Source organism: Artemia franciscana, chromosome 3 (genome assembly GCF_032884065.1).
Source record: "Artemia franciscana chromosome 3, ASM3288406v1, whole genome shotgun sequence".
In the NCBI taxonomy this organism is placed as follows: Eukaryota; Metazoa; Arthropoda; class Branchiopoda; order Anostraca; family Artemiidae; genus Artemia; species Artemia franciscana.
Window position 1 is genome coordinate 22,047,069 of NC_088865.1, and position 280,424 is coordinate 22,327,492.

Consider the following 280,424-nt stretch of genomic DNA (forward strand, 5'->3'; position numbering starts at 1 on the left):
AACAATGCACGAATTTGACTTGTTTGACTTGGGGTTGACGTTTCGCACGCGTCATTGATGCAGTTATCCCAGTGTTGGTCATTCTCCAATAAATTCAGAGCTTGGCATGCACTACGGTAAGTGTCATGTATAGTACCGTTTACAGTTCTCAAATACTCAAAGGATGTCGGACCGGGTACATTCACCAAAAGCAGGCGTAGAAAGAAGCATTCATGTTGATTGGGGTGAACGGTGTAGAGTCCTCCTATCGTGGTATCTTTGAAGATGGTAGGTTGCCCGTCGACTGACTTACCCTGTTTTCGACGTTCAAATACTTTATTTTTAGTATTCCACGTGTAATACGATGGCACTTCAGTATACAGCAGTTTTTTTGCAAAAGAATCATTTTTGCAAAGCGAAAAGAAAGCGGTTAACTTTGTATCCGGTAGATTCAGGGCTCTTTGTTGCACGTTGGTTTCCGAGAAATAAACACGTTGACCATTCTGTAAATGTACCACTAAGTGAACAACAGCTGGACTACGTTCATGTATCGGAAATGAAAAAATTCGCCAAACAGCTTCATTACTGCTTATGTATCTTCCAGCCTGATATTATACGATTTCGTCGATATCTTTGATTTCGGGCTGCAAGCCAAAAACTGCCATGTCACTGCCTTTGTTGACGTATTTACATATGTATTTGATTGCATTACGGAGTTACAGTATTCAACGTTTATGTGTGCATTAAATGTTTTTGAGAATAATGGGGAATATGGAACAACCCACTGGTTATCTATTTCGATGGTGGTACCGTTACGCTTCTTTATTATTGCTGTTTTACCGCCATCTTCAGTAGATCTTCTTCTATATTGTGGGTAACCATCATTGCGAGTAATTGTGTTGGATACTAAAAGTCGAGGATATTGCTTTGTGCACCTTCCTTTGGCCATGCATGGTGAATTTTCGTTCAGTGCACCGCAAGGTCCATGTATCATATTTTTTACAATAATATCATGTAACCCCTTATCGACATTTTCATCAGGTACTTCAGCGGAAATCACATCATCAATTTCGTTCGAAGTAATTTTTTTATGTAGCCAGATTAGTATATGTGCGTGTGGCAAACCTCGTTTTTGCCATTCCACTGAGTACATCCAGCATCGCACTGACCCAAACACTTCAAGTTTTACTATGTAGTTTATCAGTTATTTCAACTTTTGCCGGAAGACACGGGCCGTAATGTCATGTCTATGAACCGCCGATTATCTCCCTTATCATTTCCTGAAAGTTCCAAATGAATATACTCGGTCATTCCTGAGTTACGCCCTTTTGACAATCCATATTCACATAACGTGTTTGATTTAGTTGAGCACTCCTCTAAACATTCTTTTAAAGGCTCACCTGAATGCCCATCGTCTTTTTGAAAAGTAAAGTTGAAAAATGCATACCTTTCTCTATAACATATACTATAAGTAAACATTGAACGAATTGCCTAACTTACAGCCTTGCCCTGAGGATTGTGGAGTGGTTGACATCCCCATAGACATAATTACTGGGCCTTTCAATAATGTTGAACAAAATAGCTCTCAAAGCTTTGATTGGATGTGTTTTGGGGAATGATAGGCATGGGAGGGGGAGGGGATGGTTGTCCTCCATTCAGTTTTGACTCTTAAAAAGAGCACTAGAAATTCTTATTTCCAATCAAATGAGTCCAATCCGGTCCAAAGTTTATATTATTACCCGTTCAAGAACTTTATGTGCCCCGCGGCATTACTTACAATCCTTGTCCTGTGGGCTGTGGGGGAGGTTATCATCCTTAAAACTACTGAGACACCACGCTGAACAAAATGGCTATCTAAAAATATTGATTGGATGTGTTTGTGGAAATGATGGGCGTAGGGAGGCGCTATTTGCCTTCCAATTACTTTCGGCTTTTAAAAAGGGCACTAGAACTGTCAATTTACAATCGAATAAGCCCCTTTTGAAGTTTTTATGACACCTTCTATGCGAAGTGCCCTAGTCTAAAAAAAATATTGTGCCCACATCGCTTTTTACTTAAGTTTCTGTGCTTTAAAATGACTTTGGTACTAAAATGGGCAATTGGAATTAAAAACTCCTAGTATGACCCATCTCAATTTTGAGATAATATACTTATAAGAAAAACTTTTCAACCAACGAGCGGCAGTAACATTAGTTAATTGATTTGGTTTGTTCTTATTTAGCAATAAACTAATGACTGTGCAAATACCCAGGCACTTATACAGAGCTCAAGGCCCTGTATAAGTGCCCACCTCACCTTATACAGGTGACAGGGCCCACGTCACTCTCTCTCTCCTCCAAAAAATTTATAATTATCATACCTTTCACATGTTTGCCTGTTGTTGGTGTTGTCTCCTCTTCAAAGCTCCTCTTCTTCCACTCCCGAACGAAATGTCTACGGACGTTGCTGCAGATGCCATGAGGCACAAGGCCGCTTTGCGTTATTATTTTATGATGTCATTTTCTTCATGCAAAGCTCATATACACATATTTTGTATTCATTATAAGCGTTTATTTAGCGTTATTTTTTCTTATCTTTTTGGTCTTTATATTGTCTATTTGTGGGACTTGCTGTGAGTAGTTTCTAGGGTTGGAAGAATAGGGGTGTCGCCATCTATTTTCCATAGTAAGACATTTTCAAATTTCATCTTTGAAATTTTCTTAGTTCCTGCCAAAAAAAACCGCTCTCTGTATTCTGTTTGCTCAAGGAACTACTTACAATCCATGCTTAGGCGATTTTGTGCGATAAATAACAATTTAAAAGAAGAAAATTATTGCAAATGAATACTTATTCATTCTTTTTTGTTTTATAGGCACTTGAAAAGATTCGAGTCTCAATTAACTTCAATAGCGATGAGCAACGCCGAATCAGCAAGGACCGTTTGTCAAATCCTCGCCGAATTGGCAGATTCTTGATTTTTCATATCTAGTAAAAAAAGAAAAAGATCCAATCCTCTTTCTGACTTCAATCTGTATCCTGCCCTATTTTTATCTCTACAGCGTTATTTAATATTTATGGCGTGCTTGATTTGGATCAATGAGACTAGACGTACTATTGCCATTGACGTGTGATTGATTGGTTTTGGACAGAAGTTTGAAATGAGTGATGTGAACCCGCAGGAATTTTCTTTCCTGTGTTTGCAATTGAAAATACTTAGCGCAAAATTAAATGTTTTATAACACTTGAGGAATTGATTTGTGTAAGTTTTGTGTATTTCTTTTTTAAATATAAAAGAATATATGATACTATATTTTAAAGATCGTATTTCTTTCTTGCATGTCAAAATGTCTTTTCGCCTAACCTTGATGAATGTTATCCATAATAGGATGACAATAATGAATATCAACAATTTATGTATTATTAAGGACTTTGTCCTCTGTAATGTAGAAGGGTATTCCAGCACAGTAGTAATTTTAGGAGACTTGTTATTCAATTTATTGACTTTTTTTGTCGCTCCTTACCAATTATTCTATGGAGTTGATGCTCCCAAGTGCTCCTGCCCCCATTTTTTATAATTTTTTTTTTGCGGAAAAATTTGGGTTTAAAAACCTGCTTCTTAAGTATCGTAGTTCCCTTGGATAAATTTTCTGGCCTTAAAGTTGGATTTATGTCACCTACATCTTAGTCATACTTTCTATTCCCCCCTGAAATTAAACTCCTTTAAATTAATTTTGCGTTAAATGAAAAGAAATTGGTCTCTATAGAAGTTAAAAGAGGGCTCAAACCCTCATAAACTTTGCAGTACTCTTTTTCTTCTTCGTTATTAAATTTTTATCGATGTTAACTACAGCTCTGATATATGCTAGCCTAATTTTAACTTTATCACTAACATTGGTGCACGGACTGGATTCCTGCAATAAATGGAGTCATACAAGTAAAAAAATTAAAAATAAAACCTAAAAAATCTAAGTGCTTCAACAAATTAAAAATTAAAGAAGGAAAATAAGAACTGCTCTCTTAGCAGCTATTTGCCTGTAAATTGTTTTTGTTCCACAGTTAACTGTCGACTACTTTATTTCCGCTTTCTTCTTTTAAGTTTTAAAAGTCGGGTTGAATCTAATCATAAATGTGGACACAATGGGTTTGGTATAGAGCAGCTTTGTAACCGAGTAAACCACTTGGTTTAAATAATTTTCCTAATTAAAAAGCTTAGCTTCTGATCCTTGTTAGTCATCATCCGAGAGCAAAATTGGAAAAAGAGGCTTTGCTAAAATCAACTTTGGAGTCTGAATCCTGTCAAAAACTAAACGTACTAGGTGAACCTATGCAGAAAAAGATATGGTAAAGGATGGTGTTTAACGATCCTTTAAACGAAAATTATAATAAGGCTCTAGAACTGTTTGTACTTACGTCTTGCAATATAAACATATTATGTATGTCAGTTATGTCATACGGTATAAGGATAAATATTAGACATCAAACGTAGACGCACCCAAACACAGAATAAAAAAAAACTTCTGGAAAATCCATTCAGTTTTTGGATTCATCATTTCCTAACATAATTTACAAAACTAATTTAAAATTCTTATATTTGTGTATCTTTCAAAACAAGAAAAGGTCATTCTTGTTGGCAGCAAGATAACTTGCTTGTCATATATGCCAGATATATTCTTTTTGTTGCCAGGATTCGGATGAGGGTATGTTTATTTTTCTATTAATCAGTCAAATAGGTTTTTAAGCGATTCGTCTACTTTTGCCCCTTCCGCAATTAAAAAAAACTTCTAAGATTTTTTCATTATATTTTCGATATTTAAACTTATTTCTAATTTGTATATAGACAATTTGTGTATTTTTTCCCAATTTTTTTTATTGGCTGAAAGTATCCTCGTCTTTTCTTCTTAACAATTTGCTTCGTTTTGCTATTCATAGCTATTCTGGTCTTAAAAATGGCCCATAACTTGTGGGATAAATTGCTTTTCGTATATCCCTTTCTGTTTTTTTTTTTTACCAGAAGAATTTCTTGCAACAGAATCAATTTCTACATGAAAAAAAAATCCATGAAACTAAGATAATTTTGCTCTTGGATGTATTGTACAATGAAGAAAAAAGAGGCAGGAAAAAAAGAAGCGGATACAAAAGTATATAAATGGCACTTTACAAAAGTAAAGGCACTTTACAACTTTTGATAAATTGTCGAATAAAGCCTACTAACAGTTTAAATGTAAATAAAATAAAAAATTTCAGCCAAGTAACAAAAAAAGAAAATCCTACCACAATTCGCCTTGAAAATGGAATATAAAGTTATCTTGTGTTTATTAACTGAAAGGTTTTTTACATAAAAAAAAAAATTTCAGAGATGTTAAAGACGACACTTGAATTTAAACGTCGGAAAATAAATTGTGCTTGTGATTAGATGATATGAGTGCGACTTAGAGCTGTAACCAGTGACAGTAAACAATATTTGTTTGGTTGCATTCATAATATTGACTATTATACCCAGTTTACATTTAGTGAACGTTTTTACATGATCTATCAGTATTGTGGCAATTTTTTTTTAAATACAGACCTGTGTGTTTATTATATTTCGGTATTTGTCATTTTAGTTCGGGCAAACACTAAAGCTTGCTTCTCAGTGTGTCCGTTAAAATGTGTGCTTCGATTTTCTATGGTCTGTTACAAAGATGAATTCCTTCAGTAATAATCGAATTTGACCCGTAAAATCTTGTGATTCGTATGCCTGAAGTGAAATTCTGTAGGGAGAATGAAAAAGCTGGTTATAGATATTTCAAGAGTTTCGACGTACCAGGCAATTCCGCGCGTGGGGGGGAGGGGATGGTCTGAGGGTCATATATGAAAAATTGCAATATCGTACATAATATTCTAGTGTAATTGTGTTATCGCTTTGGTTTTTGACACCCCTCCCCCTAACTAAAGTACTTTGCGCAAGATTTATCCAGTTGGATTTTGCTTATTCATTGTTAGTTGTTATACATTCACCTCGAATACTGAACTGTGTTCTGTTACGAATAATTCCGGCTGACAGAATTTTTTTTTTGACAAGGAATCTTAATATTGAATATAGTGTATTTTTATCTTGAATTCAGATATGTTGCGAGAATTCATTTATTAGGTATAGTTTTTCAGTAAAAACTACTTAAGCATGATTTTGTAAATTTTCTTTGATCTATCTTACAAACCTCTGCCTCATATGTACCTATTACACTTAAGGTGTATTTAGGAAAATTTATTTTCAATATAATTCGGTATCACCATAAAAAAGATTGCAGATTTATTCATGTTTGGACTTGCTCAGACCTGTTAGTCTGGCATTGTATGTGTCAGTATTGAGCTGACAATGATTTTTTTTTTTTTTGCTAATGAAACATTTGTTTCGTTTGTTTTCGATTTTTTTTTCATTTTTTTTTTACCAATTGTACAATTTTTCTTTAAAGTGTAAAGTTTTCTTTGCTATTTTATTGTTTTTGTTCTTATTTCTGGTCATTTAACAATTTCTTTTTGTTCATTCTTCGGATCAAATCCAAGGGGAATCATAGAAGAATAGAACAATATTTTGTTTGTTGCGTTTCTGTATCTAGTGTTTTCGTCATACCAAGAAAGTATAACTCATACAGATGATTTCTCTTATATTTATCATGAGCTCACTTTCAAGCCTTAGAAGCGAAATCTTACTCAAGTTGTAAAAAAAAATTTCAACTTCAGTTTGGCTGTCAAGTTGTTCTGTGTTTTGGGTGTTAGACTGCTGACCTTATGGAGAAACGGTACACATCAAGTGTCACTTCCGGTTTTCGTGGTTTAGCGCGAACTGAAGTATCATTTACATGATTGCTTTTTGGGGAATATCAAAAAAATCACCTCTAAAACAAAATACACGGTCAAGCATCTGAATTTGCGGTCTACAATGAGACCTGTCTTACACTGTGATGGACCAGTATATGCAGCTACAACCTTTAGTGAAAACTCTGATGGTGACGTAACTCAAATTGAGAATGATTCAGGTGAAAATAATAATAATCCTACGTGAGAAGCCAGTAGCAGTTGATCAGAACAATACATTTCCAATCCACCAGATCTTAGTGGTCTGATTCGAGATTTAAATTTGTCTAAACAGCAAGCTGAAGTTTTAACTCCCAGAATCAAAGGGTGAAATCTACCCTAAAAAACAAGTCTTATTACATAGAAAATCGTAACACATACGTGAATCTCTTATCAGTGGCGTAATTTCGTCGAAATCCTGGGAGAAGCAAAGTTCGAGCCAATTTTGTCAAATCAAGTGGAAATGACAGTGAAAACCGAAAAATTACCCATATAGTACCATAAAGGGAAAGATATATTAAACAAAACTGAACAGGTTCTGTAGATGCTTGAATTATGCAGACTTACCTTGGTTTTGACAGGTTTTTGAAGAAACTGAATTTTAGCTTGGGGAGACTGCTGTCGGGGGGAGGGGGAAGTTGTCCCCTTTGTCAAATCAAATTAGGCCCCTGTCTCGTATCCATTGTCAGAAAACGTCTCAATTGTCCCTTCACCGAATCCTAGCGATATATTTTTACCTCCATTGCATATTAAGTTAAGAGTAGTGAACAATTTCCCCAAGACTATGGATAAGCTTTAATATGGCTTCTTTTACTGGAAATCAAAATTCTCCAAAGTTAGTGATGCTAAACTGAAAGAAGGAAATTCGATCAGTGTGATTGATGAACATTTGAAGGACTGTTAAATCGACTGGAGAAAACAGCCGAGCAATCTTTCAAAATTATTTTGCAACTATCATGACATAGTAGCTGATCTTCTGGATTCTAATAAACCTATGGGTTACAACATGTCTATGGAAATTCACTTCTTGGACTCTCAATTGGACTTCTTCCCCAAAAGTATTGGAGCTGTCAGCGATGAACACAATGAGTATTTTCTTCAGCAAATTTCTACAATGGAAAAGAGGCACCAAGGTAATCATAAATACTGGCTGACTACTGTTGGACAAAGAGAGCAGCACCGGAGTTAGGTTTTTCTCGGGAAGTTGGGCAACCGTAGACTTTGCCGCCCCTGTCGCACCATCAATAATGTAAATAGCACAGTTTTGCCCAAATATATTACAATTTAAGCTTGTTTTGCCGCCCGGGGCACTTGCCTCCTCTTGTCCTCTCTAGATGGGGTCTGCAAGAGATACGTTCCAGCTGCAAAATATACCCAAATATATTACAACTTAAGCTTATTTTGCCGCCCGGGGTATTTGCCTCTTCTTGCCTCCCCCTAGATGTGGCCTGCAAGAGAGACGTTCTAGCTGCAAAATAAACCCAAAAGTTGGATTGAATAGTTGTAACTCTGAGTTAGATTGCGAGTTACGGATTTGTTTTTTAGAATACTTTGAAAAATTCAAATAAATATCTTTCAAAACTCCTGCCTGACGGGGAAAAATAATTATAAAAATACTTCTAGAACCGTTTATTTTAATTCTTGCAAAAGGAAAAAAAAAGTTCGTTTAGTTAACCAGCAACGATGGACAGTAATAAATATTGTTATCCACCATAACTAATTTGAGCATTTACTGATTTTTGCAAAATATATAATTAAAAAAAAACGTGACCGAGGAGCTGCCATCCTGTGTAGCAAGTTGAAGTTCTTTGTATGAAAGATTGGGTTAAATCCTAAAATTGTATAATATTCTTAACCGAAACAACTGTTTTCATTTGTTTCCATTCTAAAGAATATGGGAGGTTCTTTGAAAGCGTCAGCCAGTGAGCTAACTTGCTCTCTGAAAATTTAAAATAAAACTAAATCTATGTTACTTTACAATCTGGGAATCCCCAAAAAGGAGAAATCCCCAAACATTAGATCCTTGAATCCTGCTAGCACCTGGGCTGTGAATGTTAACAGTCCAAAATTTTTTGATGAAAGTCATGACTAAATAATATAAGTGCAGATGATCGAAAATTCTACTGAACTCGAGAACTTACATTGCATAGGTATGTTTTGCAAGATGTATGTATACCATTCAGGTAGTTTTATGTTCTATTCAGTTTCCATTCTGCTTCTGGGGAGTTGGTTGTATAAATGGGTGTGCTCAAGATTTCACCTATGGGTATGTCCAAGCAAAATCCAAGCTCTCTTGGGGTCAAGGTACGGATGTATACTAAAAGAAAAATTGTTTAAACCGTGTTTCGTAAATATTCTATTATTTTTGACAGATATTTAGGATATTTTAGATCCAAAGGAAAGTCATATTTACCTGGCAGTATACATATCTGTGCTGAAGGTTTCGCACAAATTATTGTATAAACAAATTTTGGAGCCATTGAATGAAATTATAGAAACTGCGGAATATAAGTTTATTGTAGAAGTATCATGCCAAGTTATAACCATAGTAGAATGGTAATTTATTCAATCCTAATCATGAAGCTTGATATCAGTCAGTGGAACTGTTCCCTGGACGGGCTAGTTTCTGCAAATTGGAGTAATAAAAAGTAGGTTTTCTAAAAGAAAGTAATAAAATAACCCTATTAGTGTACAAGAATCAACCCAATTGACAAAAATAGCCCATTAGGGCTGATGATTTTCTCCATTTGGGTCATTATCATCTAAGAAAAATGGGCAACTACTCTCTATTTTGACCTTGGATTATTCTGTCGTCGAGCGACCTCTTAAATACAGTCCTTTGCTTAAAAGCAATTAATTTTCCTACGCAAAATTTAGTTGACAAAATTTGAATTCGTAGCTAAAATCAATCCTCTTCAAGATGAAGTAGATAAAACTGAATCAAAATCAAGTAGCTGTGGGCATCAAGCCATGGCTAATTGTAGAAAAAGCCAAGACAGATAGTCCGAATAACCTAATTAATAATACCGGAGAGGTTCTATATTCAGCAGAAATACTGAAAAGTAATCAACTTACAAAGAAGAATTCAAATAGTATTTCTGGAATATACAAAATTTTGCATCTGACAACGCCTTCTTTTGCTAAATGGGGGGTTTTCTTGTGATGACGAACATTTAGAGAAACTATTACTGCTTGAAAATCGCTCTACTGGTATAGAGATACGGCAAAAAATAAATATTAGAATTTGGTTAATCTTTATTTTTTCAGTTGTAATCATCGTCTTTTTGAAGCGATTGTTCCTTTCGTAAAACATTTAAAGAAGCTGTTAAACTCCAAGAATGTTTTTGAAAATATAGTGACATTGACATTTTAAGGTTTATGAAAGGAAAAATAAATAAATCTTAATCGTTAAAAATGCATTAAATACTGATAGCATCTGTGGTTTGTCAACCGTTCGTATTGTTGATCTTCAATATTGAGCAAAATGAAGACAACTTTTTATATTTTGGTGGTTTTTGCACTATTTACTTTGAGCATTGCAAATTACAGTGAAAATAATCGAGGAAAAGTAAGTTCTATAATTTCAGGCATTTGTTGTATATTTAAAAAAGTGACCAGTGCTTATCCTCCCCCCTATCCCCCTGGAAAATAATCCCCCCCGCTGAAAATCTCCTCTCGGACAACACCCCCCGAAAAATACCATCCCCACAGGATTGGTTGTTAAGTCCCTTTGGACCTTAAAAAAAGGACTAGAAGGCTCAATTTCTATTCCAATGAGAACACTCCGAAGTTTCTGCGACCATGAGGTGGAGGTATGGATGAGGAAGGGGTATTCCCCTCCCATACGGAATAAATTATGCTTATTTTGGGATGTAATGTTACCCTAATTTCATAATAACAGCGTAGACCAGAAATATTCCCAGAAATCATAAGGGAGTAGATATCAATTTCACATTTTTGATATGTTTTTTAAAGTTTCCCCCCCCCCAAAAAAAAAAACCTTCAATGGAAAACACCCTTTTGCTAGCTTTTTTCTGGTAAACTTTTCCATGGAGGAGAGGATTACAGGCATGATTTTAAAAACAATCAGAAATTGAAGCCTTCCCCCCCCCCCCAAAAAAAAAAACCTTCAATGGAAAACACCCTTTTGCTAGCTTTTTGCTGGTAAACTTTTCCATGGGGGATAGGGTTACAGGCAGGATTTTAAAAACAATCAGAAATTGAAGTCTTTTTCCAATGAAAATGCCCTAAGAAGAATTTTCACCCTAGTTCATCCGCAAGTAATTTTATGGGTGGAATTTTCAGTTAGAATGGAATTATCTGGTGAATTTCCATAGCGGGGGGGGGAGGTTTACATGAAAATAATTTCAGGAATTTTCCGTGGGGGGAAGGAACTTTTCATAGAGGGGGAGCCGGTTCCTGGTATTATTTGAAAACGGTTAAAATTATATTGAAAAACGTTTTTTTCCACTGAAAGTAAGGAGCAACATCAAAACTTAAAACGAACAGAAATTATTACGAATGTGAAAGGGGTTGTCCCCCTCGAGACCTTGCTCTTTACGTTAAAGTTTCGAATTTTTGTCCTAATTCTTTAAGAACGATTCCTGAAACACAATGGCCGTTTATTTAGAATAGTAAATTTTTTTTTATTCTATTAAAAACTTTAGTGTAAAGAGCGAGATCTTGAGGAGGAGGCAACCCCTTTTATATACGTAACAATTTCTGTTCTTTTTGTTTGATGTTGCTCCTTACTTTCAGTTGAAAAACTTGTTTTTTTTATTTAATTCCTTAGAGATAGGATTCGGTAATGGGAAAAACATGGAATAAGTTTTTTAAAGAAAAGTAAAGAGCTTCATTAAACCAAAAATGAGAAGAAATAAAGTCAAATAATCTTTAAAGTCAAAAACAAGTCTAATAGGAAAAAAACGAAAAGACATAAAATATTTTTTCCACAAAAGAAGTTTGACAAAGAATAGTAAAAACTCCATTAAGCCAAAAATGAGTAGAAATAAATTCAAATAATTTTCTAAGCGCAAAACTACCGCAAATCACAAACAAATAATTTAAACCCAAAACAAACAGAAATTACAATAAATAACAGAGTCAAACCCATAACAAGCAAAATTAGCATGAGTAGAACTGACAACCCCCGCCTCTTCTCAAGACGAGAACATAATTTGTACTTTACTGAAAACAAAACACATTTTAAATGTTTTCACTTTTTTGACTTTAATAAATACAGAAGTATTAAGAATATAAGGAATAAATATCAGAATATGTATATTAAACTGAAAGTACATTGTTATTTTTTTTAATTTTCTTTTAGTAAAGTGCAAATTATGATCTGGTCTTGAGAAGACACGGGGGTCGTCTGCCCTACTCCTTTTAATTTGGGCTCTTTTTGAGTTTGACTAGGTTATCTATTGTAATTTATGTTTGTTTTGGATTTCATTTATTTATTAATGGTAGTTTGCGGTACTGTTATACTTGGAAGATAAGAAAAACCAACTCGTAGAATTTGACCAAGATTTCGTTCGTAAAAATTTAAACAATAAGAATTTGTTGGTTCCCAAAGCCAACTATCCTTTCAAAGAAAAGTTCAACGATCTTAAACTTTTTCGTGCTTAAACATGTTTTTAGCTTAATTTTGGTGATTTTTCGCCTACATTTTTTATTCTTCTTTTTCTTTAATTTGGCGCCCACTACTGCCAAAAAAAAGCAGAAGTCCATATGGAATTTTTTCAACAAAAGTGGATTTATGGTTTTTTCTAAGTTTATAGATACTTATGGTGTATAAATTCCTCTTTTTCACTTTCTTTACCACTTCCCAACGAAACTAAAAAAAGAAAACTCAAATAAAATTCTCAAATTTGAAAAACCTTTTTTTCATTCCGGGAGAGGGGTCCCGTGGGGTTATTTCCGTGGTAGGGGGGAAATTTCCCGCGGGTGTAAACGCCCACAACCATTTAAACCATATAACAGAAAAGTAATTTAGGCTGTTGACAGTCCCTTGAGCAGTGATGGATCCATGGTTTGCAGCGTTGCCACTTGCTCTTATCCAAAGTTTGCTATCATTCTCGAAAATAGGATCCTGCATAATGTTTTCGCTAAATATACATTTTTCGTGCAATCTTGCTTGGAGTTGCTCAATTAGCTAAGTTCGGACGTATGGCATTTCGAAATCCTTTAAACTAATCCTAAAGTGAAATCCTACCGAAAAGGTTATCATCCTGAAAACACGTGCATTCTTCGTATTACTAGACTGTTTCTCTAGCACAAATATTGCTCAATAATGGTATTTTAAGGATATTCTTTAAAGCTGATCCTAAAGTAAAGCCCTGTTAAATAGGTAATCATTTTGAAAACACATACACTTTTCGCACTGCTAGACCTTTACTTTAGCACTAATCAATACGCCAAACCTTGTGGTGTTCTTGAAACCCATGGCTTTACGCATCGTGTAGTTGCACCATAAAAGTGAACAGGTCCTCAGTTTTTCTGTAAAGGGAGAGAAGGTTTTTAAATTATTTTGTTCAAAAAGAATTAAGTTACAAAGATGTTATTAGATTTTTTCCAAAAAAGTTTTTCCAGTTGCAGTTGCAGTGCATTACACTACAGAGAACTGAACTTAGTGAATAGTGGCGGTTTTCAGAGGTGAGATTTTTTTCTAGTGGAAAAACATAGAAAAATACACGTGGATTGGAGTGGTGCGTCAAGCTTGTGGTTGATAGTAGGACTGTTATTTGACTTTAAAGCAAAAACATACAGCAAATAGGCTTTAAAGATGCTCAGTGCTTTTATTCAATTTACTGGTTCATTGAAAAGATTATTTTTGATTAGACCGTCTGATGAAAGGGGGATCACCAAATAGAGAGACAGAAAATTGAGGAAGTTTGCTAAAATGGAGAGATAATCTTTTTATTTGAAGACCACCGAGTAAAGAGGTTATTTCTTTATTTGGCATTCTTAATTTTCAGTCCCAATTTCATTGGAAGGTACACAAACTTTTCGAAATTAAAAGAAAATTGTATTTCTGTGATTGGGTTGACCTAAGGCCACTCTCTTGCATCTGACTTTGCAACTACATTTCGCTCACATGGTCTTGTATGATGACTTTTCACCCTTCTTTAAATTTTTTTCAGCCAACAAAACCGGGTAATGATGCACAATAGCTACCCCTGTTAAAATTAACTGATTTCTTGGTGTATATTATTCAGTCAATTCGGCTATAAGGTTGCATAGATACTGTTTAGTAGAAGCAGAATATAAATGACTCATTTCTAACCATACGCTATACCCTGGTTCTATTGGGGGTATCTCTGAACCCTAGGATGCAGAGATAGCTATTCTACAGCTTCCCCCGAAACTGACATTATTATAGTAAGCCTCACCGATCTTCCATTTTCGGTTCCAAAGATTAAATTAAAAATATGTTACAAAATCCAACAGTTCAATCATAATTTGAAATTGGCTTCGATTTGCTTTGACCGAAGTTGAAATCCCCTTATAAGAAAAATTATCAAACTACGAAATCTCAGTAGAGCATCCTCTCCTCTTCCAGGCTTCTGAAATTCTGGTCCTAATTTTTTTAGATATTTGTAGTTCTAAAGTGCTACATTTTTACTGGCTTTCCAAAATAGAGCCATATTTTATCCCAGTCGTATTACGATGCTACAAAAGGAAAAACTGCTACAGTTAGCACTATAGTGCTACAGGTGGCAGCTCTGAACGAGAAGTACACGTAAATCATTAAAGGAAGCAACCTTGGAATCCATCTAGCCATAACGTAGAAATCTCACAGGACAGCGAAAATGTTTATTCTGGCTGGGACTGCTTTTTGTATGATAATGACCATTTTCGTGGGCAAATAAATCTTAGTTTTGCCTGTAGGACACGGTATACCAATTTTGGTATGACAATTTTTTGCTTGTCTCCAAGCAAAAAAATTGAACAATTGACAGCATTCTGCTGATTGTGGGGCAGCCAAGCTTCTCTCTAACGAAATAATCAATTCATTTGGGATGTGTCAAACCCTATAACTCTCTTTGTGGTCATTATATTATCAGAAAGAAGATATATAACTATGAGTTTTGATTTTTTTTGGGAGGGAGCGCGATTAAATATCCCCCTAGATATAGTACTATCTACTGGTAACAACTTTATTACGGTACTGTGTATTTTAATTTTTAACATTAGATTAAATTAAAGCCAGACACATAGCCTTGGTTAAATAGAGTATTTGGTTACTTTAATGAGCTAAACTATAAGTTCTGAGAATTCCCAATTTCAAGAGACCTGCTGAAAATTCTTTCGGACCTGCCATTGATATTTTCTCTCCAGAAACGCACGAGTTAAGATATCATTTTCATCATTCTGTGTTGTAGGATAGTGTCTTTGAAACACGAAGCACTTTGAAAAGTGACTCTTCAGCTTCAAATTCTTGTCAGAGCATGCTAAAGCATTTAGAGTTAGGCTAAAAAAGGTTATTATAGTCAACGTTTTGTACCTTAAAAAAAATAACATAGGTCTGAACTTTCAATGTAAAGCAATTGTTTTAAAGTCTTTAATTTTACGTTCTGATTCCAAGTCAAGTCAAAGTTGTTTGTGGCTAGTTTTATTTTATCCACATTTTTGGTAATTCACCCGTAAAGACAAAACACTACTCAATAAAACTTCGGAGGCCAATTTCAGTACCATTACATTTTCAGAATGTTACAGATAAACTTTTCTAGTCAAATAAATTCCAACTTCTAGTCAATTAAAGTCCAACTTTTGCCGAAAAGAGGATTACTCAAATCGTTGGCTAATCAGAGACGCAAAATTAGCATCACAATACATGCAACAGGAATCACTTACTTGCCGTTATCTAACTAGGGACAAATTAAGATTTTGTCAACCAGTGTTATATACTTAATAAGCGTGTATTTATTCTTTTGCCTTTTTTTTATAATTGCCACAATTCTGCCCTGCTGAGAAATTGCAGATTGAAAGAAAATTATGTTAAAGTACCAATGAAAATGAAATATGGATGTTTGAATTGGTTAAGTGGACATTTAGACAACCATTTACATCTAAAAAAAGAAAGGAGAATCAGGAAATCAAGTTTTAGTGAAAAATACCTTTATCTAAGGGTCTACCGTTTTTGGTAGTACCGGGCACCAAACTTAAAAAAGAAACAAATACTGGCGAAAAATAAGCTGAAAATATCTGGATTTGTTGTCTTTAGGAATCAGCACATTCTGAAATTTTTATAGAGGATTAGTAATGTCAGATTTAACTAATTAGTTTTTCCTTATTTATTTTTGTGGTTCGTCATTAAGGAAAATGGTACTTTCCTAAAAACTTCATGATTTTTAAAACAACCTAAAGAAAAACCTTAGAAAATCGCTATTTTCAGGTATGAATAGACTTAAAATGGGTCAAGGGGAAATGTGTCCTTATTTCATGTCCTCGGGGCTTTAAATATTTTAGAATAATTATTTTGTATTGTGCACATCCTTGTTCTAAATAAAAGCCTGAATTTCCATCACTTACTAAGAATTTCAGTTATTATTATTTATATGACAGTGATTATTACAACATCACCATCCTTGGGAAGAGCCCTGTAAAAGTAAAATCCTACATTTATGATCTGAGTGAAATGTTACTATCTGCGACGTCATTGTCCATGTAGATGTAAGGGCAATTTTGGGAAGACGCCCGGAAACATTCTCCTTCTCGGTGGTACGTCTCGAAAACTGCTGGAAAGCAAAAACAAGAAAGTGGAAAGCAAAAACAAGAAAGGAGAAAGCAAAGACGACTCTTGGAGCGCGAAAACTAGTGAAATATGTCTGTTATAACGTAAGTTCGAATATATTTAACATGGATGTAAGTAATTTAAGTAATAAGCGTCAAGGGTGATACCAAAGCCAACTTACCCAAGCAGTAAGGCTGGCGCTTCAGATTCTGGATTTTCTTTACTCGTGGCTTGCAGATTTTGGATTGAGGACCACTATATAGGTTACCTGTACTTGGAATATAAGTTCTTCTTCTTCATCCATGCCACAACAATCTTGTTTCCTAAATTTAGGAATTTTATACAATTTTAATGTAGCCATATTCTTCCCTACCTGAATACTTCCATATTCTTCGGCCTGTTTGAAAGTTACGCCAGGGACGTGGTTTTCAGCTTCTCTTTCCACGATCCATCTGGATTCATTATTCAAAAAAGTGGAAAACGTTTCCAGTCAAATAAACCCATATGGAAAGTCATTCCTCTCCTTCTTTATCCGCGAAAACTCATGGAAAGTTATTCTAGATCGGCTTTAAGCTCAGATTCACTCTTGCAAAATAAACACAATTTAAGGCCGTGGTTCCCAACCAATTTTGGGCCATGCCCCACCTAGATATTTCTAAAATCCTGATGCCTATCAGAGATATAAAAAAAAGAAGTTTTTTTTAACTGCCACTAATGAGCGACATTAAAACTTAAAATGAACAGAAATTATTCTGTACATGAAAGGGGTTGTCCCCTCCGCAACGCCTCGCTCTTTACACTTAAGTTTGACTCTGTCACATCTCTACTTTTTAAAACACTAAAAAAAACTTTAGCGCAAAGAGCGAGGCGTTGCGCAGGGGACAACCCCTCTCATATACGATATAATTTCTGTTTGTTTTAAGTTTTAGTGTCGCTCTTTACTTGCAGTTAAAAAAAACCTGTTATTTGTTTAATTTCTGAACGTTTTTGAATTAATGCATGTTTAGATTCTGGCTCACCGCACATGAATAATTAAAACGAAATTTGCATATCATTTTTTTTTTGCTAAACGGCTTTCTCATAGTTTTGATCGGACGATTTTGATTGAAAAAGGGGGGAGGAGGTCTAGTTACCCTCCAATTTCTGGTTACTTAAAAATGCAACTAGATTTTTTTAGTTTGTGTACAAACGTTTTTGGTATTAATAAACATACATACCTTACGAATTATCATACGTAACGAACTTCTATATTTGTGTATTTTTATTACGTATATGACGGGGTTTGCCCCCTCGCCAATACCTCACTTTTTACACTAAAGCTTGAATTTTGTCCCAAATCTATAAAAATGACTCTGAATCAGAGAGACTATAGAATAAATAGTTGAAATTACTGAAGTTTTAATGCTACTCATTACTTCCAGGTGATTTTTTTTTTATTTATTTATTTTCTTATTGTTTTTTTAAATAATGCTAGAAAATCCTAGACCCCCTTCATGGAAATTCGCTTCCCTCGTGATAAATTCCTTCATGGAAAGATCCTCCCACATAACCTCTCTCTGCCGACCCACCCCGACGCGAAAAAGTCCCCCTGAAAACGTCTGTACACTTCACAATAGCCATTACTATATGTAAACAATGGTCAAAGTTTGTAACTTGCAGCCCCTCCATTGGGGACTGTGGGGGATTAAGTCGTCCCCAAAGACATAGTTATTAGGTTTTCGACTAAGCTGAACAAAATGACTATCTCAAAATTCTGATCCGGTGACTTTGGAAAAAAATGTGCGTGGGAGGTGGTCCAGGTGCCCTCCAATTCTTGGTCACTTAAGAAGGGCACTAAAAATTTTAATTTCCATTAGAATGAGCCCTCCCGAGACATTCTAGGACCACTGGGTCGGTACGATCACCCCTGAAAAAAAGGAACAAATAAACACGCATCCGTGATCTGTCTTCTGGCAAAAAAAAAAATAAAATTCCACAATTTTATGGATAGGAGCTTGAAACTTTCACAGTAGGGTTCTCTTATGCGCTGAATCTGATGGTTTGATTTTCGTTAGGGTTCTACAACTTTTAGGGGGTGTTTCTCCCTATTTTCTAAAATAAAGCAACTTTTCTAAGGCTCGTACCTTTCGATGGTTAAGACTAAACTTAATGAAGCTTATATATTTCGAGTCAGCAAAGTAAGTTAATTGTTTTGATATATCTATTGGTATCGATACTCCGTTTTTTGGAGTGTCGGTTACTATTGAGCCGTGTCGCTCCTTACTCGTTACCACGAACTGTTTGATCTAAATTTTGCTGTTCAAGTTTTAGGTGCATTGACCTAAAGGAAGCTTAAAAGGCCATGATTTTAGTATCTATTTTTGGGTCGCTGTCTAAATTTTTTTGTACTAATGAAAAATAACAGAACATCTCTGTAATTGAGCCCCCATATAACGAGCCCCAATGCAACTGAACCCTCATTCAGCTGAACCCTTATGCAAGACAACCTCCCCATAACTGAGCTGCGTGCAATTGAAACCCTCATGCAACTAAACCCCCATTTAACAGTAACCTTGTGCAACCCGATCCCCGTTTAACTGAACCCCCATGCACTTCAACGCCTGTTTAACCGAACTTCCGTCCAACTGAATCCCATTCAACTGAGCAATCATGCAACTCAGCTCCCGTTTAATTGAATCCCCGTGCAACTGAACTATTTACAATTGAGCCCTCGTGCAACTCGATTCCCATTCAAATAAACACAGTAATTAATTAAATTAGCTCAACCCTCATTCAAATCGAGCTTCGTTTAATTCAGCCCTCGCACAACTCAACCCTCATTTATTACTATCCCCATTCAACTCAACCTCTGGGCAATTAAAACGTCACTTAACACAACACTCATTCAACTTAACCCCCGTTTAACCCGAGCCTTTCTGACTCAACCCACTTTCACCTCATCCTCAGGTACACAATATAACTAAAAAAATGTAATTCAGCATGGCTTGACGAGGGTGACAAAAGTTGACTCAATGAAATGGTCTTTATTTGCTCATTAATTTTTTTGTGTCTTTTATGCCATTTCGTCGTAAACCCATCCCCCCTTAAAAAAGCAAAATTTATCCTTCTGTCGTATATATTTGAAATTTAGCAGAACTTTTCTTTTCCAAAGCCTGAGCATAACCGAATGTCTTGGTTGTATCAATAGCTGCACCCTAGCACAGAGAAGGTCAGGGTCCATAGTAGCCAAATCTTAAAAAACACTTTAAAAAAATATATTATCTCGTAAGAAAAACTTGTCGTTAGTGCTGATTCAGGAGTGATAGTTATTATTTAAATTAATAGAAAAGGTTTATTGCGGAAACAATTTCTGAGAACTTTTAAAAAGAGTCGGAAAGGCTGATAAGTCTGTCAAACTGCTGTTTAAAATCCCGCTCTTGAACCCTCCCCTTCCCAGTCACCTTGGAAGTGGAAAGAAAAAGTTTTGAAAAAAACTACCAAGTGAAAAAATGTATCCAAATACAAAGTAAAAAAATATATAAAATAAGTAGAAAAAAGTTATTATTTTGTGGTATTGATTGAGTTCACATGTAGTCAATTACGAAGTATCTAATACTGAGCCAAGATTTTATTCATTTTTTAATTATTTTTTTCAGATCTGGTTATTGTTTTCAGTACATTCATTGTATCCAATAGGGTCATCATTCATTGCAATATTTAGTTTCGTAATTTCTTTATCAAACAGTTCGTGGTAACGAACTGTAGTAAGGAGCGACCCGGCTCAATAGTAACCGAAACCCAAAAAAATGGAATTTTGATACCAATAGTTACATAAAAAAAAAATCGCATTTCAATGCTGATTTTAAATATATAACTTTCATCAAGATTAGTCTTACCTATCAAAAGTTACGAGCCTGAGAAAATTCGCCTCATTTTAGAAAATAGGGGAAAACACCCCCTAAAAGTCATACAATCTTAACGAAAATCACACCATCAGATTCAGCGTATCCGAGAACCTTGTTGTAGAAGTTTTAAGCTCCTATCTACAAAATGTGGAATTCCGCATTTTTTGCCAGATGACAAATCCCGGATACGTGTTTATTTGTTTTTCCCCAGGGGTGATCGTATCGACTCAGTGGTCCTAGAATGTCGCGAGAGGGCTCATTCTAACGGAAATTAAAAGTTCTAGTGTCCTTTTTAAGTGACCAAAAATCGGAGGGCACCTAGGCCCCCTCCCACGCTCATTTTTTCCCCAAAGTCACCGGATCAAAATTCTGAGATAGCCATTTAATTTACCATAGTCGACAAACCTAATAACTATGTCTTTGGGGACGACTTACTCCCCCGCAGTCCCCGTGGGAGGGATTGCAAGTTACAAACTTTGACCTTTGAGTAATGGTTACTGGGAAGTGTACGGACGTTTTCAGGGGTATTTTTTTTGGTTTGGGAGGGAGAGTTGAGGTGTGGTCGTGGGGGGGAACTTCTCATGGGGGAAGACTTTCAATGAAGGGGGCGCAGGATTTTTTTGCATTATTTGAAAAAAAAAGAAAAAATAAATATGAAAAGTTTTTTTTTCTACTGAAAGTGAGGAGCAGCATTAAAACTTAAAACCAGCTTAAAACGTGCATATGAGGGGTTTACCTCCTCGTAATACCTCGCTCTTTACGCTAAAGTATTTTTAGTAATTTCAACTATTTATTCTACGGCCTTTGTGATTCAAGGGTCATTCTTAAGGAATTGGGACAGAATTTAAAGCTTTAGTGTAAAGAGCGAGGTATCGATGAGGGGTTAACTCACTCATATACGCAATAAAAACATACGAATATAGAAGTTCGTTATGTAAGTTAATTCGTATTTATTACGTCTATTTTTTACTAATGAAAATGTTCGTAAAAAAACTAGAAGTTCTAGTTGCCTTTTTAAGTAATCAAAAAATTGGAGGGCAACTAGGCTTCCTCCCTCTCTCCTTTTTTCTCAAAATCTTCCGATCGAAACTAGGAGAAAGCCGTTTAGCCAAAAAAAAATTATTATGCAAATTTCGTTTTAATTATTTACGTAGGGAGAGCCAAGATCAAAACATGCATTAATTAAAAAACGTCCAGAAATTAAATAAAAAAAAACAAGTTTTTTTAAAGGAAAGTACGGAGCGACACTGAAACTTAAAACGAACATAAATTACTCCGTATATGAAAGGGGCTTTTCCTCCTCAACGCCCCGCTCTTTACACTAAAAGTTTTTTACTGTTTTAAGTAGAATTAAGAGAAAGAGTCAAACTTTAGCGTAAATAGCGGGGCGTTGAGGAGGAAAAGCCCCTTTCATGTACGGAGTAATTTATGTTCGTTTTAAGTTTCAATGTCGCTCCGTACGGCTTCATGAACACGCACATCATCAGAGTTGGGATTTATTATAGCTTTTGCAATAAGTTGAAACAGATTTTCTTGACGGCTTTTTAACAGTTTATAGTTACCACTCGTCTACCCTCTTAGTTGGATCGATGCTTAGCAAGGGAATAGACAGTTAATAAGTTAGCCATTCAGAGGGCAAATAAAATAACTATGTTTAACATGTTTTCAGATTTGAGCGTTGATCCATGCTATGTACATCCTGAACTCGTTAAAATAGCAGAAAACCTGTTAATCATAGAATATTAATACTTTACAGAAGTCATTTGGACTATCCTCCTACTAAAATAATAATAATCTTTCAGGAACTGGATATGGCGTCACTGGAGGAAATGCAAATAATGAAACTACAGTGTCCGCACTTAAGACCAAAAGGGACCGGTATCAGTTCGCAAATGAATCGTCCACACAATTGCCCAGCTAACACAGATGAACCAGTGGAAGGGAGCACTTAATCTCACAATGATTATTATACGCATAATGCTATGAAATTAAATTCTTTTAAAAACTAATTTATCTTAATTCTGGGTCTATCCAAGTTACAAGATTCGCCAGATCACGATTTGATAACCCTCCAAGTGGTAAAGAGAGAAGGGCTGATTACACAAGAAAAGTCACGAATTTTCAATTTGGAGCAAATTTAAGATCTTTGGAACACAGTTGTTTGGCAGATTTAAAACCGATTCGAATATTGGGACACAAATAAGACTTCTTTCTCTACAAAAGAGCCCTATTTTTTGTCTAGTTTCATAAAAATACAAGGTTTCGCAAAGAGCATAGCTAAATTATTCTCTGAACCACCGGCTAAAATAAAATGTATTTGGGAATTGGTGGTTGCTAATACCTACATCGAATCATTACAGAATCTGTAACTTTGTAGCTTTGAGTATGTAACTGAAGAAAACTAGTTTACTTGTATATACTGAAATACCAAAGGCGTAAAACTAGCAGTCCCGAGTGGCACAGATGGTTGAGCATTAGATTGCTAATCTCGGGGTCATGGGTTCGAGCATGACTTTACACTTTTTTCATCAAAAAAAAAAAAAAAAAAAAAAAAAAAAAAAAAAAAAAAAAAAAAAAAAAAAAATGATAATTTATTTCTTTATGGGTTGACTGTTATTTTAATAGTGCAGATTTATAAAGAATTCCACTAAAAGGGAAAGGGGATCTTTCTTCGTAGATAAATAACTCCTAGGGTATTGTTTTGCTTAGTCTTCCACTGCACTTCCTGGCTGAAGGGCTATGATACGTAAATCAGCACCGCTGATTCGGACTATGAAGTCTAGTGCCGTTTCTTTAGCTTTACACTGTTTTGGTTCAGACCGAGTTGAAACTTTCGTTTACACTCTTTGGATCTAGTTGCAACTTTCGAAGACAGCTCTTTTTTTTGGGGGGGGGGGGTTGAGGGAACAAAAATGACTTCAAATTTTGCGTTGGGAGAGAGAAGACAAAATAGTTTTCCTCTGATCCTCACATATAGTTTTATAGGTTTTACATTCCCCCTTGTTTGATAGGCTTTGATGCTAGTCTAATAATAATCTACCACACAAACTACCAGTTAATGTTTTTTAAAGAGACCAAAATTTCCCTTGAAATAGGATAAAATTGTGGAAAAATCAATTTTCATACAACTTAGAGAAGCATTTCTCTTTCCGTTTACATTTGGTGATTTTTTTTTTTGCCATCTTCTTTAAATTCACATCGCATGTTTATTGAAACTGAAATCTTGAAAACAAGAATTTCTCGGGAGACACTTAGACTATTTTGGTCAAATCAACAAGAAGAATTTATACAAAAAAAGTGAACACAGCAAAACGCATGCAAATATTTTGAAATTAAAGCTTCATGTTGGTAACTTTTTTTCAGTTACGCTATTCTAAGCGGCCTAAAGATTGCTTATGGGAAACACCTTACCTAGAATTCTACATAATGCTCTAATAGCTACATTCCTGTCTTCTTCTTTGATTAACTTGCACTTTTTTTATATTACAAGTTAAACGTTTTCTTCAAGTAACATACCCTAAATCCGATTAGACTAAGACGACAGAAGAGCCAAGCAACGTTTTATTCAACAAGTGAAGGTCTACCATTATCGTTCCAACAATGAACAAATGCATTAAAATCTATGCAAGTGCTAAATACAAAATTAACAAATTGACCTTCCCCTCTAGGATGAAAATATACATTCAAACGTCTACTAATAAATTCGCCTATATTTGAAACACAGGCAAATTCAATATATTTCTTTTTGGATTGAGAATACATTTCAAAACTAATTTTTGCCTTCTCATACCGCTTCAGACTGGAGAGGGGTGCTTTGGAAACGCGAAAATGAACTGGTAAAACAGAATAAAAATTAATTAATTTATCCACCATAAAATCGACTTCCCCAGATGATTGTTCATTATTTACCAAACTTAAAGACTGGACACACGTCCTCTGAGAAGATTCAAAGATATTAGTTCCGTCTGATACACTATAACACCTTCCTAAGGTAGAGAACCGCAAAGGCGTTTCATTGCGCAAAGTTGTTCGTGCAACTAGCGTACACATAGCTGGAAGTGACGCTCCGCCGACAACCCTAAAAGGATCACTACTATCCTGTTCATTCATAGTAAACACTTCACTATAATCAATGCCGCAGCCTTCAACTATAGCTGACTTGACAAAATCAGGAGGTGAAATTAATCTACAATTTTGGTTTAGTAAGTATTGAAGAAGCTTGTTGCAAAACTTTAGCTCTAAAAATGCGTTTTCTTTTGTCATAAAGTGAAATGAATCAGGAGAGTTTAAAGCAAGAACTATGTTTTCGTCTCCAGATACTGAATAGCCTGAAGGTTCACCAAAACTAAGAGTTTTAAAAGGTTCATCACAATAATCATTTGGTAAGGATAACAGTTTCATCATCGTAGGAACTTCAATTTCTTCCAAAATCTTTTGAATCCTTTTTGCTTCATTCCTCAATTTAATTCCAGTTTCTTTCACTGTGTCAAACTCTTTCTGAAGATCACATCCACTTTTCTTATTTAATTGTTTTCCAATTTTTGAATTTTCTTTTCTTCTAGATTCAATTTTCGCCTTTTCCGCAATAATATCCTCATAATTCTTCCAAAGCTCCAACAGCTCCCTCGCATTTAAACGGTATCCCCTTTCATTCAAGTTATACTGCAACCGTTGGAAATCCACCAACTGCATTTTATCAATGCAAGGCTTAACCAAGGAATCGACTTGTCGCCCTAAAGCACCAGGAATTGTCAAATAGGACTCAGGTCTAACTACTGCAGCGGTATAACATGATCGACTAAAATAACATTCAGATAGAGCAGCAAGCTGGCCCGATTTAATACGATACACCTCTATTTGATTAATTTTCTTGAACTTGCAAAGAGGTTGAGTACTCATAAAGCACGACTCATTAGATAAGCCACTGATTCCGAAGGTGGAACTAAGTTTCCAAACAAATATTCTTGAACTGAAACGCATTCTTATTAAAAATATAAATATATCAATCTAATAAGTTGAAGAAGTATACGAATACTTGAAACAAACGTTGCATCGCCAAAGAAAACTCAGCTCAAAACCACTGGTTTACATAGAATTCAAAAGCTCGTTCACTTCTTCCATTTTTTCTTCAATTTTATTCTCTAATGCTTTAGGGAATAGGGTCTCAATCACTCTTTTCTTAGGGGGGATATAATTCCCTTGTCCAGCAGCTCTAAGACTTTCTTCAACAGAATACGGTTCAAGTTCAAGTGCTTTTAACCGCCTTTTATGAACTTTGGATCGAAAATGTTCTTTAATTGCCTGGTCGTCAATGAAGTATCGTCTGGAAGAAAAGAAGTAAACAAGAAGTTTAGAAATGGGAAATAGATGTCAGTGCTTCAAAAGGAGTAATCCTTACGCTTTACAAGAAAAAGCATGAATACAAGAGAAAGAGAGGATACGGGCCCATCTTACTCCTAAAGTCTCTGAATATTTATGACTTCCCGAATAATTCCATTTAATTTCAATATAATTCGCTTGCTTTTCATTTTTTTTAGTATACCCCCCCCCCTCCGCCTAAGCGAATTCCAGCGCGTATTTGTGCAATGCCAAAAGCCAAAATTTTAGTAGTGATTCCTTGGATCAACCTTGAGTGTTGCTCACCCCGCCTTACCTGAGTGCGCATGTATAATCAGATGCATATAGGCCCGACGTTTAGAGGGACAGAGTTTAGAAGGTTTTCCAAGAAAAATAGAGAGAGGAGGGGTCAGATAGCTCATTCAGTGCAGTTTTGGTTCAGATTTTTTCGAGAAAAAGATCCCCCAAAGTAAATCTGTGAAAACCATTGCAAAAGGTGTTATAGAGAGGCATAGGTGAATGCATTGTACTGCTGCCACCCCATATTTCTATGTCAACGTTAGGATTTAGCTTGTCTAATCAATAGGAGGGGGAGAGCAAGGAGAAAGTTATTAAATTTAAAACTCTTATCACATAAGATAATTGAACAGATGTAAATTATTTTAAGACTGATAATGGGTACATCTTCTCTTGATTGGTAGCTCTAGGAAAATTTTCTGAGAATGCAAGCCAAAGAATCCAAGTCCAAACTGTATTTCTGCTATATTTTTGGTCATAAATAGATACCGCTACTGTATTCCCAAAAAATTACTATAATTTTGCTCTCCTAATACATCCCTTCGAAGTAGAGCCTGACTGATAGCTTATAAATAATGTAACAAGAGGAATAAAAATAATTATAATTAAAAACAAAATGGAACAAAACCATGGCTCCCTCAAAAGACTTGGAATGCAAAAGGGGTATAACCTGAATGGTCATACTAGACAATCACTGAAACTGCAGAGATAATACCCGTATAAACTTCTGATTAGAAAAATAATATAAATGAAACAGATAAAAATACACTTTTATACTTTTTTAAAGACATTTCAGGGTGTCATCTGATCTGAAAAACATTTCAAAAATCTGATACGAAAATTTGGCTTAGGGTAATTTGCCTGTAACTGGATCTAAAACAATCTACTGTTTGAACGCTCAAGCTGCTGTAAACACGTTTCGACAGGTCACTCTACCCTACTTGGCCTATAAATTAATACAAACTTGGCACATAAATTAATACAAACTTTACATATTGTGATCGAGTCTTTTCAGAAATGGACAATGGTAAGCCTTGCGCTTTTCAATACAAAATCGAGAAAACAAATCATTTGAGAGCTTTTAACAGAACTTATGAGCATTTCAAACTAGTTGACTAAAAAAAACTGGTTCCACGATTTGGCTTATCCTAAATAGAAATGGTTTTTCAGAAACTAACAACAAAAAAATTAATTAAAAAATTTACCATATTTTGATAACCATTTGATTTATTTGAGAATGTGTGCCTGAAGTTACAGGCATTTCAACTCAAAAGGCTAATTCAACGTTAAGAAACGATGAAATTATCTTAATTATTTTGATTTTTGGGCAATTACTTTCCTCAGAAAAGAAAAATGCAGTAGATAAACTATACATAAATTTCCTTAGATACGAAGTGACTATGCTAGAATTCATGCATTTTTATCCTCCTGTAGCCTTAGTCAAATCAAATTAGGATATGAAGCTAGTTTTGAAAAAGCTCACACGACAAAGCCGCGAATAAGCACTATAACGACTGGGGTTCAAAGCTACCTAGTGCTAATTCCTTGATGAGTGGCAACCCTAGAGGGAAATATAACCAACAATCTGACGTGGTTTAACGCTGGGTTGACCTAAGGGACCTCATCCTACGAAGAATTGTGAGTAGTGGTAGTGGTCTGACATAAAATCGTATATTCGTTTATGGTTTGGTAACAAGTTGTTCCTTTTTTTTATTTAGCCCTTTTCCCCTTTTTTAATTTAGAAGTCTCTTAATTTTCTGTCATAAACGAAAATCGTAAGGCTATTTATCGTATAAAAGATGATTACATTTTTTAAAGACAACCATGGTTGAAATGAGTTTTTGTCTCTTTTCCCAATTTTTTAACAAATCAGTACTAAACACTGTGACAAGTTTTTTTCCTGAAGACAGAACGATAATCTAAATAAGGAGAGAGAAAGAAAGAACGAGTAGACATCGAGAAAAAGGAAATAGGAAGTGAGAAAAATTGGCCATTTATAAACAATTATAATTTAAAATGGAAAATATTCTTCCTTTCAATATCAAAACACATTTACTGCTGTCATCACGTATGACAGTTTTAGCGAAATTTCTGTAACACGGAGGCTGAGTAGAGTTTTTCATGCTGCGAAATCCTGCGAACTAAATAACATTTTATTCTTTTTTGCCAACATAATTACGCAAATTTAGGTAAGCTGCATCAAAGGTCCACCATCGAAAAGCGCAAGAAAATCCTATTTTGACAGCAGTTATTAAAAGAACATGATGTTTTTGAAGCCTTGTAGCTGTCCTAAAATTAACTTCAATTTTGGTTCTTTGACATGTTTAAAAACAGAGCATTTAGTCCCACTTACCAATTTCCCATGCAAAGAAAGCTCAATTAATTTGTGAGGATAGAAAAAAGGGGGATAATAACAATTCTTCCCATTCTTCCATTTACCTCTGCGGCTGTTAATCCCCTTAAGTAAAGTTGAAAAAAATAACCAGCTATAACTAAAAACCAATCAAGGAGCTGATCAAAGAGTCCTTGACCTTTACAAGTGAGAAATCATCAAACATGAATTAATTTTATAACATTTATTTTACTATATCAACAAGATATAATACGTATTGTAATTTATATTTCCATGCTTGGAAAGAAATCCCAAAGCTTTTTTTTTCTTTTACAGAAATACCTACTTATTAGTGGAGGGTCCCTAAAAGAAGAAATAAGAAAGAAAAGAACGTACGCGCAGTGGACACAATAAAATTGACCACCTCCTGCCTTTTCAAGGTCAATTGGCTGATTTAAAAAATTGTCGACAACTTCTGCCTTCAGATCTGCATCAATCTACAAACAAAAGGAAATCGGAGAATATATAAATATATTCTATACATAAAAATATATAAACATTATCTAGGCATACTCCATATGCCAGAGATTCTAACTTACTATACTGAATATCAATGGCAACCCAGATCAGTCATGGCAGGATGATAGAGCACCTCAATGCATATGAATTTCATACACATATTTTTCATTGCTGTTGGCAAGTCTCAGAGCTATTTAGTTTTAATTCCATTTCAAGTTAACTCATTGGTAATCCACGGATTCCTGCATTTAAAAAAATTAGAGGTCTTGTATAAAAGTTTTATTTTTGTTTTGTTTTAGTGCATGTCACTTATAGGCTTTTTGATGTGGAAAATGCAGCATTGGAGGAATTACAGTCTGAGCAACAAAATACACTGTTTAAAATATAACATAAGTTTTTTTCATCATGTTGCCATACCAAAAGGCCATGAATACAAAATAAGACACAAATAAATAGTCGCTTTATCAAAAACCCTTCCCTACTCTTAACATAGATGATTCCATAAATATTATATGTCTTTACACTTTCGCTACAACAATGGCAGTCACAGCGTTAATCACTCATTTAAAAAAAAATTGTGTTAGAGCTAGATATGTCAGAAGCTGTTGGGCTAAATTGCACTTGAAAACACACTTAGTTTGGAGCTAGTCCAAAAATGCACTCAAAGCTAGGTAGCTGATAAACTAGCTAAGATTGTTAGATTTTTGCAATAGAAAATCGATGCATATTGAGACCAATCAGTTAGTTGATATCGTTCTGCCTACAGTGGAGGAATGTTTGTATAAATTAGGCAAGTGAATTGGAAAGATGGTGAATTTTAGAAGCATTTTACTAACTAGCTAGTCCATTTGGCTGTTTTTTTTTTCTTCCAACAGTGAAAACAATGTTTTATTATTTAGTAAGTAAAACTACTGAATTTTCCTCTCACGAGAATCCTTACAAAAATATACGATCATTTTCACACTGTTCGAGTAATCTTGCTTTAAAAATAAATTAAATTGCTTAAATTGTGGCACATGACGCCATATTTTAGTTATTTTTTAAACTATCCAAGCACACTGGAGGAGGGACTTGGTAGGACGGTTTCTGGTGCATGAATTTATCGTTGAGAACCCTAGAATCATGAACTGTGTCGTATTTAAGGGTAAGGTCGAAAAGATAAAAACTTCATGGTTTTTACGTGAATTAATTTGATGGTATACATTTTTTGTTACTGCCTGGATTATTTGTATCTTAGATTTGGTATATATATTCTCTGGATTTTAATTGCTTTTTGTTGTTCTTTTTAAAATTTTCTAGCTTCTATTTTTTTTCGAATGCTTTTTTGGGGTTTCTTGTTGCTTCTATTCCATTTGTTTTAGAGGTCACTTGCATTGAAGACACCCTGGGTGCATTCCAAAATCCAATTACCATTAATGATAATTAATTATTAGTAGATTATTTTTATGTTTATTATTATTTCCAAGACAACTCAAAACACAAAATTACAGGTCACTTTTATGAATCTCATGTTCAGAACGAACTACACTGTTAGCCCCTTTTATGTATTAAATAAAAAAAAACAAGTTTTTTTCAATTGAAAGCAAGGAACAATATTAAAACTTAAAACGAACAGAAATTATTAAGTATACGAGGGAGGTCACCCCTCCTCAACACCTCACCTTTCATGCTAGTTTTTCGGCATTAAAAAAAAGGTTACTTCTTGTTCTAATTAAACGCTCTTGTGTTTCAGGAGTCGTTTTTTTAAGAATTGGGACGAAATTTAAACTTTAGCGCAAAGAGCGAGGTGTTGAGAAAGTGACGACCCCCTCCTACACGCAATAACTTCTGTTCGTCTTAAGTTTTAATCTTGCTCCTTACTTTCAGTTGAAAAATTTGTTTTGTTATTTAATTTCTGATCGTTTTTAACCGACGCCAGAAAATCTGGCTCCACCTCCAAGGAAAAATCCTCCTCCCCATGGATAAATCCTCTGGACAATTCAATCCTGGTGAAAATTTGCCTTGGATAATTACCCCTAACACCCGGGCGTAAAATTGAGTCAGTAAGGAGAAAGCAATACATATAAAGAAATTTCCTATAGGAATTCTGGCAAATTCCCCCAGTATACAATTTACCCTGAAAAGTTCACCCCCTGAAAAACTCCCTCCAGCAAAATAAATAAATGAATAGGTGCTACGACAAAAAGAGGAAAGTTTCAAATATGAAAAGCCATTAGAGGGTGAATTAAGGAGATATCCGGACATGGACATCTTTTTTGGTTGCAGGTCAAAACCAGAATATAAGCCAGAATATAAACATTGAGGAGTGACTGGGTCATAATGTTTTAATTTTAAAACAACATTTTGATGGACGCACCTTCATCATCTGCAATGCTAACTGTATCACTAGACATCAAATCATTTTTAACCTGTTCGTCAATATTTTTACCATACGTTCAACGCGACGCTGAACTGTTTTACCTGACAACAACACATTTTTTATTCGCGCAATTATTTTTTTATTATTAGTGAGGTCGTTAAATAAGTGTTCGTAACAAATAATGAATGCAATTCTCAATTAGTACCAATGCTAAGAGCTGCAACAAAGGGGGCCGATATAGCGTGATTTTAGCAGGTAACAAAAAAATGTTAATTTATTTTGATAACTAAATATTGTAGGTCCTGACAGCTACTGGATACAAATTCTTCTGTCAATATTTCCAAATATTCATACTTTTATGTCCCATATTTTAAAATATCCATTTCTCTCTCTCTCTCTCTCTCTCTCTCTCTCTCTATATATATATATATATATATATATATATATATATATATATATATATATATATATATATATATATATATATATATATATATATATATATATATATATACAAGTTGTCTGTCTGTCTGTCGAGTGGCGTCCGTGTTTGTCTGAATCATTTCATCATATACCAATTCAAAAACGAATGTATTCAAGCCGATGTAGCTGAGTTGGTAAGGCGTCATGTTCCAGGTTCAAGAGGTTCCAGGTTCGAACCTTGTCTTTGGCATTAATACAAAGGAAGAAAAAAAAACTAAAAAAGGTAAAAACTACAAAAAAACTAAAAAAGCTAAAAAACTAAAAACTAAAAAAGAAAAAAAACTAAAAAAATGTAAAAACTACAAAAAAACATCTAAAAACTAATCAAAAAACCAAAAAAGGAAAAAAACTAAAAAACTAAAAAATATAAATAAAAATAAAAACTAAAAAAGGTAAAAACTACAAAAAAAACTAAAAAGAAAAAAGAAAAAAAGTAAAAAAAGGTAAAAAAAAACTTAAAAAGAAAAAAGGAAAAAAACTAAAAATTTATTTCATCATACCAATTCAAAAACGAATGCATATACTGACCGGGACACCGGGACACAAATGACGACCGGGACACGGGGACACAGGGAATATAAATGACGACCGTGACACTCAAAGAGAAATTACAGACTGGGACACCAGGACACAAATGACGACCAGGACATAGGGAATATAAATGACGACCGGGACACAGGGGCACAACTACAACGGGGAAGCCGGGGGGCACAGGGGGATATTTTTTAATTTTTTATATAAATGACAACGGGGACACAGGGAATGTTCGATTAGCAATCACCATCAACAAAGCTCGAAGGCAATCATTAGAATCATGAGGTATAGATCTGAATACGGATTGTTTTTCCCATGGACACTTATATGTTGCATGTTCAAGAGTCGGTAAACCTGACAATCGATTTATATGCACAGACAATGGGACAGCGAAGAATGTTGTATATTCGCAAGTTTTACGTAGTAAAGAACATATAAGTCCCCGGGGGAGGGGCTGCAAGTTACAAACTTTGACCAGCGTTTACATACAGTAATGGTTATTTGGAAGTATACATACCTTTTAAGCGGGATTTTTTGGTTTGAGAGGGGGGGGAAGGGGTTGAGGTGAGGGGGCTACGAAGGAGGATCTTCCTTTGGAGAAATTTGTCATGGGAGAAGAGAAACTTCATGAAGGGGGTGCGGGATTTTCCAGCACTATTAAAACAAGAGCTAAGAGCTCATATGGCACTTGTGACGAGGCAAGAAGAGCTAAGAGCCAAGAGCTCATATGGTATGAGCTCTAACAAAATTCTAACAATCAATAGATTGATTTAAAAGGAAAATCAGAGGCTTAATGCCGGTCAGGATTTAAAATAAGAGCTCTGAGTCACGATGTCCTTCTAAATATCAAAATTCATTAAGATCCGATCACCCACTCGTAAGTTATAAATACCTAATTTTTTCTAATTTGTCTTCTTCCTTTAGCCCCCCAGATGGTCGAATCTGGGAAAACGACTTTATCAAGTCAATTTGTGCAGCTCCCTGACACACCTACCAATTTTCATCGTCCTAGCACGCCCAGAAGCACCAAACTCGCCAAATCACTGAATCCCTCTCCTCAACTCCCCCAAAGAGAGCGAATCCAGTACGGTTACGTCAATCACGTATCAAGGACATTTGCTTATTCTATCCACCAAGCTTCATCCCGATTCCTACACTCCAAGTGTTTTTCCAAGATTTCCCCCTCCAACTCCCCCAATGTCAAAAGATCTGGTCAGGATTTGAAATAAGAGCTCTGAGACATGAATTCCTTCTAAATATCAAATTTCATTAAGATCCAAACACCTATTCGTAAGATAAAAATACCCCAATTTCACGTTTTCCAAGAATTCCGTTTTCCCCCTCCAACTCCCTCCAATGTCACAGGATCTGGTAGGAAAAAGCACAAGATCCTTCTAAATATCAAATTTCATTAAGATCTGGTCACCCTTTCGTAAGTTACAAATACCTCAATTTTCAAAATTACCCCCCCCCCCAAACTCTACCAAAGAGATCAGATCCGGTCCGGTTATGTCAGTCAAGTGTCTTAGACAGGTTTTTATTCTTCCCATCCAGTTTCATCCACATCTCTCCGCTTTAAGTATTTTCTAAGATTTCCGGTCCCCCCAAACTGCTCCCCCCCCAATGACGCTGGATCCGGTTGAGATTTAAAATAAGAGATCTGAGTTACGAGGTCGTTCTAAGTATGAAGTTTCATGAGGATCCGATCACTCCTTCGTAAGTTAAAAATACGTCAAATTTTTCAAAATTAACCCCCCCCCCAATAGAGCGGATCCGTTTCAATTATGTAAATCACGTATTTAAGACTCCTGCTTATTTTTCCCACCAAGTTTCATCCCGATCCTTCCAATCTAAGCGTTTTCCATGATTTTAGGTTCCTCCACCCCAAAATCCCCCCAATGTCACCAGATACGGTGGGGATTTAAAATAATAGCTTTGAGAAATGATATCCTTCTAAATATCAAATTTCATTGAGATCCAATCACCCGTTTGTAAGTTAAAAATACCTCATTTTTTCTAATTTTTCAGGATTACCCCTCCCCCCTAACTACCCCAAAGAGAGCAGATCCGTTCCGGTTATGTCAACCATGTATCTAGGACTTTTGTTTATTTTTCCCACCAAGTTTCATCCCGATCCCTCCACTCTAAGTGTTTCCCAAGATTTTAGGTTTCCCCCTCCCAACTCCCGCCCCCCAATGTCACCAGATCCGGTTGGAATTTAAAATAAGAGCTCTGACACACGATATCCTTCTAAATATCAAATTTCATTGAGATCTTAATGAAATTTGATATTTAGAAGGAATTCATGTCTCAGAGCTCTTATTTCAAATCCTGACCAGATCTTTTGACATTGGGGGGAATTGGAGATCTTTCTAAATATCAAGTTTAATTAAGATCTGGTCACCCTTTTTTAAGTTACAAATACATCAATTTTCAAAATTAACCCCCCCCCCCCCCCAACTCCACCAAAGAGAGCAGATCCGGTCCGATTATGTCAGTCACGTATCTTAGACAGGTTTTTATTCTTCCCATCCAGTTCCATCCTGATCTCTCAGCTTCAAGTATTTTCTAAGATCCCCCCCCCAAATGATGCTGGATCCGGTTGAGATTTAAAATAAGAGATCTGAGTTACGAGGTTCTTCTAAATATGAAGTTTCATGAAGATCCGATCATTCCTTCTTAAATTAAAAATACGTCATTTGTTCTAATTTTAAGAATTAACCCAATAGAGCGGATCCGTTCCAATTATGTAAATCACGTATCTAAGACTTTTGCTTATTTTTCCCACCAAGTTTCATCCCGATCCCTCCAATCTAAGCGTTTTCCATGATTTTAGGTTCCCCCACCCCAAATTCCCCCAATGTCACCAGATCCGGTCGGGATTTAAAAAATAAGAGCTCTGAGACACGATATCCTTCTAAACATCAAATTTCATTGTGATCCGATCACCCATTCGTAAGTTAAAAATACATCATTTTTTCTAATTTTTCAGAATTAACCCCCCCCCCCCAACTACCCCAAAGAGAGCGGATCCGTTACGGTTATGTCAATCATGTACCTAGGACTTGTGCTTATTTTTCCCGCCAAGTTTCATGCCGATCCCTCCACTCTAAGTGTTTTCCAAGATTTTAGGTTTCCCCCTCCCAACTCCCCCCTCCAAATGTCACCAGATCTGGTCGGGATTCAAAATAACAGCTCTGAGACACGATCTCCTTCCAAACATCAAATTTCATTAAGATCTGATCAACCGTTTGTAAGTTAAAAATACTTCAATTTTTCTATTTTTCCGAATTAACGGACCCCCCACTCTCCCCCAGATGGTCAAATCGGAAAAACGACAATTTTGAATTTAATCTGGTCCGGTCCCTGATACGCCTGCCCAATTTCTTTGCCCCAGCTTACCTGGAAGTGCCTAAAGTAGCAAAACCGGGACCAACAGACAGACCGACAGAAATTACTCCGTGTATGAAAGGGGCTGTTCCCTCCTCAACGTCCCGCTCTTTACGCTAAAGTTATTTACTGTTTTATAAAGTAGAATTGAGAGAAAGAGTCAAACTCATTCATTGCACAATTCATTTTAACATGCTATACTTTTTTTTCGGAATTGCAATGGATTACTCGGTGACCGTGGGTCATAAGTGACAAGAAAATGGCATAATAGTAAGATAGTGTATTGCCATGTTGATAAATTGAGAGGAAGTACTGATAGTGTGTAAAAGAGTTCTTGGAATATGGTGGTTGTGAAATTTGAGTTAGGTTACTGAATAGAATTTTCGAAACAGGGAAGTACCCAGTGATTTTAGTAAACCTTTAATTAAACTTCTCTATAAGATAAGTGATAAGACTGTGTGTAGCAATTACTATAGCATGAGCTTGATTACTGTTGGAAGTAGATTATTTAGCATGACGATACTTATTAGGCTCGGAGCTGCTGCATCTAAAAATTTAAGAGAAGAACAGTGTGGTTCCAGGAACGGAAGAGGGTGCATCAGCTAAATTTTATTCTTAAATTAATAATGTACAAATACCTGAATCATCAGACCTGTTTAGTCTTCAGTTAATAGCTTATGAACCATCATTTGATATAGCTGTTAGAAAAGCTTCAATGAAGGTTCTTTCCTTGTGTGGTATACTAGATAGTACATTAAAATAATTAACGCTATAGACGAGAATAGTATTGCTGCAATTAAGGTAGGAAGTGCGGTTAGTAGTTGATTCTGCCTTGAACCAGGATTTAAGCAGAGTTACATTTTATCCCCATTTATATGGATTATTCTGATGGACTTTGTCTAGGAACACAGAAAGGTTATGGGAGAAAATGACCTGAAATAGGAGAGTAGAACTCTCCTATTATAAATATTATATAAAGTAATAATAGTGCTTTTTTTACCGTTTGTGTGGAACCAAAAGGAAAGCCAGCATTCCAAAAAGGGGTAAGAAGAGGTCGTAAGAAAGCATTAAAGTAAATGTCATGGTAGGGAGTGAAAACGAAGCTATGAATATATTTGGGAGGAGGAGCGTGCGCAGTTGTTTTAGGCTCAGGCAACTTGGTACTACAATGAGATGTTAATAGTAGTAGTAGAGACACACAAAACTTAATTACTTGAAGTTCACCAATCTTTATGCTCCCTTTTCTTACAATATCCCTAAGTTTTTTAAATATGTATTATAGTGTAACTAAATAAATTTTTAAATATCATCCAAGCTATTACAGTTTAAAGAGAAAAGAAGCAAAAAAAAGTCTAGCATTACATACATTTAAAATATAAAATTTCTGCTATAATAACTTTGATAACCTGAATATCACTAATCTCAAGTTAGGCTACAGTTTTCTTTAAGTGTTTAGGATTCTATTGAATTACAAACTGAAGAAAAGCTAAAAGTAAATTCTGAATTTGAATTCTCACTATTTCTATGCTGAAAAGCCTGTGGACTACCACTTCTTGATTTAATAAATCAATAAACAAAACAAACCTCATCCAAGTCTTTAGTTTTCCTTTTAAGCCTGTACTTCTTTTGAATGCCAGTTTCTCCACGGTGGTATTTCTTCCTTTTATATGTCATCCTGGAGAGAAAACGAATTTATAACTAAATGTTATGCATACAGCTAAAATGTATAGATTAGATACATAGGGTTAAAAATGATAAGAAACTATGCCTCTGGATTGCCTAAAAATATTAAATTGTCAGATATTGGTTGTTTATTTATTTTAATGAATTAGGATAAGAGTAATGTTAGAAGTAGAATGTTTTCCAGCTCAAGCTATGCTGTTCATATTTGCTTACCATATAACTAGCCTTTTGTAGCAGCTGTAGTCATAATAAAACTAGCAAGGCAAAATTGATAACCCAAAAGCCTTTAGCTTAGTTGAGCAAATCAAAATTCTATAACTGCAATTAATAGCTGTTTTCTGTTGTCTGAAAACTAAATTGAATGGCCAGAACAGTTTTATTTACTTCTGGGGGAGGTAAGCATTGTCAGTGTCAACAGCTTTCTAAATTCCTTTACTCCTATCAGGTTTTTTAAAAAGCACTTTTTGGGATATTCCTATGCAAATTACCTAAAATCTGGCAATTTATACCAACAATATGTTATTTTTATTTTAGAATCATTAAATAGAAGCTTCAATTGTGCAAAATGTTTATATATTATATATATATATATATATATATATATATATATATATATATATATATATATATATATATATATATATATATATACTAGCTGTTGGGGTGGCGCTTCGCGCCACCCCAACACCTAGTTGGTGGGGGCGCTTCGCGCCCCCCCCCCAAGCCCCCCCGCGCGCGTAAGTCGTTACGCGCCATAATAGTTACGCGCCATTGTAGTTGTGTCCCTATGTCCCACCTGTGAATATAGAAATATATATATATATATGGTTTTAACTACGTAAAACTTGCGAATATACAACATTCTTTGCTGTCCCATTGTCTTTGCATATAAATAGATTGTCAGGTTATCCCCCTGTTTCCCCCGGTGTCCCCGTTGTAGTTGTGTCCCTGTGTTCCGGTCGTCATTTATATTCCCTGTGTCCCGGGTCCCGGTCATCATTTGTATCCCGGTGTCCCGGTCTGTATATACATTCGTTTTTTGGTTTTGTTTTTCTCCTTTATTTTTTTCCTTTTTTTTCTTTTTTAGCTTATTTAGATTTTTAGATTTTTTAGTTTTTTTTATTAGTTTTTAGTTTTTATTTCTTTTTAGTTTTTTTGTCCCGGTCGTCATTTATATCCCCCTGTTTCCCCCGGTGTCCCCGTTGTAGTTGTGTCCCTGTGTCCCGGTCGTTATTTATTTTTTAGTTTTTTACCTTTTTTTAGTTTTTTTAGTTTTTTAGCTTTTTTATTTTTTTTATTAGTTTTTAGTTTTTTTGTAGTTTTTGCCTTTTTTTTTTAGTTTTTTTAGTTTTTTAGCTTTTTTATTAGTTTTTAGTTTTTTTTGTAGTTTTTGCCTTTTTTTAGTTTTTTTAGTTTTTTAGCTTTTTTATTTTTTTTATTAGTTTTTAGTTTTTTTTTGTAGTTTTTGCCTTTTTTTTAGTTTTTTCAGTTTTGACGTCACCTGATCCAGTTTTTTCAGGTGACGTCACCTGATCCACGATCCACAGATCCACAGACAACTTATTTTTATATATATAGATAGTTTTTTTTTTTTTACTTATGTCCTGGTCGTCATTTATACTCCCTGTGTCCCGGTGCTTTGTTGATTGCTAATCGAACATTCCTTTTGTCCTGGTCGCTTTCTCTTTGAGTGTCGTCATTTATTAGTTTTTTCCTTTTTTTTTTAGTTTTTTATTGGTTTTTACCTTTATTTTAGCTTATTTTTCAGTTTTTTCCTTTTTTTTTATTTTTTTTTTATTTTTTATTTTTTTTAGTTTTTTACCTTTTTTTAGTTTTTTTAGTTTTTTTAGTTTTTTAGCTTTTTTACTTTTTTTATTAGTTTTTAGTTTTTTTTTGTAGTTTTTGCCTTTTTTTAGTTTTTTCAGTTTTTTTTTTAGTTTTTTATTGGTTTTTACCTTTATAGTTTTTTTAGTTTTTTAGCTTTTTTATTTTTTTTATTAGTTTTTAGTTTTTTTTTGTAGTTTTTGCCTTTTTTTAGTTTTTTCAGTTTTGACGTCACCTAATCCAGTTTTTTCAGGTGACGTCACCTGACACATCCATCCACACATCCACAGACAGACAACTTATTTTTATATATATAGATATCACTGAAATAAAAAAAATATATATATATCTGAAACTATAGCCATTTTTTCCCCTTTTCTAAGGCACCTTCATTCCATCCTGTTCTTTCTTCTTGTCCTTTGTCAAATATTTCCATTTTGCATCTCCATATTAAATTGTCTAGATTTAACAATAGGTGATCTGAGAAGTGCACAGGGTAGCAAAAAGCACCAAAGACATGGGCCTCTTTAAATGCTTATGTTTATTTAAGATTCTTGTTTTTGTTTTATTTCACTTTCTTTATCTAAAAAGTAAAAGCAAAAAAATTACAAACAGCTTGTAAGTCTGAAAATACCCAACATTGTTTGGATTTTGTGCAAACAGAGAGGCTATAAACAGATTGGGACAGAGATGGAGCATGTATAGTTGTTATGACCTTGGGCAGTTTATTGTTGCAGTGAGTTGTTAGTAGTAGTATGGTAAGAACCCAAGTACTTGGCCAGTGACTAATGTTGGACAAATATCTTGATTTAAAAACATCTTTTCTACACATAGACTCCTAACCATGAATATTATGTATACAGGGTTAGACTTGAGATTGACTAATAGTTTAGACTAGACTAACCTAGTTGTGATTGGCTGATTAAAATCTTGAAAAACTTATGGTATTTCAATATGTGAATTTAGACAATAGTCACTACTACAATGTAGCCTATTTAAATAAAATTATTCTGTTTCACAAAACCTGTCTTATATTAAACCTGTCCAAGATTGACTATCTGTGGTTTGGATTATGTTGTTCTAACTTTAAGACCTTGTGTCCTAGGTTGGAAAGTATTTTCCAAAATCAGACTCAAGCTTTAAATGTGTGTCCAAGATTAGGCTCTAATATTGTCTATCAGTAAATTTGAAACTGTGAGTGTTGTATATAGCTAAACAAAATTGAGCAAAACCAAATAATGGTGGCTATTGATTCTCCACTTCATATCAGATGTGGAAATGAAGAAATTGAACAGGTTGTGGAATTCAGGTACCTTGGAAGCATAGTAAAGAATATGGGATCAACATACAAAGAAATAATGACCACAATAGGTCAGGCAAATATGACCTTCAATAGGCTCAAGCTCAAGTTACACCTGTTCAACAGCAACATCATCCCAGTCCTCTTTATGCAGCTGAAACCTTGAGTTTGAACCAACAACAGGAGAAGAGAGTCCTTGCATTTGAGAATAATTGTCTTTAAAGAATTTTAAATATTCATTGGTCAGAAATATTCACAAACAAAAAAGTCTGCAAACTTGCAAATCAGCTTCTGGTGACTGACATCATTAGAGCTTGGAGGGAGATACTTGGGTCACTTTCTCTGAATGCAGGACACTCAGATCTCAAAAGCCACTTTACATTGGCACCTAAACAGAAGTCAAAGAAGAGAGGACCTTGGAACACTGCAACAAACATACCAGTCTGATCTAAGCCTAATGCACCATGAATGGTGCATGGTGAAAAATATGGTCTGAATCTGCCCACTGAATAAACACAGCAGAAAATGATGGTACACCAGCTGTTCAGTATGAAATTTATAAATTTGCTATAGAATCTAATTTTGAAGGTATAGAAGAGACTGACATAAATGAATTGCTAACTTTGCCCAATAAAGAATTCTCTAATGAAGAACTACTGCAACTGGGATTTGCATATAAAGAAGGTGGCAGTGACCATTCAATAGAAATCTCCAAAAGACAAAATTTAGCCTCAAAACAAATTTCCAAAGAAATGTGTTTGATTGTTGAAGCTATGGAGATTTTTTTTCAAAAACAATCCTGACAGTGGAGGGAGTTTTAAAGTGTCCCAGGTAGTATCTACAAATATCAGTTGCTACAAAGGAATTTGTTTTATGTTGAAAAAAAAAAGCTGTTTTGAACCAGTTTTTTTTGTAAAAGGAAGCCAAATTACAACAACACTCATTATGGATTCATCAGGATGTGATGAAGTTTAATTTCGTTTTTCCTAAATTGATTAAATACAGTAGTTTATTTTGTTTTATTTGGATATTTTTTTTTGTTTGTAGGTAATAAAATTTCATAGTATTGAAGTTTTTTAATGTCTACTTTGTTTTTGGTTTTTATGTTTTGTCTGGTTTTTATGTTTTTCAAATGTAGGCCTATAGGCTGCTTTTAAACTTCTTACTAATGTGAAAAACAGGCTGGGTACAATTGTAGCTTAGCTTTAAAAAACAGAAACATGTTAATTAGATCATTCTGACTTCATAATATGCAGAAAAATTGTAGCTAACACATTTGCAGCTAGCTCTAATATACAGGGTTACCCAAAAAGATGCATACCCACATTTTATTTGATAAAAAATCCATTTTTAATGAATGTCTTTCTGTTGCAGGATGTGAAAGGTGAACCTATGGATGATCATTTGCAGCTATAGTTGTTCTGAAAATGTTTTGGACAAATCAGCAAAAGATATTCTCACTGGAGATCTATTTTGTGACAAAATCATACCAAAGTGTATAGATTCAGTTTTGAAAGTGTTTTCATTGTTGCAATTTCCATCAAAATCAACAATTGTTAGTTGGATTAAGAAGTTTAGAGAGAAAACAGACAGAAGAAAACATTGCTGCAGTGAGGGACTCAGTAGGATACAGCCCTAGGAAATCAGTGTGTAGACGCAGCCAAGAACTCAGAATGACAAGGGAGTCACTGTGGCATGTTCTTACATCTGATCTGCACCTATACCTATACAAGATTCAAATAAAGCAAAAATTAAGTGATGCTGACAAGGAAAAGCAAGTAACAATGTGTGAATGGTTCTGTAATGTGCTTGAAAAAGATGAAAACTTTCTTGAAAATGTTTGGTTCTTGGATGAAGCCCATTTTTTGCTTTCTGAGCATGTCAATAGCAAAAACAATGTATACCAGGGAAATCCACAAACAATTGAAGAACTGAAAACTGCCATCACAGCAAAAATAAGAGCCATCCCAAAAGAGGAATATAGAAAAGTGATTCAAAACTTTGCCAGACAAGTACAGGTTTGCTTGCAACAAAATGGTGGACATTTGGAACACACCTTGGGAAAGTCATAAATTGACTAAAAATTGATAGAAATAGCTGAAACTCTAGTGAATGTCTTCCATAAACTGAATAATGTGTGGTCATAATTTGAAATGAATAGCTTTTTAATCAAAACCATAATTGAAATTTCCATGGGTATAAATCTTTTCGGGTCACCCTGTACTTTATCCCTCCCCCAATAAGAAGGGAATATAAAGCCCAAATTGGTAAAATTCTACTTTAGCTACTTTTGTTTATCTTGAAAAGGGGTTAGGTTAGGAAAATGAAACTTTATGGGGTAAAACTCTAGTAAGTGACTTCTTGCTATCTTGGAAAGGGGTTAGGTTAGAAAAATGAAACTTTCAGGGATGGGTCTACAGGCTAAAGTATGTCCCAGGAAGGTACTTTGAAGTACCTACCTTCACTCCTTCTCCCTCTTGAGGGCCCTGACCTTTGATGACCTTTAAAAATACATGTGTTATAAAAGTGAAACCTTGCAAAATAGATCTTCTGCTTGAATGAAGTACAACAAAATTGTTTTCAGCTTCACAACTTTGCTCAATCCCAATTTATAAGGTTTTGAAGATATGCAAATACATTTCCTAAATTTTGAAAAAAAATATTGATATGGCTCAGAATTCTACTAAAATAACAGGAATTGCATTTTCAGAAATAAAGGGAGAGTAAAAGCAACTGGTAACTGAAAATCAAGGTAAAATGTTGTTTTATCAAAATTTCAATAGACCTGTCATGCAGGCAAATTTCAGGGCCCTCTAGAGGAAGAAGGAGCAGAGATGGGTATTTTAAAATACCTTCCCAGGATATACTTCAGCCTGTAGACCTATCCCCAAAAGTATCATTTTCCTAACCTAATCCCTTTCTGGGATAACAAGAAGTCACTTAACTAGAATTTTACCCTTTTTGGGACAGGTCTACAGGCTAAAGTATGTCTGGGAAGGTATTTTGAAGAGCCTACCTCTATCTTCTCCCTGTAGAGGGTCCTGAAATTTGCCTAGCCTACATGACAGGTATATTGAAATTCTGATAAAACAACATTTTACCTTAATTTTCAGTTATCAGTTTCTTTTTCTCTGGCTTTAGTTCTGAAAATGCAACTTCTGTTATTTGAGTAGAATTTTAAGCCATAGGCCTATCAATGTTTTTTCTTTCAAAATTTAGGAAATGTAGGCTAGGCCTATTTGCATATCTTTAAAACCTTATGAATTGGGATTGAGTGAAGTTTTAAAGCTGAAAAATATTTTGCTGTACTTCCTTTGAGCAGAGAATCTATTTTACAAGGTTTCACTTTTATAGCACAGATTTTAAAGGTCATCAAAGGTCAAGACCCTCTGGAAGGGGAGTGGAGATAGGTACTTCAAAATACCTTCCTGGGACATACTTTGTCAATGTTACTATTACCTGAACAATTGTTTAGGGTCAATGTTCCTATTACCTTAACAATTGTTTAGGGTCATGAAACTATTGTTAATACATGCATTTTGACTTTTGGAACATCTTTTCTCTTTTGCAAAACTACCATAAACTCACTGTTATGGATTTATTCCAGCCCAAATATTCTTGTATTTACACATATAGAATTGTAATCATTTCCATTTTTGTTGATTGGATATTTGAAATCACAAATCAGTAATAGTTTAGAAACAAATTTGGGCTATATATTTGCACATTAGGGGGATGGGGGTAAAGCATAGCATATATTAAATATGTAAACTATCCATTGCTGTATTTAATATATGCTATGCTTTACCCCACCCACCCCCTAATGTTCAAATATATAATAACCCCATAATGGTGAGTCTGCAGTGATTTTGCAAGAGAGAAAAGATGTTCTAAAAGTCAAAATGTATCTATTAACAATAGTTTCATGACCCTAAACAATTGTTAAGGTAATAGGATCATTGACCCATACTTTAACCTGTAGACCCACCTATGAAAGTTTCATTTTCCTAACCTAACTCCTTTCAAAGATAGCCAAATGTAGCTAAAGTAGAATGGCCTATTACCCCCAAATTATTTATTTCCCATGTAGCCTATGTTGCTAACTGTCACACTTTTGTCAACTTAATAACCATAAATTAGATAAATGCTGACAAAACCAAGAAACAGAAAACACATGGGAAATATAACCAATAATTTGGGCTGTATATTTGCATAGTGACTGAGAAGAGGGGGGAGGGCATGGATTAAGTATAGTTGAAGCTTCATAAATGTATAGCTTCAAAATGTGTCAAGTATAATTTTCCTACAAATTATGAAAGAAAACGTGTTTCCTTCCCAAGAGCCATAGGCCAATTGTGCATTTATACCATAGGCCTACATTATTTTTTTTTGTGATAGTACAAAAGAAAAACTGCATGAACAAAACTTCAAATAGGAAAATTAATTCTAGGTATGAAAGATACTTGATAATTCTTCCTAAAGTAAAATTCTAGTTTATTGACTTTTGGCTATCTCAGAAAAAGGTAGGGAAAATGAAACTTTCAGGGATAGGTCTAAAGCCTTAAGTATATCCCTGAAAGTTTCATTTTCCTAGCCTAACCCTTTTCCGAGATAGCCAAAAGTCAATAAACCAGAATTTTACCCTTCCTACTAGCGTTAAAATAAGCTAGGAAAGGATTGTCATATTCTACTCCTAGAGCCTAGTTCCAAAATTTACCAACGTGAAACGTGCTTTAAATTCTTTTCTTCGACGTGGCCTAAATTTTTCTTCAAGCTATACCTCCATTTTTTTTAGCCTGTTCAGACGCACGGGAAACGGTCAAAACCAATCGGAAACCAATGGGAAAACCGATAGGGTTTGAGGCTTGGAATTTTTCGATTACTGCTCGGTTCTTCGTGTATTGTCGAGCAAAAATTAGCAAACATTTTTGAGATTGGAAAGCATTTCAATTGTTAAGCACAAGAAAGGTCGAGATTTGGTGGCTCTTTTTGTCTTGTATATATAGCAAACAAAAGAAAGGAGGATATCTGGCAAAAGCACATAATATCTGTGATTTTCAGAAAAAATTGCACCTACCGTTTGAACGTTTTTCCTTTCGCACTGATTTGTTTTTCTCATTTGTTTCCTTATGCGCCTGAACCTGGCATTAGCGAAACATTTTAGCATTTAAATTGGTAAATAGTTTTTTACATTAGAATAGAGGCCAGTAACCTACGAGGCTCTTTCGTCACGAAAGTGTGGCTCTTGAGAAACCCTTTGTCATTGCGGTTGAGCATGTTCCACAATATAAAACGAGCCAAAAAAGTATTAAAAACACTAACACTAACTTCTTTTCACGAAGAAGAGAGTCATACAGAATTGAAAACCAACGATACTAAAAAAAGCTCATATCCACACATCTATCCCTGCAAATATTTAAGTTTTGTTAATGGTTTATTTCCAAGATAATTTGATTTCAGATTTGTGAAAAATATTGCTGCGCTAATCTCGCGAGCACCAAAACTTGTCGACCATCATATTGTCAAACTGCATATGAGAGGATTAGTACTTGCAGTTTGCCGGATAAAAAAGAGAAAATAGCTCGAAAACCAAGTTTGTGAAAAGGTTTTGAATTGCCAAGTGTAACAGCGATGCATGTTCACTATTTATTTGCCATTGTTCAGCAGCAATCGGTTGTTAATTGGTTGGTTTTCAGTTGAAAATACGTGAAATTATATTTAAAATAGGGGTTTGTTTCAGAAAAGGTTGTGAGGTGCTGAATGCAGGGGAATGGTCTTCATAAGTTTTTTCTCACCAAATCTCGCTGCAATTAAATTATAAAAGGCTATGATAATTTATAGGTTTGATTACATTTTAAAATTTGATTAGAATTTGTAACTGAAAGTTATTGTTCATTTTGTCTGGATGATATTTTCCATCCCAGAATTCTAGCTCTTTATCAAATTTGTTATGCAAGTAAGAAGGTTATTTGACTCTTTGAACTAAAAAATCTGCTGTTCACTTTCCGACAAAGGGTATATAAGGCTATTTTCCACCATTCTAGCCATTACTCTTAGCTAGTATTTGTTAGAAGATTTCTTTTACAAATCGGATCCCTGTTGCAGAAAAGTCTTGGAGAGTTTCAACCGTAATATTAGATTAACAAATTAGATAAACAAATGAATAAAGAAATATCGAATAAAATAATAGCTAATAAAATAATACATTAGTAAATTTGACGAAATTACTTGTTATAAGGTCTGTGATTGTGTTGTAAACTGGTTGTTAGTTTTTTTGTGTTTCATTTTTGTTTTTTTAGTGTATATCTTGCCAGTGCCTTGGGCAAATTGTTTAGTTCTTGGGGTTGCCGTTAAACTGTGGTAGTTGTTTGTTCGTTATAATAAACTCTCTCTCTCTCTCTTTCTCTCTATTGTAGCTTTAAATTTCTCATACAATTATTACATTCCCCTGAATTAATAGCCATCAGCTTTTGTTACCTAACAGCTCTGTTCCTACCGTTAAAAAAAAAAGAAAGAAAAACAAGGAAAAAAACAACAATAAACAGCTAACAACTGGACAGCACAAAAAATGCCTATATTATAGGCGTTTTTCGGCCGTCTAAACATAAAAAGCTAGCTAGCCATTTCCCTAAAAATTACGTTTTCATCGTCCAAACAACAAATTGTCAATAAACATTGTTAGAGAATTCTTTCAACAAATTAAGTGATCGGTGGGAAAAATTGTTCGAGAATTTGATGTGTAGTGAGTGTTATAACATTGACAGAGAACTTAGGACTGCTAATATGTCTTTAAAAAACTCTTGGGCAAATTGGAGACAAAACCTTTTCCAACAAATTGAAGAAAAAACTTATAGTTTATTTTGGCTAGACCAATGCATTCAGCATCATTTTTATCTGCCTTGAAATTTTCAAGCCTTATTTCCAATTTTTCAATTTTCCACTCAATTATTCTTTCTCTGCAAATTGTTAGCAAACAATTTTTTTAATTAATAATTCTGTTTCCGTATTCCTTACAAAAAACTGTTTGTCAAAGTTGTGAGACCTAACAGTTGCACGTCCGATATAGATCTCATGTAAGGTATGAGTACCCTATAAGAGTGGAAACGGGTAGTACTGTTGAAAAAAAACAACAAAAAAACAAAAAAACAAAAAAAAACAAAACAAATACAGTTACAAAGTTTGAAAAAAATGCCAAGAAATGCCAAATGCTAGATGGCAACGGTGATCTTTTCGACAGTAGCACCACTTTCGATAGTATATATATAAATATATATATATATATATATATTGTAGTTGTGTCCCTATGTCCCACCTGTGAATATAGATATATATATATATATATATATATATATATATATATATGTTTTTAACTACGTAAAACTTGCGAATATACAACATTCTTTGCTGTCCCATTGTCTGTGCATATAAATAAATTGTCAGGTTTACCGACTCTTGAACATGCAACATATAATGGTCCATGGGAAAACAATCCGTATTCAGATCTATACCTCATGATTCTAATTATTGCCCTTGAGCTTTGTTGTCCCATTGTCTGTGCATATACAAAGCCGTATGTACTAATAATGACGTCATATGCAAACGCTCTTTTTACAAACAAACAAACATGCATACACACTACTCGTTTTTATATAGATAGATAGATACAATACAAATTAACTGCGTAAAACTTGCGAATATACAACATTCTTCGCTGTCCAATTGTCGCTGCATATAAATAGATTGTCAGGTTTACCGACCCTCGAACATGCAACGTACAATTGTCCATGGGAAAAACAATCGGTATTAAGATCTATACCACTTTTTTCTAATGATTGACCTTGAGCTTTGTTAATGGTGATTGCAAATGCTAATCGAATTGGGAATTGCAATCTTTTAAATTGAAAAGGCAGATCCGTTGGAATCATGGGAATGCGAGGAATAAGAACAGCCTCACCCTCAAAAGGCCCTGTCAAGATTGTGGCCGCTATTAGGTTTTCCATTGTTTTTTTTTTACGGCAAGTCGCGTGCCATTGCAAAGCTTACTTGTAAAGGACTGCCTGGTCTCGAATCTTGGTCAAAACAATATTGTTGATTTCGTGGACGTCTATATTTTTGGGTGCGAGAATCGCTCTTTCACTTAGCCATTTATTATTTTTATAATTTTTTAGAATATTCGGAAATACTTTTTCAATCAGTTCATTTTTGGACGTCACTAAATTACAGAAATCAGTAGGTAGTTGTATACGTCCTGGAATTGAGTCTACTGGGAGCTTTCCGTATCCAATTGCCAGCAATTGATCTGAAAATGTTTGACCAGAGTCATCGTTTTGCAATCGGACACGTATATTTGTAGTTAATTTTAATGTTTTTACGTGTGCCCATAAATTAGAATTTTTCAGGCAAGCATTCATTTCGTCCGCAGGAGTTGATCTAGGTATTATAGGTAATGTTTGCCTGAAATCTCCCGCAAGCAATATTAATGTGCTGCCAAAGGGTTTCGACTTCCCTCGCAAATCTTTCAAGCATTGATCCAGAGCCTCGAGCGATGTGCCATTGTGCACTCATCCCAAATAATAAGTTTGCATTGCTGCAATACTTTACCCATCCCAGATGATTTGGAAATATTGCACGTGGGAGTTTCTGTAGAATGCAAATTCAGAGGCAATTTCAAAGCGGAATGAGCAGTTCTTCCACCAGGCAGCAATGTTGCGGCTATTCCGGACGACGCAATTGCCAACGCTATATCATTTTTTGATCGACTTGGTGCCAGAATCAGTTTTATCACAAACGTTTTACCAGTACCTCCTGGCGCATCCAAAAAGAAAATTTCTCCAACGTTGTTATCGATACAATGCATTATCGTATCATAAATGTCTTTTTGTTCCGACGTTAACTTGGAAATATTATTTTGTACATACGACAATAGATCACTCGTACTGTAACTTTGTTCAAAATCCAATTCTACACATGTCGAAACAGCAGCGATACGGTTAGGTGAAGGCATTCCCAAATCCTGAAGAGGTTTGTTTGCCATACGTACGCACAAATCTTCTTTAATAACTAAGGTGTAGTTATAAATTTCTGATGTAAAATCAAAAGTCATATCTGACGTCTCTAACTGTTTTCGATGGAGTATATCTTCGGACATTTTTGACTTATATTTTTCCCATAACTCTGTAGGAGCTGGTGGAGAGCAAGTTGTTAAAATGATGCCAAACAATGCACGAATTTGACTTGGGGTTGACGTTTCGCACGCGTCACTGCTTTCGCGTTGCTCTGGTAGTTCCTCGGCACGCTTTCTGTTCTTTCTTTCTCTATCAGCCTCAAGCCAGTTTCTTTGCTGTTCTTTTGATTCCTCGGCACGCTTTCTTTTCTGACTTTCTCTATCAGCAGCAAGTTTTTTGGCATAGACTCTTTGAACATCTTCCTCGGCTGTTGCCATTGTAAGTTCATCAGTCATTTTAAAGTTAAACATTAATAGATTTCTACGTGAACGCATGTCTTAAATATCTTTAACGACGTCGCCATACGTACGCACAAATCTTCTATAATAACTAAAGTGTAGTTATAAATTTCTGATGTAAAATCAAAAGTCATATCTGACGTCTCTAACTGTTTTCGATGGAGTATATCCTTGGACATTTTTGACTTATATTTTTCCCATAACTCTGTAGGAGCTGATGGAGAGCAAGTTGTTAAAATGATGCCAAACAATGCACGAATTTGACTTGGGGTTGACGTTTCGCACGCGTCACTGCTTTCGCGTTGCTCTGGTAGTTCCTTGGCACGCTTTCTGTTCTTTCTTTCTCTATCAGCCTCAAGCCTGTTTCTTTGCTGTTCTTTTGATTCCTCGGCACGCTTTCTTTTCTGACTTTCTCTATCAGCAGCAAGTTTTTTGGCATAGACTCTTTGAGCATCTTCCTCGGCTGTTGCCATTGTAAGTTCATCAGTCATTTTAAAGTTAAACATTAATAGATTTCTACGTGAACGCATGTCTTAAATATCTTTAACGACGTCACTGTCATAACAAAAATGACGACAACTAACTTCATGACGTCAGTCAACACACAAACATGACGTCACCTGACAGACACATCCACAGACAACTTATTTTTATATATATAGATGTGCCGGTGCCCCGGTCTGTAATTTCGTCAGTCGAAAACATGACGTCACTCGACAGACACACACACACACACACAGACAACTTATTTATGTATATATATATATATATATATATATATATATATATATATATATATATATATATATATATATATATATATATATATATATATATATATATATATATATATATATATATATATATATATATGCGTGTGTTTATTATACAACCTTTGCCTCTTGCCCGAGGCTCATGGTCGTAGTGATTACATTGTCATTCCGGAACGTAAGTATGTAAAATTGTCTATGAATCGTCAGCTAAAAACTACTTTCTTACTCCATCTGAGAATAAGTTTTGCCAAACTTTTTATTCAAGTTCTTAAAGAGTGTTTTGATATTTGCGAATTTTTCAAACCGGAAAAATCTCTTGTTTTTTATATACTCTGTTTCCTTTTTCTTAGGTGTAGGGTGATTTACACAACACGATTGTGATTAAGCGATTATAAATTTTTTTTAGGGGACATAATAAAAGATAATAAAAATAATTCTCAACTGAACACCCCCACTAAAAGATTCGTTTTGATTATTACGAATGGTACAAAACGTGAAAATCTCTTGTTTTGATATATTCTTTTTCTTTTAGTTTATGTGTAGGGTAATCAGAACAGCACGATAATAGTTAGCGATGATTAGTTTTTTGTTTAGGTAACATGGTAAAAAAAAATTCCCCAAAGAAAATCGATTTAGTTAGAAATCTGCATATTCGTATTTTACTTTTTCCCTTAAAACAGGTCTGAATAACATGCTTAAGAAAATAGGCTTCTTTGCCATTTCTCAACATAATAATGTACACCCATTAATAACTAGTTTACATAAATACAATTCCTAGCTTAAGTAGCAACATTAAGTGTCGGTTTTGCAGGTTTTACCAAGTCAATGTAATTTACGTAGAAAGATTTTAAGCCAACAAGTGCTCCATAAGAATTCCAAACAAATATTTTCTTTATATTGATTTAAAACAACCAAAAATAGCTAAAAAAATTGACTCTACTGCTGTGAAATACTAGGTTTTGAAAAGGGAGGCTGCTTGAAAATACAATTAAATGTGTATTCAAGCTATTGATTGTGTAGGGGCCTCATAAGCGGCTCATGCATAATGTATAAATCTTTAGAATTCCAGGCTCTCATTTTGAAAGCCAGTTTCTGTTTGGCATTTTCTGAAATTCTGTTAGTGCGCATTTTCTAGAGCCTTTCAGTTTTCACTTTTCTTTTTCCATTGCTGTTAGGTACAGCAATCAGGAATGATAATCTTGATTTCTGTTTCAAGAAAAGTATTGTTTTGAAGCTACAAGGAGGAGACTGAACTTGACCAATATCAGTATTTGTACTATTCTGTGTGGTTATTCCTGTGAGTTACATGGAAATAAACAAAGACCATTAATTTATTTGGAATTCAAAATGGCAGTTTACGTTCTTAAAAAGCTAGCAGCCTTAAAAAGAAATACATCTAAAGCACAAAAAATTATTTCTCTGTTAATCTTTCAATGAATAGGTAATCACTGAAGGACATCAAAAACAATGAAAATATTTCTTTTATATCCAAAGTCAAAAATAAGAATCTAACACTGAAAACGTTTATATCCAACACTAATACAGTTGGAATTTGATAGATTTTGACTTTTTTGAGACTTTTCCCTATTATGACAGAATTCCGTAAAAATTAATTTTTGATTAAATGGAATTAACCAATAGCTTCTTCTTGAAATTTTAGGCAACTTAAAATTTCCAAATATGTCCAGGTTATAATGGACATCCGAATAGTAAGTGAGTAACTGCTCACTATTTCTAAGTCATTTCCAATTTATATGCTATTCGGATAATTTTCTTTGGAAATTTCAAAAAGACAAAGTTTTGCAAGCTCAGATGGGGTTCAAATTGAGCAATGTATGAGCTGTATGACTTTAAGGAAAATATTTATTTTATTATCTAGTGAGGATTAATAAAAAAAAGTGGGGGAACAGAAGAAACATAAGGGACTGTTTACCCCACACAAATATTCTAGACAATTCGAGTTTTTGTTTTTTTTTTTTATTGTCGGCTTAGCACAAGGCATATATTTAATTTGTAAGGACTTTTAATAGTTTTTTTTTGTTGAAGTCACTGGTGAAATTTAAGCCCTCAACTCTTTGTGTTATTTTTTTGAAAAGATATGTTAAAGTTAATTTAAAAGTAAAATGGTGTAAATTTCAAATAAGAAAGTGTCATAAATTACAGCATAATTGGAACACGAAAAATATCAGTTACAAAATATAAATGAAATCTAGTATTAAAGTAACATCAATCCTTCCATCTATAATATAGTTAAATTAGTTAAATTTAGACAAATGAAGTTCAATAAAAGCTATAGTGAATCCAAAATTTGCGTTTGGCTCATCTACTTCTACTCTCCTACAGTTCTTATGTTGTGCTTCTTAAACTAAAGTAGTATCGTTAACTAATATCACTCAACTAACAACAAAAGTGAATTAAAATAGTAATCACCTTTAAAAGATGATTCCATTCTGACATTGAATAAATAAAGAACAAAAAAAATTACGGCCTAGTTAAAGTACAGTTATATACAGTGGCAAAAGTTGGTCCATAGTAGAGATTACACACAGCTGCATTATTTTCAAACGTCTGTTCTGCAACTTTGAAGTCAGGATTTATGACAACCTGAAACAAATCAAATAATTGAAAATGGGTTCATTCAAACTTTTATAACTGAGAAAAAAGTACTTTACTACGACTTTTTTTTACAAGATAATTCGTTGTAAACGATTTTTAGTTGATAAATAGGTAATCAAGAAAAAGAGCGTTCGTTGTCCAACATGAACCAAATTATATACTATGGAGCAGCACGTGAACAACCAACATATGGAGCCTTGAACAGCCGACGCACTAAGTTTCCTTTTTTAACTTTACCTTCTTTGTCGTCATTTAACTATTTTGATCTCGTTGTTTGACCTTTCTCTCTGTTGTTTTTTATATATTTTACTTCAATGTTATCTTCTTCTGTCATTTTTTTCAGGTAAAGTTAGTCGAATCATATTATTTCATCTAGTCAGTGTTCTACTTAGTGTTTGAAGCTTAGCTACCACAAAAGAACATTAATTATGTTTTTGGAAAGAATTGTCGCTTATATTTGCTATTTAGTGACACTTGGGATTCATCGAGGCACTTTAGCATAGGCAATCTGTTTTTTGAGTCCCACTTACCGTCAGCCTTAATGCTTACTTAATGCTTAATACTTACCAGAAACAAGAGAATTATGTTTATTTTAGACGTGGTCCTGAAACTAACTTTGAAAGCTTTGAAAGCTATGTCATGTGTAGGATAACTCTTGAATTCTACTTTTGTATCACTCTATCTCCTTATCTGGCCCACTTTCTTTGTCAGATCATCCATCAACAAATGTCTGTGCCCGATCTAACTTTAAATTCACGGGATCAAGATTTTTCTTCTCGAGTTATAAAGGTCATTTTACAGAAAATTTGACTTATAATGGCAACGAGTTATAGAGGTAATTTTTGGGTCACTTTAATTTACGGAGGTAAAATATAACCGCGAAATTATTTCGAGTTAAGCATGATTTTTTCTTCGATTTAGACAGGTATTTTCCTGGGGAATTGAAAATAATTCGAGATATCGAAGATTTCGAGGCATCGAAACATATATATATATATATATATATATATATATATATATATATATATATATATATATATATATATATATATATATATATATATATATATATATATATATATATATATATATATATATATATATATACATACATATATATATATATATATATATATATATATATATATATATATATATATATATATATATATATATATATATATGTATATATATATATACTAGCTGTTGGGGTGGCGCTTCGCGCCACACCAACACCTAGTTGGTGGGGGCGCTTCGCGCCCCCCAAGCCCCCCCGCGCGTGTAAGTCGTTACGCGCCATATTAGTTACGCGCCATTGTAGTTGTGTCCAAAGGAAATTGTAAATAAACTTAAAACCTATTGTTCTGGTATTAAAAAATTTTCGAATTTTAATCCATATTTGAGTGTTAATAATTCACTGCAGGTGATAGATTCTTTAACAATGGTTTCAGCTAAAAGAATTGAGTCTTTCGATTTTGCGACAATGTACACTAATTTATCACTTAATTTAGTGTTTGATAATTTAAAAACTGTTATAAAGAAATCTTTCCTCTTATCTAGTAAAAGGTTCTTAAAAATAGACATTTATAATAAAAAAGCTATATGGACAAACTGCTTTAATACTACAGTTACCTTGAGATGTTACGGCTTGGATATGATTTTTGAGTTATTGGAATTTGTTTTATACAATACTTATATAAGATTTGGGGGTGATTTGTACAAGCAAATTATGGGAATTCCCATGGGGGGGAATGCCAGCCCATTTATAGCTGACTTGTTTTTAAGTCAACTAGAATATAAATATATGATGGATAAGAATAATCCAATTAATTTAAAACATGCTTTGTCAAATAATAAAAGATATTTAGATGATATTTTGGTCTTAAATTGTAAGGATTTCATTGATATTTCTAAAAATATATATCCATCAGAGCTTATTCTTGAACCTAGTCATGGCGCTGGTCATGAAGATCATTTCTTAGATTTAAATATTAATATTTGTGATAATAATAAATTAAGTTTTAAAATGTATAATAAAACGGATGATTTTGATTTTGAAGTGATTAGTTTCCCATTCACTGAAAGTAATATACACTCAAATATCACATATTCAGCGTTTTTCTCACAGTTACTTCGTTATGCAAGGATTTGTAGCAATTATATTGATTTTAAAAATAGATGTAAAATCTTAAGCCAAAAATTGATATCAAGAGGTTTTTCTGCAAATAAATTAACTTGGCAATTTCAAAAATTTAGTTTTCATTATAACGAACTTTTAAATAAATATCAAAAGAATTATCTAGAAATACTTAAGAAATTTTTAACTAATTTCGGAGGTTCGAGAAATGTTGTCACAGCGCCATTTATTTTGAATTGTGTTTCTAATTGAGCGGATTTTTTTAAAAAATTAGCCACATGGTAAAGATGAATTCTATAATTGTTTAGTTCATTCAGGTTTTTTGCAATGTGTTAATATTTGTGATTTGGTAAAATTTATAATATTTAGTTTACCTATTGTTGCTAAAGGGAGGGATATATGAATAGGATAAGCTTGTTTTGGTTTTACTTGGTTGTTTTACATTTGCTGTTTTTTTTTCATAGGCATGTATTTTGGGGGTGATACCTGACGCGGGGATGCCATGGATATTCTGTGGTAGCCACAACACTGTGCTGGGTAGAGAATTTAGAGTGGCGAAACCCTATATAGGCCAGTGTATTCTCCTGATGAGCCCTTGTGTTGGGTGTTGCCTCTGAATTATTTGTCTATATTATTTTCTCTATTGTTTGGTAAATGACGACTTATACTTATTGACGACATGACTGCCTGTCCATGGATTATTCTTTATGGTTGATTGTGTGTGGCTATACTGTTTGACCTATGAGATTGTATGGATGAGTAGGGTTAAGGCCTCATTCAAGTGGTGGTCTATATTAGTCACTAATTTAGGAAAACAGTCTTCCTTTTCTCCTTCTGTCTCTCTTTTTTTTTTTTTTTGTGTTTGTGCTGTAGCATTGGTGATTTCTCTTTTCATGATATTATTCCAGGTTGGATCCAGTGCTGGTGGAGAAAATTTGGTGATTTCTCTTTTTATGATATATATATATATATATATATATATATATATATATATATATATATATATATATATATATATATATAATGAAAAGAGAAATCACCAATGCTACAGCACAAACACACAAAAAAAAAAAAAAAAAAGACAGAAGGAGAAAAGGAAGACTGTTTTCCTAAATTAGTGATTAACATAGACCAGCACTTGAATGAGGCCTTAACCCTACTCATCCATACAATCACATAGGTCAAACAGCATAGCCACACACAATCAACCATAAAGAATAATCCATGGACAGGCAGTCATGTCGTCAATAAGTATAAGTCGTCATTTACCAAACAATAGAAAAAATATTATAGACAAGGGGTGATTTCAACCCGAGGTCCAAGATAATTGGGAGGGAGCTCACTAAAACTTAAATTTAAAGTTCTTCTTTTAGTGACCATTAGGTCAGGGGAAAGTCTTGTTTTCTGCCATTTTAGGGCACCAAACTAAGACTTTATCCCAAAGAGGACAGATTTGCAATCAATTTAAAATTATGAGATGCTAATTGATTTAACAGTATCAGTTACTGTATTTTAGGCTTCCCAGTTGCAAAAGAAATAATGCTACACGGTGGCAGTGCTAGATTCACCCAAGTTGATTCGCTTTATTTGGTGAAATTAGGCTACGTTTGGTGATTGTAATTGTGTATCAGCTATACTGAGAGGGTGTGAGTTATTGTTTAGGTTAAGGGCAGGGTAGATTCCTAAAAAGAACATTTTAATGGACAAGCTGCTTACTCTTCATCAGGTTTAAGTTAAATGTTGAAAGAGGTAGGGTGGGAGATGGAATGAATTAAATTGTTTCCCTATACAGCTAAAATGTTATATTCCCATATCTACCAGCACAGAGGTGGAAAAGGCAAGGCAGGTCATCATCAGCTCCACCAAGAAACTTCTTTGGGATGGCAAATACTGCTAGTAACTTAGTTTGCAGCAATTTTAACTGGTGCTATTTTCTTTTTCTATTTGAATGGAGTAGTTTAATGTATTTAAAGAAACGTATGTAATGTATTTATCGATAAGAAAATCCTCTTGTAGAGGCTGTGATGGCTTCAGTTATGTAGAAGATCGTAAGTATCACAGAATTTCCATCCATACTAACAATAATACTTCTTTTCATCCAACCGAAATTCTGATTTTCGAAAAAAAGAAGGAAAGACCCTCTCAAAGTCATACAATTTTAATGAAAATCACACCATTAAAGATCAAAGCATATATACCATTCAGCATATCAAAGAATCCTACCGTTCGAGCTCATATCTGCAAAAATGTGGAATTTTATAATTTTTGCCGGAAGAAAGATCACAGATGTGTGTTTATTTGTTGTTTTTTTTTTCAACGGCTGATCGTATCGACCCAGTGGGCCTAAAACGTCAAGAGAGGAATCGTTCTAACGGAAATGAAAAGGACTAGTGCCGTTTTTACGTGACAAAAAAATTGGAGGGCAAGTAGGCCCCCTCCCACACCACATTTTCCCAGAATCGTCCGATCAAAATTTTGAGATAGTTTTTTTTCTTCGGCATAGTTGAAAAACCCAATTAAGGTTTTTAGAGATAAAATGACCCCCTACAGCCCCTGGGGAAAGGTTTTTTAAGTTATAAAATTTACCCATTGTTTTATTTGTTATTGGGAAGTATGCATACACTTTTCGGGTGGGAGGGCGAATTTTCGGTTGTGAGGATTTTGCACGGTGAGAATTTTTCATGGAGAGGGAAATTTCCAGGGGGTGAAATTTTTAAGGGAAGTTTTACACTGGGTGAATTTGCCAGAATTCCTATACGAAATTTCTTTATATGTCTTGCTTTCTCTTTGTCGATTCAAATTTAGGCGTGGAGATATTAAGGATAGTTTTCCGGGGTAAAATTTCACCTGGATTGAATTTCCCAAAGGATATTTCTTTGGGGAGGGGGATTTTTCCATGGAGGTGGACACAGGTATCCTGGTGTTTTAAAAAAAAAGATCAGAAATTAAATCTAAAAAATAAGTTTTTTCAACTGAAAATAAAGAGCAATATTGAAACTTACAACGAACAAAATTATTACGTATATGAGGCGGATAGCCCACTCCTGAACACCTCGCTCCTTACGCTAAAGCTAAAATTTTGTTCCAGCTCTTTACAAATAACTCCTGAAACACAAGGGTCGTTAAACTAAAACAAAAAGTAACATTTTTTAAAGTGCCGAAAAACTGTTGCGTGAAGAGTGAGGTGTTGAGGAGGGGGGCATCCGTTTTCATAACCGTAATAATTTCTGTTCGTTTTAAATTTTAATATTGGTCCTTACTTTCAGTTGAAAAAAAACTTGTTTTTTTTCTTTATTTAATGAAGCTTAGACACAAATATTTTTCTAAAAGGCAATGGATATTTTTTGACAATATAAACAGTTTTAAAGTCGGTTATGAAACAAGAAAATGTCTAATGCCTTTAACGCACTATCAAAGTAGTTTATTAAAAATAAAACGTTAAAACTAAAATTAAGAAAATCAAATAAATGTCTTTTGATTCAATATTTTTAATCTACTGTTGAATACCAGAAACCAATATATTCGACACCTTTATACTTCATAACTGTAAAAAATTAAATCTTTTTCAAAGTGAAAACTTAATAAATACATCACTCCCAGAAAAAAACAAATGATAATAAAAAATAAAAAAAAACGTATCCCTTCAGAGGCAAAGTACAAAAATTCCCAGCATTACGTTTAGGAGAAACATTTCTGATTATAATGGCTTCATATATCAACTCATGGGTACTCTTGCAATGCAAGAAAAAGTCGACGGCATATTTTTACCGAAATTACCCCTTATTAAGCTGCTTTCCTTGTATTTTCTATAATTATACGAACAAATACATATTTAGAATCACCATAAAAAGCTGATTCTTTGATTGAATGTTATGAATAGTTAGTCTATTTTACTTTCGTTATTGACAAGGATGGTTATTTACTTATAATTCTTTACTACGAAAAAACTGATTTTTTTTTCTCCAACCGAATCATATAGAAAAATGTTGTGGAAAACTGGAAAGGGGTCACTCAATCACAAATTAGAACTTATATTATTCTTATTAAGGGTAAAAATCTATTCACAGGCAGCCAACAATGGGGCAGAATATATTTTTTCCATGGTTTTTCCCTATTCAGCTCTTTTTCCTTTCGTTTCCTTATAATTACTTTATAGTCCCACATTTCCAGGGGGCCATGTTCCCCTCCCCCCTGCCGGCGCCCATGAACCAAATGTTATGAATTTTTGTAATTATAATTTAGCTAAAACCTGAGCTGATTAGTTTTTCTTTTTTTTTGTAGACACAGGAGAAATGCCCGAGCGACGCAAGGGTCATCAACTAGCATGGAGAGCTTACTTCTTTGTGGATCATGGGTTAATTTGTCTAGTAAATGAACTAATATAATGTATCTACAAAAGGTTTTGCTCACCAAAAATTACCAAAGAGAATTTCTCAAGTATATAGGAAAAAGACACACTTACTCTAAAAGTGTACATTCCTGGGTCAATATCAGTAATATCAATCCATTGACAGTCGATATTATATGCATACGTGTCAGTACAGCCAACAGATATTCCTTGTTCACCATAGTTTGCACACTTGTACCTGAAAAAAAACGTAGCTCAGTATGACAATATCACAGGTATGTGTCGGTGTTACCAGGGTGAAGTCCAAAGAAATTATTTGAATCTTTCAGAGGGCAAAGGAATCAAATATAAAAATGAAACAGGGGTACAAAATCGACAACTACACTTATTGTTCATTTTAATGTTAATGCTATTAATTTATATAAGCTAGGTAGCCAGAAAACCAGCAATTATGGTTCTTTTTTCTCGACAAAGAAATCACCAAGTGGGCTTCTTTGTCTAGTACAATGATCGGTAACTTTTTTAGTTCAAAGATCCAAACAACCCTTTTACGACTATAAGAAGTCATATCAAGAGCCGCAGTTAGAGTGTAAGAATACTGTCCACAAAACGTATGTATTGTTCACATTGAAACCATAGCTTTCAATTAAAAATATCCCATCAAAATGTTGAATCAACACAAAATATCCAATAAACATCGACTTACTAATGAGATTGTTAATTTATCCTGAAGTTATTCTTACCAGCCTAATCGGAGAGAGACATGTTGAAAAATGTGTTCAGCAGCTCACACTCTGTCGTAAAACAATCCTCCAATCTCCAAATGTCAAACACAACTTAACTTAACACAAACACTTAGTAATCAATAACGTTTGATTACTGGCGAATAAAACGTCTTACTGCACACACAGGACTACAAAACCTGACAGTTCGCTTCTATTGCTCACTCTTCGGCAGTAGTGATGCTGTAACAGGTACAGAGAATACAGCCTTGTTTGGCCACTAAAGCTTCCCTATACTACAGATTGCACATCTTATTTGGGCACTAAAGCTTGCCTACACGATTTGGGTCTTTAACCTACTTACATAATCATACTACAAAAGATAATTCATTACCATAATCCATTGGGCATTTCATTTTCAAATACATGTTTTGACATGATTGACAAGGACAGTTGATTTACATATTTTGAAAATTTAATTTAATGAATGATTTTTTTTGTTTGGGGTTGAATGAAACTGGTCTTATCATACGCTTGGGTAGATTAAACCGTCGACGTTATGTTCCTAAATGAATCAATTACTGTGGCATTTTTTTTCAGATGGAACTTATGGTTTCAACCTCCAAGGGGCCAAATGTCCCCTCCCCCAAGTTTTTGCCCCCTTTTTAAACTTGATATTTTTCCTTCCATTTTTTTGAACTTTAAATTTTTTTTATTTTTTTTACTTATAAATTTTTCACCTTTTTCTTATGTTTTAAAATGGCAAAACATATACTTAAAACAAAACAAAATAACTAGTGATATTTTCAAAATACGAAATGGAGATGATATAGATATATTAGTCGCGATTTTTCCAATTAGACGAATAATATTTCTAGTGACATGCTTTTTCTTTTTTTGACTTAGAATTTTTTTGGACAGTTTTTTTGGACTAAGAATTTTTGGGACTCTAGCCTAGTATTTTAGTTAACGACAAGTAACTAAAGTTGAGCCTGTGTGCCTTTAGTTGTATTTGTCTTTCTTTCTCTCTATCTCTCTCTGTCTTTCTGGGCCTATGTGTCTTGGCGGGTGTTTCCTTGTTTCCCTTTGTGTGTTTATGTCTCTGACTCTGTGTGTTTCGCCACGCTAAGTGAACCTAAACAAACCTAACTTGAAATGAATTAACTCAATGCAACATATTTGTCGTTAACTGAAATAATCGGGATTTATCAGCTAGATGAGTTTATTGTAGTCAAAAGTGCTTTTATTTGTCTCTCTCTGTGTGCCTGTGTGTCTGAGCGGATATTTGCTTATCCCCATGTCTGACTTTGTTTGTTTGTGTGTCTGAATCTGTATTTTTGTGGGTGTTTTCGTCTCTCTCTCTTGCAGTACCTATAAGTCTGAATGGGTGCTACTTGTCTCTGTCTCTCTGTGCCTGTGCGTCTGAATGACTGTTTGCTTGTTTGTAGGTTTGTATGTCTGACTCTGCGTGTTTGAAGATGTTTTGTCTCTCTTTTCTCTATGTGTGTGTATATGTTTCTGAGCGGTTGTTTGCCAGTTTCTTTCTCTCTCTCTCTCTATGCCTATGTGACTGAGCGGGTGTTTGCTTGTCCCCGTGTCTGTCTTTGTGTGTCTGTATTTCTAAAACTGTGTATTTGAATATGTTTCTACCTCTCTTCCTTTCTATGATTGTGTGTCTGAGTGGGTGTTTGCTTGTTTCTCTTTGTGTATTTGTATGTCTGACTCTGTATTTTTTTAGATGTTTTGTCTTTCTCTCTGTGCATGTGTGTCTGAGCGTATGTTTGCTTGTCCCTCTCACTATGTCTGTGCGTCTAAGCGGGTGTTTGTATGTTTCTGTGTCTGTCATTTTGTGTTTGTGTGTCTGATTCTGTGTGTGTTTGTAAGTGTCTTTGTCTCTTTCGCTCTTTCTTTCTTTCTTTCTCTCTCTCTCTCTCTCTCTCTCTCTCTCTCTCTCTCTCTCTCTCTGTTTGTGGATGTTTGCTTGTCCCCAAGTTTGTTTTTGTATGTTTTTATATCTGGCTCTGTGTGTTTGTAGATGTTTTGTCTCTCTCTCTATGTGGGTGTGTGTCTGAGCGGCTGTTTTCCTGTTTCTCTCTCTCTGTGGCTATGCAACTGAGTGGGTGTTTGCATGTCTCTGTGTCTGTCTTTGTGCGTCTGAATCGGTGTGTTTATATATGTTTTGTCTCTCTCACTCTCTGTGTCTGTATCTCTATACAGTTTGTTTGTTTTTTCTGTGTCTGTCTTTTTTGTCTTTGTGTCTGACTCTCTGTGTTTGTAGGTGTTTCTCTCTCTCTCTCTCTCTCTCTCTCTCTCTCTCTCTCTCTCTCTCTCTCTCTCTCTCTCTCTCTCTCTCTCTCTCTCTCTCTCTGTGCCTATGTATCTGAGCGGCTGTTTGCTCGTCTCTGTGTCTGTCTGTGTGTTTGCCTGACTTGGTCTGTTTGTATGTGTTTTTCTAACTCTTTCTCTTTCTCTCTATGCACATAAGTCTCAACAGCAGTTTTCCTGTCTTTATGTCCGTTTTTGTATGTTTGTGTGTCTGAGTTTTTTTATGTGTTTTTTGTCTCACTCTCTGTGCCTGTGAGTCTGAGCGACGGTTTGCTTGTCTAAGTGTCTGTATGTATTTTATGTCTCTCTATATATATGCACATGTGTCTTAGTGGTTGTTTGCTTGTCTCTGTGTCTGTCTTTGTGTGTATGCCTCTGTGTGTTTGTATGTGTTTGGTCTCTCTGTTTGTCTATGTATCTGAAAGGCGGTTTGCTTGTCTTTATGTCTGTCTTCGTGCGAATTTGTGTCTAACTCTGTGCGTTTGTATATGTTTTTCGTCTCTCTCTCTGTGGCTGTGTGTTTGAGCGGCTCTTTACTTGTCTCTATGTCCAGCTTTGTATGTTTTTGTGTGTGACTCTGTTGTTTTGTTTGTATTTTTGTCTCTCTATCTCTCTGTATATTTTTCTGAGTGGCTGTTTGCTTGTCTCCGAGTCTCTCTTTGTGTGTTTTTGCGTCTGACTCTGTGTTATTGTAGATGTTTTTTCTCTCTGTCTCTTTGTGCCTGTGTGTCTGAGCGGCTGTTTGATTGTCTCTGTGTCTGTCTTTGTGTGTCTGACTCTGTGTGTTTGTAGGTGTTTAGTTATCTCTCTCTCTCTGTGCTGGAGTGTCTGAGCAGATGTTTGCTTGTCCCTGTGTCTGTATTTGTGTGCTTAGATGTCTGACTCTGTGTGTGTTTGTAGGTAGTTTTGTCTCTTTCTCTCTGTGCCTGTCTGTCTGAGTGACTGTTTGTTTATCTCTCTCTCTCTCCCCCTCTCTCTCTCTCTCTCTCTCTCTCTCTCTTTCTTTCTCTCTCTCTCTATGCCTATGTGTCTGAGAGGGGGTTTACTTGTTTCTCTTTGTGTGTATTTGGGCCTTACTCTATGTCTGAATCTGTTTGTTTGTATGTGTTTTTGTCTTTCTCACTCTAAGTGCCTGTGTGTCTGAACGGATGTTTGCTTATTTCTCTTTGTGTGTTTTTGTGTCTGATTTTGTGTTTGTATGTGTTTTATGCCTCTCTTTCTGTGCCTGTCTGTCTGAGCTGATGTTTGCTTGTCCAGGTCCTGTCTTTTCGTGTTTGTGTGTATGAATCTGTGTGTTTTTAAGTGTTTTGGTCTCTCTTTTTTTCTCTCTCTCTCTCTGTGCCTATGTGTATGAGCGGAATTTTGCTTGTCTCTGTGTTTGTCTTTTTGTGTTTGTGTATCTGACTATGATTGTTTGTAGGTATTTGATTGTCTCTAAACTGTGCTTGTGATGCTCACTGTGCTTGTGGGTCTGAGCAGGTGTTAGCATGTTTCCGCATCTTTCTTTGTGTGTTTATATGTCTGATTTTGTGTGCTTGTATGTATTTTTGTCTCTCTCTTTCACTCTCTGTATCTGTTTGTCTTATCGGTTATTTGTTTGTCTCTCTGTGTGTCTTTGTGTGTCGGACTCTGTGTGTTTGTATGAGTTTCTCTATCTCTCTCTCTGTACCTGTTTGTCTTAGCAACTATTTACTTTTTTCTGTGTCTCTCTTAGTGTGTTGATTTTGATAATGCAGTGTCAGGGTTCGATAATGCAATGGAGGTGAGGCAAATTTTGATAATGTAGTGCAAGATGTTTGATAATGTCAGACAAGATTTGGGTAATATCACCCAGGATTTGGAAATACTTGGCTAAATTTTTTTAATCAAAATCACAGTCTATTATCATATGCCACCCTTTAAGAAAATCACTTGACTGAACCAGTTGATAATAGCCTAAAAATTCCCAAAAAATGAAAAAATTCTAAGTTTAAAAAAGAAAAAATGCCATTAGAAACATTATTTTTCTAATAGGAAAAATCACGACTAACAGCATCTTCATTATATAATCTACATTCGCATTTCTTATATCTTCATTCACATGTCATCTTCATTTCGTATTTTGAAAATATCAATAGTGAATTTGTTTTGTTTTAATTATATTTTATGTCATTTTAAGACATGAAAAAAGCTGAGAGAATTTCGAAGTAAAAAATTTAAAGCTTAAAAAATTAAGCAAAAAAAAAATTAAGTTCCAAAAAGGGGGGAAAGTTGGGAGAGGAGAAATTGGGCACCTTGGAGGCTGGACATGGATGACCATAAGTTCCATTAAAAATGCCACAGCAATTGGTTCATTGGGGGACACAACTTCGCCGGTTTACTCTACCCATGCGCGTTATAAGACGAGTTTCATTCAATCCCAAATAAAAAAATTATTCATGGAATTAAATTATCAAAGTATGTATTTCAACTTTCCTTGTTAATCATGTCCAGACATGTATTTAAAATGAGATGTCTGTTGGATTATGTTAATGAATTATCTCTTTTAGTATGATTCTGTAAGTAGATCAATGACCCAAATCGTATAGGCAAGCTTTCTTTCTGTAATACAGGGAAGCTTTAGCACCCAAATAAGGAATATCTTCTGTACCTGTTACAACACCACTACTTTCGTCTTTGAACTATTTTCTTTTAGTTTTTTCCCCCGCGATGCATGTGAGAGTAAAGCAACTGTATTGTTCACGGATAGTACAACAAACTGTTCTTGAAATGTGATCCTGAGTATCTACCCGAAAAAATCTCCTCGAAAAACTCCTGGAAAATTTCCCCACATTAGAAAATTGAGCAGCCAAATGGAAATTAAACATTTATAAAAAAAGTGTAGAAAACAAGGGATTCTGGAATATTCTACGTATGCTCCACGATACGGGTAGAGTAGAGTATATGGTGTAGAATAAAACAGTTTGCGGTGACGAACTGTGAATATGCAGCAACTCCAACCAATAGTGACCGAGACTCTAAAACAAGGGAATTGGATGACAATTAATAAATCAAAAGAAGTGGCTTTTTATTCTGCTTCATATAGTTTAAAGTTCATATAGTGGCACGTGGCATATCAAACATTACGAATTTGATAAAACGTGCCTGATTAAAAGGGAGAACAACACCCACCCCCCAAAAAAATGACAGGTGATCGTAATGAAAACTACACCATTAGATTCAGTAGATTAGTGAACCCTTCTGCGGAGGTTTCAAGCTTTTATTCAAAAAGTGGAAATTGTGTTTTTTCGTAGGGGAAAGATCAGGAATTCTTGTTTGTTTATTTTATTTTTGTGTGTTTGTTCATTTTTCCCATGGATGATCGCATTAAACCGATGGTTCAAAAAGATCAGAGAAAGGCTCATTCGAATGGAAATTGAAAATTATAGTTGCCTTTCTAAAGTGACCAAAAAGATTGCGTCACGTAAAAGCGGCGTTTTCTGCCATTTTCTGGTACAAACTACCAATTTACCCCAAGAAGGGCTAAGTTACTATACAAACAAAAAGAAGGAAAAAAAATTATAGAATTATCAAAAGACTAAATATAGAGCTTCCCACTTGTGGAGGAAATAGTTTGGCACGGTTGCATATTGATTCCTGAAAAGTAACATGGTGCACAAAAGAGAAATGGTTAATATGGACATTTATCTTAATGCTTTGTTTAACCAAGGCAATTCACTCTGTTTTTCATGAAACTATTTTTAGTGATGAATAATTGTGCATTAGCTATTATGAAAAAGGGGCGGTGGATCATTGTGTTGGCAGGGGGGATGATGCTAGAAGCCTAAAAGAATGTATTTCAGAGCCCAAATTGTCTGAACTCGGCATGATCCTTGGGATAAATATAAGAAGAGTATGAGGGAGGGAATAGGACGTAAAATTTCATATCACTTCATTCAGAAAAAGCCTGAATGAGGGTTCTGTGGAGTGATGCTCTCCTTCTTATTTCAGAAAATGTTTCTGACAGTTAAAACTTCTAATATCTAACCAAACTAATTTGCCTCGTGTTTCAAAAAATTACAAATTTTTTATAAGTGTGTAAGCGCACATGAACTATCATGAAGGAGGGACGGTGGGTCATTCATTAGATGGAGGGGCAGATGCCTGTAAGAATGTATTTTAATACCGAAATATCCTAGCTCAAATTAAGGCTTCAGATAAATATATGAGCTCTCGGGAAGGGAGGGGTTAGATATTTAATTCCTGTTGATTCTTGGGAATTTCTTTAGTCTTTGCCTTACTTGGTGCTGGGAGAGGTGGGCTATAGTGACTCTCTCATTGTTACAATATTTTCTTATGTAGTATAAATAATTATATTCACATGCCTGCTGGTACAAAATTGGAAAAGGTGAGACAGGGCATCTCTCACTTTTAAATTTGATAATCCTGACTTGGAGTTTGACTTCATGTAACTTAAGTTAACAAAAATATAAGCCCCTTTAAGGTATTTCAGACGGGAAAGCCTTCTGATGTAGGCCTAGTGGACGCGTTCTCCGTCGCAAGGGGTGTCATGTTATCAAGTAATATAGTTGCTGGTCCCAGACCAAGTCCACGGGAAGTAATTACTTGTGCTTCTTAGTATTTGCCTGTTATCTGTGTGCACTTTCATCATAGGGCAACTCTTAAACAGTTTCCAGAAATTTCAATTTTTCAGATCATTTTCTTTAACCTTGATCTTACCCTGCTATGATACTACAACATCCAAAAACACACAAAAAGCACTAAAAAAAAGTGTCAAAATAAATACTATAGGATATTCTACGCCATTTATTCTGCCTCCATTTTGGAATGTAGGTAGAGTATTCGACATCCCGTCTTTTATTCATTCTTTTTATTTGTAATAATTTCTCTTTGGCAGCTTAATTTTGCAAGTGAAAAATTTTCCGGAGAAAAGCTGTCCGCGGGGGGAATTTCTGACGGGGATAATCTTCTATGCGAAGAAATTTTCTGGGAGGTGAATCTTAGGGGGAAGGGAATACACCAAACGCCCTTGGAATTAAACCGATAAAAAGTTTAAAATATGTGTGGATACAGTATGCGGATATTGGTTGTGTAGATATTACAATTATTTATGTTGATGTGTCCGTGAAGAAGAGTTTCAACACGGTTGTTCTTTTTTCCACAGTTTATTTCAATTGTAGAATGACGAAGTCAGAATGACAATGAAAGAATGACGAAGAATTTCTCAAGAGGCGCACTTTGTACGGCAAAAGAGCCAATACCACTCATGTGGCAGAAGTTGCTGAACGCTGTTCTAAAACGTATATATAGGAAAGCAGTAATCATCATTTAAGTTTCTTGACCAATTATTTTATATTTATAGAAAAAAATTACCTTGGCGTCACTCCTGGATTGCATGCATTGTCCTCAAGGCAAAATGAGGCTTTATGTCCTTCGGCAATTCGCCTTCCTGTGCTGTCCAAAACATCAAAGTGAGCAAATACTTCCATGCTGTGATAATGCCTGAAACATGTTAGTTGTATATTTAACATAGTGTGCAAAATGTATATATTTGAAAATGTTGTGTTTAGCTACTGAAGGAACAACGCAGAACGTTCCCTCACACACACACAAACACAAAAAAAAAATGGTAAGATAATAAAACAAGCTGAAGAAAATTTGATTTGACACTAGAATTATTTTTTCTAATTTCTTCTGAGAAATTATAAAGAAGGTGCAATTTTACTGGTTAGGCAGCTAAACCATGAATAACTAAAAAACAGATACAATTGTTGACTTCTATTTCCTGCTTTGAAATAAAAAATGCCATCTAGTGATCCATAAATACATCACTTAATCACTTATGTCAGTTTTTAGGGAGGAGGGATTAGATTTTCTTATACCATTATATTTAAATTTACTATGTGGATATTCTCCGTAAGAAACCTTTAAATCTATCGAAATATCTGTAAAACTGTTTTCAAATACACTTATTTCTGATATATTTTCTAAGCTATCATAAAATAATGTAAATCAGCACCCCTTCCAGGAAAAAAACTAAAACCAAAATGCAAAAATATTTACAAAATATGTAACACTCAGCGCTAAAGTATGATGTGTATTTTCTGACATACATGAAGATTATGTATTAAAATCTCACCGAAAATGAATTTTATTTGGTATAGCTCATAGATTGGCCAAGATATTTCATCAGTTGCAGAAGCTATATTCAGATATATGATTTATCAAACATTTCGTGGTAACGAACTGCAAGTAAGGAGCGATGCGGCTCAATAGTAACCGACACTCTAAGAAACAGAGTCTTGATAATAATTTTTAAAAAGGGAAGAAACACCCCTAAAACATCAAGTGATCTTAATGAAAATCACTCCATCAGAATAAGCATATCAGAGAACCCTGTTGTAGGGGTTTCAAGCTCCTATGTACAAATAGGTGGAATTTTGCATTTTTTGCTAGAAGAAAAATCACGGATGCTTGTTTATTTTTTTTTATTTACTTTGTTTTCCACAGGGCTGGTTACCTGGGAGGATCTTTCCAGTGAGGAATTTTTCATGAAATGGGAACCGGATTTCTCAGCATTATTGAAAAAACGATCAGAAAGTAAATAAAAAAAAACAAACAAGTTATTTAACTGAAAGTAAGGAACGACATTAAAATTTAAAACAAAAAAAAATTATTGCGTATATGAGGGGGTCACCCCCTCGTCAATACCTCGATCTTTACGCTAAAAATTTTGTACTACTTTTAAAAGAGCTATTTTTTCTAATTAAACGGCCTTTGTGATTGAGGAGTCACCGTTAAAGAATTGGGATAAAATTTGAACTTTAGCATAAAGAGAGAGGTATTGACGAGAGGGCTGACCCCCTTGTATATGTAATAATTTTTGTTCGTTTAAAGTTTTAACGTTGGTCTTTACTTTCAGTTGAGAAAACTTGTTTTTTTATTTAATTTCATAGGGAGAACGAACCAGTTCTGTTTGTTGTTGTTGGGCTATTGCTTATAGCTTTTACCAAAAAGTACTCATTCTTCGCATTGCAAATTGCCACAAAATTGTTTACTGGTTCTACAAAAACTTAGCTCCAAAGTTAATTTTTCTGAGATTAATTCATTCTAATGTTGAACTATGCATGGCCTGGGTCTTATTGGTCCCTTTATTGGAACAATATTTATAATTGTTCACAATCAACAGAGGTGGAAATATTTGCTTTCCTGAAGACTCAACTGAACTATTAAATATAATACTTTGGCGGCACTATTTTTCAAGTTGTGCACCACGATAATTTTCATGCATTGATATGCTGTGTCATATCCAGTTGGGAAAGGATTCAATTAGTTCTTTGAGAGGAAGAGAAATCTATCGTACAAATTTTTGGTAAGTAAATGCACATAGGGAGCGGATGTAAAAAAAAAGTTCCCTTCAGGTGGATCTAAAAGACTAACCCCGATCTAGGAAAATCTAGGCATAAAAACACATTGTTTTAAGGCTCTTCGTCCCTTTCGCTTTTAGAATTAGGACAATAAGACATAACCATAAGACATGACCATAAGACAGTCTTCGCGAATTTGTTATTAGAATGGCTTTCAAACTTTCTTAACGTAATCAATATCCCTCATCCCTCAATCCACCTGTTTCACAAACCCCCCTTGATGCCCCTTCAATATCGTTGAAAAAAAAATAAAGACTACTCATATAAAATGCTGTAACTCAAAGACTTTTTTTTTAATGGCTTAATATTTCTGAATCGAACCCATCTATCTTTGAAAAGGTGGGAGTTACTCGTCCATACAAAAAATAACATATCTCTATCTGCCTAGATTTATCACTAATTGTTTGTTAACTCTAAGCGTTTAAAATGAAAGTGCAGGACAGTAATTTCTTCTCTTCCATTTTAAATCCATTTTACAGGCACCACATATCACCTAGATTATTTGTTAAAAATCCGGATTAAAAATTGTTGGAAAGTATATATATATATATTTTTTTTTATCTTGGTAATGTCTATAGCTCAAAATAATGAAATTCTTCTTTCAAAACTTTCAAAATAATGAAAGTTTCTTGGGCATTAGGTATCTAGAGAAAATACAAGCAGGTAAAAACAATGTTGCACTTGATCAGCTTAACAAAAATATCCTCTTGAAGCCAAATGGTAGATTGAGGGTTTTGAGGTGAAAATTTTATTTGCATCATAAATAAAAATCTCGTTTCTTCAATATTAGCTGTTCAATTTCATCCAGAGGAAGACTGAACTAGACGAAAAAAGAAAAAAGGAAGACTTTAAATCAGACAATGGAATTAAAATAAGGTAGGACACAAAACATAACCAGAAGGAAACAATACAAATTGAAACTAGACATGAGTGGGGGGTGGATAACAGATTTCACTTGCAAATATATAATTCACTCTTTTCTGAGGTTTTTGGATGTTCCATACGTAAAAACTCTATTTCTAAAGACCACTTAAAATATATCCTAGTTTATGGAGAATTATATGCTTACATATGACAGGCATGCCATTCCCATAAGTGACGTGGAATATATGGTCGGAAATCTGCAGTTCCTATGTTTGTTATACGTGCTGTAAATCTTAACAGTCTCCTAGTTTCTAAATGCCAATTTGCATCTTCCTTTTGAAGATGATAAGCGCTGCTAGAGACACAGTTCTCTTCCATGGCACACTGTAAGAAAAACAGTTGTCTATCTTCCAAGTGGGCACTGCGCATGATTTCGTAATGATCTGGGATGAGGTCTGCCTGCTCTGTGAAAAAAAGAAAGAAAAATGTCAATAAACTGTTAATCTATTTGGATCCTCCTATAGAATTATGATTCTATTCCATTTTGTGAAAAGATTAGTTGACATAAATATTTGCCAGCTCAAGTAAATTCTACATTCCAAGTCTTTTTTGTTGAGTTTATACAAAGCTGGCATGGCATGAAACTGTAATGGCCTAATTAATTGTTTGGTTACTAGTCAAACTTTCTGAACAAAGTCAGATAGGACATTGGTGTCCCCTGCAGAGACATAGATGAAGCCCACCCCCTTGGATTCCTGGTACTGGCACTTTTTTAATACCACATAGAACGAGGATTCCCCTAATCCTGGCATCTACATAAACAAATCCGTAGATGGCGTCCTGTTAAAAATGGTGATATATTTTCTTTCCAACGACACATTTTTTCTAGCTCCTAAGCCGTTAACCATTGATTTTATGGAATGTGAGACTCAGGATTTCCTATGGTAAAATAACGACAAGCTAGTCATCCAAGCCAGCATATCATTGATATTATTAGGTTCTTAGAAATACATCCTAGGCAATCAATGCATTATTTTTGGGTGCTAGCCAACTGGTGCAAAGCATCATTGTATTGTGCCAAGTTAATTGCATAATCGATTTCTAAACTGGAGTTGGATGTATGGTAAATACTACCAGTGAATTCTTTCCGGGTGGCTGTTTTGGCATCATTCCAAGAATATACATACCAGGGTAATTTTGGATGCTTGCTAGACAAAGATATTCTTTTGATGGTCAATAACACTTGTTTCGGTCGCAAAAATTAACATGACTACAACCGGCCAGGCTCCTTTTTTGTAATTTAATGGTCCTGAGTGCATTGGTTTTCCATTACAGGGCTTGTGGATGAATTTGGACCCCCACGTTCCTCTCCAGGGCCCCCTCTACCACTCCGGGGAGTGAATACCCCCCCCCCCCCAAGATTTTTGCCTTCCCCAGTTTTTTACTTAAAATGATTAGACTTAAAATTTCTTGGACTTAGAATTTTTTGGGAATTTTTTGGACCTACAGCTTTTTTTTGTGTCTTAAAATGACACGTAATCTTTGGTGAGCAAGGTTTTCGAATTTTTTTTATGCTAACTTCCCCGTGTTGCTCTGTGCTTACAGAAGTTGTTCCGTATATGAGAAAGCAAACCTCTACATAATGCCTCCGTCGCTTAAGCTAAGAGGTGAAAGCAGCATTCAATTCTTGTTCTTGCCCATGGTATTTTAAAGTCATTACGAAAAATAAACTTTGGCCTATGAAGAATTTTAAAAACTCCTCTGGTCTTGGTTTTACCTCTTAGCGCAAACAGCGAGGCACTCAATAGTCATCCTTTTCCATGGTATTAGAATAATATTAAGAAAAATATACTCTGGTCTATGCAAAATCGCAAAAACCTCCTCTGGTCTTGGTTTCACCTCTTAGCATGAAGAGCGAGGCGTTCATTTCTCGTTCTTTCGCATGGTATCAGAATGTCATTAAGAAAAATAAACTCTGGCCGATCAAAAATATCAGAAACTGATCTTGGTTTTACCTCTTAGCATAAACAGCGAGGCTTTCAACAGTCGTCCTTTTCTATGTTATTGAAATATAAAAAAAAAATATACTCTGGTCTATGGAAATTCAAAAGAAACTCCTCTGGTGCTGGTTTCACCTCTCAGCATAAACAGCTAGGCAATAACTAAAGGTTTGCTTTTTCATATACGGAACAATTTCTTTTTGTTTTGAGCCTTATTGTAGCTCCTTACTTTATAGATGAATAAACGAAAAATAAAAGAAGTGCACCATTGGTGCATCTCTGACCTATGAAGAATCTCTAAGGCTCCTCTGGTCTTGGTTTCACATCTTAGCGTAGACAGCAAGACATTCAATACTCTTTCTTTCCCATGATATTAGAATGGTATTAAGAAAAATAAACTCTTACCTTTGAAAAATCTAAAAAATTCCTCTCTTCTAGGTTTTACTTCTTAGCGTAAATAGCGAGGCTTTAAATAGTCGTTCTTTTTCCATGGTATTAGATTACCAATGGAAAAATAAACTCTGCTCTATGAAATATCACAAATATCTCCTCTGGTCTTGGTTTCACCCCTTAGCGTAAACAGCGAGGCAATATGTAGAGGTTTGCTTCCTAATATAAGGAACAACTTCTGTAAGCAAAGAGTACCACGGGGACGGCCACATAAAAAATCCAAAAACCAAGCTCATCAAAGGTTATATGTCATTTTAAGACACCCAATAAATTCCCACAATAAATTTTATGTCCTGAAAAAGTCCAAGTCCCAAAAATTGTAAGTCTAAAAATTCTAAGTAAAAAACAAAGTTGGGGGGGAGCCTAAGGGTCCTGGAGGAGAGCATTGGGCCCTGGAAGGGAACGTGGGGACCCAAACTCTTTCGCTAGCCCGGTAATGGAAAACCAATTTACTCTGGACCATTACGTTGCAAAAAAGGATACCTGGTCGGTGGTAGTCATTAAAATTTGTGGGACCAAAATAAGTATCGTTGACCATAAAAAAATCTCCGTCTAGAAAGCATCTAAAGTCACTGTGGTATGCATTTTCTTAGAAAGATACCAAAAAAGGCCCCCGGAAACATTCCGCTGATACTATTTACCGTATATCCAACTTCAATTGAGAATTCGATTCCACAATTTTCTGATAGGAAATTCTGGGTCTCAAGCTCGAATCCTACACCGGACATAAATTTAAAAAAATCATTGGAAAACTGCTTAAAAGCTAAAAAAATTGCTGTTGGAAAGAGAAAACATTTCATCATCTATAACTGGAGTTGACAAAGACGCCATCTGTGGCTTTGATTATGTAGATGGCAGCATTGGGAGAATCGCTGTTCTGTGTGGTCTTAAAAAAGTGCCGGCACCATGATGGAAGGGGGAGAGGCTGCGGCCGTGTCTGTGTAGGGAATAATACTTTGGACTATAATTTTAAGCTGATCTTAGAGAGAAAAAGGAAACAACTTGGTGCGGCACTGTCAAAGAAAATCCTGGAAATTCCCATTCATTTCTATGGAACCTCTGCATCGCTGTGCTGGTTCTGGCGTTAGATTATTTTCGACCTTTTTAATAAACAAGAGCTAAGAGCTCATATGGCACTTGTGACGAGGCAAGAAGAGCTAAGAGCTAAGAGCTCATATGGTAGGAGCTCTAACATAATTCTAAGAATCAATAGAGTGATTTAAAATGAAAATCAGAGGCTTAATGCCGGTCAGGATTTAAAATAAGAGCTCTGAGTCACGATGTCCTTCAAAATATCAAAATTAATTAAGATCCGATCACCCAATCGTAAGTTATAAATACCTCATTTTTTCTAATTTTTCCTCTCCCTTTAGTCCCCCAGATGGCCGAATCTGGGAAAACGACTTTATCAAGTCAATTTGTGCAGCTCCCTGACACGCCTACCAATTTTCATCGTCCTAGCACGTCCAGAAGCAACAAAATCACCAAATCACTGAACCCCCAACTCCCCCAAAGAGAACGAATCCAGTTCGGTTACGTCAATCAAGTATCAAGGACCTTTTCTTATTCTATCCAGCAAGCTTCATCCCGATTCCTCCACTCCAAGCGTTTTCCAAGATTTCCCCCTCCAACTCCCCCCAATGTCAACAGATCTGGTCTGGATTTGAAAAAAGAGCTCTGAGACATGAATTCCTTCTAAATATCAAATTTCATTAAGATCCGATCACCCACTCGTAAGTTATAAATACCTAATTTTTTCTACTTTTTCCTCTCCCTTTAGCCCCCCAGATGGTCGAATCTGGGAAAACGACTTTATCAAGTCAAATTGTGCAGCTCCCTAACACGCCTATCAATTTTCATCGTCCTAGCACGTCCAGAAGCACCAAAGACGCCAACTCACTGAACCCCCCCCCCCCCCAACTCCCCCAAAGAGAGCAAATCCAGTACGATTCTGTCAATCACGTATCAAGGACATTTGTTTATTCTATCCACCAAGCTTCCTCCTGATTCCGACACTCCTAGTGTTTTTCCAAGATTTCCCCCTCTAACTCCCCCCAATGTCAAACGATCTGGTCCGTATTTGAAATAAGAGCTCTGAGACATGAATTCTTTTTAAAAATCAAATTTCATTAAGATCCGAAAGATTCTTAAGATAAAAATACCCCAATTTTCACGTTTTCCAAGAATTCCGGTTTCCCCCTCCAGCTCTCCCCAACGTCACGGGATCTGGTCGGAATTTAAATAAGAACTTTAAACCACAAGATCCTTCTAAATATCGAATTTCATTAAGATCTGGTCACCCTTTCGTAAGTTATAAATACCTCAATTTTCAAAATTCCCCCCCCCCTCCAATTCCACCAAAGAGAGCAGATCCGGTCCGGTTATGTCAGTCACGTATCTTAGACAGGTTTTTATTCTTTCCATCCAGTTTCATCCTGATCTCACCGCTTTAAGTATTTTCTAAGATTTCCGTTACCCCCCCCCCCCCCCCAACTGCCTCCCCCCACATTACGCTTGATCCGGCTGAGGTTTAAAACAAGAGATCTGAGTTACGAGCTCCTTCTAAATATGAAGTTTCATTAAGATCCGATCACTCCTTCGTAAGTTAAAAATATGTAATTTTTTCTTGTTTTTCAGAATCAACCCCCCCCCCAATAGGTCGGATCCGTTCCAATTATGTAAATTACGTATGTAAGACTTCTGCTTATTTTTCCCACCAAGTTTCATCCCGATCCCTCCAATCTAAGCGTTTTCCATGATTTTAGGTTCCCCCACCCCAAACTTCCCCCAACGTCACCAGATCCAGTCAGGATTTAAAATAAGAGCTTTGAGACACGATATCCTTCTTAATATCAAATTTCATTGAGTTCCGATAACCTGTTCGTAAGTTAAAAATACCTCATTTTTCTAATTTTTCAGAATTAATCCTCCCCCAACTACCCCAAAGAGAGCGGATCCATTCCGGTTATGTTAATCATGTACCTAGGACTCGTGATTGTTTTTTCCACCAAGTTTCATCCCGATCCCTCCACTCTAAGTGTTTTTCAAGTTTTAGGTTTCTCCCTCCCATCTCCCCCCCCCCAATGTCACCAGATCTGTTTGGGTTTAAAATAAGAGCTCTGAGCCATGATATCCTTCTAAATATCCAATTTCATTGAGATCCGACCACCTGTTCGTAAGTTAAAAATACCTCATTTTTTCTAATTTTTCAGAAATAACCCCCCCCCAACTATCCCAAAGAGAGCGGATCCGTTCCTTTTATGTCGATCATGCATCTAGCACTTGTGTTTATTTTTCCCATCAAGTTTCATCCCGAAACCTCCACTCTAAGTGTTTTCCAAGTTTTAGGTTTTCCCCTCCCAACTCCCCCCCCAATGTCACCAGATCCGGTCAGGATTTAAAATAAGAGCTCTAAGACACGATATCCTTCTAAACATCAAATTTCATTGAGATCCGATCACCCGTTCGTAAGTTAAAAATGCATAATTTTTCTAATTTTTTAGAATTACCCCCCCCCCCCCCCCAACTACCCCAAAGAGAGCAGATCCGTTCCGATTATGTCAATCATATATGTGGGACTTGTGCTTATTTTTCCCATCAAGTTTCATCCCGATCCCTCCACTCTAAGGGTTTTCCAAGATTTTAGGTTTCCCCCTCCAACTCCCCCCAATGTCATCAGATCCAGTCGGGATTTAAAATAAGAGCTCTAAAACACAATATCATTCCAAACATCAAATTTCATTAAGATCCCATCACCCATTCATAAGTTAAAAATATTTTATTTCTTCTATTTTTTCCGAATTAACCGGCCCCCCACTCCCCCCCCCCCCAGATGATCAAATTGGGAAAACGACTATTTCTAATTTAAGCTGGTCCCGTCCCTGATACGCCTGCCAAATTTCATCGTCCTAGCTTACCTGGAAGTGCCTAAAGTAGCAAAACCGGGACCGACAGACAGACAGACCGACAGACAGACAGACCGACAGAATTGGCGATTGCTATATGTCACTTGGTTAATACCAAGTGCCATAAAAATCCAAATTTATGATATAAAGCCAAATTAATAAACACAGATCTGATCTTTTAAAAGTCTGTATTTCTTCAATTGTTTTCTTATTATATCAAATAGCAAATATAAAACTTCTAAAGCCAAGAAACCATCTGGGGGGGAGGGAGTGGAGGGACGGTTAATTCGGAAAAAATAAAAAAGAGGTATTTTTAACTTACGACTGGGTGATCGGATCTTAATGAAATTTGATATTTAGACTGATGTTGTGTCTCAGAGCTTGACCGGATCCGGTGACATTGGGGGAGTTGGAGGGGGGGATCCTAAAATCTTGGAAAACGCTTAGAGTGTAGATCGGACTTAGATGGGAATGAAACTTGGTGGGAAAAATAAGCACGAGTTCTAGATATGTGATTGACATAACCGGAAAGAATCTGTTCTCTTTGGGAGAGTTGGGGGGGGGGGAGGGTTAATTCTAAAAAAATAGAAAAAGATGAGTTATTTTTAACTTACGAAAAAGTGATTGCATCTTAATGAAATTTGACATTTAGAAGGACCTCGCAACTCAGATTTCTTATTTTAAATCCCGACTGAATCCAGTGTCATTGGGTGGAGCTGGGGGGGGGCCGGAAATCTGGGAAAACGCTTTAAGCGGAAAGATCGGGATGAAACTTGGTGGAAAGAATAAGCACAAGTCCAACAGACGTGACTGACATAATCGGAACAGATCTGCTCTCTTTGGGGGAGTTTCTGGGGTACTATCTAGTGGGGTCAATCAAGGCAGATGGGGAGTATTCCCTCCTCTAGAGATTTTACCTGCCCACTACGTTTTGGAAAATATTATTTGGAAGTGTTTTATTGAAAAATCCCATCTTTTGGTATTTTCACTGAAAATATTGAAAACAATTTCAAATTTACCCACACCTTAAATTAACAAAGAATGTATTTTACTTCACCTAAAATTATATTGAATGAATGCCGCTCGCACCGTCACACATATCCCTTCCTTCAAATGTTACACCAAAAGTTATACATTAACTGGAAATTGAAGCTACTTCGAAGATTAGAAAAAGTAAAGGTTTAGCAGAATTTGAATTATGTTGTCTGCTTCGAATGTTTGGTTATTTAATTAAAGGGCCATTTCTGATTAGAAGAGATTGAGCCCCTTATTCCATTTTAAACTTCACCAGAAACTGACTAAAAAAATTAATAGGATGCATGACTATGGGCCGTTAATCCCTTTACGGACCCAAAAATTTCACAGCCACCAAAAACATATTCTCTCTAAGATTAGTAAAGCTTAAAATTATAATCTTCGTTATTATTACTCTGTCTAGTCCATTTGAATCATCAAATTTAAATTAAGCTATCTAAAAATATAATTTATATTTTCACCAGAATTCTTAAAAGTATTTGACCTTCTTTATATTTGGCTCTATTGAATTTAGATTGAATGAAAAGAAGAAGTAGTAAGAACCGTCCTTAGATAAGACTAAATTATGATATTTCAGACGACCCAAACAGTCATAACTGGGATGCACACAAGCCTTAGCTTGAGAAGAAGAAACTGATGGTCTAGGAAATATAATTCTGTTTTTCATCTATACCTGGAACACATGTTAGTGCTGCAACGTTGCCTTGTCTTCCTGGACAGCTAGTGTCATCCACTTCGTGCATACACTCACGTAAATTCTTCTCAGTTCCTCTACAGCTTAGACCACTTAGAACAATATCGGAATGATTTCCACCAAAAAAGTCAGTTGGCATAGCATCTTGGGCATAGCCATACCCTAGCTGACGACAAATAACCATTGCCTCAAAAATTGACCAGCCATCTCCACAAATGACACCCCAGTCTAAAACACAAAAAAAATCTGTTAATGATCGGTACCTTGATTATTGAAAAAAAATTATATTCACTATTCAATGCCGGAGTGTATTTAAGCCACTCCCTGATGGGTGTTTTTGTTTAGATTCAAATAGAAGATACTTTGTAATTACGAGATGAAAATCTGAGAATTTAGAAAAAGAAAATGAAATCATGAAGTCAAATTGAAATATAGGATACACCATTGAAATTGTCATTGTCGAATACCCACAATTGGAGGTTCAACGTCCCCCACCGTGGGCAACAGGAAAAACCATATTTTCGCATGGCTAGCACATACCACTAGCCTACTACTATCACTGCTACTACTACTAACTACAGCTACTACTACAGCTGACTGCAGCACTAGACCGCTTAAGGTAAACACAGCTAAGCACGCTCCTCCTCTATCCAGATTTATTCTAAGTGTCCGTCTTTACACCCTCTCAAGAAGTTCTCATTTCCCTTAAATCGGTCCTTACGACATCCTCCCACCCATTTGGGGGTGACTCGCTTTTCGTTTGGCCATTAACAGTTGCCTGACAAGGACAATCTTTGGCAACCTGTCATCCTTTATCCACAGTACGTTTCCTAGGCATCTCATCCTTTCTCATATTATAGCCCTTGAAAGCGGGATGAACCGTTTTTCGTACAGCTTACTGTTTGAGATACGGTCAGTCGGTTGGGTACCCAAAAAACCCGTAGGTAAAATTAGACATATAGTGGTTGCTATATTGCTTCCTTGCGAGTCACGGGATCGAACCTGAAACCTGTTAATTTTGAAATTCTTAAATCTGTTAATTCAACCACTGATTCTAGAAGGCTGGGAGAGGACTTATGTGAACGAGGATGAAAATATCTGGATATATTTAAAGTAACAAAACGAATCACACTGCAGCCAAGTGTTGTTTTCTGCCATTATGTGACGCAAAACGTCAATTTTGGCGCAGATAAGGTTAAAATGCCGGGGATTACAAATTCAGGGGGTAAAAATATATATTCATCGTGGCTTAACCTTTAGCAGTCTTCAGCACCAACTGTTGGTCTCCTCCTCATTTATCATGGGACCTCTAGGGAATACTATCAAGAATTAGCCTGTAAATCAAAGAGAATTTCTTGAAGGTGGTACTGAATCAAAAGACCAGGAAAAGAATTGGAGGCGGAGAAAATAAAGATTGCTGATATTCTAGAAGCTAATAAAGAAGATTGAAGGGGATCTGTAAGATTAAAAGATGATTGATCATGGTACTATCCCTATAAATATACACTATCCCAACAAATGCGAGAAATTAGAGATACCGGATAATTTATTGTAAACAAAAATATCATTCGAAACCTTGTTTTCTTTAAAACCACTTCAAGCAAAAGTTATATATAGGGCAAATCGTAAAGTCAGTTAAAAGATATATTTAGAACATAAATAATTAAATACATCACCCTTGGTTCTAATAGCTATTTTTAGTAGGCACCAGAGTCGTTCCTAGGGTTGATGGTGCCTCGGGAAAAATTAATTACAGCGCTCCCCTCCCACCTCAAATATTAGCGAAAATTCAAATTATAATGAAAAATATGATCAAAGTTGGCAATTCCCAAACCACTCTGCCCCTGTCCCTAGCTGCAGCGCTCGGGGCAGCTGAATTGATAGCCCCTAGGAGTAGTTCTGGTAAGCACGAGCATAAGAAATACTGGTTCAAGCACTTTACTGGGTTCAAGCTAAAAATAAAGCTAGTTTTCGTTTCCTTCTGTAATATGTACATATCATGGTTTAGGGCAGCGTTTTCCAAGCTGGGAGGCGAGCCTCCCTAGGGAGGCAAAGAATTGTCTAAGGAGAGGCGTGAATATTAGCCAAGGTTGACAAGAAGCAAACGAAACATGCCAGCAGAAAGTTCAAATCAAATTAAAACTGCGCAGTCACATAAAATATCTTAATCCTTTCGTGATTGACAGGATTTAGAGGCCCAGGCTGAACAAACACTATATTTGCCCTTAGTAAAAAGCGACAAGATTTTGTAGAAGTCGCTGAATGTTCCGTTCAAAGACGATCAATTTCACGATTGTTAGAGACAATTTTAGCGATCAATTATTTTCGTAGGTGCGCACTACAAAATTCGCCTTACAAGTAGAAACACAAACTAATGTAGCTAAAATCACATATTTTATTGTTTATTTGAACAGATTATTTCAATGAGTTGAAGAGGAATATATAACTGTAGATATACATATTTAAAGAAAAACTCATTCCTGACAAAACCATACCAAGTGAAATTGTGAATTACATGGAAAATTATTTTTATTCAGAAAGGCATGTTGTGGAATAATTGCGTTTGGTTTTGTAGAGATGGTGCAAAGTCAATGTCAGGACACAAAACGGGCCCTTGAGAACTCATTAAAACTAAAACGCCTCTGATGTTCCTTGGAGAAATTCTATGCTCCACAGAGCAGTTCTCGTATCAAAAAATATCACTGAGAAACTTAGAGAAGTTTTTGCAAAAGTTATGAAAACCGTTATTCGATTAAATAAAGTCCATTAGAAGCTAAATTATTTACAAGGCTTTGTGACGAAATGGGAGCTACTTACACGTCACTTTGGACTAGGGGGTGAACTTCTCAGGGGAAATTTTGCACTGGGGAACTTTTCATAATTCTCATACAAAATTGTTTTTAAGTCTTTCTCTTTCCCGCATCCATTTTAGGCGTGTAGATATTAAGGGCAATTGTCCGGGGTAAACTTTCACCGGGATTGAATTGTATAAAGGATAATGCTGTTGGGATGCGTATTTTTCCGTGAAGGTGCAGCTAGATTTCCTGACATGATTTAAAAAAAAACATCATAAATTGAAAAAAGTTTATTCAGCTAAAAGTAAGTAGCAACATCAAAATTTAAAAGGAACAGAAATTATTACGTATATGAAGAGGGTTCCCCCTTCTTCAACACCTCGCTCTTTATGCTAAAGGTTAAATGTTGTCCCTTTACATTTTTTTAAGAATGACTACTAAAACACGAGGGTCGCTTAATTAGAACAATAGGAAGCTCTTTTAGAAGTGCTAAGAAACGTTAGCGTAAAGAGCAAGGTGTTGAGAAGGGGGAAACCCCCTCATGTACTTAATAATTTCTGTTCGTTTTAAGTTTTAATGTTGCTCCTTACGTTCAGTTGATAAAAACTTGTTTTTTCCTATTAAAAGAGAATAGCACAAGACTGTTAATTATTTTCTTTGTTTTGTAAGAGTTTACCTTGAAAATTTTGTAGTACTAAAAATTTTCATGTTTGTATTAACCTATAAAATGGAAAGGAGGCACCATGTGATCAAAAATATCTAAAGGAGCCCTGATAAAATTAGTTTGGAAACCACTGGCTTAGGGAATGTGAAGCAAGATTGATTCACTTTGTTGTTTAGAGGATGTTTTCTAAATGCCAAGAGGCAGAGATAAACAGATAACATAATATATATTTACTGATCAGAGGCAACGCTATAGCGTTGCCTATAGTAAGGGCCATACGGCTCCGATGCTTTATTATTTATTATTTTTTCCCCAGAGGCACTTCATATGGAAGAGGTTGTCGTATAAACTCTAAAGTTAACACCAACTTCCTCCCCCAAAGGGACCGGCGGCAGGCATTGTACGTTATGCCCTAGGGGCATATATGGTTCTTATAGAAGGGATGCTCATATGAACTTCAGAAAGGGCTCATTTGATAAGAAACTGAAAGTTCAAGATCATTTATTAAGAGTCAAAGGAGATCAGAGGGCAACTACCCCTCCCCCCTACGCCCTTTCTTCTCCAAACATATCCGATAAAACTTTGAGATAATAATTTTGTTATAAACAGTTCATAGATTATATGACGACAACTCCAGGGTCGACACAACCCCCCAGGGCCTAGAGACACATTTTAAGTTATACCCTGGGGGCATATATGGTTCTTATAGAAGTAATGCTCCTATAAACTTTAGAGAGGGCGTATTTGGTTTGACATTGAAAGTTCTAGTTCACTTTTTAAGAGCCAAAAGAGATTCGATGGCAACTTTCCTCAAAACCATCTGATAAAATTTTGAGATATCGATTTTGTTAAAAACAGTTCAAAAAATAGATAATGAAATTCCGGGGCCCGAACAGCCCCCCCCCCAAGAAACCAGCGTTTTAAGTTATGTCCCGGGGTATATATGATTCTTATGTAAGGGGAGGTCGTATACACTTCAGTTTTGGCTCGTTTGATTGGGAACTGAAAGTTCTAGTTACTTATTTTGAGGCAACAAGGATCGGAGGGCATCTATCCCCCCTCGCACATACACCCTCGTTTCCCCAGATGCATTCGATCAAAACTTTGAGCTTGCCAGTCTGTCTAAAATAGCCCAACGATCAGATAACACAAACATTGGGGTCAACATAACCCCTCCAGAGGGAAGGGCTGTATAAAAACCTCGGAGAGGACTCAAATGATGAGAAATTGAAAGTTCTAATTCCCTTTTGAAGAGTCAAAAGTGATCAAATGGCAATTACTTTCTCCAAATGCGGCCGATCGAATTTTTTTATGTAGCCATTTTGTTCAGAATAGACCGAAAATCATATAACAAAGACTACAGGGACAATAAAGCCCACCAGAGCTTGGGGACAAGTGTCGCAAATTATTTTTCGGGGGCAAATAAGGTTTTTATGGAATGGGTAGTAGTATAAACTTCGGAAAGAGCTCATTTGATTGTAAATCAGAATTTCTAGTGCCCTTTTTAAGAGTCAAAATTCATCAGAGAATAGCCATCCATGACTATTTTCCCCAGCACGCATCTAATCAAAATTTTGAGAAAGCCCTTATGTTTAAAATAGTTTAAAGATCAAATGACAGAAACTCAGGGGCCAGTATGCCCCGGGGGCAAATAAGCTTTTATGTAAGGAGTTGTCGTATAAACATCAGAGGTGGCTCATTTAATTGGAAACTGAAATTTCTATTTACCTTTTTAAGAGTCGTCAAAAGTGATCGGTGAGCATTTACCCCCCCCCCTTTTCCCCCAAATACATCTAAAAATTTTAAATCTTAATTCAGGGATTAGATAGCAAAACTGCGGGGTGGAAGCAACCCCCTAGGGCCCAGGGGCAGGCTCCTCGTAAAAACTTTAGAAGAGGTTCATTTGATTGAAAATTGATAATTCTAGTTCACTTTTTAAGAGTCAAAAGAGATTGGAGGTCAACTAGCCCCCCGCTAGTTAACCCTCTAATAAAATTTTGAGATAGCCATTTTATTAAAAATAGTTTTAGGGTTAACACAATGCCCCAAAGCCGTGGCAAGTGTTTTAAATTATACGCAGAGGGCATCTAAGGTTTTTATGTAAGGGGTGGTCGTATAAAGTTCAGAGGTTTGTTTTATTGGAAATAGAAAGTCACACTACTATTTTAAGAGTGAAAAGTGATCGAAGGACATCTACCCTCCCCCCTACACCCTCTTTTCCTTAAGTGCATCCTATGTATTGGAGATAGTCATTTTCTTTGAAACAGTCAAACTATCAAATAACAAAAACTTCGAGGTCAACATACCCCCCAGAGCACGGGGATACTAAGGGTTGTAACTAGTGCCCCGAGAGTCTATAAGGTTTTTATGGGAGAAGTGGTTGCATAAACTTCGGAAGGGACTCAAATGATTAGATACTCAAAGTCCTAGCTCCCTTTTTAAGCGTCAAAATCCGATGGCGACTAGCCCCACCCCCTCACCAACTCTATATTCGTCTATTGCATCCGATCTAATTTTATATACCCTTTTTGTTTAACCAAATTAATCAAAAATCTTATAACAAAACCTCCAGGGATAACACAGCCCATCCCAAAATCCAGGGGCAAGTGTTTTAGTTACGCCCTCGGGGCATATAAGATTTTCAAGGAAAGGATGGTAGTATAAACTTCAGAAGGAGCTCATTTGATTGTAAACCGAAATTTCTAGTGCACTTTTTAAGAGTCAAGAGTCATCAGAGGGCAACTAGCCCCCGTCCCTCAAGACTCCTTTTCTCTCAAACATATCCAATCAAAATTTTGTAGATAACCATTTTGTTCAAAATAGTTCAAAGATAAAATAACAAAACTCCAGGTTTGACACAACTCCACAGAGCCAGTGGGTAAGTGTTGTAAGTTATGCTTCGGGGGCAAATAAGCCTTTTATATAAGGGGTGGTCGTATAAACTTCAAGGGTAGTTCATCTGATTGGAAATTTAAAGTTCTAGTTCCCTTTTTAAGAGTCCAAAGTAATCGGATGACAACTAGTCCCCCCACCCCCAACTAGCCGTCTTTCTCTCAAATGTGTCCGATCATATAGCGTGGGAGTAAGTGTTGTAAATTATGCATCGGGGGCATATAAGGTTTGTCTCGAAAGATTGATCGTATAACTTCGTCGGGGGCTGATTCTGTTGGAAATTGAAAATTCTAGTTCCCTTTTTAAGAGTCAAATGGGACCAGAGGGCTGCTATTCTTCCTGCCTTTTCACCCCAAATCCATCCAATCAAATTTTTGATATAGCCATTTTGTTAAAGTAAGTCAAAAGATCGGATAACGAAAACTCCAGGGTAAGACCAACCCCTCAGAGCCCTGGGGCAAGTGTTGTATGTTATGTCCTAGGGAATATAAGGCTCTTATGGGAGGGTTTTGAAAATAGTTCAAAGATCAGATAAACCAAACCCTCAATCCTACTCAAAAAACTTCTGAAACGATATTTTATTCCAAAACTTAAGTGAGTTGACCTCTGGCCTTCTCTTCATACCCCCCCCCCCCCAAAAAAAAAAACAAAAACAAAAACAAAACAAAACAAAAACACTTGTTAACGATACTCTATTTCAAAAAATTATGGCAACTCACCCCTATTCCTCTCAATGGCCCGACCTCCTCCCCCCAACAACCTATTAACAATATTTCATTCCGAACTTATGGGAGCTGCCCCTGGTTTTCTGTGGTCCAATACCCCTCCCTCTCCCAGAAAATTATCAATGATAATTCATGGGAACTCACCCCTGGCCCTCCCTTCATGACCAGACTCCCTCCCTTCATGACCAGACTCCCCCCTCCCAGCCCAAAAAACTTATTAGCGATATTCTATTCCAAAAATCTTAGGAATTCAGTTTAATTTTATTAGCTCTTTCCAAAACTATTCAAGACTTCTATATCCTTCACTACAAACAAGAGTATGGCTACTGCCCTTTTCCCTAATGGTAAAAGTAAAAGGTCTACTGCTTATTTGGCACTTTACTAAAACGAATTACATTATAAATATTTTCTTTTGTACTTATTACTACATTCAAAATAAAATGAAAATTTTCGGTGAAACCAGACCAGGACTTACCCACAGGCCCACTAGACCCTGTGGTTTTTTCTATTCAGGGAACTTTGATGATTTTCCCGAAAATTTTGCAGAAACAGAGAGGCAAAAAAAATTGGGCCTAGAAGTGTCAAAACCTCAAAGCTGGCCTTGGGTGAAACAAAATATTGAACTGGTGAGGTTTTAGCAATTAATCATATCAAATTTTCAGTTTAATTTTATTAGTTCTTACCGAAACTATTAATTAATTTTGGAGTAAAAATTATATAGAAATAGGGAATTTTGAAAAACTTGAAACTTTGGCAATAAAAAACGATCAGAAACTTGTTTAAAAAAAGCTTTCTGAAAAAGTAGTGCCATGAAGGCCATATTTGACTTGAGATAAAAGAAAAAATAGGAACCTACAATAACTCAAAAACTCAAAACAACTAGAAATTACTATAAAAGAATGAATGAAACACAAAACGAGCAGAAGTTACATAAAAATACATTGCAAAAAACATACAACAGATACTAATATAAATGAATAAATAAATCTTGAAACAAGTAAAGCTTAAGTTTAATATGCAAATTAAACTTAAAACGAACAAATATATTTTGCAACTGAAGAATAAATGAAACCCAAATCCAAAACCGAAAACATTGGTGTAATTTCTTCAAAATTCTGGGGAGGGGGGAGAGTTGGAGCCAATTTCCCGAATCAAGAAACCGAAAACATTAGTGTAATTTCTTCAAAATTCTGGGGAGGGGGGGGAGTTAGAGCCAATTTCCCGAATCAAGTGAAAATAACAGTAAAAACTGAAAAATGAGCCATATATTTAATAGCCATAAAGGAAAGAATACACCAAAGAAAACTGACCTGTTCCGCTGGATGCTTGAAATATACAGACTTATCTTAGTTTTCACAAGATTTTTTGCTGAAACTAAATTTCAACGGGGGGGGGGGCAAACTGAGGTCGGGGGAGGGAACAAACTTGAGTCTGGAGAGGTCAGTTGCCCCCCTGTCCCATAGTAAATTACGCCCCTGACCCAAAATCTTGAGCTGTTGAGGAATTAATGACATTATATCTGGAGCTGTTGATTTCATAGCAAGAATTAATAGCATTATATATAAAACATTCATTTGATTTTATTTCTAATTTCCAAGACTGTTCAAAACACATAGTTTTCAGTAAAGCACCAATGACACAGTAGGTTTCAGACTTTTACAGTGAGAGATGGAGGCAAAACCCAAGCTCTTGTTTGTGGAGATTTATGTTAGTTTCAAGCTTTATTTGCATATTCAATTTAAGCATAAGTCATTTTATTTACTCATTTATATTAGTACTTATTGTATGTTTGTTTTCTACGATTGTTTATTTAATTTCTGTTTGTTTTGGGTTTCATTTACACTTCAATAGCAAAATATGTTTGTTCGTTTTAAACTTGATTTACATATTCAACTTAAGCTTTACTTGTTTTAAGATTTATTTATTCATTTATATTCGTACATGTTGTATGTGTTTTTGCTATGACTGTTTATTTAATTTCTTTGGTTTTGGGTTTCATTTATTCTATAATAGGAGTTTCTAGTCGTTTCGAGTTTGAGTTATTGTAGGTTTCTATTTCTTCTGATCTTAAGTTTAATACGGCCTTTAATTTTCTTTAGAGAACTTCGTTTTCGGAAAGTTTTTTTTTTTTTTTTTTTTTTTTATTAATATCTACAAAAATCGAGTACGTGTTTCCATACACCAAGAAGAGCAGATAAACTGTTGATACTAGAAACATTAAATTTAGGCAGAATGATCTGTGATCAATGATGAAAGATGATTATATCCCTCGAAGGGATGAAGAAGTGTATGCATACAATCCATCTTGATAACATAGAGGGATTTTTGGACCCTCTCCTCGCTTCAACATAGGGTTTTAGTTTTTTCCCATGTATTTATATGTTTTGTTGGAGATGGCGGAAGGTTTAAAAGTCACCCCTTCCCCTACCAAAAAAAAATCTTGCATACGAGCCTGCCACTAACTCTCACTTAAACCTTTGCGTGTCAAATTGAAAAATATTAACGAAAACGCACGTTTTTATGTATAAAAATGGCGAAACTGAAATGATGGCTGATCAGTTGCTTGATTGGTCTCTTGGACTAAGCCAGAGAGTCGGGGGTCAAGGGTGGATATCCCGCCCCCCCCCCCCCCCAAAAAAAAAAAATTTTATAAGTATACGTTAATGCTAAAGAAAATACACAAAACCAAAGAATATACAGAAATTGACCCACTAATTCCACAATGTCCCGAATTCCTCAAAGGTCAGTGCTCAGTTGCGTCACTTGGGGGCGGGATTATTTCGCCTCCCAAGACTTTCAAAATACTATTTTTTATGTCTTCGAAGAAAAACGCCTCTTTTTGAGACTTCCATTGAAAAAAATTGAATAACTGACAAAATCCCCCCCTCCCCCTAGATTCTCAGTAAAAAAGAACTACTGCAATACTGAATGATGGATTGGAGATTAGCTCAGCAAAGGAAAAGAAAAAAATAGTGGCGCAAATAAATTAAAAAATAGAGGGGGCAAAATTTATTTTTCACAATCATGGCTGGGGAATTAAGTTTATTTTCAACTTTTCTAAGAAAAAGTGGAAAAGGTTTTCTTAATAAAAGTACCAAAAAACTATTTTTCTAAACTAGGTAGGAGACGAAGGCTATTAATCTCTAACTCATTTGGTACCCCTGAAAAAAGCTTGTTGTACAAATTAAATAGTTCGAATTAACAGTGTATTAAGCACTAAATTTCAAAGCTGTAATTGGAATCTTGTAAGGGTACTGGGTGAACTTACAAAATCAACGGCGGAAACAAGCAACAGACATTATTCTTTTATCATGCAATGAACTGTTCCATAGCAAGAGGAATAATTAAGCAGTACCGTTGCATACAAATTGTTGCATGGGCTTTTTAAGTAATGGCAACTCTAATATACTAGACCAAAAAAGTGGGCTTTCTGTCTAAGAAGTGCCGTTCTCAAGAACAGTGTCACCCATGGACAAAATGTGCCGAAAAACACCAAAAGTGCCACACTTGGCAACAAAGCATAGCAACCAGTCTACTAGTGAGTGCATCGGCATGAAACTGCTTCCTTGCCTCTTGGGGTGATGTAGACACAGCATCTTCAGAGGGAAGGGTCTTGAATTATGCAATTACAGATTATTCACAGATGGGCTTCATATGCGGTTAGTAGAAAAAAAAATGGGAATGTTTGATCCTTGCTACACATTTGAGTATTCTTTTCCATTGGCTTGAAACTTATATCTGCAAATTCTTGGACTAAGGAGACTCTGATGTACAAAACAAAACTGAAAAAATGCCTCACAAAAAATTGGGCCCAAAGATAGACCCAATTTATTCCAAACGGCTAGCAAACTACATCCATAAGTCTCTTAGCTACGGGGATTCTAATGTAGAAACAAATAATTTAAGTTTGAGGACACCAATCCTCCAAAATGGGGCTTAGAAACGGGAGAGAAACTTGATTTTCTGATCAGCTTGATTAAATTAGAGACAGGGGCCCTTCTGAGAATGGGGCTTAATTTATATATGCATGTATTGGAGCCAAAAAATAAGCAAAACAGCAAAAATTATCTATTAATATATAAACACGGCCCGAAACTGGGCCAAAAAACTTTTTTCTGAAGGGTAACAAAATTACATTAATAAGTTTTCGTGTTAATGATATCCAAAGGTAGGAACATATAGTTTAGGTTTAGGGGCACAGGCCACCCAAACATGGGTCCTGGGGAAGGAAAAAGTGATTTTTTTGCACACACCTTTCGGTCCATGTCAATATGCCTTAGAGCCGGGGAAACCCGAGAATACAAACAAATTTTAAGACTGAGGACATGAGCTTGGGCTTGCACCTCGAAAATGGAGTGAAAACAGGCTAACAAGCTTTACAGGTCCGCAAGAACCATTTTTAATCAGCACAAACAAAACTCCAGCCTTTGGAGGGTTTAAGGGATTGGTAGCTCTATCTTATCACCAATAATGTCTGTTCGGTTCCAACACGAGTGGGAGTTGATACTTTAGTTCCGCTTAGCAAGGTGAATGGGTGAAATATTTTGTCCAATGGGTAACAAGAAATAAATTTTAACAAGGGTATAAAAAGTGTGAGAGCAAATAGGCTTGATTAGGGAGTTACAAAAATCTGTAAATGCAAAGGTACTCGAGAAGGTGAACAATCGATGGATATTTGAATAATGTGCTTGACTTCATTCAATTTGAAACAAAGTAGAAAGAACATATACTGTGAGGGCTTTACCTTTTGTTCCAAGCTGGACTTCCACTCTTCCCTCTTCAGTGATCCTACCACCAGTAAGTCTGACTTTAACTTTCTTACCAAAAACGTCAAACAAGCTTCTTTTGGGAGCCTTATCTTTTTGCAGGATATCATCCAGTGGGACACCAACTACTGGGGGAATATCAGGCTGTATTTGAACTGGTACAGGATCTTCCTAATACGAGAATAAAATTGAAAAAGAAAGCTACCTAGCGTTTCCTTACGAATAAATTCTAGCATCTTAATTATATCGCCTAAAACATTAAAGGCTTTCAACAAAAGGATTGAATATCACTAGTAGCTATCCATAAAAATAGCATACTTGCCTCCCTGGTTTTTCTACATTATTTCCCTCGATATTACATAAAATACCTGTTTTCTCTACCACTCCTCTCTGCAGGGGTGAAATGATAAATAGCTTTCTTTATTTTATTTTGTCTATATTATCTGGTAATTGTAGTATAAAGCGGTACTGAGGCTGAGATGCATGTCTTTTTAAACATCCACGCCTAGACACGTGTCTACCAAGACATCAACATTCAGATAGCTCCATTTCACAATAGAAAATTTGGCTTGGCTGCAACAAATTGCAGTAAAGCATCCATTTTTAGACTCTAGTAATCTATGTCTAGGATTTCAAGTCCTACGAATCCGGAAGCCTCTTTAGCATTATACTTACCACTTGCTCTTAACAGTAGCATCCACATGTGCTTGTAGGTCTGGTTGAACTTCAATACTGAATCAACTGCAAGGAAATAGCCAAAACATACGTATTCTGGTTAGTTACCAGATTCGCACTTGGTTAGTTATTTGAACTTGTTTAACAATGCAGGCCTTTGGTAAGTTAGAGTAGATGAGATGCTCTAACAGTTTTTGGCAATGGCTGTTTTTCGACTTTTCACTATTTAACAATGGCGGTCCCCTATTGTTTTATCGTCTCTCATGCTTATTGATTGTAAGAAAATTTACAGATAGGACTGGCAGGATTTTTCCTGCGCCAGGTCTTTTAGCATCTAACTTTTCTAATACCTCCACCTTTGTCACCTCTTCCAAATTCTTTATTTCTATAATGCTCAAAAGATTTCATCTTCCTAGGTGTAGTTTAGGCACCCATCCGACGTAATTTGTCATATAGGTGAATTAAGAAACAATTCTTAGGCAATCTGGGTTCTAACAGGCATTGGACACGTTCTTACCATATTAATCTGTCACCAACTTTCTTTGAGAAGTCGACTGTCTTGTAAGAAACATCAAAGACTTATTTTTTACATTTTATTGCTTTTTTTAAAATAATAAATCTATAAAATATACAATGTTTAAAAGTAAATTAGTTTCTTCAGCATTCAACAAGTACGGTCTGTTGTCCTTTTGAAATACTTTTAAATAATTTTGAATTCAAGTCTGAGCTGGAGGTCCCCTATTCGTTTTATCAAGGAACTGTTGCCTCCACAAATGTTCTTGGGAGCATAATACCTCGATATCATGCGATATTATTTGTAGTAATTGCAGACATAGCTACGTATTAATAAGGTACCTAACAATTTTTTAGGAATAAATTGAAAAAAGACTAAATCATACAAATGGACTACTTGTTAACTGTTTCGGCACCTGGAGTGATATCTGGACACTCCATTCGACCCAACATTTAATTTTTGTTGTTTTCCCATGTTTCTTTTTGTGTTTTTTAGGTGTTTTGTGATGAGGGAAGTTGAAACCCCCCTGTCCTATCATTAGTGTAGCCCCAATTACTCTTACTACAGCCCATATCCCGATCCTGGCACTTTTTAAAAAGTTTCTTCAAGATGCAGGTGTTTGTTAGGTAATAGGTAATGTTAATTGTTGAATTTATTGAGGATGCAGTAATCTCGCGTGACTTGTTAAATTTATTGAGGATAACATAATCTTGCATGACTTGTTAGAGCTCGGGGCCCGCTAGTCAAGTGGAGGAATGGCGCACACGTGGGTATTACGTAGTACTTGGGGAGAAGTTTTTTCTTCAAGTTTTTTTTCTTCAGTCTTTTTTATCTTTCCGGGAGCTTTTTTTTACTCAAGGCGTTTGATTTTCTTAAAAGTGTTTTTCCTCAAAAGTCTTTTGGAAATCGGCCCGTCCTTTGCATCAATTTTAAGAACTGTGATGACTGTAAATGATCAAATATTTATATGAAAATCAGATGTATGTTATCCATATGTATTCTTATTTCTGAAATCTAAAACCCAAGTTTCTTAAATGATCAAATATAACTAACAAAATCAGATGTATTTTCACCGTGTGCGTTCTAATTTCCAAAAACTAAAACCCAAGTTCTATCAATGCTCCAATATTTCTAATAAGATAAGATGCATTTTAACCGTTTGTGTTTTTTAATGAGAACTAGAGGCCAAGTTTCTTAAATGATCAAATATTTTTAATAAAATCAGATGTTCTTTAACCATATGTGTTCTTATTTGTCAAAAGTAATACAAACTTTTCATAATTACTCAGATATTTCCAATAAACTAAGATATATTTTAACCGTGTGCTTTCCTTTCTTGTGATTGAGTAAAAAAAACAAAACAAGTTTTTGAAAATGAAAGTAAAGAGCAACATTAAACCTTAAAACGAACAGAAATTACTCCGTATATGAAAGGGGCTTTTCCTCCTCAACACCTCGCTCTTTACGCTAAAGTTTGACTCTTTCTCTTAACTCTACTTTTTAAACAGTAAAAAACTTTAGCGTAAAGAGCGGGGCGTTGAGGAGGAAAAGCCCCTTTCATATACGGAGTAATTTCTGTTCGTTTTAAGTTTATTGCTGCTCATTACTTTCATTAAAAAAAAACATCTTTTTTTATTCAATTTCTGGACGTTTTTGAATTAATGCATGTTTTGATCTTGGCTCTCCGCACATAAATAATAAAAACAAAATTTGCATATTAACTAGTTTTTGGCTAAATGGCTTTCTCATAGTTTTAATCGGAAGATTTTGAGAAAAAAGGAGCAAGGGAGGAGGCCTAGTTGCCCTCCAATTTTTCGATTTCTTAAAAAGGTAACCAGAACTTTTAATTTTTTTCGAATATTTTGTTAGTAAAAAATATACGTAACTTACGAATTAACTTACGTAACGAACTTCTATATTCGTATGTTCTTATTGGGTATATGAGGGGGTTCACCCCTCGTCAATACCTCTCTTTTTACACTAAAGCTTAAATTTTATCCCAATTCCTTAAGAATGACCTCTGAATCACAAAGGCCGTAGAATAAATAGTTGAAATTACTTAAAATACCTTAGCGTAAAGAGTGAGGTATTACGAGGAGGTAAACCCCTCATACGCGTAACAATTTTTGTTTATTTCAAGTCTTAATGCTGCTCCTTACTTTCAGTAGAAAAAACTTTTCATATTTATTTTTAATTGTTTTTTCAAATAATGCTAGAAAAGCCTGCACCCACTTCATTGAAATTTTCTTCCCCATGAGAAGTTCCTCCATGGAAATATCCTCCCACGTACCCTCTCAACTCTCTCCCCCCTAAACCAAAAAATACAGCCCTGAAAACGTCTGTACACTTCCCAGTAACCATTACTATATGTAAAGACACATCAAAGTTTGTAGCTTGCAGCCACTCCCACGGGGACTGTGGGGAAGTAAGTCGTCCCTAAAAGACATAGTTATTAGGCTTTTCGATTATTGTGAATAAAATGGCTATCTCAGAATTTTGATCTGGTGGCTTTGGGGGAAAATGAGCAAGGGAGGGGGCCTAGGTGCCCTCCAATTTTTTGGTCACTTAAAAAGGGCACTAGAACTTTTAATGTCCGTTAGAATGAGCCCTCTTGCGACATTCTAGGACCACTGAGTCGATACGATCACCCCTGGAAAAAAAACACACACACACAAAAAAAAAAACAAATAAACCCGGATCCGTGATCTGTCTTCTGGCAAAAAATGTGAAATTCCATATTTTTGTAGATAGGAGCTTGAAACTTCTACAATGTGGTTCTCTGATACGCTGAATCTTATGGTGTGATTTTCGTTAAGATTGTATGACCTTTAGAGGGTGTTTTCCCCTATTTTCTAAAATGAGGCAAATTTTCTCAGGCTCGTAACTTTTGATGCGCTAGACTAATCTTGATTCCAAATTTTAGAATTCCATTTTTTAGAGTCTCGGTTACTATTGAACCTGATTTTAACGGTTAGCGGTCTTTTTTTTAATGAAAACTAAAACCCGAGTTTCTTCAATGATCAAACATTATTCATGAACCAGATGCATTTTACCCGTGTCTGTTCTAATTCTTGAATCTAAAGCCCAAGGTTCTTAAATACACAAATATTTTTAATAAAATAAGATTTATTTTAATTGTGTGCCTTCTTTTTATGAAAACTAAAAACCCAAGTTTCTTAACTGATCAAATATTATTAATGAATCTGAATGCATTTCAACCGTGTGTTTTTCTATTACAGAAAACTAAATCCAAGTTTGTTAAATGCTAATTTTTTTTTAACAAAACAAATGAACTTAACCGTTTGCGTTTATAAAAAAATAAAATCTAGAATCCAAGTTTCTTAAATGATCACACATTTTTAGCAAAATCAAATGTATTTTAACCGTGTGCGCTCTCTTTTATGAAAATTAAAACCCAAGTTTCTTAAATTATCAAATACTATTAATGAATAAGATGTATTTTAACCATGTACCTTCTTTTTATGAAAACTAAAAATCCAAAAAAAAAATCCAAAACTAAAACTAAAATCCAAGTTTTTTAGTGATCAAATATTATCGAAAAAATAAATTGTATTTCTACCGTGTGTGTTTCTTTAATAAAAAACATCGGATAATCTTTAATAAAAAATATCTGAGCATTTAAGTGCCTTAAATGCTCGATATTTATAATAAAGCAAAATGTGTTTTAACCGTGTGCGTTTCTTTTCATGAAAACTAAACCCCAAGTTTCTTAAGTGATCAAATATTTTTAATAGAATCAAATATATTTTAACTATATGCTTCCTTATTTGTCAAAACAAAAACCCAAGTTTCTTAATAATATTAATATTTTTAATAAGAAAAAGATGTATTTTAACCGTGTGTGTTCCTCTTTATCAAAACTAAAACCTAAGTGTCTTAAATGATCAAATATTGTTAATAAAATCAGATGTAATTTAACCGTCTGCGCTCTTTTTTCTGAAAACTAAAACCCAAGTTTCTTAACTACTCAAACATTTTTAATAAAATAAGACATATTTTAAACGTATGTGTTCGTATTTATGAAAACTTAAGCCCATGTTTCTTAAATGATCAAATATTAGTAATAAAACACCGGATGTAGTTTAAACGTGTGCTCTTATTTCTAATTGAATAAAAAAATAAGTTTTTTTTTTACTGAAAGTAAGAAGCGACATTAAAACTTAAAACGAACAGAAATTACTTCTTATATGAAAGGGGCTTTTCCTCATCAACTCCCCAATTTTTACGCTATTGTTTGACTCTTTCTCTTAACTCTACTTTTTAAAACAGTAAAAAACTTTAGCGTAAGGAGTGGGGCGTTGAGGAGGAAAATCCCCTTTCATATACGAAGTAATTTCTGTTCATTTTAAGTTTTAATTTCGCTCCTGACTTTCAGCTAAAAAACTTGTTTTTTTATTTAACTTCTGGACGTTTTTGAATTAATGTATGTTTTGATCTTGGCTCTTAGCACATAACTATGCATATTATATGCATAATAAATATGCATATTGTCTTTTTTTTGGCTAAATGGCTTTTTCATAGTTTTAATCGGAAGATTTTGAGAAAAAAGCGAGGGAGGAGGCCTAGTTGCCCTCCAATTTTTGGTTACTTAAAAAGGTAACTAGAACTTTTAATTTTTTTACGAATGTTTTTATTAGTAAAAGATATACGTAACTTACAAATTAGCTTACTTCTGTATTCTCATGTTTTTATTACGTATACGAAGGGGTTCACCCCCTCGTCAGAACCTCGCTCTTTACACTAAAGCTTAAATTTTGTTCCAATTTCTTAAGAATGACCCCTGAATCACAAAAGCCGTAGAATAAATAGTTGAAATTACTAAAAATACTTTAGCTTTAAAAAGAGCGAGGTATTACGAGGAGGTAAAACCTTCATATGCGTAATGATTTCTGTTGGTATTTAATGCTGCTCCTTACTTTCAGTTAAAAAAAACTGTTCATATTCATTTTTTCATTAAGGAGAGGCATCCCATAGTAGATAAATTAGTTAGGAAGAGATTTTTCAGCCCGAAAACACCCGCCAAAACTGACTAAGAACAAGTTGAATCATCCCATTAATCAGAATCCCATGCGAATGTTGCGTTATTTACTAGGCTATTTTTTCCTTGAGGAGTGCCATCTCTCAAGTTGGAATAGAGTTTTCCGCACGGTCTCCAGCCTTGTAGGTACCCTGAAAGGGTCGAGACAGCCGCTTCCAGAGGCCTTTGTCCATAGACCTGGATCTTACGGGCCTGTCGCAGTTGTCCTCCTATAGGGGATCCTCCCACGATGGTGTTCTGCGTCACCATTCAACTTAACCCATTACTGGGAGAAGGTTTGTTCACTGGACGTGTGTACACACTGGTGGGTCCTGTTAAGTGTACATTTGAGGGGCCATCTTCCTCCTCAGCCTTTATTTACGACTCCAGGCGAGGGAGCCTTAATTTCTATCATGGACCCCAGGGACATTGAATATTAAAGAAGTGCTAACATCCTTGCGCTGCCCCAAACATCATTAGCAGCAAAATAACATTTTGAATTTTCCATTGTTTTACCTTTATGCATTGATTTCTCAGAAATCTCTACTACATCAGTGTAACTTATTTACAGTAATCGCAAACAATTGTGCTACCTCATGCATTACTGTAGTCTCTAATGTTGCGTGTAAATACATCGTAGCGAGATGAGGAAGAGGTCAAATATTACCCTAGTGGCCCTAGAAGAGGGATGCCATATGATCTCCAAAACAAACAAGATATCCTGGAAAATTTTGACAATCAATTTTAATTTCCCACTTGAAACCTAGTCTGGGTTTTTATACTATTGTTTGTCGCAGATTGGAGGCCGATTCTGTGCCTCCCTGAAAATATTACAATGCTAAAGTGGTTATTCATTATGTATATATAGTAACCGAAACTCTAAAAAATGGTATTATGATACCAATAATTACATCAAAGAATAACATTTTAATGTTGATTTTAAATGTTTAAGTTTCATCAAGATTAGTCTCACCCATCAAAAGTTACGAGCCTGCGAAAATTTGCCTCATTTTAGAAAATAGGTGGAAAACCCCTCTAAAATTATATAATATTAACGGCAATCACACTATCAGGTTCAGCGTATCATAGAACCCGGTTGTAAATGTTTCAAGCTCATATCTACAAAAATGTGGATTTTCGCATTTTTTGCCAGAAGACAGATCACGGATGCGTGTTTATTTTTTTCCCAAGGGTGATCTTATTGACTCCGTAATCCTAGAATGTCGCGAGAGGGATCATTCTAACGTAAATTAAAAGTTCTAGTGCCCTTTTTAAATGACCAAAAAATTTGGCCCCCTCCCACTCCCATTTTCCCCCAAAGTCACCGGATAAAAATTCTGAGATACCCATTTTATTCACCATAGTCGGAAAACCTAAAAACTACGTCTTTTGGGACGAATTACTCCCCCACAGTCCCCGTGGGAGGGGCTGCAAGTTACAAGCTTTGACCTGTGTTTACATATAGTAACGGTAATTGGGAAATGTACAGACGTTTTCAGGGGGATTTTTTGGGTTTCGGGGGAGAGAGGTTGAGGGGGGGGGTATGTGGGAGGATCTTTCAATGGATGAATTTGTCATGGAGGAAGAGAATTTCAATGAAGGGTTTTCTTGATGAAAACCCTCAACGCCCCACTTTTAACGCTAAAGTTTGACTCTTTCTCTCAACTGTACTTTTTAAAACAGTAAAAACTTTAGCGTAAAGAGCGGGGCGTTGAGGAAGGAACAGCCCCTTTCATATATGGAGTAATTTCATTTCGTTTTAAGTTTTAATGTCGCTCCTTACTTTCAGTTAAAAATACTTGTTTTTTATTTCATTTCTGAACGTTTTTGAATTAAGGCATGTTTTGATTTTGGCTCTCCGCACATGAATAATTAAAACGAAATTTGCATATTAATTTATTCTTATGGCTAAATGGCTTTCTCATAGTTTTGATCAGACGATTTTGAGAAAAAAGACGGGGGAGTAGGCTTAGTTACCCTTCAATTTTTTGTTATTTAAAAAGGCAACTAGAACTTTTAATTTTTTAAGAACGTTTTTATTAGTAAAAATATGCGTAACTTACAAATTAACTTACGTAACGAACTTCTATATTCGTATGTTTTTATTACATATATGAGTGGGCTCACCCCCTTGCCAATACATCGCTCTTTACATTAAAGCTTAAATTTTGTCGCAATTCCTAAGAATGACCCCTGAATAACGAGGGCCGTAGAATAAATAGTTGAAATTAATAAAGTTACTTTGACGTAAAGAGCGAGGTATTAGGAGCATACTTGAAAAGGGCATAAGAGATTGTAACTCTCATTCTGATGAGAAATCTTTCAATATGCTACGGCCACCAATACAATACGGTCATCATCCATGGGGAAATTAAGAGGAGATGCAGCGATGCTACCAATGTGAAAACGTGATTGTCCTCGTTATTCAAGCTTGGAAACTTCAAGTTTCTGGTTTGGTGTTATTGACAAAGGGAATAATTATTGATGTGATTTTTATTTTAATTTTATGTTATTTACAAGGAAAGTTCGAGCTCTTATCGTAATTATCAAAATTTATTCAGGGGTCCTGAAAATAGAGCTTGGGTGTGGCTCGGCAGGTGCCGTAATATTTTGGCTACATACTCTCTTAACGGTTATTGATTTAACGAAAATATTTTTATCAAAAAAAGAAAAAATTCCAAACAAACTAGAGAGTTATTAAACCTAGATTGAAGAGAATTTAATGAAATAGTAATTCATGGGCAAAATGAATATAATCACTGTCAATAAATCAGTGAAGCCCGAACGTGAAAGGTAAGTGAAAACGTAAGTGAAACAAACAGAAGTTACCCTTCAAATACAGAAAAATGGAGTTTTATCTTAAAAGAGAAAACCATTAGATTATATTTCATTTTCAGTAAGGTGTAAATGACAATCTGGCCTTTATAGGGCATAAAGCAATAGCTTTACCATTATTTTCGGTATTTTCTGCTTGTTTTAAGTTGGACTTGGTTATTTACTGTAACCTCTGTTTCTTTGAGTTTGACTTATTTATTGATAGTAAGTGAAAACAATCAGAAATTACCCTGAAAATATAGAAAAAGAGGATTTATCTTAAAAGAGAAAACTAATAAATGTATTTGATTTTCAGTAAAGCGCAAATTACAATCTGGCCTTTGAAGGGCATACAGAAATAGCCCTACTATTGTCTGTTGTATTTTCTGCTTGTTTTAAGTTTGACTTTATTATTTACTTTAACTTCTGGTTCTTTGGGTTTGACTCATTTATTGATAGTGTTTATCTTCGGTTTACCTTTGAATTACTATTTGACTTTGTGTCATTCATTAAATCTTGTCATAAGTGTAACTTGGCTCTTTACTTCTGTGTGAAACGTTTTGTAAAATTAATTTTTGTTTATTTCACTAACACAGCTTTTCCTTATTGGCTAATAGAATAGGTATTTGTGTCATTGTAGCAGTAATAATAGTTATCATAGCCAACTTCTCTCTTAACTTAGGCAGCGCTATTTGCCTTGCCTATGAACGCCACTTTTGCACATGATTTAAGAAGCATTTAACCTCTTGGCAAATTTTGTCAACGGAAAATACTACGAACCCTTCTAAAAAAAAAAAAAAAAAAAAAAAAAAAAAAAAAAAAAAAAAAAAAAAAAAAAAAAAAAAAATCCGGATACGACTTCCACGATTAAACATTAAAGAGGCTGTAAAACATATAATATATTTACAGGGACAGTTACCAGATCCTAAGGAAGTGCTTACTTTACATTTTACACCTGCCACTTCGGTATCTTCACAATCATGTGTACCCCATCCATCATGGCGACACTCTGTGATATTTTTCTCTGCACCAGAACAATAAAGGTTGTCAATCCAGAATTTGTCTGAAAAAAATATTTTAAGGTATCTCAAATGTCATCTTGTAGATTTACATTTGTAAATACGTATTTGTCTCATGCAATTTGTGTATGAGCGTTATAGAGGGTTTTATTTGGGCCTCTCTGGAGAATGAATAGTAAACACACATTACATACTTTTTTTATGGATTATAAATTTTCAATAAAGTGTATAAAGGGTAAACCAAAGCCCATGGTAACCAAAAGTTTTAAAATGCAAATTGTAAAAAAGAGTCTAGTTAAGAAAATTGACATTTGGTGATGATTGAAGCGTTGTGGCTATTATTTCGGCTATCGGTATGGTAGAAGTGCAAAGTGAATTATTTTTTTGCCAGAAAAATAAAGGTTGTTAATGTCAAATTAGCGTTAGAGAAGATTATATTGAGGACTTCTCTGGTGAATGAATAGTAAAAACATACTATATACGGTTTTTATTGTGGAAAGACAATAAAATTATAAATTGTTCTAATCTTTGATTTTGAAATAACAACTATTATCTGCGATTATTTTACCAGCAATAGTCAATTACTTGACCTACAAGGGTGTTTCTAGTAGCTCAGCTTAAAGCACCCCCTTATACCACAAAATTCCTTGGAGTGGGCTTCGGTCCCCCTAAAAATCCAGAGCACGTCCCTGGCTGTCATAATACTTACTTTTCTTTTAAAAAAGTTGAATATATATCTTTAACACAACATAGTACAGTCAAGACAACATTTGTGTACTTACGCTTTGCCGGTCCAAAGAAGCCGTTATGGGTTGCTGTTATGGCACCTGGAAAGCCGAGCTCTCGACAAGCAACATCAGCATCAGTCTTATCGTATTCATCGTCACAAATTGAGCCCCATCGATTTAGGTGGAAGATTTCAAGGTTACCTAAAGGAATAATTTTAAGATGACGAAGGGAAAAAATTGTAAGAAATAGAGAAGTTTCTTGGTGTTCTACAGAGTGACAAAGTGCAGCTGTATGGTTTCTCTAAAGTCTAGATATAGGCTTAATATCGAAAGTTCGTTAAAATTTACTTCCACATTAAAAATCAGGTGTTGATACAAGTATATCGACCTTAGAGGAGTATACCAAAAGAGTTAGCTGGCCCCTTTCGACAGAAAAAAATAGCATTAAGCAAAAAGTTTTATTTTCTTTCACAAATATTACGTTTTTCTAGAAGACCTCTTTAATGCTTTATTCCTCCTGTTTATAGCCGTGTGTACTGGAAACTGTAAGATATAATTTACTTACAATAGCGCTGCAAATGTATCAATTCTTTAAGTTCAAGTATAACCGAGAAAATATATCAGCTTAGCATTAATATTCTGCATCAATTATTATCCAAAGCTGGCTGAATCTTTTCCCATTGAGCTTTACTTACGGATACTGTTGAATTGAATTTTGGATTTTCATCCTGTTGTTTAGCCCACGTCTACACTGATCCACGTCAGATTAAATTTGATTTTTGATTTAGTTCATCTTAGATTTCAGAAAAGTTAATTAAGTTCATGTTGCTGGATTTCCCCCTTTGGACGAAAAAATTGCGTGAAATTTTCCACGTCCGCTGTGGGTTATTCCCCTTACCTGTTTAGGTTGGGGAAGAGAGTTTTTAGGCAAGTTCTTAATAATGTATATTATCAAGTCCCATCCCATCCCATCAAATATAGAAACAAGTGAGTTCCATTAGAAAGATTTCTTCTGGTGGGAATAGCTAACAATATAAATAAAGCCATGCCATTCATTGCATAGAATTTCGAAGTTGGGTAGTTGCCTGGTCGTGCTATTTCAACCCTAAATTGGAAAGAAGACTAATTAGAAAACTTTATTAAAAAACTATTGGCAAGCATCTTCCCTTTGTCGACCTTGACATTGGAATCAAAAGATTTGCACTTCATCTCAGTTCTCGTGCCTGGGAACACGTAATGATTAGTGTTTATTAATAGCAGGCCCAAATAACAAATTCTCGTTCAATCTTATTAACACTTACTTCTTTCAATTTGAATTGTACTAAATATATTTTTCATGTTTTCAGTTGATTCAGGCATAATTGTAATGCAAAATAATAAAACTACTCTATCCAGAATTAAGTAACTTAGTATAGATAGTAACCAAAAATTTTAAAACGCATTTTGAAAAAAAAGAGCTGCCTAGGGAAAAAAACAACCATTTGAAGCTAATTCGAAAGTAATAACTATTTGTTCGGTTAATCTTACTAGTGCTTAATTTTGAAATAACAAAGTTGTTCTGATTGAAGTAGAAAGCAAAAGTAAAACTTTGAACGAGCAAAAACTGCTACTTCGCACCTTGTACAATAGATATACAGACCATGTTCAAATAAACTGACTCGTCTACCATATAGGTACAGAATTTTACAAAACTAGTACTTTATTGAAAACACAAAACTGACTGAGCAAAATAGGGTAATAATCAGCAATGTTCTTAAACAACCTATCAAAAATAAAAGACTGTCTATAAGTTTCCCAACAGTCTTTCACTGTCCACGAAATTAGTGAATTTTAGTATACTACTGCTTTTGTAGTGAGTGTTACCAAGGCTGAGAATATTGATGTAAAAATTAGAGGAAATGTACGGGGATAGCTGAAATAAATCGGAAAATGGTATTTGTATGCACATTGTTGGTAGGCCGGATCAGCAATATCTTTGTAACTATTTACCAATTCCAGCTGAAATTTATAGGGTATCACGAGGGGGATGTTAAACTAGCCAAAAGTTTTCAACTTGGCACACCTAACCGCTCCAAAGATAATGCTGATACGCCCTTTTGACAATCTGTACACATACGGCATGTTCTGATTCAGTTCAATTCTCCCTTCAATATTTCCTAAAAATTTCACTTTCTTATCCTTAGGCATAGCTCTAGTAGCAGTCACAGTAGTAGTAGTATTATTTTTGGGAATAGTTGTAGTACAAGCACTAGTAACAGTAATACTTGAGCAGCAGTAGTATTAACATATTGCCCTGTGGTCAGTTGAGAATCCTCCAATTAGCCGCTGCTATGACATTGCTGATATGCCTTTTGATAACCTGCATATTCATAGTATTAATTTAGTTCAACTTCTCTCAGTACTACAATACTCTCCAAGCAATCCCGGAAAGTTCCAAATTAATACACAAATCCATTCTTGAGATAGGGCCTTTTTGACGATCTGTATGCACATAGTGTGTTTTGATTTAGTTCAAATTTCTCCTCCATATTCTGTCAAATTTTTACCTTCATACGCTTAGCCTTAGTAGTTCTAGCATCAGAATAGTAGTGGTAGAAGTAGGATCAGTAGTAGTGTTGCATTACTGCTAGTAGTAACAGTAGTAGTAGCAGTACTAATAGCAGTAGTCGCATGGATATGTTGCCTTTTTGGCCAGTTTAGCAGCCACCTCATGATACCCTATAAGTTTCAGCTTGATATGGTAAATAGTTACAAAAATATCGCTGATCCGCCCTACCGACAATCTGCATACACATACCATTTTCTGATTTATTTCAACTTTCCCCTGTACATTTCCTCAAATTTTCACTTCAATATCCTCAGCCTTGGTAACACTCACTAAAAAAGCAGTAGTTGTAGTGCTAGCAGTGGTGGTAGTAGCAGTAGTAGTAGTAGTAGCATTAGAAGTAGTAGTAATAGTAGTAGCGTGCAAATATTCCCTTTTATTCATATGATGTTTCCCTTTAAGCATTTTTGAAAGTCGCAACTTAATGCACTAATCCATTCCTTTCGACATCTCCACCCTTCCGACAATCGGCATGCACAGAGTGTGTTTTGATTTAGTTCAAATTTTCCCCTCTATATTCTTTTAAAATTTCACCTCCACACCCTTAGTCTTAATAGTGCTAGTATTATAATAGTAGTGCTAGTAGTAGCTCTAGTAGCAGTAGTACACCTTTCCAAAGATATTGCTGATACGCCCTTTTGACAATCTGTATGTACACAGTATGTTTTGGCTCAGTTTAATTTGCCCCTCGACATTTTTTCCAATTTTCACTTCAATACCCTGAGCCTTGGCAGTACTTCGCTACTGAAACAGTAGTTGTAGTGGTAGTAGCAATTGTAGTAGCAATAGCAGTGCTGGCAGTAGTAGTGGTGTGCTAGTATTGCACAGGCAGTGGTGTGCCTGTATGCAATTAACGTATTTTTATTTAATTCGACCCCCCCTCAATATTCTCTGAAAGATTCTCAAGAATGCCCTTCGGCTTTTTGGACACTAAAGTTCAAATATGCCCAACTTTCTCAATAATAAATATTATGTGTAAGCAATTGGTGGGTTGCATAACTTACAATCTTTGCCCCGAGGGCTGTGGGGGAGGGACTGTTGACATCCCATAAGACACAGCTACTATACCTTTCGACTATGCTGAACAAAATGGCTATCTCAAATTTTGATCTGGCGTATTTAGGGAATTAATGGGCTTGCGGGATGACGGTTGCCCTCCTATCACTTTTGATTGTTAAAAAGGTTACTAGAACTTTCAATTCCCAGTTGAATGAGCTCCTTTCGAACCTTCTATGACACTCTCTATATGAAATACCTTGCTTAGAAAAAAAAATACAGGGTGTCCGCTTCGCTCTTTACTTAGACAGCGGTATTGTGCTGCCTGTGATATGGATCTGGGTTTTAGATGACATTTTGTAATCCTGTCTAGGAAATTAAATAAAAAAAACAAGTTTTTTTTTTAACTGAAAGTAAGGAGCGACATTAAAACTTAAAACGAACAGAAATTACTTCGTATATGAAAGGGGCTGCTTCCTCATCAACGCCCCACTCTTTACGCTAAAGTTTGACTCTTTCTCTCAACTCTACTTTGACAGTAAAAAACTTTATCGTAAAGAGTTTTGGTAAACATTTTTTAGAGTTTTGGTTACTATTGAGCCGGGTCGCGCCTTACTACAGTTCGTTACCACGAACTGTTTGGTTGACGATTGGGGCGTTATGGGTAGAATCTTTCTTGGGGAGGGAAATTTATGGGGGGGAATGAGACAGAATTACTTTATGAAATTATTTTTAATTGTCTTACATTCTCTTTGCCAAATTTTTCATTCAGAGGTAATCCGGGGGAATTATCCAGGGGCATTTTTTTGCGTGTTTTGTTTTCTGGGAAATAATTTACATCGAAGGGGGAACTTCTGGAGTGATCGAGAAATCGATTATAGATTAAGGTTTTATTCAAATGAAAAAATACTAAGGAGAATTTTTCAGGCTGAATCGTCCGTAAGCAATTTTACAGGGAGGGGGATTCTCAGCGAGGATGGAACTGTCTGGAGGCAATTTGGGGGGAGGCGGTTAACCTTATGTTGGATGACATTTCGACGGAGGAATTTTCAGTGAGGGGGAGGGGTATATTTCATAGAGGATGAGGCAGATTTACCGGCATTATTTAAGAAACAAACAGAAATTATTCCATATACGAAGGGTTGCCCCCTCCTCAATACCTTACTCTTTAAGCTAAAGTAGGAAACTTGGGGGGCATTTACTTAGAATAGGAAGATTTTTTTAATATGCTAACAACTTTAGCGTAAAGAACAAGGTATTGAGGAAGGAGCAACCCTTCATTTACAGGATAAATCTGCCAAAATTAATATTTAAATTTTGTTTTAATTTCTCATGTATGGTGAGCCAATTTGGAACCTGCATTAGTTAAAAAAAAAGTCCAAATATTGAATAAAGAAATAAGTTTTATTTAAACTAAAAGTAAGGAGCGACATTAAAACTTAAAACGGACAGAAATTATTCGGTATGTGAAAGGGGAGTCCCCTCCTCAACGCCTCGCTCCTTACGTTAGAGTTTCATTTGTTAAAAAGTAGAGACTAGAAAAAGAGTGAAAATTTAGCGTAAAAAGCAAGCCATTGAGGAGGAGACAGTCCCTTTTATACACGGACGAATTTAAGTTCGTTTTAAATTTTAATGTCGCTCCTAACTTTCAGATAAAAAGTCTTGTTTTTTTTATTTAGTTAGACACAGGAATGAGTACATGGAGTAAACGGAATCAGTATTGGGCCCGTAGCCAAGTGCTCCTTTTCATAATCTCTATTTTTTTAAATACACTCTTTTAAACATTTATCTTATAAATGGGACAAGGTATGAGACTGCTAAGTACCATGAGATGTTACTAACTTCAATCCGAAAGTGGTAATTGCACGCTTGCTTTCATGAGCAGAGCTTTCAACTTGAAACAGAAATATGACAAAAAAAAAAAAAAAAAACAACAAAAAACGAAAGATTAGTGAAATAGCTTCAAATAATCGTCTCCACCACTGAATACAAAACTATACACTGCTAACACACTATAGGCTCTGGCTGAAGAAAAATTGAAAATCTTTCTTTTTGGGTTCCAGCCTTGAATTTTATACTGATTAAATAAAAAAAACTAGTTTTTTTAACTGAAAGTAAGGAGCGACATTAAAACTTAAAACGAACAGAAATTACTCCGTATATGAAATGGGTTGTCCCCTCCGCAGTCCCACGCTCTTTACGCTAAAGTTTGACTCTTTGCCACAATTCTACTTTTTAAAACAATTAAAAACTTTAGCGTAAAGAGCGTGGGACTGCGGAGGGGACAACCCATTTCATATACGGAGTAATTTCTGTTCGTTTTAAGTTTTAATGTCGCTCCTTACTTTCAGTTAAAAAAACTAGTTTTTTTTTTATTTAATTTCTGAACGTTTTTGAATTAATGCATGTTTGATTTTGGCTCTCCGCACATAAATTATTGAAATGAAATTAGTATATTAATTTTTTTTTTTGGCTAAATGGCTTTCTCTTAGTTTTGATCAAACGATTTTGAGAAATAAGGGGTGGGGAAGGAGGCCTAGCTGTCCTCCAATTTTTCGGTTACTTAAAAAGGCTACTAGAACTTTTAATATTCAACGAACGTTTTTATTAGTAAAAAATATACGTAACTTAAGAATTAACTTACGTAACAAACTTTTATATTCTTATATTTTTATTATGTGTACGAGGGGGTTTGTACCCTCGTTAATACCTCGCTCTTTACACTAAATCGTAAGTTTTGTCCCAATTCTTTAAGAATGACCCCTGAATCAAAAAGGCCGTAGAATAAATAGTTGAAATCACTAAAAATATCTTAGCATAAAGAGCGAGGTATTTATCTCCTCCTAAATACCTCGCTCTTTATGCTAAAGTATTTTTAGAACCCCTCATATGCGTAATAATCTCTGTTCGTTTTAAATTTCAATGCTATTCCTTACTTTCATTTGAAAAAACGTTTTCATGTTTATTTTTTCATTGTTTTTTTATAGTAATGCTAGAAAATCCTGCGCCCTTTTCATTGAATTTTTCTTCCCTCATGACATATTCCTCAAAGGAAAGATCCTCCCACAAAACCCTCTCCCATCAACCCCACCCCCCAAACCAAAAAATCCCCATGAAAACGTCTGTACACTTCCCAATAACCATTACTATATGTAAACATTGGTCAAAGTTTGTAACTTGCAGCCCCTCCCTCAGGGATTGTGGGGGAGTAAGTCATTCCCAAAGACATAGTAATTATGGTTTTTGACTATGCTGAACAAAATGGCTATCTTAAAATTTTAATATGTTGACTTTTGGAAAAAAATGAGCATGGGAGGGGGCCTATTTTCCCTCTAATTTTTTTGGTCACTTAAAAAGGACACTAGAACTTTTCATTTCCGTTAGAATGAGCCCTCTCGCGACATTCTAGGACCACTTGGTCGATAAGATGACCCCTGGGAAAAAAAAACAAATAAACACGCACCCGTGATTTGTCTTCTGGCAAGAAATACAAAATTCCACATTTTTATGGCACTTGGTATTAACCAAGTGACATATAGCAGTCGCCAATTCTGTCGGTCTGTCTGTCTGTCTGTCTGTCGGTCTGTCGGTCTGTCCCGGTTTTGCTACTTTAGGCACTTCCAGGTAAGCTAGGACGATGAAATTTGGCAAGCGTATCAGGGACCGCACCAGATTAAATTAGAAATAGTCGTTTTCCCGATTTGACCATCTGGGGGGGAGTGGGGGCCCGGTTAATTCGCAAAAAATAGAAAAAATGAAGTATTTTTAACTTATCAGCGGGTATTTGGATCTTAATGAAATTTCATGTTTGGAATGATATTGTGTCTCAGAGCTCTTATTTTAAATCCCGACCGGATCTGATGACATTGGGGGGAGTCGGAGGGGGAAACCTAAAGTCCCGGTTTTGCTACTTTAGGCACTTCCAGGTAAGCTAGGACGATGAAATTTGGCAAGCGTATCAGGGACCGGACCAGATTAAATTAGAAATAGTCGTTTTCCCTATTTGACCATCTGGGGGGGGGGGGAGTAGGGGCCGGTTAATTCGGAAAAATAGAAAAAATGAAGTATTTTTAACTTATGAGCGGGTGATTGGATCTTAATGAAATTTGATGTTTGGAATGATATTGTGTCTCAGAGCTCTTATTTTAAATCCCGACTGGGTCTGATGACATTGGGGGGAGTTGGAGGGGGGAAACCTAAAATCTTGGAAAACACTTAGAGTAGAGGGATCGGGATGAAACTTGATGGGAAAAATAAGCACAAGTCCTAGATACATGATTGACATAATCGGAACTTATTTGTTCTCTTTGGGCTAGTTGGGGGGGGGGAGTAAGTCTTAAAAATTAGAAAAATGAGGTATTTTCAACTTGCGAACGGGTGATCGGATCTCAATGAAATTTGATGTTTAGAAGGATATCGTGTCTTAGAGCTCTTATTTTAAATCCCGACCAGATCTTGTGATGGGGGCGGGGAGTTGGGAGGGGGAACCTAAAACTTGGAAAACACTTAGAGTGGAGGGATCGGGATGAAACATGGTGGGAAAAATAAACACAAGTCCTAGATAGATGATTGACATAAACGGAACGGATCCGCTCTCTTTTGGGTAGTTGGGGGGGGGGGGTTAATTCTGAAAAATTAGAAAAAATGAGGTATTTTTAACTTACGAACGGGTGATTGGATCTCCATGAAATTTGATTTTTAGAAGGATATCGTGGCTCAAAGCTCTTATTTTAAATCCTGACCGGATCTGGTGACATTGGGGGAAGTTTGGGGTGGGGAGACCTAAAATGATGGGAAACGCTTAGATTGGAGGGATTGGGATGAAACTTGGTTGGAAAAATAAGCAAAAGTCTTGCATACGTAATTTACATAATTGGAACGGATCCGCTCAATTGCGGGGGGGGGGGTAATTCTGAAAAATAAGAAAAATAACGTATTTCTAACTTACGAAGGAGTGATCGGATCTTCATGAAACTTCATATTTAGAAGGACCTCGTAACTCTGATATCTTATTTTAAATCTCAACCGGATCAAACGTAATTGGGGGGGGGGCAGTTGGGGGGACCGGAAATCTTAGAAAATACTTAAAGCGGTGAGATCAGGATGAAACTGGATGGGAAGAATAGAAACCTGTCTAAGATACGTGACTGACATAACTGGACCGGATCTGCTCTCTTTGGTGGAATTGGGAGGGGGGAGGTAATTTTGAAAATTGAGGTATTTGTAACTTACGAAAGGGTGACCAGATCTTAATGAAATTTGATATTTAGAAGGATCTTGTGCTATAAAGTTTAACTTTAGGTTCTGACCTTCTCACAAGTGCCAAATGAGCTCTTGGCTCTTCCGATCTCGTACCATATGAGCTCTCGGCTCTTCCGACCTCGTCCAAATGAGCTCTTGGCTCTTCCGACCTCGTACCATATGAGCTCTCGGCTCTTCCGACCTCGTCACAAGTGCCATATGAGCTCTTAGCTCTTGTTTAGATAGGAGCTTGAAATTTTTGCTATAGAGTTCTCTGATATACCGAATGCGATAGTGTGATTTTCGTTAAGATTCTATGACTTTTAGGGGATGTTTCCCCCTTTTTTCCAAAATAGGACAAATTTTCTCAAGCTCGTAACTTTTGATGACAAAGACTAAATTAATTGAAACTTATATATTTAGAATCAGCGTAAAAATTCGATTCTTTTGATGTATCTTTTAGCATCAAAATTTCGTTTTTTAGAATTTCGTTTACTATTCAGCCGGGTCACCCCTTACTACAGTTCCTTACCACGAACTGTTTGAAAAGAAAATAATTCGGTATTTCGGGGCTTCTGACATTATTACTCCTTTGCGGAAGTTAGGCTCAAAATTGAAAAAGGATTATATTTTTTCTCAGGGCCCCTTCCACCTCTTAGTTCGTTTATTTTCCCGTTAGTTTTCACCTGTTTTCGCTATATAGTTGTGTTATCTCTTAGCAGTTCTTTCGTTAGTTGAGTTATGGTTGTGGTATATATGTTTTATCGCTCGTATAGTTGTGTTATTTTCAAATTATACTCCATAATAGAGAGGTTCCGAACACCCAGCATTGTATGTTAAGCTCTTAATTTGACGTTTTTTTTCTAACGTGACCACATTCGTCCTGCGCCCTTTTCATTGAATTTTTCCCCCCATGGCATATTTCTCCAAGGAAAGATCCTCCCACATAGCCCCCTCCCTCAACCCTACCCCCAAAACCAAAAAAAATCCCCCTGAAAACGTCTGTACCCAATAACCATTATTATATGTAAACACTGGTTGAAGTTTGTAACTTGCAACCCCTCCCCCAGGGACTGTGGGGGAGTAAGTCATCCCCAAAAACATAGTTATTATGATTTTCGACTATGCTAAACAAAATGGCTATCTCAAAATTTTGATCCGTTGACTTTGGGAAACAAATGAGCGTGGGAGGGGGCCTAGATGCCCTCCAATTTTTTTGGTCACTTAAAAAGGGCACTAGAACTTTTCATTTCCGTTAGAATGAGCCCTCTTGCGACATTCTAGGACCACTTGGTCGATACGATGACCCCTGGAAAAAAAAAAAAAAAAAAAAAAAAAAAAAAAAAAAAAAAAAAAAAAAAAAAAAACAAACAAACAAATAAACACGCACCCGTGATTTGTCTTCTGGCAAAAAATGCAAAATTCCACATTTTTGTAGATAGGAGCTTGACAGTAGGGACTTCTACAGTAGCTACAGGAACTTCTACAGTAGGGTTCTCTGATACGCTGAATTTGATGGTGTCATTTTCGTTAAGATCCTACGACTTTTAGGGGGTGTTTCCCCCTATTTTTCTAAATAAGGCAAATTTTCTCAGGCTCGTAACTTTTGATGGCTAAGACTAAACTTGATGAAACTTATATATTTAAAATCAGCATTAAAATGTGATTCTTTTGATGTAGCTATTGATATCAAAATTTAATTTTTTAGAGTTTTGGTTCCTATTGAGCCGGATCGCTCCTTACTACAGTTCGTTACCACGAACTGTTTGATTTCTAAAATACTGTGTCATAGTCGTCGATCTGACAAGAGATACATACTTTTGGTAAAAGCAGCAGAGTTTTAGGGCCCTTATTATTATTTCATTTGCAACAACTTAACATCAATAGCAAGGGAAAAAAGAGAATGCAAAACCCAAAGAAATTGGATAAAACCGACGCACTGCTCCCAATTACAAGCATTAAAGTCAAAATGTAAAAGAACAAAAACTTCCATAAATTACTTTTTTCCCCATCATAGGTAATTTGCATTTTACACTTTTATTTTGTCCCTTTTTCATTGACAAACTGTGGTTTAGGACAATAATTTTGTTCAGTTTGAATATTTTTGAAATCAGACTCGTACTTACCAACTGATTGTTGCAGTTAAACCTAAATATGTTGCATAGAGAACCCAAGCTTTAATTTACAGAAAAAGACGGGGAAGGGTTGTAAGAGGGTGTTATCCCCCCTCTTTTCAGCGCTCCTTACATGCCTGATAATTTCTACTTGTCTCCAGCCTTACGTCAGTTTTTGTTCTCGTTTACCCTCGATAAGAAATTCCACATTCAACATCATTCCTAGAAAACTCAACTCTAAAACAACTCAACTCTAAAACATACCTCCTCTCTCCATCCCTCTTTTACCCTAGCATAAAAAACAAGAATTGGATGTAATTTTAAGACCTATAATGTTTCAATTTTTCCAGTGAAGGGGGGGGGGGGGCAAGGGTAAATCATTGTCCTTGGGAAAGAGATAACACTAAAGAAAAATTTATCTCGGTATTGATAATTTGTTCTTTTTTCACCCTGCCAGTTTATATTTTACTAGATACTATCTTTTGGTTGAGAGTATCTGTAGTGGGAAGTGTTTTTGGTAAAGGTCTGCTAAACCGTTTGAATTCAGCAAGGCGTTTTATTGGATCTACAATTTTTCTGAAAAAGAATGCAATACTTCTAAATAATCAGATGTAGTTATGTAATGATCATGTTGACCACGAGCATTCATGGAAAAAATTAAATAACATTTCAGGATTAGAACGTGATTAATGTATTTTCTTATATGGGGCTTTAGAATATATTGGGATTAGGGAAAGAATATCAACTTATAATAAAAGAAACGAATAAAAAGAGGGTTGACTGAACAAGCGATACCTTCACTAGGCTTTGTCCCATCCACCAGTCGAATCATTCCTTCTAATCTACCATGCTTTTTCAAGAAGTATTTCAGTTTTTTCGCTCTTTCGCTCCGTCCTAAAGTCCTTCTTCTTCTTGCTGAGCCTACGTCTTGAGAAATAGCCACATTTACGGCTATTGTCAATATGCATAAGGTTAAAAATTTCATTTTAGCACAGTTTGTTCTCTCGAATAGCTAAATTTTTATCACGCAATCATTTCCAATGTCTCAAGGAAATACTGATGGTCCCACTGAAAGTTTTCCGACCTCAACTAATTTTGGTTACGTCACCGCACTCCTCAGGACTTGTGCCAGAATGCCACGTTCTAAAACACTGAGTTAGTCTCATTACTCATTTATAATGTCACACCCAAAATTTATTCGTACCTACAGATGTGACATCATAAAAAGTGTTTTAGCAAAATTAAGTAGACATCGATGGTATTATTACCCTGACCACTTCTCCTAATGCGACATCATAGAAAGAGATTCTTTACAAAACTAAATAGGTGCAGAAGCTAGGTTGCAGCGACAGCAACAATCTAGTAAAAAACGAAGGATGACCTATAGTAGCCAGACATCTAAAGATGTGTTAAAAAAATTCTAATGAGAACAAACTACCATTTGCGGTTGATTTATGAATCGAAACTATTTCTGCGATTAGTCTTAACAGTAAAATAATATTTTGAAAACAAATTTATGTAAATCTTTTAAATTAGCCTGAAAGCCCTCCAAAATGTTGTCGGATCGAAACGAAAATTGCCTCAAGAACGTATTGTTGTCAATTTTTGTCTCCTGTATAAGACGAGCCTTTCCACTTAAGAAAAAGTTCCTTTTTATCAAACGTTTTATTTTCATACTGCAAGAAAGTTCATTATTCATCAGTCAATTTTGTATGCTTCAAATCTTGTTTATTAAAAATATTAGTGAATTTTTTATTTATTTTGGATTCTAATTTTGATTCTGTCAAATGAATTGATCACTCCCTGGATTACTCGAGAAAAGGAAACATACAAAGCGAGAAGAATCTTTCTCGATATTGTATTCTAAGAAGTGATAATCCTCATGCCGTCCCCAATGAAAAGGTACCTGTTTTATTTTTGATATTGAAGGTTCAACTGGGAATACATCCGGCTTTTGTTAATGACTACATGAAATAAGTACCTTTGGTTTTGGCTTCCGTATCCCTTGATCCTTGTGAACTATACTTCCACAATACTTTCAAAATCATCACTTACTTTCGACAACAACTCCACTAACTGTTGAAATGTTAAGATGTTCTTCAGTGCAATCGAACTATAGCTCTTTGCATGGCTCAAACACAGAAGACGATGTGTATTGTATTTACACCGAGATATCTCTTGCATTCAACATGTAATTTTCTCGGACAGTCTTAACAATGGCATTGGAAGCACCAACAACTTATATACTGTATTCCAGCTTAGCAACACATGTAAAAATACCTTGTTGGGTCTTTGATTGGAGAAGCCTTGCCCTATATTTGACTCGTTCTCATCATTTTTGTTGATTGATGGCATGACTTAAAAATTACCGTAAAGAGCCGAAGGCACACGTTTGGAATACTTTCTTATCTAATTTCTGTTTCTTATAAGTTTCGATATTACTCATTACTTTCATCTTAGATAAAAACTTACCTCCCGACTTGAATGGGCTATCCCAACTCTTCAAAAGCACTTCTTTCCTACGAAACAATTTCTAGGTACATAGCCAAATCTTGCGTGTCCTTCTCAAGCGTTGTATCCGTCTCGACCACGTTTTGTACTCGAGTTTTTTCATTGTCCTGGATACTCTTGTTTTCAAAGGGTCTCGTGGGACTCCTTTTCTTTAAATTCTGCTTACTTTTCCATTTAGATTAAAAATTTCATGCCTTCTTTTCCACTTGTAGTCGACTCTATGCCGACTCATGGAGAGTGTTCAATATCGTGTTGCAAGCTATCAGAGGGTTGAAGTCAGGGTATCCACCCGTTGAAAAAAATCGCTAGATTTTAGGGATTTTCCCGTTGATTTACTGATTTTCTTCAATAATCTAGTGATTCATATGCTGATCTAGTGATTTTATTTTGTTTAAACAATATAAAAAAACAAACTAGAAATAGTGATAAATGACTAGGGGGTGGAAACCGTGGTCGAAGTCAGACTGGACTGATGGAGTATAAGGTATCTGCAAGCTACTGGAAGTGTGGAAATGATAAGCCAATTGCTCAGAAATAAAAGATTTATTACTACATACGGCAGCAGGAAGCTGGCCATGTAATTTCAAAAAGTGAAAGAAGCCCAAGCCAGAAAATAAAGGAATTTCAAGTCAAGCAAGGCTTTAACTGAGGATCGATTAATGTCTTGTATAAACTCCGTGCTTTGTCATAAATTTTTGAAAGTGGCTTCAGTGACGAGGGAAAAGTTGACAACCAAATAAAAGAACAATATGAAACATGAGACTAAACTACGCTGTACAGCAAGATACCAAGAATTGACCCAGGAAATAGGTGTTTAAATTTTTAAAGATCCCAGTGAGATTTTGGGTTTTTTACATTAAGGAGTAATAGATTCATTTAGAATGGTAAAATTTTGGGAGAATTTATTTAAGTTATCTAGAGTTCAGGTTTTTAAGTCAGCTTATTTGGACAGTTTGAAGGACGGTACACAAGACTCGTGGTTAAATCTGATCAAGAAAATTCTGGACCTTTGTGGCCTGTCAAAGATTTGAATTGAAGTAAAAGGCCTGATGAATGAGAGCGTGTCAGCATGGAAGGAAGTCCAGCAAATCCTAAACGACCAAAAATTCAAGAGTGGCAAGTCCAAAAGGACCAGTCTACATCGTTGAGGTTTTACTCCCGAACTAAAGTGTTAGTTGGATGTGCTTTTTTTTAAGAATTTGGGTTGAATAGAAATCATTTTAAGAATTTATTGTTGTTGAAGGGGAGGGGTTTGGATTTAGGAGAGAGAAGAAATTTTTTGAGAAAACTTTGGTTGACGGCCGGCCACTACTTTTGCCTTATGTGTGGATGTAGGAAAGATAATCTCTTTCATTTTGTATTCGAGTGTGAAGAGCTGTCGGAGCTACAGAATGGATGTTTCGATCGAATGTGTGGGAGTGTGTGGGAGTGTGTGTTGGTAAATTGAGCCGACATCAGAGGGAGCATGTGCGCTATACATTATTTCTGACAGTTCTTCGTATAGAAATTAAACATCAATAATTATTTTTGAGGGGATCGCTTGTTAAGTTGATTCTTAGAAGTTGAATTTTATTATTGTTGTAGTTAGTCAGTTAAAAATGTTGACTTCGTTGTGTTTCTTCTTGGTTTCTATAATTTAAAGATGTATTTTTTCTTCGAGCTTCGTTTGTAGTTGTATTTCGTGTTGCTATTTGCCCGCAGGCTTTTTGCAATATATCTTATTTTATATTATGATGCTTGAAAGAAAGATTTTCATCAAGCAAGATGCCTAGGAATCAAATCCATCGGTCCCAAGGTCTACTAAGGGAACCCCTCGAAACGTGTATTTCATTTAAACTAGAGCAAATCTATAAAATTCTTAAGAAAATGAGAAAACATGACTTTCCAACATTTAAGGCACGGTAATTAACATCAAAGCACTTAAAAACGCTTCTAGAAATTCAATCACCTTTGCATGGAGATCAGACTCAATCCTACTGGGTGCCTAGAATGTTGTCATTAGCAAAAATAATGTGCATTTGAGAAAGACGAGGTCTTGTACTGCTTGTTTGTCTGTTTGTACATCTGTACTAAAAAAAATAAAAAAAAAGAAAAGAAAAACTAAAAAAAGAAGAAAAAACTAAAAAAATATAAAAAAAGAAAAAAACTCAGAAAAAAGAAGAAAAACTAAAAAAAGAAACATGAATGACATCATATAATTTCATATAAGGAAATTGTTTGTTACTGCAAGGCGTCATTGCAATATAAGGAAGCTTTCATTTTAATACATTACATCATGTTCAATACGACGTCTTATTCAATATTAATGCTTGTGGCCAGGGAGTCACTTACATGAAGTACTTTTACTTGAAGTACTACTTAAGTAAAATTTTCCATTACCTGTACTTGTACTTAAGTAAAAACTCTAGGGGGTACTTATTACTTGACACTTAAGTAAGATTACGAAATACTTACTACTTAAGATACTGATAATGTACTTGTTTTTCAAATAATTTACCTTTGACACGAAATTTTTTTGTGCGTGTGCTTTGGCAATGTACAAGAAACTATCGCCTTTGGATTTAGAGTAAACTCAGATACAGCTCCACGTCCTATTTTTGGATGTGAAATAAGGTATTCGTTTATCACGAAAAAAAAAATTATTGTATGATTATCACTTGGTTTAATTTTGTTTAGAAGTTATATAATAAAAAAATGCGAAATTATTTCACAGTTCACTGGTCGACAGTGAGCTAATATCTTTTGTTTTGTGCTAAATGTTGCATAGTGTAGTCCATAAAACTACTGAAGCTATGAATAAAAATTACTACCCATCTAAATGTCGCTTGATGCAGTGGTATTTTGTCAAATTCATTCCGATAAGATCAGGTATTCAGACAAATCTAACTTCAGATTTGTCCCTCCATTCATAAATAATAGGCCCTACTAAATTAAAGGAAAATTCAACTTTCTTGAAACTTGAAACCCCCTCCCCCCCTATTTGAGATAGGGTTTGTAATATCAACACTCGATATGAGCCCTGATCCTAGGCATCTTTGGTCTAGCTTTCATTCAGATCCGTTGTTCCATTCGCAAGTTATACTAAATCAAACAGAAAACTTAAACTTTTCAGCAATTAAAACCCTCTCCCCCCTTGTTATATTTGAGCTAGAGTCTTCATCCTAAAACTTAATACGTGTCATGGTCTTAGGCCTCTGTGGTTCAATTTCCATTCAAATCCATCACTCTAGTCGCAAGTTACTCTGAAATAAGCGAAAAGAAGATTATTCTTGTTCTATTTGAGTTAGAGTCTTCATTTTTAATCTTGAAGTGTCTCATGGTCCTTGGCACCTATGGTTCAATTTTCATTCAAACATGGTCAGTGGTTCTCCCGATATACTCGATTGCACAGACGGATGGACAGACAGACAGGTGGACCGACAGATTTCGCAACGTCTTAGGTCGCCATATTGGCTCATTGGATCCCAAAAAAGATAAGAATAGCATATCATCATCCAGGCATCATCACCTATTTGGATGGTGGAAAAAATCCATCAAGATAGGTTTTTTGAGATCCGTCTGTCCGTTCGCCCGTCTGTGCAATCGAGTATAGCGGGAGAACCGCCGGCCAGATTTGGATTAAAATTGCACTAATTGGATTAAAATTGAGCTTAATTAGGGCGATAAGAAGGGGGCTTTATGTGTTAAAAAAGTATGAGTTTTTCATTTAATTCAGTGTAACTTGCGAATGGAGAGATGAATTTCGATGAAAATTGAATAAAGATGCCTAAGAGTATGATAAGCATTAAATTCTGGGACGGAAACCCTAGCTTAATTAGGGCGAGGGGGAGGGGGCTTTAAGTGCTAAAAAAGTTGAGTTTTTCAGTTAACTCAGTTTAACTTGCGAATAAAGTAATTGATCTCAATGAAAATTAAGCCACAGATGCCAAAAACCATAAGACACATGATGTTTGGAGATGAAGACCCTAGCTTAACTAGGGCAAGAGGGAGGGGTATTTAAGTGCTAAAAAAAGTCGAATTTTCATTTGATTCAGTGTCACTTACGAGTGGATTGATGGATCTCAATGAAAATAGAACCAAAGATGCCTAAGACCATGACAGGCATCAAGTTTTGAGCTGAAAACCCAAGCACAAATAGAACGAGGAGAAGTGGGTTTTAAGTGCTGAAACAAGTCGAGCTTTTTGTTGAATTCAGTATAACTTTTGAATAAAGCGACGGATCCGAACGAAAGCTAGCCACCCATGACTTGCCCAAAGCTTGGAAACAACCCTTTTCCAAAATGAGCCATATTGAAGCCAACCTTCAACCAAATATTCCATCCCTAGGAAAAAATTACTTTTTTATTACTTTTTTCCCGGGGGATTTCTGACTAAGTATCATGGTTTTTGCCACTTCATGGTGTGAAAACTGCTGCTAGAAATAAATAAGTTGCAAGTTCTGAAAACTTCAGCAGTTCGACCAACCGTATGGGATGCGTCTGAATCAGCGGGCTTCCTACAGGCCCGTGATTTTATAATATATGTTTGTAGGGAGTTTTACCTACCATCTGAATTGACTACGCAGCATCTGTTTCCTATGGAAAGTCAGCATGGTCATATAAATTATTTAAACCTAATCATGCTTGCAAATTTTGACTGATCTATAGAGCTTGTCTCTCTCCTTGTGCAGGTATATATCTGTCGTTTTATCTAGTCTAAATGGTTTCCAGAATCGATGATGATAAGCTGTGTGGAAACTAAAAAACCCAAAATTACAAGAATGTTTGAAAAATAAAACACACCTAGTCAAATCTAACAAAATTTTCACTATCGTCCCATTGACACTTTATTTTATTTAGAAACATTAATTGTCAGATATCAACAAAGTTCCTGTAGGGTTTGTTTTTACTTAAAAGAGACAAACAAGCACATTGAATGCTTAACTTTTTGATATTCTAATCTTACACCAGTTGATTAGAGCAAAATCATTTGTGACAGCACTGTATCTATAAACTTGATACAATATACTACAAAAATTTTCAATCAAACCCATGAAACTAGGGACAGGTTTCTATAAAAATTATACATGCTATACATCAATGGTAGTCCACGCTTTTCTTTTTATAAAGAAAAAACTATTTGATAGAATATACTGGAAGGGGGGGGGGGAATAATGGTGCTTGGAAGAATTTTTGGGATATTTGGATCCAAATTTAATTTTCTTGAAAACCTGAGAATTTCAGGATTTTCACCATGTATTGCTCTATATATGACCCAGTAGGTTAATCTCATATCTCAATTGTGGCAAAGAATATCAAAGGGACGGGCAATGATGCCATTATAACAGATGTAAAAAAGATTTCCTTTTTTACAAGGTCTCCTTTTTCTTGTCAATGTAATCTTCCTCGACCAATAAGGCCTTTGATACAAAATTATCATTGTTACCTGATGATAAAGCTGTCTATATATTAGACAGACAATTATGTTTCCCAATGACAAAAATGACCACAGGTAACTTGGTGCTGCGGTGAGCTGTTAGCAATAGTAGTAATGTTTCCCAGAGGATCCATAGATTTATATCTAATACAACTTAAGCTGTCACTGTATTTAAAGGAAGAGGTGACCCAAGGAATATATTCCCTAAGGAACCAAACTAGGCCCAATCCTATTTAAACTCTCCAGGAACAACACTCCTAAGGTGGTTAAGAACAGCTAAGAACTAAATGCAGACAGTTTGAAACTCTTTGGATCAGCAACTTCCACAAAAGTTGCTCTTCCCTATAAGATCTCATGAACCTCTGTCCTTGGTCAAAGCGACCACTGTCACATCTATCATACCATTAACTCTGCAAGTACCGATATTCCAATTCAGAGTTCTGAGCAAGAGCATGAGCTTGGGAAGTTATTGAGAAGAAGCTCAAGTTTTAAAGCCACAACCGAGTTGCAGAGGCAAACAAGGTCCTTGGTTAAATCAAGTCTCAAGCGATGAGTCATCACCCTAGAACCATCAAGAAGCTCTACACAACCCCTGTTTATCCCCATCTTCAGTTTGCTAAATTGACTACAAGCCTGCACTTCAATTGTGACACTTTCACTTGAGAAGATCTAGTGCAGAGCAACCGAGCATCCTTTTGACGAACAACATATCGCCTATGAGTATTCACAAGAAAATCTTGGCCTCCCTGCCATAACAAATTTTAGAAAGAGGGGAGCTATCATCACGATGTTCCACAATCAACACAATCAAGCCGATTCTTGGTCAAAGTGAACACTCTAGAACAAAACATAATCCCAAGAACCTCACCTTCTTCGCCAACTGCATCATTCCATTTTGGAACTCGCTAAGAAAAACGTACTGTGTCTGCCAAATCTATTCACAGCTTTGATATGAGTGGAAAAAGGAACCAAAGCCATTAGCATCTACACCATTCTAAGCCTTGGGCTTACATTCAAGCAATTGCACTTGTAGTAGTTTTACATCTCAATGCAAGTGAGGAAATATGCAGGAACCAAGCCAATGTTTAGCGTAGTACTCAAAGGAAAATGAACTAGGAAGAATACATAATTTTTTTTTAATCTTCTATTTTTGCTTTTAGTATTTTATCACGGTAGCTTGTTGTCCCCTAAATACACTTATGGATGTGACTTCCCTTGTGAGTCATTGAAGAGCCCACCAGAAGGCATTGGTGCCCACTTTGAGAATCAGTGCTCTAGAGCATGGCTTTAGTAAGGTAATTCTGTCACAATCTGGATATTCTACTCCAAATTTTTGTAACATAAAAAAGATATTGGGTCCACTTATTGTATTAAGCTTCAGACCATTCGGAAAAAAAAAATAGTTAGGCTGTTGGTCATGATTAGGGCACAAATTTCAGCCAAAATATATTTTTCATTTTTAAGCAAATTAGCGTCTACTTGTTCAAAGGAGGACTTTGACATCCAGATTTTAGACCACTAATCAAACAAAATTCTGTCCCCATTTTCTTAATGGACCAGTGCCCCCTCCTGTGTTATTTTTATACACATTTTTTTGCATGAGGACTCCCTTGACGTGGGAGCTTATAGGCGTAAAATTCAAATCATTTTGAGAAACAAAATTTTAGAAAAACCAAAGGGCAAAAAATTTAGAAATATGAAATTGTTTTTGTCTAAAGACAAGGAAGGGGAAAATTTGAATCTGAAAAAGCGTGAATGCTTTCTTTTAACTTTAGAAGAATTAGCCTATTTGGAAATATGAAGAGTTGCTGAGGTGGTATTAAAATTATTTTATAGACTTATTTTGTTTAGTGAGAATTTGAGAAACTTGATTGTATGGTGTATTAAAGAGCACTAGTGAGCTATTAAAGTGAGGAGGAACAGGTGCTAAGGCACCTAAAAAGGGTCTGATATGGATCCTGGACAAATTCTTCTCTCACCAGCCATGAATGTTAATGGACCTAGTGAATTTGAAGCATTAAGCCCTTCTTTCCTCATGAACCAACAGAATGTCATGCAGCCTATACTTCAGAACAGCTTACCATCAAACCAAGAGACATTGCCAGTGGGCATGTATCAGAACAATCTATCACCTATTCCTCTAACACTACCAGTAAGTCAGTTTATTAATCATAACATGCAAGTTCCTTTTTATCCTTTTCCAGTTTATATGACTAATCAGTCAACCAGTAATCAAACTGCCCCAGGAACAAGTATTCAATATGCAACAGGTACTACAAACCAGGGACAGATGCCTAGAATGATTCCCAACCTGCAAAATATTTACCAAAAGGACAATCAAACAAGAACCATGCTAAAAGTCCCAAAGCAAATGCCACAATTTCCTAATGTATATGCAAATATACCAACTCATAACAAATTTGAGGTTCTTCCTCAAGATGAAGATCCACTGAATGAATGTGAAAGTGACCTTAATGAAGTTATAAATCCAGCTGTGGCTGAGGGCCTTATGGACATTTCAAACCACACACAAAAACAAAAGTGGTGTAATGCATCACCAGGTACTTCAGATGTGAGACAGTCTAGAAAGCAAGAGATCAGAGCTCACACTAAAGCACAGGTGGAAATTCCAGAACAAGAAATCTTTAACAATCAAGTCATGCTTCAAGTGAACAATATCAATGAAAAGTTTAGCGGTGATTATGAGATTTCCAAGTTTCTGAAGGAAAAGACCAAGATTAAAAAATTTGAATTTGAGATAAATCATGATAGAACAAAAATGATTATGTTCCTACAAAATGATGAAGATGCCAAGGAATGTATGCAGATAGATAGAGTTGCAAATGTATCTGTTAGGACAGCAAGAAAGCCAAAAACATGCAGGGGCATCATCAAAGGAATTCCTTTATACCTGACTGATGAACAAATTAAAGAAAGCATTGACTCACCATTCCCAATAATTGAAGTGTTGCGCCAAAAAAGATATAATCGTGAAGATAAAAAGCTGGAGAACAGCTATTCTGTATTGGTGGAATTTGAGAGCCCATTTCTTCCCCCAAATGTGTGGTGTTCAGGAAGAAAAAAAGAAGTTTTTATATATAATCGAAGGGTGTTGCAATGCTATAAATGCCAACGTTATGGACACTTACAGAAAGACTGCAGAGCAAAAGAATTTACCTGCCTGAGATGCTCAGGCAATCATTTTTCAAAAGAATGCTCATTGAAAGACAAAGAAATTAATGATCCAGCTAGGCAGTACTGTTGTGCTAATTGCAAGGGTAGACATTCAACTACATCCTCAGCTTGTCCTGTTAGAAGGGAAAACAGGGAAATATTAATGGTAGCAGAAAAGTATCAGATGGGATATAGTAGAGCCAGAGTAGCATATAAAAGTTATGCACAGATAGTGCAAAATGAAGCTTCTAGAACGCTAAAACCAGAGTCCATCATTGTCAATAGAACAATGAGTCAGTTAAGAGATGAAATTGTCAGGAATACTACTAAAACAATTGTAGTAGGACTGCTATTATCCCAAGACATGTTGAATATTGGATCTCTCTCACTAGATGAAAAAATCAAGAAGCTTTGTAACTTTGTAGAAACAATGAAAATATGCAAATTAGAAATGAAAGATATTGCTGATGTGTGCCAAGTAGAGATGATGATAGGGTCAGCTGCACCAACACAACCATGAACATGAGAATAATTTCTTGGAATGCATGTTCAGTTATGAAAGAAAAGAAGGATTTGTTTCTCATGAGTTGCCTAGAAAATAAAATTGATATATTTTGTGTTCAGGAGACTTGGTTAAAGCCCCATATAAAACCAGAATTCCATGGGTACAATGTGATCAGACAAGACAGAATCCACACCAGTAAAGGAGGAGTGTTGATTGGAATCAAACAGAATTTTCATTTTACTGAAATTGAATTAGAATTGGATGAAGAAGTGGGGGACAGGATAGAATTGATGGCGGTTAAGCTAGTTCTACCAGGAGGAAAGGGATTGTATATTGTTAATATATACAACCCTTCAGGATCTAATGGAATAATTGGCCAAATAATAGAGGAAGTTTATCAACAAATACCAAATTCAGATGATATCATCATTTTAGGAGATTTTAATGCCCATAGTAATTTATGGTGCAGATGTAATGTGATAAATAAATCAGGTAGGAGTATTGAAGCTACACTCCTATCTACCAATATGATTCTGTCAACTCCTAAAGGATTACCTACCAGAATAAATCCTCAAACAGGAGACTCTACAACCATCGATTTGGTTATGGCTAACCCAAGAATTTCCTGCTCATTAGTTGTTGACATTTTACAGGACCTTGTTCTCCATAGTGATCATAACCCAGTGATTGTGGAAATAGGCAGTAAATATCCTACTGGAATTAATGAAAGAAGAGATAAGTTCAGAACTGGAAATGTCAATTGGGATGATCTAACTGCTAAGCTGAAGGATGTCAATATCAGAGCTGTTATTGAGGGGGAAGCAGAAATAGATAAGAAAATAGAAGCATTTCAAGACCATCTTGTTTGCACAGCTAAAGAAATAGTACCATTTGGTCCCGTTGGATTTTCAAAAAGAAAAAAGTCTGCTTGGTGGAATGAAGAGTGTCTGAATGCAAAGAAAGAGGTCTGCCAAAAACGTACGCTGTACAGAAGATATAATTCTCTCTCAGATTTTATTGAATATAAAAAAGCTTATGCAAGTTTTAAAAGAATTGTGTTAAAGTCCAAAAGAGAAGCCTGGAATTTGTTTTTAGCATCATTAGACTTTAGAAAGCCAGCAAGCAAGGTCTATCAGTTCATTAAGAGTATATCAAACAAGATGCCCGCCCCTAGACAGAACCCACCTTTAATATTTGAAGATAAAGCACTGGTAGAAGACAAAGAGAAAGCAAATGCTGGTGCCGCCCATTTAATTAAATCCATTGGAAAGGCAGATCCTAACGATTTCGAAAGCCAAAGGATTAAAAGGAAAATTAAATTTCTCTCCTCTCAAGGTGGAAAGGAAGAATATAACCAGCCTTTCACACTCAAAGAGCTTGAAGATATAATCCAGGGTTTACCACTTACCTCTCCAGGCCCTGATCTTATTCATCCGCATTTTGTTAGATCATTACCACCAAATTGGACCTCAGCTCTACTAGATATATTGAACCTTGCCTGGTCTCAAGGCAAATTTCCTACAGTATGGAAGTATGCTGAAGCTGTTATGATACCAAAAGGTGGCAAAGATCTATCCAAATTAGAAAATCACCGAATGATATCACTTTTGCCTGTTTTAGGCAAGGTTTATGAAAGGATTGTCAAGAAAAGGCTTAATTTTGAGATTGAAAGAAGGAAATTGCTGAAGGATATTCAATGTGGCTTCAGACGGAAGAGGAGCACTATTGACTGCCTTAATTGCATAAAGCAGGACGCACTTTACGCAATGCAAAACAATTGGATAATGTTATTGGTTATGTTAGACGTTGAAGGTGCATTCAACAATATAGTCCATAGACAAATTTTGTCTGGTCTAATTGAAGCTGGTTTTAAGGGAAGTTTAATTGCATTTGTTGAAGATTATATGAAGCAGAGGACCATCAAAGTCAGAGTTAAGGGTGAACTATCAGATGTTATAGTAGAAATTAAGCGAGGCGTCCCCCAAGGGTCTGCCTTGGGGCCGTACCTCTACAATATTGGAGAATATAATATCCCAATAGAAGAGAGTGCTGAAAAAGGCTGTATATTTGCAGACGATAACAATGTCTGGGTGTTGGGCCGCTCTATGGAAGAGATTCACATGATTATGGAGTCTGTTTTGGAACAGCTGCAAAGATGGGCAGATGATATTGACCTTAGATTCTCACCTAATAAAACTAAAGCTATGATATTCACAAGAAAAAAGATACTGGTACCCCCATTGCTTCATATATATGGGCAACCTATAGAATATGTCAATGAATCAAAGATACTGGGATGCGTTTTTGATAAGCAGTTAAGCTGGAATAGCCATGTACAATCATTAAAGACCGCTTGCATGAAACGTCTGAACATTTTAAAGGGAATTACAGCTGCCATGTATGGTTTACACCCTGATCTGCTATTGGATTTTTATGTAAAATACATTCGAGCTAAATTAGAATACGCTGTGGTGATATATGGATCTGCTAGTCCATCACTTTTGAGTAAGCTGGATGTCTTGCAAAACTCAGCTATCAGAACTGCTTACGGAGGTAGAAGTACGACTCCAATTCCCTTTTTACTATCGGAAAGTGGCTTAGAAGACCTTGAATCGAGAAGAAACATAGCCTTTTTGAGATACATTAGAAGAATATTGCTCGCGGGTAAAAATCATCCTGTGAAATCACGGATCATAAAGACAGGAAGAGCATGCACCAAGAATCCAAAGAAGGTTAGAAATCAACTGCTCCTTGGGAAATAATCGAGCCAAAATGCAATCTATTATTTCCTACAAAAGAACGTGATATGGACATGGAACTCAAAATAATGCTAAACGACAAGTATAAAAATTACATTGAAATATATACTGACGGTTCGAAGTTGGAGAGCCCTACAGCCGTTGGTGCTGCATTTTGGATTCCAAAAATGAAAGTTGTCAGAAAATATAAATTGTACCCTGAGGTATCAGTGTTTGTTGCTGAAGCATATGCCATTTTGAAAGCATTGGAGTTTGCAGAAAGTATGGAAGACCATGAGGACATTCTGATATGTTCTGACTCAATGAGTGTCTTGGAAGCATTAAAAAAATTTTGGAAGGTCTAGAGATCCATCAAGAGAAATAGTGGCTTGCTATCAAAAATTGTTAGGGATGTTAAAAAGAAGGAAGATTTCGTTTCAGTGGGTTCCCGCCCATGTGGGAATTAAAGGGAATGAGAGAGTAGATAGAGAAGCCAAAACTGCCGCACTAGAAGGTCAGAGTGAGTTGGATGTTCCTACTCCAAGAATTGCAACTCAAATAGAGCAAATTATTAAAACAATCCGCGATCAAAGCTTCCAGGATAACCTGAACTTATCAGGAAATTTGTTTGTAACTACAAAGGAGAGGCGCAAGAGAGAAGTTGTAATATATAAATTTTTGAATAGATGGCAATCAAGAATCGTATTTAGACTCAGATCTGGTCATGCTGGGGTTCGAAGTTATAAAGCAAGGTTTGAAGGAGCTTCAGAAAGATGTGAATTTTGTGACGTTGAAGAAACTATTGAGCATTTACTTCTCGAGTGTGATAGATATGCGAGTGAAAGGAAGGAAATAGTGGAATTTTTTCGTGTAAGAAGCATTAAGCCAAGTGTATATCATATTCTGGGTGGTCTCACTACATCAGAAGACAAAGTGCAGATACTTCAACTTGTTACAAAGTACTTAGAAGAAATCCACCAAGACTTTAGACTTTGAAATCAGTTATTGGAGTTCCAGATTCTACAAAGAAGGCTCTTAAGTGGTAAACAGAGGAGAGCATAATTCCTTCAACTTCAACAACTTTAGAAAAACCAAAATATTTCCTGTCTCTATTCTATGCATTAATTTAAAAAGAAAAACTTGGTCCATAAAAGAAGTATTTCACAGAAAATCAAAGGGCTAAAATAAATCCGAGACAAGTAGACAACAATTCAAATATTGGTCATCTGAAAAAAAGAACAGAAATCCAAAATGAAAAAAAAAAATATAACAATGGGTAGCTAAGTCCAACCTAAAATGAACAGAAACTACTGTTTACAGGAGTAAGGTTAAGACACGCTAAGCCTTCTAAAGTCGAAGGTATCAATTGTGCTTTGCTGAAAACAAATTTCAAGCACTGTGTTTTACTTATTCTTACATCAGTGAAACATAATAAAATAAGCAGAATTACCAAGACTAAAAATAATAACTGATGAATTTAATTGATTCAGTATTGATTCAGAGTTCAAGGTATGAGGACCTATTTTTGGATTGAACCTGTAACTAATATTTGGTAAAGGATTATCAATCACTACCTGACCCGTAGCCAATATATTCATAATAATTAATTCAGTGACCAAATGAATTATAAATAAGCGGATTATTTTGAAACTTGAGTAAAAATTCCCTTGGGAACTGTGAATTCTCTTATTGATATTTTCATGGCTTATATATCATATAGGTCAAGATTTATCAGTTGTGAAAATAATTATAATTTCTGATATTATAGTCAATTATATTACGATAAAGGTGAGAGGTGAATAGAAAGGTGTTAAGAAGTAAAGAAGAAGTCAAGATTATCTTGATCAGATCCATATCTACAACCAGCATTGTTTTTACTCTGATAGAGGAAAGTCTTGTCTTGTCTATTTTATAAAACCAAGAAACAAAGGCTAGTTTACTATACTCATTATATTGTCCTTTTTCTTGTTGAACTCTCACGAAGTAAATTATAAAAATGACCCGAACAACCAGAATCAGGCAAGCAACAAATTCTTACAGTCCAGCCTTCAGTGCTACAAACAGGGGCAAAAATCCCTCAAATAGCACCACATCACATCAGACAGTGGATGGGAACCCAGTTGATTCGAGAAAGGACCCAAACCCCCCAACTGCTTCACCTGGTAGACCGATACCTAAACTCTCTGCTGAGTCCCAGGTGCTGTATGATTTGATTACAAGAATTGATGTTTCAGTCCGACAGATTTCATCTGAAATAGCTCTGCTACGAACTGAGCTTGCCCAGAAGCCTAGCTATGAAGAAATGCATAAATATGTAGATGGTGCATTTCTTGACCTTAACTCTCGGTTGCAGAAAATTGAAGAAAAATACACCCAGACTTCCCAGCAGACTGATGAGATACGAGAAATTGTAAGGGAAGAAACCTTCTGCCATCATGAAGCACAACGGAGAAAAATGAATATTATTGTAAAAAATATACCGGAACTAGAAGGAGTTGATGATGTAACTCAAGTGAAGTCAAGTCAAGCTCTATTGCTGACAAAGGGAAAGTAAACCCGGCTAGGAAAGTGTGTGCCAATAACCCTGGTACGATACGTCACTCCTACTCATTTCCTAGAATCCTTCTTGCGAATGTAAGGTCACTAGTAAATAAAATGGAGGAACTACAAATTATTCTTGGCAAAAACCAGATTGATATTGCTTGCCTTACAGAAACATGGTCTGCTACAGAAGATTCTTGCTCGATTCCTAATTATGACTCCCATTTTAAGCCCAGATTGGACAAAGATGGTATTCCTCTATCTCATGGTGGAGGAGTTGCTTTTTTTTGTAAGTGTACCCTCCCAAATCGGATTCTATCATTTTCTGAAATAGAGAACAACTCCAAAACTGAAGTTTTATGGCTCTGGACCAGACCCAAAAACCTCCCAAAAGAAGTATCTTGCATGATTTTTTGTGCTATTTATTACCCTCCCCGTAGTGGATTTAAGTAAGAGCTGACGGCTTATCTGCAACTTTATACTGACAGAATTCGCTACAAGTACCCCTATGCTGCAATTACATTATGTGGTGATTTTAATGAGCTAGACCAAAAGTGGCTTAGCTCTGCTCTTAGTCTTGACCAGGTAGTAAAGTCACCTACACGCAGTGATAAAACCCTAGACTTGATTTTTACCAACGTTGAAGATTACTACTGTGCCCCGAAAATAGCCCCTCCATTAGGGGCAAGTGACCATCTATGCATCTTTTGGACCCCTTTATCATCCTTTCCCCCTAAACCATTGATAAGTTATTCATATAGACCCATTACTGACGAGAAGATTGCCCATTTCAAAGTAAAACTTAGCTCCAAATCCTGGGCCAATATCCTATGTCTAACCAATGGTGATGAAATGGCTTCTAAGTTTTCAGCTGAACTTTTCCAGTTATACTGTGACACCTTTCCAGTGAAAAAAGTCAGTTACAAATCCAATTGTAAACCATGGATAAATAAAAAAAATTTGTGCCTAATAAATGAACGTGATAGACTCTTTAAGGAAGGATTTTTCCAGGAATCTCGAAAACTTCGAAACATTATTATTAGTGAAATTCGTAAAGCAAGAAAAGAGCATGGTGCTCACGTGCTCAATAAGTTACTGTATTCGAACCCTAAGAATTTCCACAAATGTATCCAAGATCTCATGGGAAAGGTCTCTTCTAAGTTTCTCTTACTGGATAGTAATGGCAACCCAGTGAGTGCAGACATCATAAACGATTATTTTACTTCAACTTGTAAAACTCACCCGCCACTCCAAAATATGCCGGCCAACAGTTCAGTGAGTGACATTCCTGTGATTAGAATACATCAGACCCAGCTTAAACTCGAAAATCTTGATGCAAATAAGTCAGTTTACCCAGGTGATATCCCTACCAAATTGATTGTGAAATGTGCCAATTATTTAAGTGTACCTCTAACTGCTATTTTTAACCAATGTCTTGTAGATGGTATTTTTCCAGTGTGTTTTAAACGAGCTATTATATCACCTATACCAAAAAAACAAGACCCCAAAAGTCCCCTCTGACTTAAGACCAATATCAAAAACCTCTATTTTCTCTAAAATTTTTGAAAGTTTTATTTACAATTTCCTCTTTGATGATATTCAAGATAAAATTAACCCAAATCAGTTTGGCTTTAGGCCGAATCATAGCACCACCCATTGTTTATATTATATACTTGACACTGTTTTCAAACATCTTGAGTTAAGTAGTTCCTACGTTGAGGCTGTTTTTGCTGATATTAGTAAAGCCTTTGACAACTTGGATCATCAGACAGTTATTGATAATGCAAGGGCTTTAGGTGTCAGAGATTTTGTTTTACGTATAGTAGCTAGTTTTTTATCTGGTCGTGAGCAATGTGTAGTCCTCCCTAACGGAGATTCATCTGGTTTTACCTCAATTTCCTGTGGAGCACCCCAAGGGACTAAATTGGGTCCTTTAGCATTCTTAATTGTTTTTAACAATGTTCTACCAAACTTTGACAACACTTTTAAATTTGCAGATGATTTGACATTACTTGACCTTTGTCAAACCTCAAACACTTTGGGCGTTAAACTTGACTCACTCATTAACAACTTAAAGAATGATCTTGCCAATGTTAAACTCAATCTGAGCATACCGAAAAGCAGTTTAATGCTATTCTCCTTTTTAAAAAATATACCCCAATCAATAATTACCTTTGCATCCCAAACTTAAACATGGTTAAGCTACTTGGTGTGCACTTGGACAATGACCTCAAATGGAAATCTCACTCTTTTCACTTATTTAAAACAGGTGGTTTTCTCCTTAGATCTTTCTCACTCCTTAAACGGTTCTCCATATCAATCCAGAACCTTAAAATAATTTATTGTTCTTATATAAGACCTTGTCTTGAATATGCTTGCCCTGTCTGGCACCCTGGACTGACCAAATCCCAATGTTCTAGAATTGAAAGCATTCAAAAAAGAGCTATAAAAATTATACTGGGGACGTCCTATACTACTTATGATGAAGGTTTGGCTAGACTTGAACTCACTACGTTGGAATCACGACGTCACTTCCTTACCATGAACTTCGGGCACAAGTGCCTTAGTTCTGACTATCATCGACGTCTTCTTCCCCCCTTCAAAGAAAACCCCCCAATCCTTCCCAATACAAGACTTAATGCTCGTAGAGCTCCAAATACTCAACTTGACTTGTGTCCCCAAATGTTGACAATGAGGTACAAAAACTCTTTCGTTCCCTATTTTGTTTCGCATTTTAATAATTGATTTAACTTTGTAACTATGTTTATCCCTTAACATTTATTTTATCATTGTAATTATAATTGTTCTGACGTGCTTATGCTAGCTTGTGTGCTATTTTAGCCAATAAATCATATTCTATTCTATTCTAATGATTTGCATAAAGCTCAATAATTTGGAAACTCTGCATTAGAATTCATAGATGATCACTTCATGTGAACATTTTCCTTTTAGGCTATTCTGAGTGAGACTGATGCATGAAGGAATTAAATGCAGAGTAAAGGTGGGGTTTTAAATTTGAAGGGGGAATATATAGAATGTACCAGTAAAGTTGTTCAATGTAAAAAAAAAAAAAAATGCAAGATAGAGTACCTAAATTAAGATGCACGAAGTTCCAAGGCATCAGTACTGCATGTCGACATCTTTGAACTTAGAAAAGGGGAGGTCCCCCCTTAGTTGTACTCCTACCTGAATGTGATGAATCACGAAATTTGTTCCCCGGTTCAATTAGGCTTAAAGAAGTAATAAAAAAACATACCACTTATTCCCTGAATTCAAAGACATTAGGTTAAGCACAGTTTACAAATTCTTTAGTTACCTTGTTTTTAAAAATAACCACAAAAGGCAACTCTCACCATAACTTTGAAATTTATGCAAAATACCAGCCTTGTGATGCCATAACTGTAGAGCTTAGGTTGAAACAAAAGGTGAATTGTAGGCTAGGCCTAGAAAAACACCACATCACAACCTATGGTTAATTCACAGGTGCTAAATGCAAACCTTCTGAGTACCTACTGAGTAGGGTCCTCCCACAGGCCACTCAACGCGTCCCCAGGTGGCGGAAGGAACGTCCTACAGATATGCAGGATCACTCCGGGGAGCAGGGAAGCGTGGACCAAAGGGAAGCCCAGTTTCTGGGGGTCTTGAAATATAACTGGAACACTCTCAACCGGGGGACATAAATACAGGCCGAGGAGGAGAACAACCCCTATGATATGCACTTGGCACGGCCCACCAGGGTGGGGACACGTCCTGCCAGTCACAATTCTCTTCCCCAGCATAGGGTAAACTGTTGGTGATGCAGGATGCCATAAGGGCGTATTATTCGTAAGAGATATAGTCAGCCCCTACTAAAGACAGAGAGGAGTGGCTTACCACTCATCTGAGGTCAGCCAAGAAATCCCTTTTTACAGACACCACACCAATGACATAGTTAATGAAGAGGCCCCCAAACAACCTTCAATATTGGATGGGATTTGTCAAATAAGTCAATGCTAACTTAAGGCCTAAGTGAAGCACTCTCATTTAGTCTACTATTGAGTCTAAGTCACTTTCATTTTCACAAGATTTATTACTACTCATTATATTTTCAACAATATCAACAATTCCCAGAACAACAAAGTTTTGTTCCATCTTTTCAACTTGGAAATAAGGATTCTGACATAAATTAATTTTTCTGTGGCCTATAACACTCAATTGAGCGAACACTGCATTAAGTTACTGAAATGAATCATTATGAAAACTTAACGGAAACAATATATTCAAATAAATGAATGCTTAAATGGAATCATTTAAGTATCCAAGGTCTTGCAAACTTTGAAGTCAGGCAAATTTTACTTGATGTCCATGACGATGATGATTATTTTATTAAGTAATTAAACCTTTACAAGTATTTCACTACTAAATGTCTACAAACTAACCCTACAAAGAAAAAAAAAACTAGAATAAATAAATCTAATAAATGCTACAATCAAAGGCAATAATCAGGTATAAATATCAAATATTAGCATCAAACCAGTCTTGAAGTTGAATGCAAAAATCTGGTCAAACATTTCCTTACTACTTTATCAGAAATTACTGAGCTAGGAAAAAATTGGAAACTAATTCCTAAAGAATGGAGTTCTAGTTCTACACCAAAACATTGTAAAAAATAAACAGGACAAGTAAACAGGAAGTGGCTACAAGGAAGTTTCACTTTCACCACAAATGCACTCTCCGCTTCTAACTCTTCCAATTTTATTTGAGAAATAATTTAACCGACAATGTCCTGTTATAATTTGCGTTAGTTGGTGTGTAATATTCATTTTAGAAGCAGCTATTAAATGGTCTTGTGTTGGAAAGAATTGTATTGGCCATGAACTCACTCTATTAGTGAAACCTTGATGCCACTTTTCATAGAGAGCAATTTTCAGTTTACGTCTATCTAAGGGAAAGGGAGCTGAGCTATCATCTGATTGAACATCCAAAAAAAAAATTTATAATCTCATCTATGTATACGCTGTGTGACTTTGTCCTGCTGGATATTGGGATAACTGGTGCAGAAAGTTCTGGCCAGTATTCTGGTCTACCCTTTTTTTGCATAGCGCATAATTGCTAATTCTTTAGCTCTCAAATCTATTGGTAAAACTCCTGCTAACGCTGTTAGTACGTCAGTTTGAGCGGCACGGAAAGATTTTGTGATTAGAATTAGAGAAAGCCTTGGAAATGAGCTTAGCATTCGGACAATATATGTTTTGTTTAAAGCTGCAATCCATACCGGGACTGCATATAGAATCGTGCTCTCTATAAACAACAGGTACATATTTTTAAGAGTACGAGGTTTTAGCCCCCAAGTACATTTAGCTGCACACATCAACTTAGTAGAATATTGTTTTGCAGAATTTATCCGGTTTCTAATATGTTCCATCCATAATAACTTCCTAACTAAGGTAACTCTCAAATATTTAGCTTTTTCTTTTATTTCAATTACATTACCATTAAAAACAAGGTCAGGTTTAGGAAATATTCGTTTACTAGTGAAAAATAACTGCTTCTGTTTTCTTTGAATCAAAAACTAATTTATTACTACTTGCTCAACGATAAAAGATTCGAAAAACCTCAGATGTTGTAAACTCTAAATCACTTTTAGTCTCGTCCGCAATGATAAAACAAACATCATCAGCATGAGCTTGTATGTGAGAATTATTGGGCAACTTTAAATCTAATAAGTCCATTAATATTAATATTTCATAAAAATGGTGATAATATTCCACCTTCTGGACAGGATTTCTCAATATTTAAAGAAAACTCATTATTATATGATACAACTCTATCTGATAGATAGCTATGCAACAACTTAACCATCCAAATTGGGCATCCGGAATCTTTTAATTTATTCACAATGCGAGGGAGCCAAGCGTTATCAAATGCACCTCGAATGTCAAAAAACAGGCACAGCGTGAGAAGTTCATGTTGCTTGTTTTTTGTTCAATATTTGTAACAAGATTACCTATAGCATCCAAAGTACTACGGTCTTTCATGAACCCAAACTGTTTTCTCGAGATTCAGTTCTTGAAGCCCAAGTCATCAAGTTTATACATGATCAAACCTTCAAAGACTTTCCCTACATTTGATAACAAGATAATTGGGCGGTAAGACTGGGGACTACCATTTTTATTTTTACCACTCTTTAAAATTAATACGACATTCGCCTTTTTTCAGGCTGACAGAAAATACCAGAGTGTTATGCATTCGTTTAAAAATTTTAATAGTGATGGTGTTATAGCATTTATATTCTTTTTAAAAATTTGGCTAACAATACAATCTGGACCGGGGGCTTTTAAAGAACGCATGCTATTAATCGCTTTGCTTAATTCTTCTTCCGTGATGGTAATTTCATGATTGTCCTCCATTGTCAATACGTCTGTAACTACGCTTCTTAATTTTGTGTGATATTGGGTACCCCTACTTACATCATTTTTTCCAAACCACTTCTGGAAAAGTACTTCGCCTGCCTCTTTAATTGACGTTGTTATTGAACCATCATCTTTAGTGACATGAATAGGCCTAATGGGAGGTTTATTGGGCCCAAGGGCTCAATGTTCCTTTATTTTCACAAAATTTCCTCTAGTCATCCTGTTTTGATTTTAAAATTGATTTTTTATAACTATTTCTTGGGCACTTCATGTTTTGGTCACTTTCTCATGTTCTCAATATTTTATGAAGTCGTAAGGCATGTCTATAAGCTTTCCTTTTTGCGTAATAAACCAGGATTCCATCATCTTACATATTTTTTGGAATTAGGATCATGTTTTCGTGTTGGTATCGATTCTAACATTGCTTGTGTTATTAAATCCGCAAAATTATGTAAAGCTAAATCAATTTCATTTTTAGTAAAAAGCGGCATAGTATATACACTATCTATTCAATTAAAAAGAACTGAACTAAATTTATCCCAATTTGCCTTCCTGTAGTCAAATTTACAATCATTATTATTATAACAATTATCACAAACTATTGCAAACTTTAGTCTAAATAAAACATATGAGTGGATCAGACGGACATCCCAATCTTCAACGAATGATAGGAAGATCTAATTGCGGTAAAGTCGGGACTTGTGCTGCCACTTATGCCATATGTACTTTTATTGAGGTCATTTAGCACTACTAGGTTTTTACTAGCTCAAAAAATCCTCTAATTCTTTACCACGAATGTCTGTAGCAGTTCTTTGGGACCATAATGGGCTTCTAGCATTAAAATCACCACCTATAACTAATCGAGATATAAATTTTGATTTTGTCTAAGATATTCAAGTGGTAAGCTAAGGAAGTCACTGATGGAGGGCAATATAAAGAGGACACTGTAATTGTTCTACAATTGAGGTACAGAGACACAATGACCAACTCATTTCTAGAATCTTTATGATGAATATCAGCCTTTATTCCACTCCTAACTAATATTGCTGCACTATAAAACCTCTTATCAGGATCAAATTTAGAAAGCTATTGTAATTTGATGGTATGCACGAAATATTTACGAATTTACTTACATAGGGTTATTGTAGAAGTACTACATCAGGTTTATAATCATCTAGGGTCTTTTCTAATATTACCATTGCACTATAAGAATGTTGCAGGTTGACATGAAGGAACTTCGGACCACTCTTTGAATCACAATTATTCATAAGAATATTCAAGATTTTGCATTAAATCCTTTATTTTTCTTGCGGTAGGGCATTTATTTATGTCGTACGAGGTATGCCCAGTTCCTGTAAGTCCTTCTGACTGACATGGTCGGCAGGAGGGTCAAGAAGATGTGCATGACACATATTCATGTTCTCCAGTGCAATACGGACAAAGGGTTATTCCTTTGCAATCACTGGTTTTATGTCCGTACAAGCAGCATTTGTTGCACCTTAATAGGTAGATATAATCTTCACATTCGTGCAACATGAACCCTAATTTCAGATCACGGTGGTGTTTTAGTATATTTACGCATCTTTGGGGAGACTTCAACAAAACCATGGGTTTTATTTTCTCCTTTGTGAATAATTGTCACTATTTTTAATGCTTCTCCTTCAACTGCTAGTTCTGACACATCTAGATTATGATTCAAAAGAGATTTTCGTAGTTGTTCTTTTTCATTTGTCCAAGGGACGTTTTTAACAATCATTCTAGGATTTCTTTTGGTTGAGTGTTTAGGAGTATATTTTGTCAAATCTGATTTTTCACTAAAAATTGTGACTGCGTTTTGTACATCTTCTTGAGATTGCACTTCCAATATTATTTTTTCCGTTTCTTCCAGAAGTAGCATTTTTTACAGATAATTCTTAACGTGATCAATTGTCTTTTTGTCCAAATCTTGGACTACTTTCTTTAACTGGTTCTGGGCGATCTTCTTATTAATAGTACTTTGAGTTTGGGGGAATTCGATGGGTTCAAGGATCACAGTATGTTTTCCTAGGCCTTTCACTTTGCTGGCATAGGTGGGAGTGGAATGGCAGGGAGCAGAAGAGATAGAAAAGGGAGACAGCTTGGATTTTAGAGCAATGGTTTCTTGTTGTAAATTTAAAATCTCTGAAAGTCTTTCATTTTCTCTTCTAAGCAATGCGGAATTATTCTTCCACTAACCTAGAGTAACTAGAACCTATCCTGTCACACATTTGTGAGGCAGTTCTTTTCCCGCCAGAAATTCTTTGGTCTTTAATTGCATCTTTGAGATAATTAAGTAATTAAAAAATGCTTTCTTCTTCAGCATATGCAATTTCGCTCACATCCACTTCCGACATTTTTAATCCAGATGTATGAAGGGTTATAGGTCCGCCTACTTTGGACAGAGCCAAAGGGTACATACAAATTTTGTGTCTATTCAGAATCAGAGCCCTTCAGAATCAGAACCATAAGCCCTTCAGAATCAGAACATTATTTGAAAAAAAATCAAACAAAGAAAATAATATTTTATCTTGTTCCATTAATTTTCCGGAATTAAACGATATTTTAATTATTCATCTTCAAACTAAATCAAGGAGCATAAATTGCAATCAAATTTACACACCAATGCAATCTATAGCACTTAGTGTCCAATGAAAACAGGTTTATCCTCTGGTTCTTAGATGTTCACACTTTCACGCATCACATGCAGTGCTTCCACTTTTCGATTTGATGTTTTCCTGTTTTTATATCAATTTTCCTAAAAATCCCTATCTCTAGGTCTGATTTCTCCCTAGTATAATTGATATTTTGGCTTATATTTCCATATAATTCATACGAAAAAAAACTTAAAGCAGCATCAAATTGTTCTTTTTTATTTCAGATAATGGTATATATAACATCTTCTACACTACCAAGAACACATAAAAAAGTTTAATCAAGTGTCATCTCCGGCACTTCATCGCACGTAGCGTTTGCCTTCGTCTTGAAGCCAGGGACAGCTTTCGGTATGCTGACATTTGATGAAGTTTTATCTTCGTTTTCAACCAATGATTGACTCGAATAAGTGCGACTAGTGTAACATTCTTGAAACTATTTCAGACGTCTGTTTTGATTAATTTCAGGAGATTAAACAAACGCGTAGCTTGTAAATTGCTAAAAGGTAAAGAGAAGATCAATGATGTGCAACTCCGCAATTCTGGGTACTTGATTTCGCCACTGCGAGTCTTCAGACTTAATCCAGTACTGTTCAACTGACAGGTCTTCAACTTGGGCATCTCCCAAATGAAGCTCAGTGACATCAGTCGTTGCTTATGACCTCCTCTCTATGTCTATTCTTTGGAGGCAACGCTTTTCTCTTAGAACAGGAAATCTCGCAAATAGTGGCCTTAGAAATTTCGGTTACAAATGTCTTGCATTTCTTGGTTTAACCAAAACCAAAGTGTCATAAATTTCGTCTTCAAACTTGAAATGGTCTTGGATCTGCTTGATTAGGACTATATAATATTTTCGACAAGACTGGCGAAAACGACCAGTACTATCGCTTGCCTCTTCAGCATCTACGTGTTCTTGCATTGAATCTGTTGCAGCTATTTCCACATATGTTTTTTCTAAAGGCAGGTACTCACTTGAAAGGTAAGGATCTAGTTCGGTATAAAAACCAACACTGCGAACATAGTCCAGCTTCATGAAGTTAGACGCAACGCCATCTACAAGTTTGCTGACACTTACTTTTACGGAGTGAAGAAGTGGAAGCTCAGATTAAAAAACTGTGTTGAATTTTTTGGAGAGGCAAAGAGAGTAGTCCATGGATTCAAGGTATGGCTTTGTCAACTTGCTTTAAAATGTTGACAAGATAAGGTCATTGGTTGCAGTTGGGTCGTCAAACATGGTTTCTATGAAATACTGAGTAAGAGCAATCTGATATTCAATAGGCTTCTCTATGCAGGTCTGAAGGGACAACCAAAGAAGCAAGAGTGCTTTGCATTGACAGAATTCCTACAATTCAGCATACTTATCTTGCGTGGAAGCGCTTTTGGAAAAGTAGGCATAGATATTTTACGACAGGTCTTCTAGTGTTTTGTAAAGTGACAAACATGCAGAGGATGAACATAAGTGAAAAAGACGGCATGAACATTTCAAATTCAAGATACGGGTCACCCTGGCTTTAATTAGCGTTGAAGCAGATCTGTTGACTCCAAACATGACGCAAGTAGTATCTCCACTAAATTCAACAATATTTTGCCAGGGAATCGAGCTCTTTTTTTTCAATGACTTGTTTGATGCAGTTAGTTTGACCCTCAGCCGATCCGTCACTACACTTAACCATGTCCAATACTTCGACATGAAGTTTTAGATCTTTCTCACTAAAAAAAAAATACTACAATGATAGCTAGTTCCTTATCAACAGAACAATCAGTGGTCTCAACAATTATCACAGAGAAAAAAGGAGTTTTGAGGAACTCAACTAACTGGTTGCGTAGTACCAAAGAAAAATTATGTCGCAGAATGTTTGGAGCTTTCTGTTTACCCAGAGTGACCCCTTCTAGGGCCTGGTCTTTTGGAAATAATTTTCTTAGGAGAGGGAACAAACTGTCTGCAAGACTTAATGGCAAATTAGGTTCTGCCAAAAATATATAGATGCGCTGTTCAATATCTTTGAAATTGCTGCCTACAGACAGAAGTTTTTCAAAGCTACCACTGCCAACCTTTGTCTCAATTTCATTGCTTGCTTTTATATGCTGCTTGGTCAGAGCATGCCTGGACAACTCTGATTTCCCACTATATTCATACTTCAAACATAACCTACAGTGTGGTACGTAAGTATTTTTCTTTGACTTGTTTGAAACTCTTTTCTCTATCCGATTTTTTATACATTGGTAACTAAAGCCACTTGTCAACAAACTTTTGGTCGGATTTTTCTTTTGGGAATTCTTTAAATCGTTACTCTATCCCAGATTTCCCTAAAAATCGTTACTTTACCCCAGATTTCCCTTTATCCCTAGGTTCAAAATAAGTATCCCTAAAAGAGGTGATTTCTCCCTAAAATGGAGTAATCTCCCTAGAAGTGGAAGCCCTGATCAAATGAGACTCCTTCACATGATGTCTATTTGGTTTTCCTGTGCAAAATCCCATGTGTGTGATTCTGGCATGAATCGGCAACTATCATCTCGGCAGCTGAGCTTTAAAATGATAATTCATTACAGCAATGTCGGATGACAAGCACGATACAATCCCTGAGTGTTTGCCCCTGAGATGTGGTAATTAATCATAAGGTGCAGGTAGTTTTAATTTGCTACACAAATATTAAAAATGGATGATTATTTTGACGGTAAAATCAGGAGGACACAGCTTATGTCTACGATGACCAGAGGTGTAATTAATTATTAATTAAATGCATAGTTTAACTAAATTACTAGCTAAAGAGCCTATCAGACGACATGCATAAAAATAAATGAATAATTTTATCCCGTGACTATACACCTACAGAGTATTTCACTATCTAATCTGTAAAAAAGAGCACAAAAATAAGAGAGGTCTGTTAAAGAACAAATATATAACATTTAGCACAAAAACAATGGAAAAAAAGAAAGATCGTAAAATCCACTAAACCGGACAGGAAAAAAATATCTGAAAGAGGAGAAAAAAGAGAATGAGAAAAAAAAACTTGATCTTTTTTTTATAACAGCAATTTTGTATATTGTTTATTTTTATTATACCTTTATTGTGTGCTATTTTTTATTATAGCTTTATTGTATGCGTGTGTGTCTTTTTAATTTTACAACAAAAGTGTAAAAAAGAGCCATTTTCCAATGTAATTATGTAAAAAATAAGCATTTTTCAAAATCCTTCTAGGGAGGATGGGCAAAAAAAAGTGTTGTTGAACAGCTGATGAGTAGCTTCATCCATTTGATATTGGCATTACTGAAAATGAATTTGCAAATTTTACCACTAAATAGAGCACTAAAAAAAAACATTGAAAAAAGATGAAACAAAAGAAATTGACTTAAGGCATAGATAAACAAGAGCTAAGAGCTCATATGGCACTTGTGACGAGGCAAGAAGAGCTAAGAGCCAAGAGCTCATATGCTATGAGCTCTAAAAAAATTCTAAGAATCAATAGATTGATTTAAAAGGAAAATCAGAGGCTTAATGCCGATCAGGATTTAAAATAAGAGCTCTGAGTCACGGTATCCTTCTAAATATCAAAATTCATTAAGATCCGATCACCCACTCGTAAAATACCTAATTTTTTTCTAATTTTTCCTCTCCCTTTAGCCCCCCAGATGGTCGAATCTGGAGAAAAGACTTTATCAAGTCGATTTGTGCAGCTCCCTGACACGCCTACCTATTTTCATCGTCCTAGCACGTCCAGAAGCACCAAACTCGCCAGTTCGAACAAACTCGAGTTCCATGCAAAATCTGTTTGCTACAATTGTTATGCATATTGTATTCTTATCATGCTTCCTTCTCAAACATGTTTCCTTCTTAACTCGTAAGTTAAAAATGCCTCATTTTTCTAATCTTTCAGAATTAACCCTCGCATTAACTCCCCCGAGGAGAGCGGATCCGTCCCGGTTATGTCAATCACGTATCTAGAACTTGTGCTTATTTTTCCCACCAAGTTTCATTCCGATCCCTCCACTCTAAGCGTTTTCAAAATTTTAGGTCCCCCCTCAATTCCCCCCAATGTCACCGGATCCAGTCAGAATTAAAAATAAGAGCTCTGAGACACGATATGCTTCCAAAGTTCAAATTTCATTAAGATCCGATCACTCCTTCGTAAGTTAAAAATACCTCATTTTTTTAATTTGTGCAGAATTAACCCTCCCCAACTCCCCCAAAGAGAACGGATACGTTGCGGTTATGTCAATCGCGTATCTAGGACTCGTGCTTATTTTTCCCACCAAGTTTCATCCCGATCCCCCCACTCTAAGCGTTTTCCAAGATTTTAGGCCCCCCCTCAATTCACCCCAATGTCACCAGATCCAGTCGGGATTTAAAATAAGAGCTCTGAGACACGATATCCTTCCAAATTTCATTGAGATCCGATCACTCCTTCGTAAGTTACAAATACCTCATTTTTTTCAGAATTAACCCTAGCCCCCCCCCCCAACTCCCCAAAACAGAGAAGATCCGTTCCGGTTATGTCAATTATGTATCTAGTACTTGTGCTTATTTTTCCCACCAAGTTTCATCCCGATCCCTCCACTCTAAGTGTTTTCCAAGTTTTAGGTTTCCCCCTCCCAACTCCCCGCCCCCGTCATCAGATCCGGTCGGGATTAAAATAAGAGCTCTAAGACACGATATCCTTCTAAACATCAAATTTCATTGAGATCCGATCACCCATTCGCAAGTTGAAAATACCTCATTTTTTCTAATTTTTAAAAATTACCCCCCCCCCAACTACCCCAAAGAGAGCGAATCAGTTCCGATTATGTCAATAATGTATCTGGGACTTGCGCTTATTTTTCCCATCAAGTTTCACGCCGATCCCTCCACTCTAAGTGTTTTCCAAGATTTTAGGTTTCCCCCCTCCAACTCCCCCCAATGTCATCAGATCCGGTTGGGATTTAAAATAAGAGCTCTGAGACACAATATCATTCCAAACATCAAACTTCATTAAGATCCAATCACCTGCTCATAAGTTAAAAATACTTCATTTTTTCTATTTTTTCCGAATTAACCGGCCCCCCATTTCCCCTATTTCTAATTTAATCTGGTCCGGTCCCTGATACGCTTGCCAAATTTCATCGTCCTAGCTTACGTGGAAGTGCCTAAAGTAGCAAAACCGGGACTTTAGGTTTCCCCCCTCCAACTCCCCCCCCCAATGTCATCAGATCCGGTCGGGATTTAAAATAAGAGCTCTGAGACACAATATCATTCCAAACATCAAATTTCATTAAGATCCAATTACCCGCTCATAAGTTAAAAATACTTCATTTTTTCTATTTTTTTGCAAATTAACCGACCCCCCTCACTCCCCCCCCCCCAGATGGTCAAATCGGGAAAACGGTCCATGATACGCTTGCCAAATTTCATCGCCCTAGCTTACCTGGAAGTGCCTAAAGTAGCAAAACCGGGACCGACAGACAGACCGACAGAATTAGCGATTGCTATGTATCACTTGGTTAATACCAAGTGCCATAAAAAAGCTGAAAGTAGAAAAAGAAAGAGAGAATAAACAAGAGCCAAGAGCTCTTATGGCATGAGCTCTAGCAAAATTATGAGAATCAATAGATTGATTTAAAAGGAAAATTACAAGCTTAATGCCTGTCGGGTTAAAATAAGAGCCCTGAGACACGAGGTCCTTTTATTAATATCCGATAAATAAATCATTTTTTCTCTCCCTTCAGCCCCCCAGATGGTCAAATCCGGGAAACCGACTGTTATCAAGTCGATTTGTGCAGGTCCCTGACACGCCTACCAATTTTCATCGTCCTAGCACGCCCAGAAGCACCGAACTCTCCAAAGCACTGGAACCTTCCCAACTTCCCCAAAGAGAGCGGATCCAGTCCGTTTACGTCAATAACGTATCTACGACAGGTGCTAATTCTTCCCACCATGTCTTCATCCCAATCTCTCCGCTCTAAGCGTTTTCCAAGATTTCTGGTTTTTCCCTCCAACTCCTCCCAATGTCACCAGATCTGGTCGGGATTTAAAATAAGAACCCTGAGATACTGAGTTCTTTCAAAATATCAAATTTCATTAAGATCCGGTCACCCGTTCGTAAGTTAAAAATACCGCAATTTTTCCAATTTTTTCGAATTAACCCCCCCCCCACACACAACTTCCCCAAAGAGAGCGGATCCAGTCCAGTTATTTCAATCACGTATTTAGGACTTGTGCAAATTCTTCCCACCAAGTTTCATACCGATTTCTCCACTCTAAGAATTTTCCAAGATTTTCCGTTTTCCCCTCCAACTCCCCCGAATATCACTAGATACGGTCGGGATTAAAAATAAGAGCTCTGAGACACGTGGTCCATCTAAATATCAAGTTTCATTATGATTCGATCACCCATTCGTAAGTTAAAAATACCTCATTTTTCCAATTTTTCCTCTCCCTCCAGCCCCCCAGATGGTCGAATCGGGGAAAAGTCTGTTATCAAGTCAATTTGTGCAGGTCCCTGACACGCCTAACAATTTTTATTCGTCCTAGCACGTCCAGAAGCACCGAACTCACCAAAGCACTGGGAATCCCCCCCCCCAACTCTCCCAAATTGAGCATATCCGGTATAGTTATGTCAATCACGTATCTAGAACTTGTGAATTCCCAGCCATAGAACCTTACGAGGGAGAACAGTTGAAGTTTGATGATGAATGGGTTCTGCATTATTAATTAAATCCTATCGTTTACGTTAGTTGTACCTGGGAATCCTGAGAATAATATTCCTCGTTCGGGCAATGGTATTTATTTTTCTTAAATAATATGCTATTTTTCTTATTTTTCTAGTCGACTTCCAGTCTTTTCCCCTGCATTTTCAGCTCAACAATTAATAAACCCTTCCCGATTACGAGCTCCCCTCCCTTACACTCGCATACAGAAGTCCTATTTCCTCCCCTCTTATACTATGCCACTCTATATCCTCCTTACTCTGCCACAAACCAGCAATTTCTTGACATACATGAATCACCATCCCCACCATCGCAATTACCAAGTAACAGCCGTTTAGCAGATCATCTCCATTCTGCTGCAATTCCCAGCCAAGCAAACAATATCCCCGTTGAAAAAGAGTGCTCTCCTTCCCCAGACCCACGCTCCTCTTACTCCCTTCTGGCTCCTACAATAAGCAAACAAACAACGGCTCGCCTTAGTAACCGTTTTACTTTTCCTAAGTTCCTTGTTAGGAACGCTGGAAGCCTGAATTTCGACAAATTGACCGAACTAGAGGCCCTCTCCTAATTACACAAAATTGACGTAATAGCTGTAACAGAGGCCCAGGCAAAGCACCCTGACCTTCTAAAAATCAATAACTGCTCCCAATACATAAAACCTCGTCCTCATAACCACCACCTAAGTAAAAAGGGAGGTGGTATATTATTATTCGTAGGTGACTATCTCTTCCCTAAATTAATCCATACCCACAACCTTTCAGATTACGACGAAATCAATTGGGTAAGTGTGAGACCCAAAATCTTGCGTCGCCCTTTTACTTTGATTGTTTTTTGCTGCTTTTATTATTCCCCGAATCAAAACGCTGCACAAAGACAGCAGTTTCTCCAGCAACTACATAGTGGTGCCGACTTTGTCCTCTGCAAATTTCCAAACGCTGGTATTTTCCTAGTAGGCGATGCCAATGACCTAAAGTTAAATTCCCTTTCTATTCCCTGAATTTAAAACAAATAGTAAAAATACCAACAACCAAAGGAAATACTACTCTTGGTCTGATTTGCACGAACATGCACAATTTTTATAGCTCACCTGTTCCTTTGCCCCCTTTTGGAGGAAGCTACCATTTTTGTTTATTAATGTTTAATCATACATTTTCTCTTACCCAATCCTCTTATCGTCCAGTTTTCAATGAAGACCTCTTCGAGTTTGGATCTTGGATTACAAATGAAAACTGGCCAGCTCTTAAGGACAATAATGACATTAATGTTAAAGGGTCTTACTTCCAAAATCTGATTAAAACCAAATAATTAAAATCCTTCCATGAGAAAAAAGTAAAATCGTGTTCAAATGACAAACCTTACATTACTAGTCAGTTAAAAAAGCAAATTAGGCTTAAAATTAATCTTTTTCAAAATGGTAAACCATCTGAAGCTAACCCGCAGCACAAACATATAAAACAAGAGCTAAGAGCTCATATGGCACTTGTGACGAGGTCAGAAGAGCCAAGAGCCAAGAGCTCACATGGTATGAGCTCTAGTAAAATTCTAAGAATCAATAGATTGATTTAAAAGGAAAATCAAAGGCTTAATGGTGGTTGGTATTTAAAATAAGAGCTCTGAGACATGAGGTCCTTCTAAATATCAAAATTCATTAAGATCCGATCACCCATTCGTAAGTTAAAAATACCTCATTTTTTCTAATTTTCCTCTCCCTTCAGCCCCCCAGGTGGTCAAATCGGGGAAAACGACTATATCAAGTCAATTTGTACAGGTCCCTCGCACGCCTACAAATTTTCATCGTCCTAGCACGTCTAGAAGCACCGAACTCGCTAAAGCACTGGACCCCCCTAACTCCCCCAAAGAGAGCGGATCCAGTCCAGTTACGTCAATCACGCATCTACGGCATTTGTTTATTCTACCCACCAAGTTTCATTCCGATTTCTCCACTCTACGCGTTTTCCAAGATTTCGTGTTTCGCCCTCCAACTTCCCCAAAATCACCGGATACTGTCGGGTTTGAAAATAAGAGGTTTGAGGCACGAGGTCCTTCTAACTATCAAATTTCATTAAGATCCGATCACCCATTCGTAAGTTAAAAATACCTCATTTTTTTCAATTTTTCCTCTCACTCCAGCCCCCCAGATGATCAAATTGTTATCAAATTTATATGTCCTAAATCACATTATTAGAGGATTTTTCTCTGTTTTGTACGTCCTACCCTCGAATACTCTTTGTAATAATTGTAAATATTTCATTTTAACAGCTGATTTGACTTGATTTTAAGTGTTCTTTTTTTTGTCATTATACAGTATTTGACTTAGAACGCAATTTCGGCAATGTTTTTCTTTTAGCCTGTGATTTTGTTTTATCCCCCACCCTTTCTGTTTTTGTTTTTGCCATTAATCGCATAAAGTTCGTTTTATTTCTTGTGCTTGGACCTTTTTTCTTTTTCATTTGCGTTTAAATCTTTTCTTGGCCATTTTTATGCTTGATTGATTTTTCTACTTTTGTTCTGCTGTATTAGTTGTTTCTTTGTTTTGCTTTTTCTTTCTAATCATATGAAACGAATTCGGCTTCATTAGAGCTTGTCATAGCCTTTTGAAAATGAATATTATCTTATCTTCCCTTATGCAAATCATTGTGCATTACATCAACAATCATGGCAGTCAGCACCAAACCGCAGGAAGCCAATAAATTCGCACACGCTTCACATTCTCCAATCTGATCAAGGTTTCACTCGTTGGTTCCTCTTATACAATTCTTTCTTCCTTTAAATTTTATCCAATTATCTCTTCCAGCCCCATTCGTGGATGAAATGCTTTTCATTTAGTCCCAGAGTAACTGCAAGCTACAGCAAGTAACTGCAACCACACACCACCTGAACCCCCAGAGGGGCACTTGCTCATCGTGCAGCAAAGATGGAAAGGAAAAAAGGTAAACAATATCATTCGTTTACAACCCAGTGGCTTCAATTCATTCAGTTTAGATTTTCAACAGAAATCTTGACGCTAATAATAAATTGTAGATTTCCAAATACTTCCATTACTACTACTAACAACTCTTTGCAACACTAAACAGCATGGCCCTAACACAGCTACGTCCCCATTGCGATCTATTAAAGATTCTAATCTTTGCCCCCAGATAGATGGCCAAAAAGCAAATTCTCTGACAATCTCACCACCTTCATCCTTAAAATGAGGCCACTTCAACCTTTCAGTCACTACAGCCCAAGAAAGTAGGATCCTTTTAAAATTTAACAGCCAACTGAAACTTCAGACACGATTCGAAAGCTAAATTCTTCAATAAAATTCAAAGCTTAACTTAAAAAAAAACACACCACAAGAATATCCGAGAGAACCCTGTATTTGACGCATACCTTTAAATTCTTCAAGACGTTATTCTCCGACTCTTCCTAGTCAGTGATGGGGTCTTTGATGATATCATCAACGAGATCATTCTTCTTATGAGATGTGACAGCATCTTTCCGTGGTTTGGCAGCAACAACACCCAAATAATCAAAAGAGGCAACGCGCAGACTCATTTCAACAGTTTTTGTCACGAAATTGCTGACCTAAAAAAAAAGATACACTAAAATACAAAATTATAATTGAAGCAAAAATGTACTAAAAGTGTTTTTTTTTCTTTTCTTTTATATATTATTTACAATCAAATTATATATAGATATCCTAATATTATATTTACATTTTTTTCATTTATACATTTTACAGGTATACCAATCCTCTTCTTTCTGAGGCGCCATTTGTCAAACGACGAAGCAATATAAAACACAATGTTCGACTTAGCCGTCTATCAGGCTAGGAGACATGCTGTTTGCCATAAGACAGGCGCGTAAAACTGCTTCTCGCTTGATTAATTGTATGAAAAAAATAAAATAGGATACTGAACACAAACATTATTTTTTTTTCCACTCATAACAACAGTTTAGATTTTATTAATCTTACATTATATGAGTGCTAGTTTTAGCGGGAGGGGACAGATGGGGCATTAGCCCCGGGTACATACATTTCAAATAAATAAACTAATGTTTATAATCATTTTGTAATTTAGATTTTTTTTACGCGCATTTAATAAATGAAAGTAAATAATAAATTATTAATTAATTAAGAAAAAATTAAATAATCAACCGCTAATCAAGATTTTAGCCCGGGCGCAAAAAAAAAGCCTAGAACCATCACTGCCATATGTAATTTGACTTAAATTGGATACGCTCATATATAAGAAATTACTATATCTATGTGCTTTTGTAAGTATTTAAACAAAGTCAAAAATGAAATCCAATTTTTGACAGAAACTGCATATTCACATACAAGATGATGACACATTAGGTATGATAATTTCAACAATTCACCTAAATAATATAACGATAAAATAAACATAACCACCACTAGAAGGCCGAATGAAAAGGAGACAAAAGTTCGTTCTTCTATCATATTTGATTCAGAAATAGAACCAGAGCTTCTTTTGTATTTAGTAATTTTTCTCCCCCCCCCCCCCTGTATTTGCGGTATAAAAACGACAAAAATCTGTTATTGTTAGTGGGTTTTCTGTAAATCTTAAAATCCAGACTATTTTCATTTTTAAAAGAAGGACATCCAGAAAACCCACTAACAATAACAGATTTTTGTCGTTTTTCTTCGGTCATGCTCGCCAAGTAAAAATTGGTTTAATCATATCTTTAACTGACCGCATTTTTAGAATTTGTTCTCCAAAATTCATTGAGGAGGAATTATTGTTGTTAAAAGAGATTTTAATAAGTAACCATTATCCGGGTTGGTTAATTGACCAGACTTTTTCAAAAAGAAGGAAAAAATTTCTAGAATGTTCTGACGATATTCTGGAAACAACAGAAAAGAAAGATATTTTTTGTTCTCTGCCATATGTTCCAGGTTTGAGTGAAAAACTTAAAAGAATTTTACAAAATAATGGTTTAAAGGTAGCTTTAAGAGGTAGTAATACTTTGGCTAGTTTTTTAAATTCTGGAAAGGATCGGACTTCCGTAGAGCAACAAAGTGGGGTTTACAAAATCCCATGTACTTGTGGAAACTCTTAGGTGGGACGTACTAACCAAAATTTAAAATCGAGATTGCTACAACATCATAATTCTATTTCATCGTCTTTAAAGCAAAATACCAAACCTGAAGATTTCACGTCGGCCCTCTCGGAACATATGTTTAATTTTCCAAATCATTTTATTTTGTTTGAAAATGTTTCTTTGATTTCTAGGGACCAGGGTTTGAGGCAAATTTTCGGGGAAATAATCGAAATTAAAAAGATTCTCTTCAAGAATATTTCCATAAACAGAGATACAGGTGAATTTGGATTAAACTCAATTTATGATAATTTACTGAGGTCAAATAAAGTAAATATCACCTAACCTAAGAGCTATGACCTCTGTCCACGTAATATATCAGATAATTCTAATGAACCGGAACCGAAAAGGTCAAAGAGAATAGCCTCCACTGTTGCATTGAAAAAAATAAGAGCAATAAACTATATATAATTAGTTTATTAGGTATATATTTTGTTTATTTTTATTCATGTCTTTTAGTTTTACTGCTGATGATGAACACTGTATATGTGTTCGAAATATCCAGTTAAATAATTTTATATCTATTCACTGTCAATAAAAAGGTATCATCCCTATTTTGAACTGTTTTACTTTCGGCTTGTTATTCTTGTATAAATTCCGTATGAGTGGCACGTAGAGTAATATATTATACTTTTATCGGAATATATTGAACCTGCTTTTGTGGCTTTCATAACAGCTGCTGAAAAATATCTTGTATAGGTAATGTTTGTCAAATACAGTGATCTTGTTCACTTTCAATAAAAAACTCCCCATTAACTTCTTACGTTTTCCCGATCTTATACTTAACACCGATCCTAACATTTTTCAAAAGTTGATAAACAGTGTGATCTTAGTCGTTATTCCCTTAGGAACTGACTTCGAGAACTTCACAGAGATACTTAAGGACTTATTTGAAAGGAAATGACTATATCTACGTATTTTTATAAGTTACAAAAGATATTGACAAGAATAAACACAAGTTTTGAAAAAAAAAAACAAGAGCCAAGAGCTCATATGGCACTTGTGACCAGGTCAGAAAAGCCAAGAGCTTCTTCCCACTAGATTTTATTACGATCTCTCCAATCTAAGCGTTTTCCAAGATTTCCGGTTTCCCCCTCCAACCCCCCCCCCCCCCCCCAATGTCATCGGATCCGGTCGGAATTCAAAATAACAGCTCTGAGACATAATATCCTTCTAAATATCAAATTTCATTAAGATCCGGTAACCTGTTCGTACGTTAAAAATATCACATTTTTTCTAATTTTTCGAATTAACCGTCCTACCACACAGCCCAGATGATCAAATCGGGGAAGCGACTATTTCTAATTTAATCTGGTCCGGTCCCTGATACACCTGCCAACTTTCAGCGATCGCTATATTAATCACGTATCTAGTTTCGGATCTTCTTCATGTAAAAATTAGGGTGGTCCGAGATTCAAACCTGAGACCTCTCGTACCCCAAGGGAGAATCATACCCTAAGACCACAAGCCATACTTAAGAAAAACAATCATTTGTTTTATCGACAAAAATTCTTCTCAACTATCTTATTTGCTCGCTCCCCTCCCCCCAGATGATCGGATCGAGGAAGAGAATATTTCTAATTTAATCTAGTCTGGTCTCTGATACGCCTGCCAACTTCCATCGTCCTAGCTGTTATGTTAGTCCGATTATGTCAGTAACGTATCTAGGAAACGTGCTTATTTTTCCCACCAAGTTCCATCATGAAATTTTAAACTCTAAACGTTTTCCAAGATTTCCGGTTTCTCTCTCCAACTCCCCCCAATGTCACCGGATCCAATCGGTGCTTAAAATAAGACTCTAACACACGAGGTCCTTCTAAATATTAAATTTCATGAAGTTCCAATAACCCGTTCGTAAATTAAAAATACTAAATTTTTTCTAATTTTCCGAATTAGGTGCCCCGCCCCCCCAACTCTCCCAAAGAGAGCGGATCCGGTCCGGTTATGTCAATAACGTATCTAGGACAATTGCTTATTTTTTCCACCAAGTTTCTTTCTGATCCCTACACTCTAAACGTTTTCCAAGACTTCCGGTTTCCCCCTCCAACTCCCCCCAATGTCACTGACCCGGTCAGGATTTCAAAAAAGAACTCTGAGACACGAGGTCCTTCCAAATATTAAATTTGATTAAGTTCCAATGACCCATTGGAACTTATCCAAATAGTTCCATCCAAATACCTCATTTTTTCTAATTTTTCCGAATTAACGAATTAGGTGCCCTCCAACTCTCCATGAGAGCGGATTCGATCCGATTATGTCAATAGCGTAACTACGACATCTGCTTATTTTTCCCACCAAGTTTCATCCCAATCCCTCCACTCTAAGTGTTTTCCAAGATTTGCGCCCACGCCCCACCAACTCCTCCAAATGACAATAGATCCGGTCGGGATTGAAAATAAGAGGTCTGAGTTACGAGGTCCTTCTAAATATCAAATTTCATTAAGATCCGATCACAGGTTCGTAAATTAAAAATTCCTCATCCTAGCTTATCTGGAAGTACTCAAACTAGCAAAACCAGGACATACCGATAGACCGAAGAATTTGCGATCGGTATATGTCGCTTGGTAAACACCAACTGCCATAAAAAATGCATATTGATATATAAAATGATGTCACATAGGGCGTAACATCATAATTGAGTTAGGAATATGACTAGAGGTTCTTTTATAATTGAAAATTCGTCCCTTGTGTAAGGGATACAACTCCAGTTAAAATAAAAAATTCAATCTATCTGGCATCCTTCAAGACTACAGATTATCTTATAGACCACCTTCAGAAAATTCCCCAATAACTTCTTAGATTTTGTAGTATTGACAAGCAGCGTGGTCTTGGTCATTATTGACTTGAATATCTTAGGAACCGACTTGTACTTACTAGGAGCTGACCAAGAAGACTCAATAAAAGTCCGAAAGAGGGCCATTCCTGTGTTTTAACACTAATAAGCAAATCTTGAAAGAAATTTCAAACAGAGGTCTAGAGTCGATTCCTTCGCCTTTTGAGGCACACTTTCATAGAAACGCAGCAGACAGGAAATTGACAGCTGTTGCTATGGCCATTTCACACTTCTTGCTCCATCTACTCATTCATTCTTCACTCATTCTTTGTCCATCTAGTAATTAGTCTAAATTAGATATTTTGTCCCAACGAGAAGAGGAAACGCATATCTTTTAGAGGAAAACACGTGAAACAATACAAGGGGAAACACAAGAACAGTTAACAAGGGATTAAAAGAACCCACAGGTCCAACTGCACCGCAGTGTTGTCCTATAGGATTAGAAAAATTTTAAATTTCAAACTTGAACTAAAGGTCTTTTATTTGGAGCCAACCATGAATTTCCTGAAAACATACTAATTCTTCTGTTTTTAAACTCTTTTTGCTAATTAAAAGATAGTATTGTAAGGACAATATGCATGTTATATAAATTAGTTAAGAAATAAAATTTATTACTTTTCTGGGTAACTCAACATGGCACTGGTTACCCTGAATAATATAAAAAAATGAGAACAAGCTAAACTTTAACTTTAAAATTTTGGAATTTCAAGAAAAGTCCTGTTTGCCAAAAACCAGCCAGGAATTTTCTGAAAATATACGAATTCTTTTGTTATATATTTTTTTTATTTCAAGACAGAGGGTTTGCGGCGATACGATACCTTAAAGTACCCCCTAACTCGTTCATTATAAATATTTTTTTATCTGTGTGGCCAAACTATTTGGAGTTGATTGGGCGGTCTTACGTCAACTTGTTGTGTTTGTATAAGAGATCTGAATAAACGAAGCGTCTTCAAAGCCATTTGTCCCAGAAAAATAGAGTTATCGAGCAAATATAGGCCCTGAGGCCCCAAAAACTCAGAACTTGTTAGTTTGGATTTTGAAAATAAGTTTCACAGAATACGAAATTGAAAAAAAAATAATTAACAACATTCAACATGACATTCGAACTGTTTTTTAAATTTCTGCTAGATAAAGATATATTTTCTAATGAGCCTACTGACTCAACCCCCCTCTATTTTTGCATATCTGCCAATCCACTTCCCCACTCTTCAAGATCTGGTTCAATCTATAAATTTAAGAAAAAAATAATTTTCAAGAAAACTTACTTCAAAACTCAGCAGTGGGAAAAGGAACAAGTTCAAACGGGAGGTTTATTCGTGAATTAATTTGATCTTTTTGATATTAAAAGTAGATATGGATACAATTAAAATAAGTTTAAAGTATAATTTTGACATTAGTCAATTTTCGACATGTTATTTTGTAATTTTATTTTCCAATTTTTCACTTGATATTTTGTTTTGACACGTAATTTTTGAATTGGTTGTTTTTGACATTAGTTTTTTTTAACATTAAACTCGACCTCAGTATCGGGTAATACTAACGCCCAATCATGCCAAAAGAAAACGTCATTTACAATTCTACAACCAATTATATTTCCATGAACTAAAAGGAATTCCTAAAAAAAGGAAAACTAATTATCTATAATTGAAAATGTTATTGAAGAAAAGTCAATGGAATTAGAGCCAAAAACTTAAAATAAAACTACTTAATCACTTTAATGAGGAAATAGCTATGGGCAGCTTTTATGTTTTACAGTTTTGTATCAGATTTTTATACTTGATATGAACTTCGAAATCCTATTTTAAACGCTATTTACATTTGAACATCCTATTTTTAAATTTTACGTATACTGAATTCCCATACATATTTTGTCAGTTAGCAAATCTGTTTTCACGAACTTATAAAAAATTGTTAGCAACAAATGGACCGGCAGAAACAGGCCCTAGGAGGATTTTTAAGCTATTTGCGCTATTTATTGTCTGTCTCATCATTTTACCTCTCGTAACTTCTGTCGTACTTCTTGTAATGATTGTAAAGTCAAATTTCATCATCAGGGTAAATGCTAAAAATAAAATCGAAAAAAAAAATGCCTAAAATTGAAATATAATTTTGAGTTGGACTGAATAGGGCTAAAGTTGCCTGAGTAGGACTTAAGTTCGACTGAATAGAATGAACTAAATAATAAACTAAGCACTTGGGTACTATTCTCCCTTTACCACTGAGGGAGCTACGCTTTGCCTTTTTGAATGGATTAAATTTCTTACATAGTTTCAATTTCCTTTTTCTTTTACTCAGGGCTTGCTTGTACATTTTGAATGCTGGAAATATGCTATTAAATACTATTATGTGTAGATTTTGACAAGATATTCGAAAAATAACAAAATGTTCGTAGCAGATGTCACAAAGGTTTTGGCAATTACACATTTAAATTCAATTTTGTGGTGGAATTGAACCGATACAGTCTGGGTTAGGGCTTAAGTCTCAAATACCCATTGCCTACTCACCTACAAAACAAGAAAAAAAACTCATTATTGGCTACGAGACCAATGATATATTTCCTACGCCACCCTTGCCATATATTTTGCCAGCTGTTAGATTCTTCCTTTCCCCGCTATTTCCCCCTGGTTAAGAGCTTTGGGGTCAGCAGTGATTTCTCTGATTACATGGCCCATTTTTTTTTTAATACTTTAATTATTTTGCCTTTATTCATTATTTCCCCTATATTGTACACAATGCACATGGTATTGTTACTCTGTGGAGCTGTCGAGACGATTTCTGAAAAAACCACAAACTACTCGCAGCTGGTGCTACAAAATACCACTAAGATTACTACGATAGTTAGACAGAACAAATCATGCCCCACTCAATTTTATTGAAAACAATGCATTAACTTGATTTTGATTTACCTCACAGTTTCTTTACATTTTGAAAGCTTCACAAGTACTATCATAAACTATTGTCATTATATGCAGCTTTAGAGGAGATTTCTCAAAAATCTCGAACTGCTCTTAGCTGGGCCACAAAATGGCAAGATTATGGTTGCTGCGATGGTTTGGCTGAACAGATCAAACCCCTATCAATATTATTTTAGAAAAATAATATTTTTTATTATATAATTTATTATTATTATTATTCTTTTTTTATTTTAATAAACATTTTTATTCTTTAGGAAGATTTAGCCAGGGTACCCTCTGTGATGGAAACCAGAAAGTCGGATTTTATTGATTTTGTTCATCTTTATTTTCCTCTACAAAGAAACTAATTTCATAGATGGTGTTTCGGTTGCCTGAGTATTTTAAAATAACGATTTCCATTTGAGCCCTAAAGAAGCCAATCTGAACAAGTACATTTGTTATATTTTTTGAGATTTTAGCTTTAAAGTAACTTAGCACTTTTAACTTTATAAATGTCAAATAATATTCTTTGGAAATCAGGTCAACACAAAAACAGGTCAAGAACAACTGTTGTAACATTCAGTGGGGTCGATTCACAAAAACTAGGGAGAGGGAGAGGGGCAAAATGTCTTTATCAAAAGCTAGGGGGCCAACTTTCCTTGTTACATTAAACTTTTTTTTCAATAAAATACTAAAAAGGTATTTTTCAACGAAATATACCAAAAAGGGATTTTCAAAAAGCTAGGCAGGAGGGGGGGGGGGAATCAAGAAGATCCCGTAATTGAACACATAAGCAGCACCGAAATATTACAATTATTTGGAGTGATTGGTGAATTAAAGTCAAAACAGAAATAAATCTATGTTGAGTCTTGTTCCTGTTTTTTTTTCGGTCTTCGTCAAATTGGCCTCTTAATGGCTAGAATTGAAAGTGTCCAAATGTTTTTCCCGTTTCAGAATAATCTAGCTTATGAGAACTATTTAAATAAAACAGAAAAAAGAAATCATCTTAGATGTTTTTCTTTTTGCTTCAGACAATGGAAAGCACTATAAAAAACGCGTTTGCGTTCTACTATACGCGTTCAATTGAGTAAAAAGGCGGATGGCACAATGTCCATACTCCAGGATTCGCCTTACCAAGACCATCTAGAGCCTTCACATTATTTCCTCATCGAGAAACTTGAATGATCTCCGATGGATTCTAACAAACGGTGACGGTTTTTTAATGATTTCTATACCGCTGCTCAGAAAACTAACTTGGCATCAATAATTAAGCCCAAGTTACACTCCAGAAAGCAAGGCGTACGTTTCCCCAAGGAGTTTAAAAGTTATGTTTACTCTTGTACGGCCTATTTGTACGTGGCGGAACTTTGTGGCATTGATTTTTGTCAACCCAGTTGCCATACACTCTCAACTTTCTCCAGGTCCATTGTAGATTGCTCTCATCTTCCGGTATGGAAATACCACGAAATACGTTTGCGTGCCCCCCCCCCCCCCACAAAAAAGTCCCAAAGCGTTAGTAAGCAGTTACATGTCCGTATTTGTCAACACACTGGACGAGATTGCCGCCACACCCTTTATCCCCCTCCCCAATCCAAACTTAAAATCCTAGCTTCGCCCGTGCCTCCATGGCTTTACTCATAAAAATATAAATAGCTTATGTCACAATTTTGTTTCAATATGGTAGACCAATTCAACGAAGAAAAATATAGAAAACAGGAAAAAATTTATTGGAAGTATTTTTATGATAAAAAAAAATCATAGAAAAAAACCCATCGAGCAATAAACGATAAATGGTTGTACATACGGTGGTTACTAACCTCAGCGCCGCGAGTTGAAGCTCCGACGCATTTTCAACAAAAAAGCACTTCACGAGCGTGCTCTCACTTCTTCTTTGAACAGCCCAAGAAAGATTCTAAAAAAAAATTAAATATGCTTATCAGTAGCAATAATAGTCACTGAAGTATCAAGATCAGAAATTAAATCTAATTGTTTGAGTTGGTCAAATGGAAATTTATTCTCGCGTGTTGCTGCCAATTCAAAAAAAAATGAAATTCAAGAAAAAAAACGCCCAGCCCAGAATATCCTCCCCCCATGAGAAACACCTCCGTGGGAAACACCCACACGCGGCGCAAAATTCCCGCGTCAAGCGCATAATTCTCCCTAGAAAGTTTTACCCACATGTAAAATAACGACCGCATTTCAAAATTTAAAAACATATGAAAAAATTAAATTATCATTATTAACCAACCATTCGCGCATTGTTGAACGATTAATATGCAGAAAATGTGAATAGTTTGACCCGTTGCAAGAGTTCGCTATTTTTCGCAACCTTTTTTTCGCGAAATCAGATGAATAGAGTAGTAATGCATACTGGACACACATTCGCATAAACACATTTGCTATTCACTTTCATACATATAGATACAAATCTTCAAGATACTGCTACAAGATCTGGCATCCGATGTGGCGGGTTTGACTTTAGGATAGACTAGATTTTAGGTATGGCTTTAGATTTAACAATTAAATTTGGCTTTGGTGTTGACAAGTTGAATTGTGAAGTAGCAAATGACATAGCCGGAAAGGGAGTCAGGACAATGACAAGGAATATCAACAAAACGGCTTTGGAGCTTGCTAGAACAGAAAGGGACATTGTCTTTTGTTCCCAAAGGACATTTTCCTTATCACAAGGATTTAAGAGGCAAGGGGTTAAATCCCCCTTCCTTCCTCTTTAGTTGAACGATTTTTCATGAAACGTTGAAGCTAATAGGCCTTAAAATGCACTTTTTACGATTCAATATATTCCGAACCGATTGTGAGTCTGCGCATGAATTCCAAACAAAATTTCAGTTAGATATTATCCATTTTTACAGCCATATCTGAAAAGATTCGAATTTGAAATTAAAAAAGTAGCCAAAGCAGATTCATATCTATATAACACTAAACGTCAGATTCACTTCTTCTATTCTGTCCCTTGACCCTTCTATTTGACCCTTGTTACTATGTTCTTTCGTTCTTTTATCTTCCACCCTTACCTTGTTTTTCTCTTTTTAAGAAAGGGCTCTATAAAAAACCTAAACTTTTATTTTTGATTTATCTCTAGATTTACTTTCCTATTCTTTTTTCTTCTTAACCCCCCTTTTAGCGGTTTTAGCTGATTTGGCTCAATATATTCTGTCACCCAGCTTTGGGGATACCTTTTAATATTGTCTTTCTTTCTTTTAACTTGTTTCCTTGTTTCTATTTCCTTTCTTCTTTATACCTCTTACTATCCCATTTAGCTGTTACCATTATTTCATCTCACTTTCAACAGCCTTTTTTATTAGCTTCAGACTTACTTTTAATTTCCCCCCTTTCCTTATTGGTTCTCTTTTTTGCGAAAATCTTACATTTGATTTGCCCATTAGCTCACTTTCTTCTTCTTCTTTCGTCCCGTTTCAGTTGTTTCTGTTTAGTCCTCACACTTTAGAAAACCCTTTTTATTACTTTTTTATTGTGTTGCCAGACCAACACTTTGGTTTTGTCCCGGTCTTTCATTATTTATTTTTTTATTTTTTTTCTATGCCGCCGATCTCAGCTTATTCCAGGAAACTGGTAAGGGTCTACCCTTTGCGGTTTTATGGAAAGTGTGGACCTCAGGCCGGATTGATGAATATGACATTACATTTTGGAAAGCTCCGCAGAACTCTTGCCTGGGGCCAAAAAGGATGGTGTTTGCTTGTCCACGAGCCAGAGCCTATGGTATCCGAAGTGAAGTGGAGTTATATAGCCTATGTCAGAAAGGAGTATCTGAAGTTGTGCAGCCAAGCTTTCGATTCATCAAAGCATGTTTCTGCTTTCGATTGGAAAGCTCCGTTCTAGCAGTCAAGCAGGCAGGCAACACTTTCAAACTGAAGATGGACTAAAATCTACAAGTGTTAAATATATGCGGCACTTACCCGACCCCACAGCCAATATATCTTCTTTGAGTGATAAATAGAAAAATTTAAAGAAGCAAAAATGTGGCATTTTCCCACGGGCCCAAAATTGCTGCCATCTATTGTTTCTACCCATTTCTGTTCGTGATTTCAGCTCAGTTTACCATTCGGTTTTTCGGACTTGGGATTGCGGTAGAGAAATGGTATCAGATGTGCCTAATAAACTCTAAAAGTTCTTTCATTGCTAAAGAAATTGGAGCTTATCCTTTGCTCCTTTCTAAGTGGTGACGATAGAAAGTTGGCCTACGGCAAAAAAAAATCAACTTTTGATCTAAGACAGATAGAAATTTTTTTTCGACGGCAATCGATAGCTCTTGCTGAGCTGATCAAAGTATATGACATTCATTTTTTGGTACAAAAATTCCTTGATGAGGTATACCAGTTTGAAAATTTCAAGGGGTTGACAACTTCAGTAGTAAGGTACACACAACCGAAATCTAGACCGATACAAATTGTGAGACAAATAGAGGACGTGTAAGCAACAGTTGGCTGTTAGGTAATAATCACCTTAGGCAATGACGGGTTAGCAACTTTTGCTAGTTGGTGTATCTGTTAGATGTTTCCAGTGTATTTGATGGTAAAACAATTTGGTTCCAGTGGTAAGACATGTAGGGGACTTGTAAGTAATAATGAGCTGTTAGGCTACAATCAACTTCAGCGATGAGGGGTTTGTAACTATGCTAGTTGGTGTACCCATTTATTTGTTTCCGGTGAACTTGATGCCTATCACGCGAGAGGGACTTATAAGTAAGAATCGGTTCACTTTGGGCGAGAAACGGCTGCTAGCTTATAATCATCTTCGGCAATGATGGGTTTGCCACTTTTGCTAGTTCACATACCTATTATTTGTTTCTGGTGTATTTGATGGTTAAACCAATTTGGTCCCAGTGGTAAGACATGTAGGGGACTTGTAAGTAATAATCGGCGGTTGGGCTAACATCATCTTCAGCGATGAGGGGTTTGCAACTTTTGCTAGTTGGTGTACCCATTTATTTGTTTCCGGTGAACTTGATGTCTATCACGGGAGAGGGACTTGTAAGTAAGAATCTGCTGACTTTGGGCTAAAAATTTGTGTAAATTGGTGCACATTGTACTCGATCTCTTTAAATCTGACGAAATTAAGTATTTACGCAACGGGTACAAACGATAACGTAGAACAATGAGGTAGCTTCGTAATAATTAGTGTCACGTATGGCATTTTAATCCTGAAAAGTTACGGATAGCTTTATAATACCAATTAGATTATAGAAGATATTGTTCCAAGTTTTCATCCGTCACGAAGTCTGCGATTGAAAAGATAAAGTTCAACTGGCTGCAAAGTCAATTTAGTCCCTTCTTTCGATACTATTTTGTTGCTGTTTTTCAACGCTGAGGAATAGCCTTTGATCATGTGATTACTGATCGATAGCGAAGAAAAAAAACCAAAGCGTTGCTCTCGCAACACTTTAGCTGGCAAAGCCAGACAAAGGTTGCCGCAACACTTCACGTTGCCCGGGCAACGTAGGTCTAGTTTTAGCTTCTTGTTTGTTTAATTTTAAAGATAGAGCTTTAAAGAATAAATATTAATTTTGATTCGCCTGTAGGCTCACTTTTCTCTTTTTCTCATTATTCCTTTTTAGCTATTTCTAATGTTACTTCACTTTTAACAACGTTTTGTGTTAGGTTTAGGCTTCCTTTAAGCTTCCTCCCATTCTTTCTTCTCTTTATTTTCAAAAGATTTTTTTTTTAAATTGCAAATTTTACTTTTGATTTTTATAGACTGACTAGACTGACTTTCCTCTTCCTTTTTCTTCTCACTATCCCCTTTCGCTGCTAATCAATATGGAAGGACAAGTGCACACTGGATCAACTGTAATACCAACGCTGACAACATTTGAACGTTTTTGTAAACGCAAAAGGTTCGTAAACCTCGTTTGGACGATGGAAAACGAGCGATCGAGGCAAAGATATCGTCAAGAACTAACCGTCGATGCACTTCATACCGCAAAAATAACTGAAATGACAATGCACAAGAAAAACAGAACAAAACATAAATCTACATACACTAATACCTTGAAATTCAAAAATTTTATTTTATTTTCCAATTTTTCTCTTGATATTTTGTTTTAATACGTAATTTTTGAACTGGTTGTTTTTGACATTTTTTTTTTAACATCAAACTCAACCTCAATATAGAGTAATACTAATGCCCAATCAGTCGAAAAGAAAACGTCATTTACAATTCTACAACCAATTATATTTCCATGAACTAAAAGGAATTCCTAAAAAAAACAAATTGGAAATGTAATTATCTATAATTGAAAATGTTATTGAAGAAAATTTAATGAAATTAGAGCACAAAAACTAAAAATAAAACTACTTAATCACTTTAATGATGAAATAGCTATGGGTAGCTTTTATATTTTACAGTTTTGTAACAAATTTTTATACTTGTTATGAACTTCGAAATCCTATTTTAATCGCTATTTACATTTGAACGTCCTATTTTTAAATTTCCGCATATTGAATTTCCACGAAGTGCTAGCAACATATTTTGTCAGTTAGCAAATCTGTTTTCACAAACTAATAAAAAATTGTTAGCAACAAATGGAGCGGCAGAAACAGACCCTAGGAGGATTTTTAAGCTATTTACGCTATTTATTGTCTGTCTCATCATTTTAATTCTCGTAACTTCTGTCGTGAACTGCTTGATTTTAGACGCTTGTTTGCCTCTGATTCTAGGCGAAATTAACGGTCTCATGTTTCAATTTTAAATTCTTAGTTCAACTTGCCTAAGACCATAGGTAAGCGTCCCTTGTTTACCTCTCATTCCAAGCAATCTAATGGTCTTATGTCGATTTTAAACCTGCCTGAGACTCTTGGCAGGCGTGACTTGCTAAAAGATAAAAAACCGTGTATTGGTCCAATAAGAGAGGAACCCACATAGTTCAGCCGCTTACCCAAGCCAAATTAATCAAACACTTGGAAAACTAAAAGGTTCTATCACTATATTACCTCTATGACTATCTTGGTTCTACTGTCCTAGCAATGACGCATGGACGGATAATAGATAGACAGATCTATTAACAAATGAATTATCCTCCTTTAAATACAATCCTAATAAGGGGGGAATTAATGCCAGGCTTGCTTCTCACTCAACTGGACTATCTGTCTTGGCTTTTTCTATATTAGCCTTCGGCCTCGACCGAATCCGTTGATTTTCGAATTAAAATGGAATAGTTGTGGGCATCAAGTCATGGCTAACTGTAGAAAAAGCCAAGATTTAGCCACGGTATCTTCTGTGATGAAAACCAGAAAATTGGATTTTATTGATTTTGTTCATCTTTATTTTCGTCTACAAAGAAAGTAATTACAAAGAAGGTTTTTCAGTTGCCTTAGTATTCGAAAATAACGATTTCCATTTGAGCCCTAAAGAAGCCAATTTGAACAAGTACATTTGTTACATTTTTTGAGATTTTCGCTTTAAAGGACTTTATCACTTTTAATTTTACAAATATCAAATGATATTCTTTAGAAATAAGGTCAACAAAAGAACAGACCAAGAATAACTGTTTTAACTTTCCGTGGGGTCAATTCACGAAAATTAGGGAGAGGGGCAAAATATATTTATCAAAGTCTAGGGGGCCAACTTTCCTTGTTACTTTAACCTTTTTTTTCAATAAACATACTAAAAAGGCATTTTTCAATGAAATATACCACAAAAAGAGATTTTCAAAATCTAGGTGGGATTGGAGGGGGGAATCAAGAAGATCCCATAATTGAGCACATAAGCAGCACCAAAAGATAACAATTGTTTCAATTGATTGGTGAATTAAAGTCAAAACTAGAAATAAATTTATGTTGTGTCTAAATCTTGTTTCTTTTTTCGGACTTCGTTAAACTGGCCTCTCAACGGCTAGAATTGAAAATGTCAAAATATTTTTCCCATTTCAGAATGATCTAGCTTCTGAGAACTATTTACATAGAAAAGAAAAAAAAAAATCATCTTAGATCGATTTTTGGCTTCAGACAATGGAAATCACTATAAAAATCTATAAGTTAATAATTTGCAAAATCTTATAGTTCTACCAGTATTGCTGAAGGAACTAAAAAAAAAGGTCCTAGGTAAAAACAAATCCATTTATGGGGGGTAAAAGTGCATATTAAAAGGATTCCCAAGGAGAGGCTATAAACATATCCGAATACGCATTTTTATAACTGGATTTTTTCAATAGTTAAAATGTCTATTGGAAAGCTCTGTTCCTAATAATATCGACGAAAAGTGAAGCTTAGAATAGATTGGTGTGGAGGAGGAGCGCAAATATGTGTTTGCCTCAGGCAGGTCGGGGCTCAAGTGAGCTGGTATTAGTAGTAGTATTTTTCTAATATATCTGATGTTCATTCAGGATAATATTGAGAGGCTTCATCATCCTAATTTCTTCTCCCTTTATAGAAATAATAATAACAATTTAATGCAAAAACAGGCTCAAACCTCTGACGATTCTCTACGAAATGAGAAACTAGAAAACATATGAAGTCCATGAAAATTATTGTGTTCTTTCTTGAATGAATTAACATCTAGGCCATCTACTATAGATGAGGGCAGGCTATTCTGTTTGCTGATGATCCGGTTAGAGAAGGCCCATTTTCTGGTGTTCTTGAAGAATCGTTTACCTTGCAGTTTAAAATTATGGCTACGTACACTTATTTTACTAAACTGTAGAATGTCGATTGGTGTAGAATACCGATAGGAGTCTACTAGCGTCATAGCATCCTCGAAGGTAGTTACCTTTCCAAATTTTCAGTTTTAGATTAACCATAGACACTACTATACGGTGATCTTTACTTTAAAATCAATAACAGCACTCCTACACATCTTAGTATATTGTATCGACCTTGCCAGTCTTTGGTTTACAGTAACATAGTCAATCAGGTTAGCTCAGTTACCATCATGTGAATACCATGTTAACTTATGGGCCATTTAATGACAAAATATTGTATTGGTTATAACTAGATTGAAAAACGCACAAAATTGCAACAGTCTGTAGCCATTACTGTTTTCTTTTCATACACCAAATTTACCGAGGCTAGGATACCATTTATCCTTATTTCTCCCAAACTCGGCATTCAAGGCTCCTAATGAAAACACTATATTTCTACATTGGACCTTGTCTATTTGTTCCTGTAACTCTAGGTTAAACTAATCTTAGTCACTACTATCTCCATCAGTAGGTTCTACAGGGGTATATACTAGGCCTACTAGGACTGATACCCTTCACTTTTTGGTCATAAAATGAGCAATTAGCGTTCTATTATAAATACATTCCCAGCCTAAACAGGACTTGAAACACCCTCCTTATCCATCACGAGCCCTACTGAAAGTAAATTTTATACCACCTAATTTCATGTTTCCTGTCCCTGGGATTTAAGTTTCTGAAACTCCTAATAATTCAAGTTCGAAGTATCTGAGTTTGTCAGTCAAAATGTCGATATGATAGTTATTTACTATTGTCATAACATTCCAGGTTGCAATTTTCATATTCTTTAGATCATTGAAATTATTTTGGTCTCAGGAAAAGCAATGGTCCCAGAACCAGTGTAGGACAGGGACCACCAAATCTTCTCAGGTCTACACCAAAGCACTTATGCTGGCTTAAAATTATACAGCAGGAGGTCTGTAGGACCTCCAGCTGAATGGAGGTTTTGTGCAATCCTGGGTCCATCTTGTTTACAACATGGTTTTGCGCACTGGGCGATGCACTTTTATCAACAAGAGTTGAAATCCTGCATAGACAAATTCACGCCTATTACCTCCAAGTCATTATATATTCATGCCTACAAACATTACGCTACTAATTTCACAGGGACCCAACTATAAACTTATCCTACTATACCCATCCCCCACCCCCTTATCCTTCACCTTTTGGAAAAAATCCTCTACCCAACAAGGTTTATACTCATCTAAACATATAATAGAATGTAAATACTTTCTCAGCCTCTTTTTCCTAGTCTTTCTTAGTCTATTTTTCTTGTGATGGTGTTAATTTAGAGTCATACAAGTACTGAAGTTACGTTGATATTAGAAAGGCTCAAATACTCTTTTTGGTGTCTTGAGCTAAAAAAGGGCTGAGAATACTTTAAGATGAAAAAAAAAAGAAAAAAGAAGCAGATCGGGTACCTTTCTCTCTAGATTTGTCCCTTTCTCTTTCTCTCCTCTTTCCCTCTTCTTCTCGTCCCTTTCCTTTTGATTTGAAAAAAACTTGCGTTCACTTTTATCTCTGTCCAGATCCTCCCTTCCTTTCATGGATGTTCTATGGTATTTGTTACAGTCAAATTTGATCCCATATTTTAATGCTTTTCCTGGGTCCTTGGCTGCAAATTCCTTCAGATTTTTCTGCATCAAATTTTCATCCTAAAATTAATAATGATAAAAATTTGAAACAGAAAAACATAAGTGTAAAGAAACTTATTTTAATTGTTTCAATATGTTAGATTTCAAGGGGATGTGGGATGATGCACTGGCATAGAAGTTTCTTTTCCCAAGATCTATCTCATGAACCTCTCTTCACCCCCTCCTCATCCAAATGTGTTTAGTATATATTTAAACTATAAAAATCTATTGTTTCAACTTCCATAACAACTCAAGACTGTATCTAGGGGGACCCTGCTTGATCCCCCACCCCCCGGAAAAAATTTGCCTGACTTGTATAAAGTAACAAAAATGCATGTAAATAAATTTTTGATACAATTTTTAATGCTTTCGTACACCTCCTCCCTAAAAAGAAGAAAAAAAAGTCCTGGATATAGCTTTGTAACATAAATCCGGCTTTGTACCTAGGTAATTTCGAAGACAACACTGCCTTTCCATGGCGATAAATAAAAGTTTAGGAAAAATCCTTTTATTAGACAGTGACATTGCACAAAATATCCAGTATTTTTTGTGAATTATCAATGTCTAATAAAAAGAACTTTTCCCTATTCGAACATTTATTTATGGCCTTGTATCCGGATCGGCCATACTCTGAGAAAATAATACCATTTACCTATGGAAAGGATACAGAAAGTATTCTGAGACAGTTCGTGGGAACGAGCTGTAGATAAGGAGCGATGCGGCTCAATAGTAACCGAAACTATAAGAAATACAGTCTTGATAACAATAGATATATAAAAAAACAGGATTTTGATGCTTACAGATTCAGCATAAAAGAGAACCGTACTATAGAGGATTCAAGCTTCCATATAAACAAATGTAGAATTTATATTCTTTGCGAGAAGAATGATCACAGATACACGTTTATTTGTTTATTCTTCCCAGGGGTAGTCGTATAAAAAGAAGATCCCTGAGGACCGGGAAGAGGCTTATATGATTATAAATCAATAGGTCTAGTGCCCGTTTTCGGTGACAAAAATATTGGAGAGCACTTAATTACATAGATTACTTACATAGTTTTGGAGATTGTATGCCATGGTGGCCTAAATTCTTGTTTTCTGGATATCAAAATTATTTATTCGTTAAGCTAGTTTTTAAATTCTTTGTAGGTTTCTTTTGGAGAATATGTTTGCAATTTAAAAAAAAATACTCTTTTTACCTTAACTTTGTATATGTAGAGAAAAAGAACATTTTTCACAATTCTTTTTGGCCAAGAAAAATGCAATTTTAGCTTAAGGTAAATTTATGCAGCCTATTCCTAGTCACGTTTCAATTTTTGCCTATGTGTATTCTTATCTTAAACTACCAAATAGCTCTTTTCAGAGCTAACAAACTCAAACTAATGCTCAAAACTTGCCAAATTAGGATTGCAGAACTTTTTTAACTGCAAAAGTTTTGAACCAAATAATTGTTGACCAAAAAACTGAAAAGAAATAAAATGCCTGGATATAATTTTAGAGTATTGAAGGGAGTTTTGGCTACAATAAAATTTAGAAAGAATCAAAACAAATTTATTCCTTAGATTGAAGCTGTTTTCTTTCTTGAAAGAAAACGTCAAGCCCCCAATATTTTTCTACCTAATAATGGCTACCCTATAGCGTCCTAGTGTAGACTAGTCAAAGAAGATGACTTTTGAATTGACTCTTGTTTTTTTCAAATGTGCCCTTGATTTTATTGTATAATCTATTGATTATTTGGGGAAAGGAGCTCCCTCTCCGGCAATAAATGAGTATATTTTGTTGCTATATCTATTTGGAAGCAAACTGTATTTCTTGTAACAAAGGGGAAAGCCTCAGGACTTTAATTCGACTTTTTGGGTGTGAAAGTCGTCGATTTTTAAGGAAAATACCTCCCCCGCCACCAGTAAATCCTCTAAATTTAAGAAATAAAGATTGAAAAGTATAATTTTAAGGTACATGAAAATACTGGTTGAACAGAGCAAATATTTTGTGAACTCAGCCCCCTACCCCCTGTACTTTATTTCCATAAAATTAAATTGAAATTACAAAATGATTATTTTAAATTTTTCAGAACTAAAATTTGTACGCTGAAATATCATTTCAGAATCGAAATGAAAAACTGAAATGAAACTGAAATGAACTGAACTGAAATGAACGAAACTGAAATGAAAAATCATTTCAGAAAAGAAAGACTGGAAGAAGCGATATAGAAAAGACGCATTTCTCTACAGGTGTAGCTCATGGTCTTCAAGAAATAGTAGAGTAGACAGCTATGAAAGAGCTAGGAAGTACATGGCTCTAAAATCCTTCTGGAGTATCCCATAGGTTTTATAAGAATTGTCTGCTTTATAGGATGACATGCTTATAAAAAAAAAAAATATATTCTTCAACTTCAAGAAAATTTACAGGATTACAGTTTGGAAGATTATCGTTTTCAGAATATAAAAATCACTTTTTTCCTTAAGCTAGTTTTAAATATTTTGGAGGTTAGTTTTTATATTATGCTTGTTTTCCTGAAAATTTTTTGGCACAAAAAATGGTAATTTTAGCAAAACCAGGCGACATGAGCGGAGATAGCCCCTTCTTGATACTCCTGTTAACTAAGCAGATAATACTCGTTTCAAAGTAAGTGAGGGGGATTTGGCACCTAGCTAAAACTACCAAAATGAGGGAGTCTTTCCCATTCCGCAACCCTCGGTCTTTATGCTAAAATCTTAATGTTCTCTAAAGGTCTATCTCATTAAAATTTAACAGTCCTTTTATTTGATCAATCTCTCTTAAAGAATTGTGACAAAAAGTAAATCTTAAGCTTAATTAGGAGGATTGAGGAAGAGGAAAGTCCTCCTAATGTGTAGAATAATTTCTACTTGTTTTAAGTTTTAATATTGCTTCTTACTTTTACGCAAAAAAACGTAATTTTTTTTATTTAATTTCAAACTATTTATCAAATCATGCCTTTGGGGAAAACATGTGTCTGTGAGGGGAACTAGTTACCTCACAATCTTTTTTAGACAATCAGATACCTTCAATCTTTTTGGTCACTTAAAAGGGTACTAAAGCTTTTGAATTCCGTTTAAATAAACCTTTCTCAACCTTCTATGATTATCGGTTCGATGCGATCACTCCTGAGAAAAAAAGAAAAAAAAAACAACAACAAAAAACACGCATGCATAATCTTTTTTCTTACAAATTAAAAAAAAACAAGTTTTTTAACGGAAAGTAAGGAGGGGAATTAAAACTTAAAACGAACAGAAATTACATCATATATGAAAGGAGCTGCGTCTTCATCAACGCCCCGCTCTTTACGCTAAAGTTTGACTCTTTCTCTTAACTCTACTTTTTAAAACAATTTGACTCTTTCTCTTAACTCTACTTTTTAAAACAGTTTGACTCTTTCTCTTAACTCTACTTTTTAAAACAGTAAAAAACTTTATAGCATAAGGAGCGGGGCGTTGATAAGGAAGCAGCCCCTTTCATATACGATGTAATTTCTGTTCGTTTTAACTTTTAATGCCGCTCATTACTTTCCGTTAAAAAAACTTATTTTTTTATTTAATTTCTGAACGTTTTTGAATCAATTCATGTTTTATTTTGGCTCCCCGCAGATGAATAATTATAATGAAATTTGAATATTTGTTGTTATTGGCTAAATGGCTTTCTCATAGTTTTGATCGAATGATTTTGAAAAAAAAGGAGCGGGGGAGGAGGCCTAGTTGCCCTCCGATTTTTGGTTACTTAAAAAGGCAACTAGAACTTTTAATTTTTTACGAATGTTTTTATTAGTAAAAAATATACGTAACTTACAAATTAGCTTACGTAACGCACTTCTGTATTCTCATGTTTTTATTACGTATATGAGGGAGTTCACCCCTTCGTCAGTACCTCGCTCTTTGCACTAAAGCTTAAATTTTGTCCCAATTGCTTAAGAATGACCCCTGAATCACAAAAGCCGTAGAATAAATAGTTGAAATTACTAAAAATACTTTAGCGTTAAGAGCGGGGTATTAGGAGGAGGTGAGACCATCATATGCGTAATAATTTCTGTTCGTTTTAAGTTTTAATGCTTCTCCTTACTTTCAGTTGAAAAAACTTTTTCATATTTATTTTTTCATTGTTTTTCTTTTTTAAATAATGCTAGAAAATCCTGCGCTCCCTTCATGAAAAGTTTCTTCACCCATGAAAAATTCCTCCAAGGAAAGTTCCCCCAACCCCTCTTGTCAACCCCCCCCCCCGACCTAAAAACCCCCTGAAAACGTCTGTACACTTCCAAATAATATATGTAAGCACTGGTCAAAATTTGTAACTTGTAGCACCTCCCACGGGGACTGTGGGGGAGTAAGTCGTCCCCAAAGACATACTTATAAGGTTTTTCGACTACGCTGAATAAAATGGCTATCTCATAATTTTGATCCGGTGACTTTGGGAAAATAATTAGCGTGGGAGGGGGCCTAGGTGCCCTCCAATCTTTTTGGCCACTTAAAAAGGGCACTAGAACTATTCATTCTGTTAGAATGAGCCCTCTCGCGAGATTCTAGGACCACTGGGTCGATACGATCACCCCTGGAAAAAAAAACAACAAAAAAAACAACAACAAATAAACACGCTTCCGTGATCTGCCTTCTGGCAAAAAATACAAAATTCCACATTTTTGTAGATAGGAGCTTGAAACTTTTACAATAGGGGTCTCTGATACGTTGAATCTGATGGTGTGATTTTAGTTAAGATTCTATGACTTTTATGGGTTGTTTCCCCCTATTTTCTAAAATAAGGCAAATTTTCTAAGGCTCGTAACTTTTGATGGGTAAGACTAAACTTGATGAAACTTATATATATATGTAAAACTAGCTGTTGGTGGGGGCGCTTCGCATAACCCCCAAGCCCCCCCGCGCGCGTAAGTCGTTACGCACCATATTTGTTACGCGCCATTGTAGTTGTGTTCCTGTGTCCCACCTGTGAAAATAGATGGATATATATATGTTTTAACTACGTGAAACTTGCGAATATACAACATTCTTCGCTGTCCCATTGTCTGTTCATATAAATAGAATGTCAGGTTTATCGACTCTTGAACATGCAACATATAATTGTCCATGGAAAAACAATCCGTATTCAGATCTATACCGCATTTTTCTAACGATTGCCCTTGAGCCTTGTTGATGGTGATTGCTAATCGAACATTCCCTGTGTCCCCATCGTCATCTATATATCCCCCTGTGCCCCCGGCGTCCCCGTTGTAGTTGTGTCCCTGTGTCCCGGTCGTCATTTGTGTCCTCGTATCCCAGTCTGTAATTTCTCTTTGACTGTCCCGGAGGTCATTTATGTTCCCTCTGTCCCGGTTGTCATTTGTGTCCCGGTGTCCCTGTCTCTAATTTCTCTTTGAGTTTCCCGGTCGTCATTTATATTCCCTGTGTCGCGGTCGTCATTTGTGTCCCGGTCTGTAGTGTCATCTTATAATAACGTCATTTACAAAGCCTTATATACTAATAATGACGTCACATGCAAACCCACAAACAAAGAAACATGCATATATACAACTTATTTTTATATATATAGATATAGTTTCTTTTTTAGTTTTTTTTTTCATTTTTAGTTTTTTCTTTTAGTTTTTTCCTTTTTTATTTTTTTCATTTTTTTAGTTTATTCTTTTTATTGATTTGTTTTCTTTTTTGTAGTTTTTCTTTTTTGGCTTTATCTCTTGAAGCCGCAAGCCTGTTTTCACGTTGCTCTTGTGAATCCTCGACAAGCCTTCTTTTTTTTACTTTCTCTTTAAGCAGCAAGTCTGGTTTCGCATTGTTCTGGTAGTTCCTCGACACGCCTTCGTTGACGTAAATTGCACATTCCTAATCTGGCCCTTTCTCTTTGAACCGCAAGCCTGATTTTGATTTTTGGTAAAATTCTATCTTTTTCAATGTTTTTCAATTTGTCAATATTCATTCTAACATTGACAGTTGAAAAATTCTTCACGTGCCAAACTTACTAAAGCTCAACAATTTATAATAAACCTCAATAATTTAAGTATCTGTTTTAAGGTTTTCGAATTACTTTAATCTATTGTCAAAATATTTTGAAATATTTATGCGATTCCCAGTTTTTACATTTTAAGTTTTCTTTTTCTTCTTTATTTTTCAGACGTCATATGCAAACCCTCAACACAAAAATACATACAACTTATTTTTATATATATAGAAGATATAATCTGGCGTAACAGACATAGTGTAACAGACATATTTTTTAAATATTAAAAACAACTTATTTTTATATATATAGATCAGCAATAAAATGCGATTCTTTTGATGTAGCTATTGGTATAATTATTCCTTTTTTGAGTTTTGGTTACTATTGAGCCGGGTCGCTCCTTACTACAGTTCGTTACCACGAACTGTTTGAAAATGCAAAATTCCACATTTTTGCACGTAAGAGCTTGAAACGTTGAACCTGAAATGTGTACCCTCTTATCTATAAATCTTAATTAGCATAATGGTATTGTTTTGTTGTTGTGTCCTTTTTGGTGCAGAAACACACACAAACAAAAAAAGATGAAATTCAAGTTGAAGCGCAAATCACGATCCAACCTTTAGATTGTTTAGACGTAGAGTAGCCCTTCTCTTAATCAAGAGAAGCAATCTATTGGATATATTTTTCTACAAAACAATAAAATCAATCGGAAAAAAAAGCACAAGAAAAAGAGTTGTAGCAAATGTTTTTATTTTTTACAAAATTACATAAGTCTAAAAGGTTGGTAATGGTCTGTTGGTAAAGGTTGGTAATTTGGCTCCATATTAACCATGCCTCCACTTGAAGTGTCGGGGGTATATAGGAAACTTGAGAGTTCGAGGAAACGTAAGGCTAAAAACTATTGATGAGTCATAAATTGTTATATATTTCTAAAATTATAATAAAATAAAAACACAACTCAGATTAATTTCACTTTAATATACAGAGGAAGTTTATGCAGTGTCTTCATTTCAGGAGGGGGTTGGAAATCAGTTTAAATTAAAGAAAAAAAATCATGACAAAAACAGGGAAATAATTAAAACACAGGAAGTCGTAACAATCTTAGGATATTGGGGACCGGGGCGGAGACTTTGTTCAACCAACAGGTTAGTATTATCAAAATTTTCCCAGTTATCATGTCAGCCTTTCAAATCTTGTCAATGAGAATTGGGACACTGTGATTAGAATTGGAACTAAAAACAATTAATTAAGTAAAAAAAAAATTAATAATCATCAATTATCACTATTTAAAACATTAAATCCAGTTATATTCAACTCGAATTATATCAACAATTGTGTTAAAACACTAAATGCTTGCCCTGATCACTGGGTCTCGTATAGATTTCGTTAAAGAATAAGTGATTTTTTTTTTTTTACTTATATTGTAAGCTTTTAGCTCCAAACATGCAGCAAACATTAAATAAGCTAGAACAGAGTATTTTGGAAGAGGGTTTATTAGGATAGAATCTCTCTCTCCATTTTACTGCATATATCCGAAGTTATGTTTAATAGGCTTTAACAAGATAAGTTTGTAAAGTCTATTTCTAACTAAATTCTTTAAATACTTTTGCCTCCTACATTACCAAAACTCTTCCTTGTTATTTATACGATTTACCTAATCCACCCCCTCTTTTTGTCATTATTTACTAGTTTAATTTCTTTATAAATTCTACAAGTTTTTTTTTTTTATAAATTTCTCATGTTACTGACATGTCAACTTATGAATCTGTCTTTTTTCTTGATCAATATTACCACATTTCTCTTTTTTTGCTGTGTTTGTTTTGACTATGATTTTCCATACGGATCCATTCAAAATTCTAAGACAACCATTGTGTTCAGCATAGTAGAACGGTCAAGCAACTATGTCTTTAGGGATATTTGACTTGTCAAGCCCCCACAATTATGCAATTGGCGAATTATACTTTAAAACTAAATGCTGTGTTAAAATAAATCAAAAGGCATTGTGTTTATGGTTGCCAATAAGACACCTCAGCAATATATCGAGAACGACTGGGGGGCATAAAGTTGAAGTTTTCGGGGGTACTACTATTATTACTTGTGCTCTTACAATATAAATAAACAAAAAAGATGCAAGTGTATCCAGGTTGTTAAAGCTCATAGATAGAATTTTTTGGGAATGACATTAAGTTTTATTATTCAGGACAACTTCAGAAGCTATACAATTAAATTAGCAATTATACTTTTTGTCACAGGATTAAAAATTGTTGAAAAAGTTTCTCCGATATACAAATAGCAACCCATACTATGGATTCTTATAGAAAAAACTGAAAAGATATACAATATTATTTTTTCCATGAAAATGACTATGTCAATAAAAACGAACAGAAATAGATTTAAAAAACATTTTCCACAAAATAACTTTTTCAAAGAAAAGTAAAGAGCTCCATTAAGCCAAGAATGAGCAAAAATTAAGTACAATAATCTTCCAAGCGTAAAACTACCACGAATCAATATCAATAAATAAATGAAACTTAAAACGAACAGAAATTACAGTAAATAGCCGAGTCAAACTCATAACGAGCAAAAATTAACACAAGTGGGCTGATAACCCCCATGCCTTATCATGACCAGAACACAATTTGCACTTCACTGAAAACAACATACGTCTGAAATGTTTACACCTTTCTTGCTTTCATATATGAAAAATTATCAAAACATTAAGCAACAAATGTTAATTAAACTAACAATCCACAGTATTTGTTTTTTTTCTTTATTTTAATATGCTAGTTTGTTGAAAATTCTAAAACGAGGCCACTTTAACCTTTCAGTCATTACGGCCCAAGAAAGTGGGATCCTTTCTAAAGTTAACAGCCAACTGAAACTTCAAACACGATTCGAAAGCTAAATTCTTCAATAAAAGTCAAAGCTTAACTTAAAAAAAAACATACCATAAGAACTTGACGCGTATCTTTCCCTGTATTTGACGCGTATCTTCAAATTCTTCAAGACATCATTCTCCGACTCTTCCTAGTCAGTGATGGTGCCTTTATGATATCATCAATGAGATCATTCTTCTTATGAGATATGACAGAGTCTTTTCGTCGTCTGGCAGCAACAACACACCCAAATAATCCAAAGAGGCAACATGCAGACTCATTTCAACAGTTTTTGTCTCGAAATTGTTGACCTAAATACACTAAACCACCAAATTGTAATTGAAACAAAAATATATATTTTTTTCTTTTTCTTTTTTTTTTGAAATTTTTCTTTTTTCTATTTTTAGTATTTTTTAGACATTATTTCGTAAAACGGGCGCGTACAACTACTACTTGTTTGATTTACCAATATGAAAAAACTAAAATAGGATACTGAAGATAGACATTATTATTTTTTTCACCCATAACTACCGTTTAGCTTTACTTAGTCTTACCTTTTTTCAGTGGCGGTTTTAGGGGGAGGGGACAGAGGGGGCATTAATCCGAAAGCACAAATTTCAAATAAATAAACTAATGGTTCTAATCATTTTGTAATTTTCTTTTTATAATGTGCGCGGTTAATAAATAAAAGTTTAAATAATAAATTATTAATTAATTAAGGAGAAAATAAACTAATTAACAATAATAATTAAATCAAGATAATGGTAATTGAAAAATCCTTTCTAAATTTAATCTAAATCCTTTCTAAATTTAACAGCCAACTGAAACTTCAACCACGATTGCAAAGCCAAATTCTTCAATAAAAGTCAAAGCTTAACTTAAAAAAAGCAAACCATAAGAGCAGCATACCCTGTATTTGACGCATACCTACAAATTCTTCAAGACGTCATTTGCCGACTCTTCCTAGTCAGTGATGGTGTCTTTGATGATATCACACTTCAAAGATATCACTCTTCTTATGAGATGTGACAGCGTCTTTCCATCGTCTGGCAGCAACAACACACCAAAATAATCCAAAAAGGCAACACGCAGACTCATTTCAACAGTTTTTGTCACGAAATTGTTGACCTAAAAAAAAGATACACTAAACCACCAAACTGTAAATGAAACAAAAATATATTTTTTTTCTTTTTCTTTTTTTTGAAATTTTTCTTTTTTCCTTTTTTAGTATTTTTTAGACATTATTTCGTAAAACGGGCGCGTAAAACTACTACTTGTTTGATTTACCAATATGAAAAAACTAAAATAGGATACTGAAGACTGACATTATTATTCTTTTTCACTTATAACCGGAAAATTTTTGAGAGATCAAGATTTTTTTGGCCAAGGCGAAAGAGAGACTAGAACTATGACTGTCATATGTACTTGACTTAAACTATATTCAAAATATCAATGCAATTAAGGTAATTTGTCCAACAGACTCGTAAAATATCGGCTATTCTTCATTAGTACTTCTTAATCAAGGGTTTTATAAAAAAACATCTATTTTTGATTTACCTCTAGATTTACTTTCGTCTTCTTTTTTCTTCTTATATTCTCTTTTTAGAGTTTAGTTCCCATTAATCTTGCTTGATGCAACCCTTATCAATGCATTTTCCCTTCCTTTTAACTCTTTCCCTTTCCTTCCTTATTCGCTTTTTATGAACGAGCTCTACAAAAATAAAGTTATTATCTTATTTTTGATTTGCCTCAAGTCTCGCTTTCCTCTTTTTTTTTCTTCGAACTTTTCTATTTTTAGCGGTTTAGCTCTTTATATTTTGCCACCCCCCTTTGAGGATCCCTTCTAATTTTTTTCAATCTTTCTTTCCACCCTTTCTTTGTGTCTTTGTACCTCATAATATCCCTTTTATCTGTTACCATTGTTTCATCTCACTTTCAACAACCCTTTTTATTAGGTTCAGACAAAAAAAAAAAAAAAAAAAAAAAAAAAAAAAAAAAAAAAATCAAATTTTACTTTTATTTTTCACTATTCACTCTCCTCATCCTTTTTCTTCTCACTATCCACTTTTGGTACTAACCAATCTGGAAGGACAACTGCACACTGGATCAACTGTAATCCCAACGCTATCAACAATTGAACTTATTCGTAAACGCGACATGTTCGCAAACTTCGTCTGGATTACGGAAGACGAGCAATCGAGGGTAAGACATCGTCAAGAACTTAACAGCGATTCATTTCATACCGTGAAAATAACTGAAATGACAATACATTAGAAAAAAAACAACATAAATCTACATACACTAAGACCTTAGAATTCTATAACTTCCGGGGCGAAGGCAAAACAGGTCAAAACGGGAGATTTATTCGTGAATTAATTTGATCTTTTTGACATTAAAAGTAGATATGGATACAATTTAAATAAGTTTAAAATATAATTTTGACATTAGTCAGTTTTCGTTATGTTATTTTGTAAATTTATTTTCCACTAGATATTTCGTTTTGACACGTAAGGCCAAACAGTTCTAAAAGAAAACATTATTTACAATTCTACAACCGCATATATTTCCATGAACTAAAAGGATTTACTAAAAAAAACAAAACAAAAAAAAAACGTAATTATCTTTAATTGAAAACTTTATTGAAGAAACGTTAATAGAATTAGAGCACAAAAACTAAACATAAAACTACTAAACCAATTTAACGAAGAAATAGCTATGGGCAGCTTTATGTTTTACAGTTTTGTAACAAATTTTTATGCTTCTCTTAACTTCTGTCGTACTTCTTGTAATGATTGTTAAGTCAAATATCGTCATCAGGGTAAATACTAAAAATAAAAAGGAACAAGATAAATGCCTGAAAATTAATATATAATTTTGAGTTGGACTGAATAGGGCTAAAGCTGGCTGAATTGGACTAAAGTTAGATTGAATAGAATGAACTAAACAATAAATTAAGCATTTGCTTAATATTCTCCCTTTGCCACTGAGAGAGCTAAGCTTTGCCTTTTCGAATGGATTAAATTTCTTACATAGTTTCAATTTTCTTTTTCTTTTACTCAAGGTTTGCTTGTACATTTAAAATGCTGGATATATGCTATTACATACTATTATGTGTAGATTTTGACAATATATCCAAAAAATATCAAAATGTTCGCAGCAGATGTCATAAAGGTTTTCCCTTTATTTGCTATTTCCTCCTGGTTAAGAGCTTTGGGATCAGCAATGGTTTCTTTGATTACATTTTTTTTAATACTTTAAATATACCAGAAAATGGCACCATTATGGTCGGTACAATGGCTCGGCTGAAAAGATCATACGCAAATCAATATTATTTTAGAAAAGTAATATTTTTTTTTTTTTATATATTTTGTTATTATTGTTTCTTTTTTGATAATAATACATATTTTAGTATTTTAAAAGATTTAGACACGGTACCCTCTATGATGGAACCAAAAATATCGGATTTTATTGATTTTATTAATCTTTCTTTTCCTCTGCACAGAAACTAATTTCACAGAGGGTTTTTCGGTTGCCTTAGTATTCTAGAATAACGATTTCCATTTCAGCCCTTAAGATGCCAATCTGAATAAGTACATTTGTCATGTTTTTTTTTTTTTTAGATTTTAGCTTTAAAGTACTTTATCACTTTTAAATTTATAAATATCTAATAATATCCTTTCGAAATAAGGTCAACACAAAAACAGATCAAGAATACCTGTTTTAAAATTCAGTCGAGTCAATTAAAAAAAAATTAGGGAGAGGGAGAGGGGAAAAATGTCTTTATCAAAATCCAGGGGGCCAACTTTACTTGTTACTTTAAACTTTTTTTTTCAATGAAAATACTAAAAACCTTTTACAATAAAGTATTCCAAAAAATGGATTTTTAAAAGTTAGGCGGGACGGAGGGGGCGGCATCAGCAGCACCAAAATATTACAATTGTTTAAAGTGATTGGTGAATTAGATTCAAAACTAGAAATAAATCTATGTTGAGTCTTATTCCTGTTTCTTTTTTTCGGACTTCGTCAAATTGGCCTCTTAGCGGCTACAATTGAAAATGTCCAAATATTTTTCCATTTCAGAAAAATCTAGCTTATGAGAACTATTTACATAAAACAGAAAAAAGAAATCATCTTAGATCGTTTTTTGTGGCTTCAGACAATGGAAAGCCTTACCGAGGCCTTGTAGAGCCTTCATAGTATTTCCTCATCGAGAAACTTGAATGATCTACGAGGGATTCTAACTAACGTTGACGGTTTTTTAAGGATTTCTATACCGCTGCTCAGAAAACTAAACATGGCATCAACGATTAAGCCCAAGTTACGCTCTAGAAAACTAGGCGTAAGTTTTTCCAACGAGTTTATAAGTTATGTTTACTCTTGTACGGCCTATTTGTACGTGGCGGAATTTTGTGGCATTAATTTTCGTCAATCAAAATGCCATCCACTCTCAACTTTTTCTAGGTCCATTGTGGATTGCTCTCATCTTCCGGTGTGGAAATAACACGAAATATCACATTCTTTATCCCTCTCTCCACTCCAAACTCAAAATCCTAGCTTCGCACGTGCCTCCATGGCTTTACACATAAAAGTATAAATAGCTTATGTCACAATTTTGTTTCAGTATGATAGACCAATTCCACCAAGAAAAATATAGAAAACAGCAAAAAAATTTACTGGAAGTAACAAAAATACATAAATAAACCGTGCATTGGTCCAATAAGAGAGGCACCCGCATACTTCCACCGTTTACCCAAGCCAAATTAATCAAACACTTGGAAAACTAAAAGGTTCTATCACTGTATCAGATCTATGACTATCTACCTTGATTCTACTGCCCTAGCAATGATGCATGGACGGATAAAAGATACACGTATCTATTAACAAATGAACTAACCTCCTTTTTATACAATCCTAATAAGGGGGGAATTAACGCCAGACTTGCTTCTCACTCAATTGGACTATCTGTCTTGGTTTTTTCTACAATTAGCCTTCGGCCTCGACCGAGTCCGTTGATTTTTGAATTAAAACGGAATAATTGTGGGCATCAAGTCATGGCTAATTGTAGAAAAAGCCGAGACATAGAGTCAAAAAAAAAAAAAAAAATCCTTGTACCTAGGTAATTTCGAAGACAACACTGTCTTTCCATGGCGATAAATAAAAGCATAGGAAAAATCCTTTTATTAGATAGTGACAACTCACAAAATATCCAGTATTTTTTGTGAATTATCACTGTCTAATAAAAACAATTTTTTCCTATTCGAACATTTATTTTTGGCCTTGTGCCCGGATTGGCCAAACTCTAAAGAAAATAATACCTATTACCTGTGGAAAAGATACATGAAGTATTCTGAGACAGTTCGTGGAAACGAGCTGTAGGTAAGGAGCGGAATGACTCAATAGTAACCAAAACTATAAGAAAATACAATCTTGATAACAATAGATGCACCAGAAGAACAGGAATTTGATGATTACAGATTCAGCATAAAAGAGAACCGTACGATAGAGGATTCAAGCTTCCATATATTAGTTAATAATTAACTAATATATTAGCTTGTAATTAGCTAATATACAAGGCATGATTGCTCATAGAATATATAAACACACACACACACACACACACACATATATATATATATATATATATATATATATATATATATATATATATATATATATATATATATATATATATATATATATATATATATACATATATACAATATATTTATATATACTTATATATTATATATATACATATATATATATATATATATACATATATAATATGCAAGTATCTTCTAAATGTAACTACCCTCTCATTTGATTCTCCTTGTCCCCGTGTAGAAAGGAAAGAATATGAAGAATAATAAATGATTTAAGCACCCGTTCTTTACCAGACTCCTTACAATGTCAATCTTAACTACAGAGTAAAGACTTTGGCTTGCCTTACAATGTTAGAACAAGCTCTGTTAACACTGCTGTTTCCCTTCCTTATATTATACCCCTGAATAATCTTGCGGGTTAGGTCTAGTATTGCAAGCGTCTAGTAACAAATTTGGATTTTCTTTGGATTTTAGGCTCAATACACCCATTTGATAAAAATCAGCAAAAACACCTGACAAACTCATGAACACATGACACCAAAAACACAAGAAAGTGTGGCTTTCCTTGGAAGGCCTAGTTGTCTTTAGGAGTCAATAGATATTAATGTCTTAAAAGGCGAAAAATCTAATTAGTTTGCTTGATTATTATCAAAGCTAAACGTACTGCCCCAAAAACTTCATAAATCCACAATACCCTTTGCAACAAGAGAAAAAATAAGGATGAGCAGAAAGTGGCGGTTTTCAGGGAGCCTATCAGTAGACCTACAATGGTCAAGGGGGCAAATGGTGTCCTTGGCACCCTAATCAATTTTTTTCTAATTTACGAATATCTGATTAATTCCAGTTTTACAAAAAAAGCAAACTGAATTTCAAAAATATAATTCGAATTAACAACTAGCCTACTAGGTATTCCTCAACAAATATGGATATGCTGGTACATTTTATTTTGAAAAAAAAAGTACACAAAGCAGGTAGTAAACAAGTAAAACAAGTAAACCGAACTAATTTCTTGGTTTCAGCCATATATTTCAATGGCTGAATGTATTTCTGATAATTTAAATCATACTGTTGTTATGCGCCCTGCAATCGTAAAACACATACTGGGCTGTTACGACCATAAGACTGCGGACCGCAAGATTTTAATTACAACCATAATTTAAACAGTACATAACTTACGCTATTACGCTAGGCTGTTACAAACAGGAAACACAGATGAATTGGGCTGCTACAACCGAGCGGCAGACTAGCAGGAATGTAAAATCCCAAGATCATACGTCATGAGACCTCTTCGCATTGATTGGTGGAAATATGTGAGAGCCACGTGGTTCATGCATGTATTTAACGAAATGAATTCATCCAAAACTTTCTAGTTGTAAAACAAACTTAGATTAAGCAACAACATAATAGATTTTAACTTAGATCAAAGTTTTCAATTAGAAATGTCTTTTTATTGTGACAGTATGATTTGTAAAGGCCATTATCATGACTCCAGCAATTCATATGGGAGTATTATAGACAGTGAGAAAAGTCTTCTAAGTTATGTGTTGGAGAGAAATCATTGGAAAAAGGTTTCGGAAAGTAGTTCTATAGCATCTAGAAGAGACACAAGCTTGCAGAAAAGTGCTCTCAGAAGGAAAATGACTAAGATTTCAAAGAAAAAAGACATCAAACATGGTGGCATCAAGAAAGGTGACACAATGAAAACATTTTTGCGTGTGCAAAAGCGAATTAATAAAAGGAAAATGAAAGAAAAAATAGAGGCTTTAAAGGGAAACGCGGAGGTACCCGAAGATACATTGATAAAGACGGAAATGACACAGATTGTAACGACGAAAGATAAACAGAGAGAAGACCCGGGAACTGAAGAAAGAGAAAACGTGGATTTACCAACCTTAAAACGAGAAAAGGAAGAAGTGGATGCAGAGATTCGACGTGTTCAATTCGAGGTTGAAACACTGGAAGTGGAGCTCCAGAAGTATTTAGTTCAAAAGCAAATTGATTAACTTCAAAGGATTCGGGAGAGGAATTAATTACATAGTTTTGGATATTTTATGCCATGGTGGCCTAAATTCTTATTTTCTGGATATCAAAATTATTTATTCGTTAAGCTAGTTTTTAAATTCTTTGTAGGTTTGTTTTTGATAATACGTTTGTCATTTAAAAAAATGCTCTTTTTACCTTAACTTTGGATATTTAGAGAAAAAGAGCATTTTTGACAATTCTTTTCGGGCCAAGAAAAAGGTAATTTTAGCTTACGGTGAATTTATGTAGCCTATTCTTAGTGATTTTTCAATTTTTGCCTATGGGTATTCTTATCTTAAACTACCAAATAGTTCTTTTCAGAGCTAACAAACTCAAACTTATGCTCGAAACTTGCACAATTGGGATTGCAAAATTTTTTTAACAGCAAATGTTTTGTAACCAAATGATTGTTGATCAAAAAACTGAAAAGAAATAAAATGCCTGGATATAATTTTAGAGTATTGAAGGGCTTTTGGTACAATAAAATTTAGGAAGAATCAAAACACATTTATTCCTTGGATCGAAGCTGTTTTCTTTCTTGAAAGAAAACGTCAAGCCCCCAATATTTTTCTACCTAATAATGGCTACCTTATAGCGTCCTAGTCTAAACTAGTCAAAGAAGATGACTTTTGAATTGACTCTTGTTTTTTTTTCAAATATGCCCTTGATTTTAGTGTATAATCTATTGATTATTTGGGGAAATGATCTCCCTCTCCGGCAATAAATGAGTATATTTTGTTACTAGATCCATTTAGAAGCAAACTGTATTTCTTGTAACAAAGGGGGAAGCCTCAGGACTTTATTTCGACTTTTTAGGTGTGAAAGTCTTCGATTTTTAAGGAAAATACCTTCCCCGCCACCAGTAAATCCTCTACATTTAAGAAATAAATATTAAAAGTATATTTTTAAGGTCCATGAAAATACTGGGCGAGCAAAGCAAATATTTTGCAAGCCCCCCCCCCCTATACTTTATTTCCATAAAATTAAAATTTCAAAAATTACAAATTGATTATTTGAAATTTTGCAACCCTAAAATTTGTACGCTCAGTGCAAGAGCTGCCATCTCTAAAATCATTACTGAAAATGAAGACTGGAAGAAGAGATATAGAAAAGACGAATTTCTCTACCGGGATAGCTCATGGTCTTCATGAAATAGTAGAGAAGACAGCTATGAGAGAGCTAGGAAATACACGGCTACAAAATCCTTCTGGAGTATCCCATAGGTTTTACAAGAATTTTCTGCGCTGACATGCTTATAAGAAAAAATATATTCTCTATAGCTTAAAGAAAATTTACAGGATTACAGTTTGGAAGATTATCGTTTTTTAAATATCAAAAATACTTATTTCCTTAAGCTAGTTTTAAGTTTTTTGGAAGTTAGTTTTTATAATATACTTGTTTTCATGAAGATGTTTTTTTTGCATAAACTTTGGATATAGAGAAAAAGAGCATCTTCTCAGTACTTTTTTTCTGGCATAGAAAATGGTAATTTTAGCAAAACCAGGTAATATGAGCGGAGATAGGCTCTTCATGATACCCCTGTTAACTAAGCAGATAATACTCGTTTCAAAGTAAGTGAGGGGGACTTGGCAGCTGGCTAAAACTACCAAAATGAGGGAGTCTTTCCCATTCCGCAACCCTCGGTCTTTATGCTAAAATCTTAATGTTCTCTAAAGGTGTATCTCATTAAAATTTAACAGTTTTTAATAAAGCATTTCTCAATCTTCTATGATTATCGGTTTGATTCAATCACTCCTGAGAGAAAAAAACAAAAACAAAAAACACACATCCATGATCTTTTTTCTTACAAAAAATGCAAATTATCTTTTTAGCTTCAAGAAAATTTACAGGATTACAGTTTAGAAGATTATCGTTTTTTAAATATCAAAATTACTTATTTCCTTAAGCTAGTTTTAAGTTTTTTGGAAGTTAGTTTTTATAATATGCTTGTTTTCATGAAGATGTTCTTTTTGCATAAACTTTGGATATAGAGAAAAAGAGCATCTTCTCAGTACTTTTTTTTCTGGCATAGAAAATGGTAATTTTAGCAAAACCAGGTAATATGAGCGGAGATAGGCTCTTCATGATACCCCTGTTAACTAAGCAGATAATACTCGTTTCAAAGTAAGTGAGGGGGACTTGGCAGCTGGCTAAAACTACCAAAATGAGGGAGTCTTTCCCATTCCGCAACCCTCGGTCTTTATGCTAAAATCTTCATGTTCTCTAAAGGTGTATCTCATTAAAATTTAACAGTTTTTAATAAAGCATTTCTCAATCTTCTATGATTATCGGTTTGATGCAATCACTCCTGAGAGAAAAAAACAAAAACAAAAAACACACATCCATGATCTTTTTTCTTACAAAAAATGCAAATTATCTTTTTAGCTTCAAGAAAATTTACAGGATTACAGTTTAGAAGATTATCGTTTTTTAAATATCAAAATTACTTATTTCCTTAAGCTAGTTTTAAGTTTTTTGGAAGTTAGTTTTTATAATATGCTTGTTTTCATGAAGATGTTCTTTTTGCATAAACTTTGGATATTTATGTAGAGAGAAAAAGAGCATCTTCTCAGTACTTTTTTTTGGCATATAAAATGGTAATTTTAGCAAAACCAGGTAATATGAGCGGAGATAGCCTCTTCGTGATACCCCTGTTAACTAAGCAGATAATACTTGTTTCAAAGTAAGTGAGGGGACTTGGCAGCTGGCTAAAACTACCAAAATGAGGGAGTCTTTCCCATTCCGCAACCCTCGGTCTTTATGCTAAAATCTTTATGTTCTCTAAAGGTCTATCTCATTAAAATTTAACTTTCCTTTTATTTGATCAGTCTCTCTTAAAGGATTGTGAAAAAAAAAGTAAATCTTAAGCTTAAATAGGAGAATTGAGGAAGAGGGCAGTCCTACTAATGTACAAAATATTTTCTACTTGTTTTAAGTTTTAATATTGCTCCTTACTTTTACGTAAGAAAACGTTTTTCTTTTTTTTATTTAATTTCAGACCGTTTATCATATCATGCCTTCAGGGAAATGGGTCTCTGAGGGGAACTAGTTACCCTTCAATTTCTTTGGTCACTTAAAAGGGTACTAAAGCTTTTGAATTCCGATCAAATAAAGCATTTTGTCAATCTTATATGATTATCGGTTTGATGCCATCACTCTTGAGAGAAAAAACAAAAACAAAAAACACACATCCATGATCTTTTTTCTTACAAAAAATGCAAAATTCCGCATTTTTGCACGTAGGAGCTTGAAACCTTGAGCTTGAAACTTGTACACTCTTATCTATAAATCTTAATCAGCATAATGGTATTGTTTTGTTGTTGTGTCCTTTTTGGTGCAGAAACACACACAAACAAAAAAAGATGAAATTCAAGTTGAAGCGCAAATCACGATCCAACCTTTAGATTGTTTAGACGTAGAGTAGCCCTTCTCTTAATCAAGAGAGGTAATCTATTGTATGTATTTTTATACAAACCAACAAGATAAATCGGAAAAAACAAAACAAAAAAAAACGAGTTGTAGTAAGTGTTTTTTTTTTTTTTTTTTTTTTTTTTTTTTTTACAAAATTACAGTAGTCTAAAAGGTTGGTAATGGTCTGGAATTTGGCTACAAATTAACCATGCCTCCACCTGGAGTGTCGGGGGTATATAGGAAACCTAAGGGTTCTAAAAATATAAATATATATATATTTCTAAAAATATAGTATAGGAAACCTAAGGGTTCTATATTTCTGAAATTATAATAAAAAAAAAACAAATCAGATTAATAAATATTAATATTAGCTATGCCTCCACTTGGATTGTCGGGGGTATATAGGAAACTTAGAATTCTAGAAAATATAAGGATAAAAACTGTTTCTGAGCTATCAAATTGTTATATATTTCTTAAATTATACATTCACTTTAGTTACGTTCATTTTTACGTTCACTATATTTTAAGTTCAATATACAGAGCAAGTTTATGAAGTGTGTTCATTTCAGGAGGGGATGGGACATCAGTTTAAATTAAAGAAAAAAATCATGACAAAAAAACGGGGAAATAGTTAAAACATGGGAAGTCGTAAAGATCTTACGATATTAAGGACCGGGGCCGAGACTTTGTTCACACGCCAGGTTTCTAACACTATAATGGCTGTACTGATGACAAGAATCAAAAGATAAACTTTTTCTAAAAATAGAAACTGCTGATCTTTGCCAATTCATCTTTGTTGCAGCTTGTGGGCTTAAAAAATATCGAAAAACGACAATCAAAAGTGTAAATACAGAGAAGCTAAAAATGAACCCATGAAGAACAAAACTAACAAAAGCATAGAATCAACCCAAAAAATATACTACTAGCATTAATGCTACTCATTTTCAATAATAGAAATTAAGATTACCAAAATTTCCCTATTTATCATGTCAGCCTTTAAATTTATGTTTGTTAGCATATGTATATAATTTGCTTGTGCTATCGTAGTGACTAGATTAAAATAACAAGTTTTTCGAACTGAAAGTAAGGAGCAACATGAAAACTAAAAACAAAAAGAAATTATTTCGTACATACGTAAAAAGGTTGCCTCCTCAATTCCTTACTCTTTACGCTAAAGTTTGACTGTGTCCCAATTTTTTTTAGAAACTTCGAAAATAGCTCACTCGATTGGATGTTGAAACGGCTAGTGCTCTTTTGATAGTCAAAAGTGATTGGAGGACAACTAACTCTCCTCCCACGCCCACCATTTCTCCAAACGCATCCAATCAAAATTTTGAGATGGTCATTTTCTTCAACGAAGTTAAAAGGTCAGGAAACAATTTATTTTTTTTTTCAATGAAAATACTAAAAACCTTTTACAATAAAATATACCAGAAAATGGATTTCCAAAAGTTAGGCGGGACGGGGGGGGGGGGTCCAGAAAATCCCATAATTGAGCAAATAAGCAGCACCAAAATATTACAACTGTTTAAAGCGATTGGTGAATTAGAGTCAAAACTAGAAATAAATCTATGTTGAGTCTTATTCCTGTTTCTTTTTTTCGGACTTCGTCAAATTGGCCTCTTAACGGCTACAATTGAAAATATCCAAATATTTTTCCATTTCTGAATAATCTAGCTTATGAGAACAATTTACATAAAACAGAAAAAAGAAATCATCTTAGATCGATTTTGTGGCTTCAGACAATAAAAAGCACTATAAAATACGCATTCGCGTTCTACAATAAACGTTCAATTGAGTCAGTGGCCTTACAGTAAAAACGCGGATGGCACAATGTCCATACTCCAGGATTCGCCTTACCGAGGTCTTGTAGAGCCTTCATAGTATTTCCTCATCGAGAAACTTGAATGATCTACGAGGGATTCTAACTAACGTTGACGGTTTTTTAAGGATTTCTATGCTGGTGCTCAGAAAACTAAACTTGGCATCAACAATTACGCCCAAGTTACGCTCTAGAAAGCTAGGCTTAAGTTTTTCCAACGAGTTTATAAGTTATGTTTACTCTTGTAGGGCCTATTTGTACGTGGCGGAATTTTGTGGCATTAATTTGTTCAGAAAACTAAACTTGGCATCAACAATTAAGCCCAAGTTACGCTCTAGAAAGCTAGGCGTAAGTTTTTCCAACAAGCTTATAAGTTATGTTTACTCTTGTAGGGCCTATTTGTACGTGACGGAATTTTGTGGCATTAATTTTCGTCAATTAAAATGCCATCCATTCTCAACATTCTCTAGGTCCATTGTAGATTGCTCTCATCTTCCGGTGTGGAAATAACACGAAATATCACATTCTTTATCCCTCTCCCCACTCCAAACTCAAAATAGCTTCGCCCGTGCCTCCATGGCTTTACGCATAAAAGTATAAATAGCTTATGTTACGAATTGGTTTCAGTCCAATTCCACCAAGTAAAATATAGAAAACAGGAAAAAATTTACAGGAAGTAACAAAACTACAAAAATAAACCGTGTATTGGTTCAATAAGAGAGGCAACCGCATACTTCCACCGTTTACACAAGCCAAATTAATCAAACACTTTGAAAACTAAAAGGTTCTATCACTGTATCAGATCTATGACTATCTACCTTAATTCTACTGCCCTAGCAATGATGCATTGACGGATAAAAGATACACATATCTATTAACAAATGAACTAACCTCCTTTTTATACAATCCTAATAAGGGGGGAATTAACGCCAGACTTGCTTCTCACTCAATTGGGCTATCTGTCTTGACTTTTTCTACAATTAGCCTTCGGCCTCGACCGAGTCCGTTGATTTTTGAATTAAAAAGGAATAATTGTGGGCATCAAGTCATGGCTAATTGTAGAAAAAGCCGAGACAGAGAGTCCAAAAAAAATCCTGCATAAAACTTTGTGCCATAAATCCGGCCTTGTACCTAGGTAATTTCGAAGACAACACTGTGATTCCATGGCGATAAATAAAAGTGTAGGAAAATTCCTTTTATTAAATAGGGACAATTCACAAAATATCGAGTATTTTTTTGTGAATTATCACTGTCTAATAAAAACTATTTTTCCCTATTCGAATATTTATTTATGGCCTTGTGCCCGGGTCGGCCATACTCTAAGAAAATAATACCTATTACCTGTGGAAAGGATACATGAAGTATTCTGAGACAGTTCGTGGAAACGAGCTGTAGGTAAGGAGCGGTATGACTCAATAGTAGCCGAAACTATAAGAAAATACAGTCTTGATAACAATACACTTCTTTTTGAAGTGTATTGTTATCACAATACAATACAACAATACTGTTCTTTTGGATGCTTACAGATTCAGCATAAAAGAGAACTGTACGATAGAGGATTCAAGCTTCCATATACACAAATTTTGAATTTTTGATTCTTTGCCAGAAGAATGATCACAGATACACGTTTATTCTTTTATTTTTCCAGGGGTAATCGTATCAAAACAAAGATCCCTGAGGATCGGGAGAAGGCTTATATGATTATAAACCAAAAGTTCTATTGCCCTTTTTACATGGCCAAAAATATTTGCGAGCACCTAGCCTCCCTCTCATTCTCCCAAAGTCATTTGTTTCACCTCCTTAATCACAGTACTATACCCCTGAATAATCTTGCGGGGGGGGGGGGATTGCAAGCGTCTTGAGACAAATCAATGACCAATCATCTATTGACGCTACCCATAATTCTGTAGAATCCATATTCTTTGGATTTTAGGCTCAATACATCATTTCAGACTGCTTACCAATTCACACTTTGGAGCAAACTTAAGGTCCATAACGGATCTGTTGAGCTCTATGCTAATGATGGCAAAATTTAGGTGATATTAACATATGTATATGGTTGTATGGAATGGATAGTCCCAAACAAATTCTCATGGATTGATATTCCATTCTTTGTCATTTGACAATGACATGGATAAAAATCAGCAAAAACACTTGACAAACTCATGAACACATGACACCAAAAACACAAGAAAGTGCGGCTTTCCTTGGAAGGCCTAGTTGTCTTTAGGAGTCAATAGATATTAATGTCTTAAAAGGCGAAAAATCTAATTAGTTTGCTTAATTATCATCAAGGCTAAACGTACTGCCCCAAAAACTTCATTACTCCACAATACCCTTTACAGCAAGAGAAAAAAGAAAGAAAGAGCAGAAAGTGGCGGTTTTCACGGAACCTATCAGTAGACCTACAATGGTCAAGGGGGCAAATGGTGTCCTTGGCACCCTAATCCATTGTTTTCTAATTTACGAATATCTGATTAATTCCAGTTTTACAAAAAAAGCAAACTCAATTTCAAAAATATAATTCGAATTAACAATTAGCCTACTAGGTATTCCTCAACAAATATGGATATGCTGGTATATTTTAGTTTGAAAAAAAAAAAAAAAATAAAAGTACACAAAGCAGGTAGTAAATAAGGACAGTTCGCAAAAAAAATCATATTCCACTGGTATTTATTTGAGCCCAATTGCCAGTTTGAACTGAAATAATTTCTTGGTTTCAGCCATATATTTCAATGGCTGAATGTATTTCTGATAATGTAAATCATACTGTTGATACGCGCCCTGCAATCGTAAAACACATACTGGGCTGTTACGACCGTAAGACTGCGGACCGCAAGATTTTAATTACAACCATAATTTAAACAGTACATAACTTACGCTACTACGCTAGGCTGTTACAAACAGGAAACACAAATGAATTGGGCTGTTGAAACCGTGCGGCAGACTAGCCGGAATGTAAAATCCCAAGATCATACGTCATGAGATCTCTTCGCATTGATTGGTGGAATTATGTGAGAGCCACGTGGTTCATGCATGTATGTAACGAAATGAATTCATCAAAACTTTCTAGTTGTGAAACAAACTTAGATTAAGCAACAACATAATAGATTTTAACTTAGATCAAAGTTTTCAATTAGAAATGTCTTTTTATTGTGACAGTATGATTTGTAAAGGCCATTATCATGACTCCAGCAATTCAGATGGGAGCATTATAGACAGTGAGAAAAGTCTTCTAAGTTATGTGTTAGAGAGAAATCATTGGAAAAAGGTTTCGGAAAGTAGTTCTATAGCATCTAGAAGAGACACAAGCTTTCAGAAAAGTGCTCTCAGAAGGAAAATGACAAAGATTTCGAAGAAAAAGCACATCAAACATGGTAGCATCAAGAAAGGTGACACAATGAAAACATTTTTGCGTGTGCAAAAACGAATTAATAAAAGGAAAATGAAAGAAAAAAGAGAAGCTTTAAAGGGAAACACGGAGGTACCCGAAGATACACTGATAAAGACCGAAATGACAGAGATTATAACGACGAGAGTTGAAAAGAGAGAAGATCCGGGAACTGAAGAAAGAGAAAACGTGGATTTACCAACCTTAAAACGAGAAAAGGAAGAAGTGGATGCAGAGATTCGACGTGTTTAATTCGAGGTTGACACACTGGAAGTAGAGCTCCAGAAGTATTTAGTTCAAAAGCAAATTGATTAACTTCAAAGGATTTTGGAGAGAAATTAATTACATAGTTTTGGAGATTCTATGCCATGGTGGCCTAAATTCTTGTTTTCTGGATATCAAAATTATTTATTCGTTAAGCTAGTTTTTAAATTCTTTGTAGGTTTGTTTTTGAGAATATGTTTGTCATTTAAAAAAATACTCTTTTTTCCTTAACTTTGGATATATAGAGGAAAAGAGTATTTTTCACAATTCTTTTCGGGCCAAGAAAAAGATAATTTTAGGTTAAGGTAAATTTATGTAGCCTGTTCTTAGTGATGTTTCAAGTTTTACCTATGTGTATTCTTATCTTAAATTACCAAATAGCTCTTTTCAGAGCTAATAAACTCAAACTAATGCTCGAAACTTGTAAAATTGGGATTGCGAAATTTTTTTAAAAACAAAAGTTTTGTAAACAAATGATTGCTGATCAAAAAACTGAAAAGAAATAAAAGGCCTGGATATAATTTTAGAGTATTGAAGGGAGTTTTTGGTTCAATAAAATTTAGGAAGAATTAAAACACATTTATTCCTCGGATTGAAGCTGTTTTGTTTCCTGAAAGAAAACATCAAGCCCCCATTATTTTTCTACGTAATAATGGCTAGCTTATAGCGTCCTAGTCCAAACTAGTCAAAGAAGATGAGTTTTGAATTGACTGTTGTTTTTTTCAAATATGCCCTTGATTTTAGTGTATAATCTATTGATTATTTAGGGAAATGATCTCCCTCTCCGGCAATAAATGAGTATATTTTGTTACTAGATCCATTTGGAAGCAAACGGTATTTCTTGTAACAAAGGGGAAAGCCTCAGGACTTTATTTCGACTTTTTGGGTGTGAAAGTCTTCGATTTTTAAGGAAAATACCTCCCCCGCCACCAGTAAATCCTCTAAATTTAAGAAATAAAGATTAAAAGTATATTTTTAAGGTCAATGAAAATACTGGGCGAGCAAAGCAAATATTTTGCGAAACCCCCCCCCCTCTGTACTTTTTTTCCATATAATTAAAATTTCAGAAATTACAAATTGATTATTTGAAATTTTGCAGCACTAAAATTTGTACGCTCAGTGCAAGAGCTGCCATCTCTAAAATCATTTCTGAAAAGAAAGACTGGAAGAAGAGATATAGAAAAGACGAATTTCTCTACCGGGATAGCTCATGGTCTTCATGAAATAGTAAAGAAGACAGCTACGAGAGAGCTAGGAAATACACGGCTACAAAATCCTTCTGGAATATCCCATAGGTTTTATAAGAATTTTCTGCGCTGACATGCTTATAAGAAAAAACATATTCTCTTTAGCTTCAAGAAAATTTACAGGATTACAGTTTGGAAGATTATCGTTTTTTAAATATCAAAACTACTTATTTCCTTAAGCTAGTTTTAAGTTTTTTGGAAGTTAGTTTTTATAATATGCTTGTTTTCATGAAGATGTTCTTTTTGCATAAACTTTGGACATAGAGAAAAAGAGCATCTTCTCAGTACTTTTTTTTCTGGCATAGAAAATGGTAATTTTGGCAAAACCAGGCAACATGAGCAGAGATAGGCTCTTCATGATACCCCTGTTAACTAAGCAGATAATACTCGTTTCAAAGTAAGTGAGGGGGACTTGGTAGCTGGCTAAAACTACCAAAATGAGGAAGTCTTTCCCATTCCGCAACCCTCGGTCTTTATGCTAAAATCTTCATGTTCTCTAAAGGTGTATCTCATTAAAATTTAACAGTTTTTAATAAAGCATTTCTCAATCTTCTATGATTATCGGTTTGATGCAATCACTCCTGAGAGAAAAAAAAACAAAAACAAAAAACACACATCCATGATCTTTTTTCTTACAAAAAATGCAAATTATCTTTTTATCTTCAAGAAAATTTACAGGATTACAGTTTGGAAGATTATCGTTTTTTAAATATCAAAGTTACTTATTTCCTTAAGCTAGTTTTAAGTTTTTTGGAAGTTAGTTTTTATAATATGCTTGTTTTCATGAAGATGTTCTTTTTGCATAAACTTTGGATATTTATGTAGAGAGAAAAAAAGCATCTTCTCAGTACTTTTTTTGGCATAGAAAATGGTAATTTTTAGCAAAACCAGGCAATATGAGCGGAGATAGCCTCTTCGTGATACCCCTGTTAACTAAGTAGATAATACTCGTTTCAAGGTAAGTGAGGGGGACTTGGCAGCTGGCTTAAACTACCAAAATGAGGGAGTCTTTCCCATTTCGCAACCCTCGGTCTTTATGCTAAAATCTTAATGTTCTCTAAAGGTCTATCTCATTGAAATTTAACATTCCTTTTATTTGATCAGTCTCTCTTAAAGGATTGTGACAAAAAGTAAATCTTAAGCTGTTAAGCTTAAATAGGAGGATTGAGGAAGAGGGCAGTCCTTCTAATGTGCAAAATAATTTTTACTTGTTTTAAGTTTTAATATTGCTCCTTACTTTTACGTAAGAAAATTTTTTTTTTTTTTTATTTAATTTCAGACCGTTTATCAAATCATGCCTTCGGGGAAAAGATGGGTCTGTGAGGGGAACTAGTTACCCTTCAATCTTTTTGGTCACTTAAAAGGGTACTAAAGCTTTTGAATTCCGATTAAATAAAGCATTTCTCAATCTTCTATGATTATCGGTTCGATGCAATCACTCCTGAGAGAAAAAAACAAAAACAAAAAACACACATCCATGATCTTTTTCTTACAAAAAATGGAACGCGCCGCCTTCTTCTTTTCTGTCCGTACAGAGTAACGGGTCCTGGTGGAGCCTTCAGCAGTCCAAGTTCGTTTGAACGGATGAAGGTGGATGGCGCTAGTGGTGAAAATGGATAGGGTCTAATTTTAATGAGCGTTTTCATCAAACTGCTGATACCTGCTTGGTTGGTCATCACACCAATTATTAGTCTGTGAGCAACTGCATTCAGCAGTATATGAATATCTTAGGGTGTTTGATTTGATCTCACACTTGAATAGAGCTAAACTTTCCAGATGGTCTACGGCGCGAGCGCCATCTAGGTTAATGTATGGATGTTGTATATAAATGGCGCTACCTAGCACGGTGAATAAGGCTCAAATAAATAGATCTAGTATTTAATTTGTATGAAATATCACTAAGCGAAGTCAGGAACACTAAGTCTTCGTCACTTACACCATCACTGCAGGAAACTTGAAAAAAAAAACACCACAAAAAAGCTAAAAACTGGGATGACAAGGTTCCAATGACTTCAGCTTTGCCACACATATTGAAAACGTGGTTAAAAGTGCAAACGCTAGTCTACAGACTTTAAACGTTATGCGTAAGTTCAGTGCAAACACAGAGAGTATTAAGCATGCATACATAGCGTATGTCCGCCCCATTTTGGAATATGCGTGTCCTGTTTGGGTGCCCTCAGCACTGAGAACAGTGTATCTTTGTCAGGAGCTTGAATCGGTTCAGAAGCGAGCGGTATCTATCATCTTGGGCCGCCATGACATCCCTTATGAAAAGGCTCTGGAAGTGCTAGGACTGCCGTCACTCCAAAACCGGTACGAAACTCTGATAATGAGTTTCGGAAAGTACTTGCTTTCTAAATCTCAGCCCTGTGACATTCTACCTGATCAACCTCTACCATCAAGAACGAGAAAGCAAGATATGTTAGTTCCCGTTAAAGCAAGAACAAACCGATATGCTAATTCTTTCTCCCCGGTTTTCGTCAAAATGCATAATAAGAGTTAATATTTATAGTTTTGTTTATATTTACAAATGTAGCTTGATTTTGTATATGTTGTAAAGAAACACAAATCAGCGACAGCTGTCAAGATTTTGCTATTAAAACTGTCTACTACTACTACTACTACTACTAAAATTCCGCATTTTTGCACGTAGGAGCTTGAAACCTTGAGCTTGAAACTTGTACACTCTTATCTATAAATCTAAATCATCATAATGGTATTGTTTTGTTGTTGTGTCCTTTTTGGTGCAGAAACACACACAAACAAAAAAAGATGAAATACGAGTTGAAGCGCAAATCACGATCCAACCTTTAGATTGTTTAGACGTAGAGTAGCCCTTCTCTCAATCAAGAGAGGCAATCTATTGTATATATTTTTCTACAAACAAACAAGATAAATTGGGAAAAAAAAAGACGAAACAAAAAAACCGAGTTGTAGTATTTTTTTTATTTATTTATTTATTTTTTTTTTTGACAAAATTACAGAAGTCTAAAAGGTTGGTAAAGGTGTGAAATTTGGCTACATATTAACCATGCCTCCACTTGGAGTGTCGGGGTATATAGGAAACCTAAGGGTTCTAGAAATATAAATATATATATTTCTAGAAATAGAATATAGGAAACCTAAGGGTTCTATATTTCTGAAATTATAATAAAAAAAAACAAATCAGATTAACAAATATTAATATTAGCTATGCCTCCACTTGGATTGTCGGGGGTATATAGGAAACTTAGAATTCTAGAAAATATAAGGATAAAAACTGTTTATGAGTCATGAAATTGTTATATATTTCTTAAATTATACGTTCACTTGAGTTATGTTCACTATAATATACAGAGCAAGTTTATGAAGTGTGTTCATTTCAGGAGGGGATGGGACATCAGTTTAAATTAAAGAAAAAATCATGACAAAAAACGGGGAAATAGTTAAAACACGAGAAATCGTAAAGATCTTAGGATATTGGGGACCGGGGCCGAGATTTTGTTCACACGCCAGGTTTCTAACACTATAATGGCTGTACTGATGACAAGAATCAAAAGATAAACTTTCTCTAAAAATAAAAAGTGCTGATACCAACGCAAAAATCTTTGCCAATTCATCTTTGTTGCAGCTTGTGAGCTTAAAAAATATCGAAAAACGACACTACAAAAGTGTAAAAACAGAGAAGCTAAAAATGAACCCATGGAGAACAAAACTAACAAAAGCATAGATTCAACCCAAAAAATATACTACTAGCATTAATGCTACTTATTTTCAATAATAGAAATTAAGATTACCAAAATTTTCCTATTTATCATGTCAGCCTTTAAAATTTATGTTTGTTAGCATATGTATATAATTTGCTTGTGCTATCGTAGTGACTAGATTAAAAAAAAAACAAGTTTTACGAACTGAAACTAAGGGGCAACATGAAAACTAAAAACAAACAGAAATTATTTCCTACATTCGTAAAAAGGTTGCCTCCTGAATTCCTTACTCTTTCCGCTAAAGTTTGACTGTGTCCCAATTTTTTAAGAACGAATCTTGAAACACAATGGCTGTTTAATTATAATCAAAACATTTACGAAAATGGTTGATCGATCATCCTGTGATATGGGAAAAGTTACATGAGAAGGACTCCCCCCCCCCCAGATTTCAAAAAAGAGAGGTTAATAAAAGAACAGAGAGAGTAAGTAAAACTGATGGCTTCTCCCGCACCCCCTATCAGAGGAGGGGTAAAACCATCTCGGCTGATTCCAGAGAAATATGAATATGATAAAACCTTGGTATGCACTTCGTTCTCTTCAAATGAGAATAGGGACACTGTGATTAGATTTGGAACTAAAAACAATTAATTAAGTAACCAAAAAATTAATAATCATCAATTATCACTATTTAAAACATTAAATCCAGTTATATTTAACTTGAATTGTATCAACAATTGTGTTACAACACTAAATCCTTAGCCCTAATCACTGGGCCTCGTATAGATTTCGTTAAAGAATAAGTGATTTTTTTTTTTTTTTTTACTTATATTGTAATCTTTTAGCTCCGAACATGCAGCAAGCATTAAATCAGCTAAACAAAGTATTTTGGAAGAAAGTTTATTAGGATAGAATCTCTCTCTCCATTTTGCTATATATATCCGTAGTTATGTTTAATAGGCTTTAACTAGATAAGTTGGTACAGTCTATTTCTCACTAAATTCTTTGAATAATTTTGCCTCCTACATTACCAAAAGTCTTCATTGTTATTTATACGATTTACCTAACCCACCCCCTCTTTGTGAATTATTAACTAGTTTATTTTCTTTATAAATTCTACTAGTTTTTTACAAATTTTTCACGTTACTGACATGTCAACTTATTAATCTGTCTTTTTTTCTTGATCAATATTACTATTTTTCTCCTTTTTTTTTGCTGTGTTTGTTTTGACTATGAATTGTGAATTCACCTACCTAGACTTATGATAGGTCATTTTCTTGGAATTTAGCTTTATCTAAGTCGATACATATCAGGATCGGCTATTCATGAAACTATAGGGAGGAGGGACAAAATATGTTTCTTAAAATCTAGGGTGTAATTTTGTTGTTTTTTCAAATTCTTTTTCCAATAAAAGTGCCAAAAACAGACATTTTTTAGTGAAAACACAAAAAAAAGGTATTTTCAAACTCTAGATGAGTCAACCGTGTCTTCCCCTTCTCCCCTTCCTAGATCCAAATTATAGGATGTAGAGAGGGGGGAGTTTATCTGATACAAAAGCACAAACAAGATACTTGAACTGTGAGTTATTACAATTTGGGGGAAGCAATTAGATTTGTTTTGAGGGGAATCAAATTTGTCAGAAAAAGGAAAAAAATTGAGTTCCCTGGAAAGTATGAGGAACTTGCAAGAATCCCCCCTTGGTCAGTGAATCTCAGAAATATATTTGTCTCAAAACTTCTGTGTTGTTGTTTTTTTTTTTTGGAGGGGGGAAGTTTCTTTAGATTAACCAGATTCGAGGACCAATAAGGGGGGGGGGAGAGGATAACAAGTCTAGGAATATCATTATAAAAGCAAATTTTAACGCATTATAGTTTAACCTAGACAAACCTAATTACCTTGACCTTGTTTGTTTGCGATTAGGCCTATAGTTTATTATATTGTATAAGTGTTAAGCAATGATTAAGTACTGTATATTTACTGTTTTTGGTGGAAATAAATAAATTAATATGAAGGATAACAAAATAATATGGAAAATAATATAAATAATATTTATAGTACAATAAAAATATATGTACATACATTCATTATTAATAATAATACTAATTATATTAATCAGATTAAGACTAAAAATTGATAATATTAATGTTATTGTGTTGATATATATATATATATATATATATATATATATATATATATATATATATATATATATATATATATATATATATATATATATATATATATATATATATATATATATATATATATATATATATATATATATAATATAAATGAACCATATCATAATACATTAATGTAGAAGGCTAAATAAAGCAGTGATAAAATAATCAAGACAAATATACAAAGCAAAAACTACTCATAAAAGTAACAAAATTACCTGAGGCAATAGATTGCTGGCCTTGATCGTCAGCTTCATCATTCCATTATCCTTAAAGCATTTCGGCAGCTTAATACCGTTATCCTTTTTTAAAACTCTTTGATTTAGACTTTTCATTCTCTACAATTTTTCCAACTTTATCACCATCAACAACTACTTTGTCAGATTTTTCTATCAGGCTTTCTTCAACCAAAATAGAACCACCACTAGCACCATCTACATGTTTGGCAAGGTTTAACCTTTGTCATTTGGAGGTTTATTTTTGGTCTTTTTTTGAGGCCCTTTATCAGGTGTTTTTCTATCATTTAAAATAGAGGTTTGCTCACTTGCACTGTTGACAACAGATTTTAGAACAACATCAAAATTGTTTTCCTTATTTACTTCAACACTCACAGAAATTTTTGAATTACATTCAACAGAAGGAGATTGAGGGAGCTCCTCTTCAACAGGAGGTTCAGTCACTGTTGTTAAAGTCTGTGACTGAGGTATATGACTATCCATTTTATTGACATTCACCTCTTGACATTTGACCTTTTCACAATGCTTTGTACAACCTGCACTGGTGAACTAACACTACTTGGATTCACAATTGGAGAATAGTTGTGTGAAATCTACTCATGTATTTGTGCTGGGAGCACTGGAGTCTGAGATGGATGAATGAGAGTTTGTGACATTGGACTTTGCCGTGGAGTCCCTAAATCAAAGTAATAGAGCCAAGAGTTAGTGGCGAAGGCTATATTGCTGAATTATCTGAAAGTTCAAATTAAATAATTGAAACAAAAACGAAATATTTCTAACAAATAAACAAAACAATGATTAGCTTCATACGACATGACACGTTGATCTGGAATGCTCTTCCCGCTTTTCCCAGGATAAAATTCCTGGGGAAGTTATCCCTAAAAGTTTTGTATTGACTCTTTCAAAAGAAGATTCAATAGTCATCAAAAACCTTGATAAAGGACTAGTCGCAAATCCGATATCTAATTAAACCTAGCAACATGAATTTAGGACTAAAAAAACATATATATAATCTACATCCTGAAATCAAAAACTCAAGAGAATCAAAAACTCAACTTGTGCAAACTAATTTTGATCTGGAGCTTAGATATTAGAGCTGGATATAGTTTACTGCAGACTAAAATCAGCCTGACAAATCTATCTAATGTTGAGGGTTTGACTCAATAAGACAGAAACAAATAATTGATATGCTCTTCATTATGAAGTCAAAAAGCAGAAATATCAAGACTATCATAGGCGACGCAATAGTGCGAGATGTTGTAGAAACTTCAAAAAGGGCTCATTCGAATAGAAATTAAAGGGGCTAGCACCCTTTTTAATACTCAAAAGTTATCAGAGGCCAACAAACATCCCTCCCATGCCCACCACTTTCCCGAACACGTCCTATCTAAATTTTTGAGATAACGTTTTGTTCAATGGAGTTGAAATGTCCAGTAATTATGTAGAATTTGAGGATAACACCCCCTCCACCCCAAAGCCTTCAGGACAGGGATGGTAAGTTATGTCCTGGAGGCATATAAGGTATATATAGAAAGGGTGACCGTATAAACTTCGAAGGAGGTTCATAGGATGGTAATCAGAAGTTACAGCGCCCTTTTTAATATTGAGAGTGATCGGGGGGACAACCCCTCCCCACACCTCGTATTTTCCAAAAATGCGTCTGATAGAAATTTTGATATAGCCATTTGTTGTCTTAGAAACTTCGAAAAGAACTCACTCGATTGGATATTGAAACAGCTAGCGCTCTTTTACTAGTCAAAAGTGATTGGAGGACAACTAACTCTCCTCCCACGCCTACCATTTCTCTAAACAATTCCAATCAGAATTTTGAGATGGTCATTTTCTTCAACGAAGTTAAAAGGTCGGGAAACAATTTCTTTTTTTTCAATGAAAATACTAAAAACCTTTTACAATAAAATATACCAAAAAATGGATTTTCAAAAGTTAGGCTGGACGGATGGGGCGGCATAAGCAGCACCAAAATATTAAAATCGTTTAAAGTGATTGGTGAATTAGAGTCAAAACTAGAAATAAATCTATGTTGAGTCTTATTCCTGTTTTTTTTTTTCGGACTTCGTCAAATTGGCCTCTTAACGGCTACAATTGAAAATGTCCAAATATTTTTCCATTTCTGAATAATCTAGCTTATGAGAACAATTTACATAAAACAGAAAAAAGAAATCATCTTAGATCGTTTTTTGTCGCTTCAGACAATGGAAATCACTATAAAATACGCATTCGCGTTCTACAATAAACGTTCAATTGAGTCAGTGGCCTTACAGTAAAAACGCGGATGGCACAATGTGAGAACAATTTACATAAAACAGAAAAAAGAAATCATCTTAGATCGTTTTTTATGGCTTCAGACAATGGAAAGCCTTACCGAGGCCTTGTAGAGCCTTCATAGTATTTCCTCATCGAGAAACTTGAATGATCTACGAGGGATTCTAACTAACGTTGACGGTTTTTTAATGATTTCTATACCTCTGCTCAGAAAACTAAACTTGGCATCAACAATTAAGCCCAAGTTACGCTCTAGAAAGCTAGGCGTATGTTTTTCCAATATAAGTTATGTTTACTCTTGAAGGGCCTATTTGTACGTGGCAGAATTTTGTGGCATTAATTTGCTCAGAAAACTAAACTTGGCATCAACAATTAAGCCCAAGTTACGCTCTAGAAAGCTAGGCGTAAGTTTTTCCAACGAGTTTATAAGTTATGTTTACTCTTGTACGGCCTATTTGTACGTGGCGGAATTTTGTGGCATTAATTTTCGTCAATCAAAACGCCATCCACTCTCAACTATTTCTAGGTCCATTGTGGATTGCTCTCATCTTCCGGTGTGGAAATAACACGAAATATCACATTCTTTATCCCTCTCCCCACTCCAAACTCAAAATCCTAGCTTAGCCCGTGCCTCCATGGCTTTACGCACAAAAGTATAAATAGCTCATGTCACAATTTTGTTTCAGTATGATAGACCAATTCCACCAAGAAAAATATAGAAAACAAGAAAAAATTTACTGGACGTAACAAAAATACAAAAATAAACCGTGAATTGGTCCAATAAGAGAGGCACACGTATACTTCCACCGTTTACCCAAGCCATATTAATCAAACACTTGGAAAACTAAAAGGTTCTATCACTGTATCACATCTATGACTATCTACCTTGATTCTACTGCCCTAGCAATGATGCATGGACGGATAAAAGATACACATATCTATTAACAAATGAACTAACCTCCTTTTTATACAATCCTAATAAGGGGGGAATTAATGCCAGACTTGCTTCTCACTCAATTGGACTATCTGTCTTGGCTTTTTCTACAATTAGCCTTCGGCCTCGACCGAGTCCGTTGATTTTTGAATTAAAACGGAATAATTGTGGGCATCAAGTCATGGCTAATTGTAGAAAAGGCCGAGACAGAGAGTCCAAAAAAAGAATCCTGCATAAAGCTTTGTACCATAAATCCGGCCTTGTACCTAGGTAATTTCGAAGACAACACTGGGATTCCATGGCGATAAATAAAAGTGCAGGAAAAATCCTTTTATTAGATAGGGACAATTCACAAAATATCCAGTATTTTTTGTGAATTATCACTCTCTAATAAAAACAATTTTTTCCCTACTCGAATATTTATTTATGGCCTTGTGCCCGGGTCGGCCATACTCTAAGAAAATAATACCTATTACCTGTGGAAAGGATACATGAAGTATTCTGAGACAGTTCGTGGAAACGAGCTGTAGGTAAGGAGCGGTATGACTCAATAGTAGCCGAAACTATAAGAAAATACAGTCTTGATAACAATACACTTCTTTTTGAAGTGTATTGTTATCACAATACAATACAACAATACTGTTCTTTTGGATGCTTACAGATTCAGCATAAAAGAAAACCGTACGATAGAGGATTCAAGCTTCCATAAACACAAATTTGGAATTTTTGATTCTTTGCCAGAAGAATGATCACATATACCCGTCTATTTGTTTATTTTTCCCAGGGGTAACCGCATCGAAACAATGATCCCAGAGGATCAGAAGAAGGCTTTTGATTACAAATCAAGAGTTCTAGTGCCCTTTTTACGCGACCAAAAGTATTGGAGAGCACCTAGCCTCCCTCCCATTCCCATTTCTCCCTGAAATCAAGTGATCACACATATTTTCCGGGGAGGATGGGGGTGGTGTATTTCTTGTACGGAGATTACGTGGGGGGAACTTTACATTGAGAAATTTTCCATCGAGGACAAGCCGGATATCCCGGCGTATATATATATATATATATATATATATATATATATATATATATATATATATATATATATATATATAAGTATCTTCTAAATGTAACTGCCCTCTCATTTGATTCTCCTTGTCCCCGTGTTGAAAGGAAAGAATATGAAGAATAATAAATGATTTAAGCACCCGTTCTTTACCAGACTCCTTACAAAGTCAATCTTAACTACAGAGTAAAGACTTTGTTGTTTACAATGTTGGAACAAGCTCTGTTAACACTGCTGTTTCACTTCCTTAATCACAGTGCTATACCCCTGAATAATATAACCTGAATAATCTGGCGGGGGGGGGGGAGGATTGCAAGCGTCTTGTGAAAAATCAATGACCAATCATCTATTGACGCTACCCGTAATTCTGTAGAATCCAATTTCTTTGGATTTTAGGTTCAATACATCATTTCAAACTGCTTACCAATGCACACTTTGGAGCAAAGTTAAGGTCCATAATGGATCTGTTGAGTTCTATGCTATTGATGGCAAAATTTAGGTGGTATTAACATATGTATATGGTTGTATGGAATGGATAGTCCCAAACAAATTCTCATGGCTTGATATTCCATTCTTTGTCATTTGACAATGACATGGATAAAAATCAGCAAAAACACCTGACAAACTCATGAACACATGACACCAAAAACACAAGAAAGTGTGGATCTTCCTTAGAAGGCCTAGTTGTCTTTAGGAGTCAATAGACATGAATGTTTTAAAAGGCGAAAAATCTAATTAGTTTGCTTGATCATTATCAAGGCTAAACGTACTGCCCCAAAAACTTCATAAAATATGAACTAAGGAGATGTGAAATGGAGGCGATGGATAAAATTGCTGAGGATCTGGAAGATGCGGCTAGACGGCATAATAGTAAAATATTATACTGGCATATTAATAAATTGAAAGGGAGTAGCCGATCCGGACTAGTCCCAGTTAAAGATAGAAATGGGGCCACAATTAGTGATAAGGAAAAAGTTAAAGAAAGATGGGTGGAACATTTTGAGAATGTGCTAAACCGAGATACAGTTGCAGGAAAAGATATAGATGAAAATGAAAAAGTTTGTGATGCCTTGGATGTGGGGGAAGATTTGTTTGGTGAGGAGGAATTAGCGACAGTACCAGAAGGATTAAAAAATAATAAGGCCCCAGGTGCTGATAGTATGATTAATGAGTTCCTTAAATATGGTGGCTCTGAGGTTAGGAATAAGCTACTGAAGATTATGAACATGATTTTTGAAAAAGGGGAAGTACCCAATGATTTTAGGAAAACCTTAATTATACCACTGTATAAGAAAGGTGACAAGAGTGAATGTCGTAATTATCGAGGCATTAGTCTAGTCTCTGTAGGTAGCAAATTACTGAGTAATATGATACTTTTTAGACTGAGACATGCTGTAGACAAAGTTTTAAGGGAAGAACAATGCGGTTTTAGAAAAGGTAGAGGATGTGTCGACCATGTTTTCACTCTTAGGTTAATAATTGAGAAGTCCCTTCGTTGTCAAACACCTTTGGTCCTTAGTTTTATCGATTATGAGCAAGCTTTCGATTCTGTTGATAGAACAGCGTTAACAAAGGTCTTATCGTTATATGGTATACCAGAAAAATACATTAAAGTGATTTGCGCTATGTACGAGAATAATACTGCTGCGGTTAAGGTAGGAAATGAGGTTAGCAACTGGTTTTGTATTAAATCAGGAGTTAAGCAGGGTTGTGTTGTATCCCCCTTTATATGGATCATTTTGATGGACTTCGTCTTAAGGAGCACAGGAAAGGCAATTGGAGACCATGGAATCAAATGGGGAGGAAGAACGCTCCTGGACTTAGATTATGCTGATGATTTAAGCATATTAGATGAAAGTGTGAGCAAAATGAATGAATTTTTAGAGGTTTTACGAGTTCAGGGTGCTAAAATAGGCTTGAAAATTAATGTTAAGAAGACTAAGTCACTAAGGCTAGGAATAAGTGAAGATGAACAGGTGACCTTAGGTACCGAAAAGATTGATCAGGTTGGGAGCTTCAGTTACCTTGGTAGTATTATTAGTAAAGATGGTGGGAGCAGTGAAGATGTTAAAAGTAGAATAGCTAAAGCTCAGGGTGTTTTTTCACAGTTAAAAAAATTTTGGAAGAACAGAAAGATAAGCCTACAAACCAAGATTAGAATATTGGAAGCTACAGTGATGACAGTGGTCAAATATGGCTCTGAAGCATGGACACTCCGAAAAGCAGATGAAAATTTACTAGATGTTTTCCAGAGAAATTGCCTACGGATTGTTCTGGGTACCCGGCTGACTGACCGTATTTCAAACAGTAGGTTGTACGAAAAGTGTGGTTCAATCCCGCTTTCTGGGGCTATAATGAAAGAAAGGTTGAGATGGCTAGGCCACGTTCTACGGATGAAGGATGACAGATTACCAAAGATTGTCCTTTTTGGCCAACCGTCTGGGGCTACACGGAAAGCAGGTCGTCCTTGTCTGGGTTGGGAGGATGTCATAAATAAGGATTTAAAGGAAATGGGAACTTCCTGGGAGGGTGTAAAGAGGGAGGCTTTAAATAGATTAGGTTGGAGGAGGAGCGTGCGTAGCTGTGTTGGCCTCAGGCGGCTTGGTGCTGCAGTGAGTTATTAGTAGTAGTAGTAGTAATCAGTAGACCTACAATGGTCAAGGGGGCAAATGGTGTCCTTGGCACCCTAATCCATTTTTTCTAATTTACGAATATCTGATTAACTCCAGTTTTACAAAAAAAGCAAACTGAATTTCAAAAATATAATTCGAATTAACAATTAGCCTACTAGGAATTCCTCAACAAATATGGATATGCTGGTACATTTTATTTTGAAAAAAAAGTACACAAAGCAGGTAGTAAATAAGTACAGTTCGCAAAAAAAAAAATATTCCACTGGTATTTATTTGAGCCCGATTGCCAGTTTGAACCAAACTAATTTCTTGGTTTCAGCCACATATTTCAATGGCTGAATGTATTTTTGATAATTTAAATCATACTGTTGATACGCGTCCTGCAATCGTAAAACACATACTGGGCTGTTACGACCATAAGAATGCGGACCGCAAGATTTTAATTACAACAATAATTTAAACAGTACATAACTTACGCTACTACGCTAGGCTGTTACAAACAGGAAACACAGATGAATTGGACTGTTACAACCGTGCGGCAGACTAGTAGGAATGGAAAAGCCCAAGATCATACGTCATGAGATCTCTTCGCATTGGTTGGTGGAAATATGTGAGAGCCACGTGGTTCATGCATGTATGTAACGAAATGAATTCATCAAAACTTTCTAGTTGTAAAACAAACTTAGATTAAGCAACAACATAATAGATTTTAAGTTAGATCAAAGTTTTCAATTAGAAATGTCTTTTTATTGCGACTCTTCGATTTGTAAAGGCCATTATCATGACTTCGGCAATTCATATGGGAGCATTATAGACAGTGAGAAAAGTCTTCTAAGTTATGTGTTGGAGAGAAATCATTGGAAAAAGGTTTTGGAAAGTAGTTCTATAGCATCTAGAAGAGACACAAGCTTGCAGAAAAGTGCTCTCAGAAGGAAAATGAATAAGATTTCGAAGAAAAAGCACATCAAACATGGTAGCATCAAGAAAGGTGACACAATGAAAACATTTTTGCGTGTGCAAAAACGAATTAACAAAAGGAAAACGAAAGAAAAAAGAGAGGCTTTAAAGGGAAACACGGAGGTACCCAGAGATACATTGATAAAGACGGAAATGACAGAGATTGTAACGACGAGAGTTGAAAAGAGAGAAGATCCGGGAACTGAAGAAAGAGAAAACGTGGATTTACCAACCTTAAAACGAGAAATGGAAGAAGTGGATGCAGAGATTCGACGTGTTCAATTCGAGGTTGAAACACTGGAAGTGGAGCTCCAGAAGTATTTAGTTCAAAAGCAAATTGATTAACTTCAAAGGATTTTGGAGAGGAATTAATTACATAGTTTTGGAGATCCTATGACATGGCGGCCTAAATTCTTGTTTTCTGGATACCAAAATTATTTATTCGTTAATCTAGTTTTTAAATTCTTTGTAGGTTTGTTTTTGATAATAGGCTATGTTTGTCATTTAAAAAAATGCTCTTTTTACCTTAACTTTGGATATTTAGAGAAAAAGAGCATTTTTCACAATTCTTTTCGGGCCAAGAAAAAGGTAATTTTAGCTTATGGTAAATTTATTTAGCCTATTCTTAGTGATGTTTCAATTTTTACTTATGTGTATTCTTATCTTAAACTACCAAATAGCTCTTTTCAGAGCTAACAAACTCAAACTAATGCTCAAAACTTGCAAAATTGGGATTGCGAATTTTTTTAACAGCAAATGTTTTGTAACCAAATGATTGTTGATCAAAAAACTGAAAAAAATAAAATGCCTGAATATAATTTTAGAGTATTGAAGGGAGTTTTCGGTTCAATAAAATTTAGGAAGAATTAAAACACATTTATTCCTTGGATTGAAGCTGTTTTGTTTCCCGAAAGAAAACATCAAGCCCCCATTATTTTTCTACGTAATAATGGCTACCTTATAGCGTCCTAGTCTAAACTAGTCAAAGAAGATGAGTTTTGAATTGACTCTTGTTTATTTCAAATATGCCCTTGAGTTTAGTGTATAATCTATTGATTATTTGGGGAAATGATCTCCCTCTCTGGCAATAAATGAGTATATTTTGTTACTAGATCCATTTGGAAGCAAATTTACAAAAATTAAAAATTGATTATTTGAAATTTTGCACCACTAAAATTTGTACGCTCAGTGCAAGAGCTGCCATCTCTAAAATCATTTCTGAAAAGAAAGACTGGAAGAAGAGATACGGAAAAGACGAATTTCTCTACCGGGATAGCTCATGATCTTCATGAAATAGTAGAGAAGACAGCTATGAGAGAGCTAGGAAATACACGGCTCCAAAATCCTTCTGGAGTATCCCATAGATTTTATAAGAATTTTCTGCGTGACACGCTTATAAAAAAAAATATATTCTCTTTAGCTTCAAGAAAATTTACATGATTACAGTTTGGAAGATTATCGTTTTTTAAATATCAAAACTACTTATTTCCTTAAACTATTTTTAAGTTTTTTGGAAGTTAGTTTTTATAATATGCTTGTTTTCATGAAGATGTTCTTTTTGCATAAACTTTGGATATAGAGAAAAAGAGCATCTTCTCAGTACTTTTTTTTCTGGCATAGAAAATGGTAATTTTAGCAAAACCAGGCAATATGAGCGGAGATAGGCTCTTCGTGATACCCCTGTTAACTAAGCAGATAATACTCGTTTTAAAGTAAGTGAGGGGGACTTGGCAGCTGGCTAAAACTACCAAAATGAGGGAGTCTTTCCCATTCCGCAGCCCTCGGTCTTTATGCTAAAATCTTCATGTTCTCTAAAGGTGTATCTCATTAAAATTTAACAGTCCTTTTATTTGATCAGTCACTCTTAAAGGATCGTGACAAAAAGTAAATCTTAAGCTTAAATAGGAGAATTGAGGAAGAGGGCAGTCCTCCTAATGTGCAAAATAATTTCTACTTGTTTTAAGTTTTAATATTGCTCCTTACTTTTACGTAAGAAAACGTTTTTTTTTTTTTATTCAATTTCAAACCGTTTATCAAATCATGCGTTCGGGGAAAAGATGGGTCTGTGAGGGGAACTAGTTACCCTTCAATCTTTTTGGTCACTCAAAAGGGTACTAAAGCTTTTGAATTCCGATTAAATAAAGCATTTCTCAATCTTCTATGATTATCGGTTTGATGCAATCACTCCTGAGAGAAAAAGCAAAAACAAAAAAACACACATCCATGATCTTTTTTCTTACAAAAAATGCAAAATTCTGCATTTTTGTTTCGGAAAATGAGTTTCGGAAAGTACTTGCTTTCTAAATCTCAGCACTGTGACATTCTACCTGATCAACCTCTACCATCAAGAACGAGAAAGCAAGATATGTTAGTTCCCGTTAAAGCAAGAATAAACCGATATGGTAATTCTTTCGTCCCGGTTTTTGTCAAAATGCATAATAAGAGTTAATATTTATAGTTTTATTTATATTTACAAGTGTAGCTTGATTTTGTATATGTTGTAAAGAAACACAAACCAGCGACAGCTGTCAAGATTTTGCTATTAAACCTGTCTACTACTACTACTACTACTACTCAAATTCCGCATTTTTGCACGTAGGAGCTTAAACCTTGAGCTTGAAACTTGTACACTCTTATCTATAAATCTTAATCTATAAATCAAAATCACAGAAGTCTAAAAGGTTGGTAATGGTCTGAAATTTGGCTACATATTAACCATGCCTCTACTTGGAGTGTCGAAGGTATATAGGAAACCTAAGGGTTCTAGAAATATAAATATATATATATTTCTAGAAATATAATATAGGAAACCTAAGGGTTCTATATTTCTGAAATTATAATAATAAAAAAAACAAATCAGATTAATAAATATTAATATTAGCCATACCTCCACTTGAAGTGTCGGGGGTATATAGGAAACTTAGAATTCTAGAAAATATAAGGATAAAAACTGTTTATGAGTCATGAAATTGTCATATATTTCTTAAATTATACGGTCACTTTAGTTACGTTCACTATCAAACAGTTCGTAGTAACGAACTGTAGTAAGGAGCGACCCGGCTCAATAGTAAACGAAACTCTAAAAAACGGAATTTTGATACTAAAAGATACATCAAAAGAATCGAATTTTCACGCTGATTCTAAATATATAAGTTTCAATTAATTTAGTCTTTTTCATCAAAAGTTAAGAGCCTGAGAAAATTTGCCTTATTTTGGAAAATAGGGGGAAACATCCCCTAAAAGTCACAGAATCTTAACGAAAATCACACACATTCGGCGTATCAGAGTACCCTATAGTAAAAATTTCAAGCTCCTATCTAAAAAAATGTGGAATTTCGTATTCTTTGCCAAAAGACAAATCACGGGTGCGTGTTTATTTGTTTGTGTTTTTTTGTTTTGTTTTTTCTTTTCCCCAGGGGTCATCGTATCGACCAAGTGGTCCTAGAGTGTCGCAAGAGGGCACATTCTTACGGAAATGAAAAGTTCTAGTGCCCTTTTAAGTGATCAAAAAATTGGATGGCACCTAGGCCCCCTCCCACGCTCATTTTTTTCCAAAAGTCAACAGATTAAAATTTTAGATAGCCATTTTGTTCCACATAGTCAAAAACCATAATAACTATGTCTTTGGGAATGACTTACTCCCCCACAATCCCTGGGGGAGGGGCTGCAAGTTACAACTTTTGACCAGTGTTTACATATAGTAATGGTTATTGGGAAGTGTACAGACATTTTCAGGGGGATGTTTTTGGTTTGGGGGGTGGGGTTGATGGGAGGGGGCTAAGTGGGAGGATCTTTCCTAGGAGGAATATGTCAAGGGGGAAGAAGAATTCAATGAAAAGGGCGCAGGATTTTCTAGCATTACTATAAAAAACAATGAAAAAATAAACATGAAAGCGTTTTTTCAATTGAAAGTAAGGAATAGCATTGAAATTCAAAACGAACAGATATTATTACGCATATGAGGGGTTCTAAAAATACTTTAGCATAAAGAGCGAGGTATTTAGGAGGAGATAAATACCTTGCTCTTTATGCTAAAGTACTTTTAGTAATTTCAACTATTTATTATACGGCCTTTTTGATTCAGGAGTCATTCTTAAAGAATTGGGACAAAACTTACAATTTAGTGTAAAGAGCGAGGTATTAACGATGGTACAAACCCCCTCGTACACATAATAAAAATATAAGAATATAAAAGTTTGTTACCTAAGTTAATTCTTAAGTTAAGCATATTTTTTACTAATAAAAACGTTCGTTAAAAATTAAAAGTTCTAGTAGCCTTTTTAAGTAACCAAAAAATTGGAGGGCAGCTAGGCCTCCTTCCCCACCCCTTATTTCTCAAAATCGTCTGATCAAAACTAAGAGAAAGCCATTTAGCCAATAAAAAATTAATATACAAATTTCATTTCAATAATTTATGTGCGGAGAATCAAAATCAAACATGCATTAATTCAAAAACGTTCAGAAATTAAATATAAAAAAAACTAGTATTTTTAACTGAAAGTAAGGAGCGACATTGAAACTTAAAACGAACAGAAATTACTCCGTATATGAAATGGGTTGTCCCCTCCACAATCCCTCGCTCTTTACGCTAAAGTTTGACTCTTTGCCACAATTCTACTTTTTAAAACAATTAAAAGCTTTAGCGTAAAGAGCGAGGGATTGCAGAGGGGACAACCCATTTCACATATGGAGTAATTTCTGTTCGTTTCAAGATTTCAGTAAGTAAAACTGATGGCTTCTCCCGCACCCCCTATCAGAGGAGGGGTAAAACCATCTCGGCTGATTCCAGAGAAATCCGAATATGATAAAACCTTGGTATGCACTTCGTTCTCTTCAAATGAGAATAGGGACACTGTGATTAGAATCGGAACTAAAAACATTTAATTAAGTAACCAAAAAATTAATAATCATCAATTATCACTATTTAAAACACTAAATCCAGTTATATTTAACTTGAATTGTATCAACAATTGTGTTACAACACTAAATCCTTAGCCCTAATCACTGGGTCTCGTATAGATTTCGTAAAAGAATAAGTGATTTTTTTTTTACTTATATTGTAAGCTTTTAGCTCCGAACATGCATCAAGCATTAAACCAGCTAAACAAAGTATTTTGGAAGAAAGTTTATTAGGATAGAATCTCTCTCTCCATTTTACTATATATATCCGTAGTTATGTTTAATAAGCTTTAACTAGATAAGTTTGTACAGTCTATTTCTCACTAAATTCTTTGAATACTTTTGCCTCCTACATTACCAAAAGTCTTCCTTGTTATTTATACGATTTACCTAACCCACCCCCTCTTTGTGTATTATTAACTAGTTTATTTTCTTTATAAATTCTACTAGTTTTTTACAAATTTCTCACGTTACTGACATGTCAACTAATTAATCAGTCTTTTTTTTCTTGATCAATATTACCATTTTTCTCTTCTTTTTTTTTGCTGTGTTTGTTTTGACTATGAATTGTGAATTCACCTACCTAGACTTATGATAGGCCATTATCTTGGAATTTAGCTTTATCTAAGTCGATACATATCAGGATCGACTATTCATGAAACTATAGGGAGGAGGGACAAAATATGTTTCTTAAAATCTAGGGACCAATTTTGTTGTTTTTTTCAAATTCTTTTTCCAATAAAAGTGCCAAAAACAGACATTTTTCAGTGAAAACAACAAAACAAGGTATTTTCAAACTCTAGATGAGTCAACTGTCTCTACCCCCTCTCCCCATCCTAGATTCATCTTATAGGTTGTAGAGAGGGGGGAGTTTATCTGATACAAAAGCACAAACAAGATACTTAAACTGTGATTTATTACAATTTGGGGAAAGCAATTAGATTTTTTTTGAAGGGAATCTAATTTGTCACAAAAAGGAAAAAAATTGAGTTCTCTGGGAAGTATGAGGAACTTGCAAGAATCAAGTTCCTTGGTCAGTGAATCTCAGAAATATATTTGTCTCAAATCTTCTGTGCTGTTGTTGTTTTGTTTGTTTTTTTTTTTTTGGGGGGGGGGGTTCTTTAGATTAACCAGATTCGAAGACCAATGAGGGCGGGAGAGGATAACAAGTCTAGGTATATCCTGATAAAAGCAAATTTTAAAGCATTATACTGTAACCTAGACAAACCTAATTACCTTGACCTTGTTTGTTTGCGATTAGGCCTATAGTTTATTATATTGTATAAGTGTTAAGCAATGATTAAGTACTGTATATTTACTGTTTTTGGTGGAAATAAATAAATTAATATGAAGGATAACAAAATAATATGGAAAATAATATAAATAATATTTATAGTACAATAAAAATATTTGTACATATGTTCATTATTAATAATAATAATACTAATTATATTTATTAAATTAAGAATAAAAATTGATAATATTAATGTTATTGTGTTGATACATGTATATATAAATATATAATATAAATGAACCATGTCATAATACATTAATGTAAAAGGCTAAAATAAAACACTGATAAAATAATCAAGATAAATAAACAAAGCAAAAACTACTCATAAAAGTAACAAAATTACCTGAGGTAAATTACCTGATAGTTTGCTGGCTTCATCATTCCATTATCCTTAAAAGCATTTCGGCAGCTTAATACCGTTATCCTTTTTTAACACTCTTTGAATTAGATTTTTCATTCTCTATAATTTTTCCAACTTTATCATCAACAACTACTTTGTCAGATTTCTCTATCAGGCTTTCTTCAACCAAAATAGAACCACCACTAGCACCGTCTACATTTTTCGCAAGGTTTATCCTTTGTCATTTGGAGGTTTATTTTTGTCTTTTTCTTGAGGCCCTTTAAAAGATGTTTTTGAATCATCTAAAGTAGAGGTTTGCTCGCCAGCACTGTTCACAAAAGGTTTTTGAACTTCATCAACTTTGTTTTCCTTATTTACTTCAACACTCGAAGATATTTTAGAATTACATTCAACAGAAGGAGGTTGAGGGAGCTCCTGTTCAACAGGAAGTTCGTTCAAAGTTGTTAAAGTCTGTGACTTTAACAACTTGAGCGTCTTGAGACAAATCAATGACCAATCATCTATTGACGCTACCCATAATTCTGTAGAATCCATTTTCTTTGGATTTTAGGCTCAATACACCATTTCAAACTGCTTACCAATTCACACTTTGGAGCAAAGTTAAGGTCCATAACGGATCTGTTGAGCTCTATGCTAATGACGGCAAAATTTAGGTGGTATTAACATATGTATATGGTTGTATGGAATGGATAGTCCCAAACAAATTCTCATGACTTGATATTCCATTCTTTGTCATTTGAAAATGACATGGATAAAAATCAGCAAAAACACCTGACAAACTCATGAACGCATGACACCAAAAACACAAGAAAGTGCGGCTTTCCTTGGAAGGCCTAGTTGTCTTTAGGAGTCAATAGATATTAATGTCTTAAAAGGCGAAAAATCTAATTAGTTTGCTTAATTATCATCAAGGCTAAACGTACTGCCCCAAAAACTTCATTACTCCACAATACCCTTTACAGCAAGAGAAAAAAGAAAGAAAGAGCAGAAAGTGGCGGTTTTCAGGGAACCTATCAGTAGACCTACAATGGTCAAGGGGGCAAATGGTGTCCTTGGCACCCTAATCCATTGTTTTCTAATTTACGAATATCTGATTAATTCCAGTTTTACAAAAAAAGCAAACTCAATTTCAAAAATATAATTCGAATTAACAATTAGCCTACTAGGTATTCCTCAACAAATATGGATATGCTGGTACATTTTATTTTGAAAAAAAAAAAAAAAAAGTACACAAAGCAGGTAGTAAATAAGTACAGTTCGCAAAAAAAAAATCATATTCCACTGGTATTTATTTGAGCCCAATTGCCAGTTTGAACTGAACTAATTTCTTGGTTTCAGCCATATATTTCAATGGCTGAGTGTATTTCTGATAATGTAAATCATACTGTTGATACGCGCCCTGCAATCGTAAAACACATACTGGGCTGTTACGACCGTAAGACTGCGGACCGCAAGATTTTAATTATAACCATAATTTAAACAGTACATAACTTACGCTACTACGCTAGGCTGTTACAAACAGGAAACACAAATGAATTGGGCTGTTGAAACCGTGCGGCAGACTAGCGGGAATGTAAAATCCCAAGATCATACGTCATGAGATCTCTTCGCATTGATTGGTGGAAATATGTGAGAGCCACGTGGTTCATGCATGTATGTAACATGAATTCATCAAAACTTTCTAGTTGTAAAACTAACTTAGGTTAAGCAGCAACATAATAGATTTTAACTTAGATCAAACTTTTCAATTGGAGATGTCTTTTTATTGTGACAGTATGATCTGTAAAGGCCATTATCATGACTTCAGCAATTCATATGGGAGCATTATAGACAGTGAGAAAAGTCTTCTAAGTTATGTGTTAGAGAGAAATCATTGGAAAAAGGTTTCGGAAAGTAGTTCTATAGCATCTAGAAGAGACACAAGCTTTCAGAAAAGTGCTCTCAGAAGGAAAATGACAAAGATTTCGAAGAAAAAGCACATCAAACATGGTAGCATCAAGAAAGGTGACACAATGAAAACATTTTTGCGTGTGCAAAAACGAATTAATAAAAGGAAAATGAAAGAAACAAGAGAGGATTTAAAGGGAAACACAGAGGTACCCGAAGATACATTGATAAAGACGGAAATGACAGAGATTGTAACGACGAGAGTTGAAAAGAGAGAAGATCCGGGAACTGAAGAAAGAGAAAACGTGGATTTACCAACCTTAAAACGAGAAATGGAAGAAGTGGATGCAGAGATTCGACGTGTTCAATTCGAGGTTGAAACACTGGAAGTGGAGCTCCAGAAGTATTTAGTTCAAAAGCAAATTGATTAACTTCAAAGGATTTTGAAGAGGAATTAATTACATAGTTTTGGAGATCCTATGCTATGGTGGCCTAAATTCTTGTTTTCTGGATACCAAAATTATTTATTCGTTAAGCTAGTTTTTAAATTCTTTGTAGGTTTGTTTTTGATAATATGTTTGTCATTTAAAAAAATGCTCTTTTTACCTTAACTTTGGATATTTAGAGAAAAAGAGCATTTTTCACAATTCTTTTCGGGCCAAGAAAAAAGTAATTTTAGCTTATGGTAAATTTATGTAGCCTATTCTTAGTGATGTTTCAATTTTTGCTTATGTGTATTCTTATCTTAAACTACCAAATAGCTCTTTTCAGAGCTAACAAACTCAAACTAATGCTCGAAACTTGCAAAATTGGGATTGCGAATTTTTTTAACAGCAAATTTTTGTAACCAAATGATTGTTGATCAAAAAACTGAAAAGAAATAAAATGCCTGGATATAATTTTAGAGTATTGAAGGGAGTTTTTGGTTCAATAAAATTTAGGAAGAATTAAAAAACATTTATTCCTTGGATTGAAGCTGTTTTGTTTCCTGAAAGAAAACATCAAGCCCCCATTATGTTTCTACGTAATAATGGCTACCTTATAGCGTCCTAGCCTAAACTAGTCAAAGAAGATGAGTTTTGAATTGACTCTTGTTTTTTTTTCAAATATGCCCTTGATTTTAGTGTATAATCTATTGATTATTTGGGGAAATGATCTCCCTCTCCGGCAATAAATGAGTATATTTTGTTACTAGATCCATTTGGAAGCAAACTGTATTTCTTGTAACAAAGGGGAAAGCCTCAAGACTTTATTTCGACTTTTTGGGTGTGAAAGTCTTCGATTTTTAAGGAAAATACCTCCCACGCCACCAGTAAATCCTCTAAATTTAAGAAATAAAGATCAAAAGTATATTTTTAAGGTCCATGAAAATACTGGGCGAGCAGAGCAAATTGATTATTTGAAATTTTGCAGCACTAAAATTTTTACGCTCAGTGCAAGAGCTGCCATCTCTAAAATCATCTCTGAAAAGAAAGACTGGAAGAAGAGATATAGAAAGGACGAATTTCTCTACCGGGATAGCTCATTCCCATAGGTTTTATAAGAATTTTCTACGCTGACATGCTTATAAGAAAAAATATATTCTCTTTAGCTTCAAGAAAATTTACAGGATTACAGTTTGGAAGATTATCGTTTTTTAAATATCAAAGTTACTTATTTCCTTAAGCTAGTTTTAAGTTTTTTGGAAGTTAGTTTTTATAATATGCTTGTTTTCATGAAGATGTTCTTTTTGCATAAACTTTGGATATAGAGAAAAAGAGCATCTTCTCAGTACTTTTTTTTCTGGCATAGAAAATGGTAATTTTAGCAAAACCAGGCAATATGAGCGGAGATAGGCTCTTCGTGATACCCCTGTTAACTAAGCAGATAATACTCGTTTTAAAGTAAGTGAGGGGGACTTGGCAGCTGGCTAAAACTACCAAAATGAAGGAGTCTTTCCCATTCCGCAGCCCTCGGTCTTTATGCTAAAATCTTCATGTTCTCTAAAGGTGTATCTCATTAAAATTTAACAGTCCTTTTATTTGATCAGTCACTCTTAAAGGATCGTGACAAAAAGTAAATCTTAAGCTTAAATAGGAGAATTGAGGAAGAGGGCAGTCCTCCTAATGTGCAAAATAATTTCTATTTGTTTTAAGTTTTAATATTGCTCCTTACTTTTACGTAAGAAAACGCTTTTTTTTTTTAATTTAATTTCAAACCGTTTATCAAATCACGCCTTCGGGGAAAAGATTGTATAGACGTAGAGTAGCACTTCTCTTAATCAAAAGAGGCAATCTATTGTATATATTTTTCTACAAACCAACAAGATAAATCGGAAAAAAACAAAACAAAACAAAAAACCGAGTTGTAGAAAGTGTTTTTTTTTTTTTTTTTTTTTTTTTTTTTACAAAATCACAGAAGTCTAAAAGGTTGGTAATGGTCTGAAATTTGGCTACATATTAACCATGCCTCTACTTGGAGTGTCGGGGGTATATAGGAAACCTAAGGGTTCTAGAAATATAAATATATATATATATATATATATATATATATATATATATATATATATATATATATATATATATATATATATATATATATATTTCTAGAAATATAATATAGGAAACCTAAGGGTTCTATATTTCTGAAATTATAATAATAAAAAAAAACGAATCATATTAATAAATATTAATATTAGCCATGCCTCCACTTGAAGTGTCGGGGGTATATAGGAAACTTAGTCACTTTAGTTACGTTCACTATCAAACAGTTCGTAGTAACGAACTGTAGTAAGGAGCGACCCGGCTCAATAGTAAACGAAACTCTAAAAAACGGAATTTTGATACTAAAAGATACATCAAAAGAATCGAATTTTCACGCTGATTCTAAATATATAAGTTTCAATTAATTTAGTCTTTTTCATCAAAAGTTAAGAGCCTGAGAAAATTTGCCTTATTTTGGAAAATAGGGGGAAACATCCCCTAAAAGTCACAGAATCTTAACGAAAATCACACACATTCGGCGTATCAGAGTACCCTATAGTAAAAATTTCAAGCTCCTATCTAAAAAAATGTGGAATTTCGTATTCTTTGCCAGAAGACAAATCACGGGTGCGTGTTTATTTGTTTGTGTTTTTTTGTTTTGTTTTTTCTTTTCCCCAGGGGTCATCGTATCGACCAAGTGGTCCTAGAGTGTCGCAAGAGGGCACATTCTTACGGAAATGAAAAGTTCTAGTGCCCTTTTTAAGTGATCAAAAAAATTGGATGGCACCTAGGCCCCCTCCCACGCTCATTTTTTTCCAAAAGTCAACAGATTAAAATTTTAGACAGCCATTTTGTTCCACATAGTCAAAAACCATAATAACTATGTCTTTGGGAATGATTTACTCCCCCACAATCCCTGGGGGAGGGGCTGCAAGTTACAAACTTTGACCAGTGTTTACATATAGTAATGGTTATTGGGAAGTGTACAGACATTTTCAGCGGGATTTTTTTGGTTTGAGGGGTGGGGTTGATGGGAGGGGGCTACGTGGGAGGATCTTTCCTAGGAGGAATATGTCATGGGGGAAGAAGAATTCAATGAAAAGGGCGCAGGATTTTCTAGCATTACTACAAAAAAACAATGAAAAAATAAACATGAAAACGTTTTTTCAATTGAAAGTAAGGAATAGCATTGAAATTCAAAACGAACAGATATTATTACGCATATGAGGGGTTCTAAAAATACTTTAGCATAAAGAGCGAGGTATTTAGGAGGAGATAAATACCTCGCTCTTTATGCTAAAGTACTTTTAGTAATTTCAACTATTTATTATACGGCCTTTTTGATTCAGGGGTCATTCTTAAAGAATTGGGACAAAACTTACAATTTAGTGTAAAGAGCGAGGTATTAACGAGGGTACAAACCCCCTCGTACACATAATAAAAATATAAGAATATAAAAGTTTGTTACCTAAGTTAATTCTTAAGTTACGCATGTTTTTTACTAATAAAAACGTTCGTTAAAAATTAAAAGTTCTAGTAGCCTTTTTAAGTAACCGAAAAATTGGAGGGCAGCTAGGCCTCCTTCCCCACCCCCTTATTTCTCAAAATCGTCTGATCAAAACTAAGAGAAAGCATTTAGCCAACAAAAAATTAATGTACAAATTTCATTTCAATAATTTATGTGCGGAGAATCAAAATCAAACATGCATTAATTCAAAAACGTTCAGAAATTAAATAAAAAAAAAACTAGTTTTTTTAACTGAAAGTAAGGAGCGACATTAAAACTTAAAACGAACAGAAATTACTCCGTATATGAAATGGGTTGTCCCCTCCGCAATCCCTCGCTCTTTACGCTAAAGTTTGACTCTTTGCCACAATTCTACTTTTTAAAACAATTAAAAGCTTTAGCGTAAAGAGCGAGGGATAGCAGAGGGGACAACCCATTTCATATACGGAGTAATTTCTGTTCGTTTCAAGATTTCAGTTAGTAAAACTAATGGCTTCTCCCGCACCCCCTGTCAGAGGAGGGGTGAAACCATCTCGGCTGATTCCAGAGAAATCTGAATATGATAAAACCTTGGTATGCACTTCGTTCTCTTCAAATGAGAATAGGGACACTGTGATTAGAATCGGAACTAAAAACATTTAATTAAGTAACCAAAAAATTAATAATCATCAATTATCACTATTTAAAACATTAAATCCAGTTATATTTAACTTGAATTGTATCAACTGGGTCTCGTATAGATTTCGTTAAAGAATAAATGATTTTTTTTTACTTATATTGTAAGCTTTTAGCTCCGAACATGCATCAAGCATTAAATCAGCTAAACAAAGTATTTTGGAAGAAAGTTTATTAGGATAGAATCTCTCTCTCCATTTTACTATATATATCCGTAGTTATGTTTAATAAGCTTTAACTAGATAAGTTTGTACAGTCTATTTCTCACTAAATTCTTTGAATACTTTTGCCTCCTACATTACCAAAAGTCTTCCTTGTTATTTATACGATTTACCTAACCCAACCCCTCTTTGTGTATTATTAACTAGCTTATTTTCTTTATAAATTCTACTAGTTTTTTACAACTTTCTCACGTTACTGACATGTCAAATAATTAATCTGTCTTTTTTTCTTGATCAATATTACCATTTTTCTCTTCTTTTTTTTTGCTGTGTTTGTTTTGACTATGAATTGTGAATTCACCTACCTAGACTTATGATAGTCATTATCTTGGAATTTAGCTTTATCTAAGTCGATACATATCAGGATCGACTATTCATGAAACTATAGGGAGGAGGGACAAAATATGTTACTTAAAATCTAGGGTGCAATTTTGTTGTTTTTTCAAATTCTTTTTCCAATAGAAGTGCCAAAAACAGACATTTTTCAGTGAAAACACCAAAACAAGGTATTTTCAAACTCTAGATGAGTCAACTGTCTCTGCCCCCTCTCCCCTTCCTAAATCCATCTTATAGGGTGTAGAGAGGGGGGAGTTTATCTGATACAAAAGCACAAACAAGATACTTGAACTGTGATTTATTACAATTTGGGGAAAGCAATTAGATTTGTTTTGAAGGGAATCTAATTTGTCACAAAAAGGAAAAAAACTGAGTTCTCTGGAAAGTATGAGGAACTTGCAAGAATCCCCCCTTGGTCAGTGAATCTCAGAAATATATTTGTCTCAAAACTTCTGTGTTGTTGTTGTTGTTTTTTTTTTTTTTTTTTTTTTTGGGGGGGGGGGGTTCTTTAGATTAACCAGATTCGAAGACCAATGAGGGGGGGGGGGAGAGGATAACAAGTCTAGGTATATCCTGATAAAAGCAAATTTTAAAGCATTATAGTGTAACCTAGACAAACCTAATTACCTTGACCTTGTTTGTTTGCGATTAGGCCTATAGTTTATTATATTGTATAAGTGTTAAGCAATGATTAAGTACTGTATATTTACTGTTTTTGGTGGAAATAAATAAATTAATATGAAGGATAACAAAATAATATGGAAAATAATATAAATAATATTTATAGTACAATAAAAATATATGTACATATATTCATTATTAATAATAGTAATACTAATTATATTTATCAAATTAAGAATAAAAATTGATAATATTAATGTTATTGTGTTGATTACATATATATATAAATATATAATATAAATGAACCCTATCATAATACATTAATGTAAAAGGCTAAAATAAAACACTGATAAAATAATCAAGATAAATAAACAAAGCAAAAACTACTCATAAAAGTAACAAAATTACCTGAGGTAAATTACCTGATAGTTTGCTGGCTTTGATCGTCAGCTTCATCATTCCATTATCCTTAAAAGCATTTCGGCAGCTTAATACCGTTATCCTTTTTTAACACTCTTTGAATTAGATTTTTCATTCTCTACAATTTTTCCAACTTTATCACCATCAACAACTACTTTATCAGATTTCTCTATCAGGCTTTCTTCAACCAAAATAGAACCACCACTAGCACCATCTACATTTTTCGCAAGGTTTATCCTTTGTCATTTGGAGGTTTATTTTTGTCTTTTTCTTGAGGCCCTTTAAAAGATGTTTTTGAATCATCTAAAGTAGAGGTTTGCTCGCCAGCACTGTTCACAAAAGGTTTTTGAACTTCATCAACTTTGTTTTCCTTCTTTACTTCAACACTCGAAGATATTTTAGAATTACATTCAACAGAAGGAGGTTGAGGGAGCTCCTGTTCAACAGGAAGTTCATTCACAGTTGTTAAAGTCTGTGACTGAGGTATATGACTAGCCATTTTATTGACATTCACCTCTTGACATTTGGCATTTTCACACTGCTTTGTACAACCTGCACAGGTAAACTAACACTACTTGGATTCACAATATGAGGATATGATCTGCTCAAGTATTTGTTCTGGGAGCGTTGGAGTCTGAGATGGATGAATGAGAGTTTGTGACATTGGACTTTGCTGTGGAGTCCCTAAATCAAAGAAATAGAGCCAAGAGTTAGTGGCGAAGGCTATATTGCTGAATTATTTGAAAGTTCAAATTAAATAATTGAAACAAAAACGAAATATTTCTAACATATAAACAAAACAATGATTAGCTTCATACGACATGACACGTTGATCTGGAATGCTCTCCCCGCTTTTCCCAGGATAAAATTCCCGGGGAAGTTATCCCTAAAAGTTTTGTGTTGGCTCTTTAAAAAAAAGGTTCAATAGTCATCAAAAACCTTGATAAAGGACTAGTCGCAAATCCGATATCTAATTAAACCTAGCAACGTAAATTTAGGACTAAAAAAATATATATAATCTACATCCTGAAATCAAAAACTCAAGAGAATCAAAAACTCAAGTTGTGCAAACTAATTTTGATCTGGAGCTTAGATATTAGAGCTGGATATAGTTTACTGCAGACAAAAATCAGCCTGACAAATCGTATTTAATGTTGAGGGTTTGACTCAATGAGACAGAAACAAATAATTGATATGCTCTTCATTATCAAGTCAAAAAGTACAAATATCAAGACTATCATAGGCAACGGAATAGCGCGAGTTGTTGTAGAAACTTCAAAAAGGGCTCATTCGAATAGAAATTAAAGGGGCTAGCACTCTTTTTAATACTCAAATTAGAGGCCAACTAACACCCCTCCCATGCCCACCACTTTCCCAAACGCGTCCTATCTAAATATTTGAGATAACGTTTTGTTCAATGCAGTTGAAATGTCCAGAAATTATGTAGAATTTGAGGATAACACCCCCTCCACCCCAAAGCCTTCAGGGCAGGGATGGTGAGTTATGTCCTGGGGGCATATAAGGTATATATAGAAAGGGTTACCGTATAAACTTCGAAGGAGGTTCATAGGATGGTAATCAGAAGTTACAGCGCCCTTTTTAATATTGAGAGTGATCGGGGGGACTACCCCTCCCCACACCTCGTATTTTCCCAAAATGCGTCTGATGGAAATTTTGATATAGCCATTTGTTGTCTTAGAAACTTCGAAAAGAGCTCATTCGATTGGATATTAAAACGGCTAGTTCTCTTTTAATAGTCAAAAGTGATTGGAGGACAACTAACTCTCCTCCCACGCCCACCATTTCTCCAAACACATCCAATCAAAATTTTGAGATGGTCATTTTCTTCAACGAAGTTAAAAGGTCAGGAAACAATTTATTTTTTTTCATGAAAATACTAAAAACCTTTTACAATAAAATATACCAAAAATGGATTTTCAAAAGTTAGGCGGGACGGGAGGGGGGTTCAGAAATCCCTTAATTGAGCACATAAGCAGCACCAAAATATTACAATTGTTTAAAGTGATTGGTGAATTAAAGTCAAAACTAGAAATAAATCTATGTTGAGTCTTATTCCTGTTTCTTTTTTTCGGACTTCGTCAAATTGGCCTCTTAACGGCTACAATTGAAAATGTCCAAATATTTTTCCATTTCTGAATAATCTAGCTTATGAGAACAATTTACATAAAACAGAAAAAAGAAATCATCTTAGATCGTTTTTTGTGGCTTCAGACAATGGAAAGCACTATAAAATACGCATTCGCGTTCTACAATAAACTTTCAATTGACGCGGATGGCACAATGTCCATACTCCAGGATTCGCCTTACCGAGGCCTTGTAGAGCCTTCATAGTATTTCCTCATCGAGAAACTTGAATGATCTACGAGGGATTCTAACTAACGTTGACGGTTTTTTAAGGATTTCTATGCCGGTGCTCAGAAAACTAAACTTGGCATCAACAATTAAGCCCAAGTTACGCTCTAGAAAGCTAGGCTTAAGTTTTTCCAACGAGTTTATAAGTTATGTTTACTCTTGTAGGGCCCATTTGTACGTGGCGGAATTTTTTGGCATTAATTTGTTCAGAAAACTAAACTTGGCATCAACAATTAAGCCCAAGTTACGCTCTAGAAAGCTAGGCGTAAGTTTTTCCAACAAGCTTATAAGTTATGTTTACTCTTGTAGGGCCTATTTGTACGTGGCGGAATTTTGTGGCATTAATTTTCGTCAATTAAAATGCCATCCATTCTCAACTTTCTCTAGGTCCATTGTAGATTGCTCTCATCTTCCGGTGTGGAAATAACACGAAATATCACATTCTTTATCCCTCTCCCCACTCCAAACTCAAAATAGCTTCGCCCGTGCCTCCATGGCTTTACGCATAAAAGTATAAATAGCTTATGTTACAATTTTGTTTCAGTATGATAGACCAATTCCACCAAGAAAAATATAGAAAACAGGAAAAAATTTACAGGAAGTAACAAAAATACAAAAATAAACCGTGTACTGGTCCAATAAGAGAGGCACCCGCATACTTCCACCGTTTACCCAAGCCAAATTAATCAAACACTTTGAAAACTAAAAGGTTCTATCACTATATCACCTCTATGACTATCTACCTTGATTCTGGCCTTGTGCCCGGATCGGCCATACTCTAAGAAAATAATACCTATTACCTGTGGAAAGGATACATGAAGTATTCTGAGACAGTTAGTGGAAACGAGCTGGTAAGGAGTAAGGAGCGGTATGACTCAATAGTAACCGAAACTATAAGAAAATACAGTCTTGATAACAATAGATGCACCAAAAGAACAGGATTTTGATACTTACAGATTCAGCATAAAAGAGAACTGTACGATAGAGGATTCAAGCTTCCATATACACAAATTTTGAATTTTTGATTCTTTGCCAGAAGAATGATCACAGATACACGTTTATTCGTTTATTTTTCCAGGGGTAATCGTATCAAAACAAAGATCCCTGAGGATCGGGAGAAGGCTTATATGATTATAAACCAAAAGTTCTATTGCCCTTTTTACATGGCCAAGAATATTTGCGAGCATCTAGCCTCCCTCTCATTCTCCCAAAGTCATTCGTTAAAAATTTTGAGATAAGTAGTTTTGTTCAGCACTGTCAAAAGATCTAGTAACTATGACATTAAGGATGACTTGGCCCCAACAGTCTCCGGGGGATCACATATACCCGTCTATTTGTTTATTTTTCCCAGGGGTAACCGTATCGAAACAATGATCCCAGAGGATCAGGAGAAGGCTTATTTGATTATAAATCAAGAGTTCTAGTGCCCTTTTTACGTGACCAAAAGTATTGGAGAGCACCTAGCCTCCCTCCCATTCCCATTTCTCCCCGAAATCATTTGATCAAAATTTTAAGAGCCCCTCACAGTATCTAGGGAAGGGCTGCGAGCTATGAACTTTACCTATAGTTTATACATAGTATTGGTTAACGGGATGGATACACATATTTTCCGGGGAGGGTGGGGGTGGTGTATTTCTGGTACGGAGATTACGTGGGGGAAACTTTACATTGAGAAATTTTCCATCGAGGAGAAGCCGGATATCCCGGCATAATTTAAGAACGATCAGAAACTTATTCAAAAACTTAGTTTGGAATTTCGCTTAGTTTAGAAATTCTTAGTTTAGAGTTTTAACGTTGCTCCTAACTTTCTGGGGGAAAACATTGTTTTTTTTCAAATTAGCTAATATAAAAGGCAGGATAGCTCATAGAATATATATATATGTATATATATATATATATATATATATATATATATATATATATATATATATATATATATATATATATATATACATATATATATATATATATATAATATATAAGTATCTTCTAAATGTAACTGCCCTCTCATTTGATTCTCCTTGTCCCCGTGTTGAAAGGAAAGAATATGAAGAATAATAAATGATTTAAGCACTCGTTCTTTACCAGACTCCTTACAAAGTCAATCTTAACTACAGAGTAAAGACTTTGGCTTGCCTTACAATGTTAGAACAAGCTCTGTTAACACTGCTGTTTCACTTCCTTAATCACAGTGCTATACCCCTGAATAATATAACCTGAATAATCTGGCGGGGGGGGGGAGGATTGCAAGCGTCTTGTGAAAAATCAATGACCAATCATCTATTGACGCTACCCACAATTCTGTAGAATCCATTTTCTTTGGATTTTAGGCTCAATACATCATTTCAAACTGCTTACCAATTCACACTTTGGAGCAAAGTTAAGGTCCATAATGGATCTGTTGAGTTCTATGCTATTGATGGCAAAATTTAGGTGGTATTAACATATGTACATGGTTGTATGGAATGGATAGTCCCAAACAAATTCTCATGGCTTGATATTCCATTCTTTGTCATTTGACAATGACATGGATAAAAATCAGCAAAAACACCTGACAAACTCATGAACACATGACACCAAAAACACAAGAAAGTGTGGATCTTCCTTAAAAGGGCTAGTTGTCTTTAGGAGTCAATAGACATGAATGTTTTAAAAGGCGAAAAATCTAATTAGTTTGCTTGATTATTATCAAGGCTAAACGTACTGCCCCGAAAACTTCATAAATCCACAATACCCTTTGCAACAAGAGAAAAAAAAAGGATGAGCAGAAATTGGCGGTTTTCAGGGAGCCAATCATTAGACCTACAATGGTCAAGGGGGCAAATGGTGTCCTTGGCACCCTAATCCATTTTTTTCTAATTTACGAATATCTGATTAACTCCAGTTTTACAAAAAAAGCAAACTGAATTTCAAAAATATAATTCGAATTAACAATTAGCCTACTAGGAATTCCTCAACAAATATGGATATGCTGGTACATTTTATTTTGAAAAAAAAGTACACAAAGCAGGTAGTAAATAAGTAGAGTTCGCAAAAAAAAAAATATCCCGCTGGTATTTATTTGAGCCCGATTGCCAGTTTGAACCGAACTAATTTCTTGGTTTCAGCCATATATTTCAATGGCTGAGTGTATTTCTGATAATGTAAATCATACTGTTGATACGCGTCCTGCAATCGTAAAACACATACTGGGCTGTTACGACCGTAAGACTGCGGACCGCAAGATTTTAATTACAACCATAATTTAAACAGTACATAACTTATGCTACTACGCTAGGCTGTTACAAAAAGGAAACACAAATGAATTGGGCTGTTACAACCGTGCGGCAGACTAGTAGGAATGGAAAAGCCCAAGATAATACGTCATGAGATCTCTTCGCATTGATTGGTGGAAATATGTGAGAGCCACGTGGTTCATGCATGTATGTAACGAAATGAATTCATCAAAACTTTCTAGTTGTAAAACAAACTTAGATTAAGCAACAACATAATAGATTTTAACTTAGATCAAAGTTTTCAATTAGAAATGTCTTTTTATTGTGACAGTACGATTTGTAAAGGCCATTATCATGACTTCAGCAATTCATATGGGAGCATTATAGACAGTGAAAAAAGTCTTCTAAGTTATGTGTTAGAGAGAAATCATTGGAAAAAGGTTTCGGAAAGTAGTTCTATAGCATCTAGAAGAGACACAAGCTTGCAGAAAAGTGCTCTCAGAAGGAAAATGAATAAGATTTCGAGGAAAAAGCACATCAAACATGGTAGCATCAAGAAAGGTGACACAATGAAAACATTTTTGCGTGTGCAAAAACGAATTAATAAAAGGAAAATGAAAGAAAAAAGAGAGGCTTTAAAGGGAAACACGGAGGTACCCGAAGATACATTGATAAAGACGGAAATGACATAGATTGTAACGACGAAAGTTGAACAGAGAGAAGATCCGGGAACTGAAGAAAGAGAAAACGTGGATTTACCAACCTTAAAACGAGAAATGGAAAAAGTGGATGCAGAGATTCGACGTGTTCAATTCGAGGTTGAAACACTGGAAGTGGAGCTCCAGAAGTATTTAGTTCAAAAGCAAATTGATTAACTTCAAAGGGTTTTGGAGAGGAATTAATTACAAAGTTTTGGAGATCCTATGACATGGTGGCCTAAATTCTTGTTTTCTGGATACCAAAATTATTTATTCGTTAAGCTAGTTTTTAAATTCTTTGTAGGTTTGTTTTTGATAATATGTTTGTCCTTTAAAAAAATGCTCTTTTTACCTTAACTTTGGATATTTAGAGAAAAAGAGCATTTTTCACAATTCTTTTCGGGCCAAGAAAAAGGTAATTTTAGCTTATGGTAAATTTATGTAGCCTATTCTTAGTGATGTTTCAATTTTTGCTTATGTGTATTCTTATCTTAAACTACCAAATAGCTCTTTTCAGAGCTAACAAACTCAAACTAATGCTCGAAACTTGCAAAATTGGGATTGCGAATTTTTTTAACAGCAAATGTTTTGTAACCAAATGATTGTTGATCAAAAAACTGAAAAGAAATAAAATGCCTGGATATAATTTTAGAGCATTGAAGGGAGTTTTTGGTTCAATAAAATTTAGGAATAATTAAAACACATTTATTCCTTGGATTGAAGCTGTTTTGTTTCCCGAAAGAAAACATCAAGCCCCCATTATTTTTCTACGTAATAATGGCTACCTTATAGCGTCCTAGTCTAAACTAGTCAAAGAAGATGAGTTTTGAATTGACTCTTGTTTTTTTCAAATATGCCCTTGAGTTTAGTGTATAATCTATTGATTATTTGGGGAAATGATCTCCCTCTCTGGCAATAAATGAGTATATTTTGTTACTAGATCCATTTGGAAGCAAATTTACAAAAATTACAAATTGATTATTTGAAATTTTGCAGCACTAAAATTTGTACGCTCAGTGCAAGAGCTGCCATCTCTAAAATCATTTCTGAAAAGAAAGACTGGAAGAAGAGATAGAAAAGACGAATTTCTTTACCGGGATAGCTCATGGTCTTCAAGAAATAGTAGAGAAGACAGCTATGAGAGAGCTAGGAAATACATGGCTCCAAAATCCAAATATTTCCAGTCCCCCCAACTCCCCCTCCCAATGACGCTGGATCCGGTCGAGACTTAAAATGAGAGATCTGAGTTAGGAGGTCCTTCTAAATATAAAATTTCTTTAAGATTCAATTACTCCTTTGCAAGTTAAAAATGTCTCATTTTTTCTAGTTTTTCAGAATTAACCCTCCCCCCAACTCCCCCAAATAGAGTGGATCCGTTCCGGTTATGTCAATCACGTATGTAGAACTTCTGCTTACTTTTCCCATCAAGTTTCATCCCGATCCCTGCACTCTAAGCGTTTTCCAAGATTTTAGGTCCCCCCAACTCCCCCCAAAGTCACCAGATCCTGTCGGGATTTCAAATAAGAACTCTGAGACCTGATATCCTTCTAAATATCAAATTTCATTAAGATCTGATCACCTGTTCGAAAGTTAAAAATACCTCATTTTTTCTATTTTTCGATTTAACCGTCCCCCCACTCCCATCCAGATGGTCAAATCGGGGAGATGACCATTTCTAACTTAATCTGGTCTGGTTCCTGATACGCCTGGAATTCTGAGATAGCCATTTTATCCCCCATAGTCGAAAAGCCTAATAACTATGTCTTTAGGGACGACTTACTCCCCCGCAGTCGCCGTGGGAGGGGCTGAAAGTTACAAACTTTGACCTGTGTTTACATATAGTAATGGTTACTGGGAAGTGTACAGACGTTTTCAGTGGGATTTTTTTGGTTTTGGGGGAAAGTTGAGGGGGGGGGGTTACGTGGGAAGATCTTCCCATGGAGGATTTTCTCATGGGGAAGAGACTTTCAATGTAATCAATAAATTTGAGGGCAACTCCTCCCTAGCTCCTTTTTTCTCAAAATCTTCCGATTAAAACTATGACAAAGCCATTTAGCCAAAAAATAATAATTTGCAAATTTCATTTTAATTATTTATGTGCAGAGAGCCAAGATTAAAACATCCATTAATTAAAAAACGTCCATGAATTAAATACGTCTTTTTAAATGAAACTTTTTACTTTTACTGTTGAAACTTTTTTTTACTGTTTTAAAAAGTAGAGCTAAGAGAAAGAGTCGAACTTTAGCGTGAAGAGCGAGGCGTTGAAAAGGAAAAGCCCCTTTCATATACAGGGTAATTTCTGTTCGTTTTAAGTTTTAATGTCGCTCCTTAGTTTCATTTAAAAAACTTGTTTTTTTATTTAATACTATATATATCCGTAGTTATGTTTAATAGTTTTAACTTGATAAGTTTGTACAGATTATTTCTGACCAAATTCTTTAATTCTCTTACATTACCATAACTCTTCTTTGTTATATACACCCTTTACCTAATCCACCCCCTCTTTGTGTTATTATTAACTAGTTTAATTTCTTTATAAATTCTACAAGTTTTTTTTTTTTTTTTTTTTTTTTACAAATTTGTCATGTTACTGACATGTCAACTTATGAATCTGTCTTTTTTTTTCTTGATCAGTATTACCATATTTCTCGTTTTTTCTGTTTTTCTTTTGACTATGAATTGTGGATTCACCTACCTAGACTTATGATAGGTCATTTTCTTGGAATTTAGTCTTATCTAAGTCGACACATATCAAGGTCAACTATTCATGAAACTATAGGGAGGAGGGACAAAATATGTTTCTTAAAACATAGAGGGTAATTTTGTTTTTTTTTCCAAATTCTTTTTCCAATAAAAGTGCCAAAAAAGACCGCCGAAACAAGGTATTTTCAAATTCTAGGTGAGTCAGCTGTCCCTACCCCCCTCTCCCCCTCCTAGATCCATCTTAGAGAGTGTAGAGAGGGGTGGGGTAGTTTATCTGATACAAAAGCACAAACAAGATACTTTGAACTGTGATTTTTTATAATTTGGGGAAAGCAATTCCATTTGTTTTGAGGGGAATCTAATTTGTCAGAAAAAAGGAAAAAAAATTGAGTTCTCTGAAAAGTGTGAGGAAATTGCAAGAATCCCCCTTGGTCAATGAATCCCAGAAATATATTTGTCTCAAAACTTCTGTGTTTTTTTGGGAGGGGGGTCCTTTAGATTAACCAGATTCGAAGACCAACAAGGGGGGGGGGGGAGGATAACAAGTCTAGGTATATCTTGATAAAAGCAAATTTTAAAGCATTATAGTTTAACCTAGACAGATCTAATTACCTTGACCTTGTTTGTTTGCGATTAGTCCTTTAGTTTATTATATTGTATAAGTGTTAAGCAATGATTAAGTACTGTATAATTACTATTTTTGGTGGAAATAAATAAATTAATATGAAGGATAACAAAATAATATGGAGAATAATATAAATAATATTTATAGTACAATAGAAATATATGTACATATATTCATTATTAATAATAATACTAATTATATTAATTAAATTTAAACTAATAATTGATAATATTAATGTTATTGTGTTGATAAATATATATAAATATATAAAAATACATTAATGTAAAATAATACATTAATGTAAAAGGCTAAAATAAAACACTGATAAAATAATCAAGATAAACAAACAAAGCAAAAACTACTCATAAAAGTAACAAAATTACCTGAGGTGATAGTTTGCTGACTTTGATCTTCAGCTTCATCATTCCATTGTCCTTAAAGCACTTCGGCAGCTTAATACCGTTATCATTTTTTAACACCCTTTGAATTATATTTTTCATTCTCTACAATTTTTTCAAATTTATCACCATCAACAAATACTTTGTAAGATTTCTCTATCAGGCTTTCTTCAACCAAAATAGAACCACCACTAACACCATCTACATTTTTTTCGCAAGGTTTATCCTTTGTCATTTGGAGGTTTCTTTTTGGCCTTCTTCTTGAGGCCTTTTATCAGGTGTTTTTGTATCATTTAAAATAGAGGTTTGCTGACTTGCACTGTTCACAATAAGTTTTTGAACTTCATCAACTTTGTTTTCCTTATTTACTTCAACAGTCATAGATATTTTAGAATTACATTCAACAGAAGGAGGCTGAGGGAGTTCTTGTTCAACAGAACCGGAGGTTCATTCACTGTTGTTAAAGTCTGTGACTGAGGTACATGACTATCCATTTTATTGACATTCACCTCTTGACATTTGGCATTTTCACATTGCTTTGTACAACCTGCACTGGTGAACTAACACTACTTGAATTCACAATTGGAGAATATTGTGTGAAATCTGCTCATGTATTTGTGCTGGGAGCGTTGGAGTCTGAGATGGATGAATGGGAGTTTGTGACATTGTACTTTGCGGTGGAGTCCCTAAATCAAAGTAACAGAGCCAAGAGTTAGTGGCGAAGGCCCTGGAGATTGTATTGGAACATAAGGCCTCAATTGCTGAATTATCTGAAAGTTCAAATTAAATAATTGAAACAAAAACGAATTATTTCTAACAAATAAAGAAAACAGTGATTATCTTCAATCGACATGTTACGTCGATCTAATTATACCTAGCAACGTGAATTTAGGAAAAAAAATAATATAATCTACATCCTGAAATCAAAAACTCAAGAGATATTGACATTAAAAAAAAGTTGTGCAAAATGTTTTTGATCATATTAGAGCTGGATATAGTTTACTGCTAAAATCAGCCTGACTAATATGCCTGACTATTTAAGGTTAAGTGTTTGATTCAATAAGACAGAAAAAAATAATTTATATGCTCTTCATTATGAAGTCAAAAAGCACAAATATCAAGACTATCATAGACAACGCAACAGCGCGAGTTGTTGTAGAAACTTCAAAAAGGGCTCATTCGAATAGAAATTGAAAAGGCTAGAACCCTTTTTAATAGTCAAAAGATATCTGTTTTTGTTTTTGATCAAATGTTTTGTTTTTGTGCAAAATGTTTTTGATCATATTAGAGCTGGATATAGTTTACTGCTAAAATCAGCCTGACTAATATGCCTGACTATTTAAGGTGAAGTGTTTGTTTGAATAAGACATAAAAAAATAATTTATATGCTCTTCATTATGAAGTCAAAAATTACAAATATCAAGACTATCATAGACAACGCAACAGCGCGAGTTGTTGTAGAAACTTCAAAAAGGGCTCATTCGAATAGAAATTGAAAAGGCTAGAACCCTTTTTAATAGTCAAAAGATATCAGAGGCCAACTAACACCCCTCCCACGCCCACCACTTTTCCAAGTGCGTCCTATCTAAATTTTTGAGATAACGTTTTGTTCAATGCAGTTGAAATGTCCGAAAATTATGTAGTACTTGAGGATAACACCCCCCTCCACCCCAAAGCCCTCAGGATAGAGATGGTAAGTTATGTCCTGGGGGCATATAAGGTATATAGAGAAAGGGTGACCGTATAAACTTCGAAGGAGGCTCATTGGATTGCTAATCAGCCGTTTTAGTGCCCTTTTTGAGATTCAGAGTGATCGGAGGGTGAATATCCCCCACACCTCGTATTTTTCCAAAATGTGTCGGATAGAAATTTTGAGACGGCCATTTGTTGTCTTAGAAACTTCGAAAAGAGCTCATTTGTTTGGATATTGAAACGGCTAGTGTTTTTTTTTATAGTCAAAAGTGGGTCCTCCCACGCCCACCATTTATCCAAACGCATCCAATAAAATTTTTGAGATGGTCATTTTCTTCAACGGATTTAAAAGGTCAGGAAACAATGTCTTTGGGAATGACATCCCCCCCCCAAGTCCTTAGGGCAAGGGTTTTAAGTTAGGCCCTGGGAGCATATAAAGTATTGATAGAAAGGGTGAAACACCGGAATGGGCTCATTTGATAGGAAATCAGATGTTCTAGTGCCCTTTTTAAGATTCCGAGTGATCGGAGGGTGGATATCCTCCATACATCTCGCATTTTTCCAAAATACATCTGATAGAAATTTTGAGATGGCCATCTGTTGTCGTAAAAAATTCGAAAAGATCAATCCATTTGAAATTGAATGGGCTAGTGCTCTGTTTAATAGTCGAAAGTGATTGGAGGGCAATCATCCCCTGCCCACGCCCACCATTTCACAAACACACCCAATCCTATTTTGTAATAGCCATTTTGTTTAACATAGTTGAAAGGTCCGAAAACTATGTCTTTGAAGATGACCCACCCCCAAGGCCCTCAGAGCAAGGGTTGTAAGTTATACGCTGGGGGTATATACGGTATGTGTATAAAACATGATGGTATAAATTTCGGAAGGGGTTCCTTGGATTGGTAATCAGAAGTTCTTGAGTAATTTTTAAGATTCAGAGTTAAATGAGATTGGATACCCCCCCCCACCCCTCACACCTCACATTTTCCCAAAATGCATCTGATACAAATTTTGAGATGGCCATTTGTTGTCTTAGAAACTTCGAAAGAGAAATTCAAAGAGCCAGTGCCTTTTTTAATAGTCGAAAGTAATTGCAGGGCGACTAACCCCCTCCCATACCCACTATTCCCCAAAAACATCCAATCAAAATTTTGAACTAGCCATTTTGTTCAACCTAATTGAAATGTCAGATATTATGTCGTTGACAATAACAACTCCCCTACAGACCTCAGGGGAAGGATTGGAAGTTATTCCGTCGGTGCATATTAAACATATATAAAAAGGATAATCGTATAAACTTTGTAGGGGGCTCATTGTATTGCTAATCAAAACTTCTAGTTCCCTTTTTAAGAATCAGTGATGGGAGGGTGGATATTGAGATATTGTTCAACGTAATTTAAAGGTCCAGAAATAATGTCTTTGAGGATCACAATCCCCCCCCCCCACAGTCCTCAGGGCAAGGGTTTTAAGTCATGCCCTGGGGGCATACAAGGTACATATAGAAAGGGTGATCGTTTAAACCTCGGAGGGTGCTCATTGGATTGGTAGTTAGAAGTTCGAGTGCCCTTTTTCAGACTCTCAAATACCTCGGTTTTTCCTTAAATGCATCTCATAGAAATTTTCAGATATCCCTTTGCTGCCGTAGAAACTTCAAAATCAGCTCATTCGATTGCAAATTGAAACGGCCAGTGCCATTTTTAATGGTCGAAAGTAATTGGATGAGATCTAATCAAATAGTCAAAAAGAATTGGAGGGCAACTAATCCCCCTCCCAGACCCACCGTTTCCCCAAACACATCCAATCGAAATTCTGAGATATACATTTTGTTCAACATAATTAAAAGGTCCGGAAATCATGTCTTTTAGAATGGACCCCCCCTCCCCACAGCCTTCAGGGCAAGGGTTGTAAGTTATGTCCTAGGGTATACAAAGTATAATGGATGATCGTATAAACTTCGGAGGGGGCTCATTGGATTCGTAATCAGAACTTCTATTGCCCTTTTTAAGAATCAGAGCGATCGAAGGGTGAATATCCCATCGACACCACGTATTTTCGCCAAATGCATCTAACAGAAATTTGGAGATAACCATTTTTCGTCGTAGAACTTCGAAAACAGCTAATTCAATTGGAACTGGAAAGGACCATTGTCCTTTTTAATAGTCGAAAGCAATTGGAGGGCAACAGCCCCCCTCCCACGCTCACCATTCACCCAAACACATCTAATCAAAATTTTGAAATGACCATTTTGTTGAACGTAATTGATAGGTCTGGAAACTATGTCTTTGAGGATAACACCCCCCCAGAGCCCTCAGGGTAACGGTTGTAAGTAAGGCCCTGGGGGCACATAAGGCATATATAGAGAGGATGATCGTATAAACTTCGAAGGGGCCTCACTGGATTAGTAATCCGAAGTTTATAAGATTCAGAGTGACCAGAGGGTGGATACTCCCCCCTACACACCTAATATTTTCCCAAAATGCATTGGAGGTCAATAATCCCGCCACGCCCAGTAATTCCCAAAACAAATCTAATCAAAATTTTGAGATAGGCATTTTGTTGAGCGTAGTGGAAAGTTCTGGAAATTATGTCTTGGAAACTCCCTTACCTTCTCAAGACAAGAAAGAAGACATTTAAAATGTCTTCACTTTGTTTTCACTTGTTTAAAAAGTTATTACTAGATAATAGATAGGCTGGAGAGGAGGGCTAGCAGCCCTCCTCTCCAGCCCGTTCATTTTCCATACGCGTTCATTCAAAATTCTAAGACAACCATTGTGTTCATCATAGTAAAATGGTCCAGCAACTATGTCTTTAGGGATATTTGACTTGTCGAGCCCCCACAATTATGCAATTGGCCAATTATACTTTAAAACTAAATGCTGCCTTAAAATAAATCAAAAGGCATTGTGTTTATGGTTGCCAATAAGACACCTCAGCAATATATCTAGAACCACTGGGGGGGTATTAAGTTGAAGTTTTCGGGGGTACTATTATTATTACTTGCGCTCTTACAATATAAATAAACAAAAAGGGTGCAAGTGTATCCAGGTTGTCAAAGGGCATAGATAGAATCTTTCGGGAATGACATTAAGTTTTATTTTTCAGGTCAACTTCAGAAACTATACAATTAAATTAGCAATTATACTTTTTGTGTCAGGGTTAAAAATTGTTGAAAAAGTTTCTCCGATATACAAATAGCAACCTATATTATGGATTCTTATAGAAGAAACTGAAAAGATATACAACATTATTTTTTTCCATGAAAATGACCATGTCAATAAAACGAACAGAAATTGATTTAAAAAACTATTTCCACAAATAAGTCTTAAAAAGAAAAGTAAAGAACTCCATTAAGCTAAGAATGAGCAAAAATTAAGTACAATAATTTTCCAAGCGTAAAACTACCACAAACCAATATCAATAAATAAATGAAACTTAAAACAATCAGAAATTACAGTAAATAGCCGATTCAAACTCATAACAAACAAAAATTAACACAAGTAGGGCTGATAACCCCCATGCCATATCATGACCAGAACATAATTTGCACTTTACTGAAAACAACATACGTTTGAAATGTTTCCATCTTCCTTACTTTCATATATATATAAAAAAATATCAAAACCTTAAGTAACAAATGTTAATTAAACTAACAATCCACGGTATTTGTTTGGTTGTTTATTTTAATTTTAATATGCTAGTTTGTTGATTACCACTTTTGCAAGTTCCCCAAATTAAAATGTGACTTAGCATCAACGTTTCTGAGTCTTATAGTCACAAAGAAAAACACAAAAAGGATAAGAACACTTATGGAAAGTGTTACGGAAACTACTTCAACAATTATCCTCCATATTGTTAGTGAAATTGAACAACTAAATTACAATTAAACAGGTTTAGAAATTAGATCTTACTGGGTAGTGGGTAGGTGACTGATGACCAATCGTCGAAAGAGTGGGCGGCGATACATGAGGAAGCTGATTTGTAATGTTAAGTTGAATAGCACCAGATATGGACTGTGCATCATTGAGCGTATATGAGAATGCACCATCGGCTGAATACTATTCCTTGACAGTGTCCCTCTTTGGATTATCTGATAGGAGGGCTGTACCATTGTTGTTTTTTTTTTATTTGGGCAATTGCGCCACCTAGAAATATCAATTTTTACTAACACTTAATTTCAAATTCATTTATTAAAAACTCAAAAAAAAGAGACAAAGATCTGGCAATACCCTCATTGACAGAAGACAGGATAACTAACAGCTTTAGAAAGGGCAACTTTGAGCTGCCTTTACACTGTTGTTTGGAGATGGCCCTTTTTCAATTTAGTGTTTGTTTTTTAGATTTGTCTCAAGCATGGACTCCTTAATGCGTCTGAACACCATTACAGAAATTCAATACATCGTTTTACCGCTATTTTTCCTGTTGGATGATTTGGATACACTCAATATAATCTCCAGTTCTGGATGATCAGTCACTATTTTTTCCTTTTGTTGTCAAGGAAATTGTTATATCTATGTACTTAGGAAAACAATAAGTCAAAAATAAAATCAAATTTTTGACAGTAACTGCATATCCACATACAAGATGTCACATTAGGTATGATATTTTCAACAATTCACAAAAATAACATCACAATAAAATTAACATAGCCACTAGTAGAAAAAGAATAGAAAAGAGACAAAAAGTTTTTTTCTTCTGTTATACTTGATTTAGAAATGCAACCAGAGCTCCTTTTGTAATTAGTAATTTTCTCCCCCCCCCCCTGTGTTTAGGGTATCTAGATGAAATAACAAATTCGAATTGCATATTATCCTTTAGGGCTGTAGCAGAGATTTTTTCTTGCAAAAGAATAGTGATCATGTGTGTACTTTCTGTAAGTAAAATCCTTGTTATACTTGCATAAATCCCACATGAATGGCATGTAGAGTACTAAAGAATAATGTTACCAAAATATGTTGAACCTGCTTTTGGGGCTTTCTTACTTCTTACATTTTGCGAATCTTATACTTAACACTGATCCTGACATTTTTCAAACGTTGACAAACACTGTAATCTTAGTCATTATTGACTTGAATTTCTTAGGAAGTGACTTTGAGAACTCCACAGGTACATTAAAGGGCTTATTTGAAAGGAAATGACTATATCTACGTGTTTTTGTAAGTTCCAAAACATAATAACAAGAATAAAAAGCAAGTTTTGAAAAAAGAACGCATATTGATACAGAAAATGATGTCACATTGGGTGTAACATCATAATTGAGTTGGAAATATGACTAGAGGTTCTTTTGAAATTGGTAATTTGTCCCATGTGTATGGGATACAACTCCAGTTGAGATAAAAAATTCAATTCATCCAGCATCTTTCAAGACACAGAATATTTTATGGACTGCCTTTAGAAAATTCCCGATTAAGTTCTTATATTTTGTAGTATTGAAAAGCAGTGTGGTCCTAGTCATTATTGACTTGAATCTCTCATGAACTGACTTGTGCTTACTAGGAGCTGACCAAGAAGACTCAATAAAAGTTCGGAAGAGAGCCATTCCAGTTTGTTAATAGTAACAAGCAAATCTTAAAATTTTCAAAACAGAGGTCAATAGTCGGTTACCACGCCTTTTGAGGCACACTTTTACAGGAACGCACCAGATAGGAAATTGACAACTGTTGCTACGGCCATTTCACACTTGTTGCATCTATATGATTCTATGTCAATCTAAATCTAGTCTAAATTAGATTTTTTGTCCCAAGGAGAAGAGGAAAACGCATACCCTTTAGAGGAAAACACGTAAAACAATACAAGAGGAAACACAAGAACACTTAACATGGGATTAAAAGGAGAACCCACACGTCCAACTGCACTGCAGTGTTATCCTATAGGATCAGAAAGATTTAAAATTTTAAACTTGAATGAAAGATCATTTATTTGGAGCAAACCATGAATTTTCTGAAAGCATACAAATTCTTTCCTTTTTAAACTGTTTTTTTTTTCTAACTAAAAGATAGTGTTGGTAGGATAATATGCCTGTTATATAAATTGGTTAAAAATAATAACTATAATGTTTTGTGGTAGCTCTACATGGCACTGTTTACCTTGGAGGATATCAACTGTCTTGGTTTTTTCTTTGATTAGCCATGGAGTGATGGTAACTTGATTTTATTCAAAGGCAGGATCAATCCCCCCCCCTGAAAAATTATAAAATATCAATGTTTTTATTTTTTTCTCAGGGAAGGGAAAAAAGCACTATCCTACCATCCATCATGGAGATTTGATTGAGCTGGGTCTTCTTGCCCAGCAGTAAGGTAATTGAGAGTAGGGCATCCAAGAACCTATATTTACACACTTCCTTTTCAAACTCTGTTCTTCTCTCCTTGAGGAAAAAGTTGTTTTTTTTTCAAAATTTTTCCATGGGTTTTTGGGAATCTAATAATTCACACACAAGAATCAAACAGTAACATTAACTTAGTAAAGGACAATTTGTCTCCCATGCATTATTTTTTTTGTCTTTTTATTAAAAAAAAAAAAAGACCCAAGAGTTTGATAAAGGTTTTTAAATTAGTGTGACTAAGATTTGGAGGAAATTATTTTGTCGTCCAACAAGGTCAATTACTTTTCAATTAAAATGTTAAGTCCTCCCATCCCATTCTTTAAGGACCTATACTTCCTTTGTCTACCTGCATCTTGAATGTGCTTGTCCCATTTGGCATCCTGGCATCTCCCTGATGAATCAGATAAAATTGAGTCCATTCAAAAAAGAGCCCTGGTAATAATTTTTTAACAAACTAAGGTACCATACTCACTCCTTATAAAAAAAAAGGCCAAGCTGGAAACTCTTGAGCACAGGAGAAGAATGTTGTGCCTCTTTTTTGCAAAAAAAAATGCAATAATAAACCTTTGAACAGAAAATATTTTCCCCAAAAGACACTCCCTATCTAGAACTGCCTGCCATATACTGTTTCTGAACCTATTCTTGTCTTGCCCTCTATCCATTGCTTTACCTCCAGGTATAGAAAACCTCCATCCCCTTCATTACTGATAAAATAAACCACTAGTTTTAATTTTTTTTTTCTTCAGTACTGGTGATACCCTATGTTTTATGTTTGTATGATTCTTTTGTTCTCTCTTCCTTTTATATGTTCTCTTTTAAACCTTTTTAATGCTAATTTTATTTCACTCTTTTTTAGTTTTTTTTTTACTTTTTAACTTCCTGAAATTTTGCCACTTAATATTTTTGACAAATGAATGGTTTTGCCATTCTGATATTGTTGTTTTTTATATTGTCTTGCCAGTTTTTTTATGTTGTACTTTTTTCTTTTTCGGTTTTATGACTCAGGAATGGAAATTCAGCCCTTTTGGGATTGTGACATGTTTTTTGAAAAACATCTGGTTTTCAAACATTTGAATTTAGACAAAAGTTGCCTAGTGAATTAAAATATAATTATTCTGTTTCAGAATACTTTTCTAAGATTAAATCTACCCAAGGATGTGTTGAAGATTAAACAGCATTTTCTAAGATTAGATTTAAGCTTTAAATGTTGGCAAAGATTAGGCTCCACTATTGTCAATCTGTGTATTTGAAATTATGACTGTCGAATATGGTTTAAATATTCAAGCTAATCACAAATTTTTTGTGAAGACTTTGACAAATTTAATAGTGAAACTTCTAGGTAGTATCATATAAATTTTACAATGATTTAGCAGTTAAAGAGTAGACTGGCTGGCTTGAGTACTGGGTATCTTACTCTATACCATATTCCATAACTGACATAGACAGGTGAACATACTGGTCAACTCATTTTTTTGTGTGTGTGTCTGAGCTATTTCTAGATGAACACTTTAAAATTATTTGAATAACATTTTGGGAAAATACATATTTAATCATACACTTGGAGATCAATTACAAACTGGGATGATAACTGCTTCATTATAGGAGCTGTAATGCATAACTACATTGATGTAAGTAAGAAAAACATTTTAGGGTTACATATAGAGAGGGATATCTATTGGCAAGTGAATTGATTAGTATATTTGGAGAGACTATAGAAATGGCATACCCCCCCCCCTCTAATTTGCATAATATATATGGAAAATTACATCCTGAATCTCAATATAACATTCATTTGCATCACAAGTGAACTTTCCCCCATATTAGCCATATGGTGAATGTCCTACAGAAACTCTGTATAATGTCTTAGTATAACCCTTTGACCTCTAAAGTGTTGATGTGGCCTGTGCCAAATATATATATCTGTGATATACAAGTGACATAGCTCTGCTTAAGACCCGTGACTAAACAGCCTAGATGATTGGATGTAGGCCTAGGCTGTATGAGTGGTTGCTTTACTCAACCATCAACTAAACGATAAGAGCATACAATAAGGAATTAAGTAGCATGCTCATACAGTTCCTTAGCCATTCATAAATCTTATCTAAATTGATCACTATGCTAAAACAAGTTGTAGCCCAACCATTGTTTCAAACAGAAGACCTAGGCATGTGAGTTTAAGTTTGACTACAACAATAAAAAAAAAACAGAGCAAAATCGACTAGATATAACTTAACATAGACTAGCTCTAATATGTCATAGAACTAAATTAATCTACTTTATTCAGAAAAGGTCTTTAGGACATTAGGCTAAGCCTTGGCCAAATCATTACACAAAATTGTTAGACTCAATAACTTATATATTCTAGCCCCATAATATTTTGACTTGTAAAAGAGTATAATGACACTTAAAAAATATAATTTGGTTCAATTTTTAGGTAAAAATCTTTTCAAACTTAAGGAGAGAATCCAGAAAGATTGCTTAGAAATGTAATGACGTCAAATTGTCCAATATTAAAAATCTAATGAGAAATTATAATAGATGGCAGAAAAGTATCCAAAGTGTAAAAAAATGCAGGGTCTACATAAAGCTTTTTGTTAGGCGAATGAATTTTCAACATCAACCACTGAGGTTTCACAACAGTTTTGTTTTGTTTTCTGATGTAAAACTTTTCAAAATACTATAAAATGAGCTGAAAAGTAAAACTGACGGAAAAGGCAAAGCTGTTCTTATTGAACTCATTTTTCCTATTCGTTAAAAGGGAAACATCCAAACTAGAAAAATGGAACTGAGTAGAAAGCTTTTTTAAACGGATATTTTTGTAACATTGCAATTAAAGCGCTAGACGGTCATGGTGAATGTATTATTTAAGCTCTATTTCTTCAATACTCTTAAATATGGATGTGAAAGGCTTTAAATTCTTAAGAATGAATTCTATTTTGACATTTAAACTACAGGTGTAACAACTGATGTATATAACATGTATATGACATGATGTATATGACATAATGTATACGTAAAAATTTATGTGACGGAGGAGTTAGGCTCATCAAAATCCCGAAAATAAGGCAAAATAAGTAAAAAATACTTAGGAAATCAGAAGACTCTGAATCTGTCGTAGCAGTCCAGACTTAAAAAGCCCTTGGCATGAATATCTGTGTGCCAACCACTACCAACGACTCACCACAGCACCAAGCCACATGAGGCCAAGACAGTTGGACACGCTCTTCTTCCACCAAAATATATTTAAAGTTTCCCTCGTTAGGCCTTTCCTTTCTATTATTTCCCTTCACATTTAACTTAGTTCTTCTTAGTTGTGCTTGAAACTTGTTTTTGTTGTATTGATTTTAGAGTCTACTGTGTTTTAGAGTTCATTGTCAAGAAGTGTGCACAATGGCTAAATTGATTGTTTGATAAAGCCGCGAACCCTCTAATTTTCAATAACTATACAATAATTCTACTAAAGCTGTTATCTCCATTCGCTACGACCTAAGGCCAATATCACCAAGCTTGAACTTGGAAAATATATGTTCTATCTTATTTAAAATCCATCCCAGCTCGGTGGTCATCTTCTATAATCTAGCGTCTGGAAAAACTTTTGGGCAAAGGATGAAGGTTGCCTGATCTCAAAACAACTAGTTAAATAATACAGCCTGAATTTTTTCAGCTACTATAGTTTCTGAGGCACAATCTAGTATTTACATAGGTAAAAAAAAAGTAGATTTTACCGCTTTTACACTCGAGAAACATAGTACCACTCCACTTTCGTGCGGCATAGACGGGAAGAAAACTGGCTTTCAAAAATCTGGTGCTAGGCGTATTCTCCCCAGGGAAAATCGCAATATTTTTCTTGTTACTTTTGAATATACAAATCGGTATTATTTCCTGTGCAACTGGGAAGTTGACAAAATAATTTTTGATACTTTTAAATCGATTAGCTATGTCAAAACTAGGTGTTATCAAAATTTCCTGTTTTAAATTTTTAGTCACTGTTAGCCTTTGTCATCCTTACTTACAAATCGTTACCAAGAGCTTTTTGGTGGAGGGAGGTTAGAGATTAATTTTTACTCCCAAGCTCACCAGACCATCTTTTACATTTATCTGTTACACCTTGTTTGGCGAAAGTAACTGAGGCCTTTATGCTCAAGTTTCTTTTGAAACAAATTCATGGGCGTATTGACAAATTCCAGTACGGTGGACTCCCCAAGTGTAGTGCTACAATCTACCTAGTTCGGATGTTTGACTGTGTCTTCCAATGGCTTGAAAAAGGTAGCTGTTTCATCGACATTTGCGCAGTGGGTTTCCGAAAGGCCTTTGACCTAATCCACCACCTGACTGCAGGCATGAATCTCCAGGAAATGGGGGCTAAATGACGCACCCTTGGCCTTGTACTTGACTTCTTAACTGGCCGAAAACAAAAAGTCTTTGCACTCCACAAAAACGATTCGGATTCATCATGGTCAGATACTTCTTGCGGGGTCCCACAAGGAACAAAATTAGCTGGAATAATTTTCCTGGCTGTAATTAATTCCATGCTTAATCATCACGACGACCGTTACAAGTTTGTAGATGATCTGTCCATAGTGCTCGCTTATCTTGTCGAAAACACTGTCATAACAAAGCAGTTTTCAGACCAGTTATTTGATCTGCTACAGACCATATGCTAAAGTCATGATCTTACCATTAACGTAGCCAAGTCGAAGATAATTCGTTTCAACCCTCTGAAGCGGAATATAGATATGCCTCTAGTCCCTTTCCCGCTTGTGAACGAAATAAATACTTAGGAGTAAATTTCACTAGTGACTGTGGTTTCAGTGCCCATATTAATTTAACCGTCCACAAGGCTAATGCAAGCCTTCAGACACTTACCAAAATGAGGCGTTTTGGGTGTGATACTGAAAGTCTTCTCCATGCCTACATGTGTTATGTTCGCCCGTTGCTCGAGTACGCGTGTCCGGTGTGGGGTCCATCTACTATCCGCACAGCGTACCTATTACTCGACATAGAGTGCGTCCAGAAAAGAGCAACAAGGATTATACTCCGAAACCGTGACATACCCTATGATCAAGCCCTCGCTAAATTAAATTTATCTCCACTTAAAGTCCGGCTTGAACACCTTATTCAGCAATTTGGAAAATCCATCCTAGCCAATAAGAGCTACCGATCACTACTACCCGGACTAGCCCCTCCCAATAGCTGAACTCGGTTACAAAATAAACTTGTACCCCCTAAAGTAAAAACTAATCGTTACGCCAACTCATTTGTGCCTTTCTTCACATCAATTTTTAATGCTGAGTTGTAGTGTTTGATTTTTGTTTAAATGTATGATTTTTGTGAAAAAAACTGATTTTAGCTATGCTAAGATAGTTTCTAAATATACCGATCTCTCGCTCTCTCTCTTTGAATGCTCACAGGAAGTCAGAAGGTTTGAGTGTCACAATGTGTTTTTAAAGACATCAGACGCCCCACCTCCCATGCAACAGCCCACGGACTTCCATGATAGCTGATGAAAAATTATGCTCAACGTTCAGAATTTCATCAAACATATTCTGAACTGAGTTGGTTAAAATGAGTTTCAAATGTCTACATTAACCTTTATTTTTATGAACTATACGATTCTTTAGAAACAAATGAGCTACAGTGTGGGTTTATTAATTTTATCTCAATCACAGAATTTTCCATCAGCAACCACTTGACCACCTTTGTGTCATAATTGTAGTCTAGTGCTACAAAATGGCAGAGAACACGACCTAGCTACAGCACAATCTTTTTGATTACTGAAAAAGAGCACTCAAATTTTTAATTTCTAATGGAAGGAGCCATCTCCCAGTTTTCTAGGGATGATGACTCGATACAATAAAACCTAAGAAAAATAAAACAAATACGTGATCCTGCTTCTCGAAAAAAAATGTAAAATTCCAAAATTTGTGTAGAAGGGATATTGAAACACTACAGTAGGGTTTTCTGATGTTTAAATAAATTATATATATAGCTTTAAATACATTGAAATATTGTGTACATGTAGGAAACGAGGAATACTACCATTTGAAATTAACGAAAATAAAAGCTACTGGTAGCACTTTCTAATCCCCCCCCTGAAAAGTCTTGGCAAGCCTCATGATACCCTGCCTTGCCTTCTTCACCTTTGGGCTGTTAGGCATTTGCATGTAATATTCTATGCTACGCAGAAAAGAGACTGTCACCATGGAGAGGGTCACTATTACCCCTTCCCTCTACCACTAATCATGGTCATAGACCGAAATGATCCCAGAAATTAAGAGGGACTACGTATCAATTCATATTCCCTCCCCCAAAGCTCATTCTATACTCATCAGAAGGTTCTGTGAGAGTTAGCAAATGTGGGCATTAAAATGCATTTTTCAAGGCATTTAGGACTACCTCAGATTAGTCATTGAACCACCGTTCCTCCTTTGTGATAGCCGGTGCACTCTTATACCCACATCATTTAATATGACCTTATAAGATATGAACCTAATAATTTTAGTTAAATGAAGGTTTCAAAAGAACATCAAAAACATTTGGTACAATAAGAAGGGAGGTATCATACCGTAACCCCTTAATTCAGGATTACTCTAATTGAAAGGAGACAAGAAATTAATGTCTAATGCCAGTATCAAATTAATACTGTGAATAGACCTACTATAGGTCCAGGGGAGAACCACATCTTGTTTTTTAGTGTACAGAACAAAATAGCCCATTGTTGTATCTTTATTAGCCCCTTCGCAGTGTGGGATTACAATTGGCAGCATAATCGAATCTCGTCAGCAGTGCTTCATATGTTTGCATAATGACTTTTAATTTTGGTCGCTATGGAAACCGTATGAAAACCGAAACAACGGGCATCTGTAATGCTTAAAGCTTTCTTATTATAGGAAGGAACGTCAATTAAAACTTTTTTTTCATGCTTGCACATTATTCAGAAAACACTCAAGTTGATTCAATTTATAGATAAGGAGTTGAAACAACTGAGACGCTTGTGAGATAAATAGGATATATGTAATTCAGGCTGTGTATTCGTACGGTAGGAGAAGGGTTGGGGATTAAGTATAGTGGGGCTGCGTGCAAAATGTAACCTAATCTAACTAAAATACCAACTACATATTTAATTAAATTATAGCCGCAATGTAGTTTTCTGCGAAGCTGGAGCTAATTCCCTCCGAATACAGATATCAATAAACCGGTTAGGGCCTGATTTTACCAACCAATTTCTTTGTGTTTTCTGAATCCTGGACAAGTACTCTTTTTTATAAGGTTATTCTGAACAGCGATCATAATAATATACTTGATGCAGAAATTCTCACTTTGAGTCTTTTTATTTTTATCTTTCTGTTTATTTTTACACTTTGTTTCTTAATTTTCCATGGTCTTCGTTTTTCGAACGTCCGATGTTGTGAATCTGTCTTTAGAATTTATTTATGTACCTAATTAAATAATGATTAAGTATATGAATTCGACAATTATAAGCGCCGATTTACATGGAAGATTTTATTGTCAAAACGAGGAAGACAATTAATGAAGAACCTTAATGCTCCAATGCAAATGGAGCACTCCTCCACCTATGCTTATGAATTCACAACAGTCTTTGGCAAACAAATGAGAAAACAAAAGACGAGGGTTTGGTGCGAATCACTGAACCCTTTGCAGGTTCTAATAGTAGTACCAGTCAAAAGCTTCCCTCAGGTATCTACAAAGTGTCACTACAAACTGGCTCAGTGGAAGCCGCTATCACAACTGCTAACAAGTCACTGCAACACCAAGCCTCCTGAGACCACCATAGCTGCATATGCTCCTCCTCTCTTCACCCAATCTATTCAAAGCTTCTCTCTTAACACCCTCTCAGGGAGTCCCAGTTTCTTTCTTAAGGTCTCTTCCCATCCTGTTAAGAGATAACAGATGCTTTTTTTTGACGGTAGGCGGATGGCAGAAAAGGACGATTTTTGGCAATGTGACATCCTTCGTCTACAAAACGTGTCCTAGTTATCTCAACTTTTATATCCAATCTTCTAGCCCCTAGATTGTGTTATAGAACTATTGAACGCCACTGCTCCATCAAAAACCAAAAAAAAACTTCCTCATTTTCATGTTAAATGGGAAACTGATTACTTATTTTTTTACCCAGGTATAGGACAAATATGTGTACTTACTTTTACAGGTGTAGCAATTGGAATGAAGGGAAACGTTGTATGTCCTAACAAAACAGTTTTCTCCAGTATTGAAGAGGAATTACCTCAGAATTATTCCCAAGGGAAAGAGAAGTTACAATACAATATAAAATATAATTTTATAATACATATAAAAGAGATAAAATTACAATATAAAAGAGAAGTATTCAACTAAATGCTCAACAATCTCAAGTTTTAATCAAATAAGACAGCAGCCAAGCCGCAACTTAGGCACGTTTTTGTGTTTCAAAGACTATTGCCGAAAATACAAAAAAAAACTTTGCGAAGATTATAAATTAGTTAAAGCTGCCTTTTTAAGGCTGCAGATTTAGTATTTAATGATTTTAAAAGGAAAGCTGAGACAATGTCATATATTCCATCTGCGCGAATGTCTAAAAATACAGTTATAGAAAAGTTGAATCAATGAATTTGGATATGGTTTCACAACTTAAGACTTTCTTGATCCCTGCAGTTATTTTTACCTGCAATTTGAACGATCAAGGATGTTCACATCCTCCTTATAACAACATAGGATATTTTGCAAGTGTTTCAGGCTTGAAAAAAATATCAATAAATGCTTTCATCGCATTTCGACTGTAGCAAAGTTTGTTAAATCTCCGTTTAGGAGCTGATACTGATGAATTTTTTCCTGAATCCTGCAAAATTTTGAAGAAGACAACACTGCGATGTACACAGAACTGGTTGATTTTCAAAGTAACCTATCTTTAAAATTACTTGCTTCAACAAATGGAAATATTTGACCTTTTGTACCTCTGCCTAATATCTAATTTTCACTCATGTTGGATTACAAGCAAGGGCAATGTTCATCTAAACATACCTGTGTGGGATTTTCATTTCCACTATGAAATTCATAAAAAACAAACCCACGAAACGGTTGACTGACGATTATTCAGACAACTGCATTCAAATGGCCCCTACGATGCATAAGCCTAATAATTAAAAAAAAGAAAACCTATTGATGACAGACAAAAAAGTCATCTCTCACATTGCACTATGTTTTTATTTGATTTAAATATTTTGCTTATTTTTTAGCATAAATTACAAATATATGTTTAAAGGTAATAAATAACCGTGTAATTTAAACAAAAGCAAGCAGAATTTCCTACTTTGTTTGGGAGCTCCCACTAAGGCTTATGAGATGCATGTTCAATTGAAATTTGGGAAACCACTGATTTTTGCTTTAAGAAAGGGTCTACACATTTCAGCTCCTACGTTTTAAAAAAGAGAAACCAGAGGTCCTATAAGGACATGGTCAGGTTTAAGCTCAGATCTCTTTCTCTCCTTTCTTCCCCCAAAGCTTCTGCCCTCTCCTCTACCAATAGACTAAAAGCTGATGAAATAGATGAAATAAAGGCTGCTAGCTAAAATTCAGAGCTTAACTAATCTTTGTATGTGCTCTAAATTACCCATTTGTAGTAAAAAAAAAAAAAAATGGTTGGTCAAACATCAAAATTTTCATAGATTGATCAGATATGGCGGTGAAATCTAAATAATTGAATCGGGAGCACTAAAGCAGCATCCCCATTGGTAGTTTTCCTGCTTTTAGAGTCCTTTCCCTGCTTTTAATGGAAGATATTTTAAGACATTTCAAGATATTTTAAAGATATTTTTCAAGATGTTTTCCAAGACATTTCAAGGTATTTCAAGATGCTCTTAAAAAAAAAATTCTTCTAGGTATTTTTAAAGACGTTTCAAGACATTTCAAGCAGTTTTTAACACATTTTTCATCAAGATGTTTTTCTTCATAATATCTTTAGGTCTTATGTAACAAAGAGTATTTACCAGTGTTAAGGATGATGCATTCTCACGTGACATACTAGAATTCAGGGACCCATGGGGGAGCCCCCACTTAAAACTGTGAAGGACACACACGAGGGTTGTAACATAATACTTTAAGAGATTTCATTTTTCTTCTTTAACCAGAACGTGACTGATATTACCAAATTCTAATGTGATGCTATCAAAATCAAGCTACCTATTAACAAAAATTAACGTAGTGCTACCAAACTTGGAGTCTGGTTCTAGCCTTTGAACTGTGAACAACTACCCGGTTAGGATAGTATTGTACATGATTTATACAGATTGGTGAAAATCGTGTTAAGAGTCTCGAGTGAAGAATATATCCCTTGCCATGAAAGGATTTTGCTAGTGTTTTATTCTGATTCTAACAATGGAAGAATTTTCCGATAATCAAGCTGCTGAAGAGACTCTTTTGCAGTTAAGCACAGAAAACGCAACGAGTTTTAGTACTCTAATCGGTGCCTTAAAAGGAATTCTTGCCAAGGTAAAGAAAATCCCAGGAGGAAGGGATTACGCATTCGATATTTGTGAGTGAATTCGAATTTTATATCATCAGCTTTTAGAAGAAAATGCAAAACTTTTGCGCAACGAGAACGATAACCTCCAAAATATAATCAAATTACACGAAAAATTGGAAAATAAAGATACAATGGCCCCAGCCTCTCTTAAAGATTGTAGATCGTACTCTAGTGTTGTTAAAGCTCCTGAAACCTTTAGTATTATTCTTGAGCCAAGCAGTAATGAAGCAACAGATCATAAAAAAAAGATAGAACCACCGGCAAAAATAGTGCAAGACATTAGTAAAATAATCAGAGAAGATTCCACCAAATTTTCTGCTAAAAATATCAAACATGGGCGAGAAGGCAAAATCATTGTTGAATTTAACTCAAAACAAGATTTAAACAAAGCTCTTTGTGCTTTCAACAAAAATTCAGTAGCACTAAAATATACTTCGAGGGAATTAAAAAAACGCCTGCCAAGAATGCTTGTGAACGGTGCTCCTATAATCAAAAATAAATCAGAGTGCAAAGAATTTATAGAACATAGTAATCCAGATATGGAAAAATTTGTTATTGCTGGAGAAACCTTGGAAGTGGTGACTATTATTGAAAAAGGAAAAAGTTGCAGCGTCGTATTAGAAATGAGTCCAAAAATCAGAGGAGAAATTTTAAAAAGAGGAGGCCTCAATTTTGGATTTCTTCGCCTACAATGCGAAGATTACATTAACCTTATACGATGCACCAATTGTTGTCTTTTCGGCCACAAGAAGTCTGAGTGTAAGGGCGATTTAACCTGCTCTTGGTGTATGGGTAATCATGACTATAATGAATGTACTAAATCCTTCAGTAGTCGCCCTAGTTGCCGTTCTTGCAATAAGCGACAGCTCAATTGTGAGCCACATCCATCGTACGACTACAAAAATTGTCCAACAGCTAGAGAAATAACCCAACAATTAAAAAAGAATATTGATTATATAGCCTGAATGCAGAACACGTCTCAAGTAAATACGTTTAAGAATAACTTACAGTTTCTACAAATTAACCTACAACATTGTTATGCTGCAGCGGCACAATTAAAAAAAACACTGGTTGACTTATGCCCTGATGTCGTGCTTATTCAAGAGCCTTACATTAATAAATCTGGTAAACTTTCGTGTTTGCCGAATATGTACAATACCTTCTCAAAGACAACATTTGAGAAAAGATTCTATAGTGCTGCTATACTTGTCCATAAATCCCTAAAATGCGATATACACTACGAAATCTCGACCAGTGAATGTGTTACAGTGTCTGTTTATCTTAAAAGTAGAACTATTCTAGTTTCATCCATGTATTGCCCTCCATCCCTGTGCTCAGTAGATAGCTATTTAGCAAGTATAGATAGTCTTAGAAATTATTCAAATTATGTTTTGGGGGCAGATTTTAATGCCAAAAGTTCACTGTGGCTTAATAATATTTATTCCGATTTGAAAGGTAAATCCATTGAGGATTTTGTTGCCAGGAAATCATTAGTAGTACTGAATGACCCAGATATGCCAACGTATGAATTTTCATATTCGAGCCCCGACGTCACAGCAGTTGGTCTAAATTTACTAAAATTTGTTGACAGCTGGGAACTGACAAATGACCCCCATCCTTATCTGATCACTTGTATATCAAGTTTAACCTAGTTTTTGAGGCAGATATCGTGGAAATTTGTAATAACATCAAGTATGATTACATAAAAACTAACTGGAATGTTTTTAGCAACATTATTTTAAATGAAGTAGATAGTTTATATTCCCTCCCTACTACGGATGCTGAAGAAATAGATAAAGCTGTAGATGCTTTAACAGCCTTAATACAAAAAGCTACCAATGAATCAACTCCAGTGAGTCGTGGCTCTCCCAAAAAGTATTCACGGTGGTGGACTTCAGAATTATCGGAACTTAGAAAAGGGTATAGACGATTGCTACGGATATTTAAATCCTGCAATTCTCTCGAAAATGAGGTTAATTTAAGGAATGCAAAAAAGAATTATAAACTGGGTATTTTAAATGCTAAAAAGAGTGACTGGAATAAATTCTGTGCAGATAAACCGAATTTGGATCCATGGAATACAATCCACAAAATTTGTAAAAATAGTAATGCCATTGTTCAGCCACTACATGTAACAAAAGATGACGGCAATAAGACTAACTCTGTAACGGAAGCCGGGGAGGTATTGCTAAATAAGTGGTTTTTAAAGGACGATCATTCAACTGATAGTAATTACCATGGTGAAATTAGAGCAGAACTTGCAGATTTTTTGATTAATAGCACATCAGGTGTTACTGAAGTCTCCTTGAATGAATTAAAAGAAATAATTAAAGGTTCAAAGCCATCAAAGGCCCCAGGCCCAGATGGAATTGTAAATTTAACCCTAATTAAAAACATCAACGTTCTTGCTCCTAGTTTGGTAAAGTTAGTGAATAGTTGCTTAAAAGTTTCATATTTCCCGAAAAGTTGGAAAAATGCAAATATAATGGTTTTAAAAAAAAATGGCAAAAAGAATGATGGCAATCCAGCTTCGTATCGTCCGATTAGCCTACTCTCAAATCTTGGTAAAATGTATGAGCGTGCCATTGCAAATAGAATGATTGTGATTAGCAATGAATATAGTTGGCTTTCGCCCCTGCAGTTTGGCTTCCGTAGTGGGAAAAGTACTATTGATGCAATTGATGGTATTGTTACCACGGCGGAGGAGAATATGCAGAAAAAAATCTTTACTATATGCATATTTTTTTATATAAAAGGCGCATTTGACTCTGCATGGCACCCTGGAATACTGAAAAAGTTAAAGGCTAAATTGTGCCCCGATGGGCTTTTAAATTTAATTTATAGTTACTTTTCTGATAGAGTTGTTACGTATAAGGGTGAATATTCGTGCATTTTGGAGCGATCATGTCCTCAAGGTGGAATATTATCCCCCCTGTTATGGTCGGTTAACATAAATGATCTTCTAGAAATAAATATTCCTAATGTAAAAATTCAGGCATATGCTGATGATGTTTGTGCAATTATCACATCAAGCATAATATCAACTTTAGAATCCTTGGCATCAAGGGTATTTTCGTATTTTCGAATTTGGTCAGTAGATAACAAGCTCGTGTTTGATAAATCAAAGACAGAAGCAATTTTATTTTCAAGGAAGCATCAGCTTCCGACTGTAAAGCTAATGTACGATGGAATTGAGATACCTGTTAAAAATAAGGTTAAATATTTGGGTGTTATTCTTGATAGAAAGTTATTATGGACTGACCATGTTAGACATAAAATCAACTCTGCAAAACAATATTCTGCTCGTCTTTTAACGGTTGCCAAGGGTACTTGGAACCTAAATCCACATGCATTGAGGATGCTATATAAATCAGTAATCGAAAGCCATATTTTATACGCGTGTCCTATTTGGATCTCTGCACTGAGAAAAAAGAATATTCAGAGAATGCTATGGTCGGCGCAAAGATTTTCTATGATCATAATTTCTAAATCTTTCAATACAGCTCAAACGCAAGTAGTAACCGCTCTCGAAGGAGTGCTTCCAATGGATTTAAGAGCATTGGAATTAAGTATATTAAGATATGGAAAAAATGGTCGACCTCAAAATTGGCCGAGGGTTTTGAGTCCTACCTTGAATGGAATTAGTTATTCGGCACATCATAGCCATTATACTGACCAAATTATTGCAAATTTTTTGGGTCTTTCTTTTAATGACCTTGGTGTATTTCAGCCCTTTCATATTAACCGTAAATCTTTAAATAAGTTTTTGTATGCAAAATGGTTTGATGAGTTTAAAAATTCTGTTAGCACCTGGCCGGCTAACTTTTTTGAAAATAAGGATGACCTTATCTCTGCATCAAAAATTCCCCCAAATAGTAGATTAACACAGCTTATTACAGGTAATAGTAGATTGCTTTATTTTTTAAATAGAATCGGGAAAGCTGACTCTCCATTGTGCTTGTGCGGTCTAATGGAAACATGCAGTCATCTTCTATTTGATTGCCCTGTTTATTGTAGAGCACGTTTAGCAATGGAGTTCGAGTTAAGTGAATATGAAATAAGTGTGCCGTTTCCTTTATCGCTGATAATTAGAAATAATAGAGTTCGGACTAGTGTAAACAGATTTTTATCCCGTACAAAGAGACTTGACTTTTAGTTAGTGTTTATGTTTTGCTTTAGATAGTGTGTACTCTTTTTCTCCCTTTTTCTTTTTGTAGTGTTTTTTTTCTGTTTTTGTTTCTGTGAAATGCCTGTTTTCGGTTTAATCACGAAATAAAGTATCTATCTATCTACCAAACTTGTGTATGCTATTATCAAGATTATCAGATCTGTCAAATACTATCAAAACCTCATGTGGTACTATCAAAGTCTTGCATGATATTACCAACATATGTTAAATATTACGTAATCCTGTCTTGTATTATTAAAGGCTTCTGATATATTATGAGAATTCTTTTGGACAATACCTAAATCTTGCAAGGAATTATCAAACTCATGTTTGTTACTGTCAAAATATTACCAGACATTACCAAAATACTGTGTAGTATTATCAAAATCTAATCTAATCCTATCAAACCAATAGGACTACATCATAAAAATATTGCCTTATATTATGAAAAATCTATGTTGTATTATCAAAACCTGAAGTTGGTGCATTGTCTAAACCTGAATCATATAAGCTACTAACAAAGTTAAGCATGGTATTATCAAAATCGTACCTGGTATTACGAAAATATGTTCCAGTACTATCAGAACGTGTATAATATTGTCAAAATCTTAGATGGTGACACCAAAATCCTTTCTGCTATTACCAAATTTAAGTAGTAATATGAAAACATGTATGCTATAATCAAGGATACGAAAATCTTGCCAAGCATTGCCAAAGTTTTATACGATATTATCAAAATCTTGTCTGATATTATGAAACATCTTGCAATACTTTATCAAAATCGAAACAATGATATAAGGAAATCCTCTAAGGCAATATCAAGACCACGCGCGATAACATCTAAGCATGCAAGTTATTAGTACAGTTGCAAGTTATTAGTTATTAGCAGCAGTTAAAATGGGACTGCTATTACTCAAAGCTAAAATGATGCTGTCAAATCATATTACCTACTAGTTGTTGGGGGCACTTCGCACCTCCCCCAAGCCCCCCCGCGCGTGTAAGTCGTTACGCGCCATATTAGTTACGCGCCATTGTAGTTGTGTCCCTGTGTACCACCAATGAATATAGATAGATTTATATATGTGTTTTGAACTACGTATAACTTGCGAATATACAACATTCTTGGCTTTCCCATTGTCTGTGCATATACAAAGCCTTATGTACTTATAATGACGTCATATGCAAACGCTCTTTTTGAAAACAAACAAACATGCATACACACAACTTGTTTTTATACAGATAGATAGATAGATAGATACAATACAAATTAAGTGCGTAAAACTTGCGAATATACAACATTCTTCGCTGTCCAATTGTCGCTGCATATAAGTAGATTGTCAGGTAACCGACCCTCGCACATGCACCGTACAATTGTCCATGGGAAAAACAATCAGTATTAAGATTTATACCACATTTTTCTAATGATTGACCTTGAGCTTTGTTGATGGTGATTGTAAATGCTAATCGAATTGGGAATTGCAATCTTTTAAATTAAAAAGGCAGATCCGTTGGAATCATGGGAATGAGAGGAATAAGAACAGCCTCACCCTCAAAAGGCCCTGTCAAGATTGTGGCCTCTATTACGTTTTCCGTTGTTTTTGTTTTTACGGCGAGTCGCGTGCCATTGCAAAGCTTTGGCAGGTTGATATTTCTTAACAGTATTATTGGTACACCTATTTTTAGTTGTAGCACGTGTGGTGGAAACCCTGAGAGATCCACGGATTTTAAAAATTCAGATAGATAATTAACCGTCTCATTTGGTTCCAAAACTGTGTCGACTGACTTGTAAAGGACCGCCTGTCTCGAATCTTGGTTAAAACAGTATTGTTGATTTCACGGACGTCTATATTTTTGGGTGCAAGAATCGCTCTTTCACTTAGCCATTTATTATTTTTATAATTGTTTAGAATATTCGGAAATACTTTTTCAGTCAATTCATTTTTGGACGTCACTAAATTACAGAATTCAGCAGGTAGTTGTATGCGTCCTGAAATTGAGTCTAGTGGGAGCTTTCCGTTTCCAATTGCCAGCAATTGATCTAAAAATGTTTGACCAGAGTCATCGTTTTGCAGTCGGACACGCATATTTGTAGGTAATTTTAATGTTTTTACGTGTGCCCATAAATTAGAATTTTTCAGGCAAGCATTCATTTCGTCTGCAGGGGTTGATCTAGGTATTATAGGTAATGTTTGCCTGAAATCTCCCGCAATGCCAGACTCAGTTTTATCACAAACGTTTTACCAGTACCTCCTGGTGCTTCCAAAAAGAAACTTTCTCCGACGTTGTTATCGACACAATGCATTATCGTATCATAAATGTCTTTTTGTTCTGACGTTAACTTGGAAATGTTATTTTGTACATACGACAATAGATCACTCGTAGTGTAATTTTGTTAACGATCCAATTCTACACATGTCGAAACAGCGGCGGTACGATTAGGTGAAGGCATTCCCAAATACTGAAGAGGTTTGTTTGCCATACATACGCACAAATCTTCTATAATAACTAAAGTGTAGTTATAAATTTCTGATGTAAAATCAAAAGTCATATCTGACGTCTCTAACCGTTTTCAATGGAGTATATCTTCGGAGATTTTCGATTTATATTTTCCCATAACTCTGTAGGAGCTGAAGGAGAGCAAGTTGTTAGAATGATTCCAAACAATGCACGAATTTGACTTAGAGTTGACGTTTCGCACGCGTCATTGATGCAGTTATCCCAGTATTGGTCATTCTCCAATAAATTCAGAGCTTGGCATGCACTACGGTAAGTGTCATGTGTAGTACAGTTTACAGTTCTCAAATACTCAAAGAACGTCGGACCGGGTACATTCACCAAAAGCAGGCGTAGAAAGAAGCAATCATGTTGATTAAGGTGAACGGTGTAGAGTCTTCCTATCGTGGTATATTTGAAGATGGTAGGTTGACCGTCGACTGACTTACCCTGTTTTCGACATTCAAATACTTTATTTTTAGTATTCCACGTGTAATACGAAGGCGCTTCAGTATACAGCAGTTTTTTTTTTGCAAAAGAATCATTTTTGCATAGCAAAAAGAAAGCAGTTAACTTTGTAACCGGTGGATTCAGGGCTCTTTGTTGCACGTTGGATTCCGAAAAATAAACACGTGGACCATTCTGTAAATTTACCGCTAAGTGAACAACAGCTGGACTACGTTCATGTATCGGAAATGAAAGAATTCGCCAAACAGCTTCATTACTGCTTAAGTAACTTCCAGCCTGATATTGTACGATTTCGTCGATATCTTTGATTCCGGACTGCAAGCCAAAAACTGCCATGTCACTGCCTTTGTTGACTTATTTACATATGTATTTGATTGCCTTTACGGAGTTACAGTATTCAACGTTTATGTGTGCATTAAATGTTTTTGATAATAATGGGGAATATGGAACAACCCACTGATTATCTTCTTCGATGGTGGTACCGTTGCACTTGTTTATTATTGCTGTTTTACCACCATCTTCAGTAGATCTTCTTCTATATTGTGGGTAACCATCATTTCCAGTAATTGTGTTGGGTACTAAAAGTCGAGGATATTGCTTTGTGCACCTTCCTTTGGCCATGCATGGTGAATTTTCGTTCAGTGCACCGCAAGGTCCATGTATCATATTTTTTTACAACAATATCATATAACCCCTTATCGACATTTTCATCAGCTATTTCAGCGGAAACCACATCATCAATTTCGTTAGAAGTAATTTTATAATGTTGCCAGATTAGTATATGTGCGTGTGGCAATCCTCGTTTTTGCCATTCCACTGAGTACATCCAGCATCACACTGACCCAAACACTTCAAGTTTTACTATGTAGTTTATCAGTGATTTCAATTTTTGCCGGAAGACACGGGCCGTAATGTCATATCTATGAACCACCGATTGTCCTTGAAGTAAAAGCTGCTGTATCTCGTCCCAAGATTGATTACATTTAAATGTAATAAATAAATCTGGACGACCATAGAGCTGAACATACGCAATAGCATCTTGAGCATATTCATGCATATGACGTGGACTGCCAGCATATGACGAAGGTAAAACCGTTAATCTTCCAACGTTTGTGGTATTACCGTCATTTACAACTGCATCTCGCAAATGAATGTATTGTTCAGAGCGGAACTTGGTCTGATTCAGACGTCACACGTATCTACGACATTTGCTTACCCTATCCATCAAGCTTCTTCCCAATTCCTCCACTCTAAGCGTTTTCCAAGATTTCCTATTTCCCCCTCCAACTCCCCCCAATTTTAACAGATCTGGTTGGGATTTCAAATAAAAGCTCTGAGACATGAATTCCTTCTAAATATGAAATTTCGTTAGGATCCCCCGTTACCCCCGATTAAGGTCACCCGTTCCTAAGTTAAAAATACCTCAATTTTTCTAATTTTTCCAAATTAACACACCCCAGCTCCTCCAAAGAGAAAGGATCCGTTTAAATTACGTCAATCACGTATCTAGAGCTTACCTATTCTTCCCATCAAGTTTCACTTCGATCTCTCCACTCTAGGCGATTTCCAAGATTTCTGTTTCCCTCCTAAAACCCCCCATGTCCCCAGATCCAATTCGAGTCGAAAATCTGAGACATAAGATCATCTGATACATAAGATACTTCTATATATCAAGTTTCATTAAGATCTAATCACCTTTTCGTAAGTTTTACGTTTTCCAAGAATTTCAGTTTCCCCCTCCAACTTCCCCGATGTCAAAGGATCAGGTCAGAATTTAAAATACGAGTTCTAAAGCACAAGATCCTTCTCAATATCAAATTTCATTAAGATCTGATCACCCGTTCGTAAGTTACAAATACCTCATTTTCGGAACTGCCCCCCCCCCAACTCCACCAAAGAGAGAGGATCCAGTCCGGTTATGTCAGTCATGTATCTTAGACTTGTTTTTATTCTCCCCATCCAGTTTCATCCTGATCTCTCCGCTTTAAGTATTTTCTAAGATCCCCCCCCTAAATGCCCCCCCCCAATGATGCTGGATCCGGTTGAGATTTAAAATGAGAGATCTTAGTTACGAGGTCCTTCTAAATATGAAGTTTCATGAAGATCCGATCACTCCTTCCTAAGTTAAAAATACGCCATTTTTTCTAGTTTTTCAGAATTAAACCTCCCCCCTCCCAATTCCTCCAAATAGAGTGAATCCGTTCTATTTATGTCAATCACATATCTAAGACTTTTGCTTATTTTTCCTACCAAGTTTCAACCTGATCCCTCCACTATCAGCGTTTTCCATGATTTTAGGCCCCCAAAACTCCCCCAATGTCACCAGATCCGGTCGGGATTTAAAATAAGAGCTTTGAGACTCGTTATCCTTCTAAATGTCAAATTTCATTGAGATCCGATCACCCGTTCGTAAGTTAAAAATACCTCATTTTTTTCTAATTTTTTGGAATTTACCCCCCCCCCCCCCACTACCCCAAAGAGAAAGGATCCGTTCTAGTTATGCTAATCATGTATCTAGGACTTGTGCTTATTTCTCCCACCAAGTTTCATCTCGATCACTCCACTCTAAGTGTTTTCCAAGATTTTAGGTTTCCCCCTCCCAACTCCCCACCAATGTCACCAGATCCGGTCGGGATTTAAAATAAGAGCTCTGAGACACGATATCCTTCGAAACATCAAATTTCATTAAGATCTGATCAACCGTTCGTAAGTTGAAAATACTTCATTTTTTCTATTTTTTCCGAATTGACCGCCCCCCACTCCCTCCCCCCGAGATGGTCAAATCGGAAAAACGACTATTTCTAATTTTAGTCTTGTCCGGTCCCTGATACGCCTGCCAAATTTCATCGTCCTAGCTTACCTGGAAGTGCCTAAAGTAGCAAAACCGGGACTAACAGACAGACGGACAGACCGACAGACCGACAGAATTTACGATTGCTATATGTCACTTGGTTAATACCAAGTGCCATAACAAATAAACCCTATTATGTATCATAGGATTTGGCGGGTCCTTGAAGGTTTTTTAAAGAATCAAAGAAACTGTTATTTAACAGCCAAATAAAACTTTTCCTATGACGTAATTAGCTCCTGCATCGTTTCGAAAACATTTCAACTTACGTAACATGTACCTGTTGGCTGCTGTCGGAATGGAGGGATATTTGCCACGAGAATGGAGTAATAGGGATGTCACGGAAAAGGAGGGATAGGGCTTCCATTGAAAGCAGAGATAGGTTTCTCATTAAAGTGCTTATGGGGATACTGGTCACTAATTAATTGCATCTCACTGGATAATTGTAAGATACCAGTAGAGTGAATTCCAATAGACATTGATACTAAAGACTGAATTCTATGGATAGTCAATAATTGAAGTAACTAGTAGTGCATCCTAGGGCATATCCTGGATTTCTTTTGGAGGGTAGGGGGTGCAAAAATCTTTACTAAACACACATGCATTTTGCTAATTTTACAGGTTGGACAAAATTTCAGAGGTGCTTGTCCAGACGTAGTAATCTCCTGTATGCATTTATTTGAACTGATGTCGAAAGTAAAACAATTCAGAATAGGGATGAAACCTTTTTATTGACAGTGAATAGATTTGTCATCCCTATTTTGAACTGTTTTACTTTCGTTATGGAAAGGCAGTGTGGTCTTCAAAGCTATCTAAACTGATGTCAGGTCGACTTAACTCTAAAAAGCCTTTTCCTAAGGAAAACTGAAAATCCAGGGAAATATGGGACTTAAAGCGACAAAGATGCAAGATTTTCAGAAGGAGGCCGAGGAAAGTTTAAAGGCTAAATTGTGATTTTCCTTTCCTTTTTTGCTTTGCATTTCTGTAGGACCTGTTTATGTCTTTTTGTTAATCTACCGGTTAGGTAGTATATAAAAAGAGTGAAATGGAAGTTCATCTATTATGAATGTTGGTAAGAGTTATTGTTTTTCTTTTAATAGGCCGAAATGACTCTGTCTCCTTTTTCTTGTTTTTAAGTAATAAAAGATATTCTTTTCTTGCAAAAATATTCGTTTACACTAGAATCGATCGTTGCTAGAATAATTACCAGATTGCCATAATCCATGACGATTCCAAGCCTGTGACACTCAATGGTTGACAAAAGACACTATATAGCTTGCATTATCATACAAATGACATTTTTTCAAAACATTTTCTGCAAAAATATTCGTTTACACTAAAATCAATCATTTAAACTTAATACAAAAAAAAAAACAATAAGTATTTCTTCTGATGTCTCCTAGCATTTGAGGCAAGCATGGCACAGTGTACCAGCCCCCCTTGATGAAACTCTTCTGGTGCATATTATCACACCAAAAGGTTTTTCAAGCATTTCCTCTCAGAAATAAATTTACGAACTAAAAACGATCATTGTTTTTATTTGAACAACAGAAACATGCCATTTCTTTGTTGAATTGTGATGTTCCATGTTGATTATCACTACGGGAACTGGTATTATCAAAATCATACAAGTTATTCAGACAGGGTAAACACGTTAGATTAGACGACACGTCATCTAACTTAACTCGTCCTAACCTACCATGTTTAGGTTAGGTGTAGGTTTCACCAATGGTACATCCCCCCGAACCTAATCTAACCAAAAGCAAATTCCATGAACAAAATCAGTTTCACAAGGTGAAAAAATCAATATGCAACTTTCACGAAATGAAAAATTTACATGCAACAAATTTCATGAACAAAAAATTGGCAAGCAGCAAGTTCTACGATCAAACAATCAGCACACAACAATTTCCAGGAACAAAATCAGTTTCACGAGGAGAAAAAATAATGTGCGAGTTTTATGAAGAGAAAAATAAATATGTGACAAGTTCCAATAACAAAAATCAAACGCGCAAAAATTTCTAAGAACAAAAACTATTGCGTGACAAGCTCCATAAACAAAATCAGTTTAAGGAAGAGAAATATCAATGTACAAGTTTAATGAAGAGAAAAATCAACATGCAACAATTTTTGCTAACAAAAATCAGCACGAAACAAGTCTCACGAACAAAAGTTAGCACGCAACAAGCTCCATTAGAAAAACATATTCGTAAGGAGAAAAATCAATGAACGAAGTTTCACAGAGAGAAAAATTAAGATGCAACATATTTCACGAACAAAAATCAGTACGCAATAGGTTCCAAGAACAATAATCCATACACAAAAAGTTACATGTACAAAATCAATTTCAAGAGAAGAAAAAATAAATGTACAAGTTTCATGAAGAGAAAAATCAGTGTACAACAAGTTTTACGAACAAACAATCAGCACATACCAAGTTCCATGAGAAAAATTAGTTTCATGAGGAGACAAATCTATGAAGGAATTTCACAAAAATTTCCGAAGAGATAAATTAACATGAAACAACTTTCACTAATAAAAATCAGGACGCAAGAAGTTCCACGTACAAAAAAAATCAGCACGGAATGAGCAATGCGCAATGGAACAATTTCTATGAACAAAAACAGTTTAATGAGGAGAAAACCCAATGGACAAGCTTCACGAAGAGAAAAAGTCAATCAGCACGTGACAAGCTGCATGAACAAAATTAGTATCGAGATGAGAAAAATCAATGAAAAAGTTTCACGAAGAAAAAATCAATGTACAAGTTTCACGACGAGAAAAATCAACATGTATCAAGTTTCACGAACAGAAATCAAACTTGTCCATTGATTTTTCTCCTTGTGAAACTGATTTTGCTCATGGAACTTTTAATGTGCAGATTTTTTTTTCCATGGAACTTGTTTCACGTTGATTTTTATTCGTGAAACTTGTTGCGTCTTGATTTTTCTCTTTGTGAAACTTGTACTTTTATTTTTCTCCTCATGAAAATTGATTTTGAACCTAAAACTTGTCGTGTGCCAATTTTTTGCTCGTGGAACTTGAGCTCCCCCAGGCCAATTATCGCGTCCCCAGGTGGCGGATAGGGGAACGTCCTACAAATATGTAGGATACCTTCATTGAAGGCGTGGACCAAGCGGGGACCTAGTTCCGGGGGGTCCATAATTGACACTCGGACACCCTCACCCGGGGGTCAGAAATACAGGCCGAGGAGGAGGAAGGCCCCTCTGATGTACACCATGCAGGGCTCACCGGCGTGTGGACATGTCCCGGCGGTTACACACCTTCCCCAACTTCCACCACCGAACGGGAGGATCCCTTCCCTTCCTAGAGGGACAACTGTGAAGGGCAGACGATCCAGCTTTATGGATAATGGCCTCTGCTAAGGGTAGATAGGAGTGGCTTACCGCTACCCCGACAAATTAGCCACGAAACTCCTTCTCTTAAATATAAAACTGATTTAATTTAAATATTAAATATAAAACATATTAAATATGTTTTACTGCTGATGATGAACACTGTATATGTGTTCGAAATATCCAGTTTAAATTCTATATCTGTTCACTGTCAATAAAAATGTTTCATCCCTATTTTATTTTCGTCATGGAAAGGCAGTGTGGTCTTCGAAGTTATCTACTCTTAAATATAAATGATGAAAATGGCGAATAAGAAAATAAGAACTCATGCTACCACGTCCGGGGTAACCGACGGTATGAGACCAAGAATTGCAAATTGCGAGAATGATAACGATGATAATGTTGATAATGATGATAATGAAAATGATTTTCTTACCGTGTACCGGGCAGCCAACGATTGTTTATCCGATTTGACGACTTTCCAGTCGGAGAAGACTTCGTTTATCCTAACCCCAAAAACATATCTCTCACTAGGAACACTAAAAGTACGCACATTAGCCAAGCCAGGAAAAAGTGAACTAGTCCTAAGCGAGATGAACCGTTACCGCTGGGACATTGTTGGTCTATCTGAGACTAACCTTCCCTCCACAGGAATAGAAAGAATAAAGGACATCACGCTCATCACGTCTGGAAGAAGTGATGGAGTTCACCGCCGAGGTGTCGGTTTCCTACTCTCCAAGCGAGCCAAACAGTCTCTTCTTGCCTTCCATCCTGTCTCTGAACGTATTATCACCATTCGTCTGAAAGGATCCATTACCAACATGACCATAGTCAAAGTTTACGCTACAGACTCGTCCTGGAGTGACCAAGAAGCCAAAGAATGTAAAGTTACTTGGAGATCCCCTGACGGCCACACTGCAAACATGATTGATTACATACTTGTCGACAAGCGATGGAAATCATCAGTACTGAACACAGTTTCCATAGCCGGTGGGGACTTCGACTCAGACCTCGATCAAGTCATGTCTGAGCTTCGTTTGCGTATTCGGAAGCCCCAATAGCCCAAGAGAAGCTTACCAAGATATCGTGTCAACCTGCTGAAAAACATTGAAACAAGGAAAAGGTATAGAACAGCACTCTACAACAAGTTGTCAAGAATCAAGCCCATGGAAGTTCCAACGGCAGAAGAAATTGACCGATTGGTCGACGAAAGCGCATCCATCATCAGAGAAACTGCTGGTGAAATCCCGGGAATTCATACCCATTCGGATAAACCGTGGACCACCACCGAAATTATTGATCTATGTGTGCAGAAGCATGCCCGTGCTAACAAGGTAGATCGACGAAGCAAGGACGAGTACAAGAGGCTGAAGCACCTAGCAGAAAAAAAATCCGGTAAGTTCTACGACACAACGTCAATGACAAATGTTGTGAGTGTGAAGAAGCCTTTCAAAAAGGTAATAGCCATTTCATGTACAAGAAAGTCCGTGAGGTGTCAAAAAAGAAGTCATCGGCCGCTCCTACACTGTTAGATAAACACGGACTCCCAATCACAGACTCCGAAGGAAGACAAGAACGATGGAAGGATCACCTCAGAGAAAAACTGAACCCCACAATAACGTCCGACCCGAACATCTTACTATCTTTTCCACTACCGCAGTACCCAGTAGACCCAAGCCCTCCTCCACTAAGAGATGAAGTACTCTCAGCAATAAAATCTCTAAAAATTAAAAAGCCCCAGGCCCGGACGGTCTTCAGTCAGAACTATTAAAAACAGACCCAGAGGAACTGGTTGATATCTATCACAAAGTCATAACAATTGTCTGGGAAACGGGCCACTTCCCCAGATCTTGGGCGAAAGCCATCATCGTCCCCCTTTTCAAAAAGGGAGGGAAAGGGCGATTGCAAAAACTACAGACCAATAAGTTTAACTACCCAACCCGTGAAAATTCTTACAAAAATACTCATTGACCGCCTGAGATCTCTGACAAACCATATCTTAGAGGAATACTAAGCAGGCTTTCGAAAAGACGGCTCTACCATAGACCAGATTTTCTCCACTCGGCAAATAATGGAGAAGTATAATAAAAAGAGTTGCAACTACTCTTCATTGATTTCATGCAGGCTTTTGACTTGATATGGCGAGATGGATTATGGCACATCCTGCTACACTATGGAGTTCTTGAAAACATAGTAATCCTGATAAGAGACATGTATTCACATTTCGTCAGCCAAGTCCAAACGCCCAAGGGATTGACAGAGGGGTCTCTGACATCGGCGGGCGTTCTTCAAGGTTGTCTCTTGTCACCTTTCCTCTTTAACCCTTTCCTTAATGCATCGCTAACATTTGCCGAGACTGTTGACGGTGCAGAAATTGGAGAGAAGCTTATCGATAAATTGGCATACGCAGATGACATCGAAAAATTCAACAGTCAAGAGCCTCTACTCCAAGCTGACACCGAACTAGTGTCGGCAACCGAGGCCTTTGGGATGGTCGTTAAAACAGCCGCAACCAAGGTTATGAAGGTGAATTGAGACCCTGCTTCTTGAAACGTCCAGCTAACAATAAAAGGGGAACCAGTAGAGAAAGTTGACTCCTTCGTCTATCTAGGGAGCCTCCTAACTTCTGATAACGACTGCTCGAAATCGATCAAACGAAGACTTGGCCTGGCAGGCCCCAGCTTCAAGAACCTCTTGCCAATCTGGAAAAACAAGACTCTGTCAACTTCTCTGAAGGTGCGACACTTCAACTTTCTCGTAATCCCAATTGTTTCATACTCAAGCGAAACTTGGTCAATAAAGGCTGATGATGAACGAAGGATCTCTGCATTTGAAACTAAATACCTTAGATGCATTGCAGGGGTTACCTACATTGACCGAGTCTCAAATGAAGACCTCCGAAAACTACTCCGTTGTCCCCGAACCATCATGGACGGGGTCAGAAGCCAGCAACTCCATTGGCTTGGCCATATCCAGCGAATGTCGGCCAACCAGCTTCCAAAAATCACATTCGAAGGACGGGTTCATGGCACACGCCCTAGAGGCCGACCTTGTAAGAGATGGACCGACAATTTCCCGGCCCAAAACCTACCCCAGCTACTTAGTCTAGCGCCAGATAGATCGAACTACCGTCGCCACATTTATAATTTGCTTAGAAGAGAAGAAGCCCCAATACAGCCACAAAGGCCAGACGGCACTTCTTAAGTCATTTGCTGCGTGCGGATTTTTTGCTCATGGAACTTGTTTCATGCCGGTTTTTGCTCGTAAAACTTGTTGCATCTTGATTTTTCTCTTCGTGAAACATTTACATTGATTTTTCTCCTGATTTTATTGAAACTGAATTTTGAAACTAAAACTCATTTTATTCATGTACCTTTTTGCGTGCTGATTTTCATTCGTCAAAATTCATGCGTGGTGATTTCTGTTCGTGAAACTTGTTACATGTTGATTTTTTTTTACCACGTGCTGATTTAAGTCGTGGAACTTGTTGCGTGCAATTTTTTTTTCATGGAACTAGTCGCAAATGGTTTTTTGTTTTTGCGAAACTTGTACATGAATTTTTTTTCTTGTGGAACTGTTTTTGTTTATGAAACTTGTTGCGTCTTATTTTTGTTATAGGAACTCGTTTCGTGCTGATTTTTGTTCGTGGAATTTTTTGCGTCCTGATTTTTGTTCGTGAGACTTGTCTCATGTTGATTATTCACCTCATTAAATTTTGAAAAAGTTTTTTCTTGATTTTTCTTCAATAAAAAAATTAAAAGAAAATAAAAAAAGGAGAAAAAGAACAAAAAAATAAAGAAGAAAAGATAACTAAAAAGAAGAAGAAAAAACTAAATAAAAAAAACAGTAAAATGCTGCAAAAAACTAAAAATAAAAAAAACTAAAAAAGAAGAAAAATAAAAAAATAAACTAAAAAAAGAAAAAAAGAAAAAAAACTAAAAAAGAAAAAAACTAGCTTTTTTTTGTTTTTTATTTTTATTTTTTTTTAGTATTTTACCTTTTTTTCTTTTTTTTCTTTTTTTAGTTTTCTTTTTCTTCTTTATTTTTCAGACGTCATATTCGGACAAACAAACACACATATGCGGACAAACACAAAACATGGACAAACAATTTATTTTTATATATATAGATATAGATAAATGTTTGCGGCTCAAAGACAAAGTACCAATAATCCTAAAATGGCACCAAAAAGAGCATACCAAGAGGAAACACCATAGAAATGCAAAACGAGTCTTGCAGCTGAAAGAGAAAGGGAAAGATTAGCAACGCCAAATTTACGTCAACGATTGCGCGTCGAGGAACCACCCGAGCAACGCAAAACCGGACTTGCTGTTGAAGGAGAAAGTAAAAAAAGAAGGCGTGTCGAGGATTCGCCAAAGCAACGCGAAACCAGGCTTGCAGTTGACAGAGATAGTTAAACAAGGAGGCGTGCTGAGGAACCACCAGAGCAACGCAAAACCAGACTTGCATTCGGAAGCGAAAGTAAAAAAAGGAGGTGTTTAGAGGATTCACAAGAGCATTGCGAAACCAGGCTTGCAGTTGACAGAAATAGTAAAAGAAGAAGACGCGTCGAGGAGCCAGCCGAGCAACGCAAAACCGGACTTGCTGTTGAAAGAGAAAGTAAAAAAAGAAGGCGTATCGAGGATTCGCCAAAGCAACGCGAAACCAGGCTTGCAGTTGACAGAGATAGTTAAACAAGGAGGTGTGCTGAGGAACCACCAGAGCAACGCAAAACCAGACTTGCATTCGGAAGCCAAAGTAAAAAAAAGTAGGTGTTTAGAGGATTCACAAGAGCATTGCGAAACCAGGCTTGCAGTTGACAGAAATAGTAAAAGAAGAAAACGTGTCGAGGAACCACCAGAGCAACGTGAAACCAGACTTGCAGTTGAAAGAGAAAGTAAAAGAACAAGGCGTGTTGATGCACTACAAAAGTAATGTGTGTATAATCGCCTGACATTCAAGTACTGCCCTGACGATTATAGCTTGAATCGAGATGTTCAAATCGGAACTATACCTGAAATTTGTCCCTATTGCAAGGTCTTGAAATTTAATGGCGAAACAATGGAAATGTGTTGCACCTTAGGAAAAATGAAGCTTCCTCAACTGGCTTAAATCTTAAAAAAGAAAACTAAAATTCTAAAGCTTATTAGAAATTATTTTTATAAATTGGATTTGCTTTAATAATCAAATATCTTTGAAGAAACTGCAATATGAAAAGACAGCAAATTGTCTGCGGTAAGAATTCAAGGGACAATGAGAATCCATATATAGAAGGCTGCCACTTGCCGGGCACCAGCTATTATATATATATATATATATATATATATATATATATATATATATATATATATATATATATATATATATATATATATATATATATATATATATATATATATATATATATATATATATATATATATATATATATATATATATATATATATATATATATATATATATATATATATATATATATATATATATATATATATATATATATATATATATATATATATATATATATATATATATGTCCAACCTGTGAATATAGATAAAAGAGAAAAGATTTCTCTTTTCGTTATAGATATATATATATATATATATATATATATATATATATATATATATATATATATATATATATATATATATATATATATATATATATGTTTTTAACTACGTAAACCTTGCAAATATGCAACATTCTTCGATGTCCCATTGTCTGTGCATATGAATAGATTGTCAGGTTTACTGACTCTTGAACATGCAACATAAAATTGTCAATGGGAAAAACAATCCGTATTCAGATCTATACCTCATTATTCTAATGATTGCCCTTGAGCTTTGTTGATGGTGATTGCTAATCGAACATTCCCTGTGTCCCCGTCGTCATTTATATATCCCCCTGTGCCCAATGCATCCCCGTTGTAGTTGTATCCTTGTGTCCTGGTCGTCATTTATATTCCCAGTATTCCGGTCGTCATTTGTGTTTCAGTGTCCCAATCTGTAATTTCTCTTTGAGCATCCCAGTCGGCATTTATATTCACTGTGTCCCGGTCGTCATTTGTGTCCCAGTGTCCCGGTCTGTAATTTCTCTTGGAGTGTCCCGGTGGTCATTTATATTCCCTGTGTCCCGGTTTTTAGTTTTCCTTTTCTCCTTTATTTTTCGTTTTTTTTCCCTTTTCAATTTTTTTTTCTTTTTCAGTTTTTAGTTTTTTTTGTTAGTTTTTAGTTTTTTTCTTTTTAGTTTTTTTGTAGTTTTTACCTTTTTTAGTTTTTTCTTCTTTTGTATTAATACTTAAGCCAAGGTTCGAACCTGGAACCTCTCGAACCTAGAACCTGGAACATAACGCTTTACCAACTCAGCTACTTCGGCTTGAATACATTCGTTTTGAGCAGCTTCCTCGGCTGTTGCCATTGTAGGTTCTTCAGTCATTTTACAATTAGAAATTTCTATTTCAACGATCTTCTTACAATTAAAAATTTGTCTTTGAACGATTTTCTTAAATACCTGTGTCTTGGTCGTCATTTATATTCCCTGTGTCCCGGTCGTCATATGTGTCCCGGTATCCCAGTCTGTAATTTCTCTTTGAGTGTCCCGGTCGTCATTTATATTCCCTCTGTCCCGGTCGTCATTTGTGTCCCGGTCTGTAGTTTCTCTTTGAGTGTTTTTTCTTTATAGTCTTTTTTTTAGTTTTTCACCTTTATTCTTTTTTCAGTTTTCTTTTTCTTCTTTATTTTTCAGCGTCACTATGAAATACACATCGCCGAACCTTTGTTTTTTTTAACTAAAATCTAGTAGGCATTGATGACCTTATCCAAGTCAAAATCCCAAACCCAATCATCAACGCTATCCTAACTACGCGGTTTTGCGTTCTTTAGCCGCAAACCTGTTTTCTTGCTGTTCTTGTGATTCCTCGGCACGCTTTCTTTTCTTACTTTCTCTATCAGCCGCAAGCCTGTTTTCTTGCTGTTCTTGTGATTCCTTGGCACACTTTTTTTCTTACTTTCTCTATCAGCCGCAAGCCTGTTTTCTTGCTTTTCTTGTGATTCTTCGGCACGCTTTCTTTTCTTACTTTCTCTACCAGCCGCAAGTTTTTGGCATAGACTCTTTGAGCAGCTTCCTTGGCTGTTGCCATTGTAGGTTCTTCAGTCATTTTACAACTAAACATTTTTCCGTCCACGATCTTCTTACAATTAAAAATTTGTCTACGAACGATTTTCTTAAATACCTTTAATGACGTCATCGTCATAACAAACATGACGACAACTAACTTCATGACGACATGATAAAATGACGTCACTCGACAGACTTAACCCACAGACAACTTATTTTTATATATATACTAGCTGTTGGGGTGGCGCTTCGTGCCACCCCAACACCTAGTTGATGGGGGCACTTCGCATCCCCCCCAAGCCCCCCGCGCGCTTAAGTTGTTACGCGCCATATTAGTTACGCGCCATTGTAGTTGTGTCCCTGTGTCTCACCTGTGAATATAGATAGATAGATATATATATATATTTAACTACGTAAAACTTGCGAATATACAACATTCTTGGCTGTCACCGTTGTTGTTGTTTACCTGTGTCCCGGTCGTCATTTGTGTCCCGGTGTCCCAGTCTGTAATTTTTCTTTGAGTGTCGTGGTCGTCATTTATATTCCCTGTGTCCCGGTCGTCATTTTTGTCCCGGTCGTCATTTGTGTTCCGGTGTCCCGGTCTGTAATTTCTCTTTGAGTGTCCTGGTCGTCATTTATATTCCCTGTTTCCCGGTCGTCATTTGTGTCCCGGTGCTTTGTTGATGGTGATTGCTAATCGAACATTCCTTGTGTCGCTTTCTCTTTGAGTGTCCCGGTCATCATTTGTTTCCCGATGTCCCGGTCTGTAATTTCGTCAGTCGACAAAAATGACGTCAGTCGACACACAAACATGACGTCACTCGACACACAGACAAACAGACAACTTATTTTTATATATGTAGATAGATATCACGGTCGTCATTTGTGTCCTGGTGCTTTGTTGATGGTGATTGCTAATCGAACATTCCTTGTGTCCCGGTCAGTTTCTCTTTGAGTGTCCCAGTCGTCATTTATATTCCCTATGTCCCGGTGTCCCGGTCGTCATTTGTGTTCCGATGTCCCGGTCTGTAATTTTGTCAGTCGACAAACATGACGTCAGTCGACACACAAACAAGACGTCACTTAACACACAGACACACAGACAACTTGTTTTTATATACATAGATAGAAGATAGAAGATATATATAAAGGCTTTGTATATGATGTCTTTATAAGTATATAAGGGGCGATTCAAAGAGAAATTTTAGTATAAATCTTACAATGACAGAAAGTATAAATATATATACAATGACAGAAAGTATAAAGTATAGTATAAATCCTAAAATGGCAGAAGAAACAGCTAAGGAAGCTGCTCAAAGAGTTAATACCAAAAGGCTTGCGGCTAATAGAAAAAGTAAGAAAAGAAAGCGTGCCGAGGAATCACAAGAACAGCGTGAAAACAGGCTTGCGTCTCAAAGAGAAATTACAAAAAAATCGTGCCGAGGAATCACCTGAACAAGGAAAAAACAGTCTAGCGGCTAAAAGAGAAATTACCAAAAAAAAAATCGTGCCGAGAAATCACAAGAACAACATCGATGCTACGATGCCCTACAATATTCTTCCATTTTTTGGGATAGAGCCGACGGCTATCACTTTAATAATAAATTGATAGATCCATCCACTAACAAACAAATGGATAAGAGATGCAGCGCAATGAATTATTATTCCTATAGACTAATGATTCGTCACAATGAAGATAATTATAAAAATCTAAAAAAAAGAAAAACAAAAAAGCAATCATTAAAAAAACTAAAAAAAAGGTTTCAGTTCTTTTTCATTTTCTCTACCACTCTGTCTTAATCAAGTATACAATAATACTTTTTTTGAATAATAAGTATTTATTATTGAATAATAAGTTTGAGGTTTATTAAAAACTAGCTCTTGGTGTAGCGCTACTCCAACACCTAGCTAGTGGATGCGCTCCACCCCCCAAGCCCCGCCCCGCGCGAGTAAGTCGTTATTTGCCATATTAGTTACGCGCCATTTTAGTTGAGTCCCTGTGTCCCACCTGTGAATATACATAGATATATATTTTAACTACGTGAAACTTGCGAATATACAATATTCTTCGCTGTCCCATTGTCTGTGCATATAAATAGATTGTCAGGTTTACCGACTCTTGAACCTGCCACATATAAATGTTCATGGGAAAACAATCCGTATTCAAATCTATACCGCATTTTGCTAATGATTGCCCTTGAGCTTTGTTAATGGTGATTGCAAATCGAATATTCCCTGTGTTCCCGTCGTCATTTATATATCCCCCCTGTGCCCTTCCGGCGTCTCCGTTGTAGTTGTGTCCCTGCGTCCCGGTCGTCATTTATATTCCCTGTGTCCCGGTCGTCATTTGTGTCCCGGTGTCTCGGTCTGTAATTTCTCTTTGAGTGTCCCTGTTGTCTTTTATATTCCCAGTGTCCCTCTTGTCATTTTTGTCCCGGTATCCCGGTCCGTAATTTCTCTTTGAGTGTCCCGGTCGTCATATATATTCCTTGTGTCCCAGTGTCCCGGTCTGTAACCTCATAAAGTCATAAAGTTTTCAATGGCTCTGGTGGTGCAGCCAGTTGAGGAAGTTTAACTTTTCCAGAGGCGCAACACATTCCAATTGTTTCACTTGAGCTGCAAGCCTGTTTTCACTTTGTTCCTGTGATTCCTCTGCACGCTTTCTTTTGGCATTATCTCTTTGAGCCGCAAGCCTATTTTCATGTAGTTCTTGTGATTCCTCGGCATGATTTTTTTCGGTAATTTCTCTTTGAGCCTCAACCCTGTTTTCACGTTGTTCTTGTGATTCCTCGTATTTGTTTGTACATACGACAATAGATCAATTGTGTTGTAACTTTGTTTAGGATCCCATTCTACACATGTAGTAATAGAAGCAGTACAATTAGGTGAAGGCATTCCCAAATGCTTGAGAAGTTTGTTTGCATTAGATAAGCACAAATCTTCAATCATAACTAAAGTGCAGTTATAAATTTCTGTTGTAAAGTCCAAGGTCATATCTGACCTTTCTAGCCGTATTCGGTGGAGTAAATTCTCGGCCATTTGCGATTTGTATTTCTCCCATGACTCTGTAGGAGATGAAGGAGAGCAACTTTTGCCGGAATACACGGTCTATAGGCATAATATTTCATTGCGCTGCATTTCTTATCCATTTGTTTGTTAGTGGCTGGATTTATCAATTTAATATTGAAGTGATAGCCGTCGGCTCCACCCCAAAAAATGATAAAATATTATAGGGAATCGTAGCATCGATGAGTTTAAGCAATTCTAGTCAACTGATTGTTTCGCCTATAAAGAATATTATCTCGAGGTAAGAACTGATCACCGACCATAATGATTGCCATTTCGTTGATAGTTGCGCAACTGGGAAACGAATGTCCTTTCAACTTCGTTTTTTTTTTTTTTTTTTTTATCATCGGTATCACTTTCAAGTTTTTTCACTTTCAAGATGAAGGAAAGCAACTTTTGCCGGAAGACACGGTCTATAGGCATAATATTTCATTGCGTTGCATTTCTTCGGCACGCTTTTTTTTTCTTACTTTCTCTACCAGCCGCAAGTTTTTGGCATAGACTCTTTGAGCAGCTTCCTTGGCTGTTGCCATTGTAGGTTCTTCAGTCATTTTACCACTAAACATTTTTCCGTCCACGATCTTCTTACAATTAAAAATTTGTCTCTGAACAATTTTCTTAAATACCTTTAATGACGTCATCGTCATAACAAACATGACGACAACTAACTTCATGACGACATGATAAAATGACGTCAATCGACAGACTTAACCCACAGACAACTTATTTTTATATATATACTAGCTGTTGGGGTGGCGCTTCGCGCCCCCCAAGCCCCCCCGCGCGCGTAAGTCGTTACGCGCCATATTAGTTACGCGCCATTGTAGCTGTGTCCCTGTGTCCCACCTGTGAATAGAGATAGATATAAATATATATTTTTAACTACGTAAAACATGCGAATGCCCTTGTTGTTTGTTGATGGTGATTGCTAATCGACCATTTCCTTTGTTGCCGTCGTCATTTATATATCCCCCTGTGCCCCCCGGCGTCCCCGTTGTAGTTGTGTCCCTGTGTCCGGGTCTTCATTTATATTTCCTGTGTCCCCGTCGTCATTTGTGTCCCGGTGTCCCAGTCTGTGATTTCTATTTGAGTGTCCCGGGCGTCATTTATATTCGTCAGGATATTGTAGGGCATCGTAGCATCGATGAGTTTAAGCAATTCTTGTCAACTGATTGTTTCGCCTATAAAGAATATTATCCCGAGGTAAGAACTGTTCACCGACCACAACGATTGCCACTTTGTTGATAGTTGCGTATCAGGAGGCATCAATTCGATTGTTCTTTTTAAGCAGAAGCACTAAATTATTATTTTTGTGGAAAAGATGATATATATAAATATATATATATATTTTCTTTTTAGTTTTTTTGTAGTTTTTACCTTTTTTAGTTTTTTTTCTTCTTTTGTATTAATGCTAAAGCCAAGGTTCAATTAACCGCTTCATTTGGTTCCAAAACTGTGTCGACTGACTTGTAAAGGACTGCCTGGTCTCGAATCTTGGTCAAAACAATATTGTTGATTTCGTGGACGTCTATATTTTTGGGTGCGAGAATCGCTCTTTCACTTAGCCATTTATTATTTTTATAATTTTTTAGAATATTCGGAAATACTTTTTCAATCAATTCATTTTTGGACGTCACTAAATTACAGAAATCAGCGGGTAGTTGTATACGTCCTGAAATTGAGTCTACTGGGAGCTTTCCGTTTCCAATTGTCAGCAATTGATTTGAAAATGTTTGACCAGAGTCATCGTTTTGCAATCGGACATGCATATTTGTAGTTAATTTTAATATTTTTACGACACAGGGAATATAAATGACGACCGGGACACAGGGACACAACTACAATGGGGACGCCAGGGGGCACAGGGGGATATAAATGACGACCGGGACACGCAAAGAGAAATCACAGACTGGAACACCGGGACACAAATGACGACCGGGACACAGGGAATATAAATGACGACCGGGACACAGGGACATAACTACAAAGGGGTCGCCGGGGTGCACAGGGGGATATATAAATGACGATGGCGACTCAGGGAATGGTCGATTAGCAATCACCATCAAAAAAGCTCAAGGGCAATCATTAGAATCATGAGGTATAGATCTGAATACGGATTGTTTTCCCATGGACCATTATATGTTGCATGTTCAAGAGTCGGTAAACCTGACAATCTATTTATATGCACAGACAATGGGACAGCAAAGAATGTTGTATATTCGCAAGTTTTACGTAGTTAAAAACATATATATATATATATATATATATATATATATATATATATATATATATATATATATATATATATATATATATATATATATATATATATATATCTCTATATTCACAGGTGGGACATAGGGACACAACTACAATGGCACGTAACTAATATGGCGCGTAACGACTTACGCGCGCGGGGGGGGCTTGTGGAGGGCGCGAAGCGCCCCCCACCAACTAGGTGTTGGAGTGGCGCGAAGCGCCACCCCAACAGCTAGTATATATATATATATATATATATATATATATATATATATATATATATATATATATATATATATATATATATATATATATATATATATATATATATATATATATATATATATATATGTTTTTAACTACGTAAAACTTGCGAATATACAACATTCTTTGCTGTCCCATCGTCTGCGCATATAAATAGATTGTCAGGTTTACCGACTCTTGAACATGCAACGCATAATGGTCCATGGGAAAACAATCCGTATTCAGATCTATACCTCATGATTCTATTGATTGCCCTTGAGCTTTGTTGATGGTGATTGCTAATCGACCATTTCCTTTGTTGCCGTCGTCATTTATATATCACCCTGTGCCCCCCGGCGTCCCCGTTGTAGTTGTGTCCCTGTGTCCGGGTCGTCATTTATATTCCATATGTCCCCGTCGTCATTTGTGTCCCGGTGTCCCAGTCTGTGATTTCTATTTGAGTGTCCCGGAAGTCATTTATATTCGTCAGGATATTGTAGGGCATCGTAGCATCGATGAGTTTAAGCAATTCTTGTCAACTGATTGTTTCGCCTATAAAGAATATTATCTCGAGGTAAGAACTGATCACCGACCACAACGATTGCCACTTTGTTGATAGTTGCGTATCAGGAGGCATCAATTCGATTGTTGTTTTTAAGAAGAAGCACTAAATTATTATTTTTGTGGAAAAGATGATATATATAAATATATATATATATTTTCTTTTTAGTTTTTTTGTAGTTTTTACCTTTTTTAGTTTTTTTTCTTCTTTTGTATTAATGCTAAAGCCAAGGTTCAAATCTGGAGCCTCTCGGACCTAGAATCTGAAACATAACGCTTTACCAACTCAGCTACTTCGGCGTGAATACATTCGTTTTGAGCAGCTTCCTCGGGTGTTGCCATTGTAGGTTCTTCAGTCATTTTACAATTAGAAATTTCTCTTTCAACGGTCTTCTTACAATTAAAAATTCGTCTTTGAACGATATACTTAAATACCTGTGTCCTGGTCGCCATTTATATTGCCTGTGTCCCGGTCGTCATTTGTGTCCCGGTATCCCAGTCTGTAATTTCTCCTTGAGTGTCCCGGTCGTTATTTATATTCCCTCTGTCCCGGTCGTCATTTGTGTCCCGGTCTGTAATTTCTCTTTGAGTGTTTTTTCTTTTTAGTATTTTTTAGTTTTTTTACATTTTTTCTTTTTTCAGTTTTCTTTTTCTTCTTTATTTTTCAGCTTCACTATGAAATATATATCGCCGAACCTTTGTTTTTTTAACTAAAATCTGGTAGGCATTGATGACCTTATCCAAGTCAAAATCCCAAACCCAATCATCATCGCTATCATTTTCAGTTTTGATATGTTTTGACTCTCGCTGTCCAGGTGGATCTTCATCTAACTGCGCGGTTTTGCGTTCTTTAGCCTCAAGCCTGTTTCCTTGCTGTTCTTTTGATTCCTCGGCACGCTTTCTTTTCTGACTTTCTCTATCAGCAGCAAGTTTGCTAATCGACCATTTCCTTTGTTGCCGTCGTCATTTATATATCCCCCTGTGCCCCCGGCGTCCCCGTTGTAGTTGTGTCCCTGTGTCCGGGTCGTCATTTATATTTCCTGTGTCCCCGTCGTCATTTGTGTCCCGGTGTCCCAGTCTGTGATTTCTATTTGACTGTCCGGGCGTCATTTATATTCGTCAGGATATTGTAGGGCATCGTAGCATCGATGAGTAAAAGCAATTCTTGTCAACTGATTGTTTCGCCTATAAAGAATATTATCTCGAGGTAAGAACTGATCACCGACCACAACGATTGCCACTTTGTTGATAGTTGCGTATCCAGGAGGCATCAATTCGATTGCTGTTTTTAAGCAAAAGCACTAAATTATTTATTTTGTGGAAAGATGATATATATAAATATATATATATATTTTCTTTTTAGTTTTTTTTTGTAGTTTTTACCTTTTTTAGTTTTTTTCTTCTTTTGTATTAATGCTAAAGTCAAGGTTCAAACCTGGAGCCTCTCGGACCTAGAACCTGAAACATAACGCTTTACCAACTCTTAGTTTTTTACATTTTTTCTTTTTTCAGTTTTCTTTTTCTTCTTTATTTTTCAGCTTCACTATGAAATACATATAGCCGAACCTTTGTTTTTTTAACTAAAATCTGGTAGGCATTGATGACCTTATCCAAGTCATGATCCCAAACCCAATCATTATCGCTATCATTTTCAGTTTTGATATGTTTTGACTCTCGCTGTCCAGGTGGATCTTCATCTAACTGCGCGGTTTTGCGTTCTTTTGCCTCAAGCCTGTTTCCTTGCTGTTCTTTTGATTCCTCTGCACGCTTTCGTTTCTGACTTTCTCTATCAGCAGCAAGTTTTTTGGCATAGACTCTTTGAGCATCTTCATCGGCTTTTGCCACTGTAAGTTCATCAGTCATTTTAAACTTAAACATTAATAGATTTCTACGTGAACATATATGTCTTAAATATCTTTAATATCTTCACCGTCATAGCAAAAATGACGACAACTAACTTCATGATGCCAGTCGACACAGAAACATGACGTCACCTGATCCACAGACAGACAACTTATTTTTATATATATAGATAGATATAATTCTAAAATTGTCAGGTAATTTTCTATTTTGAAATAAAAACTAAAAATTATTGCTCAGACAACATAAATATTTTTGATATTTACATAATAGCTTTAGTGGTTCTGGACTGAAAACTAAATATGCTAATCAAATTGAGAATTGCAATCTTTAGGTTGAAAAGGCAGATCCATTGGAATCATGAGAATGCGTGGAATAAGAAAAGCCTCACCCTCAAAAGGCCCTGTCAAGATTGTTGCCTCTATTACGTTATAACAGACATAACACGTCATTTGTGTCCTGGTGTCCCGGTCTGTAGTTTCTTTAGTCGACAAACATGACGTCAGACGACAAACAACTTCATGACGACATACAGCTCAATCCTTATAATGACGTCAGTCGACACACAAACATGACGTCAGTCGACAGACAGACAAACAACTTATTTTTATATATATAGAAGATATATATATATATATATATATATATATATATATATATATATATATATATATATATATATATATATATATATCTATATATATAAAAATACGTTGTCTGTCTGTGTGTCTGTCTGTGGATCAGGTGACGTCATGTTTCTGTGTTGACTGACGTCATGAAATTAGTTTTCGTCATTTTTGCTTTGACGGTAACGTCATTCAAGATATTTAAGACATATGTTCACGTAGAAATCTATTAATGTTTAAGTTTACAATGACTGATGAACTTACCATGGCAAAAGCCGATGAAGATGCTCAAAGAGTCTATGCCAAAAAAGTTGCTGCTGATAGAGAAAGTCAGAAAAGAAAGCGTGCCGAGGAATCAAAAGAACAGCAAGGAAACAGGCTTGAGGCTGATAGAGAAAGAAAGAACAGAAAGCGTGCCGAGGAATCAAAAGAACAGCAAGGAAACAGGCTTGAGGCTGATAGAGAAAGAAAGAACAGAAAGCGTGCCGAGGAATCAAAAGAACAGCAAGGAAACAGGCTTGAGGCTGATAGAGAAAAAAGAACAGAAAGCGTGCCGAGGAACTAGCAGAGCAACGCGGAAGCAGACTTGCTGCTAAAAGAGAAAGTGAAAAAAGAAGGCGTGCCGAGGAATTACAAGAACAGCAGGAAATCAGGCTTGCTGCTGATAGAGAAAGTAAGAAAAGAAAGCGTGCCGAGGAATCACAAGAACAGCAAGAAATCAGGCTTGCTGCTGATAGAGAAAGTAAGAAAAGAAAGCGTGCCGAGGAATCAGAGCAACCTGAAAGTTATCGCCTGGCATTCAGGTACAACCCAGTCGATGATTATAGCTTGAGTAGATGTGTTCAAATCGGGACATATATATAAAAATAAGTTGTCTGTCTGTGTGTCTGTCTGTGGATCAGGTGACGTCATGTTTCTGTGTTGACTGACGTCATGAAATTAGTTGTCGTCATTTTTGCTTTGACGGTGACG

General features: G+C 35.4%; 5 protein-coding genes and 1 long non-coding RNA gene across 16 annotated transcripts in view; 2 read left to right on the plus strand and 4 right to left on the minus strand.

Annotated features, from left to right (window-relative positions):
* Window positions 1-3,266, plus strand: part of LOC136025018 (AT-rich interactive domain-containing protein 2-like) — a gene marked incomplete in the record, with an annotated part of 76,803 nt that extends 73,537 nt beyond the window's left edge. The window contains 1 exon segment of the mRNA XM_065700648.1: window positions 2,831-3,266. Within this exon segment, the coding sequence (XP_065556720.1) occupies window positions 2,831-2,933 (103 nt within the window).
* Window positions 3,267-8,739: 5,473 nt separating this feature from the next.
* Window positions 8,740-22,421, plus strand: LOC136025023 (uncharacterized). Its single transcript, XR_010616999.1, has 2 exons — window positions 8,740-10,360; window positions 22,215-22,421. It is a non-coding gene; the product is annotated as an uncharacterized LOC136025023 (long non-coding RNA).
* Window positions 22,422-23,958: 1,537 nt separating this feature from the next.
* On the minus strand, window positions 23,959-25,392 carry LOC136025014 (serine--tRNA ligase-like). The gene has a single exon (XM_065700641.1). The coding sequence runs from the start codon at window positions 25,390-25,392 to the stop codon at window positions 23,974-23,976; it is 1,419 nt and encodes a 472-aa protein (XP_065556713.1). The 3' UTR covers window positions 23,959-23,973.
* On the minus strand, window positions 23,959-45,293 carry LOC136025015 (zinc finger protein 593 homolog). 4 transcript variants are annotated; one of them, XM_065700642.1, is made up of 4 exons: window positions 45,192-45,293; window positions 37,248-37,338; window positions 28,775-28,875; window positions 23,959-25,735 (listed from the first exon to the last, which is right to left on the minus strand). In XM_065700642.1, exons 2-4 carry the CDS (start codon window positions 37,335-37,337, stop codon window positions 25,498-25,500), a joined length of 429 nt encoding a protein of 142 aa, XP_065556714.1. In that variant the 5' UTR covers window position 37,338; window positions 45,192-45,293; the 3' UTR covers window positions 23,959-25,497. The 4 variants fall into 4 exon arrangements, with proteins under 4 accessions (XP_065556714.1, XP_065556715.1, XP_065556717.1 ...); XM_065700643.1 differs by having other exon boundaries at window positions 45,188-45,255; XM_065700645.1 differs by having other exon boundaries at window positions 45,203-45,253.
* A 6,726-nt stretch (window positions 45,294-52,019) lies between these two features.
* On the minus strand, window positions 52,020-113,864 carry LOC136025021 (lysyl oxidase homolog 3-like). Its single transcript, XM_065700654.1, has 9 exons — window positions 113,590-113,864; window positions 101,893-102,039; window positions 101,033-101,154; window positions 91,029-91,221; window positions 79,188-79,436; window positions 71,330-71,588; window positions 68,207-68,335; window positions 59,922-60,045; window positions 52,020-53,310 (listed from the first exon to the last, which is right to left on the minus strand). The coding sequence occupies exons 1-9, from the start codon at window positions 113,777-113,779 to the stop codon at window positions 53,188-53,190; spliced, it is 1,536 nt and encodes a 511-aa protein (XP_065556726.1). The 5' UTR covers window positions 113,780-113,864; the 3' UTR covers window positions 52,020-53,187.
* A 3,240-nt stretch (window positions 113,865-117,104) lies between these two features.
* LOC136025022 (uncharacterized) lies at window positions 117,105-242,370 on the minus strand. Of its 8 annotated transcripts, XR_010616998.1 has the most exons (13): window positions 242,268-242,370; window positions 237,455-237,688; window positions 231,837-232,621; window positions 218,204-222,523; window positions 213,707-218,078; window positions 199,269-200,018; window positions 177,442-177,681; window positions 176,355-176,555; window positions 166,385-166,618; window positions 158,071-158,165; window positions 153,401-153,635; window positions 148,793-148,987; window positions 117,105-117,369 (listed from the first exon to the last, which is right to left on the minus strand). XR_010616998.1 is itself a non-coding variant. In XM_065700655.1 (11 exons), exons 6-9 carry the CDS (start codon window positions 199,383-199,385, stop codon window positions 153,617-153,619), a joined length of 465 nt encoding a protein of 154 aa, XP_065556727.1. In that variant the 5' UTR covers window positions 199,386-200,018; window positions 213,707-218,078; window positions 218,204-222,523; window positions 231,837-232,621; window positions 237,455-237,688; window positions 239,790-242,368; the 3' UTR covers window positions 117,105-117,369; window positions 148,793-148,987; window positions 153,401-153,616. The 8 variants fall into 8 exon arrangements, 7 of the variants coding, with proteins under 7 accessions (XP_065556727.1, XP_065556728.1, XP_065556730.1 ...); XM_065700655.1 differs by lacking the exons at window positions 176,355-176,555; window positions 177,442-177,681 and having other exon boundaries at window positions 239,790-242,368; XM_065700656.1 differs by lacking the exons at window positions 176,355-176,555; window positions 177,442-177,681 and having other exon boundaries at window positions 242,318-242,366.
* Window positions 242,371-280,424: the final 38,054 nt, after the last annotated feature.

Excerpts from the sequence above, each read along its gene's own strand:
- LOC136025014 (XM_065700641.1), bottom strand. The coding sequence starts at position 25,392 with ATGCGTTTCAGTTCAAGAATATTTGTTTGGAAACTTAGTTCCACCTTC.
- LOC136025015 (XM_065700642.1), bottom strand. The coding sequence starts at position 37,337 with ATGACATATAAAAGGAAGAAATACCACCGTGGAGAAACTGGCATTCAA. Across the intron at positions 28,876-37,247 it reads AAACTAAAGACTTGGATGAG|ATTGATGCAGATCTGAAGGC; the intron begins GTTTGTTTTGTT and ends TTTTGTTTGTAG. Across the intron at positions 25,736-28,774 it reads TTTTATTGTGTCCACTGCGC|ACGATACTTCATTGACGACC; the intron begins GTACGTTCTTTT and ends CTTTTCTTCCAG.
- LOC136025021 (XM_065700654.1), bottom strand. The coding sequence starts at position 113,779 with ATGAAATTTTTAACCTTATGCATATTGACAATAGCCGTAAATGTGGCT. Across the intron at positions 71,589-79,187 it reads AGCACTAACATGTGTTCCAG|AGCAGGCAGACCTCATCCCA; the intron begins GTATAGATGAAA and ends TTTTTTTCACAG. Across the intron at positions 60,046-68,206 it reads AATCCAGGAGTGACGCCAAG|GTACAAGTGTGCAAACTATG; the intron begins GTAATTTTTTTC and ends GTTTTTTTTCAG.
- LOC136025022 (XM_065700659.1), bottom strand. The coding sequence starts at position 199,385 with ATGAAAAGTCTAAATCAAAGAGTTTTAAAAAAGGATAACGGTATTAAG. Across the intron at positions 166,619-199,268 it reads CCAGCAATCTATTGCCTCAG|GATGAAAATTTGATGCAGAA; the intron begins GTAATTTTGTTA and ends TATTAATTTTAG. Across the intron at positions 158,166-166,384 it reads GGACAAATCTAGAGAGAAAG|AATCTTTCTTGGGCTGTTCA; the intron begins GTACCCGATCTG and ends ATTTTTTTTTAG.